This window comes from Aphis gossypii, chromosome 2, assembly GCF_020184175.1.
Source record: "Aphis gossypii isolate Hap1 chromosome 2, ASM2018417v2, whole genome shotgun sequence".
NCBI classification, from domain to species: domain Eukaryota; kingdom Metazoa; phylum Arthropoda; class Insecta; order Hemiptera; family Aphididae; genus Aphis; species Aphis gossypii.
Window position 1 is genome coordinate 45,748,168 of NC_065531.1, and position 261,134 is coordinate 46,009,301.

The 261,134-nt window shown below is 28.4% G+C and overlaps 13 protein-coding genes and 2 long non-coding RNA genes across 27 annotated transcripts; 6 read left to right on the forward strand and 9 right to left on the reverse strand.

Moving 5' to 3' along the window:
* The first annotated feature begins 473 nt into the window (after positions 1-473).
* Positions 474-84,629, forward strand: LOC114130030 (calpain-1 catalytic subunit-like). Of its 2 annotated transcripts, XR_007604152.1 has the most exons (16): positions 474-843; positions 8,320-8,489; positions 44,462-44,531; positions 62,460-62,631; positions 69,879-70,174; positions 79,180-79,320; positions 79,743-79,923; positions 80,048-80,289; positions 81,321-81,696; positions 82,459-82,616; positions 82,708-82,777; positions 83,107-83,331; positions 83,957-84,152; positions 84,227-84,285; positions 84,370-84,487; positions 84,559-84,628. XR_007604152.1 is itself a non-coding variant. In XM_050201061.1 (15 exons), exons 2-15 carry the CDS (start codon positions 8,333-8,335, stop codon positions 84,394-84,396), a joined length of 2,370 nt encoding a protein of 789 aa, XP_050057018.1. In that variant the 5' UTR covers positions 474-843; positions 8,320-8,332; the 3' UTR covers positions 84,397-84,629. The 2 variants fall into 2 exon arrangements, 1 of the variants encoding a protein (XP_050057018.1); XM_050201061.1 differs by having other exon boundaries at positions 84,370-84,629.
* Positions 84,630-88,635: 4,006 nt separating this feature from the next.
* LOC114130029 (uncharacterized) lies at positions 88,636-90,522 on the reverse strand. Its single transcript, XR_003592880.2, has 3 exons — positions 90,358-90,522; positions 89,618-89,785; positions 88,636-88,842 (listed from the first exon to the last, which is right to left on the reverse strand). It is a non-coding gene; the product is annotated as an uncharacterized LOC114130029 (long non-coding RNA).
* Positions 90,523-96,592: 6,070 nt separating this feature from the next.
* LOC114130052 (uncharacterized) lies at positions 96,593-121,952 on the reverse strand. 2 transcript variants are annotated; one of them, XM_027994939.2, is made up of 16 exons: positions 121,548-121,952; positions 107,600-107,798; positions 107,401-107,492; positions 106,497-106,624; positions 106,182-106,441; positions 105,958-106,090; positions 105,131-105,226; positions 102,386-102,579; positions 102,212-102,319; positions 101,451-101,669; positions 99,358-99,767; positions 98,830-98,923; positions 98,580-98,694; positions 98,361-98,519; positions 97,797-97,944; positions 96,593-97,711 (listed from the first exon to the last, which is right to left on the reverse strand). In XM_027994939.2, the coding sequence occupies exons 2-16, from the start codon at positions 107,769-107,771 to the stop codon at positions 97,283-97,285; spliced, it is 2,757 nt and encodes a 918-aa protein (XP_027850740.1). In that variant the 5' UTR covers positions 107,772-107,798; positions 121,548-121,952; the 3' UTR covers positions 96,593-97,282. The 2 variants fall into 2 exon arrangements, with proteins under 2 accessions (XP_027850740.1, XP_027850742.1); XM_027994941.2 differs by lacking the exon at positions 101,451-101,669 and having other exon boundaries at positions 121,548-121,951.
* Positions 103,925-105,424, forward strand: LOC114130053 (transmembrane protein 223). Its single transcript, XM_027994943.2, has 3 exons — positions 103,925-104,487; positions 104,563-104,705; positions 104,920-105,424. The coding sequence occupies exons 1-3, from the start codon at positions 104,088-104,090 to the stop codon at positions 105,067-105,069; spliced, it is 693 nt and encodes a 230-aa protein (XP_027850744.2). The 5' UTR covers positions 103,925-104,087; the 3' UTR covers positions 105,070-105,424.
* Positions 108,912-109,713, reverse strand: LOC114130054 (eukaryotic translation initiation factor 4E-like). The gene has a single exon (XM_027994944.2). It carries the CDS (start codon positions 109,498-109,500, stop codon positions 108,943-108,945), a length of 558 nt encoding a protein of 185 aa, XP_027850745.2. The 5' UTR covers positions 109,501-109,713; the 3' UTR covers positions 108,912-108,942.
* A 24,625-nt stretch (positions 121,953-146,577) lies between the features above and the next one.
* On the reverse strand, positions 146,578-151,759 carry LOC114130046 (probable nucleoporin Nup54). Of its 2 annotated transcripts, XM_027994933.2 has the most exons (11): positions 151,613-151,759; positions 151,376-151,512; positions 150,680-150,919; positions 150,504-150,605; positions 149,714-149,905; positions 149,492-149,642; positions 148,638-148,780; positions 148,423-148,578; positions 147,136-147,512; positions 146,929-147,039; positions 146,578-146,820 (listed from the first exon to the last, which is right to left on the reverse strand). In XM_027994933.2, exons 2-11 carry the CDS (start codon positions 151,449-151,451, stop codon positions 146,716-146,718), a joined length of 1,653 nt encoding a protein of 550 aa, XP_027850734.2. In that variant the 5' UTR covers positions 151,452-151,512; positions 151,613-151,759; the 3' UTR covers positions 146,578-146,715. The 2 variants fall into 2 exon arrangements, with proteins under 2 accessions (XP_027850734.2, XP_050057303.1); XM_050201346.1 differs by having other exon boundaries at positions 151,376-151,757.
* A 3,091-nt stretch (positions 151,760-154,850) lies between these two features.
* On the reverse strand, positions 154,851-158,721 carry LOC114130040 (serine hydroxymethyltransferase). 3 transcript variants are annotated; one of them, XM_027994926.2, is made up of 9 exons: positions 158,262-158,721; positions 157,972-158,164; positions 157,474-157,719; positions 157,232-157,410; positions 156,166-156,348; positions 155,884-156,096; positions 155,460-155,807; positions 155,266-155,382; positions 154,851-155,202 (listed from the first exon to the last, which is right to left on the reverse strand). In XM_027994926.2, the coding sequence occupies exons 2-9, from the start codon at positions 158,031-158,033 to the stop codon at positions 155,045-155,047; spliced, it is 1,506 nt and encodes a 501-aa protein (XP_027850727.2). In that variant the 5' UTR covers positions 158,034-158,164; positions 158,262-158,721; the 3' UTR covers positions 154,851-155,044. The 3 variants fall into 3 exon arrangements, with proteins under 3 accessions (XP_027850727.2, XP_027850726.2, XP_027850728.2); XM_027994925.2 differs by having other exon boundaries at positions 157,972-158,194; XM_027994927.2 differs by lacking the exon at positions 157,972-158,164 and having other exon boundaries at positions 158,262-158,720.
* A 7,404-nt stretch (positions 158,722-166,125) lies between these two features.
* Positions 166,126-192,092, forward strand: LOC114130009 (homeobox protein extradenticle). 4 transcript variants are annotated; one of them, XM_027994889.2, is made up of 10 exons: positions 166,126-166,984; positions 167,201-167,411; positions 174,211-174,284; positions 184,325-184,575; positions 187,249-187,439; positions 187,523-187,658; positions 187,739-187,835; positions 189,444-189,598; positions 189,671-189,739; positions 189,917-190,117. In XM_027994889.2, the coding sequence occupies exons 2-9, from the start codon at positions 167,212-167,214 to the stop codon at positions 189,734-189,736; spliced, it is 1,170 nt and encodes a 389-aa protein (XP_027850690.1). In that variant the 5' UTR covers positions 166,126-166,984; positions 167,201-167,211; the 3' UTR covers positions 189,737-189,739; positions 189,917-190,117. The 4 variants fall into 4 exon arrangements, with proteins under 4 accessions (XP_027850690.1, XP_027850687.1, XP_027850691.1 ...); XM_027994886.2 differs by having other exon boundaries at positions 166,128-166,984; positions 189,671-189,718; positions 189,917-192,092; XM_027994890.2 differs by having other exon boundaries at positions 166,128-166,984; positions 189,444-189,592.
* A 3,240-nt stretch (positions 192,093-195,332) lies between these two features.
* LOC114130019 (raf homolog serine/threonine-protein kinase Raf) lies at positions 195,333-199,298 on the reverse strand. Its single transcript, XM_027994902.2, has 3 exons — positions 198,179-199,298; positions 197,357-198,087; positions 195,333-196,187 (listed from the first exon to the last, which is right to left on the reverse strand). The coding sequence occupies exons 1-3, from the start codon at positions 198,749-198,751 to the stop codon at positions 195,554-195,556; spliced, it is 1,938 nt and encodes a 645-aa protein (XP_027850703.1). The 5' UTR covers positions 198,752-199,298; the 3' UTR covers positions 195,333-195,553.
* Positions 199,299-203,143: 3,845 nt separating this feature from the next.
* Positions 203,144-207,119, forward strand: LOC126549531 (T-complex protein 1 subunit epsilon-like). The gene is made up of 8 exons (XM_050198944.1): positions 203,144-203,409; positions 203,690-203,915; positions 203,984-204,182; positions 205,032-205,224; positions 205,299-205,568; positions 205,772-205,957; positions 206,021-206,339; positions 206,416-207,119. The coding sequence occupies exons 1-8, from the start codon at positions 203,302-203,304 to the stop codon at positions 206,541-206,543; spliced, it is 1,629 nt and encodes a 542-aa protein (XP_050054901.1). The 5' UTR covers positions 203,144-203,301; the 3' UTR covers positions 206,544-207,119.
* Positions 206,687-218,273, reverse strand: LOC114130036 (voltage-gated potassium channel subunit beta-2). Of its 3 annotated transcripts, none has more exons than XM_050198945.1 (8): positions 216,718-218,273; positions 211,464-211,877; positions 210,309-210,436; positions 207,755-207,961; positions 207,582-207,667; positions 207,441-207,497; positions 207,146-207,334; positions 206,687-206,987 (listed from the first exon to the last, which is right to left on the reverse strand). In XM_050198945.1, exons 1-8 carry the CDS (start codon positions 216,906-216,908, stop codon positions 206,886-206,888), a joined length of 1,374 nt encoding a protein of 457 aa, XP_050054902.1. In that variant the 5' UTR covers positions 216,909-218,273; the 3' UTR covers positions 206,687-206,885. The 3 variants fall into 3 exon arrangements, with proteins under 3 accessions (XP_050054902.1, XP_050054904.1, XP_050054903.1); XM_050198947.1 differs by having other exon boundaries at positions 217,323-218,261; XM_050198946.1 differs by lacking the exon at positions 216,718-218,273 and adding an exon at positions 214,993-215,972.
* Positions 218,274-220,821: 2,548 nt separating this feature from the next.
* On the reverse strand, positions 220,822-230,438 carry LOC114130050 (zinc finger protein GLIS2 homolog). Of its 3 annotated transcripts, XM_050201482.1 has the most exons (6): positions 230,249-230,438; positions 230,124-230,174; positions 228,516-228,653; positions 228,320-228,450; positions 225,635-225,835; positions 220,822-221,599 (listed from the first exon to the last, which is right to left on the reverse strand). In XM_050201482.1, exons 2-6 carry the CDS (start codon positions 230,162-230,164, stop codon positions 221,481-221,483), a joined length of 630 nt encoding a protein of 209 aa, XP_050057439.1. In that variant the 5' UTR covers positions 230,165-230,174; positions 230,249-230,438; the 3' UTR covers positions 220,822-221,480. The 3 variants fall into 3 exon arrangements, with proteins under 3 accessions (XP_050057439.1, XP_050057438.1, XP_027850738.1); XM_050201481.1 differs by having other exon boundaries at positions 230,124-230,438; XM_027994937.2 differs by having other exon boundaries at positions 228,320-228,438; positions 230,124-230,435.
* Positions 223,887-224,993, forward strand: LOC126550278 (uncharacterized). Its single transcript, XR_007604325.1, has 3 exons — positions 223,887-224,208; positions 224,596-224,689; positions 224,935-224,993. It is a non-coding gene; the product is annotated as an uncharacterized LOC126550278 (long non-coding RNA).
* A 2,438-nt stretch (positions 230,439-232,876) lies between the features above and the next one.
* LOC114130028 (uncharacterized) lies at positions 232,877-235,402 on the reverse strand. The gene is made up of 4 exons (XM_027994913.2): positions 235,026-235,402; positions 234,716-234,931; positions 234,407-234,629; positions 232,877-233,657 (listed from the first exon to the last, which is right to left on the reverse strand). The coding sequence occupies exons 1-4, from the start codon at positions 235,043-235,045 to the stop codon at positions 233,544-233,546; spliced, it is 573 nt and encodes a 190-aa protein (XP_027850714.1). The 5' UTR covers positions 235,046-235,402; the 3' UTR covers positions 232,877-233,543.
* Positions 235,403-249,048: 13,646 nt separating this feature from the next.
* Positions 249,049-255,445, forward strand: LOC114130042 (asparagine synthetase [glutamine-hydrolyzing]). The gene is made up of 10 exons (XM_027994928.2): positions 249,049-249,333; positions 249,404-249,529; positions 250,213-250,450; positions 252,031-252,204; positions 252,278-252,456; positions 252,517-252,694; positions 252,812-253,019; positions 253,151-253,324; positions 254,608-254,751; positions 255,106-255,445. The coding sequence occupies exons 1-10, from the start codon at positions 249,208-249,210 to the stop codon at positions 255,227-255,229; spliced, it is 1,671 nt and encodes a 556-aa protein (XP_027850729.2). The 5' UTR covers positions 249,049-249,207; the 3' UTR covers positions 255,230-255,445.
* Positions 255,446-261,134: the final 5,689 nt, after the last annotated feature.

Sequence of the window (261,134 nt, forward strand, 5' to 3'; positions counted from 1 at the left end):
CGCTGTATCGTTCATTAAGCAGTCGCTATTTCAGGCCAATCAGACCAAATCATTAATCAACGCACAATTTCTGCATTGTAAACAAAAAAAAAAAAAATATGAAATAGTTCTTCGAAAATTTCCGATTTGTGTGTCTTTAACGCCCAGATCAGATGGTTGAGAAAGTTTGTAAAGTATAATATACACAAAACACTAGACGAAATACAAATGAAAAATTTAAAACGGACGGACGAAATCGGAGCGATATAGGTACTCGCCATTAATAGTATTATATTATAATATGTTTATGTTATATCATTAATCGGTTGTCGTCAGATGGCGCCGCGTCCGCCGCAGAACGGAACTGCAACGCGTCGAGCACGTAATAATATTATATAGTAATAATAATATAATATCGTACTTCTACTGCGGTACTGAGGCGACGGCGGGGCACTATCAACGGCGGCGGTGGCGGTTCACCAGCAGTCACGTGTGACTCTTAAATTGCCGACCAGTCGGTGCGCCTCGCGACTGCTAACGTAACGTGCGTTGTCGTCTCGTTCGCCGTAGTCGATACAGCAGTACAAAACGATCCGAATAATACGAAATCATTGTTAATATTATTAAGAACAATTTTTTCGCGCGCTTAAAATACCTAATCTATTGCCTAGTCGTGTGATAATAAAAAACTGTAGTTTTCGGCCGTATCCGAAAAGTCTACGTGTTCGCGCATTAGGGACGTCAGACTTGCAAAGATCTCGAGGATCCGAGTGCGCGGGGTGTCTAATATAATATTGTCGGACGTCTTCGCTCTTCGTCCGGATTAAATCCGTCAGCACTACTGGCAGAGAACAAGGGCAAAGAGTGAGTGCTACACATTAGTATTTATTTTACCACAGTCTATACTGAACTATACGTAGTAACCAATGTTACTTTTCGCGTTACACCGCTGAGGCACGTGACTGTACGCCTTTGCGTAATTATATTATATTAATTAATTCAAAAATTAGCTAGGTGAGCCGAGCTACAAATATTAATCTGACGAGCCTTTGATAATTCTTTTGTCGAAATTACAATATGCGTGTTTTCATATAATAATATTTATACAATTTGTCATTATTATTATTCATACTTACTTTTTAAGTTGACATCGAAAATAAAGTGCATAATGTATTGAAGTAAATTTAGATAAATTTTGAAAATATTTTTATGTCTATTTGAATAGTACAACTAATAAAAATAATATGAAGTATTGTGATACTTACCTATAGTTCGTATTCGAGACCGGAGAAAGGATAAAGGGGATGTGCTATACAAACACTGAAGTTGTACTTTAATTATTAAAGTATATACTGTTTAAAAGACATATTCTCGATTATAAAATGATTTAATAGTTAACATAAAATATGACATTATTAGTTGATTTCTAACAATACTCATAATATTTTATAAATAGTCGTGATTACCACTTTTTAATACTAAAAGTGTTTTATTTGTATACTGTCTATTGTTGTATAGGTGGAACATATTTTTATGTACCATCCGTACAGTTCCTTACCATGTTTTTTTCGTTCATCGATCCTCCACCGTCCCTATTTGAGACTTACCTATGCGCATCTGTTGATTAATATCAAACGGTCGTGCGCAAAACGTCTGTTTTGAGTTCAGACATCGAAATTCACCGCAGGCGTGTACAAGTGATAGCTCCGTGGCGGGGCCGGCACGGACTCTCATAACGTGAGCCCGCGGGAAAAAATAATAAAAACTGGTCCAGTCCATAACTATTTATTTACCTATTCGTTTTATTTATTATTTCGCCGTCATAATATTATTCCTCCAGTACTACGTGCGGGGCCCCCTTATTATGTTTAGGTGCGACCAGTAACCACGTTATTATGATACTTGCGAACGAAACGATACAATTCACAAAATGTCGTGTTCTCTGAAGATTATTGACGATTTTCCCAGAAAATTACACATTCGATAATGTTTTTTTGACTCTTGGTGACACATTCCGAATATATTGTTTACACGCATTACATCACAATATATAATGTATATATAGGTATGCATGGGTGGAGGTAATCTGATCTTTAGTGGCTGAAAGTTTAGTGGTTGAAATTTTATTTGATCGAATATATTAATTTTGATAAAAAAAACATTATATCGAATATTTAAATGATCGAAATGTTACATAATTGAAATAAATTAATAGGTATCGAAAATACATAAAAGCAAAAATATAAATATAAAAAAATGATAAGTTTAAAGTGCAAAAAATAATTAACTAAGCTATTATATTGTGTAGATAGTTAATAAAAATAAGATTTTAAATTTTGGGCTATTTTTCTCAAATACTCCAAAAAATCATAACCTAAATCTTCTACGTTGAGCTTTTTCTGCACATCTTTTAAGCGTATTTTTATTTTATCTTGTATACTATCTTACTTATTATCATTTGTAAGTAAATTTTATTTTAACCAAAAAACCTGTTTGATCACAAGTCCACAAAACATATGATTTTTGGCTAAAAATAACTTGATCACTAAACGACTAAATGGCTCGTATTGGTAGGAACACGATTATATTATAATATTATATCTTATGCTGTAGTTGGGGTAGTTGTACGTACTATATTATAGCATTTTTTGTTGTAATCTATAAGGGACTTAATCCTTTACTTACCTCGCTCACTAACACCAATCTTTTTTTATTGAGAGCTAAAAATTAATATCTCATTTGACATTGCCTAAAAGATTTATTATTTAAGTCAATATCGCTGTACAATAATTATAAGTTTGTTGATTTCCATGGTTACGTATGTGTTCAGGGAGCTTAACTTTTTTGTGGTGTCAACAGATATTTATTAGATCTCAAGCATTTTTCTCTATAGTTATCGTTAATTCTATTCTCAGTTTTTCTTATATTTATAAATATTTTATTTATTTTTTTTTTGGTAATGTTGTCTTCTCTTATTTGATGACTGAAGTCTCTCTCATTCATCTTAAATTTGAAAATATCTTTAATACTGATTGCCAATGCAACGAAATTATAATATATTTAAAAACTTTTTTATACTCGTAGAATAGAATGACATGGTGCAGAAAAACGATAAGTGGATAGACGGGCACAAGCTGTTAAAATATTATAATAAGATATGATATATATTATTAGATATAAAGAGGCATTATGCATAAAATATAATATTATGTCCATCTCTGTACCTGAAAACATCTAAATTTTGTATTATGTTAACCAAAATACTAAAAAATGTGAAAAATATGAAAAATTTGATGAATTTAGTTTTTCAATTAGGTACTCAAATAAAAAATAATAATAATGAGAGTATTTTTTCATTTCTATAAAGTGATTGACTTGGTTCTGTTGTTTAAGGGCGATTAAAGTCGAAATTTGAGGGACTGCAGTGCGAGCACATTATAATTTATGAGATATTTTATACTTATATAGGTACACTATACAGGTTGTAATAATACTATACGCTCGACACCTGCCGGCACGCGCTTCTCCTAACCAAACTGATGTTACGGCGACAGTAATAAATAATAATAAATTATTATACATTATATAGGTAGCTAGTGTTGCTGGTGCCACAGTCAGCTGTTGTGGCCGCTGTACGTCTCGCGTACAGGGTTCGCTCCGTCACTTCCGGCATTGCAGTCGTGCGTGCCACCGCTTTTTTTTTTAGGAAAAACATTTTTTTTCCAGTCGTTGTTGCCCCTTCTCACTGCAATAACAATAACACCACGTTGTTTGTACGGTTTTTTGGGTTTTATTTTTTGTTTTACCCTTCGCACACACGTCTCGCTGCGTACCCTTCCAACCGTAAACGCTTTCGAATATCAACTAATACTATATACACAAAACCTATAGCATCAGCCAGAAATGGCAATTATGCCTGATAAAATATATACTATATTAACATTATATTTGTACAGTAGTTTCCTGTTTGATTTTAACTTATCGAGTGCTTCTATTTGTTTTTTTTTTTGTTTTGAATTTCAATGCAAGTATGATTACTTCTATTATGTCATCATCACTACTGTATACAAATTGAGGATCACACTGTCTTGTATAGTACATCAATTCTACCAACGATTAATGAATAAATGATCGACCAAAATGCACAAAGCTATTTCAACTTTTATGTAGTATAATAGTAAGCATAGTAATAAAATAATAATAGTGTCAGCTCACTAGTTGTAGCTTACTCGTCTTTTCGACATTTCGCCGTTTTATATTGTGTGATCCATGAGTTTAATTTTATCTGCACATGTTCATTATACTTACAATTTTATAGTCCAGTACATACCTAATATTATTATATTAACCTACTTTCCAAAATTTATATTTTAAAATAGTCTTGATTAAGGCATTTAAAATTCAACTCATAAAATCTAAATTATCTATTTTTTAAAACTATTCTAACTAAATATAACACACTTTCCGTTAATAATAATAAAGAAAAAAAATGAACGCGTTTTGTGGTTTTTAAATTTTAAACGTCATTAATTGACGTTTTTTTCATAGATATTTTTGCATAAATAAGTATTGTGTCTCATCTGGTTAATGATTTTACGTATTTTAGGCACACATAACATATTAAGATTATGACTCAAGAGTCGGACGTAATAACATCATGTCACCGGAATGATTTTAAAGTTTTTATATTCGTGGGTGGTTTTTTATTATTATTTGTATACAAGATATTATGCGATAAAAATCTTTGAACAAGTAGCTTATTACGTCTCACTATATTATAACTCATATATTGTACATTAATTGTGGTGTTTTGTTTTTTTTCCAAGTCATCATATATGACCTTACAGACTTCAAAACACTATATTATGCTGTGCATAATTTAATGTAGGACACAAGTACAATGAAGTAAAAAGATTAAAATTTGTTTTGTAGAGGCCACAAGAAGAATCGTACAATTAAATGTATTTTAAAATAAACATTCGTTAAGTATTTTGTTTTTATAAAGTACGTGCATACAAGCTAAAAAAAAGTGCCCAATATACGTTTTTTAAATCTGTATTTTTTATTTGTACTTTCTGTAGTTTTATTATATTGTTGGTCTCACCACATTATTTTACCAATTGCGATTGTACAACGATTTTGTAAAAAATTGATTCCTTGAAAATTTAGTCTGCTCTGTATTTTAAAATTAAAAAAAAATGTTTTCGTTACCCACATTATAAACATTAATTTTTATATCCTCGATTTGTAATACAATATGACGAATTTATGACAAGCCTTCGAAATAGTTTTAAAAATATAAACCATGTCCATATAATCTACAATAAAGTTGTTTAAAAAAAAAATGGTATATGATGTATATTGAGTCAATATATTATACGATACCTATATACTTACATAGAGAGTGAGATATTATATTATAGAGAGTTGTATATTTGACATTTCAATAATATAAATATAATAGTTAAATTAATTTTTTTTTTCTTGTCACCTTGAATTTATTTTAGTTTTTTATAAGATAGATACTTATTATCATTAAAGATTAGAAACAGTAACGAATTCCAAAGTCAAACTCGACTTTAAACACATTTTTCTAAGCCAAAGAAACGACTGTAAGTTATAACACACGTAATATGTTTTTTTGCCTCAAAGATGAAATCACAATAGGTTTTATTTTTCGATCATTAGTCATCAGTGGGCATCGTTAATGAACAGTCTGAATGCGATCGAGAGATAAATAATTATAGGCACCTCCTTTCTTTATTGTATAGCAATTAATTGAATTCATTCAGTTCAGGGTAGGGGGGGGAGTTCGTTCATCTGCAATTAGTCCATATATTGGTTGACCTTTGCTGCAGCAGGAGTATTATTGCAGCGTCAAGTACAAATTTGTTACACGTTGTTATACTACTACTAGACTAAATATGGAATACATTTCACTTTGCATATTTTCACATGTTGCAGGCAGCGCTGCTGGTACCCGCTAATGTATTGCATTTATAATGGATCGTAAATTATCAACAGGTTCATGTGTTTCAGCGGGCACACAAATAATAATATACAGTATGGGTGCCTCTATACATATATTATCTAAACAAAAATATATATCGACGTGTGTTATTTCTTGAACATTATGTTTGTTTATAGGTCTGTTTCGTATAATAAATATTATATAATATGCATTAGCATTGATCATGTATTTATTTATTTCCATCGCGGTTTTCTCAGAATTGGGAAAATGCTAAAAAAGTACTAAAAATATACTTAAACTATATTTCAACACTTTTAACGCTAATATGAATATTAAACAAATAAAATAATTATTAATAAATAATTTTTTGATTGAAAAGTATAATTATTTACGTATTTTTGTTTTATATTCTTAGTCAATAACTATCGAAAATTTATAAAATTAAAAAAATTACTAATGATGTCATGAATAAAAAGTATTATTTTACTCATGCGTTTATATTTTATACTTATACCTTATTCAGTGAAAAATTTAATAACTAATAAGCCAAAAAAAATACTATGCAAATACGACAATAACTCACAATATTTAAATTATTAGTTATATAATATAATTGAAATGTACCTTATATTAAATATTTTTTTACAAAGTCATAGTCGAATATATATTTTTATTTCACATTTGTGTGCAGTGCAAATATATAATATTGTTAATTAATCATAATTTGTTTTTGTAATATTTTTAAACGTTCCACTACAGTACACTGCTCTAGGTGTATATAAAATACTTACAATTAAATAGTTAAATGTTTTTTATTATTATATCGGCCTTATTTTCTACAGCCATATAATTCGCTAGCAATCTACATACCTATAAATTATAAAATTTTAAGCGTTACTAATGATTTATTTATGATGTTTTAACAAAATATTAGGCGTCGAGCAGCAAGTATTGAAAGTGTTGGTGTGTATAAGCTTAAATTTTGATCTGCTTGTTACGTAAAAGTGGTTCATATATGAACCATAAAAATATAGGTGTATAATAATTTAAGTATACATAAATTATGATATATATTTTTAAATCATTGACGATATGTTTTGTTAATTGGTTTACAAATGTTATACATTTTCCCGTTATTCGTTTTAATATAATTTATTCATTTTATTTCTAACATAATATAATACTTATCAATACATAAATATCTAATTATCATAATATCATTCGATAATAATTAGTATAACATTTTCCCATCGACTGACATTTTTAAAATATCTACTTGTTTTATAGTATCTAAATATTAAACTATTTTGATCACATTATTTTTTATCGTGATTTTCTTTATGATAACTATTACTGTAGGTACACGGTACACACATTGCATTCAATACTGTACTTCATATGTTTAATGTTAGAATACTTACTTAAACAAATTACTATATCTTAATAAATAGGTATAGATACAATGTTATAACGGAATCTTCTAATTGAATATAAACAACACTAATACACAACCGTTATCGATTACTTCTATCTAGGGTTAGGTTCTATCTAAGGTTATGTATAGCTGCTCAGGTTTGTCAAACTAGCTCATAGCGTATAGTTCATTATTGCTGTGGAAATTCTTAATAAAATAAAACTGTTTTCAATTCTGTAGTGTACACCGTTTTTTTTTTATTTAACAATCCACCAGGCACCAATGTTAAATCAAATTTGAAGGTTTTAGTAACGGTTTTGTAGAGTTATACAGCCACAATGTTATAAAAAAAAAATGTCCCATAGTCGATTTCCAATTATTTTTTTATTATTATTATTAATTTGCAGTAATGCGTTACTAATTTTTTCAACTTATCGTCGCTTTTGTTATAGGATAAAACCGCTTTATTAATCTTTTACGAGTTGATATTTTCTGCCAATTTATCTAATTTTTTACTCTTCCTTTGTTTTCCTATAAACGCAGTTTTAGCATTGTCTCACTTCCATTATTCGATCTTACATTAAACTATAGGTATAGTAGTCACATCTATCTATTTCGATACTGTTACCTTCGAAAAACGTACAATTTCTTCTATTCCTTTGAAACCTTCAAGTAATCGTATTTCTTATTCTTAGCGGCAGACATACTAGATAGTTTACCTGGGTGGTTTTATGTATGCAAGAAAGAAAATTGAACCTAATCAAAATCTATGTTTTATATGAGCCCCGCGCACTCCCACAGTTTCACAGTGCACATACACGTACATTAACAGTCAAACTGTTTTACAGACAGAACTATTCACATGATATATTCCTTTAGTTTTCGTAAATACTTTTGTCATATATTATAAATGTAATATGAATTTGTAACTGATGACGCGTGTTATGTTTTTCAGGAATGAAAATGAGATGAGTGTAGACGAGCATGGCGGGTGTTGGGACAGTTGCGTGCGGCTTATGTGCCACAATCACTCGTCGTCGCAGCCGTCGAACCACCGACATCCCTACTCTACCCGCCACCTCTACGCCAACGGCAACAAAAACGGCTTGAATGGACACGTCAAAGGTAAGTGTCGAAAACTGTATTATACACAACTACTGTCATTCGCATATAATCGTTTCCATTCACGATAGTTTTATTTTCGAGTAGAACATATTATAGGAAAACCGTTTAAAAAATTGTTAGGATGTGCAGGAGGTTTAAACGAATTTACCATTAAGGTTATAATAATAGGTACGGCGGTTCCTGAATGGAAGTGAAGACTGTTTGGATTTCCGTAAATTCTAAACACGGTTTTCCGGTGGGTAGGAAGTAATACCTATATATTATTCAAGCAATTAACTCGAACAAAACCATCGTCTTGCCGACCACATTTTACCTTTAATATTATAGTTACGATGTATTTAATACAGCGTATATAATATAATGTTTTACAAAAGTAAATGCAGAACACGACGAACGTATGTTTGTGAACGCGGCACCGGTGTGTTACATCTCGGTGACCCCTTTTGTGCGCGCTCACGGTTGATCTCACCTAAAAATACAATAGTATGTGTATTTTATGTTATAGGTATATTATAATATTAATCGTATGTATAGTAATAATGCGTAATGATAATAGTAATGACCGGTTATGAATGTTTATGATTTACGTTAAGAGAGAGGGAGAGAAAGAGAGAAAGAGTAACAGCTATAAAGAGAATTTTGCACTGATCCACGGGCGGCCTCCGAAATCGTAAAACAAAATTGTAGACCAGAGCTTATTTTATGTAAACGACACAACATTAAGCCCATGTGTTTATCACGATTGCGCGGGCGCCTCTCCACATATATTTATTATTATATTATTATGATATGCCGTGCCTAAATCCTCCGGGTGTAACCGTTCCCGCGGTCCGAACGCCGCTTCGTTCGGTACTACACACACTCGATTCGCGCATAAATATATTATATTATTATGTATATTGTGTCTGCCCGTCAGCGATTATTTCACATTAAGAACGTGTGTTTTCTATTTTTCCGCGGCCATCTTCCGACTCCACGCGGTTACTCCTCCGCAATGTCACGACGGACTCGTCGTGGTTTGAATTTTTCATTATTATTTTTTATTTTCTTACTGTTCATGAATGGATGATGTCCCGAGGACGACCTTATAATTACTACGTACCTATATTATAATAATACGACGACGTCTAGTCGAAGCAGTCGTCGTCGTCGTCGAACCACGTCCGGTATGCAAATAGTCGTCTATACACCGCCGTAGTTCTTAAGATAACGGTGAAATTTCGAAAACTAAACATAATCCGCGGTGCGCAGGCGTGTAACATCGGTGGAAATTGGATTCTGCAGAATATTACATGTGCATTTTAGAGAAAAAAAATTATACACGACTTCAAAATCGTAATCAGAAAGTAATCATCATATTATTATTATGATCATCATATTCCCGCATTCCCACTGCACTGCTGAAATAGCATAATATTGTGTTGGCCGTCACGCGATATAAAATTAGGAAAAGGAATCATGATGATAGCCGAGCGGTGACCGATTGTGTAAATATCATCGCGAGGGCTGACCTGAACCGCATGCGATTATTATATAGGTAAAAAAAGTCGACGGAACATTTTTTTTTCATTTCGTTACATAATTTTAAGTCATTGCACAAACGTTCAAAAAACCACCGTTTAGTGATAAAAAAAAAAATAATAGATAAATACTCCGACTAGGTATATTATTGTGTGTAATAATACGAATATATTATAAATTATAATATTATAGCTCAGCAAAATACCAACTGCAGCACTTACACACTATGAATTGCACAGCAATAAAGTATCTCCACACCTATAATTTACATTATATACATATCACACCGGTGAGTCGGGTTACGTTATTATTATTTTTCAACCGCGGGACCCGAGGTAGAGGAGTACGGCGCGAGCATGACGCTGCAACAGTGTTTAAATATTATTATAATATTCCTTAGTCGAGTTGCGCCGTTGTAGAAAACTAACCTTTTATGATGTACACGCGTGCTACCGCGAAGATAACGCGACGTCGTCGTTTTCGTATCTTAATCGAAATCGGTTTCCATTCGAAAATCGTAATCGACTCGTACCGCCGCCGTAAGTACACGACGTTATGTTTTGCCGCAACAGCCGATACCGACCAGGCCGGGCCGTATAATATTATTACGCTATATTATGATATAAAATTAAAATTATGTCGAGTAGAGGACGACCACCCGCACACAATGTCGATATTATTAATTACGGCCACGTGACCCACGTACTCGTGGGGTGCTGGGTCGGGCGCGGTGCCACAACAGAATTCGGGCACGAGTACACAATGCATAGGATATATTTTGTACACGACTATTACCTATAAGGATACTGGCCGTGAGTGACTGTGGTTGAGTTCATTAAGCGAATTGCGAACGTTATAACATTATACGTTTCTGCGTACATATTTTATAATACAAAAACCAGAACCTGAAATTGTTTACGTTCGCGCAGAATGGTTTTATGTAATTTACTTGGAATCGGAACAGTTCTGATAAAAAATCTGTGCGTTTCATAATGTACCTAATGTACATTTTTTAATAATCACATTTTATTCTTAAATCATTTTGCATATATATTATTGAATTATATAAAAGTGTTAATTGAATATTTCTGCATTATCATCTATGACATAAAAAGTAACGTGCGCCATACTTCTAAAAAAAAAAAAAAAAATAGTTAAAAACCACTATTTTGCAATAACCACTACAGAAATAATTGTCAATGTACAATTAAAATACGATTTACATGTTTTAGAATAATTTTGTTTGCATATATAACTGGACTTTAATAACAATTTATACTAGCAATGACTGTAGTACGTCACTCAGACGATATACTACTTACATGCTATACGTAACGTGTACACACGCGGACTTACGATTGTACGAATTATCGTGCAAACGCGTAGGTGTTGAAACCAATATAAATGCAAATATAGTCCACTCTTGGTAGTACGAAGTTCACGGTAGGAAAAAAATAGTCATGTTAAAAAAGTTTGAGATGATCAAAAGACGAAAGCATACAATATATATTATATAACTATATGTATGTGTGTATATATATTGCTATTATTTATAATGTATTGTATTTTTAAATATACCTAGTTAACAATGTGTAATAAATATTTAATGCATTTATATCAGTTATATTTTCTAAACAACAATATAGTCAATGTACTCGCTAGAATTTCAAATCATCCCATGACTTAAGCTTTGAATCATGGTTATTTCTTTTCACCTTTTTCAAAAATTTGAAGCAAGTTTACATTTCTGCACGTGATAATATTGTCGAATTTATTTTTGACCCATAATAACGTGTTTTAATACTGTCACACACTCCTCGCACGACATACGCTGTTAAACGAACAGGTGCAAATAGAATTAACTGAACTCTTGATTATTGTTAACGGTTGGATCTCACGAGTCAGATAATAATCAAGGTGATAAACTTAATCTTTTTAGTATCATTTTCGGACAAGAAAATTCGAGTTATTGGAAACTCATCCAATTAATTTACGAATTAACGAGATAATATTTTAAACATTAAATGTTATGGCGGTTTAAAAGAGGATTTTATTAATTTGAAATATCCAGAATTTCGAGTTATCGAGGTCCTCCGAGAGTCGGCCGTATAAAATTATAGCCTGTCATCGAGGCAAGATCCGAAAATTTCCGTACGCATTTTCTTCGAGACGGCGCGCGCCGTCGTCAACGTCGTCGTCGCGATCAAACGGTAAAAGCGCCGCTTTCGGTTCAATTACCTATTAGACAACTACGGTCTACGACTACGACGACGTGTAAGTATATATTTCTCCATAGGTATTATATATATGTGTACGTGTGTACGGCCGCATTGATGAAAACGTGCGTTCAATTAATTAGCCCCGTTTACCTCAGAATGTGCCGGGGAGTGCTGCTGCTGCTGCGGTATTTATTTTGTACACATTTTCATTCCATCTCTCTCCCTCTTTCTTTCTTTCTGCTCGACGTCCGTTTTTTTTTCTTATTTGTATACCGAGAATCGACGCACGCTGACCAAAGCTCGACGGCCGCAGAAGAATCCGCTCTTCATTAGCGGCGGCGACGGCTTTTACACGCCGCCGCGTGTTATATTATATATATATATATATAATCAGCCGACGCGGTGGCGAATGACGCCGCGTCCGAGGATATTTTTTTTCTTTTTGCTCAGTCTTAAATTTCCATTTTTTTTTTTTTTGCGTCCGAGTTGTATAAATCGCACGACCGTATATTATGATAACAACAATATTATTATCGAGAGCAACGCACTTGTCCGGACATCACATTATTATTAATTATTGTTAATATTTATCTCGCAACCGTATGCATAATAATAATGATATACGTAATGTGTGTGTGTGTGTGTGCCGTCGAGCTCGAGCACGCATATGTTTAGCCGTCTAATTTCGCGGCGATTTTAATTACGACCGCCGTGTCCGTTAATCGGCAATTACCCGGGAATCCGGTCCCAGCGTCGACCAAACTGGATTATTATTACCCGTCATCCGCAGTGTTATCTCGAAGCCGCTGCGTGCAGTGACTATTTAATAATAATACATATTATTAAACATTACCTATTATACACAGCATCATGCACATTATATAATAGATGACCGATGGATGATACTATGATTTACGGTTATGGAATTGGGATGACGATGACGATTACTATGGTTTTTGGCGTATACAATACGACTAGGTTATGTGTACCTGACCAGACGCACAGATATACGTCTTCGATAAATGTTACCGTGCAACTATCGCGTGATAGTATCATTTTTTTTTTTTTTATTTTAACTCCCGAAGTTACCCCGATCTGCACGGGACATTAGCAGTATATTATCTATAAGTATAATGTAGGTACCTACATCATATATGCAATAAATTGTTTTTAATCTATACCTAAAAGTTCTTCTCTGCGTTACTAGACCGGTTTCATTATTTCCAGTTGAACGCAGAATAATATTTTTTTATTTATACTCTACGTCATCATCGTAGACAAGAGATCCGAGGTGATTGCAAACCATTTTTACTGTTTTTTTTTTCTTTTACTTACCGCCAAGTTACAATACAATACAAATATTATACCATAACACCGTATTGCACTAATAATATAATGTGGGATTAGCGAAGATTACTATAATATTAAGATTACTAATATTTGCATATTGTATTATTGATCAATTATTGTATATGAAAAGATTTTAAAATTATCTAGTCTAGAAAAAAATTATAATCACAGCTCACTAGCTACCATTGTTTCTACTTTTTTATGTTACTTAAGTCATGAATATACAATAATAATATAACTGCCCATAACTTGTATGCATATTGTATTATTACCCGATAGTAATTACGTCAAGTATAAAATTAAAATATTTTTTTTACAAAATCGATGTTCTATTCGAATTGTTGATTCTATTAATTTTATCCTTGTATTTTTATTTATGTTTTTTCACTTATGACACGCATATTAGAATTAATGGCTAAAATTTGTTATACTCATTTGGTTATTTCTTTTCTTTTTCAACTCAGAAATTCTTAGAACTCTTTCTAGAATGTGTTCTATTGTTTATTACCCATGAGTGTTGTTTAAATATTTGTATAAATATTGTACATAGTGTTAAACTTTTATACTCTCGCCACAGTGCCTAGCTATAGTTCATTACCTACTTTATTTTATGAAGCCCTGACACTTCTGAATTGATCTCGAACCGTTTTTTAAACACATTGTTATGCTCTATTGATAAACAATAGATATTTTTCCTTTTCTAGACTCCGCCGACGATCCAATCGAAAGTTTGTCCTGCCGTGATGGCCTTGGGTAGGGAAAAAATTCACAAAGAGTGAAAGCCCACCGTCACCCACACGTGCTCCCCGTTCATCCGTTTCTGTTGTGTCGTTTTGTCTGAGAGGGCGGCCAGGGTTATTCGATGTGCGTTTTTTATGCGCAGTTCTGCATTAGTTTCATTGTTTTTATTTCTGATTAACCTCGTCAGCGTTGAGCATGATCTCACCTCTAGTATACATACTAATTTTATATTAAACACACGATCATGTGTATTATAAATTATAGTCTACTAACACCAGGTCTTTATTATTACTGTATATTATAAGAGAGTAGATACACAATGAACGCGGGCTGTCTGTTACGCGTCCAAAGACTGAACAACCCCGGACGATTGATGCTATCCCGTATTATAATAAATAATATTATATAATATAATATAATTATGATGCATTATAATATCATGTATGCGTACAGTAATAACTACCCGTATCATATATGACATATTGAAAATATTGCCTCGGTCTAAGTCCGGTCTACGGTGATTTTCCGTGCAAATCACTACGCAAAAAAACATTTGTTTTATACGTACCTACTCGCTTCTGACCGCGCGTAGAGGAACATTTTTTTTAGCAACAGACGATTCACTGTATTGTTCGTATTATACAATACACGTAATATATAATATTATTACGTGCATTGTATATGCAGGAACACGAGGAATTCGTCAAGCGATTATCACATCACTCCTACGTGCAGTTTTGTCGAGCAGTTACACCATTGTACTATATAAGAATCGTTTCCTCACGCCCACAGCCACTTGATTGAATGTGACGTTTATTATGACCATCCCGAACGAGGTGCAAACTCGATTAAACAATCGTCCCGACCGGTTTCCTTTTGAGATTCATGCCTTGAAAACTCATTATATTAAACACACATATATATATATATATCTTTATTAATGCATTTTTTCGTAGTTTATAAATTACATTTTATCGTTGCAAACGTTAATATTCCAGAATCCATAGCAGAGAACGTGTATAAAATCACTAAGAAGTATAATTATTGTAAGTGCGTTCGGTTTCCATTGGTTTATCATTGATTTACCATTGATAGCTCAATTTATATGACTTGTAACAACTTAAATACATAAAAAGTATAATATACCTTTTGGATACCTATACTATAACGAGTGTAGCAACAGTTAATGATCGATATTTTAATCTATCTATATTACGTTTCTACTGTATACTCTAATTTATTTTATGAGTTTATGTTTTTACGTACAAAGTTACTTAACGCTTAATAGTGTTTATAAATAGCATATAAATAGTCATCGTTGAAAATGTTTTATATGTTATAGCAGGTTTTGTCGTTTGTGATCGTATAATGTTATAGATTGTGAATCACTAAGAGAACTCATTTATTTTACAACCAAGTATTTATTATCAAACATTATTATTATTATTATTTTTTTTTTTTTGTAAAAATAACACTTCTCAGGACAATGTTTAAAAAATGTCATATCCTTTTTTTAATTGAAATTATGATGTTCCACTTTAAGCAGATGTTACTAAATGGGCCTTATGCTTAACTATATGATCTGTGAATTATAAATCATTTTCATGAAATTCGTAGGCCAACAAAAATCCTAATTGATTAATGTTTATACATCCTTATCCAAAATACTAATTCGTTAGTACTTTAGTTTCCTATACTAAACCATTAACTATATTTTACTATAAATCTAAACAGCTAAAATAGTGATTAAAAGTCAATACTGATTAATAATTAATTCTCAATTACATTTTTACATTATCAATCTAAACATCAATTACTGAAGTTTTACTATTAACGTAATATATAGGTAATTGCTAGTGACTTAAAAATAGGAAAATACTTTAAAGTAAATTAAACATATTATTATTGATTAAAATTAAAATTTAGACACAAGTACATGAATCTTATTGAACTATTTTTAACATTGTTTAGTTGTATACATGAACACAATAATATTTAAGTATCTATGCAAAGAATAATACAGTTAAGATAAAAAAAAACTTTTAATGAAAAATGTTATCTTCTAGCTGTAAACGTGTATAAATATGAATCAATTTAGAATACGTTGAAATAATTATCTTCTATAAATAAATATTATAGTTACTTATGACTACTACAACAATTTTACTATAGATTAATTTTTTTTATTAAAACAGCTTTCATAACTATAAAGTCAACATGTACTTTGATGTGACCCACGACACTACTGCAGAATTTGACTACCACTGAATCTTAACTTTGTGCATATTTTATGTTAATATACATATAGTATTTAGAATAATAAAATAATACCATACAGTGATTTATAATACATGCTCATTCTTTTGGCTAATTATGCATTTGCTTATTTTCTGACTTTCGAAACTTTTAAGTAAGTATGTAAACAAAAAAAATTATTAAGTACTTAGATATTTATATCTTAAAGTAACAACACAATGTATAAATATATGTATATTTTTAAAATGAGAACTAGTTTTCTTTTACTTTAAAATGTTAAGACAATGATTTTTTGAAGATCAGATGAGAATATGAAACGATGTATTATTTTTAAGTCCAAATGTGATTAATTAGATTCCAAATTATTTTACTTTAAGAAATTATAGTAGGATAACAATAGGTATATTATATTATAGTAATAGCTAAAATATTAGAAGATAATCATATCTCAGTATTTTATGAGATACCTACTCAAAAAAAGTTTACAAATTATAAGACGCTATTACATTGATATGTTTATTATACTAGAATTTTCAATTAATCAATTCAATTTGAAAACTACTGTTAGGCACCCTTAGTGAGCATAATTTTACAGAATAACGTAGAAACTGATCGTCCAAATGCCATCTGTACGTTTTACTATGTTTTGTTACACGCGTACGTCGAATAATGATATACGCTTTTAGTTGTAGGTATACGCTGAGAATAGTAATGCTCGCGCGAGTTTGTGTGTGCGTGTGTGTGTGTGTTTTCCGACTCTCAACCTAAATCCAAAAACAATTACCTTTGGGTTTATTTAGTCTCACGAGCCACATTAACACGCGATTATGCGTACCTACGACTTAACGAGGTTGCAAAGTATAGATATACATAAACGACACCGACCGAACGGGCGCTCGCGCGCGCGCGCGCGCGAGCTCATTGCGCAATCGCCGCGCATAATAATATATAATAATGTAGAAAAAAAATATATAAATGTACGCACGGCCGTATATTATGCGTGTGGCGTGCCCCGATCGCAATAACGTCCGATACGATCGCGCGAGTTGTATTACCGCACCGTTCGCCATATTATTATTATTAAACATTTATAGCGCGTGTGTGCGCGAGTTTTTTGTGTCGTTGATTAAAAAACGGGCGCACATGGGCGATATATTATTATCCACTACGACAAGCCCTGGAGATATATCGTCGTCGGATTATTGTAACATCGGCGCAGGAAACCCGTGATAAAATCGCGTGTATGCGCGTTCGTATCACGTCGGTCTCGCTGCTCAGTGAAGTCATGTCGTAGCCCGTATAGATATTATGTATTATATAGGTACCATATGTCCATATGTACTCTCGTACGTCTTACGACGTAATATTCGTACAATATGTCGTTAGGTCGTAATAATATTATATAGGATAATATAACATTATATGTTGCGCCGCACGAGCATCGTCGAATGGACGTCGACTCCGGCGACGAGCAGGACTAGGAGATCGGAAGTAAAAAGCGACCGACGGACGAACGTAGCGCCGACCGAGTACGCAAAAGGAAACAGATCACCTCTATGCGGTAAACTAGTCACTACGACACTATTATAATAATCTGCGACTGTTATAATGTATTATTATACTCTATTGCAGTGGTCCTCGACTGGTGAAAAATCTATTAATAGTTTTAGCAGTACCCATGTCGGTTTACCGATATTATTATCGATAATCGATGATATTATATTACTATGTATTGGTGTGCCGCAAAAATTTTGTAAGAGTTGAAGTGTGCCGCATTGTTAAAAAGGTTGAAGATCACTGCTCTATTGGCTATTATAATATTATTACTACATCGTATACATAAGTATTTTTTATAGATTGCTGGCGTGATATTGTATTGTATCTTTTGTATTGTATTTGTCATCGTATCGTTGACAATTGATACGAATAAAATTAAATACAAACATTTTAAATTACATTTAATCTAATTTAAAAACATTTGTATGATATACAGGCATTTAAATATATTTAAACTGACAATGGTATGGTTGAGCCTATAATATATGCGAACCAGTTCAAATAGTTCAAACGGACCCACCATCAGATTTTCATCCTGCCATTAAATATATATTTAATATCATACTAGTATATTATAATTTATAAATAATTTACACATTTTTATTACGTTTTATAATAATACGGTGAATTAAATGAACGTTTGACAGTGTATTCATCTGTAAAAATATTTTGTTTTCTTCCTATACCAAATAATATTTGAGTTGAAATATTGATATAATAATGGTGACCGATAAAAAAATTATATTTATGACACTAAATCAGGTCTCTAAAAAAACGTTGAAAAACCTGAAACACCACTAGTATACACTATAGTATAGGTATTTAATTTTGAAATATTTTATTTCTGCATGGCACGTATATTTTAATTGGAATATTATAATATTTTAATAAACGTGTATTGCGCGTGGTTCAATTTTAAAAATCACTATGTCTTGTCTTCAATCTTTCGCAATTAACGCCCCGACTTTGGGTTTAAATCGATTATTTAAGAAAATATATAATTTATATATTTTATATTATATACATACTGAATACTCCATTATAGTTAAATTCGTATTGCTATTTAATATATTATATATATTATTATTTTATGTTTGGAATTTGAAAGTACGTTGAACTTTAAAATCGACATTATCATAATATTATTAATATTTATGTATAAATATGATTTGAGCCGTAATATTTTTGATATCAATTTCGCAAACTCGATAATAATTCACGCATAGTGCATACGTATTGCATATAATATGCTACACATATACATATTATATTATATTACCTATATTTTAGTATACGCGAAATGATTTCGATATAAAATGACTACATCTGCAGCAACAGCTCGTACAGTGCCCCGCGGAGGTCTTTTACTGAACGTGATCTTATGACATTTATCCCGATACTATGATATATATATATATATACAGTGACGGCCGCCGCAGTGTAGAATCCTGCACGAGCAACAGCAGCAGCCCTCGAGCGAGTCGTTTTTTGGTATGTAGAAACCGCTGCTGATATTTTTTTATACATATAACATAATATACAATACGGGTATATATATAAATGTTGGTACGCGGGCCAATTCCGTTATTAAATCACGGCAGCCTTGGGATAATATCACGATCCATTAACACGTCTGAGAGTACGATAATAATATTATTATTATTTTTATTATTATCATAACAACACGACACTGTCGACTAGCGGTCGCTATTTCGCTAATAAACACGCCGTTTACTGCCGTATAAATATTATAGTTTTTCAGTAATTTGCGGTGGCATATTTAAAGGGTGAAGGATGGATCAACCATCAAAATTAGGAGTTTGGCCACGATTTTATACTAATTTGTTTATAATATTATATCCTATCCATATTCCATATTACATATATAACATGTTCAATATAATTATACAAATTACAACTGTCAAATTAGCATTAAATAAAAAATGAAATATTAAATGTTAAATGGGCCGTGTGAAGAAGCTCTTTATCAGGAGTGGTTGTACTTGTTTCATAATAATTCAACCCAAACCTAAACCTTGTTATGTTCAAACTTATATTGTATTTTTTGTAGTATATCAATCAGTCATTATAGTTTTGTCATAAAGTTTCATATACAACACACTATTTTCAAACATGACTACCTTTTCCCATTCTACACAGTAGAGTTATTTATTTACAATAAAATTAAACATCAAAAACAACAAAAATATATAAAAATAAATGAAAAATAAACAGTTTCATAAAAAAAAAAAAAAATAGTAATAGAGTAGTAATTTATAACTGATAAAATAAATATTTTTTAAAATATCAAGTATTATTATATTATCGTTCAAGGATTAAAATTTATATTATTATTTCAAAAAAAAAGTATCATTACACATTTTTAAAATCCGTTTTCCCCACACTCGCATATTTTCCGTACCACATGCAGCCTAAAAACTAACGAGTTATAACATTTCTTATTATAGTTATTACAGTACGTATACAGCCAGTTTTTTTATTGTACTTTTTATAGTCATCTGTCGCAGTATTCGTCCCAGAATGGCCTTCCCGTCGAGGGCTTTTTATTAATAAAAAATATATTGTTATGTACCTCCACCGGTCAGCTCGTATATATAGTTGTACCTGCGCCGAGTCATCTCCAAAAATTTAATAACCACCGTCCACCGCGGCCGTCGACACTATACACACATATACCTATAAAATATATGTATTTTTACGTACTATATATGCGCATATAGCTGAGACTGCCGACGTTATAACAATATTACGGCGTGCGTGCGCCTGAGTATAAATAAATAATAATAAATCGAGTTCGATTTAGACTGCACAATCTCTGGAGAACCGGACACGCCGCTCGTACGGCCCGTCGGCTTGTATTAAATTTGAAAACCACCGGTGATCGCAATCGATGCGGCGCGTTTCTAGTCCGGTACGGATTAAATAATAATAATAATATTCCGGTCCGTCCCCTCGTCGTGAAACTGTTTCGTTTGTACGTCTATCCGAGTGGATTATCAATATATATAGGGTGTCCGGTGAAATAGATTCGTCCAAACATTTTAAAATTTAAACGATACGATCAGAGTCTTTTTTTTTGATATTTTCTTACAGTTTATTTTATTATTTCCATCCCACACATATTTTATGTATTCGATTTAAGAGTATGACTATATCAGTATTTATACGCAGTCGGCTTAAGACACGATCTTAGATTTAGGTATTAAGTGATTATATAGATGGATAAAGTCGTTTGTATAAAAAATACCAAGTGCTAATTACAACAGTCACAAATTATTATTTATCTATTTTATATATTTATACGTTTTACACTTAATATTTTTTTCATATTCAATAGAAAAAAGTGCATAAAAATGATTATTATATACTAAAATAATCATGTTTAACAGGGTTGGAAGGAAGTAAGAGTAAGTTGGATCATACGACTTTTCATATTCAATTTGATAACGTTAATAATACAATTGTTTTACACTATAATAATATAACTATATATTTTATTTGCGTCATTACCAATCTGCAGATTTATCATTTTTTTTTTCTAATCGACAATTAATATGGTACATGGAATCAGTAATTTTTTATGACCCTATCAGATTTTGCTGGCTTCGTCATTTAATCTACTAAATTAGTAACGATAGTTGGTCTATGTTTGACTTGATATATAATTTAAACACTTAGTTATGTCAACTTTCTTACACTCGATATTCAATTTCTGTAATTTATAACAGAGTATACCACCACGACCCGCGTATGCGTCTCAACTCATAAGAACAGTCGTGAAAAAAATCACAGTCGTTTGAGATCTTATCGTAATATATATACTTAATGACTAATACCTATATACTTATAAATAGCTGCAGTTTTGTTGTAATGTATATTTTTTTTATCGATTTATTATTATTATTTTTTTTCTAACAACACGCCAACACCGCAGTTGCAGTCAAACGGGATGCTGCACTTACTAATTGCTATTTTTCTCAACTACCCCAGGTCCAGATGTATGTCTGGTGTCTAATATAATATATCTATACGTTTTTTTCCACTCCCAAGTCTTTCACCCCCTTATTTCAAAAAAAAAAAAAAATTAAAATTAAATAGATAAATAACCTGAGATTGGAACCTTAATTAATACGTTTATGAATTTCAACTTAGATAAGGATATAATAAAGGGTTAGAAAAAATGTGGGAAGAGATTATCAGCGAAATCACAGTTTTTCTTTAAAACCAACCAAAAGAGAAAATATTACGGTGTCTAACGTAAACCCAAATGAAATGAATGGTGGTCATCTCAACCACAGTCCACGTAATGTGCACAGTCGCGCAAATAGGTAATTGTTTCGGTCAGTCAGTCGTAGACTAACCATTTTATCGTCATCGTATACAATTATGTTTCAATAGAGTTGAGATGTACAATAAATAACTCGTATCACGAGTTACGGAGAAGAAGTGAACTTATTATTATATAGTTATCGAAAAAATATTGTTTTATTCTTACCAAACACTATCTAAGTGTACTAATCATGTTATCATCGTTAATATATTTTAAAAATTAAAATATCTTAATTTGATATTAATCACCCATAAATTATTATTTTAGATTTTGAGCCGAGCGATGAATTTATTGATTTTACAATGATATATGATTTTATATGTTTGTGTTTAGAGACACTTTTAATAGTTGAAAAATATTTAGGTTCAGAGTCGTTTTTCTTCGTACGCAATGACTTATTATTGAAATAAAATTTAACTCACCTGTACAGCGAGCTACTCAAATACGTACTAGAGTATACATTTGACACATTTTCTGTACAATAGAGTAGTTACCTATATTTGATAGCTTTTCAATATTAAGACTTAAAGAAAATTAGTTAAGTCCCGACTGAAGCGTTGATTGTCCTTATCGTCACCTCAAAACCACCACTAAGTTTGATTATTACCAGCATATCTATTTGCGTTTTGTTTATAAAAAAAATGTATTTAATGATATTATAATAAAACATTTTTTTTTTTTTTTAATCTCAAACATGTACCAATATTTTCATGCTAAACACACCTAAGATGTTTCTGTTCATTTTGTCTCTACTCGATTTTAAAACTATTTTTAACAAGTATATGATTACCACTCACTAGCTATGACTATAATATTCTCGTACCGGACTCTCGGCGCCACATTTTTCCCATGTACAATATTTTTACAATACCCCGTCATAATAATCGTATAGTTTATTATTATTATTATTATATCGTTTAATGTGAGACCGACGTGCGCGTATTCTCCATACATGCGCCCGGTCGGTCGGTCGGTCGTGGACCGCGCACGCCGCAGTGCATATAGTACTGTTCATAAAGAAACTGTTACTCTGCGTCCGTGGTAATTACTAATAATTACACTTATTTTACGATTATTGTTGTTTCCCGACATCGCTGTATATAGTTGCAGTTTGCCGGTTAAACGATCGTATACTGTTATACTGCACACGTCTATAATAGGTTATGGGTAAGTATATTTTAGATACACGATGTGATGGGTATACCGCTCGACTACCGCAGTCGGTTAAGCGGAAACGCCATCGCCGATTGTACAATATCGTGTAGGTATAATATGTAATAAACAATACTACAAATATGTATAGGTATCTATAAACACTTGAAAGGACATTACGCTCACATGTTGTGTATCGTCTTGGTGTCTCACGAATCACGCGTGCAGTAAAAAACCGTTGTAGGAAATAAAACGCATTCACTGATAAACCTACGTTATGTAGTTGGCCAGTGGCCAGCGTGTAATTTAGTATAATATGCATTTTAGAATTCAGTGTTAACAGATGTTAACACAAAGCAAAAATCAGAGTAAATAGTACGTGTTTTCAAAAGCATTTGGTAATAAAAACGCAACTGTTAACAATAAATAATGTTAGGTATTTAAAAATTCACATTTTAAAATAGTTTACGCCGTAACATAGGTAAATATTATATATTTATGGTTGTTACTTCAGTGTGTGTATTTTTAGATGATAGTTTGACTATTAAACGTGTTTACCGAGCTTAACCTGAGTTAAGCTCAGGTAATAGGTATATAGTAACATATCATAATAACGATTCTTAATGTAATAAAAGTATGCTTGACAGTCGAGAACATTATTTTTAAAAAAAGTATCTATTATTCTGGATTTGTCTTTAAAAACTTCTCTTCCCGCTGCGATTGTCGCAGGCTGCCGTGAAACCACACTCGTAACCTGAAACGGTCTGTAAACACTTAAAATATTTTATTTCAATTAGGTACCTGTGATTTTTTATTGTATCTCCTCCTCGCAAAGTCAAACTAGTATATCTAAATATGAATGGTTATTCGGCATAATTGTATTATTATAATTTTTCTTTTACTGTATACATATATAATCTCTACTGCGAGAATCTGTACTCTTATACCTAAATGAATTTTACAACAGAAATAATATATGTATACCTATTATTATATACGGTAGGTATTCTAACTCGTATGCCCCCAATCTTATTGATATAACTATAATATTATATTTATTCCATTATTTTGTATTGTTGTTTTGCATTCTTGAATAAATGACACGATTAGGGAGGCAACAATGGAATACCATATTATACCCTCCCTGGTTTGCGATTAATCAGGAAAAAAAGGTATTCTAACTATTCTAACTCTATTAAAGGCTCTATTCACGTGGTAGATTAATAAATAGTGATCGATCTGAATTAAAGTATCTCAAACTTGAGAATTATTCGCTTTGGTAATTATATCACCATGCAAATATAATGTTCTCTACGCACGTCGTCACTATACGCGTAAGCCTGTAGGTTTTACGTTTTCTTCCATTGTAGTCATATTAGAATTTCAATTACTATCAGCCGCCCTTTACTATATACTCGCTTTACCGCCATTCAGTCGGAAAATGACGAGCATTATACAGTAAATTTTGCATTTCACTAACGTCGCATTTCAGCAGTGCATAACGAAATATTATACGTATGTTCGCTGTGTAAATACAACGTTGGTGGCAACGGATGTTCTTTGTTAAGGGAAAAAAACAAACTATTTGTTCTTCCTTATAAAATGTGCTCCTCTCGTAGGTATATAGACACTATTGTTATAGCAAAGGGTTATCTCATCGAGTTTGTCCACGAGGCACAATATTAATGATTAGGTACACGTTTCTTTTAACTTCTCGTGAAATTTTGAAATTTGTCACAAATTATGTATATACTATGCTGATGCGTATACCTTTTTAGAAAATTATAAATTTTTAATTATTTACACAGTTGTATTCATAAAAAAATAAATATGTTTTATTGACGATTAGAAAATAACACAATATAGATACCTCGTGTATCGTGTATGGACTGAAATTAATAAATTTACGACGTTTCAAGAAAAACCTTACCTCGCGAGCCCAAGAAATCAATAAACAAACGGCAATCCAATACGGTAAACAAACTAATCAGGAAAATAAATGATTTGCGGCCCCGAATATATACAATAATATAAATCAGTTGTAAACATTATACAATTTATACATAATATGTTCCGCTTAATTTAATTTTATTCATATATTTTAACGATAAATTTATTATAATATCGGTCGGCGTGAAAATTGAACGTGAGTTACTGACATAGTTTCTTCAACGGTATACCGTTTGGGAAATACCTGATAAGTACGTAATAACTAATAATATACCACATAAACGTACGCAATTGTAATATAATGATGATCACTGTAAGTAGATGTACCGGCTATCTGTGTATACATTTTTAGAATACGATTGGAGCATTTTTTGGCGGCACACATTGTTGGCATTATTTCATTTCCACTCAGATTATACAATATTACACCTATATGAAAATACGCATATGTGATTTACGCACTGTTCAGTTCTTGCAGTGATTTCCGCGATAGTGTGGCGGCGATTTCCGTGATTGTGTGGCGGTGGTTCGCACGACTTAAGTCCTGCGCGACCACCGAGTCTATCGCGTGTTATCGTATATCCTACATTACACTGTGTACTCATATGTAGCAAATAATCGGATTTCCATCAATCCGCCGACGGTGCAGCGGTTTATCGTTGAACGAAATCGGCGTGTTTTTTTTTTTAGTTTACCATTATTTTCACTTTTCTCGACCACGGGGCACGACTATATTATGTATTACGCGCTCGTCTCGCGCACGATGCAATTACGCGCGACGGTGGTTGTCCACGAACATCGTCCCTACCGTATAATAATAATTTATGTTATTATTCTGCAGCGTACGTGTGCGTATATATTTGCGTGAAAATGACAACGGCTCCCGTGAGACCAAGTAAAACGTTTCGCGGGTGGTCTTCCGCACTGCGTGTATGTGTAAATCGAAATTCGGACGAAGATCCAACGGCAGTGTAATGATTTCGCGTACACAGCTATAAGTACTTACATGATACTTGTATATTATTACAGGCATACTATATACAGCGTTCCTAATACCGGGACTATTACACATCCCACGTGAAGAAACCGTCCGGTCCCGAAATGATAGCCTTAAGAAATTCTACTAACCGGTCAGAAACGTCTTTGAACTTTTTGTAGATATTGATACTCTATGATTTTAGATGGACAGCCGACGCAACTTGAGTTGAGGTCTCGTCGATGAGTGATCAAATAATAAAATAAGTGCTGTTATTAATAATGAAAGGTCATGTATACCGTATCGGACACATGCCTGCAATCATATAATTCGACAATACGATAAAACTACAGGTGTAGGATCGAAGTATAGAACTCACGGCTGTTAATATATTCGGTATTTAAAAAACCTGCAAGGAATTAATTAATCAAAAAATTAAAACGCTTTTAAAGTATGAAATATTCCTGATACGACGAAGCGGGCGAAAAAGTAACAGCTTAAACACAGTAGCCATCATTCTCTGTAGATAATAATACCTAACATATATTTATCCACTATTCTTCCGGTCATCTTTATTCGTTTAAAAAAGTGAAATCTCCCTTCTCTCTCACACACATACACAAATAAAAAAAAATCTTAGATATAACCTCACCGGTATTTATATACTATAGCATGCCTAGGAATTGAGTTTTTTTTCTTTTTTTGACTTTCACACGCGTTTCAAAAATTGCAAAAAATAATCGTACATTGGTTCGAGGATTCACGCTCAACCGAACGGTCGTCGTCATCACACACACACACACACACACAACGATGACCGGTGTGGTTTTCGATGGGTGACCGCAGCAGATATTGCCTGATCGCCGATGAACCGTACAGATATTTATTAGAATATATATAATTCTCATATTATAATATCATGTCTTAGTGTGTGTGTGCGTAACTAGAGGTAACTCTGTGGAAATTCAGTCTTTGCGTACAGAGTGGGTCGTTTCCCCATTGTCCGAATAGGTACATGAATATTATTATTATTTTTTATTGTTATTGTATATTATGTGCGCGCGTGTATACGGTTCGATGATTGATGCGCGTCGAGGAGTCGTCATTATTGCTTCTGCAGGCGTGATATTATATATGCACCATGTTATGCACGTACACCGCCCCCGTACAGTTGATCGAAAACCGCCAATATCGTGCGTTAATTACGATTCCAGGTTTTGGAACTTATACACCGATTGCAAATTCGTTATGGATGTAGAAAAACAAATCAGATTAAATGCACTACATCGTGTACCTACCTGTATTATGATTTAAATTAAAACAATTTATTTTGCATATTTTTAATGTATTTCCAAAATAAAAGTATGTATGTACGAGTATATACCTAACGATTTTCTTACATGTATTATGTATTATGTGTTGTACTCTAGTAACTTTTGAAAATAACTATTATTTTTTTACTTTTTTTAATTATATGGTATGTTTTGTCAGATATTAAATATAAAATTCCGTTTAATCGTAAAAAAATATATTTTCCATTAGTATATTATACCCTGATCATGCAAGTAACAACTTTCAGTGATGTAATCTTAAACCCTCAGTTCATAACTTAATACGTTTTATTAGATAGGTACATATTTTTATAGTTCCAAGTTCCGAAGCGGTACCGGTGAAATTATTTATTGTTTAAGTATTTTAGAACGCATCCGGACGCGTTCTCGTCGAAATCTAATCACTTCAACTACCTACATCCTACATATATATAAATTTATAATATTATATAATATTATGTAAATACAGCGACTGTTGCGCGTAACACGATACGCCGTGTGACGAGTAAAGCGATCCGTCGCCGCTACAAACAATGTCTTTTTATTTAACTCGTCACATGTAAGATAATATACCGAAATGCGTATGCCTACGGTACGCTGACCATCGCTACGGTGTTCTCGTAGCAACTCATATGTATAAGTTATATCAGCTGGTGTACTTATATTATGCTCTTATAGCTCGTATCGTATTATTTTTACGATATTATTCTATTGTGATTTCGATCGTAGACAAATTTGTAATTCGACAACTAAAACATTTTTGATGATTGTACTTACAATAACATATATATATATTTAAAAATATTGCATAAAATAGTATTCAAATTTACAAAAAGTTTACTATTTATTAAAAACTATACTAAAAAATATGAAAACCATTAACAGTTTCAAGAATATTGGTTCTATTATTATAAACTAATTACTTTTACAGACTATACTGACACAGTGACACATCATATAATATGCTCTTAGATACCTCGATATCTGAATAGTATGTAATCTTTTGATAAAAATTATGCCCTTTCAGTTTTTTCTAACATCTATACATAATAGGTACATACTATACATAACAGTACACATATAATATATAATGTGTATAGCACACTATTATATTATTATGTTTTAAATCATAGTTTCTTTTTACGTGACACAAATACATTAAATTGTGTGCATTTGATACTCCGACTTGAAAACATGGCATTCTAGTCAAATTTAAGATGATTCACTGTTTTTGCGCAAATCCATTAACACGTCTTACATTATACATCGTGTATGTGGCGTGTCTGGTATGTCGGTTTCTCCAAAGATGTCTAAATCAAACTGAATTTATTTTTATTTACTTATGAGTGTAAGTGTAGTCATCCAGACAATACACGTCATAATATTATTATAAAGTGCCAAAGCGGCAACAGCTGCTATATAGAAACGTATATATTATATTTAATAATAATGATCCTTGTTCCTATAGTTGAATCGTTTATTTATGAAAGGGGTCAACCAACGTTTTTGGTGAAATCGATTTCATAAAAAAAAAAAATAATTGTAGACCTTCTATCGAGTACCTATCTGTCTAAAGAGTCAACCATACCTATAATAATTATTTCTTATTAAAGTTTTTGCAAATAAACGTTGAACTTCATTAAAAAATTTATGAAAAATTACCAATAAATAAATAATATTAGTCCGTCGGTGATATTTGTATGAATATTACTTCCTCGTATGTAAACAATTGCTATTATATAGCATCATTTTTTTTTTTTATAAACTCGACAAAACGACTACGCATTTATTTATTTGTTATTTATTTATTTTTTTTTTTTTTATCAACAAAAAGTCGCATAGATACCTTCTTACGGACGGATGCGTTGTTAAAGCGAAATTATATAACATTATATAGGTACAATAGATCTAACTGATTCGTTGTTGACATTGTGTAGGTAAAATGTATGTATATATTATGTGCAAATTTTATTGTCGTCATTAAGTCGCTTGATCTTCCGTGACATAATTTTAAGGACACGTTTGCTGCAGACAATTATGCTTATTTGTACGTCGTCAGGAGCAGTCAAAACACCAGTTCATCAATTTTAAATAACTGTTGTATTTGGTTTTTTTTTTTATTGCTATTATAGCAGAGGCACCTACTTGCGCGTTTAAAACGGCACGCCAACCAAATGGTTTTTTCCTCGTTCATTTATGTTTCAATAATTATATGATTTGTATGTAAGACGCTACGACGTGATTTCACTAAGTACAGAGTACGTTCCTTATCGTTGGTAAAGCTATTAGTGAATTTGAGTTTTTTCTCATGGCAATAATTTTGGGTTCAGTATACACATAGGATATTTACACACAACACACACATATAATATAATATGTTATATAATATATCTCATACATCCTGTGGTTATTATTAAAGTTTTCACATAATGCTCACATTAAAAAAAAAACCTAAACGAGTTAAAAAAATAACTTTTTTTTGACAGACTAGTATTTATTTTATAAATATACGTATAATAATATCGAGCAATTAAGGAAACGTAGCATTGAAATAAAATTTGCTGTTTAACGTAATATTATTGCTATCATGTCTTTGGTTTTAGGACGCGGATCGCGTGTAATAGATTTGAGTCAAAAAAGTCAAAAGTTCACGGTAAAATATGATAGGTACAACGCGGTCATACGGCAAAACAATAGCTGGTTACACGCAAATTATAGAAGTGTACAATTTATTTGATACATATTCATATCAAATAACATTTATCCAAAGTAATCGCATACACCTACTGTTTCGACAAATCGTTTTCCGACAACTTATATGGGTATAAAGTACTATGTATGTATTATGTACAGCTGCAGTGTTTAAGATCTATTTCTACATTGTTTCGTACATTATGTATATTATTATTTATGCTCATTATTCATACGACCGTGTAATACGATATTTAATTTGTTCCAAACTTCCCAGCCTTGAAATTAGTTCAGACCATCGCTGTAAAAACAAGTCGGGCAACATATCAGAATAATGATTTTGTCTATTTCCTAAACGCACGATGTGCTGGGTCCCATAACAAAACAAAATATAATGTAATATTATAAATTACACGCGGGTATAGGAATAATGACGGGCGATATCAACGACGTGTATGATCAGTCAATCATAGATATTATGTAAGTAATATTCAAAACGCTGAGCCAGTTTTTCAAGAATCCTGAATTCGGGGAATAACAAACCTTCGCGCAGAAGACTCTGCAGGTTATACACGATCATAGGCGTTATTTCACGTTATTTGGTAGTATGCAATCAGACATTTGACAAATTATAGGCAATAATATAGATAGAAAAACCAATCAATATTACTAGCAAAAGGTGATTTTACATTACACCGGTAAATTAAAATATACATTGAGATACAAATGACTGATGAGTACCTCTTTAAATATCGCATTATCTCACGAATAACTTTACTAATGTCGTAGAGGGACTTTACAATCAAATATCAAAACGTGCCTAATAGATTATCGGCAATCCAATAATAAGCGTGTTGATAAAAAAATATTCACTGGGTAAAAATATTTAAAAATGTAATAAAAAATTACTTATTAGCAGCTTATAATAAAGTTTAGCTTTATAATTTTCTACAGAAACTAAAAAATCTTAAAATATTCGAGACGATAAAATAATTTTTTTATAGACATTTTAAATTCAAATTTGAATGAAATGATGATAAGTATTTTAAATTATGAATAATGTATTCATTATTTTTAAATCATTTTACACACATAAAACTTTCACATATTTTATATACACAATGATATATCTAAATGTAATATATCTATCAAAAATTAATTCAATCTGCTATATTACTAATAATAAAATAAATTACTTAATAGCAATATCAAAAAACATGAAATATACATGTGATTTTAGCTGACATGCCGTCTCTGCCCACAATCATTTTTCCTGTACAGTGATATATCTTTGAACTTAAATTTTAGATATCTATCCACCATTTTAATGATCCAATTGGAACTTACTGTACAATAAAATAGTACCCCTATATCCAATCTTTTTAAAAGTAATCTTTTTACGTGTCGTGTGTGCAATACTCGTATGATGTTCCAACATATTTTATAATTTTAGCCAATTTAAATATTTCATATTATACTAAGTAATATGTTGCGTTAAACATATGACCTTTATGAATACATATAAATATACACGGCACGAGTATCCAATTTTTTCCTAGATATATTATAATTTAGAAGTATACTGTTTAGTTAGTTATCATTTTTTTTTTATGTATCGTAATTTTTTTTTGTCAATAATTACTAAGTTTTAAATATTATTAAAACATAATTTTTGTACAAAATCATACATGATATCACACAAATAATTTTATTTTAAAAATAAGGTAACAATAACAAATGTATTGCTTAATTTAAACGTTAACATAAAAAAATTGAATTATAATAAAATTTATAGTAACTTTTTATACCTACCGTTTATCCGAATTTATACAAAAATTACTCTCATTTTTTTTTTTTTTTTTTTACAAAAACAATTGAAAAATATTTATCTATATTTTTTGTTCTAGAAATTCGAATTTATGTGTTTTCCTACTGTAGAAGTAGTGGAATAAGTACCTAAGCATATCTCAGGATAAGAAATATATATATATTATAAGTTTATTATGTAGGTACATATTACTTCTATATAAAATAAGATACAACATTAATAACACGGATCAGTGTGATTATATTGTCGTTACAACTTGTACCTAAATCAGTTATAATAATATGAAACACCTTGTCGAAGGTTCAATTACACACACGACGTATATGATTAAGCGCAATTTATATATGCGAAAAAAAAATAAACATAAAACAAATAATCATACAGTGTAAAGTCTGTATAATATTATTTTCAGCAAATGAACGTTTAATTAAATGTGTGATTTAAAAATTAGCATATTAAAGCTTATCATTATATTATTTACTTGTATACTTCTATACACTGCACATAGCACTTAGATTATTTAAAGATTACATTTGTATAATGCTATGTTTCTTAAAAACTTGATTGATATCATGATTGAGATAGTTGGTTTTATTATCACCGACGTAAATAATTATTCGTATAAACACATTATATACACACACACACACACACACACACACACACATATATATATATGTGTGTGTGTGTGTGTGGCGTGTGTGTTATAATTTATAGTAAGTAATAGTATCTTACTATAAGATAGTAATAGTTACTATAGTATTATCTTTCTTTTTGATTGTATTTACGATAAAGGTAATTCAAATATTAACAGCTAAATATGTGTACTGTATTTTTTTTTTTTTTAAATGAGTGCGAATTAACATTGCTTTAGTTTATTTTTAACTTTAAAAAGTTTACAAATGTAAAGATAAAAACATGATGACACAGATTCTCACGAAAACATACATTTCCAGTTATTATTTAGTATTTAATAAAAAATATGTGCTTCCGTTTTAATAAGGTATTAAAAAAAATATGCAGTTTTATTATCTTGAAGCGAACATCTTAAGCTCACATAATATAACGTAGTCGCTCACACACGCATTTATAAATATAAATATCTTTTTCTTGGCCTTCCTCTCAACTATTTGGGGTCGGCCACCTTTATCCTAAACCTCCAATTTTCTTAATTTTCCACATAATATTTATATATAAATATACAAAATAAATCTTCGACTATAACTACGTACTCGTATTTTGAGCACCTCACTGTAAAAAATAATTACTTAATTTAATGTGTGAAGGTATACTATATCTTTCAATTCTTAATAAAAACCGAAATTGAGATTTATTATTTCATGACATATGATTACTATTCAAACATTATATATTTTATAAATATAAAGTATATTCAATACATAAACTTTCATATTTTATAATTGGTGTAAAAATAAATATTTTTGAAATGAATGACATCTAAACGATATTATTTTCCTATAATTTAGTATTACTGCATGTTTTGAGAATATACGTCATAAATGCTAATAAATTTTACATTATAGTTCATATGAGTTTTATTAATGGTACTTCGTGATTTTTCTAACAATTACTATTGTTTTAGTAGAAAGCGAAGAGAGAAATGTTTATGTTTTTTTTTTTTAAATTAGCGATTTCGTGAATACGACCAGATGTTCAAATAGAATGGTTAGAAAAACATACAACTGAACACAATGTTGGATGGGTGATTATTATTACATTAAACTATATATGAATCTTTAGGGTGATATAGCAAGATGCATAATATAAGACGTACCTAAGAAAGTTTTTTTTTTGAATAAAAATTAATAAAATAAGATGATTAGTTTTTGTTAACATAAAATTACTGTAATAAGAAGTAAATTAACCCCGTCGAAATTGACTTCTATTCATTAATTACTGTAAACTTTCTATATGCATTCACTATTTATTGTCATTTTTCACCCACCCACGCATAGTATACCTTATGAATATGTTTCTTGGACATTACCCTAAAGTCATACTAATAATTCCTTATTAAATATACATATCCGTGGGATGGACTAACAGAAATCTCAGAGCGACGGAACCCATAAAATATTATAAATAATTGGCGTTTGGAAAATTAATATTAATAACATATATTATTTTACTTTTATCATTTTATTCTTTTATATTATTTTGTTACATAGAGGTAACTATTTTGTATTTATTTTTATCTATTTATTTATAATACCATTTCTTATAATTTATTACAATTTGTAATCGATGAAGGTATGCACGTGAACTGTATAAACAAAGGATAATATATAAATGCGTACATTAGGTATTTATGATAATATTTTGATGTTTCCCGATTCATCATAACTTTTGCAAATAAGTATTTTAATTTGATGTTTAATTCATGACGTAAATTATGTGGAACAGCGTTGTGAATGTATAATTATCTCATACGACTACCTTGCTGTAGATATTACATTATATATGATTGTGCACGTCAATATAAATACTCGACATCCGTAACATCATCAACATTAGGAGTTGAAGAACATTGGTCTTTAGACTATGTTAAATGTAATTTTTTTTCATACTTGATCTTAAAATATGGTGTAACAGTTTGTACATTTTTTTAATTATCTATAGTTATAAGTTAATTTTTTTCTTACAACTAGTGGTTTTAAATATCACTATTTTATGAGCGTAAAACACGAATTTCATAAATTATTATATATTTATTATTTGTAAATCTAAATACTACTTTAAGCAATGACTTTTTGGGTCGATGAGTTTCAATGTAAAATAAAGAAGCAAAGGCATATTATACTATATTTTACATTAATATAAAAGTATTGCAAGAACAACGCTGTTTTCCAAAAATGAATATGCTCTTATAGAAATCTTTTAATCATACAATATGCTAATAATTTTATTTTGTCGATAAATCACCGTGTTTTTTTGGTTGTTCCACGAAATAATGAGTGTAAGCTATATTATAATCTGTACAGGAGAAATTACAGGTATTATTTTTTAATAGTATAATAATAACTCCAACCCGTAAATTTAAGAAAATTATAGATCCATGTAAATTTATCTCTATTTTAACTTTCCCCTAGATAACTCTATGTATGCGGAGCCAGTAGTCTATGCATTATTTTTTGTAATATAATAATACCTCTAACTTGAAATTATGAAAATTATGGGTCCATGTAAACTTATTCTCATTTTAACTTCACTTAATAGTGTAATCTCGTGTATCCGGAAGCCGATAGTCGACGTATTAGAAATATCTAAAATCAAAATGACGGTCTATCCTATGATTTTGATTTATTTATATTTGCTTAGCAGTTAAATGAATTAACACTCACCTTGCGCTTAAAATTTATAAACTATAAATCATTGTTGGTTTAATAGCTGGACATCTATTAAAGCTTATGCAAATCTTAGATTTTTATGATTTCGAAGAAACTGTTTACGCGCATAACGAAATGATTATAGGCTTGTTCCATTTAATAACCTATAAGTCGTTAAAAGATAATTTTATTAATAGTACCTACAATCTTAACAAAATAACTACCTTTATATATTTAGAAAGCATGTATATTTTGTGGAAAGAAAAAGAAAATTAAAAATAATTAGTATAATATCATTATAATATTTTGTCGACTTAAATATATTTTACGATAACCTCCATCATACGTATATTAATTTATATACACGTTGGTTTTGATCACTTGATCAATCAATAGAGTATAATATTGTATAACTAATTTTGTATTCACTGAGCATTAGATATTCTGTAGGTTTGACATTATATTATAATGCAAGCGTCGTTGTTTGTTTCCTATACGACTCCAAGTTATTGAAAATAATTATGGTACACGTTAGTATTGTTCATATCATAAGCCGTCAAAAATTACAATAAATGATATTATGAACCGTATTGGCACGGAAGCTTGCTTCAAACGTTATCTCCGATCCACCGATGACCTACAACAGCATCGACCATACGTGTGCCCAATGGATGCAGGTTAGATTATGTCTACCCATATTGTATACAATAAGCCTGACCATAATACATAATATATATATTGTATTTGTATATTTATATAATATACGGTGTTATATATATAATACTATAAGTATATAAATATACTTGTATATGAAATATATACCAACTATACAGAGGTCATCAAATCACGACTCCAGATATATCGATGAACATTATTCGTGTATAGGTAAATATAAACTTTTACTACCGGTCACCGGCAGTAACAGAGTTCAATATTTTTCCTTACTTTTTAAAATAATTTCGTGTCTAATTAAGGTACCTGAGATAGTCTATTGTTACGGACAATAAACAAAGCGTTCAAGAGAAAAGAGAATCGTGAGTGTATTATAAAGTGTAGGACTTCGTATCTATGATATCATTATTATTTTTAGTTAGTTTTACGGGATGGACTTTAAGTCCGCAAACCAAAATAATATTATAAGAACGTATAGGCACGATTCTGCATCAGCTGCTAATGCGTTAAAGTCTCCCGTGCTTAGTTTAAAACCAAAAACTACTGTCATTATAATATTATATAAAGTATAGGAAAGAAATAGAGTATAAAAAATAACGAATAATGATGGTCAGCATTCACATTATATACCTACCTATTGGCTATGTGTATATATGGCGAATATTTTCAAATCATTGCATTGTTAAAAATTCAAAAAAAAATTTATATTCGTACCTGATATTTTAAATTTTATTTTAAGGTTTCACATAAGCTGTTATTAATGAAATCAAAAAGAATAATTAAATGTAATTTCATAAATATTTTTATGTGCGTCTGAAGTTTATGACAAAATTTGATATTCATGAGTAAATAACGATTTATCATTAAATATTTTTTTTATTTTAAAGTAAATACAAATCACCAAAGTCTTACTTGAAATTTCCACTAAATATATATATATGTTATAATTTCCTAAAAATGGAATAATTGTTTAAATATTTCAATTCTTATTATTGAACTATGTATAGACATTTGACATTTTCAATTTTTTTTAGTTTATTTTTTTATAGATATCAACCTAAGCTAGATAAAAACCTTGAAAATTGAATACAACTAAATTCCTTATAAGTTTATACGATAATATTTTAAATATTAAAGAAGATATTTATGCAAAACATTTTTTATAGTACATAAATAATTTATAAAATGTTCAATTTTTATAGCAAAGGATGAAAAATTGAATACAAAGTTTCTCTAATTAGTTCATACTAAAGTCAAAAGAAAAAGAAATAACATAAATTAGGTTCATAATATTCTCAAATTTTCCAGTGTTAGTAATTTTTTAGTTACCTACTTAATAAAAACATAAAATATAATTATTATCAAAAATAAATTATTGCGCGTCAAAAAAAAAAAAAATAATAATAAGTAAATAAATAATATCAAAAATCAAGTTCTTATAATTTTTTAGCGAAAAAAAAAACGTGGTCCTAATGTAAGTAAATAATTGTTTAATGATATCTCATAAAATATTATTTACTAACCTGCTAACCTGTAGCTGCTATACAACTTCTACTGCAGTTATAATTGTATACAGGTACAATATTATACTATTAATAAATTTAATTCAATAATATAAAATATATTCTGTACACGAATTTGTGTTGCGCTTTTGCAAGTAAAAAGGTAAAATTGTATTTCACATTTTCACTGGAACACAGTTCCTGTAAACCTCATGCATTTTGATCTGATTACTCTGATTGGCAAGTTAATTTGATTTTGGCACGAGCTAAATTCTATAATTATATTCGTAGAAATATTGTCATCGATAATATAGTTTTTATATGTTCGCATTAATCGTCGGTCATCGTGGGGTCTGCAGATCCTTACTATAGTCCGTCTACAATATTGCAGGTAAATAATATGTACTATATATTATATAGTATAATGCACATTACACTTATATATTATGTATACGTTTTGGAGACTCGATGGGCACGAGTGCAATGCCCAAATTCACATATTATATTATATGTATTATAAATGCGTTTTATCGAGAAAGGAAGACAAAAGGAAAAATTATTCACGTCACGGTAGATCCGTCGCACATTGTTTACAACACACAAATATCATATCGTTTTAAATTATTATTATATAATAATAATATAATAAACCGCACGACATGATGACAATGAATATTGCAGACGGCCGAAGAAGGGTGTGCGCGTACCAATAAATAATATTTCGACGACGGTGCGAATTGTTAATGTTATTCGACTTGCACTCGCCGTCATCTGTTTAGACTTACAATCTCGTTCCACGTAAATAATAATTAATTAACCGTTGGAATATGTTAAACGTCTTATTCAATTTACTTCCCATAAAATATTATTGATTTACATTTTTTTTTTAAAAACTTATATTTTTAATATGTGATTATATAATTATAATAATTTGCAACATGCACCGGACAGAGAAGCACACAACTGATACTCGTATAAAATAAAAACCTGGTAAATGTACCAATGTGGAATAATGAGTTGGTCTGTACTGGCATGCTTATTATATTTATTGTATCGAAATAATTTAATAATAAAAAAACACTTTTTTGGTTTGTTTGTTTTCAGTATAATAATATTATTAAATGGTAGTGAACGTTGATTGTGCTCTATACACGTGTGCGCCTGACAGGCCTGGCTAAAAATGACTAAATAAGTGTGTTAGAGACTTTAGGGTTCGTTATAATTTTTTATTCAAAATCGCTTTGCGAAAAGTTCGAATAACGCATTTACAGAAATCGCTAAAAATATAATATTAAAAAATTAAAAAACAAAAACCGCGTCGCGGTGACATGTCGATATACTATTTTTGAATATTATAATATAGATTATAGAAGATCACGCTCGCGTGGCAATAGAAGAACGTGATTTTCAAACGTTATGTTGGTGTCACGCCAATATACACTCGCGTTACATCTTATATATATAATACATATATCTTATATACGCCATATGTATAGGCATAGTCTAGTTAATATATTAAATTATATCATATTTTTTGTCATCGATTGTGTTGTGCCGGTGAATAACAATATTTCAGTCCAGAGATTTTTATTTTTTTTTAATAAAACTAGTATATTCTATAATATCTACCATCGATGTATTGGATGAATATGCATTACGTACTACCGCAGCAGTATATTTTCTATAATATTATAACAATGTGACATCGTTGATAGGTTATTTAATGTAATAGGTAACGTTGTTTATAATAGCGTGAACTGTGGACGTTTAAGAAAGTTTCGATATGAAAAGTTGTGCACACACACACTATATAATATTGTTTTTAAATGCGTCCGAGACATTATAATTCAATGCGGTCTGTTATTTATCATTGTTCGTGTTTTTCTGAACAGAGATGTGGACGTCGTTTTTAATGTCTCCGAACAGTCCGAACGGGATTATCTGAAATAAAAGTATACTTATGTACAATGCAATATTGTATGTATACAATACGGCGGTGATATCTTAAGATATGCGAAATCATAAAAATCGCCAGTAAAAAATCAACGAAGCTGATTTAATATTGATCATGCATTATGCATACGCATTATTATTAAGTACAAATTATTACTACCGCGTTACTTATTAAGACTGTTTTTCGTACTTACATATTATTATTATAATATTTAGTTGCAACCGAATTGGCCAAACAGCGGTTTACCGTAATTTTAATAACATCTATAAAGACTATACATAATAATACGTAAGCTCGCGTGTTTTCGTACTCAAATAAATAATAATATACAATACTAAAATTCCGTTACGTTCAAAATGATATACATATAATACATATGTGTATAATTCGTAATGACTAACAAGTAGTCAATAGTTTGCAGTAATCATCGTATTTATGTTTGCATACGTAATTTAACGACGATTTCAAAGGTTCGCTAATATGTGTTCGCATTAATATTGTCCGCTCCTATGTATATTATATTACACTAAAATATAATATGTATTCTCGAATTTACATATTAACGTCAGCCCTAGGTGATTTTGGACAGATTACAAGGTACTGGACACCCGTCTTATACGTATTCATACCTACCTATTACGATAATAATTATAAAAAATTCCGTTCGTTAGATTTTGGACGTCATTCGTCTACTATAATATATCATTATAATAATCCACAGCAAAGAAGCTGAACTCGAGTAACCCGTATCTATCTGTATATACAAGTGACACAAAACTCTTAAGTTTATAAAATCGCATATTTTTTTACCGTTTAACGGAAAATAACGAGATAATTATAATACATAGGTACGTGTTATATTATGTCGTTGTCGTATAAAATGTCTATATAATTTCTTGTTCAACTTTTTTATTCATTTAAGAACGGTATTTCCGATTACATTATTGTTCACAAGATAACTGTATGTTGAATGAATAATATTGATGTCTTCGAGAACATCGCGTTTAAATTATACGAAGAATAATAATATTATGGTCGTTGAAAAAATAAATATGTTTTGTATTATTCTGTGAGTTTTATTTAATTTTTTTTTTTACAATTTTCTCCGTAGAATGATATGCGGTTGTATTACAAAATGCGTACTTATACATTACGTTTGCGGTGCGTTTACCGACGACCGATGAACGCTTATTGTTTGAATTTGCCGATCTTCGCGCGATATCAAACGTCTTCGTCATCTCGGTTTCAAACACAACGGAAAGCTTAATTCCCATGTTGCGAATCGACGGTTTTTTTCCTTCAAAGATTTCGATTATCATCAGCCATACTGATATTATATAGCTATTAATCCCGATGGTCGCCCGTAGATGATCAACACTAAGACTCGTCGAAATATTTATTTTTTTTTTGTATTTTTTTTTTTTTTGTCGCTCAGATTATTGCAGGTATTTAAAGGCGAGTCGAAAGAATCGTATAATTTTTTTTTTTTTCATACAGCGAATAATTTATGAGTGCCCGCGTACTCTATGGGAAAAATCTAATAACGCTGTATGAATCAAACATCGCGAAAAAAGTGCACAACGACAATGATGCGTAGGTACGTCGTATAATAATATTATTATATTATATTATCATCGTCGTCGTAGTTGCGTACGCGATAAAAACGAATCACGAACACCCATCTATAATTCACTCTTTCACACATACACATACACACTGTTTGAAGTCGCGGTCCGAGATCTGAAATCGGTGAGAGCCGCGCGCGAGCGCTGTGTCGTCGGAAACCGAAAAAAAAACGCGACGCTCCGATGTTATATTATTATAATATCGTTTCGTGTCGATTGCGAGGCAATATCCTTTGTGTACGCGTATACCGGAAGCGATCGATGTACCTACCTCTTCCAATTTTACATAATACATAATACATAATATATATACATAGTTCCAAGTAACACCGTGACAGATCGATCGACATTCCTCCGTCGCAGATACGTTCGACGTCGTATAACTTGTCGATATTATGTAGGAATAGGACGTGTATAATAATTATACGTCGAATAGAAAAAACTGCGACAGTTAAATAACGATTCGTTTGCGCCAAAGACAAGGACAAATAAAAATAGACCTAAGGATCATATTTTAATTCATTTTTGTTTTATTATTTTTCCTTTTTTTAATTTTTCCACTGTCTTGTTCGTTTTCTATACACGCGCGATACTCGTTCCATTCGTCTCTCTGCAAAGGTTTTTCTTTTTTTATGTTATAATACCCATCTTATCGACTATAATATTTAACATGCGATGTATAGTCAATGACGTATTATAAAAATCATATCACTACAGTTTATATGTGCAACAAGCATTGCCTTTTCTATTGATTATTCTTAAAAATATTATTATTGATATTTGTGATCAGGAGATTTACTCGGACACGAGCTCAAGACTTATCGGGTTCTGCTAATCAATAACTGCAGCGAGTACCTATGGTATTATACTATTATGTAAACTTTGACTCATAAACATCTGCATGTTAAATCGTCGTCGTGCACACGATATAACATATAAGTTACCATAACAATATTATTATATTATATTGTATACTAACGTAGGTACATACATATTTATATATCGGGTGATTCTTTTGATAGTAACCACTCGTTATCGCGTATTTTTTAGTACCCAATTACCCAAATGTAAATTTTTCGTGTTTTGTATTCTTGTATTTTTTACCATTTTTTTTTTATACTATTCCACTCAAAAGTATGAAACTTAAAATGCATACTGTTTAAAAGCAAAACAATTTTTAAAATGATAAGGATACAAACAAATTATACATTATTGTAATTGTTGAAAAAAGCTCATAAACAATCAAAGTATTATTTTTTTTTAATTAATGAACATGTTTCGAGGTAATTAGCGTTTATGGTTAAAATGATTACCCTGTATATTACTGCATACAAGTCTTTGTAATGTATCAGTGTTATATAGCGTCACGCAGCCCGCCGCAAGAGTTGGTATAGTTTATAATATTTAACTGGAGCACCGCTTTTACTTTTGATCGCTTTTGAAACATTTCTGAGCGCGAGACTAGCCTACAACTATTATACTACATTATTTCAGTAAATTAAATATTATAGAAAATTAAATTTTACCGAACTTTTGACGTAAGGATTTCACTCGAAACTTTTACAATAATCGTCGTTGAAGATGTGTAGGACCTATAGAACCTTATACTTCATTTCATTAGTATCGATTATATTACTTGACTGAATTTGAATTGCGTCTCACATTTTATCCAGCAAGTGCTTTGAGTAGTATAATATTATGTACGACTTTTGGTATATATAAAGTGTACACAAAAAAAATCTCTGACTCGCCGAGCGCTCATGTTTATGAGAAAATATGTATAAATATATAAAATAGAGCAGCAATCGAAATTACATACATAGTTAATTACCTATCCGAATTTAGTTTATAAATATAATGTGATCATGCAATAATTATGATTAATAAACAATAATATTATTAAAAAAATATATTTTAATAACAACAAAATATCAAAATTGTGTTGATTTTTTTTTAAATTTTGAATGAATAATTTTAATAAAATAAAATTGGAGTCATAAAACTATTAATACTCATCAAACGTCAAGTTTTGTTTGGATTCTTAAAAATTGTTTAAAGGTACCATCCGCTAACATCTTTTATCTTCCCTCTTAAAATTGCTTAGTTTATGTGACTTTGTAATTTATCCATAACATAATGTATTTATGAAAAACATTTGCACTTATAGATATTGCATTATCTTTATGCCTACTTATACCAGTCCGACGTCATGCCTATAACTTATGCCTACGTGTGTATACACTGTACATATATTACAATATAACATATAGGTACATTTATGTGCGAGTTAACGTTTGTAAACGTTTGTAATTGTTTTTGTGTAAATATCTCTATTATCATATACATACAATATAATATAGTCTTGATTACGACCGACGGACCACCACCGCATTGTTTCTCCATGAAACAGTGACGCCCATCTCCGGCCCCAGAGAAATGCAAAACCCAAGCGTGTGTGTTGCACTTTTGGTATTCCTATTGTTTTTTCATTTTGCAGATTTTTTTTTCCTCCTCATCTTTTCTTCGTGCCGTGATATTTGTCCCGGACGTTCCCACGAATTATGCGCCAAAACTATTCTCTTTCGACGAACCCGCCACATGCGCTTTCTATATAATAATAATAATTAAAAGCATAATATATAGTTAATATTATTTTATCCACGTACCTATATAACAATTATACTATTATCGGTGACTCGTCGTCACCGTTTATCTATGCCACAGAACTTATTTTATTTTTGACGGAGGTTTATGTAATTATAATATAACAATTAATAATACTATAATTAAAATAATATATTAAAAATGGAGAATTTTCCGAGTGTATTATTCTGGGTATGATTATCGTGCATATAGACACACATCTTCTGAAACTTTCAAAACATGAAACAACATTTTAAGCAAAAATACAATTTGCATTATAGTAATGGTTGTATATTATTGTTGCAGATGGAATCGCCAGGAACGCGGCGAAGACCAACGGGGTCAGGCCAGAGGAGAAGATCTCCACAGTGTCCAGGTAACATCAATATAATACGAAATAATGAAAATATCATACTTTTGATATAATACATGTTGTATACATGCGTATCTATCTGTAAAATATTATAATGACTACGTGATTGCGGCTACACAGCATCAAGGTCAAATGTTAATATTGCCGTCAGTGTTCACGAAATCGTTAATTCGCATTATCAAACATTTCATTTTGGATTGGATATACGTACACTTCGAAAATTAAATTAAAAACTTTAATATAGCGCCGAATATACCTACAATTATTTGTGAATAACAAAATCCCCGAAATCGTGTGTACACAAAGTTCACTGTACGTTTTAGAAGGTACACAAAAAAAAAATGAAAACACTGCACCTGTATACGATGAATATTATACAATATTATTATTATAACGTATAGTTGAGAGCTCTGTTGCGCCTGTCGAAACACGGAACTTGAGGTTTGACCGGTGGTGCATTGTTTTGTAAAATTAATGGTTGAATTGTGTTGCATTTGTTTGAAATATTCAATTTTTTTTCTTCACATTATCAAAGTACCAACGCTATTGCAATGCCATTTTACAATTGATATGGTGGTGTGGTTTACAACACGATAGAATGTTAATCACAAACGATAGGTATATTGATTGGAACTCGTTTTTTAGCTCGTTGTAAAAATTGCATATTATTATTATTATTATTATACACTCTGGTGAGTACCTGACAGTTATACAATTTTAATGCTTTCGGACACATTGAATTGCTGAACGCGTAGTCCCACCTATAGGTATAATAGCAGAGTACCTATACATTGGCCGCGGTGGCAAATTGCGGGATGGGGCTAAATTGGCCAGTGAATTGTTTGTGTGCGTATGTGTGCGCGTGTCTATCATTGTGATCGTGGTCGAGAGTTCGTAATATGTATCGAGTAAATTGTTTTGATATGATAGGTCTGCGTGTGTGTGATGTGTGCACCATGTTATTTATTAGTTACCGTAACCACAGGCCGTCAGATATTATTATAACGTACGTGTGTACATATGTATACTCGTATAGACCCAAAGTCAGCGATGGCCGTCTTATAAGTTATAATATATAAAAGCAATGAGGTCAACGTTTATATTGTGTATTATTATATTAACTATATTATTGTACGAACTTATACACACACGATTGTAAGTATATATTTATAATAGGTGCCTATATACGCAGAAAAAATTAAACACCGATGCGCAACATTGTGTTTACTTACGACTCGACTTGACTTTTTATACAGTACAAGTTCAAAACGTTACAGTCGTATCTGTGTAGGCATGCGTTTCGCCATTCGCGTTAGGCACGGCACGGTACGTTACGTTTTACCGGTATCGTAAAATTTTGGAACCAAGCCCGCGGGGGGCCGCCTTGGCGCGTTATTCGTAAATCTAGATACAGCTGGCTATCGGCGAGCGTCTTCGGCCCTACATGCTCTGCAGATAATATCCCTACGGTATAACACGTATTATTATATTTTAATATGTGTATCGACACGACGACGCCCGCAGTGGTAGAGACGATACCATTATATCACATGTACGTACGCGCATATAACATTATATTACATATATCGTTTATATGTTATATAATATATGTATATATTACACGCAGACCATACGGACATCGACCGCTACTGCCGTCTACAATATATATACGTATCGTGTACATATATAGGTACGCGATATTACGACGCGGAACGCACCCATGACTGATGATTTTAAATAACTGTTTTGACCAGCGGCTACCTGAAGTCGGCCAAGAATACCACCATGTGTACATCGTATAGCTACACTACTACGATTATGTTATTATTATTGTAAGATTTAGTATAGGTGCATAGATGATATTGTATGATTATATTTATAACGAACGATATTATTTACGAGCTGTTGAGTGGAATCGCGAAGAGGTTATATTATACAATACACGGAGGGCTCCTATAACGTGTAAAATGGTGCTCGCGTGGTTAATTACACGGTGTATACACCATAAGTACAAACACAAAACGCATATCTACACACGAACACGTCGTACATAATATATCGCCAGCTATAGTGTATATGTGTAAAACGCGCACCTATATATGTGTGTAAATACTGCAGTGTTGTATACCTCGTCATCTATCACGTCGCGTCTTGCAGTCCGTCATCGTCTGGAGACTTTAATGCTCCGTCGTCGTCGTCGTCGTCGTCAGTGACCTTTCTGCGGTAGAGCGATTCTTCTGTGCGTACTATAATAATATTATATGTATAGTTAGGACATACGACGATAACGGTGCAAGGGATTCTGCTACAGCATCACTAGTAATCACGCATAAATACCTATATATTGTTATATTATTATTATTTTGGTATTATATTATATTGTCGACTGTAGGCGGGCGGGGCGATCATCAAACGCGAACGTACCTATAACATTATGTATGTATTATAATCTCTCGGAGGAATGTGCCACGTGTATATAGGTATACCGTTTTGTCACTGTGCACTGTGCAGCGCATAGTCGTTTATCATTTTGCTGCTTTCACTACTATATTATCATTATCATAACACTGCAAACGGCAGTTTTGTCGGCAGCCCAACACATTATTTTTCTGCTATTTTTCTTTTCAGGTTAATCGTTAGCCACTAATTGGCCTAAAATACACATGCACACACACACTCGTGCTCTCATATACGCTTCTATTTACACCGTGGTTTAGCGTACGATATACGTTGCACAAACCATTTCTTGACATTTTCCATACCTTCGAAAAAGAAGACCACGTCCATTAGCATATACATATAATATATAGGCGCCTGGAGTACTTATATAGGTACAATGTATTTGAATGTCTGTACGACTGTACCTATATATATACGTTCAACAACTACACAACACGTGGTTCGTAGACTTTTCTATATTATAGCCTAGTGGCACACTTATTATATTTTGTATACCAGTGGGTCCAGCCGTCCAGGGTATATATATATATATATATATATATATATATATATTTCAGTATTGTACTATTATATGTATATTGTATACATATAAATGTAATAAGAACACATTATGATGCATATACTTTTCCCTATTCAATTGTAACCGAGGCCTGCAGTTAGTGTGTGTGTGTATTTTCATAGTTCCCATAAAATAATAATATAACATAAATAGGTAGATAACGTTGGATTATTAGCGCATATATTTAAGTATGTAGTATACCGGTAACCGGTATTAGTGTAGTCCTCGACTTTTCGTTTTGCCACGCATGTGTACATAAAAATAAAAACAAATTATCAACAAGGCCAAGTCGATATTTTTAAACGCCCGAAATCCGTGTGCGACTTATAATAATAGGAGTTCAGTTTGAAGTTATTATTCACGGGTCAGTGGATGTTACGATCGCGGACGAGTGCACCGTGTCAAGAATATTGTATTTATATTTTTTATTTTATTTTTAAAGTGATATTATTATGTTCCAATTCGACCACTGTATATATTATATACATTGTATTTTATAAGTTAGTCCGTGGACCTAGGGGGAAAGGAATAAGTCGGTCGAACCGACGCAGTAATCATCGGCCTTCCGTGTCTTGAAAAGACAGCGGCTCACACTAATAATTACTGTTTATTATGTACACTGCAGTAAAAGCCACCTTTGTTACGAAGTATACTCATTATTGTATTTACACGTTTGGAAATCTGTAATCTGGTCGTTATTAATTCGAATGTTTATGAAAGTCAAGACCGAGATATCAGTGTGCGACAGTATAATAAATACAATGATGGAAAGTCACAACGATATAAAGGTATAATACGTACACCTATATAGAAAGTATGGTGTATTAATTGTAGACTGTGTGTGTGGATTTATCGTTGGAAGTTATAAGAGACGATGACCGTTGGACCGCCCAAACGAATTATTATTAGTACCACATATACATACCGATACAAATACAAGCCAAGCACGAAAATCGATCGATTGGCACTTTAATATTATTATTTTATGAAATACAACTCAATGTCTATCATTTTTCGGCGTGTATAACACATCGCATCGTATACCAAGCTATATGCAATAAACCTGTTCCGAAAAATATTTAATTTATATAGGTTGTGTGCGAAGTCACGACAGAATATTTAATAATATTAAAACATACATACTACACAGTACGTATATATATGTGTGAAGTATATTGGATGGTCCACTCGAGCATATTTATTTGTAAGAACGTGTGCAAAGATTTGAATTTTTCCCAATCACGTATGATGGGTTGTATAGATTTATATTATTATTATGGTATACTTTATCGTCGTGCGTCAAGAGAACATAATAACATACAAAGTGTACATAATATTATAGTAGTTTATTTTTATTTTCCCAATATAATTTTACATTCAAAATATTTAAATAAATATCGTTCAAATCGTTTGAATCGTTAATCCGTCGAGTTGCACGAACCGAACGCAATATATAGAGTAACAAATTCTACGTACCTACGCATATACTATATAATATACCTTAGTATAATATATTACTTGTATTAAACAATTTCTTTAGTCAAGCATTTCGTGCATTTTAATATACTCGAATATGAATCACGTCCGTGTCACAAATTATATTATATTATATATACATGTGTTTATTTCTATATTATTATTTATTTCCTAAGTGTGTTGAGTAAAAATCGAGTAATTTAAAATTGTTGAGAACTTTGGAATACAATATATTATTATTATAAGTGTAATAACTAATACCCTTACGGTTGTATAATACACAGTGGACCATTGTACGTAAACTTCCGCGTATTATTATGCTATTATCAATGGTCGTGACATTTGTCTTTCTTTTAACGACAAATGACAAAAGGCGTGCTATTTGGATAAAATGTAGGTAATGTGAAAGTCTTAATGTGTATATATATACATATATATATTTATATAAATCTGCAGGTCAGAATAGTTGTTACACGAATATTTCGTTGAAATAAAATTGCAGTCGTTACTAGCCATTTCTTTGAACATAGTTATAATTCAGGTGTGCGAGTTGATGAGAAAATCGTAGTCACTTTTTTGAAATGTGTTTTTGACTGTTGATTAGGTCGAATGATTGATTCGTTTATTTTCAAGTCAAAAAATAGAAATTTGTATTAAAACGGAATTAAATCTCAGTTTGTGGTTTGCACATTAAAAATCTACAATATAACAATAATCTATAGTTGACCATTTGAAACGTTGATTTGCTACAACAATAGCAATAACAGCAAAATGCAAATATTATTTATATGTGCCTACTATGTAATAACCTATGTAGGTTGTAGAAATTTTATATATTTCAAAATCAATTTTTTTTTCATTTTTCTCTGCGACTAACCCCGGATGATGGCTTCGCATAAAAATAAATCGAATAATTCAATAGTTATAATATATATATATACCTAATACCTATATATACATTACACATTCTAAAAGCTATATATTTATTATGATTGTAATTCATTTTACATACCATATCTTAAATTTATTATATCCATCTATATATGTATTAGTTATCTTGATATCATACACATTTATACACGATATTAATATTGTATATTAAATTCATGCATTCATGCAATTATCTTACATTCACTATAACACGATACATATTATTTTTTTTAAATATTGATGTAGCTATATTCAAACGAATTTTGTTATGATTGAGGCTATTTTTCCAATGTTTCGAGTAATTGTTTGTATTTTTTTTAATGAAACGAGGTAGCTATGTTATTTTATTAAACATATGTTATGTCATGTAATTTTGTAGAAATTAATAAACCTTATTATCCCTAACTTTGCTTGTTTGTCACTTTACTGCCAATTATCACAAAACAAGTGTACGAATATTTTACGGAACAACCCGTCTGTTGTTGTGATACCAGTTATATGTAGGTAATACCTATATATAATAAAAAATAATGACTTAATATAAATATATATGTGTATATACTAATCCAGTACCTCAGAACTGCTGTAAAATATAAATAATATATTGAGCGTGATTAATAACCTAAATTACTTTTTTTTTATAATTATTATTAGTCAGTGTATTATTATATTTGATAAATGATAAGTATATTTTTTACGAAAAAGAGAATGTGAAAGTTGAGAACCACTAGTCTTACTATTCTTTGAGATATAGAACAATATAATATAATATTAAGTAATAATAATTTTCGTGTGGATTATTAACGTAACTTACTCACACGACTTCTACACAATTTTTTTACATTCGCAACCTATAAGACTTTCGATTTTTGTGTTATAATACACTATTATTGAACAATTATATATCAATACGTTTTCTATTCCATTAATTTTTCTACTAGTCGTTCAGATGATAGCAGGGTACAAAATGAAAAATCCATAATATCGTCGTTTATTTCATCGTTTTCAATAGAATAAATGGATATACAGTATAAATACATTAATAAATCATTATTGTGGCTCTAACCTAGTTGAAGTACGAGCATTTTAAAGTTTTCATATTTTACATAACTATAACTCACTTAAAAATTGAAATATCAATAAAATCCTTTGAGATGCATTAGATAATGTTATTACATCTAAGTTTGATAATAGGTAAATTGAATCTAATATTAAAATTGTACGAATCACGGCATTTTAGAATTACTAAGAGACACCAATGTTGTTGTTGGAGCATATAGAATTAACAGGAAGAACAATGTTAAAGCATTGCATCAGTGCATCTACATTATAAAAGGCTAACTATGTAGTGTTCATCCCGTCTTCTGCAGCTGGAATCTAGGAAACCGACTTGTGCCGCAACAAAAATCCCAAGTCATCTGGTAAACAGTCATTATAATAGCACTTGTCAAAAGAAAACTGAAAAGGAAAATGCCCGCGGTACCGGAAACGTGGAACAGATAACTAGCTGCTCGGGTGTGGGCTGGCTGACGGATAACTACACAACATTGACGATCTGCAACGTCCAGACCGGCTGTGCAGCATTCAAGACGGATTATGTTGAGTTCGGTTCTCTATAAGTAATCGTTACGTATGTCAAATACCAGACACGTAGAACGGTTTTTGTCCTGCAGTTCTATGTGCAGTGGTATATTATTATAATAATAGTATGGCGGCCAAACAGTCACCAACGGTAACTCGACGAATAATGACCACTGACCAGCCAATAAACCCACGTCACCATACCTGTGACATTTTGCAAATACTTAGTACATATCTAATCAACATCAGAATTTCTGCGGACACGTTTATGATTTTTAAAAAGAAAAATTCTATAAGTATTTATTCATACCGACTGGTAGGTATCTAAGTCCGAGTCCAATGTGGGTCGGTACTTTTTTCTGGTATTATACTTTATCGCACGGCATGTAACTTTTTGAACACTTGATTTGAACCGATACGTATCATTGAAAATCTTGGTTCCCCATATCAGTATCATTATACTACTATTATATGCATTATTATTCTATGTATTCAATGCCAAGGATACAAGTATAATTGTGTAAAATTCATTTATGTAGCATTGAGTAATACATATTATACTTAGCTTTCCTAAAACTCTAAAGAATGCTGTTTTTAAAAAAAAAATTAAAATTCATCTATATAGTGGACGGATTTATACGTTTCATCGTTGTTTGTCCTGTGTAATTTCTGTTTCTCCAAACCCAAGAAAACTTCATAAAAATAATAATTATACCAGCAGTATTGTAATTTAATTCGCAATCAAACATTATCAAATGTTTACTCTGTCCTAAACCGGCTAAATCTGACATATAACACACCTGATATCCGCTCAATAGTCAATTCAAAATTAAACATTTTAATACACTAGTTGTTTATTTTAAATAAAAATGTTATTGACTCACCCTCTCTCCTTTCAATTAATCTAAGTAAGACATGTACTATTGATTCATATCTTTATTGTTTCTTTATTATGACATTCCTTCGACAGAATAATATACATTTATACTGTATACAAATTGACATAGTAAGCATAATATTTTATCTTTAAACTCGTATTGGGTTGTGATATTTTCTTATAATATATGGATACTACCTAATGTGGGTCGTTGTGTAGTAGCTATAGTGAGCGTAATATATTTTATGAAAAGTGACTATTGGGTAATACGCGCCATCGTTTATCCATCATTCGGAATAAACTTTACTTACGAATAGATCGAAACATCGTGCATTCGTGTGGGTGTAATATTTACTGTTTCTATTTATAATGTTATCAATATATTATTTTTTTTTGTTTATATTGTACTCAATAGATATATATATCGACATATTCATCATGTCAATAGTAGAAGTGCAGAACTGTAGTACAATCAGTAGAGTACCTATTACCTATATAATATTACAATATACTACGTATCTAATGTTAAATGCAATACCTGTAGGCTATAGGCTGTATAGTAGTAGTAAACGAGGGGGTCAATGGTGGGTCTTCAGCGTCGGCGGCGCGAACAAAGTGAAAGGATGCGGCTGCGGCGAAGGACCTGTCCGTTGCGATTTTTACCTCGCGTTGTTAGGATAATAATAATATGATGGCACGAAGCCAGCCACGGCTGCTGTATCTGTTCACCGTATTTAAACTCAGTTAGGAGGAAGTTTATAATGTTTATTATATATATATATATATACTTGGATATTATATATCAGTCTATATCTATATAATATAAAAACACCTATGCAAACCACGCACTTCATAAAATATTATTACATCGCGATCGCATACATCACACTTTAGCCCCCTACGGGCCACAGTCCCATCCCTCACTGACCAAACTCTTACATCAGACGGAGACTCAGCAGGTTGTATACATTTATTAAATTATAATACCTAGTCTCCTGTCAGTGCGAAGACCGTGCGAACCATATTTTTCATAGAAATGTTTAATAACTCTCACTCGTATAGCTTCTTAGTTAAGTCTCGAGAGACACATTGTATTCCTATACAATATGCACGATATAGACATATTATAGTATTTAAATATGCTACACATATGACGTTTTATGCATTTCCATTCTGTTCAGTAATCATTAAAACATGGAAATTGTGATACAGAAATATGTTTCATGGTGCTCGAAACTCAACGTAAGCAATGTTTTTGCATACCTATACCATTTGATTTATTTATCATTTATTTTAATTATAGTTGCATATGAAAAAAAAACCTATATTTTAAAATACCCATAAGTATTTATGTTTTCAGAAGACGAATTGTCTTCGAAATAGTCAATAAATTAAAATGATAACATAAATATTATCATCCAACAAAACACCTTTTATGATATATTGTCTATCTTATTGTTAGGACCAAATTATTTAATGTATTTCTACTTTTACAATGCATAGCCAATAAAAGTACGATGTGATATAATAAATAGATTAAAGCCTATATATTTTTACTTTTTACTATGCTTTAATTCGTTTTTTTAATACCTATGTATCAACATTTATATTACCACGACATTATTCGTTGAGAATGTTTCAATAACTTTGAAAATTTCATCATAAATAAACGCAGCGCAAACTAGAAACTTATCATAATTATTTCCAAAAAACGTTAATTAGAAAAAAATTAAAAGACGGAGTCAAATAACGTCCATAATAGAAGACGCTTTTGCCTTATTTTTTATTTGAAAATCATTGGACCCCTTAAAAAGAATGAAAATTGATATGGAAATCAACGGGCGTATTAAAATGTTTTATTATTGAATAATTTACGACCTGTCGACCTGGTTGGAGTTAGATACACTATATTCGTCTGCGTTATAAACTTTACAATATATATTATAAAATGTGTACGCAGCTGCAGTACATACCCATACAAGTTACAGTGCCTACCTATATAACTATATTCATGTTTTAACAGTATTATAATAAAATGTGTTTTATTTTCTCATGCTATTGATATTTTCTTGTGGGCCCTTTGTCATTGCTTGTTTCACTTTTTTAAAGCTATACAGGTAGGATATGACATCTGATCATTTATAAATATATATAGGTTATATCCATATATAGGACTTATAAAGTATACTATATTATACCAAGTATATTATAGATATACTGGTCATAGTGCTTCTCCGAGAAGACTTTAGGTTAGTTTAAGTTAGGTTAGAGTCAAAGACTACGGATACCACAATAAAGTAATCGAATTTGATTGTAAAAATCATTATAGATATACTAGGGTGATACACATAAGCGCAAATCGACTAGAGGTTCCTAAACTTTTTTCGCGACCATTTTAGTTTATTCCAAATAAGTAACGTATCACTAATGACAGAAAGTATTAGTGTTCTAATTATTGTTAAAATTATGTCCGTACGGAGCATGTGTCAACGATTACAGCTTATTGATGTATTTTTGGTTTTGATTTTGGATAACAATAATGACCTACAAAAAGAATAATAATAATAGGTTCCCCACAAATATAAATAAGTAAAATAATAAAAATAATTCCTTACTATCATAGTATTATGGCCTTCCGCATTCCACCCTATCAGTTTGGAACATTTACCGAGTAGGTGTTTACTTGTTTTTTATTTTTAATAACTATTAAATTTCCGGTGTCTTGTCCGTTGTGAGAAATAACATTTTATAAACATTACATAATAATAATATGTGCTATTACCTACTTACTATTGAATAATTAACAAACGAATACATTACAATAATATATTTTGTGGGATTCGTCGCGGGATCGCACACGTTGACTATCGCAATAAATTCATCATATTGTTAAGATAATGTATACGTACCTATATTTTATACAACCACAAAGTTGTTTTTTTTTCTTGTAGAAATAACGGTACTGTGGGACACGTGTGTATAATAATATATCATAATTTAGTTGAGCAGTTAGGCATATAAAAACGACTTACCTGTGTGGCTATGAGATGTTAATGTATTTATTATATTATTATTATATTACGTGTGCGCTCAGCTCGCGACATCCCGTGGTGCAGTTGCAGTCGTCACGTGTTGGTACACAGCGCAAATACACTTAGGTTGCACGTCAGACCCAGTGCATAATGATATTGCGGCGGCGGTTATAACACCCATAACCGTTTTAATACTATCATCTCATTATATTATTATTGCATTTATGGTTAAATCATAATATATCATTATCATTATGCACGGAGACTACACTCTATATAGATAAAACTGCGACGGATTTACGCCAGCCGCCGTCACTTACGGCAGACGTATGCGTATTATTGTTGCGTGTACGTTGCACAGTGCACCGTCATACTTATGAGGTTATAAAGTATAGGAGCCCAAAATCAAACAATTAAATTATTATTTTTTATCTTTTTTCCATACGTTTGGATGTTTACATTAATAAGTTTGATGTTTTATAAATTGTATTCAAAATATATATATTATTAAGACGATAACCTGTAGCAAAAGCATCGTATCAGACAGATCAGAATTTGTATACATTAAAATCGAGTTGTGGTCTTGTATAACATTTGTCCAATTTGTACTCCAAGTATAATTCATATATAATATAATAAATATATATGGGTACCTACCTGCCTACCTAATATTATCTATGTTACATATTATAGATATATGATAATATGTATATTAATATAATTATTAGATACGATTTATTTTTATATTTAAAAAAAGTGATTGCATTATAGCCATTTATAATTAAAATTATTCTATTTTATATAATATTATATAATAATAAAAAAAAACATTAGTGGTTTTTAAAATACTTTTGTTCTTCTTTAAATATTTTTCTATCATAGAATTTTGTTGATAATACAATAAAACATATTCAACATTCTCTTGAACAAATTCTGTAGTTCTGCACACATTTTTCCCACCTCAAAGACCATTCGTAACTCTCCTCAACCCTTTTAAATACAACCCCGACTAAGGTACACAATATAATAACGACTGCGAATGCATTGAACATTGTGCAACAAATGCCATTGATAAAACATTTTTTGTCAACCCACCGCCAAACTTTGGGCGTATTATAGGTATGAATAAGTCGTTATGTATGGCAATCGGAAGTACTGAAAGCACGTCCACTTTTGCCAGTGTCTTGATCTCTTTTACGCTGCCCAGTAAATTCAAAATAAACGTGCTGTCCGTGCATTCCGGCTGCCGTCCGTCTATGCACTGGCAGATATTATTGTGCTTGTCATTATATAATATATATATATTATTCATTTAACACGCCGACGACGAAGACTTGCCCGGTCGCTCGTGGATCAAAACCGGACCTGTTTCCGCACTGCTAACTGTACATTTCGAGTGGTGGTCATCAGTGGCGGCACCGCGGCTGTGCAGGAGATAACGGGAAACGCTTCCGCAGCGGTTGTGTGAAGGGCCGAAGAGTCTGTGTGCTCGCGCGTGCATGCGTTATTATATTTTATATTTTATACATATAATAATACTTAATATATATTTATATATATATATAAACTGCTGAAGAAGAGAAGGTGGACCGAGGCCGGTTTTAACTGTTGACGACTTTGAAATACTTTTGTCGGTTGCAGATGATAAATCACACGCGCTCGCGACCATCTCTCTACTATACGACGATGTGATAACGGTCAGGTCGTTTTATATAGATTTGCTATTATACATATATATGTTATGAGTTTTCAGTTTAAGAAATAATTCAGAATCTACGTTTTTCTCACCCCAAACCCCTTCCGCGCACCACTTAAAAAGCGGCCGTAGATGGTCATGTCGTCAAAAATTGTCTACTATGTAGGTAAACATAACTAAAATACTCGCATAAACCAAGTTATTTGTTTTATCATAAACTACTTATATTATTTTTCTAAAAAGTTTAACGTTTTTAAAAAATTTTCTTTTATATAATTTCGTAAGCAATAAAAACAAAAATTATCTAAAGAAATTATATTTTTATCATTATGAGTTATAACTTTTTAATTTTTACTTTTTTGTATGAATAAAATACATTTTTAATTTCATTTTCCAACCAGAATATTATTTAGAGAATTTTGATGCGTTAAGTACTAAAATAATGTGTACAATTTGGATCAATTTAAGAAAGATAGGTATTTAAAATAAATAAATAATTGAAGTTTAAACTAACGGAATGGAATTGCATAGGAGTACCTCGTAAAATCGTGAGTCCATTACTTCACTGGTTTTAACTTAAAATGTCAATACCTAGCTCATATACCTACTACTTGTTTGAAATTTGGTTTTCACATAATATCAAAATATTAATGCAAATAATATTATGCTGAATTTTTTTTTCAAATATAATTTTTTTATTAAGTACCTATTCGGCTATTTACTACTATTTTAAAAATATATATTTTCAAAAAGATAATAATTTTTGAAATAATGGATTATTTATGATAAAAAATAACACTTCGTTTATTGTATAAGTCATATGTAAATTTTTGTATAGATAAAGAGTTCTACCTGGCGTTTTCAAATTGATAATCTCTGTTTCAGGTGCTTATATTATTACATACGTAACAATCAAATAATTTTTAACGCCGTTACCTAAATTTCTATTTATTTTTGTTATCGTCGTGATTTATTTCCTATTGAAAACGACTGTGACCTATTTGATCGGTTTATAAAGAACCTAAAACGCCGGCCACAACCATTGTTGTCCAGTGCGGCAGAAACAATAATTAGATATCACCTATGCTAAATGTTTGTGTACGTCCTACTATAATACATCGGTGTGTCACTGCGTGTGTATAATAACGATTTTAATGTTTTCGTATGACGTGTGCCTGTATATATATTTGAATATTATGTACATACCAAAATAAGTCAAAAATGCGTGTTTAGCACCCCATGCCTATAGTGTAGAACACCGCCAATTCGTATCGCTACGGTTTTCGTTATTACGTATTTGGTAGGTCGTAAGTATATGCTTTCCTTGTATACTATTATTTAATACGCATCTTATAAATCGCGAGTAAATTTTTCGAGTACAATACATTTCTAATACAACGTTAATGATTCGGAAAATGGGCCAAAGTGATTTATCTTATTTTATGAGTTTATAAATTCAATTTCTTCGTTATTTATTTTTTCTATTTTCACCGCTATGATATGTTATTAACTACATGTACCAATAGGTACATCGTACATATTATTATCGTAGTAAACGGATATTATAATTTATGCTATTCATTATTATTTATTACTAGCTATAGATATTACAACATGGTTCAAGATCAATAACAGTTACAATGAATATTTCTGTATGGGTAGTTTTTATCAATGTACATAATATCATTCTTTCATATTCAATAAAATTAGTTTCAAAAAATATTTATATATTATATAATATTTAATCACATCCCCTTAGTGAAATAAACCATATTAACTACGAATATCTAGATAGTAACATTCATCAGGATCGTGAATTTAAAAAAAAAATACAAAACATGAACATCCATTTAATTATCAATTCATTATGAACCTGTATTTTACACTTCGTGTAATTATTACACTCAATACAATTAATATTGTGAGCTATTTAAGCTATATACATAAGTATGCCCATTTTGTTTTATGAACAAAAATATAAAAATACAGCACTTAATTTTATTTTTTATAAATCTGATTAATAAATAATAATAATAATTATTATTATTAATTAATTTTAATTAATTTTAAGTCATATCATAGACAATTTTATTATGTCGACTTTTTATTTACTTTATATGCTAATTTATAGATGATTGACAAATAATTTTGGTCTTTGGATTTAAATTAAAATAAATATGAACATAATTAAATTTTGTAAAAACGCTAACTACACGTGTCTTATATCAACATAAAAAATGACTTGATACAAATGTTAATATAATTTTTATAATTTATTCAATATTATAATAAAAACAAGATCGACGACAACATTACTTACTGCAACGTATGATGTTTTAAGTGTATTTAATATATTATACTGACAAACAATTTATTTAAACATTAATTTATAATTATCAATATCAAATAATAAATTTATAAAAATTAATGTTATATAAAATATTATTATATTTTGTTCTTATAAAAATATGAATAAATACAATTTAAATAACTTACAAAACCAAATGTGTCTTATACTCGTAATTATTATTATACTAAATGTTCAATATAGTTTAAGTATTGTATGTTTCATGAAATATAATATTGTATATTTTAGTTAAAATTCACAGAATGGATTAATTCATCACTGTCTGGAGATCTAATTCATGAAAAGATTAATTTCAGTAATTGAATGCGACATAATATGCATTATAGTATTATACTCTCGATCGAATAAATAACTTCCATTGGTAAATAGTTTAATTTTTAATTTTATAATGTAAGTATGTAAGTATAATATACAAACTTATAACTAACTACATGTGTTACAATATTGCTTTTCGTTTACAAATAAATTAATGAATTAATTATATTCTATCAATTATAATATTTTTATTCATTAATAATTTATTTATATTGAGTCAAATATTTATATGTACCTATACTTAATAAACCAAATACGACCAGTTAATAAATTGTTTGACTTTTACCATACATTTGTGCAGTGTTTTTAGGTTAGGTTATACTATTGACGTTAGAATTTTCTAACGAGAACTATATTTTTGTTGTATGTACAATGTGTAACTGTACTCTTTTTGCATACATTGCAACATCTTTATATTTGTATTGTTAAAAAATGAAGTTAATAATATTATAACAGACTAAAGCAATCATCAATAATGTACCCGAGAAGCTAAAATGTTACTATTTTATCGTTGAAATGTTAAAAATAATATGGTAGGTAAATGGCCAGTGGTCCCTATTGTAAGTAATGGTTTCACTGATGGGCACGTTTATTCCCCGATGATGAAACTATTTTTTTTTTATTCTTCAACCAATATTTATTAGTTATTACTCAACCATTGGCTAAATCAAAAGTCAAACTAACTAAAGATGTTTGTGCATGCTACAAGTGTTTTTTTAATGAACTGAGAGTTAAATTATAAAATCATATGCACTCAAATATTAATATATTATATTATTTACAATATAGATACAGTAAACTGTATACATAGGGTTCTGAATTCGAAATATTTCAAAATTGAAAATTTCACTCTTCTTGAAACATTTCAATGAATTTTCCGAAAAATCTTTTGATAGTTATGGTAACGATGGATTTTATCAAATAAAAATCTATAAATCAACACAACTAACACCAGTTAGTATATACCAATATATTAACCGAAACATCACTGCAACTCGTTTCACTCTTGTTTAATTAAATGTTAATTTCTTTATTGTTCGGAAACTTCTGTGCAAATAAGACACTGAGAACCATCATTGTTGTTCAAAAATCGTACATTTAGTGAAGATAGAAATACCGCAAGGTTGTGTTAGGTTAGGTTATGTTTAACATCAATGGAAAAACTACAATGTCGATATGGTCGTAGATTAGGTACATTATTCATAAAAACTTCTCATCGGAAATGTCTGAATAACGCCCTGTGTGATTTTATACCTATTTACCAAACGAATACGTTAACATATTAACATAAACGTTCACTAAATTTGATTCGTATTCAAACCGTGTTGAAACAGTGTGCTATTAGGAAACACTGCTACTGCTTAATACAAAAAATGCGAAAATTCCGTCTGTCGACATACATTATAATAATAATAATAATGTGTATACGTATAAAAACTACAATGGATATACTGTTATTATAATATTATAGTACGTATTGTTTTAATTCCGATGTGCGCACAATGCACTCGACCTACCTAACATTTTTTTTGCACGCGTAATCACAATAATAATGATGCCTCGTCGCCTTGAAGTATTAATAACAAGCGAAGTTGCCAATATAGTACACAAATTATGCATGTGCATCCGTTAAGTAACATTATTTATATTTATAATATGTATATCATAATATTATTTACCTCACACTTGTATATTATAGGTACGCATATTTATATAATTAAAACGATTATACAAATTACCTATGGTTTTCCGGAAACCGGATATAGTGAAAACGAAAAGATAATACTAGGCCATATATAGGTACCGTAAGGTACTCATCATTTCGCGTTAAATACGTTTTACCGTTATAATAATAATATAATATCATAAATCACCATAACGCATAGGTATAGGTATAGTGCCTATCATAGTATACCTACCTAGTAGCCAATAGCTTTTAATCGTCATTATTCATTACCGTCCATTTATTGTCGTCGTATGACGTGTATTATTTTCGCTAAATGCATGACTGCGCAGAATTATTATAAATATTGCGATACGTAAATATACGATATACTTATTTTTATCATGCGTAGTCTAGACTTTACTAAAACAATTACTTAAGGCTAAGTGATATTTAGACGTAATGTGCATTTGTTTTTGGTTACCAATTTTAAATCAAAGAAGACATTATTGAATACGATAAATCACTACATCACATGGCCAAACGCATCCGTTCTAAGCTGATTTTATTTTTATTGATTCATAGTTTTCAATAAGTACAATTATCACTGCAGTATTTGGGTTAGTATAATATGAACGCCTATAGATAATACTTTGGGGCATATTTCAACCACACTCATATTTATAGTCCCCCCTCGAGCACAAATACAATGGAAACCCATAAGTTTTTTGTTCTTTAAATTACTAATGGGAAAATGTTTGATTTGAAATCCAGACATCGTGAAACAAAGTATATTATTCGTTTCTATAAACTAACAACTAACTATGTCCTGTTTGGAACCTATACAGGTAAAGGTACAAACAAATATGCAAATGCGTAAAGCCCTAATTATTTTTATACACCCAAATCACTCCAACCGAACTCACAAGTCTAATACAGTAATAATACAATTTTGTGTGATCTGATTGTTGCAGGGGTTATTGGACTGTGGAGAGACCAAGACAGCAGCCCAACTATCACGCGGTGCGCCGCTCGTGCCGTGAACGAGGCGCCTTGTTCGAAGATCCCGACTTTCCGGCCGGTCCCAAGTGCCTGTATAAGAACAAGAGACCGGCAGTTCAACCCATCGTATGGATGCGACCGCACGTGAGCATATTATAACATTATTTTCACGCACAAAATAAACTCATGGTTTAAGAGTTATGGAACTAAAGGCTCCTTAAAATGTGCACTTAATTTAACATTTGACTACAAATATGGTTAAAATTGTAATTAACTAAAAACATGGAAATAAGCAGTCATTTTTGTCTATAACAAATACTTTTTAATTCATTTTAAAACGTTTAATATTAATTTCAAATACAGCATCATAATTTATAATTTATTGGATTATTAAAATGAAAAGAGTGTTATTATTTTGAATAGAAATAAATCGAAGATGATATTTTCTCTTAGTCAAATACTTGTGATGAAATAATTATTTAATAAAAAAATAATAATTCAAAGTCTATTGTATGAAACATGTTTTGATAAACAAGGTGATAATTCGAGACATGATAATACCTAGTCGACAAATATAGATATCTATTATATTTTATAAGCTACCTACATATTATAATAATATTAAAATAAAATTATTTTCATTTTTAACTATTGATCCACTAATAACACGGGATATTTAAAAAAAATCGTTAAATACACTTACTAAACGTAGTGATTAACAAAATCCTTAAAATATGCAAAATTAAAGTTCATATCTTTAATCATATTCCTTCTTTAAAATGTAAATATTTGTTTATTAATCTTTTATTATTACTCAATTCAATAAGTATTTATATGGTATAATTCAATAATTCGATTTGATTCCTGAACCCTGATATAATAGTATATTATATTCTGCCTCAATGTCCGATTGTATTCGCTTTGAGGTTGATGCCAAATTCGTCACACGTGTATCTGTGTACACATATGTCGTACGCGCGCATTGATTAACTGTGTTGACGACAGTTTCTCGCTTAAGCGTTAAAACGTACTTCAATATCATATTAAAAATCGTATTATGAATCGTTAAGAAAAATATTAAATCGTGATATAACATACATGTAGCCTATATAAAATAAAAATTAATACACAAAGGAAAAAATTTAATATTTTTAAAAACAAAGTCCTGGAAAAAGTATCATCTTATTTCATTCCCATAAATAAGCCCGCAAACAGCATAATTTGGCAGAAATTTCTTAGAAATGTAAATTTATAATCATTTTATAATTGTGTTTAAATTTTACCAAACGTATCCAAAAAACATTGTTATTATCAATGTATCGTTACTGTTTTTTTTGTGCCAATTATACGATTAACGCGCTTGGTGTCCAACAGACGAAGCCCACCAACGTATACGATTTCGGAGAATTGTATATTATTTACGTTTGATGATACGTTTTCATACGAATTAAAATATAAAACACCCAAAGTCAAAATGTTTACTTTATTTTGCATATCGACTAAAATACATTACACGTCGTCATCATCACTTTTGAACACACTGTGAACATCGCGTTTTTACATTTATTGCTAATTATTAGTTAATATATTACTATCAATTACTATTTCTACGTATTAAAAAAAATTATTATTTTTTAAACATACTCACAACACGTACATACACATTTAGAACAAGCATTTATGTGTTAATTATTAAATTTAATGGGTAATATAACTGCAATTATTATGTTTTCTCACTTACGTTGTACACTTCTTTGAACTAATTAATTGCTGCAAAACCGTTGAAAAACGAATAGCATTGCATTTTTTTCTTTTTATCTTATGTACGTTTTAATAACAGGTCAATACACCGTAATTCACTTGTTTTTTATTATTATTATTTTTTTTTTGTTCAAACACGGTGTGTGATTTTATTTTAACAAGTACTCGGCGCCTTATAGACGTCACGGAGACGAGATAATACGGCACCTATTCTTAGGTACCTATCTTTAACATAAATAATATTACAACAGGACAATATGAATATATTATTAGATCATGCGTATGGCAATGGATAAACGATTGTCGATTTTAGACATTCTTACTAAAAGTTAACCATTTAATGAAGAAGAAATAATTTTTTACATGTCGTAAATTTAATAAAATAAACTCAAGTCCATACTTTGAAAGAAACGAACATCATATATGCCGTAATGATATACATTTTAAATTCCTTATTACCTGTGACATACAACTGATCAGTTTATCAGCGGGAGGCTATAGCGCCTATGTAATATATATTTACAATATAAATTAATGACATTGCTGTTGAGCATGGTGTCGTCACACGTCTCGGGGGTCTCGTTTGGAATATAGTTTTGACGATAATGTATTATAGTAAGTTATTATTCGCCATACGGTGCATCACCTAATCAGCTGGTAGTGTACATTTGAAAGAGAATGCGGCGAGACGTCTTGATTATCGATACATCATCGGTTAAAGATTATAGATTTTGTGTATTCAGTCGCATAAAAACACAGTGCGAGAAGCTTGAAAAGGAATAAACAACAAAAATGTAGCTGTTGGAAAAGGAGAGAGAAAGAGACAAAACGTTTGCGCTGAATTCGTAATACCGTCTTAGGACGCTGTGAAGTCGTAAATCATTCGGACATCGTGGAGATGAATCGTTGAAGATGTTTGTGTGTGTGGGTGTGAGTGAGTTCATCCACGCCATGAGGTTGATTTTAATTATTAATATCCGTAATTTTCTGCAGTAAAGGACGTACGCGGGGTTCTCGTGGCGACCGAATTATTTCGACGCCGGAGAACCCGAAGACTGCCTGTCGGTATTAAACACATGGGCCGTCTGTTTTCCGAATGAGCACAACACGATGCGGACGCTTTACCTTTTTCGTACAACGATTAAGGACGACTGCAGCTTAACAAAGAATACTAAACAGTTTTATTCTAAAAGCAACATGATTATTGAGGACGAATTTCAATGCTACTTACAAGCTTTTATGCCCCATTAAATTGAGATGTAACACTTCAAAGTGTACTATAACATTTTAAAATTGTGTTAAATTTCAGTCTATTAATGAATAAGGTATAAATGTAGAAAATTAAGAAGTAAATCATAAATAAACTATTTCTAAGCAAAATTGTATATAAAAGTAATTCTAATTGAATATATAAATCTAACAATATATTATTAAAATTCATCCTCCTACAAGTGATTTTTAAAGTCCTTTACTGTTGTATTATTATCGTCGTTAACAATGACATATAATGGTATAATGTATATAATACCACCGGTCTAAATAGCGATTTGTATTCATCATGTTTTTTTTTCATTGCAGACTAATCGATATTATTACGAAGTTTTTATCGTTCTAAAGAAATTGTTTGAAATATTTTCTCAAACTCGATAAATCGTTAGAGTTAACGATTGCAGCGCTCACGTTTATAATATTATTATTATGTTTATGCATATTATAATGTTGTAATATGTACCTTCATAATATTCGTGAGCGTTGCGTCGGTGTGAACTTGAAATCCAAACATTATCATTAAATTATAAATGCGTATAATATACATATATTTATTATGTAGAGATGTTTTATGTACACACATTGAAATATTATGTTGACCTCACGTTAATGTTGGGTTAATGTGTTAATGTGCCAATTGTAATTTTTATCGTCGCTGTTGAACACGATAATATTTTGTATACCATTACGCTGAAAGTGTATTGACGTTCTATGGATTAAAAAGAAATGTGCTAGATTAGGATGTGTCATGACGAGTTAATTTTTTTTTTTTTTTAATGTTGAGTAGTTGTATCGTAGCATTCACTATTAAATTATTTCGGATAGTCCTTAGCAGTGGTTGAAAGTAGCGCGCTGCTTTTATTATTTTTTTTTTTTGCATAATGCAATGGTATGTAACGTACAATTTTTTTTTGGTTTAGTGTATTCAGCAAAAGTAACACTTTAATAGTTCAGTATAAATAAATAAGTAATGAAAATGTATCTTCTCTGGATACTACTTTTTATACAATTATTTAAATTTTTTAACTAATAAAAATAAAATTTTACTCAAAGTAAAATAAAATAATTTATTCCAAAGTTAGAATTTATTTGCATTTTCAAACAAAACACTAAAACTAGGAGTCTTCATTACTTCATCTATATACAATATACATAATATAATCGATATATTAAATTTTTTGTGAATATTATCGGATTTAACAGTTAATAAAATAGGTTAATGCCTATAGACTTTATTTTTGTTACTAAATAAATTGGCGTACCTATTTACTTATTGTACAACTGTGTAACGTTCTTCATTTGCATAAGAGTGGTGATGATTCATTAATTAACGGTGACTTTTTTTTAATAAATATGGTGGTTGGTGATCTACATTATAAGAACCTACTGAATTTTAATCACTGGTTCTGAGTTTTCTAATGAACGATGTAGACCACAGAAATCGAATTGAAATCTGTTTTATTTAATAGGAATTTTTACTATCACCGTCGTGCAAAATAACTCGAGTAACACTTGCACGATGCGCATTATAAGTGGCATAAGTAAATTATTATATTTTTAATACATATTTGCAGACTCTCTAAAAACATTTGCGTATAGTTTCTGCCTTCTGCCTTAAAACGTTTTCAAAGATTTTTGCAATAGTTGTATAGCATTTAAGAGGTACCTATACGTAAATATTATATTATATTAATAGTAATAAATATAATAACGCATTATAATACTCATTATTATCTTTGATTTCACGAGTAACTAAATATTCAAATTTAAAATGTACGATTTAAAACTCGTAACTCATCTAAATGAATCAAGGTAGTAAACGTACACATTACATACATTATCTATTTATAGTTGTATAACGGGATTGAAATTATAATCATTCTTTAATAACAGATTTACTTATTACTTTATTAGAAGAGCAAAATATTAATTATATATTGAATTAATCATCATTCATCATCGTGTTTAATTGACTGGATCGTCTGGATCAGATAAAAGATATAAATTTATTTAACATATACACAATATATAATTACGCACAAAAAAATTTACGGATGTAGATATTGACATCTTTTTTGTAACAAAAAACTAGTAAGAAATTTAAAATATCAGTTATTAGATATTAGGTATATGATAAATACATTATTAGTGTGATAATTGTACGTTTTGAAATAAATACGATTTTTATTTAATAATAAAATAAGTGTTTAACATCTCTCGATTTTGTAGTATACATTTTAATTATATGCACCATCTTTGCACGTATAAATTATTTTATAAATTGTATATTAGATATTTGTTGATATTCATATATAATTATTTTAAGATTTCTAGCTGGATAAAAAGTCTTATTTCTCTCCAAAAGTAAAAATCATTCTTGTAGCTAACGATTACTTTGATTGGTAATCTATAGAAAATTATAATAATATAAATAACCAATAAATGGCATTATGTAGGTACAAGATAATAATACTCGTACGTATAAAAAATACGTCAAAAATATCGATATTTTTTTAGTGGATCTTATACGATTGATCGTTACTTTTCAATTTTGTAAAGTTATAGTTTACTATACCTAATACTTAAACATATGATTGCATTGATGATTTAATACGTTATGTGATAAATACCGATATAAACAGTAACGAAAATGTACCAAGATTTATTTGTATTTATTTTTGATGTGTTAACTTACAATTATTTTCATTATCAAGACTAAATTTAATTAAATTTTATGATAAGTCAAAATAATTGTATTCGCATAATTATCAAAGCAAATTTTTAGAAAACTATACATAATATAATATACGCATTATATTGGTGATCACATGATCCAAACAACGTAATGCAAGTAGGTAGCTACAAGTACGTTCCAATCATTCTAGATACCTAGTAGGAATATTATGTTGAATTGTTTATGATGTTTCGGTTTAAAGTAATAATAAGTTAGTTAATATAATACTTAGAAGTCTCGATAATAATAACACACTGTACAGAATATGTACTTAATACTTTTATTATAAAAGATATGTATTTTAAATTAACGTTTGATCAATATTACATTTTACTTTTTGAGTTCAAGATTTTTTTTTCTATTATCGTCATAAATCATGGTGGACTCGTTTTTTTATGTATATATTTGTGCTGGTCGACCGTAAACGTTGACGAGCGTTATTATCTAGTATAATATATAGGTGGATAGGTAGGTGCCGTATATTTCTTATGTATGTGTGTATATGTGTATTTGCGGTGGTCATTAGTGCGTGTTGCTATTTGAAAGATAACTTTTTATGGAACCGCATAATTAGTTCCGAGTGATTACAGTACCGAGCACCATATACTATAAATACCGCATGGTATTTTGTCGCGTGATTTCAACTCGAAAGTATGGCTTTTTTATGTATCAATTCAACCTAATTTTAAACATTATTTTATTCTCTTTTTATACTTACAAATTATTAAGCCACGATAATTTTGCTTTAAAATCATCACACTAAATTAATTTCGTTCTACAATTTACCACTATATTCAAGTCGTTTACACATGTAGACACAAATATCAGCTGGATTATTGTATAAGTATAATATGCCCAAGTGGAATCAAATTTAATCGAGTCATAGTAATATTAAATTCATAAAGAACATACATTAAAATATTTGTAAAATAATTATAAGCGACAAATTTTATTCAATTGTTATGAAATAATGTTCAAGTTTTTTATTTCATAAGCAGCTGTAAATACGTGTGTAGGATGCGGAAATAATAGAAAGTTATTGTTTAAATAGTCTGCCGAGCCTATACAATATACAATATACATATTATATAACATAACGTTACAGTTACCGTTATTGTTTAATTAAATATTACCAAATGCTATGTTGTTTGTTAATTAAATTATGTAGGTATGTATAATAATTATAATTTATAGCTGTTCAAAAATTGTATATTAATTACTTGAAAACCATAAGTTGCTCTAAGTAAAGACTAGAATAATTAAAATAAATACTTTAATATGTGGCTATTTTTATATCGATAAATTCTTTGATGAATTCACAAACACAAAACCCAACTTTGGGTTTCATCATTATTACCAAATTTCTAGAAAAAAAATTAAAAACCAGAATAATTTATTTGCTTCTTGTATTATTGCTGATTTTACTGCATAATATAATAATATTATTGATAGCGTAGGTATATTTCAAATTTCTAAAGTTCATATTTAAACATATATTTATAATTGCTATTTTTCAAGTTTCGAGCCCCGTCGGTCATTTAATATAATACAATGTTCGAAATTTCGAATACCACATAATATACTTTATATACGTATTATGACCAAAATTATTAATTTTCTGTTCCAGGAAATGTGTCAGAGACCCAAGTTTATGGTGGACTCAACGCGGTTGGTGTCTCAAGGAAACGGAGTTGTGTCGACTGGTGCTGGCGGCGGCAGTGGAGGAAGTGCTGGCGGTGAACCGATTCGCAACGGCACTATCGGCGGGGGCGGTGGACGATGCGGCGTTGAGCCAGGTGAACTCGGCGATCACAGCTTTTTAGCTGCAGTATCATCCCTGACTCTCACGCCAAAGTTCCTTGACAGGGTCGTACCCCTTGATCAATCGTTCGACCCCACTACGTCCTATTGTGGACTGTTCAGGTACACTATAAATACATATTATACAGTATTATACGCATAAATCAAAACATTTTATGAATCGTTCTTACAACAATAAAAGTATGTCCATCACATACTGAAATCGATTTCACAATATTGTATTTTATATACTTACTTTTTGAATACGTATTTTTACGAAATAAACCTTACATGATACAAATGTGACAATATTGCCTAGTATTGAAAATATAAGTCATAACATAAAATGTATTAACACGTACAATAAGTGGATGTAAATATAGATGATATCCATATTTTTCATTACTTCAATGATTTTATAATCTATTTTATACCATTTTTCATAAACGTTACATTGGATATATTAAATAAGATATATATTTAATAAGTATTTATTATAGTTTTAAAATTAATATATATAATATTATACTATTACACATAATAAGGGATGGAGAGCAGTGTTTAAATTTACTTTCAAATACACTAAAGAAACAAATTCAGGTCAAATATTTTATAATTTTACCCGTATACCTAATAATAGTCAGCAAGTTAATCGGGTATTAACCGCTAACATGTAAATGCACTATACGTGGTGATGTTTGTACTGGTTTAAAGTGATTATGTATAACAATAATCGAAGTTTGTAGACTGTAAAGACATTTTGGATAGATAATATTTTAATCGAGGTGTCTTTTCAGTTGTAGGACATTCATTGAAGGGTGGTGGGGGAAAATCAGCGGGCGTTTTCATCGTTATGTAGAGGCGATGTGTTTACAACGTGTTTATTGTGTAGCTGCTATGTTAAATTTAAAAACTATAAATCATTTCAGTCGGTATTTGGAAAACGATTTTTGAGTGGAACTCATTTACTGATCATGTTTTGTATTAGAAATGTTATTAACGACTATATTATGATGCGAGTACATAGAACTCTATACTTCTAGATTTCTAGTTTTATTTAAGTGGACGCCATTCCATAGTTTCATTATATTAATTATATTGTTGATCAAAAATTGTAGTGTCCCAACACTCAATTTATTTAATACGTGAATTTAAATCCATTTATTTTTCATTTTTCATTTCAATTAACAACAAGAACTATGTTAACGATTTTTACCATATGATATAGAGAACTAAACAACATCCACTTTTTGTTATTACATGCACTAAAATTATACATCAATCATTTATCTATTTCATTCAAGATACTTTTTATTTAAAATGCAAATGATTTTTATCTATACCTTGGTAGGTATTTATTTTAATATGATATAACAATATAATCATATATAATATTGTTATTGATTTAAAAACATAAACAATTTAATTTAATTCATACAAATATTTATGCAATACAAATGTTATGAGTTTTTATTTTTTCATTAATCTATTATCTTTCACCTACAATCAAAAATTACAGTTTAATTATGTATAACTGTGATATTTATTTCTATGAAGTACACCTATCATTTCGTGAGTATTTGATAAAACATCGTTGCCGAGGACAAAATTAATTAGTCAAATAATAATAATAATTATATGAAAAATGTATATCAACCAAATCTAACTCTGTAATGATACTAATTGTGTAGATATTTAAATAAAATATAACTATTCTTTTTTACTTAAACTTATTAAGGTGTTACATAATATTTTCTAAATGACCTTTGAATTTTTTTTTATTACATTAACTAAACCTGCACTAGAGTTTAACATCAAACTATATATAGTATATACTAAACCAATAGAAACGAAAACATTTTATTCTTGTATACATTTTAACAATGGACTATCCCGACTATCGTCATCATTCTAGATATCTACTGTATTTATATTTAACCTAACCTAACTATTGTAAAATCTGCTTGGAAACTCGATGAATACCTTAATTTTATATTGATTTTGAAACTGATTGAGTAATTTAAATATTAACCGTGTGACTTTTGTCACCGTGATCATTTAAGGAAAATAAAAAACTTCGAAAAATAGTTTATAATTTATAACGAAATACCACACTAACGTATAATGCAACGCATGTAAAAAAAATAAGTCTGATATCGTCTTAAAAATTGTGATTTGTATTCAAATCTTTGTTGTTTAATCGTATAAGCCCCAGCTTACCACCGGTTACAAATATTATAATGTTCTTCGATTTTTGTGGTGTAATAATATACTAATTCCGGTCGCATCCACTAAAAACGCTCAGTATATTACTATAACACTATAATTTATAAACGCTTGTTGTTGCAATTCTATTTAAAACTATTCAATAATTAGGTATATCACTTTGTATAACAAGTAGCATAAGTAAAAATGCAAGGATAATATTTGTCCAATTAGGTTACTGACATTATCCAATTCCGTGATCATATTATATTATAGTACTATAACAGTTGTGAATAATTAAAACACTATAGGAAGTGGTTCCAAATATTTTTTTAAATCTAATAATAATGTAGAACGTGTACATACCTATCGTTTATTATTTAATTATTTTTAACATTTAATTCTTGATAATAATTGTACTAAGTACTTATTTTGAAATATGATAATTTGACCACTCATACCTACGGTTAAAAAATGGCATTGGGGCGGATCTATCTCCTCGTCGTCGTGAGTCCGCTGAAGCAGTGTCAAATTCTGATCGTGGTTCTTTGTCACAATCGCCGGGCTGAAAAAATTCAATATCATCAGTCGAACAATATAACATGTATATCATATTATGCATACGGCGTGTCATATTTTATTATACGACTTTATTTCTAGAGCCCTAACGGTATTCATCCGTGTCCAATAGCGTCATTCCCACGGTAGGTATACGCTGCTGCAACAGCAATAGGATAGATCTCCGTGCTCGTGCACTGTCGCAGTCGACGTGTTCGCATTATATGAACAATATCTATAATGACTCGACAGTGTGATGGCGTGGGTGTGAGCGGAATTCGTGGAGAATAATATATTTGCATCATTCAGGGACCATCGCTCGAGGAAGTCGTACTATACGCAATATACGTGTTAATACTTTTTATTATACTTGCGTTTGCCTAATATTATATATTTATTATATTTTCCTTGTGTCGCCGGTCCGCATCATAAACTATAATATGTAGAGTGATAATATGATACGTTCGATCGTTTACACATCAATCATAAAATACGTCCATCTATGGCGATAATCGTTTATGATATTTTGTTCATATGCGATAAACCCAAGTCCTAAACAAACAAAATATACCGGAACCGGTCTGGAAGTATACATTATAGACCGTCCGAGAACTAGGTATATGTTGACCTGCAAAATGTCTCATGCCCACGCCCACATTCTGAACTCTACGAGTGTTTTATGCGTAAAATAATATTACGAAGAGAGAAAAATTTAATCTGTTGAGGTAAAAATAATAATTATCCCGCTTGTAATATATACCTTCCTCCGGCGAACCACGTGAAACAACAAATTTACGAGCCCGGTGACGTTAAACGATATGTATGTTAAGCACTTAATGATCTAACGTCAAAATTAACTAATGTACTTTAAATTATATTTAACTTTTAAATTTTTATTTTTATTTTAATCGCCTTTAGCAAATCCCTGTGATACCCAAATCTAGAGGATATCCCTGTTCGGTGTGATAGTTCGTCCAAAGTGATGTCTCAACAATATTCCACAATTTAGAGAGAAAATATGGTATACTTAAACACATATATATCAGTTATGTATATACTGCTAAGTCTTTTCGCTGTCCCCCTCCTATTTCAGGTCGGTCGGTTACCGGTCTTAAAATATAGCTGTCGGATCGCTCCCGGTGTACATACTTGCTTAGAGTTCACGCGGTACGCGCACGCACGATTTAATAATCATATAATGTATATACTTACAGTCACCGCGGCGGCAAAACGCCGTCGCTTTTGAACTTATACGCAGTAAGAACGTACGACAATTTGTTTTTTTTTCGTCGTTTATAATATCATAATATATAAAATTATAAAACAATATTGTACTCATATACTTGCGGTTATAAATTCATAATATTATTATCATCATGATTATAATAATATTATTATATTACTATGGAGCGTGTCTCACGTGTCTCGCGCAGTAATGATTTATTTACGGCCACGGAGTTTGCACGTATGTGATATTACTATAATAGATATATTACAGGCATGATGTCGGTTTGTCGTGAGAAACAGAAGAAACAGAAAACGAGTGAGATCGTCGAGAGGAGGACGAGGGCGAAATGATAACAGATCTATATTATGATGCGTTGCATGTCGGAAGGTCGTACTCAATGCGAAACGCGTACAATAATGTGACCAATGTGGGTAGGTAGTAGGTACTGCAATAAGCATAATAATATTATTTCGTTTTTATCCATTTTCGTCCGTTATCGTTTTCTCGCACAATTAGGTCTCAGATATCCGTGTTATTCATTATTGTCAGGGCGTGTGTCTGTAAAAGTGCTATAACTACCACAAGTGCAAGTGGTGCGTTTAATCATATATTATTATCATATATGTATGTATTTATATATATATATATATAATGTTTAATCATGACTTTTAAGATAAACATGTATTATTTAAAAAATAAATACTATTAAAAATGTTCAATGTGTATGTACCTGCTATCCATTTTTATTTTACAACTGTAAAAGTCTGATACTAAAATATTTTTAAGTAAGTTCGTCAAGATGTCAAGGTACTACATATTACTAGTTAATTTACTTGAAAATGGCAATGGTAAAAGTGTTTGATTTATTGTCGAATAGATTCGAAGAAAAAATGCCTACAATGACTGATTTTTTCTCAGATTGATTGATTGACTTGGCAACTTTACCTATTCTAACCTACCCGGTCGTGAGTAATATAAATCATATTTTTTTTTTTTTTTTTTTTTTTTTTTTTTTAAGGCATTTAAATCATATAAACAACCATATTGGTTTTTGTTATTTAAATTTACTTAAAATTTTCATTAATTTTTTCATCGATTCATATTTCAACAAGCGATCATATAATTTTAACCAATTTTTCTCTTATTATTTATATTTACGCACATAGAATTTAAAACAATCATTATTTTATGTTAATAAAATTAAATAATTAAAAGAAAATTTTTAATATTATATAAGATATTTTATATATTCTTAACTGTTTAATTTTTCAAAATATAAGTACAACATTTGTTTAACTAGTTAAATTTATTGTTAAGAGAACCATTAACTATTGAATAATTTTTTTATTCCTCTCGATATTTTAGTGAATGAAATTACATTCAATTTACTATAATATAACAAATATTTTAATACGCAATTTATGAAAATTATATAGGTACTATATTAAAACAATAACAATCGACCATGTAATATTGTTAATCTGTATTTGACATAATTATAGAGAAACAACAACTTCATATTATATACCTTTACATAAATAACATCTTTACTATAAAACTATTGTCTACTAAACTATACCTACATTAATCATTATGTGATTTTGTAATATTATTCACTATAGTATTATTGCAAATTCATTTTGTCTACAACAATAGCTATGAATCATAACTCATAATATAATTTTTAATTCAAAAACTATGCATGAAAAAAGTTTAAAACTGAGCTCTTAGAAAACGTTCGTTAAACCTCTCACAAAATATTAAAATATAATGAGTGTTGAAAATATAAATTTTTTTTACCTAACATTTTATTATTTTGATGTTATATAATAATTGTACAAGAAAAACTGGAAGTAAAAAAACTATCCCGTTTGGCAAAGTTTCGGAACGTCGATGACGGTGGTATAAAATAGCCGTCGGGTGATCCTGTTCAACAAGGTCACGGTCAAGGTCGTGATATATAAGCACGCGACTACAACAATCCGGCAATTCCACTCCCAGCACATTAATATTATATTATGATATACACTGCCAACACTCATCGCCCGACCGATTATTATTACATATTATTTGCAAATAAGTTATTAACGAACCCGTGACTGAATGCGTACATTCACCCCAAAAGTATACTTTTGTCCTACATGATAATCAAGTAACAAAAAAAATAAAATGCAGACATTGAAGTTGTGACCCCCTCACTGTTTCGACTTTTCGTACGGTTTATAAAAAAATTACGATGAATCACTGCGTTTGAAAAACCAAAATACACGAAATATATAGGAATTTGATCAACAAAATTAAATACTCTCGCAATTATTAAATTAATAAATTAATTAATACTAACTTTTTCATGACTAAGATTTAAAATATATTTTTTTTCTATATTAAGTATATCTCTGTAGTCCTGTTTTCATTCAAAAATAAGAGCTAACCGAAACTTATTAAACCTTCCCTCCCACCTAAAAAATAAATAAAAATGTCCCTTAAAGACAAAATTTCGATTTTAGTTGTTATAATATCTTAATAGTAAAACACCGGAATTGTAATAAAAACTCAACACGTGTAATGCACCGTATAATTAAGAGTGTATCGAAAAAGTGAATATTCAGTCTCGAGATTTCATTTTAGAGGGTGTTGGTAATGTGCCTCTTCGCCAATTATGTTATGTCAATTATATATTCATATTATTATTATTCATATTTACTTGTTGTTGTATATTGTACAAATTGTAAATCTCTCTATGATAATTTAAAAATATAATATGTCCCTATGTCCCTAACCTGTCCCTATACCTATCCCTGTCCCATTGAGGAACAAAGATTGTATTTTAATTTGTTTATCTATTAAAATAGTAGTTACAATTTGCAAATTAAAATTATAAATATTTCTTCATTATTTAAATTTAAATTAAATAAGGGTTATAATTTACGAGAGAACTAAATACTGTTATTTAAATTGAATTAGAATAAGATGCCTAAAAATAAAATATCTCAGAATCTTTACAACATCGGCTCGGTCTCAAGCTGGAATTTCTGGTAACGGTGGTATCTTGAGCCCAATTGCAATAATAGTAACCAAACACACCAAAACCACCCCGCCGCGAAACACAACCGACACTTCAATTCAATGATTGTTTTAACGATAGTAATGATACCAATAAAAAACACCTACATGGCTACCATAATGTATAATATACAGACATCGTCAACCCGAACCAGGCTATTCCTCATCCCCCACCCTCCGACCGAACATCGATTATTATTGTATTTATACATCATTTAAACCACTTTTTTACGATCATAAACCTTGTTCCCGACGAACGTCGTCCAGGTAATAATACATACTTTCGTATTTTTTTTTCTGGAGTTTTTTCAATTAAAATAATAATAATAATAACAATAACTCGACCGCCCGGTAATAACATAAATAATAATTATTATCCGAGATGAATTTTGTTGGCTGACGGAAAACGTCGTAGTTTCTTCGTCACGTCTCGTCTTGTCTTGTATAACCACGTCACACCGTGAAGAAATAGTACATCTATCTAACATAGCTATACAGGGTGAATCTTTTATCGAAGAACACTTATAATTTTAAAATGTATAAACATTTTTGAAAATATTGTTTTTACATAATTTCCAGTCATAATTAAACAATATTCTTTTTAAAAATATTATAATGATAAAAAAATATTAAAATATATAATTTTTTTAAAACATTTTGTTTTATTTCTACTGGAAATTATGTAATAATAAATAGAAATACAGAGTGAAATCTAACGAAGGTGACTCAACACAAATAAACTTGTCTTTGATTTTAATTGTACGAACAATGTTGTCAAACTATGACTACTGACTAGTCTAAACAATCACTACACAGGATTCTGTATAGTTTAAAGTAACCACTGACCACATTATGGCGCCAAAATTTATCCAAGAATCAGGGGCATGGTAGCATGCGCACTGCATTGCGAAGTTCGTCACATATCCTAAGCGAAAACCTTGATCTCGCCCTAATTTACAATGACTTGTATAATTTCACACTAAAATACTATAATGTAGGTTATGGGCTGGGCAGTATTCACATACGAATTGCTTGGATATACCTTTTCCAGATTTATTGACCCCACTAGAGTGGTCGACGGTCGTTTAAGTCACCACCGGCGCCTCATTGAGTTATAGTTGTTTTAAAATGTTTTTATGATGTTCGTTGAAAAAGAAATATTTGAAAGGCGACCGACCGCCTATGATTTTTTTTTTTTATGATTATAGGGGTGTATACAGTTTAGTCAGGCTACGGTGACTGGTGAGTAATAATGTGTAGGTTTGTTGGGAACAAAATCCAATTTATATCGATTTACAGTATTTTAGGGTAATAAATTATGATTGGGTTGGAAAAAAATGCATACATTTAGAAATTCTAAAATTTCATAGAAGAGTATTTCTAAAACAATAATGTCGATATAACATTTTTTAAATGCATGCAGTACGTGATTTTTTTTAACACTATAGAATATTGTATTTTTAACATTGTGCATTTAAATGCTGTAGTATCAGATAAACATGAAAAAGACCATGCCCTCTAAGAATACACGAAGAATACGAACCCTAATTTATTTATATTTTTATTATTATTGAATTTGAAAATGTTTAATCTTTGATAATTAGTTGAAACTTTTCTTTTTATAGCATATCAATACGAATACGTCATGTCATCATATAATATTTATTTATTATTATCCACAGTAGGATATAAATAGCGGTTCTGCTCCCCCCACGCACATCTCCACCCTCACCTCCACCTGTTGGGACGAGACAGGGAGGGGGAGGTGCGCGCGGGGGCAGCAGAACCGCTATTTATATCCTACTATCCACAAACATGATTTCATTGTTGCAAATTTCCTATAATATAATAGTTTATGTTAGTTTACTACACTGACTCCTCTAATGAACAAATGCTCGATATTAAAGTCGTAAAGTCAACGTCGTATTAAAATAAATATAATTTATTATCTGCAATTGTCCCTTATTATTATAATAAAAAATCATTGTGTTCACCTATTTTAATAATGTATACAATAATATATTAAGAAATATGATCAATGTATATAAAATAATGTGTTTTAATACCATTGCAGGTTTCGATTTTGGTATTTCGGCGAGTGGAAAGAAGTATTGGTTGATGACAAACTGCCCACATATAGAGGACGATTGGTTTACATGCGTTCCGCTAATCCTACCGAATTTTGGGCCGCATTATTGGAAAAAGCATACGCAAAGTAAGTGTCGAATTTTAAACGTATCCACGGTGGAGCACGTATAATTAAATATTTTCCCACAAAACTAAAATTCACTAGACACATTTTTATTTAAATAAAATATTTCTCAAATTTTTTGGTACTAAATCGATTTTGAAGAAAATTGGAATAAAAATTGAAGCATTTTTATTTTTTACTACCCCTAGAATTTACGGTAGACAGTATAAAAACACACGTATTATAAAATCAATAAATTCATAGTTTAACTCAGAATCTGAAATAAAATATAATAGTAACTTTATTAAAACAGTAATAAATATTAACTATTCTTCTGCCAATTATTGTATTTTAATGGATACTTTATTTATTCGCGTATACATTATACATATTATTATGAATGTCAAAAACACATTGTCTTATTTAACTAATCTCTTAATAATTAGATTGTACGGTTGCTATGAAAACATCAGTGGACCTGGGTGTTCAACTACTAGAGCACTACAGGATCTGACCGGCGGCATAGTCCAGAGTTTCGGCCTTTCTAACCAAGATCGATTCCTAACGTATCAAGTGCTTAACAGCGCCGTACCAAGGTCGTCGTTGCTCATATCCACCATAACTTTGGTGAGTGAAGTGAAACATACAACGCGTGTGGTAAAAAAACTGTACAACGTGGTACAGTTTTCACGTATCACCGACTCCTGAATTCCTTACTAACCTTACAATTTGCATAAATTATGTGTTGCAGAAAGAGAACAAGAGACAACTTAGGCTACGGAACGGTCTAATGACTCAGCACGCATACAGCGTCACAGGTCTGGCACGAGTCCGAGGTCCGTTGGGCGATACCCCGCTAGTAAGGCTGAGAAATCCTTGGGGCGAAGGTGAGTGGACCGGACCTTGGAGCGAAAGGAGTTGGGAATGGGACGGGTTGTCTGGCAGAGACAAGGAGCTTCTCAGCGTCCGGGTGCGAAACGATGGTGAATTTTGGTAAGTAATTATAGCTAACGCACAAATTTTAACATTTTACATTGCAACCCAACCCATCCAACCAAAGAAAACATTTGCTCAAATAAAAAAAATTCTACGAAACCAATATAAATTGAAAAAATAAATTTATTTTTATGGTACAGAATAATATTAGGTATATAAAATGATTTTAATAACCTATTTTGTTTAATGATAGTCCATTTATTTTTTATTAACCTTTATGTTTTTATTTTTTATTTTATCGTCTTCTGTTTAAATATTGCGTTAAAATGTTCAATCGTTTTCTTTTTTTTGTTGTTGTTATACGCGAAATATTAGAAAACAAAATACCTTTAAAGAATTTAGGTACTTATAATCAACTTTTAAAATATATTATATTTTATTCCTAAAACATAAAAAATAAACAGTTATACACGTCATATTACATTTATATTATTAGTGACGTCTTAAACTATGTATAATGAAAAAATATATAAAATAATATTTTATTTTAGTATGATTATTGGATATATGATGTCTTGAATCGATGTGATATATCTCAATTATTTTTTACCAGAATGAAATTCATTGGTATGCAAAATCTTAATACTTGTATTTTAACACATTTAATTAATATATTATGTCTGAAAATATTGGTATTTATGTAAAATCCATTACTTTTCTTAATAATTGGGAAAACCCAGAGTTAGTACTCATAAACGTTTTTGACACAATCGATTATCCATCCTTTTATATATTATACGTACTAAGATCATAATACATAAGTACAAAATATGTGAATACAGTATAGTAAATGTACTAAGTAACACAATTAATTATTTATATTCTCGATCAATGTTTATTGTAACGCATCTTATTGTATTTATTAAAACTCAATTCACAAACTAAGAAATTCCTAATTGTTAATTAAAAAGTACACTTTGCGCAATATTCATATGTACGAATATTATTGTAAATTTACAGCGCTTGTTATACAGTTATATACATAGGTCGCCACTCTTTAATAACTTTTTCTGGTTTTTGGTTCACAGGATGTCTTTCGAGGATTTCGCCAGACATTTCACACAGCTGGACATCGTGCACGTCAGCCCGGACGACTGGATGACCGAACCGGCTTTGCATTCGAAGCAACCGTGGCGGGCCGTGCTGGCCAGGAGAAGGTGGAGGAGCGGATATAACGCGGGCGGTGGTCCCGGACACCCGGAAACGACGGCCATGAATCCACAGTTCCACATCGGCATACCCAGGACTTCGGGCAACAAGTGTCACGTGGTCGTGTCCGTCGTGCAGCAATACGAAACCGATCCGGAAGCCAAAGGGGCACGGCCCCTGTTCGCCATTGGTTTTGCGGTCTACGAAGTGCCTCATTCTACGTCCAGACTGACGCCACAGTTCGTGGCACAACAGGTAAACAGTCCAATTTACCTGATTCGATTCGCGGTAAATTATCTCGAGAGGTGATTGATTGATGGAGTATAGTCAAACAAACTCGCCGATTATCATGGTTTTTTACTGGTTTTTTATTCGGGGAAAATAATAATGATACATTTAATGGGCCAATTATTATTCAGCCGACGAGTAACAAATTATGCAACTTAACAATAGTCGCGACAAAACTATATTATTGTGTAGGTATTTTATTATGTATTGGTATTCTGCAGTGGGTGCCTCCTGTACAATGTACAGCATTTCCGTAAACAAGAGTAACGTTTTAATAACCGTTTCAATAACGATAAATATTGCAGTTATTCTGTTTACTTTTAGATCTACACACAATATTCTACGAGAGATGTATTTTGTGTGTGTGTGTTTCAATTATTATAACGTTTTTCCTTACATATTTATCAAAAACTTAATATTATAAACTACATTAATCGTTTTTTAATGAAGTAGATACTCTAATATTATAATATTATAATGCACGTAATAACTAATAATATTATACCTCCGTGTGCGTATAATCACACCGAAACAAATGCATTTTTCACTGTTACTCGATCCGAACGGCTTGTGATACGTGGGTATTGGGTATAGATGCATACTTATTAATTTTATGGTTAATTTGCGTTGTTTTTCGAAAAGTTATCGTTCCGTGCTAGTCGTATTTTATTGATAAAGTGCCTACTCGTACTGAAAATTTAATACGGCTATAACTGGTTTTCGTTATAGCAACCGCTGGATGTGACCAACCATTCCGTGGCGAGAGAAGTAGTGACGTTCTTCACTTTACCTCCTGGCGATTACATTGTTGTCCCGCAAACGAACGTGCCCAACTGCGACGCCAAATTTTTACTTCGTATACTGACAGACGAACAGAGCAACATATGGTACAATCTATTTTTATTATTTTAACATTTCAACACACTATAATGTAATAACGCAAAATAATATCATACTTTTTAACCAACGATTTCATAGGGAAGTGAATGACGACAACATGGTGTTCAAAAATATCTCAGCTGAATTTCTAGAAGACACTGTGATATTGGTGAGTATCAATCAAAAGCTGTTATCAATGATAATAATTTAATTTCTCAAATAATTCCTGAATTCCCTGCACTATATTTATATATTTGACGAATATTAAAATCGTATAATCTGTTTATCTATGTAAATATTATAAGATTAATCACAATTAATAAGTTTGTAAAAATTTAATTAATTCGTCTAATCATATAATATCTTACCAAAAAAATATTAAGACTCCTCCCCTCCTTAAATTTAACTGAATCTCCTACTTTTTATGGATATGATTAATAAACTGAAGCTATCCATGATACAATAAATGATTGCTAACGAATTGGTTTGATTTTACAGCCCGACGGAAAACCACTCTTGACTAAGCTTATGGTCAAATATCCACCGGAACTAGACGTAATCCAATTGCAAAAAATATTGCGGGCACACTGGAAAGCATACTTGGCGGAGAAACCAAGCCTGGAGCTCTGCAAAAGTCTGATAATGTTGAGAGACGTCAATATTAGTGGTCGTATCAACGTGATGGACATACCTGTGCTAATGCACATGTTGCAGTTCTGGAAGGTAATTAGAAAATTTCGATGAATTATAAAAATGTTATGTCACTAAATGTTTCATATAAAACCACACTATCGAAGAAGAGTAATTACTCGTTCTATAGTAGTTAAAACCATAATTAATACAATTATTTAAAGTAAATAATATTCAAAAATATTCCTCTTTTAAAAAATAGTGTAAAACATCAAAGTTTGAAAAAAACATTTTTTTTAAATATCTAAATATTTTACTCAAAAATGGATCTAATTTTCTCCAAAATATTATCCTCTTTTGATCTTAAGAAAAGTATTTTACTTAAAACTATTTCAAAAAGTATCTATAAAGTACCTATTACAGGACGTATAGTAATAGCCACTGTTCTTCATCGTTATATATGTATTTTTATAAAATTGTCTTAATAATTTCGTAAACAAAAAAAAAATCAACAACAGTAATAGCCATAGGTATGAATATGTATTTAATAAAATAAAATGTTGAGTGTTTCTTAAATTGCCTATATGTAACCCCTTAAAATAGCCATTGAAATATCCTCATTAAAATGGGCCATTGTAACTGTTAAGTGTTAATTGTGTAATGTTTCGAATATGTACATGGTATTTACTAAATTCAATTTGTTTTTTTTTTCCTACAGATAGCGTTCCAAAAATTCGAAAAGGGCGTGAATCCTACAAAGACATCTAGCTACAACCTAAGGCCTCTGCTGTGGGAAGCCGGCAGTACTGTTAGTAATAAAGTGCTCGAATGCCTAGTACTGAGATTTGCAAAGAGCCGGATTCTGACTTCCGAATGTTTCATTATGGCCATGGTCAGGCTGCACTTGGCTCACGGTAAGTCAACGGATTTATTGAGAGGAATATAAGTTAATTTAATTGTTGATGTTTTCTCTTATTTAAATATCTAGAAAGGTATCACAGTCTGGACACGAAAATGAGCAAAGGAAACCCATTGTCGTTAGAAGAGGTAAACTATTTTAATCGGAAAATAGTACTTCATTGTAATATTATTGTATTAAGTTAGTTAATGTTATATTTATTATCATTGCAGTTGATCTTGATGACTATCTACTCGTGATTTTGGGCCCGTCGACATGTACCAAAGATGAAAGATAAGTGCCAGTCATTAAGTGATATACTACATTAAAGCCACATAATACGTCTAATCCGTACGGTTCTAATATTATTATATTATTATTATTATTATTTATATTATTAATTTTTTTTTTTTGATTTCTAGTTTTTATATAATCATAATCAAATCAGGCATTATAACAATTAGTATTTTTAATATGGGTATTCCGCCTGTTTAGTATATTATCATATAATGTATAATATTGTTATTTTGTTTAAACGATGTTTGTACGCGTTATCGAATCGATAACACCAAACTGCTGGCCAAAGCGAATAATTTATTTTTGTAATTATTTTTAGTATAATAAACTTTGTTATGTTATTTTATTCCAAATTGTTGTGTTATGAAAATATTTAACTTGTAAACAATAATTTAACAATATATCTACGTGGTATACTAGTAAATAAATAGTTAAGTAATCGAGAAATAGGAGACTATAAAGAATTCACCTTAGTTTAAAAAAAATACATTTATGTTATTCTACTTTTCGTTTTATACTTTTTTATTATAATATTAGAGATACTCCTAAGATACCTCCTAAGATTTTACCTGCAGCATCAGACAATGGAACAGCACGACGATGGCACAGACCAGACAGCGTCCAGACGCTAAACGAAAACCATAACTTTACGACCATAACATCGATCCTCATTTCAATAACAACAGTATTGAAGATGGAAATAGTATAGTGATAGACACCAATATGAATTTTATAATTTATATGTAACGATCGAAATGAAATATCTTTTGATTTAGCATTAAATAAATTTAAAATAACTAAAGTAGAGCGTATATATTGATTCACCAATAACAATGAAAATATCATATAATATAATATTATGCTGATAAAAAGTACTACAACGAAACAAAAACGATGAATCAGTGAGTTACATTAACCCAATATGAAAATTAACTACCAAAAAATACCACTTTTACAAATTATAATCGTAATAAAAATGATAATACTAAGACGAAAACATCCTGTAATAAATACAGTGTACTTACCCATATAGCTTTCAATGAATAAACTTATAAAGTACTAAACAAAAAATATCAATTTATCGGATAAAAAATATTATTACTTACTGCGTTTTTCCAATAAATAAGTTAATGATACTACCGAGTATAAATAAAATTGTTAACATAGTAACTTTGTAATCAATTCTTTTTTTTAAATTTATTAATAATATATTCCTATGTAATGAATTAAAAACACTCTCGACATATATACAAATGTTTATATGTCTTTTACTCATTACGATGTAATAGGTTAGACATGTAAATCAAAACAAATTTTTCCACACATAATTTTATTTTATTTTCTTCTATATTATTACAATCACAGTATTTTGCTGGCCTTAATTTTAGGACTTTAAGATCCTCCCGACTTATCAAAAGAAATAAGACAACGGAAATAGTTGACAGTATGATTAATAAAAATAATTATTCAATTTTCACAATGTGTACTAGAATCAATATTAACTGTTATACTAACATAACTATCCATTTATTATCAACCATATTATTAATTATTTATTTTACAATTAATTAATTTATACATTTAGCTAACAACTAATAACCAATCAACTAAACTTTTAAAAAATGTGAACAAGTCATTCTTCGCTTTTAGGTAATTTATTGAAATCGATAAAACTGTGTAAAAATCACACATTGACTTTAATCTTTAGATATTAGGTAACAAAAATAAATTTTTTAATAAATAATTACACAACAATATTAAATACGTACTAATACAGTGTTGAGAATAACGGTGCAATTGAATTGGCTCCCCAATATAGGTTAGTCAATATTTTACCCTTAATAAGCACCTTTGAATTGGCTCTCAGAAATTTACAGCTGAATCCTTACCATTTTTTCAAAAATGTATTGGTTACGTAATTCGTATATTTTACATCGTTACACAAAATTAAATTTAAAAATTTAAAAAACAGACAATATTTTACTTAATTGCGTCATTATAAAATTCATGTGGAGGCTTCTGTATAAACAATAATTATTAATTATACTACTCCTAACTCTGCAGCCATTGTGTAAACAATTAACAATATTTAGTTCAGTGCATGAACTCTTCTTAGTTCATGGTTCAGAGTTTATATTGTCACTCGTCGATAATCGATATTTGTACATATTAAACGACCAAATGAACAATCTTGGGTGAAAAAACAAATTCACCTATCGTAGGAGTAGAAATATGCTTGTCAAAATAATGCCATTCGATGTGAGTACTCAGTTTTTTTGATTTTTAGTCAAAATTATATTTTGGAGCCCTTCACCTCCCTTATTGTCAATATTACTAGGTTTTCCAGGTGTGTTAGAAATAGTTTCATCTATATCATTAATTTAACTACTTTTAGCATCCGATGTTAAAGTAGTTATGTCATTATTATTTTAGAAATATGTATTAATCATTTTTGTGTTATTTTAATTGTAATTGAGCCCGAGGTACTCCATTAACGTATACGATAACGCGAGTGACCACTGTATGCAGTATATTATAATATTATACAGCCAGTAGCCGTAGTATAGCGGTATACAATCGAAGATAAATTTATACCTATAATAATAAGAAGTAATCGTCATTTTCGTTTATACAATTATTGCAAGTAATATTTTTAAAATATAATAATATGTAAGCAATCTTTATGAGGTAAGTAAAGTTTGTAAAATCTTATGTTTTATTTCTTACGTCATGGTCATGCCATGCTATCATTATTCTATTATGTATATAATACTATTATAGCTAAATTGGTTTACCTTTAACCATTTGTGTCACCATTACTTCCTACAACGGAAGTATCTATATACAATAAAGTCAATTTTCGCAAGCCACATAGATTAATTAAATTATATTTATACATCATACATCGTCATTGAATAATAAAATAACTCATCGATACATTAATATATTATGAGCCAAACCCCGTAAAAAATCTAAAATACTCCTATTGCATCTATTTTTTTTTTACCATCGTTATTCTTTTCAATTGTTTGTCTCTTATGTGTCAACTCTTCACGATTAATGTTTTCAATTTCTAAGTCAACTCGTTGTTCTTACTCAAATTTCTCAATTCTTGTATAAATTCCAAAATCAGTTTTACCAACCAAATTTGACCTACTATTTTTTCCCGAAAAATATAACATATAATAATATATTTTAATAGTTTCAAATACCCACGAATTAATTGTTATTCTTCGGTTATGCATCTACTTTCGTTCAAATTTGAAAATATTAGATATCTTGAAAAAAAACTGTATTTATATTGAAAAATAAGAAAATTATTTGATAAAAAATTTATTAATTTACGGTTGAATATCCAATATCGAAAAACTTAAAACGTTCATACAAAATCAACTTGTCTTTTCAGTAAATGAAATTATAACTTGTCTATTTTTAAGCCATTTTCTTTTTTCCCAGCAATAGTAATATTATTTATGTCTTCTCGATTTTTGTCTTTTATCATTAAATATACTTTGATACATATTTTAATATTTCCTTTTTGGGATGTGATTATTTGATATACTACACTAATTTTCTCAAATTATACTACAACATTAAAGCACTATAGAGTTAACACGCCTAAATATGTTCGTTTAAATGTTCAATTGTTCACATGTTCACACATTGTTCATCGTTTTAGATAATATTAAATATCAGTTTGAAACTTTTTATTATATTTTATGTTTATCAGTTTACTTGATTAAACTTTTATTATTTTATTATTGTATTTTGTTTATTTAAAATTTTCGAGTTTTTGAACTATCGTATTTTAAATTGTCAGCGTTTTAAACTGTCGGGCTTTCACTATAGAATACATACATATGAGTGAATTTATGATAGAATATAGCAGGGTCAGTTAGTGTTAGTAAAAGGATATCGATTGTAAAGAATAATTTACAGTAAACGAACAACTATTCGTCGAAGAAATGTGTATTGTAATATTCATTATACGTTCCGTTAGATATGAAAAAATACTAAAGTTTCAACTGAACCGTCATGATTTTCACACATAAAAAGCTAACGATACATGCTAACTATACACAAGACTACACAGCACACCTTTGATGACTATATAGTATATATACATACACACGTGGTAATAGAGAAAAATCATTACAAGGATCAATAAATAAGTAGTAACTAAGAAATAATGTATACATTAATGATTTTAAAATATAAAATATTATATTTTATTATGAATAAATAAATGTTTTACAAGACAGAAAAAACATGAAGAAAAAAAATATATTATTAATAATAGAAGTATGTGTTGATTTTTGAGTAATTTTATTATTTTATTATATCTTCATAAAATAATATTGGATAATAACTGCTAAATCCCAGTAGTCTGTTCATCGTATAGCCTGTTTCTGAAAATATAAATGTAAAGTTTAATTTTTGATACTTAAAAATGTATTTCAATTCAACAAAGAAATTTAATTTGTTATGTATAAGTATTAGGTACTAATTTATTATATGGTAATATTTTACAGTTAAATATTTTAAGGTTAATAATCAATTCGCAAAAAGAGCTATACAATTGCGCTCTATAAAAAGTATATGTGGACCCTTTTAACAATTTTCCTTTCCAATTTTACAGACTTTTTTTAGCAACAAAAAAAAATTGTTGGATAATCCTACTTGGATTTGTTAAAAATGATTTCATATTATGATATTAGTATACTCAATAGGTACACTATTTTAAAATATTAATAGGTAATAAAAACTACATACGATTATATACTTATTTAATAATAGATACCGTATAGTTTAAATGTTATACATTCTAATAGTATGATATCGGTTTTGAAAATTGTATGATTTTTTTTATACTTAATAGAAAAAAAATGTTTATTAATATTTTTGAATAGTGTATTTAAAAATTATTAAAATAACAACGATCATGCTACATGTATCAAGAAGCGCGATCATGATGAATTTGTTTTTAATGTAAAAATGGTATAAAACGGCTGAAATCGTATATAATAGCTAATTGGTGTTTTTCAAGTTATAAGCCAATATCGTATACCTAAAATACCCAATCTATGGTTTTAATTGTATTTAATGGTGTATATATCTTTATCTATGGTGTAATTTATTAATGTACTAGTCATAATTATTTGCAGAAAGACGCTGTATACTTACGGATTTGGTCAATGTCTACCGACGAAGGAGAGTGATGTATGGATTGTATGTCACTGGGTAAGTGTAGCCGTATGTTGGGTATGTGTAATACGGTGCATAGTTGATTGGGTAAGTGACAATTTGAGCAGAAATGGCGGCGACCAAAGCGAAGACGGCAACAACCAATAACTACAATAGGAAATAGAAATAACAAAATATAATCATACACATAAATTTATAATTCAATTTTAATATAATATCGTACAAATTCTAATGAAATATAGGTACTTCAAACAAAACACAATTAATAATAGATTTATCTCACGTAAAATTGTTTTTCCGAACTATATTTTTGGCTACATATGGTGATATAGTTTATATAGGTAATAATTTAGTACTTATATAGCTTTCGAACATTTGTAACTGTGGTGAGACGTATAACTAAGATCATACAATTAAATTTGTGTGTAAAAAATGAATTCTATTAAATAGTATTGTTTCAAGTGAACAAATATTATTAAAGACTTATAAAATACCATATGTATTTATATATTTAAGATGTAATGGCTAATAGTTTTAAACAATAATAATTGATATAAATGACTGAGTTAAAAAATATGTGTAATAATTATAATTACTACGAACACTATCAACAATAGTATAATACAATTGAGTTAATTGGGGATATGAAAAATACGATAAATTTAAAACGTTAGGTATCTATATTGTCTATTATTATTTATAATTATACAGGTACTCACCAATAACTTATACATGATGATGATTAAAAATGAATTCGGGTGAACTCGAAGAGTAGAATAAACTTGACTGTGGTGTCTTGTTGATGTAGTGACTGCGAATGTGCACTGATGCTGTCTGTGAAGATTTAGTTGGTATTTATACACATTTTGGTTTCACGATACATTCTACAACATCCCCCGCTCACAATATTATTCATTTATTTTATTTTACTCATTTTTATTATTTTTTTTTTTTTTACTGGGTATAGGTTTATCTTTATTTGCATATTGTCAAAGCAAACCTGTTTGGAAAACCGACTCAGGGTGTACGTGTATTGAACAATGAACAAATTACACATGTCATTGAAGGTAGACTTAAGACTTGCATTAATACCTACATTATTATGAAGATCCAAAAATGTGTACATTTTATCGTTTCCATATTTTTATTAATCAATCTAAAATTAACAAGGTAAATTATACAAACGTAAATCTAAGTTTAGAAATAATTCAAGAGACAACATTTTATTTTGAATTTTGCATATGATTCGATACTTTTTACTATGTATTATATCTCAAATTTTCGTTTTTAAAAAGATATAAATATACCTATATATATTAATTGAAAATAGGTAGATACTTATAATTTGAAAAAATTCTGTAAAAAACTAAAGAGTATTAACTAATCAAAAGCTTTATCATGCGTTGGTTGTTTCTAGTTATTTCGCTTGTATAAAACTTGAAGCTGCACACGAATTGCGTCCCGAAATCCCTTTTCTACATGAATTAAACGATATTTAACGGGCGCCCGGGAATTGGGCCACAAATTAAATCTATATTTTTAAAGTGTACCCGGAGATTGGGCCATAAAAGTATAGCACACAAATATACTATTAATATGAATATAATATAATGTTTATTAATTAATTTTTTTTTTTAACATATAAAAATACAATTTGTCAAATAATTAATATTTATTTTAAAATACTTCCATACAGATTTAATTAATTTAATATACAACAAGGTCCATAAAATTAGTCAAACATGAAATAATTTTTATAAAAAATGCCAATACTCATTTTACAAATATAATATAAAGACCATAAAGTAGTCAAAAAATAAATAATATAAAAAAAGCATTTTCTAATAGGTACATAAAAATATAATACAAAATATTTAGATCCATAAAGTCAGTCAAATAATAAATAATATGAAATAATTTTTTTTAATAACATGATACAGATTGTTAATATTCAAATTAGGTTTTTTTCCCCTTCTTCATATTTTTAATTTCATTAAGAATAAAATTTTGTCGAACTAAAGTTCGTTTTCTTGTTTTTATTGTTCCTATACTTCTAATCCTAATATAAACTTCTGATTGAAGTTGCCATAAAACATTTAAAAAATTATGTATATTTGGATGTGACATATAGAAATTATTTTGAAATGTGAATGAAAAGACTCGACGGAATTGTAGTTCGAGTTAGGTTTCATAATCTTTGCACACTACGCGTATGACTATTTTTATCCATTCCATTTGATGATAATTGATAATTCTATATCATAAGATATTGGATAATTTATTACCTTTTGATAAGGCATACGCAGTCACTTCAAGTAAAGTTTCGTATGCGCTGCAGTATTAGGAATTGTATCAATTTATATAAAAAGATGTATTATATTAAATATTATTTTATTATAATTTAAAATGTAATAGTGGCCTAATCACCGGATCTGCCTATTATAAATGTAAAATTTTAGTGGCCCAATTCCCGGCGCCCTGTTTAACAACTACACGAATTGCGTCCCAACGTAAAAACATTATTTTCCTTCCTTTTTCCCATTTCATACAAACGTAGAATTCTCAATAGCAAATTATGGCTATCAGTAGGTTAAAAATATTGATTTTTATCGTTGTTACACAATAAGAAATAATTAAAATGAAAATGTGTATAACAGTTATATCTACTTCATTTAATTTTAAAAATGGATATCAAAAAATTACTTAAAGAAAATACTAATTATATCTGTATTTTTTTATTTTTACTGGTGGCCATATGATTAATAATGATGAGTGAATAGTTTTTTAAAAATCAGATTTAAAATTGACAAAAATCAAATAAAACCGGACTCAATTCATGTAGAAATTTAAATAAAATCAGACGCAGTTCGTATATCCACTTATCAATTTTTTTTATTTCAAGACGCAATTTGTGTGTTGCCAAACTTGGCTAATAATAAAAACAATAATATAAAATATGTACCTACATATATAATACAACACTAATAGATTCTAAATAGAGTGATTAATGAGTTTATTTTACAATGACGTGTGGTCTTTTTAATGTGTCTGTCATCACATTTTTGAACAAAAATTATTTCCACTTTAACTCTGATGGTAGTGCTAATGTCTAATATCAAATAGAATCTAATTGATACTTTGAGAGCATCAAAAGTAAAAATTAGTTTTGTATAGACATTTGTAAATTATTCCGTGCCTAATAAAAAACTCGGAACACTTCTTAATTTTAAAACCTAATATTTTAAAATGTACTTCAAGATTCCTCATAAGTTTATAATACAAAAAACATATAGATTTTTATTAGCGTTTTATGTTTAAAATGTTTAAATTATGATGATATTAGATATTCACATACAAAGTAACGATGTTTATTATGATTTGAAAATATTAATTGTAGAAAATTAAAAAAAATCTTGTTCAACCCATTAGCAGTACAGGCTAACAAATTAATATTTTGCTTACTTCTTAACATTTGTCTTATACAAACATGTTTGGCATTTGTTTAAACATTTAGATGTATTTATTTTATTAGAATAAACAAAATACATACAAAGATATTTCGAAGATTTTACTTTCCAAGGAGAGCAGAGAAGATTCTATCTTTGTTGTCTGTGGAAAAAAATAAAAAATACTGTATAACCTTGACATTTTAAACGTATAAAATATGCCAAGAATACGAATTTTTAACAACTTCAAATGTTATTTACAAATTTACAATTGGTCAATCGATATGTAAAGTCTACCCGACGTCTGACATTAAGGTCAGCCACTGACTAGAATTTCAATAATATAAACAAACGTAATAAAACTCTATTTACAAATAATATTTGAAGCTTAATCAGCAGCTATTATTAATATTCAGACTTCAAAAAATGTTGTTCGTAGATGTATGTAAATTTTATAAAAAAAAAATATTTTATTCAAAATAAAATTTAATTAATTAATATAACAATGATAATATATTTTGTCATAAAATATTAGCTTACAATAAAATATATACTATTATAATTAAATATGTTATTTTTATTATAAATATATTTAATAAGATATTCGTGGCGGGTACCTTTGCTATTCATTAGATGTCAAGGGGCATACTTACATTGATTGAACCGAAAAGAAATACAAATTATGTATACCTACTTCATAAGATCACTAGGTAATATATTATCAACGAACATTCCACGCTCTAAAACTAAAAAAGTAAAGGGAAAGATTTCCATGTGATTTAACTACAACAAATGATGATATAATATTTTTGTGTAACATTCATAATTTTCAGGAACTACCTTTTCTCATTATCTATAAACAAAACAGTCGGTGGTACTACAGATTAAGTTTCTAATCATGAGCATACATCTACAACCGTTTTAATCAATTCAATTTTTTTAAAAATAACTCATTCCCTTTTATATAATATTATTTGTTTGTATATATTTTAATTAATTTTCATTAATTAAATATCATAAAATAAAATATTCACGTGTATACTACTGTATGACATGATCAAAACAATAATATTAGTTAGGACTTATTATATCAACATCGTATTCTGTATTTATTTTACATAACTTTATTACCTAGTTATAAAATAGAGTTTCTAGTTTTCTACGAAATAAATGTCAACTAGTTTTGCATGCAGGGTCATTAGAATTACAAAAACAGTAAAATTACGAAAGACTAGCTATATGTTGTACCCACTGATTTTTCATACACAATCTGAATAACCTCGTAGATAAACAAATAAAACTGACAAACTGTATACTTTATTATATCTAATTTGGGACTAAACAAGGTTAGTACGTGTGGTTTTTTGACCATATTTTGGGACAATTAAGGTTTATAAAATAAATTACCAACAAACAAAAAAATTGAACTCTTTGATCTTAGTAAGATAGCTTCTAAATTTCCAGTGTAGTTTCAACGAAACCTCGTAAAATTAAAAAACTGAAATTAATTAACAATTTTCAAACACACTTTATGCTTATACGTTATAATATTATCTTTTTTTTAACTAAGCTCTACTTAAAATATATTTTTCAAATACAATGATTTACCTTTATAGATTTTACTTTCATAAGTAAACAAACAATATATATTATATATATACTAATTCATGTTAAGCTAATAAGATGAGTCACAGTCGGTCTATGAACCTATAAATGCTCTATATAAACACATTTTAAATAAAACTTTATTTTAATATGAATTTTAATATCAAGTACCAACTAATATCTATTAAAATCATATTCTTTAAAGTTTGCACTTTTCAGAGATATTATGTTTAATTTAACACATTTTAAAAAATTGTATTATGTATAGGTAGTAAATAATATATATACATATACAAATACATAATAACAAAAAGCTTCGAGCTTCAAGTCGCTAATCGCTATTAATGATATTCTTTGGTTTGCTATAAAATTGCTAAATTCTAAAACCATTATTTTTCATTTAAACATCTGATGTCATCTAAATTTTAATTTGAAACGCCAATAAAAATAGTGCTTTTTATTTTTAAATTTTCAAGCCTTACCTATAAAAATATAAAAATGTATTAACTTTTAACTTATTTTCATGATAATAACTAAAACTTCAATTGTTCACTAATTTTATTTTTCCAATTATTTTAAAGAATAGGTACTAAGTTTTTACTTTTGATCTCCAAATTACAAACTCATCTAATATTTTTCATAAATTACACACAGTTTAAAATCTAAGCCTTTTTAATGTTCTTTCATGTACGAAGCATCTGAAGTCTTCAGTCTTCACTCTTTACTCATATTTACTCATCTGTAAATGTTATACAATCAAAAATATACCCATGTACCTATAATATATTTAAGTGTCTTGTAGTTGTGTTTAGGTACAATGTTTCTTAATCTAAATTAGCAATTATTACATTTTCATCTGTTTCCTAAAATGTTCTTGTCCTGTATTTCTGTATTTTATCTTCATTTCGTTATGTTATTGCTCGTTTTAAATATTGTGCCTGTACTATTTTCAGTGTAAGATGCAAGAACTACCTAGCTATATCATATGAATAAACTGATTAGAAGATATCTATATTATCGCTTTCTCTGCGAACATTTCAAAACTCGCCTATATTTGAATTTTAACTTATGCTGCAACATTCACTCAGGCATCAGGATATTATAGTTTCCCTATTAATACTAGGTTTGAACTTACAGGGTGTAACACGTGTAACATTTAAATTCCTAACTTGTTGGAATTAAATTTATTATAATTATAAAAAAATAATCGTATAATTTCGTTTTAACTCATAAATATGAATAAAATTAGTTTGAATGTTTTCAATGATGGAAATTCATCAAAAAGTGTGTAAGAAATAAAAGTATCTATTATATTGAACGTCGCAATATTGTAAAGATTTACTTTATAACATTTTAGAAGCTTACCTATATTTTATTTTCAACTTTTTCTATTATAGTGGAAATCATCATCAAAATGGAAAAATAATTTTAAAAACTTTTGTAACCAAATTTTAATTTCAAACATACTAAACATAGATTAACTTAATATAGACTATGGAAGGACTTAAGAAAAAACATTCAATATTTCTCTAATCCAAAAGTCAAGAAAATGAAAATTATTAATATTTGTCCAATTACGTGGTACATAACTAGAAACGATCTTAATTTTGGTAACGTTTAACGTTTTGTTAAATAAGTTAGGTGAATTGAATAATTTAATTTGTAATTAACACATTTTATATCTGTAGAAATTTAACATAATAAGGTAATGTTTTAGATAACTTATAAACCACGATTTGTCTCTAAGCCAAATTAGTTCTAGTTTGTAATTCATTTCGACATACATCTGTATATTTATATGTACTTAATTGGCTCATCCAGAATTCTTAATAATATTTTAACAATATACTATTATTTTAATGTGTTATACGAACTTAAGTATATTAATAAATAAGTAGTAAAATAAAGTCCAGCACGTGATTTTATTATAAACGTATAGGTAGGTACACATTAAAATACTAAATGTTTAATTTATGCGCGTAAAGTCGTGTAATTATTTTACTTTACTATCGTTCAACTTTAATAAACTTTCAAAAATAATATAGATAATATTATAATATATACATTTTTATTGTTAACTACAGAAGATACAATAGATATTTGTCAAAAAATTATATTCTTATATTATTAACACAATATTTTTGTATAAAATAATTAAGTACCTACATTAAATATTTAAATGACATAATATTTTATGATTACTTTCAATAATTAATAAATGTATTGTGATGGTAATTTCATAACCTTTAGAAAATGAATTGCAATTATTTTAACAATATATTTTTTTAATAGTATTGGTACTATTATTTCACATAATTATTATAGATATTTTACCAATCAATAATATGCAAAACACAACAGTGTTGCAAAAAATTATTTTTTAGAATCTTTTACAAAAATAATTTTTTTTTTCAAAAATCATAAATTATAATACAAAATTAATTTAAAATAATGATATATATAGGGGAACAAAATTATTACTTAAAATAATTAGCTGAAATGGATACTACATTTTATACATTTAAAATTAGTATCTATATGAATCATACATATATTTTATCCAATAGTTTTTTTTAAATATAATTTTGATTTATCATTCATCTTGATTTGATTGTTTGCTAGGTAGATCAACTGGTCTTCTTTGCAGTGGCCTTCGCTTGGATAACAGAGATGATAATTTGTTTGTAGACGATGGAGGTGTCTCAGTCGTACTGGTCGTGGTAGAAGAAGGTTGTTGTCGATCAACGTCTTCTTCATCTTGTAATTCTGCGTTTTCCTGTTCATTTTCTAATGCTGGTTTAACTTCTTCAACTACTGGTGGTTCTTCAGTTTGAATTGACTTCTTTTTGGGCAACAAATTAGATAATAAATGCTTTCTATTTTGGCCAGTGACTGGAGGAGCTAGAGTTTGTTGTTTTGGTGCAAGTGAAGCTTGTTTTTCTGGTACTCTAAATCTAGATTTGTTCTTAAGCCTTGAAAGTGTATCTGGTGTTGGGGTTGGGCTCGTTTCTTGTACCGGTTCCTGATAAATATAACGGACATTTAATTACAGACAAATAACAATTAAATTAAAAATCGAACAAAAAATACTTTAATGAAATACTAACTTTTTCTTCTACTTCATCTGGAGAACTTTCTACGATAGGTGCTTGAGTTGTTGATTGTACTGGAGCCGCTGTTGTTGATGAACCCTTTCCACCGAAGTTCAACCTTAATCCTGGTCGCAATGGTCTAATATTTGGTCTCAGTCTACCTCTACAACAATATAACATGATATATTACTCCACTATTCTGTTCTCTATTATCACCTACTTTACTAAATATTAAATGTAATAATAACTTTTCGACCCACAGAGAATACGTGTGCCGAGCAGTCTTGTTCTATCTTAGCTCCATGTATTATTACTGTGTCATCATTAAAGTATAACTAATAAGTATATTATATTGACCTATTTTTATTCTATTTTATTTTAGTATACGTATTGTACTCGGTATAAGTGTATAACTTAGTACCTAGTCAAATTAACATCAAATCCTTTCGTGTTCCCTCACCCCATTTTGTATTTATCTGTCACCGATAAAATATAATACCAGACCCGTTTTATAGTTATAGACAGATAATAAAATTGAACTATTAACAATTGAAGTATTGTAATAAGTAAATCGCTTACCCAATAGCTTTAGCAGTTGTGGTTGTTGGCTCTGAAACTTCGAGTTCAGAAACATTGCTTTCATTCTCTTCTGTTACTTGCTGTGCAACTGTTGTTGATGTAGTTGTTGATGCAGATGTTGTAAATTTGTTTCTACTATTTTGTCTCCTCAAATTAGATCTGCAATGTATATTTATTATTATTTTTGTATCAAACTTTTAAAAATGAGTATAAGTATACCTTTCCGCAAAGTTGGGCTTTGGCGCTGCTGATGTAACCTCTACATTTTCATCAATAGGAACTGTGCTTGATATGGGTTTACTTGCACGTGTTCTTTGGCGACCGAATGAGGGTTCTAAAATAATAATTGTATGTAAATAATTAACTGTTTATTATAACTAAATCATATGTGTGTTATCAATTATAATCAAGTTTAAAATAGGTAAATGAAGTAACCTGTGAAAAAAAAAATAATATTATAGTAAATTACTTTGTGCTTTTGTTACTACTTCGCTTTCAGTAGTGGACGACTCCTTATCGAGAGCAGCTGTTGAAGATTGATACCTCTTACTATAGACAGATCCCTATAAAATAAAATGTGATAATTTAAAAAAAAAATTATTGGCATTGGTGTATATTTAATATACACTAAACCCACTACTGATTCTTTATAAATGAATCAGGGCTCGTAGTATTAACATTATTGGCAGATATTACCTATTTTACTCTACAGATCACAATTATTATACATTTATAGGTATCAATTTTATAGTAAATAAAAAAAGCAAAATACCATAATAGTGTAATTTTCATAGTATAGTCTGTGATTACACAAATAAATTATGTTTCTGCTGGAAGACATTCTATGAATGTTTACTAATCAATGTAATAATAATTAAAAGTAATATTAAGTTAATATTATCTCTATACTTGAAGTAAATATTTTTAGAACACCTTTTTACTGTAGGTAGGTAGAAAAAAATATAACATATTAGTCATATTTTAACCATTATATTACCTGTGTGTTACGTTCTCGGCTAGGTTTGAATTTACGTTTTTCAGTTACTTCGTCGGATGGTGGTAACTCAGTTGTCGTGGACGTAGTGGTTGACGTTAATCCATTTCTGCTACCCACAGAACCGCCTCGGTAACGGCTACGTACTGGCCCGGATCCAGGAGCTTGACGTGTTGGTGCCGGTGCTGGAGTGGTGGTGGTTGTTGTAGTAGTTGTTGTCGTTGTTGTCGTTGGAGCTTGTGTTGTGGTGGTTGTGGTTGTGGTTGGTATCAGCCTCAAAGTAGTTGGGAATTGTGTTTCACTGTCCTCAAACCTTGTGGAATGTTCATTCGATAATATTGTGTTGGCCGTTTCTTCACTACGTGTTTGCTGCAAAATGGCGTATAGGTCTACTGCCCCTTTGTCCGTCGACCCTATAGCAAATTCGATTGTTTTCTAAACATATTCTATGGAAACCATACTGCAATGTGCAGTTATTTCGCAACGAAATTCGATAAAAAAAAAAAATTACCGAATTTCGTGTTATTATTTTTATTATTATAAGAGGAAATCACATATAACGTATTAATTACTGTTAATGTACTCAATTATATATAGTACAGGTAATAGGTATGTCAAGACATATTAAATAAAATACTTAGGAACATACCTATTGCATACGCTTCAAAAGTTAACAAAAAAAAAAAAATCGTACAAACATTAAATTAATATTATATGAATTAAAATTAATTTGTCTTTTAATGGATTATATAAAAACAGAATATTTGAATGTGACTTCCTCTTAAATAATGTAATGATTGATGATGGTTAATGAAAGTCATAAATAAGAAATGATTCCCAATGTAACCTGTTTTATAAACATTATTGTGATACCTACAGACAATTATATTGTATATTAAATACTAAAACTATATTTACTTAAGTTTCTTATGAGAACTTAATTAACAATTATACACTTATATTTTATAAAATATATAATCTTAATTAATCGTCTATTATAATTGGTAAATTTAAAATACAATAATTTTCAAATTTCTGTACCAAAAGTATTCTTATTTTAAAAAGGCGGAAGTATGTGACAGATAACTTTCTTATCACTCAAAAATCAAAAGTAAATATATTTTTGTTTCTAATCCGTTTGCTTAGTATCATAGTCAAATGCAGAATTGCATGAAAAATAATTAATTTAATAATACTATAGAATTTAATAGCCTAATCACAAACCATTAAATAATGTTCAAAGAACCATCAGCTCACTATTGGTTCATTACATTTTTAATAATGTTTAATGATTATTCATGCAATAAGGCTAAAATTGTTAACAGAATTTTTTTTTAATTCGAATGATGAATGAATTACCTAATACAATTTTATAAATAAAGCCAAAAATAAAAAACTATTACGTTAAAATTTTTTTTTTTTTAAAGATCAATTTACTTAATATATATTAATTTAATAATAATTATATAAACTATTCAAATCTTTTCAGAAAAATTATATTTATTTTTGGCTTAGAAAATTGAAATTTTTTTATCTTTATCTCAACAATTGATTTAGAAAATCCTATTAACTGTTATTGGATATTGGCGTGTCACTTTTTTAAACTATCCGGTATTTACTGCATCCACCAGTAAACAAATAACCAAAGAAAAGCTTGATACCCGTAAGTATACAACAGGTGTTCCAATCCTCTGATCACTATGACAATAATGAGATACTACACTATACAAGATATTATACTTGGATAATAATTTAATAATCAATAATTATAACATAATAACATAATTAAAAGTAATACTGCACTATTATGCAACGTTAGTATAAGAGATGAAAATAGTTAGGCATTTGTAATTTTATCTATAACGTTAAATGTGTATTTTAACGATATAAATATTATAATTAAGCACAATCATTACCTATAGTTAAAATATAAAAAACACAACGATCCTTGTTAAAAGTATTGTGTTAACTTAAGCATGTTAAAAGCTATATAGAAAAATTCTAAAGCAATGTATCCATAAATACACGGTTAAAAAAAAGCGATCCAGCATGATGTCAGTATGGTTAGCTGATATTAGCATACGTCCGTCGCGAACCTGCGGTATAACGTTGGGTGACGACTGTGACAACCTCGTCGGGGGTTAATGTTGTCGTCAATGATAACCCCTTAGTATCCACATCGGTATTGTCTTGATTCCGATCTAAGCTAACTGTTTCTGTTACAGATGCTACTGTTTCTGTCAGCTGAGTGTTATAAGCGTTATTAATAGTTGCTACTTGATCTGGTGGCATCGCAGTCGTTTGTACCACAGCATCTGAAAATATTTATTTTCACCAATTTTAACCTCACACAGCCGCCTCATCTTGGTACGTCCAATTGGCCTTCGAGATTAGATATTATCCACACACACACACTCACAAATTATCATTTACACACGTATACATGATAATTTAATAATTATTAAAATACAACAAATATTTTATTCTGTACAAAAGTAAATATTATATTAGTTTTTAGAATTACGCCCATATATTATATGCACTAATATAGTACAAACTGGATTGTCCTTCAATGTCCGTTATAAATACCATATAAAAATAAGCCAAATATTGTTTTGGTCAATTAACCCTTCGTCCACTAAATTAACCTTAAATAAAAATAATTTCCACATAATTTACTATAACCCAGATACTGTGCTACTGTGTATAGTAGACACGTAATATTATAGCAATCTACGTTACTACGTCATATCTAGGTATTTACAAAATACTTTCCTATATTAAATACTATAATAATATGATATTTTCTCATTAATAAATATTATTATTAGTCTATAGCCAGATAATTATGTTTTACCTCTGTGACTTTCGTGTCTTGGTGAAGTAGCCTGCGCATGTTGGCCATTACTAGAATGAGTTCTAAATGCGCTGCTGTCCACCAAATCCAAACCTGGTTGGTGCGGGCCTTTTTAAATGTACAAGGTATCGTTAAAAATAATTATTCAATAAGTAGGTGCTTAACAACTTTTACCATTATTATTCGCTCGTATACGAGTAATCGGAGTATCAGTAACAGGTACAGCTGTTGTAGCAATTTCCTGGGCAGGTTTTGAATTGCCACGAGATCGTACAGGGAATCTAGGATTCTGTGGAAGACGCTCTTCGGAAACTGGCAGCGAAGATGACGGAACTGATAGAGATTCTTCGAGATTACGTGCAGAGTCCCTAAATAAAATGTGTTAAAATTTAGTTGAGGTATTCTATACAACTCGATAATTATAACCATTTTTATCAAAATATTGATGTTAGCAAATAAATCAAAATTTAAATTCTAAAATTATTGTAGGTATAGGATCTGAGTTAGGAATTTAACTTTATTCACTAAGAATAATAATCGATGATAATAATTAATAAGTACCTATAGAACACATGGAGACTAAAATGATTTAAAAGTTGTAACAACTAATAATTATTAGTAATTATTAAAATCTATTAAAATTGTATAATTTATAGCAATCGTCCAAGTATAAGTATAAGTACTAACTAGACTTAATAATATATAACTAATGTGGAGGGAATAACATTTTTATTTTCTATAGGCTATAATCATAATAATTGCACTATTTGCACACATAAAATATGAATTGACAAAGCAATTAATACTTTAAATAGGTATTATACGTATACCATAGCCTAAAATTAAATATATGATGACCTTATTAAGTAAATGAAAGAATTAGATTAACTAGATTAAGTATTAAAAAGACGCCGCTAGCCTATATTCTATAGACCTTAAGTAATAATGGATAACAATAAATTAAGTAGGTATGACAAACAATGATGTAGGTCGGTATTTAAATTATTATGCTTAAAGCAATTAAAAAAAAATTCTAATACCTAGTAGCAGTCAGCAGACTTCATTGATATTGTTGTGATTCATTCATTATAGGTACAATAAATATTAATCGTAACTTATAATATAGGCAATTTAATAAACTTTAATTTTAAATTACTACATTGTACCTACATATGATCCTAAACAGTTACTTTTGACGTTTGAATACCTATTGTGAAATTATTCACTAAATCACATTGAGATCTCAGACCTCAATTCTTAAATAGTAGATCATTCGTTAAGTAGGTAGGTGTGTGTTGTGTGTACCTTGGTAGTACGTAAATAGTAAATATGTTATATTATTATGTAATATATATCAAAACATTTTCTTCTAATAATATTTTCCGGTAGGCTACAGGCTATAGATACATATATCTAGCCCGATAGCCGAATATGGATTTAACTCTTAACCAAAATAATTGACAAATGTTGATATTTGAAACATCAATGAATTATAAATCCGGTAAATGAGTACTAAACGACCTTCGACTATCGAGATGTTTAGTTGTGTAGACCAGTCGTCGATACAAGCCATAAGGTATAAATTACAAGTTGTACCAACGCCACAATAAAATTATTTTCGTCAAACGTTCGAAAATGATAAGAAATACAAGTGTTAACGTTTCACTGATATCAAAAAAAATAAAAAATAATGTGATAACTGATAAATGGAGAGATCACTGATCGTTGGACAATAATGCGATCACCGAATGTCTGAGTTGAATCTTTATGACAGCGTGTTTTCAATCAAACCTTATAAATTAATAGTTATTATTTTATTCGTACAGTGCAAGATCGCGTAGTTACTTCTGTTTACTGTAATTTATTTCAAATTCTAATGACGTTTCAACGAATAATGAATTTTTTACCATGTATACGATGTGTAACGTTTAATCGGACGTTTAACACTTTCGTTAAATTGCACAAAAGTCGATTGGACAAATTAAAATGTTTTAATAAGAGAAGTTTCAACGAACAGTCGATATTTGATTTAAATACAAATGTCCCAAAAGATGTACTTTTATACAAATCATCTAGTGACAAAACATACCAAATGATCAGTGTGTTTTCTATAGTTCAGTTTGGTTTTTGGATTACAGTGGCAGATTCTTACAATGTGTTACTGAACAAAGAGCCCGACGATAATGTAAACCATCAGCCAATATCATGGGTAGATAAAATAAAATCTCGAGGAAAAATAGCAACAATTGGTATTCCCATCGCCTGCTTATGTATGGGTAAGAAATAAATCATAAATTTATTAAATTTTTATTCATTTAAAAACTGAAATTAAAATATTGACATGTTTAAAGGCACAACGTTAATAGCAATATGCTCTGTTTACACAATGAAATCTGTGAAAATGTTGGTTTTGTGCAAAGGAGGTGACCGATTGAGTATAACGTCTTTCGGTTTTTTCAATCGAAATATAACAACAACCATACCTCTTGAAACAGTAAGTACATTGTCGGTTAGACTATATTCTATTTGGAATACAATTTTATCTAAATCCAGTTAGACTAGCATTTAACTAGGTAGCATATTATATTCTACTTACATAGTTTTAAATTTAGTAATTTTATGTATTTTAAACTAGAATATTGATTGTATATTATATATTGTACACTATTACGTTTCTCTTTTAGTTCTATAAAATTATATTGTTTCAGGTTAGCTGTGCTGTTGGGAGAAATTCAAGTGGTCAAAGTATACCATTGAAAGTCAAAGGAAAATGGTTTCACTACACATTAGATAAGAATGGAAAAATTTATAATCCCAAATTATTTGATTATACTGCGGGATTGAGTAGGAACGTATAAATATTTTTTTGTTCATTTGTTGCATAGTATTATACATTTTGTAATTATTATAGGTACTTACTTTGTTTTACTATTGTGTTCAGCAATATCATTAACTGCAAAGTTAGCATGTCCTTCAGGTTCTTCTGTAGTAACTGTATGTTCTACCGTAGAAAACCTGAAAATTAAATTTCAATTAAATTAAATGTTATTTCATGTGTAAATTAAATTATATGTTTTGTAAATTAAAAAAGATGTCTATAAAGAAGATGTACTTTGTCACTTGACTGTTATTCAATGAAATCTTAATAATTAATTGTATGAATTATATATATTAGACAAATTTATATTTTATAAATACAATATTATAAGTAAACATCATAATTTATTTATTGCTTCTTAGAATACTCTAATAAGATTTATTACAAAAACTGCAAAACACATTTATCTGTATAGGTTGGGGTACTAACTTAAGGATTAGACATTATTGTTACTAGACATATAATTTTTTAAATACTTGTCAAAAATCTTGGGCCCAGTTTAACAAAAAAACTTATTGGTCAGAAAAATGATTTTTATTTAGCTTTATTTTTTCTGAATTTCGCCTTTTCAGAAATAAATAAATTAAATTAATTTATCTATACCTTAATGGGTAACGGACAACAGTTATCTTGTCCCATAGTGTCGGTTTTTAGTCAACTAGCTAACTAAATGTAAACTTAACTCATAATAATATTTCAATATTGCACATTGCTAGTAACTTAGGTTAGGGTGATTAAACTGCATTTAAAATATAATGCTATAATTATATTCAATTAAAATGATTAATGACTATACTTATTAACAATTTTAAATCTGACACAACTAATTAATTGTTATATTTTAAGATTATGAATGATTTGCACTAACCTGCCCTTGTTGGTATTTTGGACATATTGATTTTCATCTTGTACAACAGCAGGTTTTTTTGGTTTGCTATTTTCTTTGATATCCTTGTTGGGTTTAGAACTAGTTGGTGGCGAATTTGATGTGGTTTGACTAGCTGTATTTTGAAACAAATATTGTTTTAAATTTCGGAAATAAAAATTTGTATTCGTATCTATACATACATATATATAATATATTATAATTACCTTTGGAACCGGGTTTGGCGTGTTCTTCATCTTCGTCATAATAGTAATAGACGTACTCGTATTCGTATTCTTGACCGTTTGGCGCTTTTTTGATATTTACCCGGGACGCCTGAGAAGATGCTGCGCCGACAATCGGTTGGTTTCCATACGGGGAATCCACGAAGTCAAACAAACCGTCATCTTCTTTATTATTATTGTTTCTCGTTTTATCTTGAACTTTTGAAGGGTTCTGAGTGATAATCTCATCTTCCCGCTTATTCCTAACAAAGTACATTTTAATAAACAATATTGGTTCGGGTAATTCAATTCACCTACTTTATTTTATTCGGCTTAGTGGAAAAACTGTCGGTATTAATATCATCTGTATCAATTGGTGCAGTATATTTTTTTTCTGGCTTTGATTTTCTTAATCCATCGTCGTTGGATGGATACAATTTTTTATGCTGAATAAAAAACACGACATGGTACTTATTATATTTAATGTAAATAAATGCCACAATTAATATATTTGTCATGTTGACAAAATCGTCGTAACCCTCAAAGAAGGTACCAACTACACTTAATTTTCTACTAGAAAAAATGTCTTCAAGTGCAAAAAATTTCGTAAAATCAATACCATTCATCGTTTCGTTCAAAATCTAAATTTATACCTAATATCTTATTCAATTTAACATAATATTATAAATACTTAACAAGATCACATTGATAATTTATGAAATTAACCTTTATGAATCTCAATTATTATACATTACGTGTTATTGAGTTATTTTATACTCAAAATTTATTCGGATAACGTACGTAGTTTAATACCATCACACAAACGGCTGTATTAATTTTACGCTAGACGAAACAGCGGTTTTGAAATAAATGTGAACTTTATTTTTATTCATTGTAATATAAGATTATAGTAGTAATAGTGGTATCCTGTAGGTTAAGTACCTAGAGGTAATATTAGGTAGACCTTTATAACGCTATTAATTTTTGATGTATGTATATAACGCGGACAAAATGTTCCCTTACAGTCGGTGTAAAATAAAAGTTTTCACGCAATAATAAAATCATTACATAAAATTATTACGCAGTGAACATAATAATATTTTCTTTTATTTAATTGCTGACCCGTGATATTTATAATGACTATTTTTATGACCCGTGTGCCCTGCAGTAAGCATAATATCTTAAAAATGTATATACCATCTATGAACGTATCGGTACATACCGCGTAAATTTTTTCTTCCATTGGCACAGATCCAGTGACTTCTTTTATACCCGTTTGCCCTTCATCTTGGATTTTCACATCCATTTCGCTCTCTGTAATAAAAATTTCGTTAAAAGTATGTAACTATTTTAATAGTTTTCTAGTGTAAGTTTTTATTTTAAAAAAAAATTAATTTCGTCAAAAATCCTCAATTATATACCTAAAGGTAAACTTTGAACGCCCGATGAAGGCACTCCTGTGTGTATGCTGACATATTCTTCTCCTGGTTTTGGTTCAGTGATGACTCGAACGAAGTTCTTCCTGTTGTTCGGTACGGCACTTACAACGGCTAAAAGACCGAGGAGTGCAAATAGCAAGTGAGTTCTATGCATTGTGTATGTTATGTTTGTACAGCAATTCTATAGAACAAAAATATAAAAACGTGATTAGTTTTATCCAATGTTTCAACATTATACTCATTTTAATATATATTTAGAGAAAATCATAATAATGTGATTAAAAATAATTTTTTCGTTGTATTTAGTAAATAAAAATGATGGAACATTGATCAAAATAGTGAATACTGTTGTAGGTCCATATAATAATATACCTAATAATTATCACTATACCGGTAGATATTATCTTGTTTATATTTTCAATAATATGTTCATCTACGTATATTTATAAAAATATTTTAACACTTTTCAATTAAAAGAAACTTTAACAATAATACTTAAAATTATATTATGATAATTACCTAGCATTGTAAAGGTAAGTAAGATATACATACATATCCAAACTAGAGCTAGGTATTAAATAAACACGACAACCTATACTTGCAAATAAGTAAAAACAGTGTAAAGTATATATACTACCCCACGTTTTAAAAGTGTATATACTTTCATACAAACGTTATACAGATATAGAAAATATTATATTAGGATTATAGCAACTATCAAGTTCTTACAAATTTAAATCTACAATAAATTAACTTCTTATGTTTAATATTATAAATAGGTATATTATTTGTTATCTCTGTAAAATATATAAATGCAATGTTTTTGTTTTAGATAACTTTATTTTAACAAAATCGTTCAAATTATGTTTGTAGTTACTACTTACTATATTTCTAAATAAATAAATCTCCGTAAATGGCATACATTTAGATATTAAATCGAAAATTATACTTTGATGTTCAAAGTATTAAAAATATGATCATTAATTATAGAATAGTAAAAATTCAAACTGTATATTTTTGAACTGAAAACAAAAAAAAATATCTCTGAAATATATTTTTAAATTTCATAAAAATATTAAAATAGCTGTACATTTTTAAATAAATAATATTAGTACACTAATGTCTATTAAGAATCAATACCGAATTTCTGTAAAGTTTTAGTTTCATTAATAGAATGAAATTACAACATTTGAATAAATTAAAACTTACAGATATTGAGATAACACGCTTAAAAATAAACTTAAAACGTAATTTTACCTACAATATAATTATTATTTCTTTATTTTTAAATAATATAGTTTTATTTTTCTACACAATTTTAAAATTTATAACACATAGTCAAAATTATTTGACAATCTATTATGTAATTTATATTTTATTGATTTTATTTCGTAAACGTTTTGTTTGAGGGTTTGTAGAATTCTTCCAATCTTTTTTATCTGTTCATAATTTTTCAACGTAGTTTTAACAGTCCATATTGTAACTTTTTGTGTTTGTTTGTTCCTTACGTTACACGCGATACCACATAAATAACACGACAACTCTTTAAACCCGTCACTAATGAGTGTAAACAACAAATCTGACCAAATCAAATTCAAATCATTGTTAATCCGATTGGTGACCTCAATAATCCAAGCTCCCGCGCCTCTATTCGGTCCTTCTTCCCACATAGGCTGTATTCCATTTTTAAAAAAGAAATAACTGGCTCCTAGTGGTAAGCGAGAAGGTAGTTTTGTTTTATTGTAGGCCTCGATAAATTGCTTAACCGTCGACACTTCGAATAGCTTTTGGAAGTTCATTCTCCAATCATCGTCCTCTGCGCATTTATCTTTATACCAAAATGTCCAGTTTGAAGATAGTGGGACTTCAGCATAATTTGTCATACTTGAAGTATATATTTATATTATTTGTGGTGTTATAGATGTGGTAATAGACAATAGTAATAGTATTAAAAGTATTAAAGTTTTAAAATGTTTAATGTATAAAACACCCTAACATTACAATTTAAATAAAACAAAATGTTTAATTTTCTATGAAAAATTTATTTATTTAATTTTTAAAAAACAAATGGTAACGAGTAATTAATATACATATGCATAATGTTGATAAATTTATTTCATTTGTAACTAGGCAGCTATATGATATAATAACTATTTGATGAATTATAAATCATAATATATTATAGTCATACAAATAATTAATCGAAAACACATTTAGGTATATTATGTACCTATATAGTTTATACAGGTTGTTAGGTAGATACGTGTTTGTAAAAAAAATATTAATTATTCGTTATTTAATTCACTTTATAGTTATACAATAAGTTTGGTCGATCTTCATCAAAAATACTTAATAACACAAATAATTATTTATCAAATAATTATGAGTTTATGAAAATATAATTTATATCTAGATAAATAATTTTTTTTTTCATTTTTAATTATTTAATTTATTTTTTTTTTCATTTATTTAGTTTTTCAATACAAAGTACATAATTATGAATGAAATAAATAATCCAATAATCGACAGGATTTTGTCGATAATACTATCATTATGACTACCTACCTATTAAGTATCTGTATTAAATTTAAAATTTTCAATTTATAATTAATTACAATTATTTTAAGCAATATGATTAACCAAAATGTACTAAGAAAGTTATTATTATACTTATTAATTATAAGTAATAACTAATAATTACTAATAGGTATTTTGTATAAATAATGCAACCATAATCTTTGAGATGTTGACATTTATTAGCATTTAATGTCTATAACCTAGTACAAGATACATAACAGGTTTACATGTTTTACGTGTGCATAGTGCATAAATAACACGAAATTCCAAAGCAGTAAAAAGTTAAGATCTAACTTTATTTATAAAACTATTAAAATAAGTATGTAATTACTAATAATCATAATATATATGTAAAAAACCAATAAAACTTACGACTAGGTATCTACTTGTTATTATAAAAATAAAAATATATTATAAAGCTATTTACAACTCTCATTTTTCTAATTTATAAATTTTATAGCATATTATCAAACAAGTATCAATTTATTATGAATTTATTTTTCTTAATTTATGTAGGTACTTTTTTGAAATTTATCTTAATTGTATGCAGTGTGTATCTAAAAACAATTTGTGGAGAGGAATGGGTCTCACAAAACTATAGGTCCCAGAATCGTGCGTCCCCCGACCCCCCTTTAATCCGGCCTTGATCAATTTCCAAATAATAATACAATTTACCTTCGGGGATTTCTATTTAAATCATTTCTCTTAAGACACTCTCACACAATGTTAGTTAGGTACCTACTTGAATTATTAATATTCAATGGTCAAATTATAATAAATGTTATAAACACATGATGATTATAAATAACTATAATAGCATAAAAGATTAATTTTATGATTTGAAAGTTACCTATTCTATTGTACGAAGTTTTTTCAGTTATTATATTGATTAGTGCTGAGTGCTCTATAATAATGACCGACCGCAAATAAAAGTCAGTGAGATTATTCTAATGTAATCCAACGAGGGAACGACGAACGTAAACAATAAATTATTATTCAATGACATCTTCATTCTATTCAATTATTTACGAACATTTCTAGGGTTGTTTTTAGGTAAAAAAAAAAAAAACCGGAAGCATTTCTCATAATATTCGGGTACTCGTATAATTATAATAATAGACACAATCAAATCTTCTAACTTATATGTAACTAGTGAAAGTTTCTAATAAAAAATAAACCTATTTTCTCGTTCTCATAGGTAGTTATTGTATTTGTTAGGTATCCAAAGTCTGCACTACAGCATGTCACTCACTTGATCAGCCAATAATTTATGACATAATTCAATAGTTGAATGTCATCAATATCGACCAAAGCTTTCATAAGTATCTTAATATACATTATACAAACGTAATAGTTAAATTATTTATTCAATTATTGAATTATGTCATGTATGATGTTTAGCCGTTTGGATAAAAGTGAAAAAAAAACAATACGATTACGCGATGTTTAACATTTTAACCACGTCATAATAATACCTATAATACCTACATAACGAAGATATGCCCAATATTTTTGGATATTTACCAAGTTTTTTTTGATTTACGCCTGATGTATAAAATATATTATCAGTTTATTTATCGCAATCGAATCATCGTTGGCATTAACGAAAATGACCATAATATGTATTGTATAATAAGAGGGTGGAGTAATAATCGTGTTCTAACAAAAAACACGATTAGAATAATATATTATTGGAATAATTTTTTATCGTTGAAATGCATAAAAATCATGCTTTTTTAATACTTTGATGTATTAATTATAAAAACATTCTAACCATTTTACTTTAATACTATATTATAAATAATTTTTTTTTAATTAAAATTATATTTGCTTTCATTGAATGGTGATTAATAGATAATTATAATAGATAGTATACGAAGTCATCTTGTTTTTTTATGATTTTATGTATGTACATTTTCTTGTAGGTAAGACATTGAATTCGCAAATAATAGAACCCCTGTAGACTTAAATACTTATTACACCATACACTTTGAAAAAAAATATATTAACTAAACTAATTAAATAGCTAACATAAACTTGATTAAAATAATTAAATTTAAACATCGTTAAAAAAATTTTACACTATCCAATAAGAAATAATTAACTCATCATACACTGTATATCAAAATGTATAACTATATAGTGATTAAATTGCATGCTATTCAAATTGATCAATAAGCTCATTCGATAATTTACATTGTTATTCAAATCGTTTTTGCGAATCATTAAAGTACTGATTGCGTCTATATAATATAATACGTATATTGCCTACCTATATATATATATATATACATTATAATATTAAGTCGGTTTTGTTGTAATAATCAATAAAACAATTTTAATTTAAATTGATGCATAGTAGGTACGTTTTTTTTTATAAGAATATAACATGGAAGTAATACAGTAAAAAACGCCCCTGCAGCAAATAAAAAATATTTGTCTCGAGGTTATTGGGCTTCTAGAACTTAAATCAAGGTGCTTCCTGACTTTCATTTTGTTTATATAAATTCACAAAGAAATGTATCATGAACAATTTATAGTACCTATGTATAATTTATAAGTGTATTGTATACCTATAATTGCAGTAGTTTTATAACTCGTCTATATTTAGTTCCATATTCGTACTCTTGATCGATGAATTATTATATTATTAACATTCGAGTTGACCTTTTGTGTTGATCAGAAAACATCAAAAATTGGAAAACAAAATATATTATACGTAATACCAATAAAATACCAGGAAATTATCCAACTATATTAATTTTATTAGTGTATATTATTATATCTAATGACATTTGCATATATTATATGTACTATTATATTATTTATGTTATTTTATCTGCAGAGTGCACCATATTATACAAAGACTGTAATATAATATTTAAAAAGCGTTTTGCACACATTATGACGCATACAAAGGTGGGTATACCTGCCTGTCATTATAGTTTTACAATAGTATTGCACAAATAGCAGCGCCAACCCTTGAAAATAAAATGCACAACGTTTACTTTGTATAGGTATATGTGCACACGTCACATGTAGTACCTATGTATTATAGAAGTTGAACCCATATTGTTCAATCATGCATAAACTTTGACCCGTTCCGTGTGTTTCTATTCTGATATCATTATGTATTATTAAAGATGAGGCTGCGCCATCAATCCATCATTGCTTGAATCCTTTCACTTTAAGCTTTCTATATACATCGGATTCGATACAATCCGCAGTTCGAAGTCGTCGCCGACAGTGAAATGACAATGGTACACAGGTATATATATATAATATAGCAAATTCACATTTGCGTCCCACCGACACTTTTCAACCAAAAAACCGTGCTGGAACCATGTCCGATGGACGAATTTTACGTTTACAGTCGTAAAGACTTCACGCTTTAAACGACCGGCACGCGTGTGAAATATGGTAGTACTATTATTATCTATGCTTACGTACATATATGATTTAAAATGTCGTGCGAACATCTCTGCAGTTCGTTCGTGAGACTCGTCGTTATTATGTTTTATCGAAATAGTGTTAGATAGATACCTAATATCTATATATACCATGGGTACCGTAATATATGAAATCGCGACACACAGCGTTGGTGATAGCTGTTTGTACATTAAACATGAAATAAAATATAATATTACATAAATCTTTACATATATATTATACACTTATGTGTGTAGATAAAATACATCATTTCGTTTCTTCGTGATTTAACGTTAAGCGCTTCATACGTACACTTTAATTATACACGCACGGGTTGATTTTTTTTATGAGGTACTAGCTATACTGTAGTTTTCTAAGTAAAATTATGTTTTTGCAGAAAATAATTTTCTTATTTTATTCGAGTTCATTACAATTTACAACACACAGTATTAAACAGCTAAATAAATTATACTTTTTACTATTTTTTATCATAGTCATATTTAAATTTTTTAGTGACAATATACATATATTTTATTTTGTATTTCAGAGTAAAATATACTTCTGAGAATTTCGGTTCATAAAAATGTAATGAGTCAATTCTAAGCGTAAAAATAGTATAATGGTCGGAGTGATACATATTAAAATGTTATATTTCACTACTGATAAAATAATCAACAAGTGTATAATAACTAATATAACATCAAACATAATATTATGATCGCATTTCGTTGTTTGGTATATACTAAAGGTATTATATACTCACAATTTTAAAATATAATGATAACTACAATATTATATTATAATTGTATTTATATATATTTATATATAGGCACATTCACATATTATACTATGTACAATATACATATACATATATATTATATATATAATACTCTTAGGTATATATATATTAAATATATGTACACAAATGTGTATAGTATAACCACTGCAGAAACGAATTCAATATCGTTAGGTAACACGCAGTTCCTAAGTACAATGGCTACAGTGCCGCAAACAATATAAAATATCTACGTGGAGATAATAATTGCACAACTCCCCGATACATGTACGATATATTTTTATATATAAAACGCCTACAACCTATGTTATATGTATAAAATATATATAAATATGTGTGTGTGTATAGCGCCGAGTACTTATCCCCCGCGAGTCGTTCGTGTGCTTGTTATAATAATATATATATATATATATGACTATAGGACATGGCTGGTATTAAATATTAATGCGTCACGAAAGAGCGTTTCCTAAATGTTTACAATAGATTAAACGATGATAATTATTATTTTGACAATCGATGGATATAAAAATTTGAACGCTTACAGGCACACGTTCAAGTCTGAAGTATACAAAGACAGTACACGGTTTGTGTGAAATTTGAAAAAATACGATTTCAGCACTCGTAGCACTTACTGTGAGTTTGGAAATTGTATGCCGTCAAACGCAGAGAATCAAAACCCAAATAAAATGTTTAGGTACACGTTTTACATACAATCGTGATGACAGAACAGTGGACAATATCATATTTTTGAACATAATTAATATTATTATAAAATTATATACTTAGTATATACCTATACACGAAACAGCTACATCAGCTGTTTATATTATGTTTATTGGTTCATTGCGCTCACGTCCGCGACGCCATGAATACAAATTCTGTGGGGGCTGACGGGTATAAACGAGTTACCTGCCGATATAATAGAAAGACAAACAATAACCATATTGCTTGTGTGATATTGTATACTTGAATATTTGTCTATGAAGTCAACGGTGGTGTGCGCGATCATTGACCGCGATCATACACAATAACGGATACGCGTGGCGCACACCTCATTCGATCTTCTAGCTTTAATATTACCATTGATTAGAGAATAGTCTATTCAATAATCAATGATATTATTTTGGCTGCAGCCTCGGGGCTGATGAAATATTGTTATGCTGGCGATTTTTTTTTTGCCCTCTTTAATCAAATTGTCTGCGCCTCGCGGGTATTATTCGAGCGTGCGTGTGTATAATATAATATTGGTAGGTAGGTGCAAGAGGTTCTCAAACTTTATTTTTGCGGATCACAAAATGTGCATTACGGATCAATTACATACCACTAACGTCTCGAGACCGGTCTCTGAAAAATAAAGCTTTTTATAACTCCCCTTTGACTCATTAGGCAAATTACCTAGGGTCCACACCCTAGAGACAATAGCACGTAGTTGTATATTCTATAGATATATGACGAGTGGCGACTGACCAAAAGTGTTGAAAAATAAAAACGAGAATAGGAGTATTATACACACAGCACTTATACATTACACCTACGTGGTGTATACCACAGAATTTGTATCATTGTTGTTATACAACGCGCTAACGAAAATGAAATACTAATGTGGAATGTTGAATGTTAAATGTGTGTGTATATAGATAAGTAAAATAAGTACCTATGGTACTTGTATACGAGTATTATATCCATTAAGCCTCTTATTTATAGGTATATTCATAAATTATATAAATGCATACCGCATACGGCTTAATTCATTGTTATAACGTTCAAAATTATATTCGTATCTACCTATCTATATACACACAAAAATTCGATATAATAAATAAAATGGTCAAAACTATACTTCCTGTTGGTCAAACGGTAGAAAGTGATAGTTTTGATAGTATAACATCCTCCTCCAGATATATACATAATAATATTAAACACCTATAGGTATGGCTGTATACATTTATATGTATTGCATATATTGTATATTATTTACGCATATATTTTTGTTTTATAATAATCTACGAACGGGAACGTCGGGTGAGTTGTGAAAAGTTGACAATCTGGTTAATCGGAAATTCGGAATTTAAAGGTCAACCGGATTGTTAAGGCGAGAAAAAAATACGTAATAATTCAAGTGTGTATTATATACTTTTATATACGCGTATATATATATATATATATATATATAGATAGATACGCGGAACGTAGCAACTACGGCGCCTACAGTCGTATGTATTTATGCACACAACAAGCTCATAGCTGCGGTAGTCTAACGATATATATACCCTGCGAGACCATTAAACCCGTCTAAAGTTTTTAGTTTTAATAATATACATTATATACATATTAGATTATGTATTTTAGGGTTGTATTTAAATTTTTTAAAATCGAAGGTGTTTAAATAATTTTATATTATATTTAAATTATAACGTCTAATATTGTGTAACGAAAGTGAAAATTTAAAATTCAATAATATTTATTATTGCGTGTTGAAGATACTGAACGATGTATTGCGATATAGTGATGATACTTGCAGACTGGCTGCGCATGTACGCTCATCGCATCCATCGTCAATATCATAAACACATATTTAACTTGTTATGCTATAAGCGTTTTAAGAAATCGCTTTAAATTTGTAAGTTATAAAATAAATCGTCGTACAGCTGGTGTTAATGGCCGGTAGTCAGGGCCGGTGACCCGGTGCTAGTCGCATCAATAAAATTAATCATACGTAGTTTTTACAAATAGCACGCGTTATACATGAAATAAATATTAATTTATCGGATGTAAAATTATTATCATTGAAAAAAAAATCCTAGCTATTATAATATGACTGTAATATTAAAATTATACTATTGTTGTGTCGAATGTCTGGTAAAGTATAAAAATTGGAAAGCAAATATAATTAAACACATATAATTATTTATATGTGAATAATATAGTAATAACTATCAAAGTAAATGGTGTGTAAAAATGTAGAAATGTAAATTTGGTAAATAGATAGTTGGATCCTATTAATATATTTTATTCACACCATAAATCAGAACTTTTCAAATGTATTCTTCGAAACAAAAACAGTAGTAATATTATCGAGTCATCAAGTTTTTTATCATCATAAAACAAAAAAAAAACTAATTTTACTTTCTTAGCACGCACATAGATTCCGTTGGTATTTTATAAACAGTTCAAAAATACACTAACCAAACGATTAATTATATATGTAAAAATTATATTCATTAAAAAAAAAAAAATGTACAATGCGCTTAGCCGCTCTGATACTTATGTATAAATTATTATTTTGTTCTCCGGACGAAACAAATATCGTACATATTGTATGCTCCTTAGCGGAGAAGGCGTCAACCGCAAGAGCACGTGGTGGTGTCGTATTATTATAATACATCAACAATATAATAATAACTGTCATTGTTGTTCTTAATTTTCGAATCGAATGGAAAATAGGCCGTGAATTCACACAAAAAACGTGGGTTTGTTATTCGCATTGTTTATTTTATTAAACATAATTGTGCTTTTCGTGAACCAATACGGCATAGGTATATGTACCGCTGCAGATGACGCAGTATACGTACATTTTTCAATCGTGGGAGTATATTAAATTATTTATATTTTTCTCGGCACCTCCGCGTACGAAACGTGTATTCCTACATATTATATTGTATAACAATAATATACATTGCACAGTCGTACACTATTGCTATTTATAGGTACGATATTAACGATTTGACCCCTGCGGATTTCTCTGCCGAGTTGCTGCTGGGCTTTGTGGACATCGTCCGACAGACAGTGGTAGATTTTGGATCTCGCATCCGGTATGTGTGTATATAATAATAATATATGCTCACAGACACGGCTATTACCACGTGATTAATGACAGTTTAAAAACGGCTCGAATGCAAATAACTCAGACTAGAAAGTTCATTTTGGGGATTAAATCGCATTCCAAGTGTTTGTTAGTGTGTGCGTGTATCTCGAAATATCGTTCACGATAATAATATTATAATAATGGCGTCACATACCAACGCCAGTTATGTGTACAGCGAATGCCAAGTGATTCAGCAAATGATTTTTTTTTACGTTTACTTAATGTCTACTTAAACTATTAGAAGCACATGCGTTGTTTGTGAATTATGAAGATGTTCAATGTTATATCATTATTTAAAAACTTTATTGTATAACTCGTCGGTTGTAGTTATAGTCGAGTTTGGAGGGGATAATGTGTTATCGAAATGTTTATAATCGAACAAGTATTTTTTTCAAACGATTGCGAAGTCACACAATATATTATATACACGTTCTATTTATAAATATATTTTAATACTTAAGAATAATACATTCCATATAAAAATGTATTGTACTTAAATCAATTATATACTATAAGTATATTAGTAATAAACTATAGTTAAATAACTTTTATCAAAAATACTTAACATTTATTGAATGCATATATTTATAAATAATCGTATTTTTAATTTAATAACTGTTCGGTACATCTAATATATCAACCTATGTATGATATTTATCAATAATTTAACAATCGATTAGACTTCAATTTATGCAAAGTGAAAGTAAAACGATACAAATTATAATACAAATTATGTTCTTTTACATATAGGTAGGTACAGAGTGTTCCATAATGTTCAAATATTTTCGAGTAATAATTACTGCAGACATTCTATTACCTCTCTATTAAGAAATATATTAAAGTAGGTACGCGTGAAAAATATGACAGAAACATTATATTAAACTGAGTGAAAAGCCGCAATTTTTGTACGTACAATAATATTTATATTTTATAAAAATAATAATTGTCAGCGTTAAATATATTATTTGTTGTATTTAAAATGTTTCACAATAATATTAATCATTTTGTATAAACCTATTTATTTGAGTAGTAACCTTCATTATTTGAATATATTTTGTTACCTAAACCATTGATCAGAATACGGTTGCAATGGATTTATGACAAAAGTGATAACTAATAAATAACATATACAAACAAAACAGTTTTATATAACAATTTACAGTAGTTTTTTTATTCATCTCAATAGAATATTTTATTTATAATAACGACAATTAAGTGTGAAAAATGTGTATAATTATTTATAGTTATTAATAATTAATATAACTATCATTTTTTTTTTTTTTTTTAATTAAGATTTAGAGAAATCAAGTACGTAAATTAAAATCAAACATTGGCTACGGTCGTTGGGTACCTACTTATTACAGATTTCGTTAAACGTTACTTTTTGTGTAATAATAATTATGTCATATATCAGAGCTAGTAAGCCTAAATGGGTTTTTTTAACAGTCGTTTTAATATTATATAACTAACCAATCACATTTATATAAATACATTTTTATACATTTATAAATACATGGTTTATTTTCTCCAAACTTGTGTTGTTCATTTATCTATTACTATTATTTTATTACTAATAAAGAAAAAATATCAATCTAATAGATATAAAAATCAATAACTACTATATTAAAACCTAACGCATCGTCCTCTTGACGATAAAAATTAATTAGTAATCCTAATGACGCAATATGTATTATACTATTACACTTTCGGTTTTGTCAACAACACGTAGTATTTTCGACTTGTATTATTATTTATTATTACCGTCATCACTTTTGTTTAGCGTCAAAACAACACGATTAATATAGATCGTGTTTACAACACGTGAACAAAAAAATCAAACGCTTCCCTGCACCGTGAAGATTCAAAAGAAGTTGCGCATCACCTTCTTTGGCTACCGGTCAGGCAGCAGTCATGGTCGTTTCGCAATTAAAAAAAAAAAAAATTTAAAAAAAACGAATCCACGTGTTTGACTGGTGGTTATGTTATGAGAAAAAATGTAAGAAAATAAAACCGGAATTGTTGTCTATCACTTATAACATATAGTTATGTCACCGCGAATGTATATATAAGTACTATGCATATACTATAAGTAGGTATATACATAAATGACATTCCGATTTTATGAATAATACCAAAATGTATGATATTTTCTGTTTGTGGAAAATTTTCCATTATCATGATGGTTCGTATATATCGAACACAAAACTGAGTGATTTTTTCGACCGGAAAATATTATATAGGTACGTATATATACGATTACGGATTATTATAATATTATACATAATACTATATTATTATTATTATTATTATTGAAAACGTAACCACCGCGCAATAACCGTTTCGATTCGAGTAGAGGTAATCCGAACGGGATGCTAGCGTTAAAGTCTCCAGGCGACACATTATTATTATATAACGCGTATAATATATCTATATTATATAGGTAGGTATATACATAATAAACTCGCGGTATTACCTAAATGTTAGCTACCTCCTACGCGTTTTGGTATTTCCAGTCTAACATGAAGAACAAAATAATGTTTTTAGTTAACTACTTATATTATTAAGAACGTTACGTTACAAAATTCTGTAAGACGCTTTCAAAGAACAAAATTTGATAATTTTTTTCCCCGTTAATATATACACCTATTACACTGCACGCGGTGTTATAATCGACAGCGGCGATGACGATTGACGTAAAAGTTTGCACCTTCCGCTTTCTAAGAGGGAAAGCAAAACGCACGCGCACCTTCACTGTACCTATAGTCACCGCGGTAAAGGAGCACGTTGCGGTTTTGTCGTGCGCTATAGCAAAACCTATGTACCTACGAGTGGCACACCAGTACAGGAAACGGCGGGCGAGTAATAACGAAAACAAATTATTCCATAACTACACTTATAAATAATAGGGAATGTGTCTGAAAAATGTAGCGTTATATTATTATTATTTAGTAGTATATTATTTGAATGTGATTTCGATGTAAAATGTAATAAAATCTCCAGATTTACCCCTTGATATATAGGACGTGAACTTATAACAAACCAATACCCTCAAATCACAGATATATAACCTGCTGCGGCGTGTTCCGCGTCAAAAACGTCACCATATCGTCGGTTCTTATAATATATATTATATATATAATATAAAAAAATAACGCGAATAAAACTATACCTATGCATAATACTACAGAAAAAAAATATAGTATAAGGGAAAAATTGAAAATTATTTAGGCGGTGCACTGTTATATATATAGGTAGGTACTTACTCGGTTTGTGTGCAGCGTATATATAGTCCGGCCGGCAGAGTCCTGCAGAGACGAACGAGACGGCGTTATCGCGCGCGCGCGTACAGCTGCTGCAGATAATATGATGTATATAGGCGCGCGGTCGACGACGTACTGACACGACTATGGTGCGATGATATGATAATACTATTCCGACGATGATAAATGTGTACGTCTGTACCGTGACGGTCGGGCGTAATGTGCAGCAGTGTACGTAATATGCGATGTATACCTATTACACGACGGCTATAATGGCTGTGTGCAGTGTGTCGCCACAGGAATATAACGTGCGACTGCGGCGGTGTTGCAGCGGCGACGGAGGACTCGTCAGGACGTGCAGTTCATCTCGTCGAGTAGCAGCACCACAACTATAATACGACTAATACGCAACGCTCGTGTGCGGGGCGGCGATGGCGGCGGCGGCGGTGGCGGGTTTGACGGTCGACGCGCGTCCGCGAAATAATGCAATGCGTTCTCTCGTATAGTGGCGTCGGTGTGTGTGTGTGAGTTTCTATGTGTTTTTGGCCTGTGTGTGTGTGTGTGTGTGTGAGTATATATGTAGTATAAAATATTATTGTGGTCGCTCGTCTCCGGGAGGTATGACGCATGGGCCTCCACCACCGCTGCTAAAAGATCATATTGTCCCCCCGTGAACGCGTACGACATTTAGTCGGTATATAGCTGAACAGGACTCGAGGGGCCGTGTCCGGAGCCCTCTCCTCTGCAGTACTTGTGCACGTCAACTATAAGACGACAATAATAATAATAACGATTTTCGTCCGGGGGGTATTGTGCGCTGCAAGTCTGGCGCAAGTGCACGTATATAACGACATAGGTATATACGTATAATAGCTATACCTATTTTATATTATATATACCAATGATACAATATTATTACATATAATTGTACAGGTATTGCATATGGACTCGACGATATTTAGTAAGCGAATGCGCGTGTACGACTACACATATTGTATATAATAATATTATAGACGTTATTTAAATATTTCAAAAATATCTTCATCAATTTTAGCATTTCATTAATTTTCACCGGCGCGTATATTCTGCTCTAAGTATATAATTTTATAGTCTAGCCACCTTCTGCCATTATTTGTATACAATTGCTCGAAGCTATCTAGAATCGTTTAGCATCACTTTATATCATATAGGTACAAACGTAGTATTCCACTATAGTCTATAATTCAAGTCATTGTTAGACACTAAGTATGAGCAGCAGTCTTGCTGTCAAAAGAAATAAACTGATTTAAAATTCTTATATAAATCGCAAGTCAATGGATAAATAGACTGTTCAGAATTCCTAAATAGTTTAAATTTGAACGTTTCTCGATGTCAAACTCATATTAAAATACTAATACTTTTTATGTACAAATTCCTAAGAATATAATTATATGCTCCTGTAAACAGAACTATGTGTTTAGTTAATGATAACCAAATTAATCGAGTCATTTTATAATTATTTGTTAATATTTTTTTTATTATCGTTTAAATATGTATCTCGTTTTAACGTCTATGCGATAATCGTACATTTCAAACCGTTTTTGAGCATTAGCCTGTTTTCAGTATAAATATAAATAATATATGATGTATAATATGCATAATATAATATGTATAATTTACACATGCACCAGGCACCTAGCAGTATACCCGTTGCAGCTCGTATGCAGTTAGGTAAATAATATTAATAGGATGTAATATGCATATATTATGCTATATGCACGAAAATACAAAAAAATTTATCGTCTTACGCATAATAGAGATTAATACACATATATATATATATATGAGTGCGTTCGTTCGCGGTGTATATATACGCGATATGTGTATTAGGTACACGGCGCAACAGAAGCGGCGGCGACGGTGTGTGTGCGTTTGTTAAGGAAAAGGAGGAGAGGCTGTAATGGATAATAAACGAAGGACGACCACTATATAATAGTGTTATATATATATATATGTATTATAACGCGTACGCGGCGCACTGCGGGAGGAGAGGTACGTACGCGAGTGTATTATTATTATACGGCCACGGTCGGGGCACCCAAAGTCTTCACGCGAGTACATAATATAATATACCCAACCTGCTGCACCAGGCTTTGCGTTTCACTTTCGTCGAGCCGGCCCGCGCGCGCCTGTAAGAGGCAAATTTTTTTTTTCTCCAACGGCGGAGGCGGTGACAGCAGCAGCTCCGGTCGAGGGACCGGTCTTCGGCGCCTAAATTTCTTACCCATTCGGTACACCGTTCGCATATTATAAATAGGTGCACCACGCTGCAACACACGAGATGTATAACATATATTATGATGTATATATAGTAGTTAAATGTGATATTTCTGCTCGTTTTTTTTTTTTTTTATTATTATTATCAGCTGTAGACCATCACTAGCACGCGCGACAACAATAATACATAATAAATTGTATAATATTATAACGTTTTTGGCGTTGCGTTTTAGAAAATTAGATACAGACCATGTATAATATATAATATTTTTATTTATAAACACGAAATACGCGCGTGCTGCATGTATGTTGTATAGTCGAGGTGCAAGAATGCCCGCGTACATGTAATATACGTACGTATTTATACTTACCTACACATATATATATATATGACAATACATTACGATCTATGCAATAATATACATATAGTGTGTGTACACGTCAAGCCCATTTTTGTTGTCTACGACGTTTTTGTTATAATAATAATATGTATCATACCGCGCAATATGGAACGATCAAACCGGATGCGGAATATTATAAGATATATAATGTACATTGTGCACCTGTACAGGAGGTATATATTACATATTAAACTATTCGTACTAAACGTACACTTATGTATTATGTCGTCCCGCGTTGCAATGAACTTGGCCCAGTGCAGTTACTATGTATGTGTCTGCACCGTGTGTGTGTGTGCAACGGACGGGACAAGGATGTTTTTATAGAACTCTAGACGTTATTCCTATACACGTGTAGCTGCAGGTAAGTACCTATATATGGGATATTACATTATGATAATATACCTATATAGACGTAGAATATATATATATATATACTCGCGACGTATCGTAATGTTACCTTTAGGCTTTATAATAATAATATATATATTATTATTATTATTTGTATGTTTGTATCGGTATATACCGTGTATACCGCGGACGATGGATAACTCTACACACTTATAATACATCTATGTAGTTAATATACGACGTATCGACCACGAGAAAACTGCAGTGTACTAAATATCATATACCTATACATTGTATGCACCGTGCGTGCACGACCCGCGACGAGTTATAACTTTTAATATATATATATAAGTAGGTACCTACAACACGCGCTGTTCTTTGTTGTCATAGTCGACGATTATACAACCATCGTGTTATTATAATTATTAATTGTGTGTACAATATTGTAAATGTAGCAATCAATAAAATACAACACGTCATCACATATATATATTTATATAAATAATATCTATAACAATATTCCGTTAACGTCCAAACTGAATATCAACATATAACATATACATAATATTATATATTGATATAATGTTATGTATAATATATAAATTTATGGGCGAGACTATACAGCCCGGGCCAGGTACTCGGTCGGACGATTTACATCATTTTTACGTTTAAGGCATATTAAAAATTTAATTAATAAAAAATAATCAAACATACGATTTGGCATAACGAAGTTTTGAGTTCTTATTTATAAGAGCAGGTTAAGTTAATTTTTCAAAAATTTCATGAAACGTTTAAAATAAAATTGTCCAAATTTTGATATACTGTATATTAGATAACTTTTCTATCACATTAGAATAATTTAATTCAAAAATCAACATACGCCTTCATATTATATTATACATATTATATAACTACAGTATAGCTGAATATATAAAATATTTTGTCCATGACAGTATGATATAATTTTGAAAAAATCTTATTATCTTATTTCAAATGTGTTGATAATAATTATACGAGTAGTTTACCGTTGTGTATTGACTAAATACATTATTTTTTTAAGGAAAAACTTCTCTAAATTATATACCTATGTATCAATATACATATACATAGGTGTTAATTTTACTTACATAAATAATGCAGTATAAATTTTAACACTTGTAAATCCAAAAATGTTCTGTGTTTATGAAGTTTTCAATAAATATGCATGACGAAAAATAATATTATATTACATTATAATTTACAATATAATTGGCCGGTTTGGGTACATAGGTATATACTTAGATATGATAATATAAATTTTTAAAGATACCTACTTAATAATAACTAAATTTAAAAAAAAACTTCAGTTTAATATTTAAAATCATTATTATTATAAAATATATACGCATTAGTTATACTCATTTTGGTTGCCCAGAGGCCAGGACAAATACATTTTTATAATTTAATATAATTAAGTTGTAATATTAGTCACTATTAATTTTTAAGCAATGAATCATGTATTATAAATTTATAATATAATAATTTATTATTGTATTACTACTTTAAACGATTAAAAATCAAAACTCAATAAATTATACTAATTGCCACATATTACATACATGGAGCAATAATCATATTTTTGACGAAAATTTTACGGAGTTTTAAACATGTTACGCAAAATAATATTATAAAATATGCTAATTTTGCAAAATTATTAATTTTATGTCAAAATGTATCGAAACCTAAGATGTTTTAAATCGACTTAATGTATAATACATTACAAGAAAGAATTTTAGATAAAATTGACCGTTCAGTTTACAATATTTAGAAGATAAAAATTAATGATATACAATTCGTAAACTCTTCTTCATACATTTTAAAATTTTAAAAAAAACCCAAGTACTTTAAACATTTTTAAACTCAAAATATAATCAATAATAACCATTATAATAATATGAACAGTAGTATAATATAAACATAGGTGTTATGAATCAAATAATTTAAACAAATTGGTAATTTTAATTATTTATAAAATGTATATATTTTATAGTTAGTTTATGGATTAATAAATATCATTTTAAACCGATAAGATAATATTTAATAATTAACCATTTATTATCATTTTAACGACTTAACGTTCGTGTTTTTATTTTCGTTCTTAAATTAAGAAAAATTGAACATCATTAAATGATGTATGGAAAATGAATGTCAAATTTATTAACATTATATTATTTTCTTCGTAACGTATAATTTTTTCTTTTAGATTTTTACTAATAGGAGAAAGTTTATTAATGTTTTAATAGATTATGACTTTATAATGAAATATAAAAACTTCTTAAAACGTTTAACGAAAAATGTATTTGTTTTATTTCATTAAAAATAAGTTAAATGTTAATTATCATCACTCATCAGTAATGTTCAAAACGACCGAAAACAAAATTATGAAATAATAACTGCTCGTTAAATCTGTGCTCTATTCAAATTTCCGTGAAATATAATATAGATTATATAGTTATAGCTTACTATATATATTAAATACTATACAAAAATATGTATTATTCTATTTTAATTGTCTATAAACATTATTTTATAATTTACAAACCTAAATAGGTACATTATACATTTTAATTTTTTAAGATATTTTTATCTAAATTGATATTATAATTTTACGAGTCATCTATTTTCATTATTTTTTATATTTTATAGTTAATAAATAAAATATATTACCTATTCGATTATTTATAATCTTTACCTATCTATGAATTTTGTGAAGTGCTTACCTGTTGTAGTAAATAATGAATTAATGACCAATAAATTAAATTATCTTTAATATATTTATATCTTATACTTATAACATTTAAATAATCCTATCTCTATTTTGTTTTGTGTTTGTGCTTACTATTATTGTTGAAAACGGGTATTATGCAATTATATAAATAATAAATATATAATACTACGTACATTATGCTTAAGGCATTGTTAAATAATGATACTGCTCACTGACGTATTTTTTAAAACTCGTTTGATTAGATTTAGCCCAATTCAGCTCAAAAATATGAACGTACAAGTTTAAATAAATTTTCCGCTTAAGTTATTAATCGTATTCATTAAGGTTAAATAATCCACACGGTATTTCTCAGTGATTTCTTTGAACTGTATAGTTACTCACGCCCAAAAGTAAATCGTAATCATTTGTCATAGGAACATTTAAATCTCGATAAAGGTTAAATATGGTTAGTCATAAAATCACCACTATACTCATCCTATGCCTTGCACTATTAATCACCAACGGCGTCTCAATTAAATAATCGTTGAATACAGTAGATAAATAGGTTAAAACTTACTACTCCGAGTTATAGAGGTCTAGGTCAATAGTTTTGTATGAATATCAATAACTGTAGTCAACCGAAGACTGAAATTACGATTTTCCAGTAAAAATAAAAACTAAATACCTACTACTGTAGGCTAATCTTTATTATTATAAAGATTGAAGATTTCGTACAAAATATATTACGTGTGTTATGGATCTTAGAGAAACGACAAATTTGTAACACACCCGTAACACCGCCTACCTAAAATTAAATATATAATATACATCATATATAATATATATATATCATACATTATAGCCAAATTTGTCGTAAATTTATATTTGTATACACGTTATACTTAGATCTAAATATTTCGTAATCTTTAGAAATCTTTAAAGGCAAGTACTTTTTATGTACGTATAATAGCGATACAGTTTTCACGAAAATATAAATACCTACGGTAATATGGTATTTTGTAAACTACGTATCTATATATACATTGTATGTATATTGTATACCTACAACAGTTGTGTTACAAATAATGTCAAAGCCTACTTTTTTACGCCTGTCTGTTATTACGATATACGCACGTAGGTAGTAGGTACTCATAACTCGTATAATTCGTATTATTCATTTATTTTACCAAAATATGACGATATTTTTACGAGATTAGCGAAAATCTTTACTGTAAGTGTGCTAACCCATATCATATACTACTATATCTAAGTATATACCACTTAACACTGTTTACTATTAATGTTAATTTACCGCAGAATATCTTACGGAATGATCTTATTGGAAATATATTAGCCATAGATGCAAATATATATATCTCATCGATACCGTAGAGCTACTGTTTTCACCTGTAGTCCTGTAGACAATCGGTATAATATAATATTATTATGTACTATGGAGACAACGATCAACATCACTTACTTACCTTACTATATTTATAATCTGTTATATTTTATTATTTTGAATTAAAAAAAAAAAATCATGAATATTTTTGTTTTATGTTTAATATGAGTTGGTCTTTAGCACTTTCTGAAGCAGTTAATTACTTCATAGCGTGAATCTATACAACGGAGTTATAATGACTAGCAAAATTCAAAAAATAAAACTTTAAATGAACACATCATAATATATAAAAAATACATTGCCAATGACGACAAATATACATTTAAATATTTTACATTTCAGCTACATTAGAACATTCGGCATTCCTATTACTTTTAAGTTTATCAGATGAGTTTCAAAATTGATTTATCGATAGCTTTTTTTATACCATAAACTGCAGTGGGTTGTATTAATTTGATTTTTAATTAAGTTATATTAATTAAAATTTGAATAATAACTAGTTAGGTTAGCAATAAACTTACTAGAGTTAATAACCAGACATTGTTACCTTATATTATAATCATTACATAATGATAAAACGGTGTGATATTATATCATAATAAAATACAATCTATTAATTATTAAAGTTATAACAATTTATCGGTAATAATATACAGACAATTACAAATTAGAATGTACTTTATTCGCATTTTTAGGTTTACTAATCGTATTACCAGTTAAACATGCATATACAATTTCTTTGACCTATAAGCACCTATATTAAGCACCTATATTATTGGCAACTAAATCTACTGTAATTGACTAAATATTTTTTTTAAAGTTATAATTTCAAAACTAATAACTAAAAAGTAATAATAAACATTAACGATTGAATACGTTTTACATATTATGTATAAATATTATAAACTTGTTCTTAAAAATTATCATTATTTTGAATTATTATACAACACCTTCAATATTTTTATATTAGGTATATTCTTTTTTTAAATATAAGATTTATATTTTGTATTTAAATATTTAGTTAAAACTATATATCTTTTTTTATTATTTAATAAATACACAGCTCATTAAGTGAATTCGATATTCCTCCCGTGTACGCATAGGTACACTATTTAATTGAATCCCTGAGGAAATAATATTACATTTCTAACGACCTTAAAGGTTATTTTAATTCTGGTAGTGAAAGTATATAAGTATAAATACGTTTTACTCAATTTAAGTATACTTTTATCCATTGATAAGTATTGCATATTATAGGTAGGAGTAAATATTAAATATATAAAGTAAAAGGTGAATACTTTTTTTATCGGCTTATATTCAAAACATATCATTTTGAGACATGTATAATTAAATATCATGCTATTGTTAAATTATTTAAATTATAAATGAATCTAGACTTGACAAAAATCTAAACTTATCTACTTTTAAAAACAATAATGTTTTCGAAAAATTTTAATTATTCAAGAAGTTTTTTCTTGTATTTTAAAATAGTTTTGAATTCTGCACTCTCGAAAGTCGAAATAAATGATTGATTTTTAATATAATATAATAATAATTCATTTTTACAAATATCAAAGCACCTACTGTGTTATAACTTATAAGCATTATAAGCTCCATACGTGTTTAAGTTACCTAGTAAAATATTAAGACATGATTTATGTCTATTCTAATTAATTATCAACCGATTATTTAGAGTTTTTACTGGAAACAAATTTACCAAATAAAATCACAATTATAATATTTTATTTTATTGTAAATATGAAAAACGCTATTATTTAATTAATGTGTAGCTAACATTTTAATGTTACAACTGATCAAAATTATGTCAAACCTCTATACTAGTATAAAAGTATATTATAATGTTATATTATATTTTACACTCGTAAATTGAAAAAACTTCACTTACACGTGCGTTTGTCTGATTACCAGCCGTATCCAGAATACTTAACCTAAGGCGCTTTTCGGAATACTCGTATACGTACACTTTCATTTTTTATTTTCATATTAATCATTAAAAAACGAATAGATTACCTACTCGATGTCTTGATAAATATATACTAAATGTATAGTACTAAATAGTGTCCATGAGATATTTTTTTTATAGTTGTTATTAATAACTAAACAGTATAAACAACAGCTATAGAAATATTGTAAGTACATATAGGTATTCACTATTAAGTATTAAATAATGTATACAAATAAGTTCTACAATATTATTATTGTATTTGTCTAATTTACGGTTTTATATCTAATAAAATTAATGACCACAAATTATCATTATTATTTTTAAAACTATAATAGTATCATACACAGCGTCAGTTATTGTTTTATATTTTTAAGCATTCTTTTAGATTAATGTGTTTTTACGAAACTACGCATGAGTACCGATCAAAATTTGGAATTTTATTTTCTACAATTACCGCCGCTTTGATTGCCCCAAGGAATTACCTACAGGCTACAGTTGGACCCAACCCTATATACTTATTATTCAGTAGATACCTATATAATATCCATGTCATTTTAGTGCGACTATAAATTATAATATTAATCTTTCGAACTATAGATGTATACATATACTACAGAGTTGGAAGAATCGAGAGAGATAATATTATTAATTATTATATAGGTACAACTAAGTACGAGGCCATTTTTAGGTTTATTTTTATATACCTACCCATTTATAATTATATAATTACTAATTAGTCGTATATTTGCAATATACGCGAAACAACTAATCGCTAATAATAATATTATAGGTATAGGCGGGTATAATATTATAATATTACGTATTAAAAAAAAACAAACATAGTATGGTATAGGTTCAAAACTTTTACTATCATATCATACACTATAACATAATATTGGATGCGGATATTCAATACGGTGATTTAATGATATACATTATACATATTAATATATTATACATAAATAATATGGTTTTTGAACTTGAACGCTACTTCAGCCACCTCAGGTGATCCTAATGAAAGCATACTATATTATATCTAACTCGTCTATCCGTATAAGTGTATAGGAGGTGTACACAAACTATTCGTCCTTGCTGTAATAAATACACAAATATGAATATTGTATTGGCAGCGATCAGAAGGTTTCCCTCGCACGTGCAAATTTACATCGTCTGACGAACAACAAGCATGCAAGCGCACAATAATGGACATAAACGCATAACGTACATACATTTCAGACCCAAACAAGCCAAACATACAAAATATACTCAACCTATTTGTATCATGTAATAATTTTACATTTAAGTACCTATATCAATTTTGATTTTTAAGTTTTAATTTATAGGTACCTTATAATTTTAAAATATTTAGATTTGTAAACCATTTAAAGAGTCTCTTTTATCGCTGTATGTGTGTATGCAATAGAAACTTCTCTTTTTTTTAACAATAACTTCGAGTTTTTACTATGAACTGCTAAGGAAATAGTTTTTGTCTTAAATAATCAATAGTCATATACATTTGTTTTCTCTTTAAAATTTTTGATGTTATTTTGAAAATTATACAATACAACTGTCACAAATTGTCACTTATCTGTATGGTCTACATAAACAAAAACAATGTATAGGTACTGTACTAAATATAATTAGTACTATAAAGTATGAGCATAATACTATATGATAGTGTAAATAGTAAAATTATAATACATACCTTAAACCCCTTAAACCAATTAAACCTATTTATCAACACCACGTCTATAGATACTATACTATAGTATATTAGTATCTATAGCCGTGATCACTAATCAACACCGATACATAATATTATAATGGTAATCTCAAATGTTGATCGAATAGACTTCTACACCCAGCAGCGATGGCCACTTCATCGTCAATAGGTTTACTTACTATAATTAAGATTCTAAGCTATTTAAGTTTTGTTAAATTCAAACTAATACTTATACTACAGTGTACATAATATTATGCATATTGTAAGCTAAAAGATAAGTACCTAACACATATTATGTATAATAATTACAAAATGGTATTTCCTCATATGTTTCATGGACTATATAAATATATAATACAGTTCTTATTTCTATTACACCTATGTATATTATAATATATTATAATATTATTATAACACTTGCACGCTGTTCGTATATATAGTGCGCCTATACGTCTATAGGCTACATAGCATATAGTATAAATAGTAGTTATTGTAGGTATATATTTGTACCTATAACTTCGTAACTACAATACTATATAATCAATGTAGACTACATTGTATAGAAGATAACACAGTTATGGTTTAACCGATGTCTCACCAATATAATTTTAGCAGTTATTTATTTTTATTTTTTTCAATCGTATTGCATGTACGATTGGAAAATCATTGCGGCAACTCATCGTTATAACTTACAACCAGCTATGATATTATTATGTATATATTTAATATATATTAGCATACCTACCCACATATCGATATATATGTACGTGATACGTCATAGGTATTTAATTCCGCTTTCGTTGGAAAGAAGTCACGGACACCTCTTCTTATGTTATAATATGTATGTTTAATAGGTACGTGGAAGCTGGAAGTATGTTGTGACTCCATTGCCATGAAAATATAATATGTAATTGGGTAATGGGTGTATAACGATAACGATAACGATACTACAAAATCGTGATATCGTACGTTTTTTCTCCTTTAACCGCTTTTATTTCGAGTACCGTTTGGAAAATCTAAAAATGACCTCTCTTAAGTACCAGTTCAAAAACATTACCTTTCAGAAAATATGCTACACTTGTACTTTTGAGCAAATTTAGGGGAAGAAAAAGTGTTTACAGAATAAAAAAGAAAAACATCATTGTAAAACCAATACATTCCTCGCTCCGCTCAAAACCTAAAATTTATTTAAAATTATAATGTTTATCATCCTAACAGTCACAGTGGACTATTGAATTTTTGAAAAACATAACAATTCTTTATAAATTAAAATATTTATTAGTAAACATTCACTGAAAGTTATAAAAATATACCTAACTATCCTTTTATTTTTTATTTTTTTCATAGTGTTTTTTAAGCTCGTGAAGTTCCATAATTCTCTATGCCAAATAATAATTAAAGATTTTAATTTAAACTATTATATTTTATAATACCAGTGTGCATAATGACGTTTATTTTTAACTATACTGAATATTCGGTTCATAGATCTCCAGCCCCCTTTCTGACCGTGAATCATTCTAGGTATAGGTACAGCACTGTATTGTATTATGCGCGTGTTGATTTATGATAATTTTAAAAGTGCAACAAACCAGCAACGCATGTTGACCGTCCGGTATAGTAATAATAATAATATATAAATCGAAGAACCGATACAAAAACGTACAAATTAAAAATCTAGATCTGGGTTAACACTACTAATAATACGGCACGGTGTTGCGCAACCGCCGCGCGCGCGTAAAGGCGGACGCCGGCACTCCGCCCAACAAATAACCTACATTTTACGATATGTTAACGGCGCACATTATTGTGCACGCGCTGTATATATGTACAATACCATACAGCCATTGTACTTTAACCGGCATGTATACCTATAATATTATCATATTAAACGTCGCGATTGTACGCGAGTACCTACGATTTTGTTTGCGATTGTCTACCCTAAGCGGACAGATGAGCGTCGCACCCACGCACGGGCACCTATCTTTATGACGCACACTATCTAGGTAACCTATATTATACCTATACAATACCAAATGTACACGTCCTAGTCAGAACCACCGCGGACGATATACCTGGCGAAGGATGAAGTGGAAATAGGGGGTTTCGTAATTTTTGATTTTTTCAAAATCCTTTTCTCTTTGTTTTCAACGGATTCTGTATGGTTAAACGTGTAACAATTATAGTATGGGATAAAACGCGACTAAACGCAACGCATCGTCTTCATCTCGCGATGTTATATCACCGTGACCCGTGGGTATTATGTATATAGGAACCTCCTACCTACGTACCTATATATTAAATGGTACCGCTTGAGAAGACTGACGAAATGCTTCTTCTACAGCACTACTACCTCATCGAATGATATAATTATACATTTAAATACGGTATCCGGTGATGGAAAAAACAGAAGTCGATGTATAGGACAAGAACACAAACGATATTATGAATATTGTTGACTGAAATTATATGGGTAGATAAATAGCAATGAAATAATTTTTAAAAATTATATATAATATGATTTACTCTATACGTCTCTACCCAGTGCTCGATTTGGGGGAGGACGCAGGGGGACGGAGTACCCCAACTAATTTTTCAGAAATTTAAGCGTACCTCTACTTATATTTATAAAGGGAACGTACGGAACGCTGGTACGCTGCATCATTTTGTTGCATCATAATTTTGACCATTTATTTATTTTTGATAATTTATGGAACTATTTAAATAAGTAATTAATGGATTGTTTTTTATTAAGTTACTTTTAAGTTTGTTGTTACATTTAATAAGGTATAACTATAATATACAATATAATATTTACAGTAATTTTTTTTTGTAATTGATAATTTATAAATATTTTTTATATATTTAAAGAGAGGGAATAAGGGGTGTGGGGACGTAGCCCCCACGGCTCAGTTATGATTAAAAAGTAATGGGGACGCTCTTTTTTTTAAAAGTTTACAGAGTCCCCCTACTTTAATTTTGCCAAGTCGAGCATTGTCTCTACCGACTACCATAACCACCCAACCGACTTTAATCACGGTAAGGGCAAACAATTTTTTTTTTAATTTTATACTCACTCTACGACGTATGAGTAGACACTTGTATATAATATATGAGTTATGCAAGTAGTGGTTATCATTGTTAATTTGATTTGAATTTGGTTTCAGTTTCCAGCAGCAATTCTGACTTCTAATTAACAACAAATAAGTAATAACAATACATAATTAAGTACATCGGATAAGTGGATGGCGGCGTCTTCTTCCGACGTATTAACTATGTATTGTATTACGATTTACGATGTGTATTATCGCAATAATATCGTCCTTTGAAATCGTATTATAGATAGAAAAAACCATAATCGTTCACGCTTACTTTGTATATAGGTACACTGCATTTCAGCAGCTACTGCAAATACTTCATCTGGGAGTGATAGGAACAGTCTTAGTTTAATTATGCATTATTCGGTCCTCCGCCACCGACCAACCGCCAAGGAATCGCCTAACCTTAACTATGGTATCTAGAAAATTTCAAGAAAAACCATGATGAATTTTTTTTTATATATATATTGTGTGTTGTCATATTGATATACGTGATTATGCATGTTCACACATTAGTCATCGTATTATAAATAAGATCTGCAGCGGGGTCCTTAAATCCTTTTTAAAAATATAATATAATTAATAATTATATAAGTATACCTATTTATTAATTTAAATGTTAATAGGCAATACTATGTTCTAAAAGCTAAAAACTTTAACTTTAATTTTAACTGTATACCGTTATACACAAATAATTTTCACAATGTTATGTATAACTACATGTATTATTGTTATAAGTACAGAGATAAAAAAATAAATACAATTTAAATACTTGCAAAAGAAAAAAATATTAAATTATCTTCATTAAGTTAATCAATATCTTTTTTTATTTACTATAATCAGCATCTTCCTAAATTGTTGATAAGAAATATTTATTTAAAATAGAACAAAATACGCATGCATATTATTTACGGACTCACCTATAAATGTGTAAAATTACCTGCAGTGTATTACAGTGTTACGAATACTGTTTTTTGTTTTAATTTTTTTTTTCGTTTATTAATTACGATATTATTTCAGTAATACCACAAATGGTATTTTTGTTCGACGAAGTTTATCGGGCGTTATACTTTCACTTAACCGACCGGTTTTTGCCGGTGTGCGCGCGGGCGCGCATATATGTCTTATCGATCGTGTAGTTTTACAAATTCCGTATACGTCACACGAATGTGTGGTGATGGTGTAATAAGCGATAAAATATCCGTTTTGTTTTCAATGCCCAACATAGCTATATAATACCTATACATATACGATATACCTAATAATACTCATTCGATCGACGTGTAAAATTTTAATAAACATTAAGACCAACAAATACATTTTTATGCACGTAGAATAACTTAATAACTACCTAAAATAAAAAATAAAGTAAATACTAAGATTTACCTTTAATCTATATTATATGTAAAATTAGGAGATAGATACTTCTACAAAAGCGTTGTCGAGTAAGTAACAACTTAATTTTCTACGTCCAGTGCATATCCTCCTATATTGATTGTTGATACCTATAATAAGTAGATACATGTAATTCATAAATGTTATTTAAGTAGTATATTACCTATATCGCTACATAGTATGTACTCGTAATATTATACGGTTGTGACCAGTGGCAAACAAACTTATATATGTGATGTATGCCTATAAGATATCATAAAGATTATTGTTATTATCATAATAGCTGCAATATTATTATTGGTTAACAGGTTTATATGCCTGAACAAAAAATAAACCTGTGTACACCAAAATTCGGTTTAGACGGGCACTATTATGACGTTCACCAATTTATAATATAAGTAATATAATATTATAAACATGTTTCAACTCTCGTACTTAAATAAAATTATACACGATATTAATTTTTATCCAAAATAAAAACTGAAAGTTTAAGAGTTGTAATATGTGTGAATCTATGGATCTTATACACTATACAGAGTGATTCACCAAGTATGTACACCCTCTAATTGTTTTTCAATGTTACAATACCTATATTCAAGATCTAATTTTTAAAAATGTTTAATATATATTCTAAGGCATATTTTTAATTCAAATTATTGAGACATTTTTAATAGGTACTTAATAAATGTCTTAAGGTGTGATACAAACGTCTGTTTTTTCCTGCTGTAAATTATTTAGCAGATAATTTTTTATTTACGAAAGATATTAAATCTATAATAATGGATTTGGAATATAAAGGATTAAAGAATTTAAAATGTTCATAGTTTATATTTATCTATTAACATTTGTAATTTTTAAAAATGGTCCTAATAATTAAATAATATAATACAACTGAAAAGCTACTAGTTCAAATATTTTAAATTAGGTCTATTAAAAATCTTTAAAAAAATATTCATTTAACAATTCACAGTAAAAAACGAATAATAGAATACTCTTTGTAGGTAGTGCAAAAAATCTCAAGAATGTCAAAATAAGGTTTTTAAGTATCTGGCTAATTTAATAATTTCATTACTAAATTGAAAAATGGAAGTAAACATTCTTGGTAAATCACACTACATTTATATATTATATATATATAATAACACGGTATAATTATCACTAATTTATCACTAACCTCGCCTCTATACATTAGGATTACAGCAGAAAACGCAAAAAACGGAACACCGACCGTTATTATTCTTATTCGTATGTTTTCACTGAGATTAAGTGCAATTATTTATCATAGTATTGTGGTATAATTTTTCATTATTTATATAATTATATAAAATTATAGAAAGTATGTAATATCTATATTTAGACGCATATGAAGGATTTTTTTTTAAATAGGGTGTTTTAATTTAGTATTTAAATAAAACTTAGAGAAGAAGCTATTCTCACATCCATTATGGAGTCACAAAGTCAGATGAATAAATTATAAAAAATGTTTAACTTTTGAATATTTTAAACAAAATGTGTAAAAAAAATATAATTTATTCTAGCCTAACTTGATATTTACTATAATTATTTATTACTGTTGTAATTAGTAATTACCTACGAATGTGGAAATTATCGTTATTTTATAATGAATAACGCAATAATCGTATGAAATGTTGGTTATAATAATTTATAAAATAGATTTTCAACGAGTAACGTAAAGGTGGCTGCTGAACTAATCGCGGTAGGTACCAGTATAACTAAGCAAACTAATAAAACTTTTTCGGCCATGGATAAGGCTTGCCTATACATACAGTGGAACCTCGATAATTCAAATCTCTATAAGTCGAATTTCCAATAACTTGAAGGAATGCCTTGGACTTTGCCTTTCAGTTATATTTTATATATTTTCTGCAAGTCGAATTTTTGATAACTCAAATATTTTTTCACCTCCAACCGATTTATCCGAGTTATCGAGGTTAGGTTAGGTTAGGTTAGGCTTCACTGTATTATAATATGATGGTTGCCCAACATAGATGATACATTTAAAAATATACCTATTGAAAATTATACAGTTAATTTTTCCTTAATGTGTATACAACTACTCGTATCTTCGTAGTTCGTATATACTAATTTAAAATAGCTATTGATATACAAATTGCTCATATAACTATTACGAAAACGAACTAAAACAAAAAAATAAAAATACCCTTATGGACAAACGGGATGATAATAACTCTTTTTTGTCTACGAAGGGTCTTATGATCTAATGATCTTATTGAACAAATTATAAAATCAAAAATATATTTAAAATAAGATAGTAATAATACTATAACAGTTCTGTTGTGGGTATTCAAGGGTACCAGCGCTACCATTCCAAGACTGGTTGCAATAATAAACGTAGTTTTGCATGTCACGGGGCTGAAAAGTTGTGTACCAATAAATGTTACGCAGTGCAACCTGTAAAAATAAATAAATAATAATAATAATTCATTATTTTTATTTTTAAAAAACCTACGTACTTCATTTTTCAAATTATAAAATTTGAGTTTCATGTACATATCTGGTCTTCATCAATAATTACCTGTGTATTTTATCAATAACGTTAATAACCGGCGAATAACGTTAATTTCCATTTAACATCATTTACCGTAATATATATTTTATATGTATATATATATAAATACTTTTCAGATGCATAGTTGTAGGAAACTTCAAAAAGGTACTTTTAGGTACAAAGATGTGTAAATATAATTTCAAAAAAATGTGTGCAAAGTTGTGTATGAAATATGAATGTAATATTATAACATTAAATTGTTAAAAATTAAAATATAATCTGCTATAATACTAGAGAGACATTTATTTAATATTAGGTCAATATGGAAAACAAATCTTATATATTTTATAAAATTATTTGTGTAAAAATTGCTGATATTTACTATGTGTAATGAATATTTTATCGTAGGTATATAATATGAATAAATAAATATATTAACTAATTTAATAATGTCAATTTAAATTTCAATATACTACCTAAATACCGTTGGCAATTTAAAATGACCTTATTAATGTAGTTACTAAAGTACTAAGAAATAATCAAATAATTATTACAAGAAATCCGACATCACCTGTAATATTCTCCTACCTACTAAAAATAAAAAGAGTACGATTCTGGCATTACGCATTGATATTTTAATATTTTATTACAGCTATATGGTCAATAGTATGTACCAAGTATACATACAATAGTGTAGAACTATTTATAAAAAATTTATAGGTATACAGGGTGATTCACTAAACATACTATAACCTCCCCCAAATTATCCTTAAAGTACCTATGTATTTATTTAAATTCTGATTTATATGAAATGTGTAACTGTAAGTAGATATATTTTCACACCATATATTTTTTTTAACGAGAACTCTAAATCTACATTCATTCAGTGGTACAAAATAAACAACATGAATACCTATTTATAAATATGGTTGCCTGAGTACATCTGTAGTTGAAAATGTATTATTTAATGTATCTATTCAAATTTCGAATTAAGTATTAGCAATAGTCTTTATCCTTAGTAAATCTGAATTTTGTAGCCATGAAGATACTTACATAAATATTGTTGGTCACAATTTATATATTGCATGTTTACCTATACCAAAATATCATGCATAATTTGTGCATCAGCACATATCGAAAAATAAAAGAATATAATATGTAATTTTTAAATCTGCGTAAGTTGCCCACTACATACTAAAAAAATATAAAACCAAATACTGTTTGAACATGAAAATCTGAAAATTATTATAATTCACATAATATAATAATAGTATCTATACACCTACGCCTACCCATATATTATACAATAACGTCACGATAACTCGAATTTTAAAGGAGGAAAAAATTAATTCGATTTATGTATATTTCGAATTAAAAATAGTGCATTGAGTGTATAGGAATTCCCTAGGATAAAAAAAAATTTGAGCTAACGAGACTCGACTGTATAATTAAATACAAATTAGTTTATTCAATTAATTTTTAAGTAATAACAGTCATATTTTTATTATAAATTATAAATTATAATAGGTACAATAGGTACATATTACAAAAAATAAATCTATACGCATACTCTTCAGTTATTTAAATATATAATCTTGTCACTGTAATATTATACATTTATATTTTGAAATAGAAATTAGGCCCTACTTAATATTTTAAAATAGATTATTGATTGAGCGTCAAATTTCAAGCTGTAAGTTAATAAAATACTTGCATTCTTGATGTACTCCTAATCTCTTCCAGTTCTATTGTTAAAATGTTAAATATCATGATGTACAAAAGATATATGATATTTTGACGTAAAGTAAACGGACAATGCACTGTAAACAATATACATAATTCAAAAATTCAATATGCGCAATTGAATTCAAATAAAAAAAAAAAATCGAAATGAACAATCTGATGCAGTGATGCGTCAACAATTTACGATTAGAGGTAGGTAAATATATAAACTAATTCAAGTCATCCAAAATATGAGTTAAATAATCAATTAGGGTTGCAAATATTAATTATTAATTACAATTTTAATTTAATCCCATCTAGTTATCAGTCTTGTATTTTAAAATTGCATTAACTGAATATTTTGGCATTACAAGCATTATTGCATGAAATGCGCACATTGGACATAATTGTTTACGTATTAAAATGTTAAAGCATACCTATATTCTGCAGGATACGCAATGTTAAATTGGAACAAGAGGTTAAAATATAAAACCTAACCTTTATTTTCAGTTCAGTTCAGTTCAAAAAAAAAAATAAGTTATCAATTCAAAGTTCTTTAATAATAACTAAAAAAAAAATATAGAATAGCGGAACACTTATGCAACATAAGTTTTTGACAAAACCGAATTTTTTCATTCAACTCAAAAATGAATAATCGTAAAATTGAAATTTTCACTAAATATTTATATTAGCATCAAACAAGTTCAATATATTTTAAAATTTCATCTTACCTTTTAGTTTTTTTTTATCAATAAACGTAAATAATTTTAATTTTAATAATAATAGTTTTGACATAGTAATACAAGATTCCTCGAAAGTAGATGAAATTAAACATTTTTTCGAACTAAAAAGGTTCTAGTTATTTTGTTGGTATTCGACAAATATTAATTGAAAGGTCTTGAAACTTATCACAATTAATTTTATTATTTTCTAAACATAATTTTAAATTGTCAAAACATTAAAATTATATACCTAATTTATTCCTTACACTTTGTTTCCTTAGATACTTATCTACGTACTTTAAATTGAAACAATATGTTTACATAGAAATAATAATAAATACATGTATGAATTCATAGATTGACCTAACCTAACCTGCTTACCCTCGCTTATTTGTCAAAACTATACAAGGGATACGACATAAAACATAATATTAGGTGCCAAACTTTCTCTAAATCAGGCCCAGCTGGTTTCTATTGCATGGAATCGATTCACATGAACGACATACCAGTTATATGTTATTATTAATATATATTATATACAGAGATTTGTTTTTAAATTTCTAAACGCAATCTGTGATTCAAATTTCAAGTGATTATTTAAAAAAAAATGAACATGACCATAGGCTAATAAGTATAATATAATAATTATTAATTATTATTAAGTTGATGTACCTACCTATATGCATACATACATATATATACCTATATATATATCGAATTTACAGTGTTTAAAATATGTTCAAACAGGGAGTGTTGTCATGAATGCAAAAAATTATAATTTATTTTGAAGAAAATAAATAATGAAACAAAACAATATTACATAACAAGTTCGTCTTATTTTTTATTGGCAGATCGAATATTAAATAGTAGATAAGAAAATTGCATTGTTTTATATTATATATATATATATGCATAATATACATATAATCGAATATTTTTTTAAGTGCCAAATACCTATACTAAGTTATGTAATTATAGGTACGTACTATAACTCCATAAACATTTATTATTTTTATTTTCAATGGAATGTGTAATTAAATTAATTTCATTTGGTTTAGAAATTTAATATATTATATGATCTAATGAAATGCTGCGAATTAGGTAAATATATGTAGACTAAGTATTGCTAACCTTAGGAGTTAGGATCATAAATAATATCCTAAGGCATATACATTAAACAAGGAGAAAATATGACATCATTCGGTCGTGAGTCACAGACACATTATTCTAATTTATAGTTGGTATTTATTATATATACATCAGTTCGTATAATGTATTAAGTATTTCAAGTATATAAACTTCATGATTCGCAGACTTACAGTACAAAGTTGTCAATTTTGTAGAGAGAAGTGGACTGTGCTTAGCATCCACAGTTTTAAAATCTGAACTCTTTAACATTTTAGATTATGAACGGAGTAATGAATGTATTGATTGAATTTGATTCATTTGATTCTACAAATTACAATGTGTGACACCATAACTTGTCGAAATAATGTTTCAATTTAAAACTTCAGAAGAGGTTTCCAGTAGCAAATTGAATATCCTTAATGTATGATACAGGTCGAAAGTAAGAAGTTTTGATAAGTTTTCAAAAAAATCAGGAAAACGCACAAAACAAGTGATAGAAAAACGGAAATGATAAACTCAAAATCAGTTTTCGACAAAATCGATTTTTTTTTATATAGATGCAACTCAAAAATGAATCACTTAATATTTGAATGCCTAAAAAAACTTACAAATGTAATACAAGATTTCCATAAGTTTGACTTACAATAATTATAAACGAAGTTGAGCGTTCGCCAATTAAAAAAATTTTATTAAAAGTAAATTTTTACGAAATGAAAAATTCACTCGTAAAATAACGATTTACTATCAAATAATTTTAGATTTTTGTTATAGTTAAAAATTACTAGTCGTAGAAACTTGAAAAATACCACAGTTTTTTAAATTGACATTTTCTATATATAATTTAATTTTAAGATATCCAAGTCATTAAAATATATACCACCTTTTTACCACCCAGTAGAAAAAATATTATATCCTAGGCTGACAAATTATCTGCGTTCAGAATCGTTTTTCGTATCCAATGATATCTATCATTGCATTTAAATTTAATACACTTATTAAAGTTACCTACTCTATGTCCGAGGTCCACTCGATACCTACTGTACAGCAGAGCGTTACTCACTTGACCACCTTTTTTATATTAATGTTAACAAAAAACAGTTTGTGTTAATTATAAAAATTCATTACTAACCAACAAAGAATAAACCATGTAGCCGTGTGGCCAGTTATTTAAGTATACTAGCTGTATACTCAAATACTCAACAACGGTCAAACGTTTCTTTTCTACCTTACAAAAAAACTACGAAATTGACTATTTTCATTCGAGTTTCAATAGACAAAGAGAGATTATTTTCATTATTTTGATACTATTTAAGAAGATATCATACCACCATGTATTGTTTTCGTCTTATACGACATAGACATAAAATGTGCTTACATAGTCTGAATAGAACTCGCTCAATTTTGGTTTTAGAGTATTATACTTATTATAAAATTGAATTGTGACAATATTTCTGAATGTAAACACACTGCGTTTTTTCCATTATTCCCAATATAACGTTTATCATATCGTTTAAAATTAACAAAAATGTCAATATTTTAAATCATCTTTAACTTTTTAATAATCGTGTAATTTATGACCATCACAAGACTCACTAATAACTCATGGGGGTTATCTACGCCTTCCCTTCCCTAAAATTTTTGTATAGTTAACTAATTAAATTTATGAGACTAAATTAATTATAATAGTTTAATACATTTCCCTATATAATATAATAACTATAATATAACTTATAAATATTATATTATATAATAATATAATGGTGGCAATCGTGCAAGTACGTATGAATTTTATTGGCATTTGCTAAGTATAATAAATACATCACAAACGATTTATCGACAGATTACAATAACTTATTGATAGTACCTGTATTGCCGGTTTTAGTGTTTTTACAATGACATGATTGATGATATTCTTGATGGTCTGCATTGTTAATACATTTAACCCGAAGAATATTACTGTATTTCAATAACTAATCCTTTCCTCGTTGACAAAGTTTAGCAATCATAAAAATACAATTTATTCACTGCACAAGTTATTATTAAAATTTTAAAATATGTATTCAATTTGAAATAGAACCATCGACCAAATAACTATTAAAATGTATATTTCTGGATTTAAAAGTATTGCCAATAGAAACTAAATCATGGAAAAGAAAACAAATGACAAACTAGAAAAAGACAGTCTGAATTCAGTTTTTGAGGCATAGGTAATATACTAAAAAGTCTAAATATAACTGATTTTTTATTACAAATTTATACTTACTTTTGAGTTACTTTATCAGTTTTGACTTCAACATCTGAAATTCAGAACGCATGTTTTCTACCATTAACTACAGTATCTATAACCATGTTTAAAGTTAAAACTGATTAAAACAAGAACGACTTACTCTTACACACGGACTAAAATCTTAGTATCTTAGTCCGTGCCACGGTCTTACATGAAAATTGAAAAGACACCAGGACAAATTTCAAATCGATCAAGATAATGTAATCGATCGCAGGACTTTATACTATACGTCTAAAAAAATTTAATTCGAAATTGTATATGAATTGATCACAAATTTAGAGCATAACCTTATCAAAATATTTCTTATATAACATATAACATAAATATTTTTTTTTCAAGTTCTTTTTATATTATGAAAATAAATGATTTATTTTTAACCACCCTGCCCTTCACCACTAAAAATTGTTTACAGCTACGACCTTGTTTGTATAATATATATGCATACTACATTAAAATTTATTTTTAAAGTTTTCCTCCCCAAATTATGTTGTGCCACTTTAAACCTTAATCTTATGTAGTTATGTGGTATAACTAAATAAGGCAACAATTGTACATGGTTGAATAAAATGCCTAATGTTAAAAACCATTTTTTCTTTATACAATTAACACTTAATTACTTTACAAGAATAATACTTACTGGTATAATACTAATATTTTCAATGTGTTAACAACACATTTTTGGATTAATATTGCCCTATTATTAAAGATAAATTATTGAACTCTTTAAACTTTTGATCACCTAATTTTTTTTAAATATTCTTGAAAAGTTTGAAATATTTGAATATTTTACAACAAATTAGTTTTTAATTTTTGATAAAATATGTTAAACCATTAAAACTCTTGAACTTTAAGTAAAAGTTTATTTTAGTGCTATTATACTCATACATTACAATATGTAAGATTAAATTTTTAAAAGTTAGAAAATTTGAATTAGATTCAATTTTAAGTAGAGATCATGAAAACTTAAGTTCAACTTATCCTTAATTATTTATAATAACTGCAATATATTTTTGTTTTATAGTATAATCATTTGTTTATTTGTTTTTGAAAAAAATATTACCATAAAAATAATTATTTTGGACTGTGATATCTAAAAAAAATATGTTTAATATGTATGTTGTAAAATATATTAAATATTAATTATAATTAAAATTATTTTTAAAACTAAAATTTATAAAGAAAATCATATTTTACTTAAATATTAAATCTAATTACATATTTAAGTAGAATAGTATAAAACTATAATAAAGTTTAATAGTAAAACCAAGAATTGAAATAGTACTAAAAATTATTTTTTGTTAACAAACTCATGTATAATACACAAAAACTTTAGTTTTAACATATAAATAATAATGAATAATGCAGTTTTATTATTATTAGTATAATTACATGTATTTTTTTTATTGACCAATACATTATTTTTAATACATTATTATTAATTTTTTTAAAACTATCTTACATTTTTTAATGACTCTTTCATTAAGTTTATAGCGTTGAAATCTTCTTTGACTACAGTTTGCATTTCGGATATCATTGTTTGTTGAAGTTCCAAAAACTATACATACAATTGTTATTTCATTAATTATAATTTTTATAATATACAATTATAAATTGTAAATAAAATATTTTTGTGCAAAAAAAATTTATTATATTTTACACTTACATGTTTAATTTCTTCAGCTACTTGTGGAATACAACCTGAATTACCTTTCGAATCTTCTGATAATTCTGAATTTTTTAATCGAACAAGTGTAGCAATTTCAGTTAACTTTCCCTTAAAACCATAATTTAAATTAATAAATAAACTTCAAAAACAAATCACTGATTATATAATGTATTATACAGATGTACATAAATATCTTTAACATACTTGGAATCTTAATGGTGAATTAATATCGTTGTATAAAATTTCTAATTGATTTTTTATTGTTTCTTCTTCAGGCCTAAGAGCCATTCCTGCATTTAATATTACCATTTGACCTACTAATACTTTAACAATCCTGTGCGTTAATTGGTCCATTTTGTCTGTATATTGTTCAAGCTTAGATTCTACTCTTGTTTTTTTCCTAGCTAACTCTGATAATCGTTCAGAAATACTGTTAAGTGTTAACTTATGTACTGTAACCTGTTCATTATGGCATTTATATTTCCGACATAACTCTGAAAAACCAACAATTGGCACTGGTATGAATACTGCTGAATTTGGATTATCTGCTTGAGCTTGCTTCCAAACTCGTAAATCAATTCCTGTAAAATATAATTTAGACATAATAATAATAAAATTATTAACATACCAATATTAAATTTATAATCAAAATACTAACATAATTTAGAAACATGTCATAGTTTGTCAAAATGTCAAAATTTCATGATAGATTAGATTAATTCTTTTAATTTAATATTAAATGATAAAATCTAGGGTACCACCACATTTCATTAGAAACCAATAAATGTTTACAAAGCTTTGAGCATGTGACTAATATCATAACATTATAGTTTGTCAATTCAAGTTGAAAAAAATATTAAAGTGGTTTGATATAGAAAAATAAAACAATGAGTACACTTAGAATAGGAAAATTATCCAAGTGTAATTTCAAATGACAGATTCAACCTAACTTGCATCTAATACTATACAACCAACAATTATCATACAAAGAATTATAATTAAAATAAATATTTTTGAACAATAAAAATTTTAAATATTAAAATGTATTTTATTAGTATTATTATTTATTGTATTGTATTAATTGTATTTTACTATAATTATGATCAAATTATGCTTTATAGCTTATGCAGTGTATCATTATAATAATAAAATTGTATAATTTATCAGATTCAATGCACTTTTGTAAAATTTAATTTAAAAAAAAAATAGTATATTAAAAAAATATTATGTAAAACAAAATGTACCATCCCTCAATTATAACTTAAAATGAAAATAAATATTAAAAGTACTTTTGAAATATAAAAAAAATATTAAAGGAACTCCATCCTTTTCCAATACAAAAATTGCTCATATCAGTTAAATATATTTTATCAAGTTATAAAACTTTTAAACTTAATCTATTGTGTAATTATTTTGCTTGATGATAACATTTAAAAATACATTATGTATTGCAATAAAATAAAAATTTATTAATAACTAAAAAATTATTACCAGCCGGAGGATTTTCATAATATTCACGTAGATTTTCTTCAGTAAAACCAGTATATGGGAATATATTTTCTATGCCCATATTTGATAATTGCTGCTTGGGAGCTGGTTGCATTAAATAGTTAATTATATCCACATTAGAAATTCGTTTTGTACTTCCTAAAATCACAGTGATTATTATTTGGTTTTCTCTAAATACCGAAATGTAAAGAACATACCGTTTTGAAGTTTTTCCTCTACATATATTAAAGCCATTGATTTTGATTCTGTGTACCATTTTAATGTATCCAAATGTACACTTAAGTTAGGTTTACTTCCTAAAACCGCAAATAAATTTGATGTTAATTGTACTTCTTGTTTTCTAAAAAATAAATAATAATAACAAGTCTAGATTAATAGATAATAAAATAATTGATGTTTTTTTAAATGGTTAATAGTTATATGCATGCCAAAGGAAACTTTAAAACTTCATATTAATAATAACAAAAATAAAAATTTATTATACTTAGTAATGGCACAAATAAAAAGTGATATTTAGTTATTAAAAGGACATCATAATCACTGTGTTATCTCTATAGCTCAACCACAACCATGTTAAACACTTAAGTACTACAAATTTGGCTACCAGAAAAACAACATTTTAGAAGAAGAATTAAAAGAACATCATACCAAAAATCAATAAATATTTCTGTTGGTATAATGATTATTCTTATATCTGTTATCATATATTTGTTTACCTAATGAAAATATTTAGCACATATTGTGATCTCTTATATAAAAGAAATACTATTTATTTTCCTAGTAAAAAAGAAAAAGGTGATTATTTTTTTATTATGCCTAAGGCAAGAATGCTTTTATGAAATTTGGAGATCACATCCCATTCTTTATTTAGTTTTGACCATGTTTGCAATTATACATTAATATTATTAATCATTATTTAACTTATGCACGCCTACAAAAGAGATCCGGAAACATCTATGTTATGCATTGTATCACAGTAATAATCAATACCTTATTAATTTTATTATAATTAAGTTGATGTAAACTAAAATTTCCATTTAACTATAATCACCTTATTTCATCAATTTTTTTGTTAATATTTATTGCCACAAGAGCATCTCTACTTGATGATGTTGGTTTCACACTATATGTAATAGCTTTAAAACGGCATAGGGGGTTTTGAGGAGTATACTCAACAGGTGGCATATTCAACCCATAAAATCCTAAAAATAATAATATAAATAGTCAATAATTATGGCAACAAAAATAATACAGAATTATTTAAGGATTTTACCTTTTCCAGTACCCCAACAAGCTTGCAACAAGTTGAGTTTACAAATAACTTGATCTCTTTCATCTCCAAATAATTTACAATTTACAATTGAATTAATTACTAAATCATTAGCATTAGGAGGGAGTTGTTGTTGCTGTTGTTGTTGTTGTTGTTGTTGTTGTAGTTGTTGTTGTGACTGTTGAGTAGTATTACCTAAAATTAAAAAAATTTAGTCATTTTAAGTATACTTATTTTATACCTTAGATTTAAAAAGAAAAACCCCAAAACTAGAATATAACAATACTCTAGAAAAGATGTTGATTCCTCTATAAGTCGCAGTGGCATTTAGCCATAGGCGTGGATCCAAAGGGGAGCCAAGGACCCATAGCCTCTCCCCCTTGTAGACTCACAATTTCAACACTCGATAAAATGCATTGTTTTACCAACAGCGTTTTTAGGAATATAGTATTCAAGATACCCCCTTCCCCTATAAATATGTTCTGGATCCGCACTTGTTTAACCTCACCCAATTTTTCCCATTGAGTATTATTATTTTATTGAATATAAATAATATTAAGTATTTTATATCAACTCGTTATTTTTATTAGAGACTTATGATAGCTTAGTTTTTTAAGCTTAACTAAGAATATATTTAAAATTGTAATTTATAATATTAACTCATATTAAATATTAAATACATTTAGTCATTTAAAATTAAAATTATGAAAATTACTTTTCTCATTTTATTGCTATACATAAATTTACATTGTTTATCTGATTAGCTTTAACACTATAGATTAAGAATAATCACCTTGACCAAAAGGAGTAGATAAATTGAATGGTGATGGAGTTGCTGCTGTTGTACCAAACGGCTTTGCTCCAAATGATGAACCAAACCCTCCAAATGAAGGAGCTACAGGCATTATATAAATAATTAAAAATAGTTTTTTTTATCTTAATAAAACAATTAATTCAAATTTGATTTACCAACTGATGCAGTAGGTTGTGATTGTCCTAAACCAGAAAAAATTGATTGTGATTGAGTAGCAGTAGCTGCTCCAAATCCAAATGTTGGTGCTGTAGTAGTAGCAGCAGCTCCAAATCCAAATGTTGGTGCTGCACTAGTTGTGGGAGCTCCAAATCCAAAAGAAGGAGCTTGAGAACCTGATGTTGTAGTAGAACCAAATCCAAATGATGGTGCTGAAGATGATGTTGTAGAGGCATACCCTTAAATAATAACTTTTCTTAGCATAATGTCATTATAAGTATTTAATTATTTTAATATTATTCAATTTTAAAGTCAGTTCAAAATTAGTATCATATGTAACTTTTAAAGATGTAACAGTCAGTATACTTTCCACTAATTTTATAATTTTACAATACATTTAATTCTTACGTATTAACATTTATTTTTTTTTATTTACATACTTCTAAATAAAATAAAATCTCATACCTGTATCAATATTTAACTTGTAAACATTTAATAGTAACAAATTTGTATTATTACATTAAAATAACTTTTCAATGTACACATAAATATTATAGGTACAACAAAATCAAAATTTTAAAAATAATGCATTTTTTAAGTAGGTATATAGTAATTTAAATTAAATCAAATAGTACCTCTATCATTTAATCATAAGAAAAATATCTCATTTTAATACTTTAAGCTATAATCATTACCAAATGGACTAGCCGTAGTTTGAGTATTCACTCCAAAGCTGGAAGACGTAGGTGCGTTAAAACCGAAACCTGTCATTCTTAAACTACGTAACTATTGAGTTTCCGTTTCAACAAAATGCAATTGCAACTGTCAATCACTGATCACATTCGAACGTTAATAAGAGAAAAAAAATAATAACAAGAATTGTAAATTATAATTAATATAATTTGTAGTTTAAATCTTTCTAATCAATTTACCAAAATATCTTTCAATAATCTTAACGTCCTAACACTTAAACAAATTAAACACTCTAAATATTTATTTTAAGATGATCCATCAAACTATCAAAGTTGAAACTTGAAAATAACGCATTTAGGCATTATCGTTATTATAGTTATCATCTTTGTTGTATACTGTCTGGCATAGTGGCATGAAAATGAACATTAGATTATTAGAATGAAGTTGGGTACACTTATAACCTCAAATTAAAAAAATATATTATTATTATCATTCGTCAATTCGTCATCGATAACGAAATAATAAAGAATGTAAATAGGTATGTCATAATATTATTTAATATTAATATAGGTATTTAATATTAATAATATTATAAGTCTATGAAATATGTAATCTGATCGGCTCTTTGATTTTTCTATAAAAATATTCTAAAACTTCAGTGTTCTGTAGTTCCTAACCTAACCTTCTGAGTTCGGCAATCACCAGTTCGGACTGTTAGGGGTTGGAAGGAAGATATTCCTTGTATGCCTCCTTTAAGACCGTTGAAGCTTGGAATACACTTAACACCACGGTCTATCAAAATCAAAGGGCTTAAAATCGCGACTTAAAGTATGAACATTATGACTCCAGACCACAGAATTGATCATCTATTTCGTGGCCGAACTGTGTACTTTAACATTCATGACATCTATATAATATTATCTAGGTACCTTAATTTATTGGGAATAATATTTTTATCAGATTAATGATTTTTGTATGCTCATCAATGTATAAGAGTAATATTTTACAGTCAATTCATCATGCTTGAACGTTATCCCTCATAAACCTATAATGTTATAAATTATTAATTAATAACTATTTTAGTTTATAACTTAATGGATATAGTCCTTAAAATATTATTTTTAACCATGATTATTGTATACATTTTAAACCTATGGACCGAATACCGACGAGCCTGTATATTTAAGAATAAGTCTATCTAAGAACATAATATGAAAATTGTATTTTCTGACTACCGCCTAATTTTAAATAAAGCGGAAATAAGTAATCAAAATTGCTTCATTTACTTAGGTGAAAATATAAAAACTTTTCAAAACACTAGAAGTTTTTATTAATTTGTTACTTATTTGACAAAAATCCAACATGAATATTTTATTGTCGATTATCATCTATCAGTTATTATATTTCTTCAAAATACTTTAAAATAGTTTTTTAAATAAAAAGTTATAAAATAAAAATAATATAATTATTAGAAAATTCAAAATGTACTTCAATTTACAATAACATACAATTGAAGTCATAGGCGGAGATTGGGGGGGCTTAGCCCCCCCCCCCAAAAATATCGAAAGCCCCCCCAAAATTATCAAACATTTTTCATAGTATATAATATTAAAAAAGGTACTTATTTTACAACGATTGACAAAATCTTGGAACTTTACAAAATAATATTTTTTTCCCGAAATGTTGTCAAAATAAATGTCAATATAATAATTATTATACCATAAAAATACTAAAATTTGAAGAAAGTCAACTTTTTATTGATCATTATCAAGTAAATCTTCAGTTTTTATTTATAGTATAGTATTATATTATAAATTAATAATTTTTAAAGTGCATAATATTATATAGTTAGTAATTCATATTTAGTAATTTTGTAATTTAGTAATTTAGTAGTTGATGCATACTGAAGAGTGAAGGTATGATAGATAATAGAGTGGGGTGTGGGGGCGAAGCCCCCACGTCTTACTTTGCAAAGCAACATTTAAGCCCCCCCTCAAATTTGATCAAATCTCCGCCTATGATTGAAGTACTCTCTGTTCCTGTCTAGTGTCTAGTGAAAATATTTTTAATTTGTGCACATAATGTATAATTACGTGGTTCGAGATATTTGAACCATGAACATATATTAAGATTTGAACTATTTTATCTTTGTGGATCACGCAATATCACATTGTGATTGTGTTATCATTTAAATTTTCTGTATAGCAAGGTGGTATATACACAGAATAAATATATATATAATATTAATTTTAAATAATTTAATAATTTAAAAAATTTTTAAATAATAATTATATAATAAAATAATTTTATATAATATATATATATTTATTCTGTGGTATATATCCACCTTGCTGTATAGTTTTAGCATAGATAATATATTATCTATGAGTTTTAGATCCTCAGCGGAGCGAGGAATGTATTGGTTTTACAATATTTATTCTTTTTTATATTCTGTAAATACTTTTCTCCCCCTAAACTTGCTCAAAAGTACAAGTGTAGCATATTTTCTGAAAGGTAATGTTCTTGAGCTGGTATTTTAGAGAGGTCATTTTTCGATTTTCGAAATGATACTTGAAATAAAAGCGGTTAAAAGAGAAAAAATCTACAACTTCACGATTATAATATAGGTAATATAAAATAATTACGGCTTTGTTTATCACCATAGAAACGAATAAAATTAAATAAAAAAGTTCCTCTCGTCCGCTCAGAATCATTTTTTATCGAATTCAATCATATTGCATTCAAATCGAATACCTACAGACTACAGTAAAATTACACTAACCTGTCCGAGGACCGAAAGGACGATGGACAAACATCCACCACCGAAATGCGTTGTCCTATTTTTTTTTATTTTTAATTTAGTAAAAAGTCAACATCATTTCTGATTACATAATATGAAAAAATGTATTAATCAACCGAAATTGCAAAATGAGATATTATTTTAATATGCTAAAATAATACACATCATATAAATATTTTAACATACCTGTTAGGTTAAGTTAGGATACCTGACTATCCTCAGTACAAAACTAATACAATTTTGGCAAAATAATAATGAAATAACATTTATACAAAAAATTAGAATAACATCTCACTTTTCAAAAAAAGACATTTATCTTATAGTATTTTAGTTATACTAATATTTTAATTAGTATGTTGATTAATCCTGTACGGCTGTACTTTAAAACTTTTACTTTCTAACCAGACATTAAGAAATAATCCAACATAACATGGTTTGATTACAATACAATATTATCTTGAATGAATTAGTCAGTTATTTCAATTGTGGTAAATACTAATTTATTTGTTTATATTAATCCTTTCTTATTATGTTATTTGCTGATGTAACTGAATTAACACATATTTGATTACATTTACATCAAAAATCACCCTAAAAAAAATATATATACTGAAAAACAACTTTTTTCTAAATTTTGTTGTAAATTACTTGTAAACAGAACATAAAATTAACATCAATGATATTTTGAAAATATATACTATATTTTATGAAACAAAAACGATAACAATTAAAAATATTGGCTTATCTTCCTAATACAGTGATAATTTTTTTGGAATGTATAAAATAAATGAATGCAGTATCAAAAATATAAATTTATAACTTGGCACAAATAATTCAATAATGTTATCGATTTAGTGTTTAATAAAAATATTTATAGTTCAGGAATATAAAACTGTTCAGCAAAATCTTCTACTTCTTTTGTAATTTCTTTGACACGGCTAACAAACACTGGATCTGTTGTAAGAGTGGATTTGAAGTTCACTAATTTTGGACCAGATACTTTTTGAGCATCCAATGCCAAGTTCAGACCTTATAAATTATAAATAAATTATACAAAATATAAAAACAAAAATATGTATTTTTAATTAGTACCTTTGTGAATTAATTCAGCAACTTTAATGATATCATTTTCTTTCATTCCTCGTGTAGTAAGAGCTGGTGTACCCAAACGAATACCATAAGGATTCATTGCACTTTTGTCACCAGGAACTAATATTTAAAGATAAATTATTTATGATATTTTAACTTGGCTAAATAAATGTAAAATATATTTCTAGATTAATTACCAGTATTTTTATTGCATACAATCTCTACGGTTTGTAGTGTAAACTCTGCTTTAGAACCTGTTAAATTAATTGGTCGAAGATCAACTAACAACATATGCACATCTGTACCATCAGTAGTTATTTTGTATCCAAGTTGTTTAAGAGATTCAGCTAATTGTCTGCAATTGCTCAAAACTCTTTTTTGATAGTCTTTGAATGTCTGGGTAGTTGCCAAGCGCATAGCAGCTGCTATTCCTGCAATAGCATTATTGTGAGGACCTCCTTGAAATCCTGGGAAAACAGCAGCATTTACTCGGTCTTCCAAATCATACATAACATTTTCACCAGTCTTTGATACTGATTTAACTCCTAAATTAAAAAAATTAATATGTTAATTTATAGTTTTTAAAGTTTGTAAGTCAATAAAATGTATTACAAAATTTACCTTTACGATAAAATATGACTCCAGCTCTAGGACCTCTTAATGTTTTATGAGTAGTAGATGTGACCACATCACAGTATTCAAAAGGTGAAGGAATAACACCAGCAGCTACTAAACCACTAATATGTGACATATCGGCCATTAAGTATGAATCACTAGCCTGAGCTATTGCTTTAAAACGTTTATAGTCCAATGTCCGTGGGTAGGAAGTTACGCCTATAAACAATTGTATAATCTAAATAACATTTTTCTATTCTATATTTTTAGATATTTATTAATACAAACCAGCAATAATAATATCAGGTTTAAAATTCTTTGCAGATTTTTCCAACTCATCATAATCAATTAAACCAGTTTCCATATTTACATGGTATGGTAAAGTTTCAAAAAATATTGATGCTGCAGACAATCTTTTTTTTTGAGCCATTAGACCATGACTGATATGACCACCATCAGGTAAATCCAAGCCTATCAAAATATATTTAAATATTAATTTATTTTCACAACATAACGTCATGATGTACATCATACAGTAGTAAAAACATACATTTCACTTTTAATAATCAAATTTATAATAAGAACTAAAATTAATAGTGTACTTATAAACAAGCCATTTAGACTAGGAAATAGTTGGATTTTTCTATTTTCATAATTTAAAGTTGTTTATTTCTTATATTATGCCATTTGTATATCATTTAATTTAATATTCAAACCAAATTTATTATTTTGCATAAGCTATCACTCTACAACAGAAGTTACATTTTTATTAATGCTTATTATTATGTTAAAGTCAGTGGAGGTAATACATTATGTTCAAAAGGAAAGGGGGCGAAAATAAATCCAACCCTCCCCAACCACAAAATATTTTTAAATACATAGTATATACCAGTTGATCGGGATGATTAAAGACTTAATTTTGGTTTATCATGACAACCTAAGAACACTCTTAGTATCATAAAAGTTTACTACCCCTGCCTCTTAGTATACACATATAATAAGAAAAATATACAAATTCAAATCCCAATTGGGAAGCGATCTACCTATCAACTCCCCCCTCTTATAATTGCCACTGAAGTTGCTTACTATTGTATTTACAAATTGTTCATTAATATTAATATTATTCATAAGCAATTTAACTCTAAAATTTGTTTTTATTTTATACTAAGCTTTTAATTATTCAACTCCTTAAATTGTTAAATTATTAGGTAATAAGAATTTTTTATAGTCAATTTGAAAACTTCAATACTTGTGCATCTTCATAACTCCATGTAATATGTTAATTTTGTATAATAATTGATAGGTAGTTAAATATTACAGAAATATAAATAATAATTTATAATAAAATATTCACCCATTATTCGTCCTTTGTTTCCTCCAATAAGAGCAGTGTAAGCTTCAACATTTGCAGGTGAACCAGAGTATGGCTGTACATTGACACCCCAAAGATTTGGATCCAAAGAAAATGTTTCAAGGCACCTTTTTTGACATAAAACTTCAATCTGGTCAATTACTTGATTACCACCATAATATCTATCAAATAAATAATTATATATTATTTAATAATTTTAAATAAAATGTACCTATTTCAAATACCTTGCACCAGGAAGACCTTCTGAATATTTGTTAGTTAAACAAGACCCTAGACATTGTAAAACCGACACAGAGGTAAAATTTTCTGATGCTATAAGTTCAAGTCCCTTCTTTTGTCGCCGAGACTCTTGACTAACTAAAGCATACAATTCAGGATCAGCTGTCTCCAAAGGAAGACTTAAATTTGGATCATCCAAAAATTTTGTATTAGATTTTGCTTCCATTGTACTAGTTGACATAGTCACTAATCTGAAAAAACAAAGCATGCTTATAACATATTAAGCCTACCAAATTAATTTTTTTTTTAAATTAAAAGTATTGTGAAGCAAGAATGAAAGTTATTTTACCAGATAAATCAACAAATTTAAACATTAATTTATAAAATTCCCAATAACTACTATTATACATATATTAAACGACAGTAAAATGTAAGTTCCAAACAACAATACCTAATATAAATAGGTAATTTCTTTTAAAAAACACAAGCAAAATTCTTCTTACTTGTTTTTGAAATGAAGCCGTTGAGCATTAACCAAGGTACGTAATATTGGACGTAAGTACATTTTAATTTTTTTTTTAAGTACCTAAGTAGGTAACTACAATTTTATTTTAAAGACTTGTGATTATTTTAATTGGAACTAAAATGTAACCAGCCAGAGTTCTTGTTCGATATTGTTCAAAGATCAAAGCTAATCTATCACAATACCGAAATATTATAATATGGCTGCAATATTACATTAAATGACATTCAAAGAACATAATACATAATATACAATAATTGGTTTGCTTACCTTTAGCCTTTAGATATCTCACACGTGGGAACGGCACAGAAATAATAAGTGTGTTTGTGGATCTAATAGAAAATCAATCGAGAGGTAAGTACGAATGTTGGAACTGTTTGTAGAGAATGATAATTGGCAATAATAATCCTCCGGCCACCAACTGCAATATTATTATATCAGTGAATATAATAACAAAGTATTGCGTAAGTTAATTAATTCAGAAACAATTTTCCTGATTATTTTAAATTGCTCAGAGCAGTCAGAGCTCAATACAGTTCAAGACGACCAGTAAACAGTGACCGCCGTCCGGATGGATTGTGAAACAACTATCTAACTATATAACTATATAAGATAAAATAACAATAGCTGATAACGAATGGTGCTTTAAAAACGTGGTGCCTTATAATAAAATGTAGTATGTGCACGGAATTATATTCTTCCGCAGTGGTACATATTTATTATTTACTCGTTGTGGCTGTAAGTAATGCAACATGTTGCAACCAAATACCTAACCTTAAAGATGATATACAGTAACCCCGATAGGAGCACGGGAATTGTAAAAAAAATTTATCGAGTAGTCGTGAAATTTCAGCAAAAATAATTCCTTATTACGAAAAAAAAAAATCTCCACAATAAAAATTAATTTATTAGTAATTAGCTTAATAATAATATAATTAGGTCCAAATTTAAATGTCCTATATATTATCACAAGTTACTCTAATAAATAACCAAATATGCCCTAAAGAATGCCAATTTTACTCAAAGCAATAATGATCTTAAAATTAAAAAATGACTCACATATTTTGATAAACACGCAGATGACAGGAAAAAGATGGTTTAAGTTTTTGAATTTTCAACACTTCTTTATTTTAAGTAAATTATCAATAAAACAAAAATAAAATACCGAACTTGGGCATGCACAATATTAAATTAAATTTAGTGCCTGTTGTATTATTGTCTTAATTGCTTAAACATTTATAACATACATATTTTTATTTTTTTTATTAATATTTTTATACTTGATAAATTTAAATGATATTATTTTTGTTTTTTATTATGGAAATTTATTTTCCGAAGATTTTGTTCAGCATATACTAGAAGAGTATAAATTATACTCTGTAGTCTGTTCCAATGACAAGATGTCAAGATATAATACATGATTTATAAATAGAAATACATTTATTTCATTCACATACTTATAAACGTTCTTTTTATTAAGTCTATGATTTAATTTAATCTGTAATATTATCACAAATCAATAGATAGTAGTATAGTACCTAGATAGCCTATAAACTATAAAGGTTCTCTAATTTTTATAATAATCATTATCGCCATTCGTCACGAAGCACGATTAAATAAATTATTAATTAAATTGTATTTCTTTATTTGTGGTTATTACCCTTGAATATTGATTATAGATACTCTATATTATGATATAATAAACTCACTCAAATTTTATTACACTCGGACTCGGTCAAAAAAGTTTTCACGCATTACATTTTAATTTATAAAATTATTTCAGTAACCTTTAATTAATACATTAGTATTTTTATTTATCAACCAAAGTATTCTTAAAAATTAATCAATTCCTATAATCCTATGATAAGGTTAGATAAACGTATTTGCGTATAAATAGAAATAATACAATGAATAGAAAATCAATATAATCAAATTATTTTCATTAAAAAAATTTCCATTCACTTTTTCGGTCAGTTTACTTACTACATACTGTTATAAAGTCGAAAGGAATGCTTTAGTAATTTATTGTAATCCATCATATTTGTATACATCAAATAGTTTTTCATTATAAAGAAATTAGAAAAGTACGTAGTATACTACATTAACCGGGAAGTACCAACTAAAAATCGTATATTATTATTCTGCTAAGAGTAGGACAATCTTTTTGAAAAATTGCTAAAACTGTAAATAAATCTCATGCGACTGTTCAATATATTGCTAATTGACAAAAGTAAATCAAAATGTTGAGCAATAGGCCTCGTTTAGGTTGTCCTAGAAAATTATACTAAAAACTATAACAGCTGACAACTCTAAGAACAATATAGTAGAAATTAGAAAATCCCTAGACTAGTGCATCATAACTGGTAATCCAAGACTATTCATGGAGTAAATGTGGTAGATACCTCAAACGTGAGAAAATTATGGAAGCGATCCTAATGAATAAAAGAGTGTACTCCTAGACGGCTAGACATAAATAGATATGATGGATCAATATATATATTAAGATATTTTGAGGTGTAATTTAAAATGTAGTGTGGGAAAATTGAATTTGGGGAGTATTTTCAATAAAACAGTGATTTAAAAAAAACATGTTAAAGAGTGGTTGATGCGGTTGATACATAATGTCCCTAAACAACTTTATACATCCACGAAGACACTGGATATAAACTCTATCGAACATCTATGAGATGAAATGAGAATATAAATTGAAATATATAATGTTCGAAATAAGCAACAATTGAAAAATGCAATTTTAATATAGAATGGAACGTAATTGATTTTAATGTAATAAAGTATAGAGTCCCTGAAAAGTAATGAAATGCAACTAAACATACAGTATTTGTCATGCCACTAAACTAAATGTGTGACGTATAAGCTTTCTGTTATACCTTAAAAAGTTAAAAACGAATAAAAATCTTGACAGAACTATTCAGTATTTACCTAATCGTGTTGTCAGTTTAATTATCAAGTTTTTTTGACTGAGTTTAAAATGTCTTACAAAATTTTTAAGTATATACTTGGACTTCAGACTTCATAAAATATAAAATCATGCCTATATATTTTTATTAGTTTTTATTTTAGATTCGAGTAATAGTAAGTAGAACGGAGTGATAAATATATTGATTTTACAATGATATGTGTCTTTTTTTTTCTCTGTGTACACCATAACTTGTCGAAATAATGCTTAATTTAAAACTTTTAGCAGTGTTCGACTTGGCAAAATTAAAGTAGAGGGACTCTGTAAACTTTAAAAAAAAAGCGTCCCCATCACTTTTTAAACATTACTGAGCCCCCTATTCCCCCTCTTTAAACATATAAAAAACATTTATAAATTATAAATTACAAAAAAAAATTACTGTAAATATTATATTGTATATTATAGTTATACCTTATTAAATGTAACAACAAACTTAAAAGTAACTAAATAAAATACAATCCATTAACTACTTATTTAAATAGTTCCATAAATTATCATAAATAAATTGTCAAAATTATGATGTTATCACGTGCATTTTGATAAAATTGCAGATTGATGCAGCGTGCCAGTGTCCCATACGTTTCCTTTATAAATATAAGTAGAGGTACGCTAAAATTTCTGAAAAATTAGTTGGAGTACTCCGTCCCCCTGCGTCCCTTCCCCAAATTGAGCTCTGACTTTAAGGGTGGTTTTTGGTTTAAAAGTGAATATCCTTGGTGTATTATAGAGGTCAAAAGTAAGAAGTTTCCAGCAATTTTTAAAAAAAATCGGGGAAAACCACAAAAAAATGTCAGAAAACTGGAATTTTCATGCAAAATCAGTTTTTAATAAAATTGATTTTTTATATTGTTGTAACTCAAAAATGAATGCTTGAAATTTTCACCAAATGTTGGTATGAGTGTTATATACACACGATTAAAGTTGTTAATTAATTAAAATCTATGTCCAAAATTATTATCCGAGAAAAACTCAAATCAGTACTTTATGGAACTTAAACGTATACAAAATAATGGTAGTATAGACATTAGACACCCTTTAAAATTAAAAGTGAAATGATTGCAAATATATTATCTACATACGAGATAGATAATATATAATAATTATACATTGTAGATAATTATTAATTAATGTATTTACTTATATAGGTTACAGCATAAGGCGCTTTGTTAGTGGAGCGAATTTCTCTAATAAAAAAGTCCCTAGACTCTTATAGGTCGTGTTCTTTGTAGTAAAAATAAAGAATGTCATATAAAACCATTGATTATAAATACTTATAAGTATATTATAATTAATTCTAAAGCTTATAATAAAATAATATACACAATACCTATACCTACACCGATACTAATTAAGTATTATATTTTATCAATATACCTATATTAAACTATTAATTTATTTTTTGTATTTGAAAGTTTATATTTATAATTTATATAAGTTATAAATAGATACCTATTAAGACATCGAGACATGCGTATATATCATTTAATATAAATGATGAATATTCAAGAAAGTATATTATATATAATAATATATTTTATTATAATTATATATAATGATTATAATCACTAATTAGTAATTGAAAGGTATATATGATTAAAACCTTCCAGAAAAATTTGCTTTGAAATAAAATGAACAACGTAGTATTATGAATTAAATTAAGTACAAAATGCACTACTGCACACGTTACCAATAAAAAATAATAAAAATTTAGAAAGATTGTCTTATGTACGAGTACCTATAAAATAAAAAATGTTGTATTAATATATATTATACATATCTGCCACAAGACATCAATAAATAAATTTTAAACATGTAATATTATACAAAATATGATGTACCTAACATTATAATATGATACTATTATAGTCATATTTATATACGTAGGTATATATTTAAATTGTACATAATTTAATAATACATTAAACTTATAAAATAAAATTATTCTACAAAATGTTTGTAACATAAATGACCTTTGTTCATTATAACTTGTGTTAATTTAATTTTGTAAGCAGAATCTAAATCTGAATTGTTAATACGTCATCACTTCCTTAAAATAGTACAGTAATATTATGAATGATTTTTTTACGTATTTACAGTGGATTATTATGGATCGTAATAGTAGAATTTTTGGGTCCTCCCCAGAAATATATTTTGTGAGTTATAAAAACAATCTGCAGATGCCAAAGCTGCATATAACATTTGGATTCAGTTATACATTTATTTCGATAGATTGATAGTATAAAAATAAAACATAAATAATTTTTATTAATAAATTTTGGTAGTACCTACAGAGAATCAAAAATTATAAGTGAAATAAGTTTGAGAAGAATGTGCTGGAGTATTATTTAATACCAAAGCGGGTTTATGGTTGATGAAAAAAAATATAATTTTTTTCCTGTAACCTACCTGATGTTATTTTTTTATTTTTGGGTATAATGTTTCAGGTTGTGTACCTAATTTGATGTCATCCAGTTTAAACATTAAATTGGTTAAGCCAATTAAGGTTAACTTAAATAGTAGACTAATTAAAATGCCGTTAATGTGTGACTAAAGTAGTAAAGTGCCTATAAATGGCTTCTTAATCAAATAGAATACTTTTTAACTTTTGTCAATACTCACCTATAACATAGTACATTCTAGGTACCAAAAAGCACCAAACACATATAGAAATTTATTGATTTTTAGTTTTTTACACATATTATTTCCTATTAATGGAGAAAAAACAATTAAATTGTTTAAATTGTAAATAATAATTATATAATGTATTATTTTTTTTGAAATTTTAACAGTCCTTTATTAAAACATTGTAATGTTTTTGCAATCGTTTGTTAAAATTCCAACAAAATTAAATCGGACTAAAATTCTATTAAATTATACAATTTTAAATAAAATTCCGAAGAACTTTAGAAACGAAAAGTATACTAGGTACCATTGATAAGGCCGTAACTGAAAAAAAATTTCGGGAGAAGTTCAATATTTTTTTAAATATATAGATACTGAACACTTGTCATTTTTACGTTAAAAATATAAAATTTCATTATTATATAGTATTATAGTTATTGAAAACATATAAATCGTCATTATATTGTTTTTTTCTTTTTTCTTTTTATTATAGCTTTAAGTAACAACGAATATAGCTCAACAGTTATATACATTATATTGTTATAATATTCAATTCACATAATATAATTAATTATATAATAATAAAAAAATATTTTTACTTTTAAAAATTTCGTGGGGGGAGGTCCGGATCCCTGAACCCTCCAGTTACGGGTTTGACCATTGATTATAATTTATTATTTATAAATATAATGATATTATTTTGTAGGTATATTTTTGAATACATTTAGGTATTTGTATATACCACGTTATACACGCTATTACCTAATAAATCTATGTATCAAAAACTAAACAAATAATAAATACCCTATCGAGGACTGATTCAATTTTTATTTTTTACTAATGCGGAGTGCATATAGGTGCAAATAGGGTTGGCTTGGGGGGGGCTAAGCCCCCCAATATTTACTCTTATATTAAAATTGAATGTACCTATTAATAATCAAATTGTTTCAAATGTTGTTTTCGACTGCTCAATATGACTGTAAAAGTGATCAATATGGTCAATATACTTTTTTTATTTTATATTTTAATTATAGAGTTAATATTTTTATTTGATGTAGAGGGGTTGTGGGGAATTTTTGTTGAATATATAAAAGAGCTTGAGCCCCCGCCAATGTAATTACCTATTTGCGCCTGTGGCAGAGTGGCAATACTTCTTAAGTAAAAGTACTATACCGTCTTAGCAATACAAAAATGTTGAAACCTTTATCGAATTTGAAATTTTCATGTGTAGGTACCAGAATTTAAACTATATAGTATATAGTTTGTTCATAGTTGTTCTGTATTCACTTGTTTATCGTAATAAATTATAAAAATAACCGTTGATTTGATCTCTGGTTATTTAATAAGCAATAACTAACAAGTAATAAGTAACAACACTGGTATGAATGTATGATACTATGATGTAAAATACCTACTTCGTTTTGATTATTATTTATTACTGCGAGGCTGTGAATAGGTATCCTTGTTTAAATAATAAATCTTTATCTTTAATCATTCCCGAAAACCTACCGCGTAGGGTTAAGACGTACAAGTCTGAGGTCGATGACCCAATAAAAATATTAGTAGATACATATTATGTGAAATTGCGAAACGTGCGTCCCCACAATATGTATATTGTATACTTAGTATACCCGCCAAAGGATGTCTAATGACTCTAATGTCGAAAATTTTAGAAAGGGACAACGGGTTACTGCAGCAGTTCTCAACCTTTTTTGATTCATGTTACTTTTAACCACTATAATCAAATACTGCGTCATCCTAACTTCAAAATAATAAACAATTTTAGCTGTATATTTAAAAATTATTCTATTAAAAAAAAAAAAAAAAAATATAGTACACAGAAAAAAACTTTCAAAACGTTGATATTAATATGAATATAAAAATATGATTTTTTTTTGGAAAATTTTTTTTTTCTTTTCTCGTTAATATTTCGTGTCACCCCGGTTGAGAACTACTGGGTTAGCCGATATTACATACACATAATATTATGATACTATGATAGGACTTAAACTGCTTACTGTATTTTTCTAAAATATGTAATTGTTATTTTGGTATCGATTTGTGTCGGCTAATCTTCACTTTTCAGAGATATCTTTAGTCTTCTATCTTCATGGAAGCAATAATCCAATAATAAGTATAATCAATAGTATAAACTGAATGCAAAATACTTAGATCATATACAATTATACAATTCAATTGTATATGATTTAAGGTATACGACACTATACGATAAATTACAAAAATGTCGAATTCGTCAAGTCATAATACAAATTGTGGATGAAATGTCGCCGAGCGGCGTCGGTCGTCCGGGACAATCAGTCTGGATGCCAAACGCCGGTCGAAAGCTGATAAGGTTCCGGCGGCAATCAGTGATGCAACGTGCCGGGATTTTCCCGAGAAGCGACCAAACGAGGGAGCACGTCCGATCGACGATCGGTCCATATTATTCGCTTCATTTGCGGAGCGGACTGAGCGGTACTGTTCTTCTGTCGTTGCCTCGTCGGTTGTTGACGTAGTGTGTGGGTGGGTGGTGTGGTGGCGGTGTTGTTCGAGGTGGCAGAGGAGGAGCGCCGGTGACGGTGACGGTGACGGTGATGGTGACGTCGGTGGTGGCGGTGCCAGTAGTAAGTAAAGTTGTATTATAGTCGTACGTGGTGTAGTTGGTCGTATCGCCGCCGTCACCCGCGACGCAAAAGCGGGACCCGCCATTGGCCGGCTGACGGCATTCCGACGGCCGGGCTCCCCACCACCATCCCCGGGTACTGGGAAATCTGGAACCGCTCTGCCACCGGCGCCGAGACAGCTCTCAATCCCAGTTGTCCGCGTCTCGACCGTATCGTTTCGCGTTACGGCCATATTTCTTTTGTTTTGTTTTGTTTTGTTTCGTTTATTATTTTTATCGAATTAATTTCACTGTTATTAATACCGTCATCGTCATCACAGTCATCATCGCCGTTCTTCTACAATATATTTTTTTCTATTAATTAATAACACCGATTAGGCGTTTTTGTTTTCGATTTCCCTCGTACGTGTCTGGAATATTCCGCACAGCCCTTGTGATCCGCCGTCGTCTTGGTTTAATATAATCATCGTATTTTTCCTGTGTTTCTCTCCGTCTACCTCGATGATTCGTCATTTCCCCGCTGAAAATTCGTCCACGTCAGGAATGAAAACATAAATACCTGCCGTGCGTACGGTACGTATTGTATCATTACGGTAATAATCGTCGACGTCCGTGTGCGTTTCCTGTGCTCGTGCATAACTATTTCATGCCGACAAACTTCGTTCCCGTGGAAAGCAATCGTCTATACCGCTAGACTTCCGGAACGCCGTACAGGATCTCTTCGGTTCTATGCTGTTATGCCGCTGACGTTCTGCACAGACGAGTCTCAATGTAAGTACATCGAATGCGTGTAGACGCTTATATTTTATAATATGATATAGGTATACATTTATATCGCTCTTATTAGCCAACCTCTTCCCTCCATAAGTCCCTAAAAAGGTGTCTTTGCACTGTTTTTTCTTCGTTTTATTGTCTAAATGGTATTTTGGATTGACCAAATAACTACTTACATTAGGTACCTAATTGAACTTTTACATACAATTTTAGAATTTCTGAAAATGAATAGCATGGATGAGCACAACCGCATGATGCATCCAACCAGTGCGATGTTGCCACAACCTTATGGGATGTCGTCTGTTGATCCCAACCACGGTGCTCCCACGCCACCTGATCAAGATACTCGTAAACAAGATATTGGTGAAATTTTGCAGCAAATAATGAACATTACTGATCAGTCTTTAGATGAAGCTCAAGCTAGGTAATTATTCTACTTTTTCTACACGTCATATTCATTATACCTACACACTTTATATATACCTATACACTTACGGGACTATTTTCTAAAAATTTTAGTTTTACTTAAATATTAATTGTTAAAACTAAGTACCTACTTACTTAAGTAAGTTATGTTCTCATTTTCTTCTATACCTTACTCATTAATTCATCTTGAATACCTATTAGTAGTCTTAAACTGATATAATTTTGTGATGGGTATCAAATTGATTTATTAGGTATTTACAAGGGTAAATATTGTTGCTTATTTACCAATACATTTTATAAATTACCTATTTAATTTATGAAAATATGAAAGTGTTTTTGTATTATATTAGAAACATGGTCAGGGCTGGATAGGGCCCATCAGGGCGCTAGAAGGTTTCCCTGTGAGCCAGTGTTCCGTGTGGCCAGTGGTTGTTGTTATCAAAATTAAATTTAAAACATTTGGATATTATGTTTGTTTCAGATATTTATTGATTATTTTGATGTTAGAAAAATATGTATTAATTGCAATTAATAATATAGCTATAATAAGTTAAAATTCAAACTTGTTTTAATTTGAAGATACTTACAATAAATTAGTTAAAAAAGACCACACAAGTTATATTTTCTAATATCAAGATTTGTATTAAAAATATGGAGGATGTAAAAAGTTGTTAATTTTTAAATATATATATATATATATATTGTTTGTTTACAAACAATTTACAAATGTGGCCAATCTACTTCTAAATTCTGGTGATTTTCTTAGTCCCAGTTAGCTTCTAAACATAATCAATAGGTCTTATCAGTAGTTTTATCTTGTTAGTTTGATTTATTTTTAAATGAATTCATTAACATAGCATAAATCAATTTATTTCTAAACCTATCACTTATTTTGGTAGTAAAATTATAAAGGCATTGATTATTTTAATTTTGTATAGTACTTATTTTCATTATTTTCTAACTTTTTTGATGCTGCCTATCTTTAAATAGGTAATAGTATTTTTAAAGTACATACATAAACTACCTAACTACCTAATACATTAGGTATTTGTAAAATGTCAGAACCCATACTATTCCTAACACATTTTCTAATTATAAGAATAACATAGATACATTTTGTAAAAAATGCATGATTTATATTTTTAGTATCTCAAACAGTATTAATTTCAAATATAAATAATACCTATTTAGTTATTATGAATATATTTAGTAAATAATTTAATACTCATGACTTTCATGTCAATTGTTGCAAGCTTTTATGCTTTAAACATTTTTCTGTAAACCTAATATTTTGATACATTACACATTTCATTCATAGTAAAAAATATTTGACTTATTGGTTATTTAAATAATTCTATTTATTTAGATATATTTTTTATTATGTATCTGATAATAAATCCAATACCTTCTGTTCCTGCAGAACTTACATTTAACTATAGAAAATTGAAATGTATGGTTGTGAGATTTTATGGTACACATGAATAGTTAAATAACACATTGTTCAATATTGTAATTGAGAAGTTGAAAAATATTTTATTATAATATAATTTAATCAATTCCACTAAAATTAGATATAAATTTTTATAAATATTTAATAATAATGTTTAAAATAATAAAAAATTACAATTCATACTATATTTTATTCAAATTAGTATAAATTATTTTTTAATTATTCAATAAAATAATTTTGTTCATAACCCATGCTCTGTTTGGTGAGAGAACATTCTGTGGTCTTAAAATTCTGTTCTGCCCATCCCACTCAACGTCCAGTTATAGTTGAATCGGTCTTGGTGGCATGGTATCTTGTGAGGATACATAGAATTGGTGTGTTCTCTTGCTGAGTAGAGTATAGTAATGTTTTTTTTTTTTTTATTATTCTTGGATACTTTTTATCTAAACTTAATAGTAAGATGAAATCAAATTTTAAAATTTATGTGTACTCCATATTATTATGATTGTATTGTGACAATTCTATTACTAGTATGGCTTAAAAATTATATTAACAATTAATAATAATAAAAAAATATAAGAATAATAGATCTATAAAATAACAGTTAATGAGGTATTTTGTTAGTAGCTAATAATTTGGTTTCAATTTAATTGTCCTGTGTTTATGTCCTTGTTTTAATTGACTGGAGAGGTTCAAATAATTGATTATGTTTGGCTCATTTTGATTTTGTTAATTTTACTTGAAATGAGAATTTGTCATTATTCCAGGTTTTTGATAAACTAGGGGATATAAGAAAGTTGAACTAGTTTAAAACCAATATTATTAATATTAATTTAATATTTATTAATACATTTTCTCACATTAAAATAATATGCAAGATGACCTCATCTCATTATTTCTTATCAATTATTTCCAATTTATAAATACGCTACATAGAGTTTTAAAAGAATGTAAACATGTTTCGCAGAAAAAAATAATTAAAATAAAACATTTTCAAAGATTTTCTATTATTTTTGTTTTACTCAGAATCTATAAAGAAGTAGTTTTTTTAATTAAATTGTATTAAAGGTTGAAGATAAAATATATAATTATGAGTCATGAATCATATAACGATGGACAACCTAGTTTTCAAAAAAGTTTCAAGAGCAATTCAAATGAATTTTTTATAAATTCTTAGACACAGTTTGGGGCACTTTGGCTTGAAAAAAAGGGGTTGTCTGTTGCTCAACAATGATAATATCATGTATTTGTGTTGTTTTTGTCTCTAGTGTTGTGTTTTTAGTAGTTAAATTAGTAGGAATTGTAATTTATAATTGAATTAGGTTTAACATTAAAAATGTACGTTTCCAGCAAAGTATTTTCTTTTAGTTACTTAATTTTAAAAATAAAACCTAGCTTAATTCATCCTAACAGTCTAACACTAAAATTAAATAATTTCTATATAATAGAACTTGACTAAAAATTGCTTTAGTTATACTGATAGGATATTTATAGCTTATTAGTACAATTTGGTTTAAAGATACATTTTAGATATTTTCTTCGGTTTATCATTATGAAAAAAATATTTGAATACCTAAACTTACCCTGAAAATAGACTTGGGGGAAAAAAGTTTTAACATTTATAAGATATTAATCCATTAAACATTTAAAATAATTAACCAAACTTTTGATGTATTATTTCTATAAATAATTTTTTTATTTTAAATAAATATAATTTTATTCAACTCAAGTGTTCCCTGAATAATTATTAAAAAAAAATATAATGAATAACTTGTCTGTCCGATGTGTGCTTTTCCACTTTCCCGTATACCTACAGTTTTATTTGCTTGTGAATTTTTTGAAATTTATAGGTTCCAATGATTTATTTTTATAATTATATTTATATACATAACATCATTGTCAAAATAAATATTTGAAAACTTTGATAACATTATTTTATAAAATTACGTTTCGTAAAATTTTAAATTTAGATTCAAACTTAAAAAGAATGTATTACATAATTATCTTTTGTGCATGTTATTTTAAATTATTAAATTATTTGAAAATTATTTTGAAGCAAAAAATCTGTTATGATTTTGAAATTTATATTATTGTTGTAACGATGAAATTGTCGTATAAGTTTCATGAATAACTAAGTGATCGTTTTAAATTTCGAGCGTCATTTTTTTGTAATCGTATTTTTTTTTGTTTCAAATGAAGTATGGCACATCATTTTTTTAATTACTTAGTTTTACAATTTATTTTTATATTAAGTTTGTTATTTAGTTTCTGTAAAATATGTATTAAATTCAGTTAAAAAATACATATACGTTATTATGCAGTACCTCTGTTTACTACTAGTATGCAATTGATAATAATTTTATTTGTAAAATCGAAAAATAATTTAAGCATTCTTTTATTTTTTTAATATTTTTTTATCCAGTTTAGCGGGTTCATCCGAAAATAGGTTTCAAGTTCAATGATTTATTTTATTACTTTTTATTGATCAAATTACAACTTTGGTATTGTTGGCCATTAAGTTTTTAACATTTACATTTTAAGAACATATTAATATATTATTATATTCAATAAATTACGTTAAAATGTATAACATCACATTTGCAAACTTATTGAACATCTTTTGTTAATTGTACCATTGATTATAGCTAGTGTTTATAATCAATGATTCTACTTAGAGGCAGTGGTGTATTTAAAAGTTCAAGTGGCGTGTTGCGTGTGTAATATAATATATACTATACTACTCTACTATAATATTATAATATTAACGCGTATGGATACGATAAAATACGGGTATTTGCAGTAGTATACCTATTTATGAAATAGTCTAAATAGTAAATATTAATAGTAGTTGATGCTCATAACAATGTTATTTCTGGTATTATAAAACATTTTACTTTATATATTATAATGTATTTCATAAAACGATTTAAAAATTACATATAACATATAAGTAACCTATAACTTATATGACGTGATTATTTGAACTTTGTTGAGCACATTTAAGTATTAAATAAAATGGTAGATTATTCCCAAGACCGTCTTAACAGATGACAATAAATTTTTCATTTTATTCCCGAGATATTCGCTTTAGCTTGAAAGGTTGTTCTTTTAGATTTAGGAAATGTGTTCAAGATTTCAAATTGATGTAGTTTCTCTTAAATTAAGAAAAACCAATGTTCTGTATCCAAATATTTTTTTCAATTTTCTCTTCTCATATACAACCTTTGTAAAACGAAAACAGTTAAATAGATTTTAAAATGTGCCTTATTTTAAGGCTGAAGTTTGTGAGTTTAAAATACTGTTTTATTCATTATTAAAACATTAAGAATAACTAATTATGTCTCATTAAACAAATAGTGTAATATAGATGTACGATGTACATTGTACATATAAATTCAATTATTTGCAATACAAGATAAATTTAATATTATTACTAAATAATACTTTTTTTGGGCTATGGTTAATCCTGAGGTTATGCCATTCTAGACATTAATTAGTGTTATAAATAATAATAAAATAACTATAATACCAAGCATTAATTCAAATTTTTATAAGTATATAAGGCCTTGGCTATATTACGGACAAATTGTATTGTGACATTTTCGGCTCATCTGTTATTTATTTTTTTTGTTATCCTAAATAACATAATTTTTTTTAGAACTCGAAAAATCTAAGTGTCCAGTTCTTTTATTTACGTGAAATTTACCTTTTGTATTTATAGAAAAAACAAGTTTATTTAAATTTAGATTACATTTGTTAAAATACTTTTTATATTCTGAAATTAGAGTAATTGAATAAACATTGGAGTAATTGTAGACTTCGGTAATGAATATCTTATATTTATTGTTGTTCAAAATGCACGTGGCCACGTGGGTTTACTTTTTCTGCAGCAAGAGTTATTAATATAACATTATAACATTTATAACCCCTTTAATAGGGAATTGAACATGGATTTTAGGCGCGATAATAGTTGCTTTAAATAGTAATATGATGGTGGTTCATGACATTACTTCTATCGGTGCGCTTAGTATAGAGAAAATAGTATTGGATAACTAAAATACAATTTAAGGGGTAACCAGTTATTTATTCAGTAATTTTGTATCTATATGTATTATATTTATGGTTTTTATAGTAATATAAATAAATACTAATGATTTATTTTATGTCCTTGTTAATGTTAGAAATGTGTGATTATGTCCGGGACCATATTTTACGCCTAGGCAAATTTTCTGGGGCGACAATTTTTTTAAGAAATAGAAAAAAAAATCATATAAATATTTACTACATAGTTTTCCTTATTTTATCTAATTTGTACAGTGGTAAATATTATAATTTAACCGAGGTTTTATTGGATGGAATTTTATATACGACAAACAAGTTAATATTATTTATAAGAAATATCTAAAAACTGTATGGGTTGTATATTAAAACATTAAATGAACTCAAAATAATTAGGTACATAATTTATATTTTCTCAGCTATACCATTATTTTACAAACTACCTGTACATTTGATATTTACCATCGACATAGGTAGTAGTATATTGACGTTATACTAGTAAAATTCGAGAAATGTACTTTCGACACGTACAATATTGTGTTATTAGAAGACACACTGTAAAATGTAACTTATTTAAGTTATGAAATACATTTTGTTTTAATACAAATAAAACTATAATATGCTATATTATGATAATTTAAATAAGATAAATATATAATTTAATTCGTCAGGTTAATTATTTTATTACCGCCCATTAAATTTTTATGACTTTCAATACAATTTATAGATAAATATTTAATGATCTTATAATTTTATCTTAATAGTATTTTATAAAAGTGTTCATTATTTTATGTTATTAATTATTGTAGATTTCATCTAATATTTAAATTTAATATACAACATATTTTATCGAAAATATAAGATATAAGTAATATTGACAATTGTAAAAAAAAAAAAAAAAACAATAATTATTTGTTTTAAATTGAATAACCTTCTAAGTTTATGATTAATTAATTAATTACATTTTTTACCTAGTTTGTTACCCTTGCTTCCAAATGGTCCAAGTTTTTAACAATAAATAATATTTAAAATAGTCATGTTACGTTTATTCGGTAAAATGTTATGTACGTGGATGCTCGTAGTATGAAAATCAAATTAATTTTATTCTACCTGATAAATGTGTAAATAAATAAATATCAAGCATAATTTTTACCATCATTTTTCATTGTATACTAATTGCTGTTTTGTTATTTAAAATAACCAAGATAAAAATGAAAACTAATATTAAATTTCGGTGTTTAATATTTATATTTAGTTATTTTAAATAATCATATTTTTATTTTTACAGAAAACACACATTAAATTGTCACCGAATGAAACCTTCTTTATTCAGCGTTTTATGTGAAATAAAAGAAAAAACTGGTAAGTAATTTTTAATTATTTAATTTTTTGATACAAACAAAGTAATAAGTACCCACTAGAAAAAAATGTGCTTTATTTTTTTATGGTACTTATAGTCATTTGATTTTGAATACTAGGTAGTGTTAGTAGTATTTCTATGCATTCATATAAATAAAATTAATAAATATTAAGTAGGTTTTTCGTTTGCTAAAAACCAATATCAAAATACATCGAAAAAATGTTTTTTTTCTGGTTTAATGGGCGTCCACCACGCCTGGAATTACTGATCCATCTCTCTCTTTATATATATATACTTAATTTATATAATTAAAATATTGATAATAAAGAACCATGACAGTTGATATTTGTTTTTTTATTCCGTCTGATTTGTGCGGTAAATTAGTGGCATACCAAACACGTTTTGCATTTTCTTCACTGTGACTGGTTTAAAACTATATACAAATACCTACGATAATATTAAAATTAAATATATATTTCATAATAATATAATTTTAATACTTATCAGACAAGCATTCATCAATATTCAAAACGTTTTATTAATTCTATAGTTCATAAAAAATTAAAATACTTTTACGGTTTCCGCATTATGGTTAAAATCTATGGTTCGTTAGAATTTTTAACTTAGTGTGATTTATTTCTTATCGTTGAATAATAACTTGCTATATATTGCTTTGAAAACTCAATAAATATCTTAATTATTTTAATCTTAATTTGCAATGTTTAATAATTTATAAACTAAATTTAACCATACTGTTTGATTCTGAATTAGTCTTTCCTTAATATATATAATATTATTGGATTGATCTATTTTTAAATTAAGTAGCTGTTCTAAAATTTTAAATGAACTTATATTTATAAAGATTTTCTCTAAAAATATAATAAATAAATAATAATACAATAATAATTAGTAAACAACTGATAACGTTGAAAACTAAATAAATGCATTGCCTCAGAAAGTTTTTAACATACACGTTTAAATTGTACTTTGATAATAATTACTCATACATAATGTATTTATGTATATAAACTATGACATAAAATATTATACATTATCCAGAAAATTAAAAATATAAAATGTGTAACGGTTTTAGTCGAGTAGTTTTAGTTTGTATGTAAATATGTAATTTTTAATTATCTCCAATAAAATCCAAATAAATGTATATTTTCAACACCATTAGACCTAATATTTTATTAGCATAAAATAAAGTTTAGTATTTAGTCGTAGTGATTTTTTTTTTTAATAATATATAATGAGATAATACAAAATATTTCTATCTACATGATAATAATTGTTTTTACGGTTAAGTTTATTTTGAAATTATAATTCGTTATTAGTAAATATTATTTTTAAAATAATTGAAATGGTTTTCATTAATTTATATTATACAATGTACATAATGCCGAGGTATGAAATAATAATAAAAGTTATTAACTATGAACATAGTTTATTCACCAGTCTTAATTATAAATAAGTTATAACACATTTTAAAATGCAATTATAAAATTTAAACTATAAATATAAAACCAAACTTTAAACTAAAAATAGTCCTATTTTGGTTTGATTTTTTAATATATTTTCTTAAACTATCTATAATTCTTTGTTTAAATCAAATAATGCGTACAACTAAAATAAGACCATCAGTTTATCTACACGTTCTAGTTAACAGATTTAATTTAATTTAAATATTATTTAATATTATAATATGTACGTCATGTAATTTAATTTTGATTTAATCTACTACAATATTTAAATATTTTAACTATAAAGCCCTAAAGTTTGTTTGGTAAAACTTAAAGGTTAAATAAATTGTGGTTTTTTTAATAACATTCTGCATATTCCATCTGTTTAAACTTCAAACAACTATACTATAACATACTATAATAGGTATAAATTTATTGTTTTTTTGGAGGGGGGAAATCATGTTTCCTATTGAAATAGATTCTTCATTGTTTGAATTGTTGGTCAGACTGACTACTCTGTCACAGCATGCGCTTGTTCAGGATCGACTAATGCTGCAATGGTTCCAAATATTTAACTGGTTATTATTATTGTATAATGCTTAATGTAAGTTTTCCTTACCAGTATTATTTTTCAAAAGTATTTGTTGAGTTTAAATAATAATAATTTATATAAAATCATAATTTGAATATGCAAATTAAACACATCTGATTATTATTAATACATGTAGTATAATTTGTAGTTTAATAATTATTTGAATGGCTCGACATGGATAATAATTGTTGAATCGCTCACTTCAAATAATATTATAACAACTGCTGAGCATCCCTGGACCAGTAGGTATGAAATATTTTAGAACTGGTTTCTTTGTGCATATTAAACCTGCCGGTTTGCCTCACACCATGCTCATCCACTGTCGGGACACCCCACGTATGTCCCGCCTAAGTATCTAAATGAAATCAAAAGATTTAACTTGGATCAAACTCTTTGAAAAAAACACCGATGTTATATCATGAAATTTGTTTAATATTTACTGTGACGAACTACCCAACGAATATTCTATTACCAAGCATCCTTTCTTTTTTAGGTTTATGCCAGATGGTAGATTGTAATAATTTCTTCTTTGGAATATTTCTATATTCTATGTCTTATGCAATTTGGCTATTGAGACTATCGAAGTAAATTTAAGTTGTTAAATATTATATAATACATGTATACTATATAGTATAAAACAATTATGAATCATTATGCTTAAATTTAGTTTTTAGATTAATAGATAGTAAATAAACAATAAAATATACCACGTCTATTATGAAAATTTCTATTTAAAAAAAAAAATCGAACTGTAAATAAAATATTGTAATAATATATATATTTATTATTTTTGTATTCTAACAGACAGTCCAAAAGCATCAATACTTACATTCCGCTTCACTATACCTTATATTCTCTTTGTTGTAAGCCGCCTCTGTTAAAAAGAATAATATGATGGTTTCATGGTCATTAGTTCTAATTATCTGATTCATTAAAATAGTGAATCTTAAATCGTATTATTAATTATGTTTATCACGTTGGCATTGATTGAATACTGCATGTATGTCAGTTGCATTTAATTTATACACATACTATTATATATAAAATATTAATATTTTTTATGTGTGTGTGTATAGTACTATATATGTATAATGTATATATATTCAAAACATTTCTAACTCAATATTTCATTTATATTTTTTTATGACATAAAAGTCATTAACCTAGCTATTTAAATTTTCTATACGTATAACAATACTTTAATTTTATTATAAAATATGATGCACAATATTAAATAAAATAAAAATAAAAATCTTAAAGTGAACAATTATTTAATATTTTACTTTATCTAAAATCATTTTTACGTATTTGTATCTTTCAGTCATTAATTATAATAAAGTTATTAAAAATTATAATTGAACTTGAATTGGGAAAATGGTCTATGTTGACATTTTAAGTACATATTTTAATTTTTAATTTTTACTAATTATTTTATTTTTATGTACTCATATTAGAATTTAATTGTTCATTATATAATATAAGTTTATCATGTACCTATATAAAGAAAGATCTCACTTGGTTCAAAAAACGGTAGACTAAAAATCAGTTTCATGCATGATTTCTATATAGAAAGTAGCGTATCGACACAATATGTTTTTATGAAGAAATATACAATTTGTCATGGCATCTCATATACCTTCCTTCATTTTTCTCTTTATCACAACCATTTTTTTCGAGGTCAATGGATTTTGTAGTTTTATATTGCCACATAAATGTATTTTTTTTTTAAGAAAAATGAAAAATTATTATATGTATATCAAACCAGAAAAATGCTTTGTTTGAAATCCGTTCTTCTTATTTCCAATTTATCGTTAGAATAAAAAATCTATGTATAAACATAACATTAATCAATGATATTTAATATCATAAATTAGCATATTTTAGCAGTTTTTTTTGTATTTGTGCATATTATATACGCGCGGGTTTGTGAGTAAAAGCAATATTGTAACGCATGGTGGTTTAAATTTGAACTTCGTCTGAGTGGCTCATGAATAATTCAATGACAGTATAGGACTAGCGGCAGTCATTCTAAGTGGGGATTCCAGGGTCCAGTCTGTCTACCTCCTCTCGGCCTTCCGTCCTTCCCACATCTCATGCAAACGCAATAAGTTATTATGTCCAAGATAATCCCCTACATGCTGTGTACAACAAAGATAAAGGAAAACTTTTAAAAAAAGGATAACTTACTAGTTAAAACTGTTTTAATGTTACTGTTATCAACACTCAAAATCTTAAATAATATATTATATTATATTGGGAAAAAATCAGGAATTAAAATTGAATCACATTGCCAAAATTCACATTTTAACTGAAATAGTAATGCAAGATAAAAGTTCAAACTATGTATTATGTTGGAAGTTTTAATTGTATCTTTAATTTATTAATTTTGTACGCAATAAAAACATTTCTTCTATTCAAGTTTTCCAATTAAATATAGGAAATGATGTAATTAAATTAAAAAATACCCGCCTCAGTGTAGTAAATATCTATTTATTCATATGCATTACACTCATTTGTTTATTATAATACAAAATAATAAAAGTAATGTTTTTTTTTAATATTTACTTATTTAGTAAAAAGTACATTCTATACTATTAATGTTCATCTAACATTAATTGATAGTTTAAAAAAGTATATGATATACTATATAGTAATAGTTTAATTTTCTTCCATACATTTCATACATTTTTATTATTTTTCACTAGTAAATATTACATTATGGTTTTTAATTTTAAAAATTACTTTTTAACATCAACTGTTATTTGCTTAAACAATCTTTTTTACTGTGTTTAACAATATTAGTACAGCTGGTCGAAATTCGATGTATACATAAATATTTTGTTCGTTTCAAAAAATATGTTGTTAATATTAATTTCTTTAATTTAATCATTTGGAAATATGCATTTATTACAACTGCATAACACTAATTTAAAACACAATATTTTAATGTGTATTATTAATGGTTATTTTTATCATAAAACAAAAGTTAAATGTTATAATATTATATTTTACTAATACGTTACATACTTTGATGTCGAATAAAAAATAATTGATACGTTTAATGACAAAAGTGTATCAAAATACAACATATATTATTTATTATAAACAACAGCCCTGTTCACAAAAAAAAAAAAAATTTAAATATTATTTAGTGTTGTGCGTATAGACTAAAGTGGTGTGGTATAATACCCTCCACACGTTTCAGTAAAACTTAATATTCTTATCGAGAACGTAAAATGGTAGCTTTGGGATTTTATTGAAGAAATAATGTGCGCAGTTGTTGCAAAGGGTAGAAAGTATCCCGCATTGCGACAGACCGTATGATAACATGTGCGTATCCGTCAAAAATAATAATAACACCACATGCGGTTCCCCCATTTTCAGGGGAAATAATGTAATACTTTTGGTCTCTCAGAGAATATTGGAAACGTGTAAAACAATACAAGGAACGCGATTATGATACCACGGTGTGTATTTTTCCCCTACAAATCTCGTCACGTATTGCATTTAATGTTTACGGTGCCCGATCGATGTGTTTCAGTTGTCAGACGTGTCCGTGCCTTGTTGACAATGCCTCGACATCTGTTCACGTTTGTTGACGTCGGCATTTTCTATTTTGCATGAGCGTCCAGACCAAAAAATGAAATCTAAAATAACCTGTATTGGTCTACTTGGATCTAATGATAGTAAAAGATAACTTTTGGCAATAATCATGAGTATGAGAGCAATATTGTTGACTGCTGTGCATCCATCTTTGTAATTTTGTTAAATTACATATTATAATAATATTATTATTATTATTATTATACGTTACGTTCAAAGAATGACAGACTTTGGTATGTGTGGATGACTGAAGCAACGTCGTCGTCGACGATGGCGGTGGCAGCGGCGGCAGCAGCGGCAGCGGTGGGTAATAGTGCGATGGGTGTGGTGCGGAGGGGATGGGGCGCGCTGGTCCTTGGAACAAATCAATACCTAACGGGAGGGAAACGGACGGACGGGAAAAAGGCGGCCTGGCAGCCGAGTGCCATTCCGCACCGGCTGATATTGTGTTGCGCGCGTACATGTTTTTCTTCTTCTTCAATTCCAATTCGCGTTTTATACTGTTTTATATTATTGCACCGCCGCGTTTCCTCCTCGCTCTTTGGTCGGCCGGCCTTGACGCAAGCCCCTTGTGCGCCTTCTACTGTTGTATACAAATGTTCTGCTCCGACTGAAATATTTACTCAAAAAACAATTGTTTAATTAAAACTTAAAACATTCCGGCGAACTTTTTACATTGCCTCTTGCTACTACTGCCATCACTACTTTACCAATCTTTCGCGAAACGCTTGGGGTGTTCAAAAAGTCCTTCTTAATCTTATCCGAGTATACTGTAACTCTTGTATAGGATTACGGTTTTAGATTTTCAAAACGTAGTGTTTATGCAACTTAACCGTTTTGAAATAACTATCAAAATATCATGTGATAAGCCCTTTTGGCTGTAAGAGAACATAATATAGTTCTTGTTTGTTAGCACTGCAAATTACTTTTATTGTGAATACATAAAAAACAATGTACCTAATGGAAAAAAAATTATAAAATATAAAAATATAAAAATTAATTGATAATCTAATTTTTGAATAAGATCAGGTCATTTTAATTAAGTGATTATAGATTAAGTTTAAAAGAAAATCATAAGTAATGTTTTTTAAGAAAAATATGGTTATTTTGTTTGTGTAATGTGTACTTATATATTATTATTTTTCAAAAGATGCTACTAGGTAATTTACCAAAATGACTTTCAAGTCAAATCCCGTTCAACACATCGTTGACCTTAAAGATACTAAGTTATCGCCACAGATTCTTTAGATACCCCGCAGTTACACTGTTATTTCTCCTGCTGGGCTATGGTAAACTGTAATTTACTCAAAACGACTTGACACCTGAAACTTTATTACCTAACTATAGTTAAAAAAAAAACTTAAATTACTTTCTAATGTTAAGTCAGTTCTAACTTAAATAATTCTTTAAATTTATAATAGAATTATTTAACTGGATTTTTATAGCATTTTATAATTTTATATTAAGGTTTTTCACACAGTATTACATACATTGTTGTTAGAAAAAAATAACTATAAATAATTTTTTTAAATGTATAATTTTATAATTAATTGAATCAGTAGTATTATATATCATCATTTGTTTTTAACTTTAAAAGTTTAGTTTTAAAATCAAAACGCGTACCTATAGCTTTCTATTTAAAATGTTTCAAATTAATTTATTTAAACTACCGTGATGAGTAGGTATATACAAGTTTAATATACATTATAATATGTAATATACGTATACAATTAATCCCAATACTTGAAGAGTGTTTGAAGTGGCCGATGAAAGATCTTTTCCACCTTTTGTGACGATTTATGATGTTATGGGGAGGTGATGCTGCTATTGTTTATTTTACTCATGCATGTGTGCGTGAAAAATTGTGATAAGTTGCGTGTACACGTTATGAGATATGAGGGTAAACGCTTATTTGTGTGTGTGTGTGTGTGTGTGTGTGTGTATAATTTATGTGATCTGAACAAAAATGTGTTTTGGTGTGGAGGAACACATGTTTTCACCAGAAATAACTAGTTTATAAATAGTGACAGTTGTGAAGAGCTGTTGGCTCCGTCCCTATTCATGTATGAATGTTCGATTATATTAATTTATAAATATTGCATGTTAATTTGTAAACTTTTTGTAAAAAAAACAATTCAAAATGTTTTTTAGTATTTTTGGACAGAAATCAGTTTAATTATAATTTATAAAAAAATTAATAACAAATGATATTGCTGTCTGTTTAGCATTTATTAATGTTCTTATATTTTACGCTCTGTGTACGACTTCATTATGCTTAATACGGTGATATCATGTTTTTTCTTGTTTTCTGTATTCCCAGAAACTGCAATAGTACGCGATGATACGTTACTCCCACTTATTTATTTAGAGCTGTGAAATTAATCTGTAAATGATTCCCAGATTGCTTTACCAATGTGTATAATGAATATTATCAGTAGATATTATATCTAATGCACGAAAATGTACAATTATACAATATTTATACTAAGTGATTTTTTTATCGTACACCCGGCAATATTATGATAAAAGTAATAAGAGGTAAATAAGTATTCACTATAAACTTCGTTTTTATTCGTTTAAGAAAAGAATACTTTAAATTTTCTAAGATTTTATTGACGTGTAGATTCAGAGAGGTGAGGAATATAATAATTTATTTGGGTATTCAAAAATATTTTAGTCTCTAGTTAATAAGAAGACGTTGACATGTATATGTTTTTCTGTCTACCGTGTTACATAAGCTTAACATATATTATATCAAATCTAATGTATATTTCATAGTTAATATTGGTTTTTTCATACATTTATTTTAAGATAAGTTGTATTGGTACGTATTTACTATGTTACGCGGGTGAAAAAAAACAACATGTATGCTAGTGTAGTAGTGTTCTGTACCTGGATCCTCCTTATTAGCTGTATAGTGTATATAGTTCTATCAATAATATTCCTTAATTTTAATTTACTTAGATACATTATAGGTTTTTCGTTTTTATGCAAGTTTTTACTTTATTTTGTTATTGTATACTTTGTCTTACATAACATATTTGTTGAAAGTAAGCAACATAACGAATAATATTGAACGAGATAAACTTTGTTTTGTTCAAAAATCCAAGGTAAATACAGACCCCCTAATGTACAATAGAGAACGCCTGCTTAATTTTTATTTATTCATGCGCCAAGTGTAGCACTTCACCTTGTTCTGTAAAACTTCCACAAAGTTTCTGGGCGTGTTTATAATATTGTCTAAACTCGAAAATTAAACAAAAAATCGATGACAAATTATTTTAGTTTAAAATATAAAATGGTACAATTAATAAAGTAATAAATTAATAACTTTTTATAATAATAAAATACTTATACGTAGGACTTAAATATATTTATATCTTCTGTGTTATTTTCTATATTTCCAAAATATTTTCCGTTTTCAATATTACTATTCACCTATTTGATAAATTGATTCTAATTATAAATTAAAATTATTAAAGAACACTATACCTAGTTTATTTGGTAATCAAGCTACTTCTAAAAGTAATAAATTTTTATAATATTTATCATTTTGTAAATTACATAATGAAATATTGTGTGTAGGCATCAGCATATTATATTTTATTCAATCGTTTTTTCTTCATTGATTAATTTCTTATAAAATCTATTCGTTCGCATTTTTATTTTAAAATAGTTTAATATTTATAGTTATGATTATATTAACAATGGAGTTCATAAAATTAATTTATTAAGCAGTTCAATATTCAAATTGATATTATGAAAATTAAAAAATTAAGTTGTATAATATTTTTATTATTTTTTATAAAAAAAAGTTTTTCTGTTATCGAAATAGTTTTTTGATGAGTAAACAATGATTAAATACATTGATTTATGATACAATTTAAACATAAATCTATGATCGAGAGAAAATTCGGATTTAAATGTTTATTTATGATATTGGAAAGTTGGATATTGCATGATGTAGTTCATTCGTGGTGTGAGGTACCATATTCATTACTACTTAAAAGTGTAAATATTACATAAAATAACTTTTCTACCTTATATAATACAGTTTAATAACTGTCGTGTGTTTAAGACCAAGTCATTTAGCCCATTAATTTTCACAAAATATTTTCTCATTGAGCACAAAGAGAGGGGATATGTATATGTGTGCTTTTTGCGGGATCCGATGTATCTTTAATTTGAGTTTGATATGTCGATTATTGAAACAGTACCTATGAAATATTTATTTAATCTAAATAGTATATGAGAATTAAGTTAGATTTATTTCAACTAAAACGTTGATTTTGAATATAATGATAATAATAATTAGGGTTTAAAACTTAAGAGTTTAACATCTGGTTTTATACAAAAAAATAATATATACTTTTTTTTTATATAGTATTAAGCTTAAGGAATACACAAGAAGAAGAACCACCAGATCCACAATTGATGCGATTAGATAACATGTTAATTGCTGAAGGAGTAGCTGGTCCTGAAAAAGGAGGTGGTGCTGGAGCTGCAGCCAGTGCATCAGCCGCAGCTTCGGGCGGTCCGGGACAACCAGATAACGCTATTGAGCATTCCGACTATAGAGCAAAATTAGCTCAGATCAGACAAATTTACCACCAAGAACTGGAAAAATACGAACAGGTAATAAAATATAATATTTGATTATTATCGATATGTTTAAAATGATTTAAATTTAAAACTTTATTATTTATAGATATTATATATACTATTGTAGTATTATTAAGTATATTAATACAAAATCATAGTTTTAGTGGTTAAAAGAAATAAACTGTACAATTGCTTTGCTGCTAGCTGTAAAGTAGGTTTTGAATGTTATACCTTGGCATTGAGTATGTCATTGTAATAGATGGCATGTTAAATTTAATCTCGCAATTAATCGTTCTTATGAAAAATAATGCTTAGTAGTGTAGTGTCAGCCTCTATTTCTATAAAAATATTTGATTATTTATTTTATCACTATTAGTAATATAGTAAGTTAATCTAATTTTTGTCAAATTGGTACATTTCATATATTATTATAATAATATAAATAATATATAAAATAGCATATTATTTATTATTGTTACGAATCAATACCGTGTAAAATTTAACTTAGAATTTTTCCGGAATATAGAATAGATAGCATACAATATTAGACCAAATATTTTGAAAATTGTATTGTGAACAGAAATTAATAATTTGATGCGTTATGGCAATCCATATTTTTTGAATTTCAATAAATTCCTAACATTGAGCCAATATTTTTTAAAAATAACGAATTTTTATCAATAGCTTGAAATTAGTGTAAATATGTTTAAATGATAATTTAAAGTATGTTATCACACTATTAATTTTCTGTCTTTGATACATGCAAGGCATATTATCATATATATTCGTGTAAGTTAAGCCCGTTTCACATGGGCGCGTATCATACACATACGTTTTTAGTGTACATTGCTAAAGTTCATACGCGCCATCGTCGAATCCAATTTTCTTCTAGAAACTGTCCTCAATGTTGAAGATTGAAGTATTTTTATTGCCCTAAAAAGTGATGACAGACACTAAAAAAACATCTTTGTAAAATAAATACTGTACTTAGTATACTTTATACTATCTTGAGTACTAGATTTTATGATCATAGTAACAGACTAGTTAATAATAGCCAATGGGTAATATTAAAATATTCGCGTACCACATATTCCGTTAGGCTTCCAATTGCCAACATTATTAGAAATAGATACCTGTGTATGAATTATGAAGCCTTAGAGTGTGCGCTATCTTATTCTAAAAATGTTGTTATCTTTTTTGTTAAACTTCTTTCTCTCTTTCGTTATAAATGAGTATAAAGTATTGATGGATTGAGTTCTATACCATCTATTTCTGATAATGTTAGCATCTAACTCTCTCTCTCTCTGCTATCAATCCATTTTGATTTCTTTAGGAGTCTAGGTAATATGTATATTTTTGTAATAACTATTTGTTCAATGTTAATTTAAATACATTTTGTTATGGGTATGTGTGGGTATTATATATTCATGAATATTACATAGATACTGTATTAGTGTTATTTTTTGATAGTAAATACTTGATAGACATTTTACTTCTTAAAAAAATACGGTATACGTTTAAATACATCATATGTTTTTTATTATTTTAACATATTTCATTTTATGCCTGTAAAAAATAACATTATTTAAATGATAATTATTTTATAAATAATTAAATAATCTATTCTTTATGTACAATAAGTATTTGATTTCGTTACTAATATTTAATATGAAAGATGTGAAAAAAGACTCATGGGAGGGCAACCTGAACGAATTGAATTGTAATTGCATGGTTTTATTTTGATTAGTTAATGCAGAGTAGATCTCTAGAATAAAGTACAATATTTAGATTGCCCGGTAGGGAGTGTGTACCAATATTTAAATTTTAAATAAATGTTATACAAGATTATGAATCTTAATTTGAAACTGTTGATGCCTAGTATTAAATATTTTATAAATTTCTCTATCTGTAAAATGTATTGTATTAAAAGAAAAAAAACTATACATTTGAATTAACTAAAGAAAAATTACTGAAATGTGTAATTTTTTGAATTTTAAGGATAACTGGTTGTGATTATACTAAGTAAGAGTAAAGGCAACTGATATTGCGCGTAAAATTCCAGAGATTAATCGGCCTAATAACCAGATCTGCATGCAATAATTTTCAATTTTTTTTATTATTAAATACAATGATGAGTTTTGTAAATTAAATACCTATTGAAATAAGTTTCAGGTTCCAGGTATGGTCATATTTTTGTGCTTTCTCTTAAACATTTCGAAATCAAATTTAAATATGTATTTGTTGGCCTCACTGGACAAATTGCTTGAAAAATAATCTACGATATGAATAATATGTTAATGGTTATAAAGTAGATATCCTTGAACCTGTGTTGTCTCGTGTTTAGTTTGACATTTAAAAACATTTATTTTAATATCGTGATATGCCACAAACGGCGTGTAATCAAACAAATACCGCAAAAAAATGATTAATTGTGTTTTTCGGATGGATATATTCATAGAGATAGGTTAGTTATAGGACATTAAGACGTACCTATAATAAATATAATCATTTGTTTAATGCCGTTTGGATAAGGCTTAAAATCTAGAATATATTAGGAGTTGAGATTAACTTTTAAACTACGACCCAAATAATATTATTTATCAAATGTAATGATTATTATGTTGTCATACGGCTTACATCAAAGTAATCGTTTTTAATATATAATATATATTTAGATATACACTCATGATTTAACTATATTTTTAGGCTTGTAATGAATTTACTACCCATGTAATGAATCTCTTACGAGAACAGTCTAGAACGAGGCCAATCACTCCAAAAGAGATCGAACGAATGGTGCAAATTATACATAAGAAATTTTCTTCCATACAAATGCAACTGAAACAAAGTACTTGTGAAGCGGTCATGATACTTAGATCTAGGTTTTTGGATGCTAGGTTTGTGTTATAAATAGCATTGTTGATATTATAAATCTATAAATTATGTTTATTGTGTTATCTGTTTTTTTGGTTTTTTATAGAAGAAAAAGACGTAATTTTAGTAAGCAAGCTTCCGAAATACTAAATGAGTACTTTTACTCACACCTAAGCAATCCATATCCTTCCGAGGAGGCAAAAGAAGAGTTAGCGAGAAAGTGTAGCATTACAGTGTCACAAGTAAATATTTATGAATTATGAAAACCGTTTACTTTTTTGAATATAGTTATTAAAATATATTTGTATCTAAAATGATACAGGTGTCCAATTGGTTCGGGAATAAAAGAATTCGATATAAAAAAAATATCGGTAAAGCTCAAGAAGAAGCCAACCTTTATGCCGCTAAGAAAGCTGCCGGTATGTATTTTATAAATTTCTTAAATAACAGAACGATTTGAATGATAACGCATAATTTCTAACTATATTTAATTATGAATAATTGACAATACATAATTTATTATTTACTTCTATGGACTATGGATACAATAATAAATGGCATTAGAATATTGTCGGTGGTATTTGACAGGGTCGAAATTTTATATTTACCGGAGGTATTTCACAGATTGTAGTCCTTATTGGTGTTTAAAACATAAAGAGAAAAACATGTAAATGGGGAAAGGGTGAAGTTTACTATAGGGATTTGGATAGCGATATATACACACTAGCGGTGTAAGCTCCAAATGGAAGTAATATATCACCGAGACCCTGGCTTTGAGCTTGACAGCCCGAATGGTTTTTCCTGGTTTCCTCATTGTCCCGTACTACACCCTCCATACAATACGATTTATATACATATATATATATTTTTTTTTAAGTGAGCATGTGTGTTCGTTGTGCGCGCGTGCGCTTACCCGAGCGTGTTGTACACTGTTTCTTTTATAAAAAGGTGTGGTGTCACCTGCCAATGATTACACAGTCAGGTTCCACACCATAAATTAATATTATGTAATATTCAAAATTGTAAATGAAACACGGCTATGGATAAAATATATTTTTATGGTATAAATTATTTAACTATAATTTGTAATAATTAATATTCAATTATTTTTGTACAATAACAATGCTTAACTTGGAAAATAATAGTTCCTTAAACCTAAAAAAAAATTTTAATTTCACTTTGCATCATCACAAACAACTTTACCCCAAAAACCCTTATCTCCAAAAAGGGTTATCAGTGTTCTCTCAAACTAATAACATTTTCATAATGTATAAAATTGAAAATAATACGATTATTCAACTAATATACAAAATTAAGGTAGTTTTGAATTTTTTTAAAAACCTAAAACAATCGTTGGTATGTTGTATTAAATAGCATAGTGTTTAATATGTTCTATTTAAAAAGCCGTCTTCTCATGTGTTATCTCTCTTACACATGCACATGTAGGATCCTTTTAAAAATAATTAGGAAGTATACTTGCCTTTGTAAGACTGTAATCTTACTAAGTTAGAAGTATAATACTAATTAATACTTCTAACACATTTTTATTTAATATAGGTATTTTAAATTTGCCTAAATATCTGGAATTATTAAAATTGTTTATATACATAGATTTTGAAGTGATAGTTAAAATGGAATAATTTTTATAATATTTCAAAAATTTTTTATCCATTTATTGATTATTATATTATTTTTATTATATATTTATCATCTATTGATTAGGATATAAATATAATATAATTTCTAATTTATCAATGATTATTTCACGAAAATAACATTATTTTCAAAAGAAGAAACAATAATAAAATAATTGTTGTCCCAGTTACATTCAAAAATATTGCACAATAATGATATACCGTCTATTAACTAATTATTTTTTTTGGCTCTGGGTTTGAATAAAATATGGTATATTGTACTAATAATAATTTAATATGGCATAAGGTTTAAAAAAAATGTAATATTTATACCAATTTTATATCCTTGGTACTAATGATTTTACTAATATTAAAATAATTTACTTTTTGTAGGCGCTTCCCCTTATAGTATGGGTCCTGCTTCTCAAGGAACACCAACTCCTTTGTTATCTCCAGCTCCTGGTGGTGGTCCACAAGATAGCATGGGCTACAGTCTTAGTTTAAATGGTGCTGAGTATAGTTCCCCTATGTCCGGATCACAGGTTTGTGTGCGTTATATTGATTATAGAATAATAATTATTCATAAATATATCCATCTCATCAAAAAATTAATTTTATAGGCACAATATTCTGATGGAAGTCTAGGATATGACCCAATGGGACACCAGGTGAGCGATTGCGAATAACAGGTTAATATTATTAGTAAGACAATAAATGTATGTCAAAATATATTCTAAATTAATTTTTTCTAAAAGATTAATTTAAAATTAAAAACTAGGAAACTATCAATACATTAATCAACATTATATGATTATAATTTGTCTTAAGAATTTAATTTAATGTTGTTTTTTTATAATATATTACAGGCAATGCCTAAAAACTCTGGATCACCATCTACAGGATGGAACTCAAGTCATGAATATCAGACACATGGCATGCACGACGACAGTGAAGACTCGTCAGATGATGTCGATATAAAACGCCCAAAATTGTCTTAAGCATTTTTATTCTTAATAACTAAATTTGTTCATTTTTTACATATATATAAAAATGATTGCTTAACTTAATATTTTAGACATATGCGAGTGAGAATAATTGGCCTTCACACTTTGTGTATGTTCTAAAAAAACACTCATCTCACTCTAACTAATTACTATTATGGATCTACTGTAATGACGAAAACGAAAGACTTAGGCCTTTGGTGTATGTGTGTATTTTAATCCCAGCACACATCACATATAAGGGAACGTACATGTATAAATAACGTTAGTCTAATATTTGAGATTACCATACTGAAATTCAGTAGAGACGGTTTTATTATGAAACTATTTTTTAGTATCTTATTATTATTATTATTATTATTATTATTAATTATTATTATTATTATTATTATTATTATCATTATTATTATAATATTTTTATTGAATAATTAATGATAATATTAACTTGAGCTTTTTGAACGTTTATCGTTCATTATGTAACTTTGGTATACGTATATTGTGCACATCACCAGATTATTAGTAATTTATATAGAAAAAATATGATAATAATATTATTGTTGATTATGTTTACTGACACATTTTTCTATTATCTGTGATCTCAAAGGAAAATCAACACATGCATCAAAATCGAGTACAATCATGTCCAGTGTTTTTCTCCTTTTTCACCAAGTATACGATATACACACGGTAATATTATTATTTTTCATGATATTTAAAAATTTACATTTTAAATATGAAACGATTTTTGTTAATAATTGTTTAGTATTTATTGTATTGAACGAATAAGTAGCATATTTTTTAAGGCACCATGACTAGTAACCTTTAAATTTTTAATGCTTTTTTAAAAATTAAAATAAGAAACATATTACAGTTTAATGTATACGATATTTGTAAGGTAATTGTTGTCTGTGAAATATGCATTTTTTTTTTGTCCATTTTTTCCTCTTTATTTTTATGCTATATTTGTATGCTTTATATTATAACTATTAATATTTAAATATAATAATAAAAAAAAAACTATTATTATAGTTCTCTTCTCCCTCTCTTACTTTTTATGTACTATTATAAAATGTTTATTGTTAGTGATGAAAAAAAATTGACACGGTGTGCCTATGAAATTGATAAAAAAAATTTAATTAATCCCATTGAGTTATTAAAACATGAGTCTTACAATTTATTTTTTACGTGTGGAACGTATGTGTAATAATCTTATAGACTGTCACCATTAATAATATAATTAAAAATTATTTAAGTTTTGTTAATTCATAGTAGTCCGCATGAAAACATTGTGTATACCTTTAGCGTATTATTATAATTATATTTCATATGGAACAGTGTGTTGATTTCAGTATTGCTCGAACGACGTTATACTTATACATTATACATCATATTATAAATATATATATTTTTTTTTTGTACGTCTTGTAAACTATACCACCTAGAATATTACTGTATTATTATTTTATATAAATTAGTATACTTGTAATTTTAAATGTAATTCTAAAAGTAAATTTTTGTATTATATCCAGTAGAATAGAATTTTGTTTTCAGACTCCTAATTAAGATGTGGTATTTATTTCTATTCATATTGTCGAGTCCTTTTATATGTAATGTATGCATATAGGTGTTTATTAAAATAGTCACTATACATGTATAGTATGTCTATGAACATGTGTGCATTAATTTGGATTTCTTATCTATTGCTACACACTTTTGAAAAGCCCAATAAATAATTGTTACTTATTATTAATTTTTTTTTTTTTGTCTATCGAAAACTATATTCTTTTATACTGTATACTATTATATTATGTTGTATAAACCAGTCATGTAAATCCATGTTGTCGATAAACTTTTATTTCTTTGTGCATAAATAGTAGGTATTAAAATGAAAATATTTTCTTGCCGCGTTATTATGTACGTCGACAAATAAAAATAAAACATGTACGAGTTATACTTTCGCAGGCCCTATTATAAATGGGCTGTGTTGTACTCACATTTGTTCTTAACCTTATAAATTCTATAAATATATATACATATAATACTTTTGTATACGATTTAATATTTACGAAACTCAAACAATTAAGTATTTGTTCGTGGACTATATTAAGATTTTTTTAATATATTAGACGCCTATATATTATATATTATGTATAATTATTAATTAGGGGCCGTATTAGATAATAAATGATTATGAATGAATATTGTACAGTTTCTGAAGAAAACAAAATTATAACGCTTGTAATTTAGAAACAAAAGATAATTTGTTATATTTATGTATATTGTTTCCTCATTGTATCCATATTCCATGTAATATTTATTTTATTGCTAAAAGTTAATAACATTCTGATATTCCAAGCTGGAAAATAATTGAAAATTTTAAAGTAAATCACACATTTTTTTTTATTTTAACAAGTTACTTGTCAAACGTTTCAAGATGATTGTACGCTGTGTACTATGTATTTGTTTCAACAAAGAACCCCAAAAAACAATATCAATAACAAATTAATGGTGAGATACAAATCAAATACCTAGATATATTATTATATTTTATATATCTATAGACTATTGCTATGAAAGTCATTTATTTTACTCTTAGTATCACAATAAATTTACATAATTTTTTGGCGTGCGCACGTGGTGTGCAGCTACACACCCTGCAAAAATTTATGTCTACTTTAAATTTTTGATGAAAAATTGTTTTTATTTTATACAATCGTGAATAATAATATTAAATTTAAATCTAATATTCTTTATTTTCATTATCAATAAAACAGCGTCTAAAAAATTTTAATTTATTATAAACTAATTATTACCTATAATAATGTAGACATTATTTATCTAAATCTAACTGAATTGTAGTACCTAAGTCAAGAAACCTTTACTAAAACAATTCTACAGACCCTGTGAAAAAATTCCTGCTCACGCCTATGCTAGTCCGTCCCTATATCCGTTGTCATAAAAATTGAAATTGAAATTGTCATAAAAAATAAATTTGACGGTGCTGCTCTCATATGAAGACTACCCACATGTTCTGCTTACGTATTCGGTCTACTTGTAAAACGTAGATCGCATAATACCTATATTGTAATACGCCATGTTTATATTTTCTTAATTAAAATGTATATTTATTAGCTCAAATTTGAAAAATATAATATAATAATAATAAAATGTCTATATAAAATAAATAAAAACCTCAATATAAAATAATAATAAAAAATATCAATAATGATGTGATGTCACATAGTCGAAAAATAATAAAAAATAATTAACCTAACTTAACCGCCATTCTTCAGAACCATACTTATATCATGGCAATTGTCAATGTTTCTTCAGCAATATCTAATAAACCATGCTCCCTTAAACGCAGTGGCATTCTCTTCTCTCTTTGCGACAGTCAAATAAAAATCTTTTAATTGCATAATGCACACGCAAGGCCCCCACATAACCCCCGGCTATTTTAAGGGCCCGCGAGTCCGTTGAAATTTATTTGTAATTTTTAAAATTTTAGCAGAAATACTTATTTTATATTAAAAATAATATTGTAAAATAACATTTTATGAAATATACACATAGTCATTGATTTAATTGATTGACAGATGTTATCCTGTCTTAACATTTATGATGGTAGACCGCATGCATTTGTAGTCCACATACGAGAGCAGCACAATTTGACTATGGTTAAAAATGTGTTTAGTGTAGGTTGAAAAAAGTAAAAAGAAAATTGATTTTTTAAAAATAAAAAAAATGTATTGGACATTTGTAATTTTGACCTAAGGAACGAAACTAAGTCAAATTATCTAGCCAAAACAAAAAATACATCATTGTACAATTATTAATACATTTCTTGTAGACCTTATCGGTGCCAAGTAACGTAATAAATTTGCCTTTTAGAACGTTGCAATAATAAGATAAAGGAACTATACAAATAGGTAAGTTGTGTTCAAATGTTAATGTTAATTTCATTATTTAAAAAAAAACTACAAATTACACACTACGTTTAGTAAATGCAATCGTAACCAAAATGAAAAGTTGGTGTCCTTATATCCCGCATTATAAAAGATATGATTAAAACATATATGTTGATTGTCTGTGTGACTATGTATTAATATTAATACAATAAAACTAATAATTAATACCTACTTAATAACCATTATAACACATTCATCACTTCTTTTGAAATCTAAAAAGTGGACAAATGTTCTTCATCCGATGTCAATTGTCAACTAATTCACTATAATAGGGACAATATTGTAATGAACATGTTAAATTCCGATTTAATAATTTATCCAGTGACGTATTTGGGGAGGAAGGAGGGCTTGGTTCCCGGGCGGTAAATTTTGGAGAGCATTTTGATACAATACGGTACCTAGGTCATTTGGGTGCAGATAACCTGGGGCGCAAAATTCCTAAATACGTCTCTGGATATATCATTAAGTGATTAACTCAGAATTGAAAATCAATTGTTATAGGTAGCCAGGTAGGTATTAAAAAATATTTAAATATTACATTATTAATATATAAGTATAAGTATATAAGTAATGTATAAGTAACTTATGAACTTCATAATAAATTTTCAAACTTTAGCAATGGATTTTTTAATTTTTAATCACAAATATCCATAACTTTGATGGATTTTGTCAAAATTTGAACTTCAGATGCTTATAAAAATAAAATTGGGCCTATGTATTTAAAAAAATGTATTTATCCATAGAAAAATGTTTATAGAATCTTATTTTACACTTTCAAGGTTTTTGACTAACAAAACATTTTTTAATAGACTAGATCCAATTCACTATCAAAACTGAAACCAAAGTTGAATAATGAACATTTTTTTTACCATACAAAATTTATATTGTAAATTGCTATAATAACGTTTTAAATATTGGATAGAAATAATGGTAGACATAATAACAGAAAATAAGTTTAAAAAATATAATTCAGTATAACATAGCTTATACTAATAATGGGCAATTTGGAATGAGGATTTTATAATAATAATAATAATAATAATAATATAATATGCAATACTTGAAATTGATCAATAACATATTTGTTTTTATATTACAAACATAATAATATGTGTGTATAATGTGTATATAATGTTTTATCACCACTATTCATATGAAAAATATTTACTCAATTTATGAAAAACAAAAGTGTGAAGCACATACTGTATGGTACATAATATACATTTTATAGGTAACATTTAAAAATAATAGAAATAGAAGAAAAATCAGACATAATAAAAGGTAAAAATGTTTTTTGAATAACAAAAACATGATTAAAATAATATGTTGAATTCAACAAATGTTATATATATATAGACAACAAACAAACATACACACACATGCATATATCATAATACATACATACATACATGTACACAAATGAATATATCGTCACTTTAGTTGCACATAATAATCAACAAAATTCAACATCATAATAATAAATCATAAAATTAAAAAAATTAAATTTTTTTTTTTTTGTACATTTCCATTAACTTTAGATAAAGCCAGCAGCTCCTCTATAGTTATTTGCTTCGGACGGGTACAAATAGTCATCGCTCCAATTAGACCGGGATAATGTAGGTTCAGATGTTGTCCGTTGTAATTTTGGCATAGCGTGTATAATGCTTTGGATAGATATAGCAATGTCTTTGAATTTGGGCCTGTCTTCCCTATCAAATTTGATACAGTTTTCCATTAATTTGCGAAGCTCAGCTGGTGCGTCTGATCTGACTTTTTTCAAATCGGGTCGCAAGTAGCCTCTGCCAACCATAAAAATTATCTGATCTTTGTTATTAATTTCCGTGTAAGGCAGCTGACCAGAGAGTAGTTCATACAGCACAATACCATAAGCATATACGTCTGATTGAAAACTGTATGGGTTGTCAACTTGCATCCGAATAACTTCAGGTGCCATCCATAATATTGATCCAGATGGCTGATGATATTGTTGACCACCGGACCATTTTGATTTGATTGTAGCCAAACCAAAATCACCAATTTTCACAACAGAGTCATTAAAAAATATGTTGTTGCTTTTCAGATCCCTGTGTATAATGCTTTTAGAATGGAGATAATTCATACCAATTGCAGTTTGGCCAGTAATCGATATCAATTGCATTGCCTCAAATCTAAAAACAAAAATACAAAACAAAATATGTTATAACTAGAGCTAAAATGTATAAACAATATTAAATAATAAAATATGCAAAATGTAAAATCAATTATTTTTATCAATATGATTCAATTTGAGGACATATTACTAACCAAATTTGTAAAATAATATATCAATGCACCTAAATACAATCCTTAGGTATAACCACTACTTATACATAACTGAATGATTGTTCCTAATAAACATTTTAAAAAGAGGTCTAGTACAAATGTACATTTTGTTTATTTAATAATTAACATAAAATATTATATGAATAATAATATAATGTAATTTATTGCCATTTCATTAGGTTTGTTCTATTCATTTCTATACAATTGAGCTTTCCGTTATTTATAGATTATTTTTTTGTGATTTTATATTAATTAAAATTTGAGATCAAACAAGTATTCAAATAAAAATGATATGTATGTACTTCAGTATTTTCATATAAATATTTTTTCTATTATACATAACACAATACATTAAATACAATGTTTAAATAGTCATATATTTTAGTATATTTTTTCAAGCTAAAAACAACAAGTGCCTAATGAATTAATATAATTTTATATAATAATATCTAAAAAAAGAATAGTAATATGCATTATCACTGGTACACACTAGAAGGTTCAAGGGTAACAGCTGCTACCCCTTAAACTTTTTAGTGGGTGGGTCCCCCTTGTCCTAAAATACCTATAAATCATAAAAAATGTACTATGTATAAAACAAATTATAAAATTATGTTATTGACTTTAACCAATATTTGTTTTTGAAAGTGAGTTGATAGGTGGGTGGTATACTATCCATTTAATATGCAGGGTCTATTTAATTTTTATTGTGCACTATATAATGCAGCTAATCGTTGGTCTCATAACTATTATTTATTAAACATATTTTTTAAGAGTCAAACCTAAAATACTATTAGGACTTATAAGACTATTATAAATAATTAATAAGTATATTAGATATTACATCAATGGTTGTATTAATAATAAAACAAAGAAATTATTTACTTGAAGATAAAATAATAATTTTAAGATTTTTTTTTTATTATCTTTTTATTTTTCAGAATTTTAAATTTTATTGATTTATTGAAATCAGGGAATCCAATAATACTTTTATAATGAAGAATAAACATTAACTTACTTTTTTTCCAATACATGTAAACAGCGATATAGACTTGATCCTTCACACCACTGTGTAACAATAGCTAAATTTGGTTTTCGTATAACGCCCATAAATAGTAAGACATTTACGTGCCTAGTTTTCTTTAATACGGATACTTCATTTTTAAATGCTTGTAATTGTGCAGCAGTGGGTTGTTTAACTTTGAGTGCTTTAATTGCCACTGGACCATGCCAATTGGCCTTATAAACAGTACCAAACGACCCTGATCCAATGCAATCGCCCATTTGTATATCTGTCTCTGGTATTTCCCAATCTTCCAATGATTCTTGAGGACCTGTGTCACGGAGCAATTTCTTGGTAGCACTTTCATCAGCACTTTTGGCTCGAGGTCTAGGTCTCAGTACATTGGTAGGAGAAGCTTGGGCACTCTGACTATGAGGCAAGAAACCATGAGGCACACCAGATGGTGCTTGTGATCTTCGCTTCAATTCAGCCAAATCGTCCCAATTCATATTAACCATATTACGACATACATTAGGCTCTGAACTCGATCTTTCGCCATGACCAAGCACTCGACGTCTCGAAGATTGATAATCAGATGCTAATTGCAATATACCGGCAGAGTTTTGATAAATAGTGTGATTTCCGCCATTGCTGTTATTCAAATCTCTGGTCGGAATACACAGTACAGGTACTCCCATTGAACACCGTTCATGAAATTTGAATCCGCACGAACGGCAGTGATAACCCTAGCGAATAGAAAATATATATTAATAAAAGTCAAACAATGATCGAGTTTAAAAAACACCAATAACAATTTAACAAGAATAAAATATTTACCTGGAAAAGTAGTTGACGACAATGATCACAAGTCGTAAACGATGTACGTTTTGAAAAATCATGTGTGAACGACGCTTGAATGGGTAACCAACACATTTTAACTTGTATCTCTTCGTATTCAATGGTGGACGTTTGTGTATCCCACGGTATCTGATGGTCGGTGCCATTCCTGTAAACAACACAGGCGTTCAACGGGATCTTCCTGTGTTGCAAACGCTTCTCTAGGGCCATGTGCAGCGTTTCACCGTGCTTCACTTCGATAGTGGTACGCTGTTTATTAGGTAAATACGCACGGATAGTGCGCACAAACGGCGTGGACGGCTTGTCTCCCCGGGTCTTTCGGTGCTCCCTGGGATGATCGACTTGATCGAGTAGCTCCTGCTCCTTGGCTTCGAGTTCGTGCAACTTGACGGTGAGCTCTCGGTACTCGGTCAAGTAGATGGGTGGCGGATGATCGAACGTGGCGAACGTGCCGTTGAGCGCGTGGATGTTGCACTTGGTCAACCGCATCACTTCCCGGACGTTCTGCAGCTCGTTGCGTAGCGAGGTGATCTCCTCGAAGTCGAACGACATGACGACGCCGCCACCGCCGCCGCCGGCAGCGGGTTTGGTGTCCAGGCCGCCGGGGGATCTTGCTGGGGTCTCGGTATTTTAGGGTTGAGGAGAGAGAGGGCCTGTGGGTGCGCGCTACAGCTCCATCGCCGGGATCAAGTGTCCCACAGACGGACGCTGGACACCATCGTTCGTGCGGGCGTCGGTGTCCGTTGTTCGGTCTGAGGGTGCTCGGATGTCGGACGCGAGGCGGCGGGCGGATACTACGATGGAGCTGTATCGGTTAGATTCGCCCCGAGCGCGTCTACTACGACATGTTTACGTGAAACCGTACGAATTCGTTACACGATTGAATAGTGCCGATAACAGACGCACCATATTCGAACGGCGGCGGTAGATTACGGAGTACGGAGTGCCCTCCTATGCGTTTCAGGAGCCGACCGCAATTATTTGTAAATTAAATACTATACGACTTATATTAAATATACTACAATATAGGATGTAATGTAATATTATTGAATAATAATTAATATCGAATTGTCAAACAAAATTTACATACATTGACAAATATTTTTAGGTTAAAAGTTAAAACTACCCGGACAGTACAACCGCAGTGGCCGCCCCAAATACCGTGCATTACTTGGATGGTATCGGTCGCGTTGGCTAAGCTGGCGAACGATAATTATTAAATCATGAACCTATAATTAAAATAATTATGCGGAATCTTAGTCTGCTGTTAAGGCGGATTTATCCATATTATACCTATCTACTATTAGCTGTATATTTATATATTATATAAAAATGAATCAACGTTTATGGGACTTGTATGAGACTCATAGACTTCTGAACTACTCAAAAAATTAGCACCAAATTTTGCACATAATTCTTGAGAGAGTCGATACAAGAGGAATGTTCTTTGGTTCGTATTTCGACCCCTTTGGTTGCTATATACGGTGGCTTACGCATGAATAAATAAATTTAGTTTTGGCTTTTGTTTATGTATAGGTTGCCATTGGTTATAAGTTATGACTTGGAAATACAATTTTAAAATAAATTTGTTTAGACTCTCTATTTATGTGTTGCCATGGTATTTTTTGGTATTTTTTTGAGCGGAGCGAGGAATGTATTGGTTTTACAATGATGTTTATTTCTTTTTTATTCTGTAAACACTTTTTCTCCCCCGAAACTTGCTCAAAAGTACAAGTGTAGCATATTTTCTGAAAGGTAATGTTCTTGAGCTGGTACTTTAGAGAGGTCGTTTTTGGATTTTCGAAACGGTACTCGAAATAAAAGCGGTTAAAGGAGAAAAAACGTACGATATTACGATTTTGTAATATTAAACAATTACGGACGACTATAATTACGACTTTGTTTATCACCATAGAAACGAATAAAATTAAATAAAAAAGATCCCCTCGTCCGTTCAGAATCGTTTTTTATCGAATGCAATCATTGCATTCAAATCGAATACCTACAGTAAAATTACACTATCCTGTCCGAGGACCGAAGGGGGACGATGGACAAACATCCACCACCGAAATGCGCTGACCTACTTTTTATTAATTTATTGTTACCTTGGTTGGTGGGTTTTCAAGTACAACAAAAGGCAATATTTGAAACCTATATAGACACAAAAAGTCAAAAACTACTCGACCGATTTTGACAAATGTTTAAAAAATTGTTCTTAGAGGTATCAAAAAAGTTTTAAGAGTAGTTTAAATCACGTTATACTGCTGTATTCAATTTATCATAGGCAAATTGCCCATCTCGGTCGAAGTATTTCACATAGCAATAAGTATGGTAATGTGATTTCCCCGTAAACTGAGTAGCCAACGCTAAACGAGAGGTACACCGACATATAGCCGCGCAGTATTATTTTATGTATTTAATTTATTCCTGCTTCCTGGACAATGTCGGGTTATAGTGCAGTTATGGTAGGTCAATTGTATAATCATTTTACCTCATATAGATGTTACCTATATTCTAATATTCTATCTTAACCTTATTAAGGAGTTATTTAATTATAATCATATTAATCTCTATATAATATATACATTATACATATATATTATATTTGTAATTTAAAATAATAACGTTGTTTTTAATAGGTAAGTATATACATTGTGATTTGTGTGAGTTTGACAATAGTAGTAGGTAAATTAAGTTATTTCAGACGCCCAAACGCGGTCGACGTGTGAGACACAAACGTCACAAACCTTAAGCCAGAAGCAGGATGGCCAGGATGATAAAGGTCATAGACCTATTCACTTATTAACTTTTATTTAGTTAATAGGTCTATAACATAGGTAATTAGATTTTTGTTATTTATATCCATGTAAAAGGATGACAAATGACAATGGCCTACTAACATTGATAATTAACCACCCTTTCTTTGATTTTTGATCCGATAATCGTTATTTAATGTTTTATTATGATAATTTATTCCATATGGCATCATGGCATATTGGCATATGTAAAGTGTAAGTAATTGGGTATAGACACTAGACAGTATAGTATGGGCGATTTCGTAAGCGTAGATGTGGAATAAATTGTTTTAGTTGAATTCATTTTTCTAAAAAATACCAGTTACATAAAGTATTATCAAAATACTCAAAAACACGTGAAAAATGTTTTGGCATTAGCCATTATAGGTATGCTTTAGAATAGCTTTAGGTAGGTAAGTGTAACATTCCTTCAACTATATCACTGTGTTTATTCATGAAATCATGAATATAAAACTATTAAGATTATATAGTACACATATTATAATACCTATAAACGTTAATGCGTCCATTTGTCGGAAAAATATAAAAAATTATTCATCCGATCTGTAACTAACTCGTTTTTAGATTTTAAGCAGAACGATGAATTTATTGATTTTACAACTATGTAGCCATGTAGACATGTTTTTTTCGAGTAAGTGTATAATAATAAAAAGAAAAAATTACGAAAACAGGAATTTTTACGCATATCCTGTGTTATTGTATTTATCACAAAATTCTGATTATTTTTATGTAACTTTACTGTAGATACTATTTTATACTATTTTCACTATAAATATTTATATATCATTTTATATTTACGATAAAATTTTCAAAATATGATGACTTTTTAAGCTATTTGTGGGCATCAAAATTTTTTTATTTTTTTTTAATGTCGATTAGGTAGAAGAAATTCTTGAAAAATTAATGCGAAGTTCCTCATAAGTTGTAGATTTCTCATTTGAAAAATATTGAAAATCTATAACCGCAAAATTTTTTTCATTAACACTTAAAGTTAAAACTTGAACATAAATACATGATTCGTCAAAATCTAAAAAATTTACAAATTACTTTGTAGTTAGAAAATTAACTTTATTTTATTATACCAATATAGGTATACCTATTATAATATATTATGTAATTATAAATTAAAATTTAATTCAATATTCAGTATTTACGGACTTTTTGTTCGACACTAAAATTGTTCTTTAACTTTTTGACTTTTGTCCGTCAATAAAAACGGACTTTCGTTCTAGATACATAGAATATACCAATGCAATGGTAGTTATTTTAGTTATTTGGTTGGCGGTCTATAAGACATGCCATGACAAATAATGATGATGAAGCATTCGACATTTTGACCCATCACGATCGCCATCACTCATCACTACATTATTTACAGGTTTTGTAATTTTGTTTGGCATTAAAATATAGGTACATTTTAGATTGTTAAATCAGGTTATCTCAATTGACTTACCAGAGAAATTCTACTTAATTACGAATATATATTACAATTATTATATGTACCATATTGCATAATAATATATTTATTTATTGTTGAATATTTAGATAGATACCAGAATAATTTTCTACATAGTTTGAAATAGCATAAAATAACGAAACCGACGTAACGCTTTCTGGTAAAGCAATCAAATGAGTAGTGACAAATACATAAATGATTTTCATCATTAAGTAGGTACGATTAAGTATGGTATTATGCGAATAATACGATGTAAATCTATTATGTCTATATACAACGTAAACAACATAATAAATACTTTGATAATTTTTTCGTTTCTAGTAGACAAAAAATTAAGCTTTACAGAAAATAATCCGTAATGATACTCTGGTATGGTTTACGCACGTTGTAGCATTCTATATTATTATATTTGTTCTGTCTACTCAATGACCAATGCAAATAGACCGTGGGTTTATGATAGAAGGGGCATTGAAATTGTTGAACCGTCGTCTGGGCGAAACCACGAATTAATAAAAATAATCTATTTTATATTTATATTAAGATATTACCTATATAATATAGTATATTATAATAATTAAAATTATTTAAAATAATCTTAATTCGTGGGCGAAACTATACGAACAAAAGTACCTAACCTAAAAAAATATATCAGGAGTATTCCGGGCATGATTAAAGATATCCTTAATCATGATTCCGGGCAACTCACGGTTTGCTCTTTCTCATTTCTAGTTTTTTTATTTCATGAGTTTTCGTGTTTCAATTAGGTACTTTTAATTTTCGTTGCTCTTGTATAGAGTGGCTTGACGAACGAAAACGTCGAAAACGGGATCATGTCTTTCATACCCGGGTCGTTGGGTTTCGATGAATTCGGTACGCCGTTCATCATCATCAAAGACCAACACAAACAGCGTAGGCTGACTGGCATCGATGCATTGAAGGTTTGTGGTGCTTTCATATACTTTCTTACGGCCGGAGAATAGTACAAAAGTTATGGCAATGTTATTGTTTTCGTTATTTGACCGCACCGTTGTTTCTTGATTCCGAACAATCATGTGTATGTGACCAGGTGTGCTCTGACATACCTTTGTCTTATGGCACACACATGGTGGTTATAACTTATTTATTTCGACTTGAAATGTTATACAATTCCACAAAATCTATTCATCTCCTAATCCAATAATAGCATTAACGTAAAATGTTTATTTTCATCGTGTTTAGTCTCACATTATGGCCGCACGGTCTATCGCCAAGACGTTGTACACATCATTGGGTCCAAAAGGTTTGGATAAAATGATGGTGTCATCTGATGGTGAAGTGACTGTGACCAATGATGGTGCCACCATTTTGAATATGATGGATGTTGATCACGAGATCGCTAAGCTTATGGTGCAGTTGTCTCAATCCCAAGATAATGAAATTGGTGATGGTACTACTGGTGTTGTAGGTATGTAAAATGTTAATTAATTTCTAATACAATCCTAATTTATATTAATAAGTTTTATTCTATTATAGTCATTGCCGGAGCTTTGCTCGAACAAGCTGAACATTTGCTTGATCAAGGTATACATCCTATTAGAATTGCAGATGGTTTTGAATTGGCTGCTCAAAGTGCTTGCAAACATTTAGACTCTATTGCTGATTCATTTCCAGTTGATATCAACAACTTGGAACCCCTTATTAAGACAGCAATGACAACTCTGGGATCCAAAATGTAAGAAATATTGTTAATAAATTATTCAAAATAAATTTCATTAAAATGTACTAATACATTTTATATTAACTAGTTATTAAAACTACAGACACACATCAATATGTAAATACTATCATCATCAATACTCTATATTTTTCTATGTATTAAAATTTGTCATTTCATTTATAGTTTTTCTTTTTGTAAATTTAATTTAAAGATGAAATAATTAGGGGTATTAAGGTATGTTAATAAATTTCAAAAAAAAAAAAAATTCCTAAGTAAAAAATTATCCAAGGAAAATAGTTAATAAAACAATTTCTAGTTAAAATTTTTTCTTCACTATATGACACAATATTTTTTAATGAAAGTTCATTATATATTTTTAAAGTGCAGAAAAATTATTTTTAATTAAAAAACCATAATTAATTAATATATTAAATTAAGTTCTACACAAATTAAAAATTAAGCCTGATAAAGTGTTATACATTTTTATTTAATTTTAATAATTAAGTTTTAATTTAATTTACCTAGGTATTATATTTTATTTCATCATTTTCACTCATTACAATAGCTATTAATTCAAATTTTTTATGACAGTTTGATTATGTAAAAAAAAAAAATTATCGAGTATTATTTCTCCTAAGGCTTGCTGTTCATTAAAAAATTAAAACTTTGATATTATTTGAATTGAGTATAGACATTTTTTATACTTTAAAATAACTATAATAACTTGATATCACGTTAAAATATTTTATTTTAGTAAATTTTATTCTAATTATTGTTAATAATGAAATTACTTTGGCTTATAGTTTGTTTTTAATAATACCTATGATGTAAGTACCTATAATATTTAAATTTATATCATTTTAGTGTCAACAAATGTCATCGGCAAATGGCTGAAATAGCAGTAAATGCAGTTATATCTGTAGCAGATTTTGATAAACGTGATGTAAATTTTGAGTTGATCAAAGTTCAAGGAAAAGAAGGAGGGAGATTAGAAGACACAATGTTAGTTAAAGGAGTTGTAGTTGATAAAGACTTTTCACATCCTCAAATGCCAAAAGTAAGAAAATATTGTACTCTATTTAATTTTATTGTGGATATATTTACCTTCTTAAATATTTTATGTATTTTTAGGAGCTTAAAAATGTTCATCTCGCCATTCTTACTTGTCCGTTTGAACCACCTAAGCCAAAGACCAAGCATAAGTTGGATGTCGCTTCAGTTGAAGACTATAGAGCATTAAGAAAATACGAACAAGATACATTCAATGAAATGGTTAAAAAAGTGAAAGATGCTGGTGCTACATTAGCAATTTGTCAATGGGGTTTTGATGATGAAGCTAATCATTTGTTATTGAAACATGAATTGCCTGCTGTACGTTGGGTTGGTGGACCCGAGATAGAAGTAAGAAATATTTACTTATATATTTATTATTTATATTTTTTTCTTTATTTTTAACTTTTGGAAGTTAATCTCTATATGTATTTAACTATCAAAATATATAAGAATTAATATTGTAATTTATTATTCTCATATTTATTATTATAAAATATATTTCAATATCTAATATTTATCAAATACTAAATGTTTCATTAAACTTATTTTAGTTAATTGCAATTGCTACTGGAGGTAGGATTATTCCTCGTTTTGAAGAAGTTTCTAAAGAAAAATTAGGTTATGCTGGAAAAGTTAGCGAACTTTCTTTTGGTACTACTAAAGACAAAATGTTGGTAATTGAAGAATGTAAGAATTCACGTGCTGTTACCATATTTATACGTGGTGGAAATAAAATGGTTGGTTAATTTAATATATTGCCAGTGTGTATTATGAACTTAAGTTATTCTATGTTAATCTAGATTATTGAAGAAGCCAAACGCAGTATTCATGATGCTTTATGCGTTGTTCGAAATTTGGTGCAAGATAACCGCATAGTTTATGGTGGTGGTGCAGCTGAAATTTCATGCGCTATTGCTGTTTCTACAGAAGCAGACAAGATTTCATCCATTGAACAATATGCATACCGGGCATTTGCAGATGCTTTAGAAAGTGTTCCATTAGCTTTAGCTGAAAATAGTGGATTGTCACCAATTGATACATTAACTCAAGTTAGAGCAAGACAAATCAAAGAAAATAATCCAGCTCTTGGTATAGATTGTATGCTTGTTGGAACTAATGGTAAATTATTTTGTTTATTTGTTAAACTTATTTTGTATACGTTGTTTATAAAAATGTTTAATTATTATTTTTATAGACATGAAAGCACAAAATGTTATTGAGACTCTTCATAGCAAGAAACAACAGATTATTTTGGCTGCACAGTTAGTTAAAATGATTTTGAAAATAGATGATGTCAGAGTTCCAGGAGAAAATTTTGATTAGATTTTAATATCTTAAAAACACTATACTGATGATCAGCGCTTACTCGTTTTCCTAAAACTTGTCCTTTTTTTATGTTCAAAATTTACATTAATAATTTTATAAGTTATTTATAATTTTTTTCTAATAACAAAATACACTACTAATCAATTAAAATTGGACGTATATTTAACTTCAAACTATAATTCTAACATGATTACAATATTCGCCACAAGAACTATTTTTTCATTGAAGCACACAAAATGGCACTTTTCGTTCTTTCATGTCATACTCGTCATTGTTTTCTTTCATGCCGTCAGCAGACATGCCTGTGCCCCCCAACACACCGGGGGGGCACACTGTTTGTCATCTCATTGCTAGAGTTGATACCATTGGTGGTCGTACTGGCTTATTGTCCAATATACGCTCCAATTCGGCCATTACATTTGAGTTGAGTTTTGGCAACAACTAAATCAGAAAATAATATAAAATGTTTGGTGTATGTGTGTTAAAATAATAAATTATATTTAATTATTATTTTTATTAATTATTATTATTGCAATAACATTTTGAAATAAATACATTTTTTAATATAATAAATATATTTTGTAAATCCAATTTATTACCTGTAATCCATGCAAAGCGTGATAAAACTGGTGTGTTGTTGCTGCTCCTAGCAAGAGACACTGAACACTTTCGTTTTTTAATGTCCATGCTATACACAATTGAACTAAGCTACAGCCGAGACGTTCTGCTATTAATGAAATTGAAAACAATATTTCCTTAGTATTTCTTGCTGTCAATGGTTCATTGTTCTGCAATATTATATAAAACATTTTTTAGTAAAAATGTAATTTGCTTGTAGTTCCATAATATTATTCTTAAAGTTAATGAAAAATTTTAATGTATAACTGTCTATACCTCTTTACTTGGAGGTTTTCGATCATCTTGGTTCCAACTAATACTGGAAGCTTTTGTCTGAAACAAGCGAGGCATCAATTTTATATACCTCCAATTATTTATTTGTGATGGAATTAAAATTATATTTTTGTCTTCACTTACCCTATTGGACGATCGGCTTCTGAGCGAATCTTTGAAAGAAGGCAATAATCCCATGGCTAATGGTGACCAAGCCATTAAACCTACACCTGGATATTGATTGAATATAAGATTAAAATTAAATGTATTAATTTAGCGTTTAACATTTAATATATTATATACATTATGGCACTGACCGATTTTATTGTACAGTTCAGGCATATAAATCTCAACTTTTTCCCTGCACAGCATATGGTATTCCGATTGTTCTAGGATAGGTGTGGAGCAATTTAATTGTCTGCAAGCAGTATACATTTCTGTGACATCGATTGGTGACCATTTAGCTGTGCCCCAATACATTATAAGTCCTTCTGATACGAGAAAATCCATAGCTCTAACTACTTCTGCAAACATATTAGTACATAATATTATTTATTTGAATTAAGCACGTATTCAGGATCAATTTTCCAAGGGGGTGGGATCAATCCCCCCTGTACATGGGCTTGATTTAAATAATATATTTTAAAATGTTGTAGTTATTTTCTATTTATATAGTTAATTAAAGTATTAAGCACACAATATTGATGTGCAATATATTAAATAGTCGATTATAATATTATTACGTAGTAGGTATACAGACTAAATAATAATCACACGAGTTAAGATAACCCGTTTCTGGACATGTTTTGTGTTAGTAGTTAGTACCTAAGGTACATTCATGTCACATATTAATATATTTAATATTATGATTTTGACTTAAGATTACCGCATATGCTATAATAATTTTTTTGCGATACGTTGGAATACATTCAGGTTGTGACGTACCGATAGGGGAGGTAGGGGTTAAACCCCCCCTTAGAGGAACATGTATAATGATTTCTTTTATGGAATACTACATTAATAACTACATTAACAAATTTTATACATATACTTAAATGGTATATAAACTAATTCTGCGTACTATTGTCTATTGCTTTCAGATAAACCACTTTTAACTAGTAATTAAAAGAGCTCAGATTTTAAAGCATATGCTTCTTTTTTTTATAAATAAGATAGAAATCTAATTATTATTATATATAAATTCGTATCACGTCATTCTGATTCTAATTAAAAGAATTTGTTTATATTTTTTTTTTTTATGTAGATGCTATTTTTTCTTTTTCAGTTATTTCAGCTGTAGAATTTTTACATGCGTGTACTATGCTAATATGGTAATAATAAAAAAATGCAATTAATAAAAACGTAAAATCCAGAATGCGTTATAGGTACCTATTGGATTATTATTGTTTTCGTTATTGTCTTGTTTATTAAATATATTAAATCGAATTACATAATACATATTATAGCAATCAATACCTATACAGTATACAGAGTATACAGTATATACTATAAGAATGACTGTATGCGGCCTAAAACATCGATATCGACCATTTCAAAATTAAGATTTAATGTTGTAATTTGAAACTTCTTGTATGAAGTATGCACCGATCAATTCAGTGGTCGTAGAGTGTCGTTTTCTATGTATAAAAATATTCCGTCGGACAATAGATAGGTATAGACTATAGAGTCAGTTTCACTACTGCACATCTAGAGAAATACATGGTAATTGATTCTTTTTTAAATTTAAATTAATTTTTCAACATTTTTTTATTCATTTTTATAACTATAGTTCGTGTTAATTTTTAGTCATATTTTTTTTTTTGCTTTTTTTTTTTTAAATAAATGTACTTACTTTTTGCTTTTTTAAAACAATCGTGTGCTTTTTTAGTTGCTTATTATGCTTTAAAATCCAAGCCCTAGTAATTACTAAGTCCTGTGAACATTTTCATTAATAAGGATCCCGGTTCTTACAATAAATTTATCTAAATTCATAAAACCATATTTTACATATCTAAAGATAGAAATTCAGTCAATACATGGCTGTTTAAAATTGAATGTTTGACATTTATTTAGACTCGATCAATACTCTGATTGCATGACGTGCCATGTACCGTGACTGCGTAGCGGTCATGTAGTAGTGGTGGTTGAAAATATATAATTTTAATTTAGAATTATTTGATTAATACAGCCAATACATGGCATTGCCTTACATGGGTACAATACTATCTGAGATAATATTAGTATACCTACATGGCTACTACTTACCTATCTACATAATAGGTTTATTCACTGTGAATTATGATTTATGAATGTCAGAGCAATACCTATAGCCATATTATTCTTATACTATATTTCCTTAGATACACAAAGCTATTAACAAGAAACTAACAGACCCACTGAAATACGATTAAGAAGTACAAATATAATATTGGTTCATTTAACAATTTTCTTTCCCAATTTTACACGTTTAGAAGTTTAGAACTGACAACAAAAGTAATTTGTTGGGTTTATCAAAAATCGTTTCATATTATGACTTAAGGATTTTGTACACTTAACATATTATTTAAAAATAATAATATAAAAAAAACGACTTAAGCTTAAACATGTTTAAGTGCACTTAGATATTTTATATTAAATACCTACCCGGTTATTATAATATAGCTTATAGGATATCGGATTTGAAAATCGTATGTCTTTATTTTATACATATTGAGAAAACACAAATTGCCATGTATTATTTTTTTTTTAAAACAGTGTAATGGAAAATCCTTGAAAGGAAAAAACTTGTGTTTTATGTAGTAGGTACAATGGTGCTGTGTTGTTTTCATGTAAAAACCTAAGACAGCTGTAATCGTGTTAAAATAAACAAACCTTCGAGTGGACACATCGGATCGGCCTTTTGAATCAGAACGATGTCTATGTAGTCGAGTTGGAGTCTAGCGACAGACGATCGAACCGATTCGATAATGTGTTTACGTGACAAACCTCGTTCTTCGGATCTGTTGGATGAGAAAAAACGAAAAACATAAAAGCAAAATATTAGTACAGGTATCTATAGGTATCTATGTGTGTATAATATAAGTATATACCATTATATATTTTTATATGAAGCCATGGGCACCCATAGGTAACATTTTAGGGAGGGGGGGGGTCAACATAAAAAATTCTCAAATGTAAGATAATAACGATAATAATAATATTATGGTAATATTTAATGAGCTACAAGTTAATAATATTTATTTTGTTCAAGGGAGGGGGGCAAGTACCATATCTTGCCCCCCAATGGGCGCCCATGTATGAAGCTGATAAATTTTAAGTAAATGGACGCGATCATTTAACTTATGTAGTTCTAAATTATATGTATTATAAATTTTATATAAATAATTTATTTGTCTACTTAAAAAATAGTAGGAAGCATTTTATTTGATCAAATGAAAAATACTTTTTGTAATTTTGTAAAATATAAAATTTCCTACCCCTAAAAATTAAAATGTCACCGCTCTAGACTCATGTGGCCGAGCCTATAAATAGAGCTTGCCGCCTTCGCCTAAATACACATCCGAATGAGCCAATTTTAAATTATAATGCAGACTATAAAATAAAACAATGTTATCCTTTTTTTACTATATAGTTGTGTTATTTATTTTCTATAAGTATGTATTTTAACGCGTATTAGGTACAATCTGTAGTGTAGCTAGCACCTTGTATAGGGAAATAAACATGGTTTTAAATGAAAATTAAGTATAATTTTACAAAAATAGTGATTATTACTTCTAATTACACTAATACACTGTGTAACTTCTGCTAATCACAGATAAGTATATACAGGTAGCAATGTATCAGTATCACCGTATATCAAGTAGGTAAGATGCTAAGTTTACACTTATCATTTGATTATTTATAATTGATATGATAATTGGTTTCAAGTATTTACATAGGTATTATGTTTTAACCTGTTTATCAAGGACTTCAGTCGACTAACAATATTTAATACTATGCGATTTATGGTAGCGGATATATACGTACTTGTAGTGCCAGTGGATTTTGGTGATGACGCTGTACGACACTCGTTTCCAGTTTTTCCTCTTGAGTATGGCACCCAGCTGGGTCTCGGCCTGTTCGCTGCTCTGCGGACCCTCGGTAAGGTCAAACAGGTTGATGCCGGCGTTGTACGCGGCCGTCACCACCGCGTCTAGCTGTTCCTCATTAATGGCCGTGTTGTACGTGGTCCACGTGGCCAGCCCGATGTTGGATACGCGCAGGCCACTCTTACCCAAGTTCCGGTACCGGAGACCGGACGTCAGGCTGGGCGATTGTGCCGCGGACGACACCCGGTCAACCGACTCCTTGACCGCGGCCGCTTGCAGCTTGGCACACAGCTGTTCCGTGGTACTGCCCAGGTCGGCCATGCAGTCTAGGCTGGCTATCGGCGCCTTGCATCTGCCAACAAGAGCGAATCGTTCATTAAAACATCACATAAAGGTATCCATATTGTATCGTGTTATTTAGGCACCTATAGGTATTAAAACTTCCGTGACATATCGACACGAGTAACACTCAGAGTTATTAATCGTATAATATTTCTATGGTATCAAATATAATAAAACAGAAACTGTATTGAACTTATTTTAGAATGTCTCTACAATAATAGCTATTATATACAACAATAAAGCTACTCATATTGTCTAACGTACTGCACTTTGTTGAGGGGGCAGAGAATTATCTTAGGGAGCCAAGTACATCATAATACTCTATTAAACTATTTCATTGTATTATCTTCTATTCTTCTAAGCGTACTTCAATATTGTACACAGAGGTACGGTCGGTACGTAAAAGGATCCGGATCGTTGTTTTAATTGTAAATAATATAATATGTAGGAACTTACTTACACCGCGATACACCGAAGTGCTCAGTAACTTCTAGAGCCTCAGAAACGAGTGGAATATTTTGCATAGAGCTTTCAAAATTAACTAATAAAGAATCTGCAGTGGTCTATAATTTACTCAGTGAGGATACGACTTGTATAATTTATGTATCTGCAGTGTGGAATGTTAATCCGTATATTAAAGCTGCAGTAACGTAAAAGTGTTGGGGACTGGGGTTTTTATAGTGTTAAAACTCCTGTCGTTTCATTTTAGTTTATTACATTTAATGGAGTATACGTACTTAAACTTTTTACTGTTTTTTTTTTACATTACACGATTTAGTTTTAGTACCTACTTATACGTATAGCTATGTTTTACTGCTGTATAAATATATATACCTATACCTACCCATTAAGACAGCACAGTATAATTATTTAAAAATCAAATTGTAAATGTATCGTATATAATATAATATATATGTATATGACTGAAAGACTCTAAAACTCACAGTAGATACTAGATACACCAATATTCCATAACTAATCGCATATTTACTCATACATACACCTAGTTTACATGAATTTACCTATATAAATTATAACTGTAGGTGATTATGACCTGATCAAAAAAATAAGAACCGTATATGAATACTGTTGTTTTACTACACGAGTAAACGACTACACGACTTGTGGTGAATATTTATATATATACATTGTACTTTTGCAAGTTTTGCAATTTAAAACTATAAATAAAAACACGTAAGTACCTAGATGTCGATTATTTGGATAGTTGTACGATTAAGCATATACATTATTAGCTACACGATTGCTTATTCATAGATTAAATATAGACTTTATTATAAGCAGTATTACTTCTAAGGTATAAACATTTGATTTTTTAGCAACGTATATTTTTAACTTAACAATAAGCAGTATAACCTAGCCTTCTTAGTTATTATCATTTATTATTATTATTATTCAACAGGGTTTTAAATGTTTCAATAGGTTTATATGTAGGTAGCATATTACGAATGTGCAATAATGCTTTATTTTAATTTGTACAAGAATTATACGTATATTAAAAAAATTTAGTTTAGGGTTATAATTTAAATTAGTATGTGCTATATAATATAGTTTATAATAGTTTTACATAATTATACCAGAATAGGTATTCAATTTTATTGAAAAAAAAAACAGATATGGTAGATTGCAATTTGCAATATAAGTAAACTTTTTTTTGCTTAATTGTAAAAGTTTTTTCTATTTAATATAACTTTTGAATTTTGATAAGCTAACTAATTTGCTATTTACTTAATCTTCGTGTTATAAAATGGTATTTTATGTTCAATCGCTGTAGGTCGTAGCCCGTGATTATTATATGTACGATGTATACATAGTTGTAAACTTATAAAGTAACTAGATATATAATATTAAAGTTTTACAACGGTTAAGCATCTAGGTACCTAAAATGTATTATTATTTATTTGTTATAATTTATAACAGTACATTTGAAATTTTATAAGAAAATTTAAAAAAATATTATTTTTTAAATTTGTTTATAATAGCAAATAACAATAAAATTAACAATTAACATTTATATATAATTAAAAACTTTTAATAAAATCAATATAATACTATAGTTCATATAATATGTATAAATTGTACTTATTATCTATAAGGCTAATTTTGTTTTTTTATACAAGTTACCTATTACTTATTATCATACAAAATGTTAAGTATACCTAGTTGTCCACTATATAGTGGTTAGAGAAACTAAAATACTAGATTTCCTGTGAAAACGCCCAATTATTATTAAAATTTCGGAATAAAAACTCGCATATGTTATAATTTATTAGTTATTGGTACTGGACATAGGCTTCTGAAGTAAATTGTACACAACGAAATGAATTTCTTACCACCTAATTCTAATATGATGACAAATTTACACGTAAACATTATGTACATCCATGTACATATCGAAATTTTGAACTTGCGCGTGTATGAAAATTGATAGTTGTACACTTGTACACTTGTACTTAAATAAATAATTACCTAGAATGTACCTGCTAAACTATTATACACTTGATGATAATTTTTAACTAGTAATAAAGCGATATATACATAATAAATAATAATAAGTCTATATATTATAAAGTTTCTGGAGCTATAATGATGCTATAAAATAATGTACACACATAAATTTTAAGTAAGGACAATCGAAAAGTGGCGAGGCAGCAGGGTAACATCAGCAGCTGTAAGGGTTTTTATCGATTCCCCGTCAGAGTTCTAGAGACTGCTTGACGCCTTTGCCGCGGCAGCGTGTGGAACGTGACGTACCTCTATATCTCTGACGTCGACCCAAAACATTCCAATGTATACATACGAAAAAAACTAGCGTTTTAAGGTAACCCGACTGTAATACATGACCTAAACATATTTTTCACTGAAAAATTATACGTATTATAGGCTTTATATCTACTGTATTTATTTTTTCGGTCGAAACCTTACAAATATTTATGATAGTATAACAATATAATGGACGGCTATACGAAATCGGCAGTATAAGTTTCTACACGACTAATAAACAGACAGGTCGATACGGACGTGTCTATTTTATTAACGAAATAATAATACAATATATCGAGCATCGTTTGAGCGTACTTATATAGGTATATACTATGATAGCTTACTTATACAGAGACGTCTGTTGCGAGTCGTCTTTGCTAGAGCTGCAGCTGGTCCTCTGGGGACCACCTCCGTCGTTTACGGGAAATTGAAATAACATCGCTCGGGCGCGCGTGAAGTATACAAAATATTATTAGCTGCCAGCAAACAGACGGACGGACGGACGGAGAGACAAGATATACAGTCGTAGAAAGACAGAGAGAGACAGACAGACAGACAGAGAAGGAGAGAGAAGAGAAAAAGAGAGAAACGAAAGACCGCGAATGGAATTCACATCGTACGGCGGGCGGCGCGTGACGCGATATCGATGTGACGACGGCGGCGGCGGCGTCGGCGGCGGCAGCGGTGACCGCGACACGACGGCATAATATTATGGTATCGTCGCGCGCGCGCCCCGTACAGGTGCCCAATACGAGATCGTTTACGATGTTATAATATTGCAGTCGTCGTATACCGCGGTTACCGGGTATATATATATACTATATTAATACGTATATTATAAAATATAAGCGTACGCGGACGGATGTTGACGCGCAGAGTGACGTTTGGCGATATTTCCGTCGGCCGGCTGCAGCAGCACGCTTATCGCATTATTGCGTTATATATATATTGTTCGTACGTCCGCCCGATGCGCGCCCGGCGACCGGAAGTCGCGGTGGTCAACGGCTACGCGGGACCCATCGCTCGTCTATATTATCATTCGCGCACGTATATCACAGCAGCGCCTGCGGGAGCTGACGTGTATATGGTTCGCCGTACCGTGTACGCGTACGACTGCCGTCGCAGTGTGTCGCGGGTAACCGCGGTCACGCCGCCCCGTATATAGTGGGTGGTGGTGGGTCGTGCAGTCTGTGCGGGTGCGCGCGCGCTCCCGAGTTTGGCGGGTGCCTTGCCGACTTTCGCAGTAATTGATCGCTGTCGAGCCGCTCTCGCCCGGCCACTTTCCCGCCGCACGGTCGTAACGGCGGCATCGCGGAGTCACACGCGTTGTTCGCGGCAGTCCGCGGACGAGTCTTCGGGTGGCGGCGGTCGGTCGAACTTTCGCGACCGCCGCCGCCGCCGTCGACGGCGCTACAATACGAGGCGAACGCGGGCAGCGCCTCGTCCTGAGCGCTGCGATATTAGTGTACAGACATCACGCGTCGTAATAGATATTAATAATGGTACCTGGGTATATGTCATGATATGCGAGTTGTACACGCGAGACTGACAGAGATGTGCAGAAATATTTTTAAAAAAAAATTTTCCTACTCGAGTATTAACATGACGTATGATATTGATGTAACAGGTACTACACATCGAGTATCGGTGTCTCGGGCTAACTATAAGTCAGCGGTGTATATAAGCGAACGATTTACGCACGATAATTATTGAGTATTATAATATTGTGGTCGTAAGTACTTATCAACAAACTGTTGCGCGTAGACGTGATATTATAGCAATAATAATGTAATATAATCGCGAAACGTATTGTTGAGAATCTCCCTTATTACAATAATATAGTCATTATAACTGCAGCCATAAGTCATCCCATATAACATTACGGTTACGTTTAAATATACAATTATTATTTTAAATCTTCTTTGGCAGGCAGACGGGTGCGTATATTACGTGCGTATCGATAGATATTTATAAATATACGTGTTTAGTGCGTACTAGATACTACTGGTGCTGACTAATATATTAATATAATTTTATATAGTTTTGCGTATAAAGAAAAACGCGCTTACATGGATTGAACGGACCCGGACAGGCTGTCGACGTAGTGCAGCTCGGCGAGCGATTCTGACGCGGCGGCCGAGGCGGCTTGCGCCTGTATCTCCCTCTCCAGTCTCTCGGCGTTTCGCTCGGCGCGTTCGGCCCGCTGGTGGGCCCACTGCTGTTGCGTGTACAGCTCGTGCCGTGCCGCCGCCTCGGCCATTTCCTTTTTCTCCTTCTTCTCCTCGTCCGTCTGCGCGCGGCACGAGCCCGAGCCCGAACCCCAACCGAGCCAAAACTGATGGGCCAGCTTGGAAGGTTCGATCACTCCGCCGCCCGTCCGATATAATAATATTATATTATTATTACTATTACACCGACTATATATCGCGCGACCGGCGTATATATAGTTGTAGCGTAGGGAATCGTTTATTAATATTACCACACCACTCGTCCGCCGCCGCCGACTCCTTCTCCTGCTCTCACTTCTCCTGATCCTACGCCTCCTCCCGCTCCTTCTCCGACTGCACCACCGCCGCCGCCACCTCCACCGCCACGACCTATCCGGCCACGTGTGGTCTACTCGCGTACGCGGAATAAAGCGTGTCGTATTCCGGTCGTACGATGATATACGTACCGACGAGATAGTGTCTCCTCCTCCCCGCCGCGACCATTTATTATTAGATATTGTTGTTGCGGTCGTAGCACAATATTATTATGTTACAATATTATCGTCGTCGACGCGAATCACATTATAATATAAACGCGCGTATTTATGCGTGTGTATTGTCGCGTGCACACGCGAATTATTTTCGCACGACGACACCCGCTTACCACCTGCGGTTCACGGTTATTGCGGTCGTAACCCGACGCGGTGCACCGCACCACCGTGCCGGAGGAGACGACGGACACGTTTAATAATAGAACCGCCCGAGACGGGCGTGTGCGCGGACGGCTATAGCATTCCAAGTATATTCGGCGGCGGCGGCGGCGGCGGCGAAGACGGAGTTAAAAGTTCACCGGGCGCCGTTGCACAGGCCGCGGTGTACGACTGTAATTACGATGATAATAATAATAATTACTCGTACGACGACGACGACGACGACGGTGACGTACAAATTGGCGGCCCGACGTGAGGGTGGCGAACGCGACGATTTATTAACGGATCGCGCCGACGGCCGTGCGGACTTGAGTACTACATAGTTTTATCGTCGTACAGTCGTAATCAATTAACACCACTCGTCGGTCGTCCGAAACGCGAAAACCGAACTCCGGAAACGAAAACGATATCAATTAAATATAATACGTGTAGGTAATATTATTTTAACGGTTAATTGACGAATAATAATATATATATACTGTACAGAGCGGGTGTGAAACGGGTGTAATTCGTTGTGGACAATCGACGCGATTTAAAACAACAGAAATTTTGACCGCCGCGATCGGGACGACGGTTAATCGCGGGGACCAACAGGCGTCGGTTCGCTAGGGGCGTATGGGGGATTTTATTTTCGTAATCCGCTCGGCGGCGGCCTCTGGTTGCTCGTGTTTGGACACACACACACACCCACACACACACACGCACGCGAAATAGGAAACGACAGCGCACGATCGTTCACGGGCCACAACACACCCCCGCCGACGACGGTCTAAATACGCTGCTCGAGCGCTTCGCGGATATCTTCCACGCGCCGCCGCCGCCGCCGCCGACCCGGCATAGCATCACACGGGCAGCACGCTACGACTGCCGCCGTCGCACATACGTATATGATATACAGGATGATACTTTACCGAGAGTGTCCTCGTCCAAAATTAAGTGCTCCGATCGCCGTTTGTTTATTCGAATTAAAAGATTTCTTAAATTTTCCATGATATATTATACTAATTGAAGATCACAATATATAGGCACGTTATTATTAGGAAATTATCGAGGATTTATTTTACAATATATTGTGTGTTACTTAAAAAAGTTGTTTTTTCTTTATTTTTTTCCATTCAGAGCCTTTTTTAATGTCGACTTTGAAAATATGCGAGGTATATTGAAATCGAAATTGAAATTCGAACGACAAACATCGGCGAAGTCATAATAAACTGTATGATCTACTTTGAAAGAATAGTTATCCCACACGAGTTATGATGATTTTAAAAAGATATAAGTAAATTAGTAACCAGTAATCGTTTTAGTTAACATTAATAGGTAATTTTATTGGCAGAGTGTGTAAAAATTGTCCGATTATAGGTACCGGATAATACGAATAACATTTAAACTTAAGTTTATTAAGATCTATGTTATGTGTTTTGTATACAATCATAGCCCTCATACTTTCTGAGCATGCATAATGCTCACTGAATTGTATCCTAACTTTATAATAAAATAATATTCAAGCCCGAGTAAAGTGTTTTAAAAAATTGTAATAATGTGTTGTTGTTAAGAAAATTGTATGATTTTTGTTTATTAAACTTAAAGATTTAGAAACAACTCGTTCTATATTCTGATACATAAACATTTTAAAACGAATCAACAACTCAAAAGTTTACTGCAGTAAAAATAGAGTTTCTCATCTAAACAAAATTTGTTTGTATAAATTCGGGGTTATAATATGCAATGATATGAATAATTTTTTTTTTAAGAAATTGCGAATATGGTCTTTATCTGTATACCGAACAATTTCAAAAACTACAGTTTGAATAAGTTTGAAAAAATGTGAGTGATCGAAGCATAAAAATGACAGCGTGCTTGGTGAATCATCCTGTATGTTCAGTGTTTGTATGTGTACGCGCGCCACGCGACTTTTTCGATAAAAACAAAGTAGCAAAGGGTGCCACTGAACGTTGAGTGGATAGCGGTGTAGTGTTGCCGCCGGCGCTTCGCGTGCATACTTTATTATGATATAATAATATATGTAACAGTGTATACGACAGCGCGCATGTGTATTATTTTAAAAATACGACAAAGGCGCACGCGTGTCACGAGCATGTTGTGAATATGTTACAAATCGTAATAACGTTTTAATAATGTTCGTGTTGAGTAGTATATATACCAATTTTTATGAAATAAACTTACTACATAACGAATAAAACTTATTGTAACTTGTAATAACCAATACAATATGTTTAACTATAATAGTTTTTAAATATTATAGTATGTAAAAAAATAAATAAATAAATAAAAACATTGGAAAAATTCGTTAAATTTTCTTTAAATGACCATAAAGAAAATTTGTACCTCAAAAAAAAAAAAAATCAGTTTTGGAAATTATCTACCCACATGCTGATACAATATAAATTATGTATATATCACTGTTTATGGGTTAACCTAAATTGCATCTTAAATTTGATAAATCTCATTATTAAATATTTATGTTATATATGACACAAACGTCACAAACATGTATAAGATAACTAATTCAGAAGTGAATACTCTTCAGTTGCAATCAGATTTATATATGATTTTTAAAAATGGTACTCTACTAATAATTTAATATTTATTATTTATATCTCAATATTATCATTTCGTTTACGTACAAAAAATAACATTCAATAGGTATTAATAAAAAAAGGTGTTATTAGTTATGAATAATTTTCGTAAAATAATTTAATTTTTTCTTCATTTTCTTTTTTTTTTATCACATTTTTAATAAATTTTTTATTGATTAAAAGGCGTATGATATAATCTTATTATATGAATTTTATATCTAATCATTGTAGCAGCATGTAAAAACTATACCTATTTTCAATAATATTATTGTAATTGCTTTTAGTGATAATTATATAATATATCAACTATATAAAACTATAATTTCATCAATAATCAATTACTTAGAATTTGAATTTTTCAATATATATGAAATCAAAACATTATTTATGGTGTCATTTAATATGTTACAATTTATAAGTTAAAGTCTATAATTAAAAAAATGAAAATTATTTACTTTGTCAGAGTAAGTTTTTTATCAATATAGAATATATATTTTTAAATTATATATTTGAAGAATTATGTATACTTAATATTACTTTTTGAATTTTTTGGTTAAGAATAACTCTTTTTTGCTATACCTATTAATTATATAAAGTATAAACCATCTAATGTATGTCTGCATTATTTGACAATAAACTACCCAAGTAGCAGGTATATATATATGTTTATGTTGACTTTATTAAATATTAATTGATAATAGTAAAAAGGTATTATATAAATATTATGTTAACTTACAAAAAATTAGGTCAAATATGTGTGAGGAATACATGATATCATATTTAAATTAAGATTAATATATTAATCATAAAAAAGTATCTATTTGTATAGATATAGTTGTAGGTAGTAGTAGGTAGGTCATGTCATTAGTGACCCGAAGGACATTTTAGAGATTACTATACATTTGTAGGTCACACATTGGTTGAATGTAACATTGTATATTAAAAAAAAAGTTAATTGATCAAAGTAAATATGATAATTAATTATTAATTCTAACATACATAATATCAACACTACTCTAATTACTATAATAATAATTAGTAATTAATAAATTCTGATGATAAGTACTATTGTAATATTGCTATAGATTATACGTAGATAAAAAAAAATATATAAATTCGCTATAGTAAAATAGCGGAAATGATTTCAAAACTTTTATTTAAATCGATAATTTTAAAAACTCATCGTGCACAATAATAAAACAAAATGTATAAGACGTAAAAGTATGTACATTAATTATTATGATAAATCCATTATCCATATACATGGTTGACTAATTATCATTTGCACTAAAACATTAAACACTACTTTATAGTACAATTATTTTTTCCAACGAATTGATAAATCTAATGGTTGGTCAATAACGTTGGAAATGGAATATGCTGAACAAGCAGGATTTATGAAAACCGACGATGAACAACACGGATTCGTATCTTGCGCTGAAAATTAATCATAAAATGCATGTTAATTGATACGTATAAACTAAATTCTTAAGTTATTTGTATTTATTATCAACACATACATATTAAATATATATATAGTTATACAAATTATCAGTACGGTATCTAATATATATGTAATATGTATGACGTATTAATTATACGTACCTAACCAACATAATATAATAATATTTATAATAATTCAAGTGATTAATTTCAGCATCGCGAATATTTTACTTATTATTCAATATTAATAGTTAAAGTGATGTAATATTTAATAGTATTACTGTACACAACATTAATTTATCCTATTAATTATTATAATATTATTTTGTATAATACAACAAAATATTCACAAAAATATCACATTTTACTTAAATTATATCATTTATATTAATGTACAATTAAAAAACTATGAACGACCAAAAACCAACGAAGTTACTATGATGTATAATAGTTTTCGACTTTTTGAGAGTAACAGCTGTATAGTCGTTATTCAGTAGGTCACTGTAATGGATATAAATTTAATAACTTGATTAAAAAAAAATGGTACAGAAAAAGTAAACATATTTCATGAAACCAACCTTATATTCCTAAAAATGTTTGATGTGGCCATCACCCGTAACGCAAACAATATCGGGATGGCACTCGAACTTTCCCTTAATGCACTCTCGCGGTTTTTACGATATGTCGGAGAGCGTTTGAGAAGAATTCGACGATACCATCCCGAAATTATTCACGTTACGGGTGATGGCCACATTATAAACATTTAAGAAATATAAGGATTGATAAAATATATTTACTTTTTCTGTACCATTTTGTATTAAAGAGTTATTCAATGTAAATCCATTTCAGTGATTTATTGTGATATACTGAATTGAATACTTTGCATTTAATTTTAATACAATTATAATCATTGCATGAGTACGAAAAACGATTCTGATCAGAGACTGTGTCAGTTTGTATTCCTAAATATTTTTTTATGATATATTTATTTATTTATACAGGTAGCTATTGGAGTAATTTATTTTCTATTAGTAACTTGGTAAATTTAGGTTATTCGAAACATAGCATATATTATTCAATAATTATTGGCTGCAACCAAATTGCGTGTCAAAATGGCAATATTGATGAACAACCTAATTGCGTGCACAGTTTTTTTTTTGTGACAGCTAAGTTGTGTATTAGTAGTTTTCGGGTTAAGTCCGAATTGCTTGCATAAAAGTTTGAGCTGGTAACTAGCTTAGGTATATTATTTGAAAGTATAGCTAGTAAATTCAATATAATGTATCTTAGGATATTGTTGGCACTACATTGACAAATTTTGATCAAAATCAGTATTATAGCACACAAATATTCTTCGTAGATTTTTTTTACTGATATATTTTAAATTTATAATACAATATTTGGTCAAAATATGTATAATATGTATAGTACACAATACGAGTATACATATATATTTAAATTTAATTCAATTGTTTATGACTAATCCACGAAATCTAACCGACCTAACTTAGTTAGTTGGTTTACTAACTGCGCACGCAACTCGGCTTTGTCGTAATAAAACCACTCACGCAGCTATTATAGCTTTGTCGCAAAAAACTAAGCATGCAATTTTACATAGATAATGATTTTCGCACGCAATTCTGAAAAAAACTATGCAATATTATTATATTAATAGTATATCATATACATATAATAATTATTGTATAATTTATTTTATATATTATAGTTAATATACCGAGTATTATACAACGACATGAATAGATTTATAGTATAAATATGTACATTATTGAGGTTGAGCTTAAGCTCCTATAAATTTCAATAACCTCGATCCTCCCCAAAAAGAATTGTATGAACAAATGGGTAAATCGGTAAATCATACAAATAGTTTGAGTACCTCTGCTGTATGGTATAAATACAGGTATCTGAAAATTAATTTAAATATTTTGAAAATGTTATTGTATAATAATAAAAAATGATAATAATTTAAATAATAAAGTAAGATACCTATTAGTGAGACATTTCAAGTTATCATGAAGTTTGTTTTATTTATTACTCATAAGCTGCATTTACATAAATATGTTTTATTTAATTATTTGACAACATATATTACTACATACAAGTGACTACGTCTACACGAGGTTTCGTAATGATAACTTGTCTTTTTGTTAGTGTTATACTGTTATCATAACAGTAACAGTGATACCACACATCTCCCCCTTTTTCATATAATATCAACATCTTAACAATTATTAATCTTATTAATTTAAATTAGTAATGATTAGAATTACAACATAATCTTTAACATAAATACATAATAGTAGTTAATTAGTTTTACAATATAATATTTAAGTATTTAACAAAATAGTAGGTAATTAATTTTACAATATAATATTTAAGTATTTAACAAAATAGTAGGTAATTAATTTTACAATATAATATTTAAGTATTTAACAAAATAGTAGGTAATTAATTTTACAATATAATATTTAAGTATTTAACAAAATAGTAGGTAATTAATTTTACAATATAATATTTAAGTATTTAACAAAATAGTAGGTAATTAATTTTACAATATAATATTTAAGTATTTAACAAAATAGTAGGTAATTAATTTTTATTAAATTATTTTATTTATTAATTCTTTTTTTTTTTTTTTTTTTTTTTTTTTTTTTTTTTTTTAACAATTATTAATCTTATTAATTTAAATTAGTAATGATTAGAATTACACATAATCTTTAACATAAATACATAATAGTAGTTAATTAGTTTTACAATATAATATTTAAGTATTTAACAAAATAGTAGGTAATTAATTTTACAATATAATATTTAAGTATTAACAAAATAGTAGGTAATTAATTTTACAATATAATATTTAAGTATTTAACAAAATAGTAGGTAATTAATTTTACAATATAATATTAAGTATTTAACAAAATAGTAGGTAATTAATTTTACAATATAATATTAAGTATTTAACAAAATAGTAGGTAATTAATTTTACAATATAATATTTAAGTATTTAACAAAATAGTAGGTAATTAATTTTACAATATAATATTTAAGTATTTAACAAAATAGTAGGTAATTAATTTTATTAAATTATTTTATTTATTAATTCTTTTTTTTTTTTTTTTTTTTTTTTTTTTTTTTTTTTAACAATTATTAATCTTATTAATTTAAATTAGTAATGATTAGAATTACAACATAATCTTTAACATAAATACATAATAGTAGTTATTAGTTTTACAATATAATATTTAAGTATTTAACAAAATAGTAGGTAATTAATTTTACAATATAATATTAAGTATTTAACAAAATAGTAGGTAATTAATTTTACAATATAATATTTAAGTATTTAACAAAATAGTAGGTAATTAATTTTATTAAATTATTTTATTTATTAATTCTTTTTTTTTTTTTTTTTTTTTTTTTTTTTTTTTTTAACATTTACATAAATATGTTTTATTTTTATTTGACAACATATATTACTACATACAAGTGACTACGTCTACACGAGGTTTCGTAATGATAACTTGTCTTTTTGTTAGTGTTATACTGTTATCATAACAGTAACAGTGATACCACACAAAGTTTACATGACTTATATTTTATTTATTTTTGAATTACAATAAAACAATAAAAATAATTTGAGAAAAATCTTTATTTTATGTTTAAGTAATATCTAATTTTTTTTTTTAAACTATAAACGCACTCATAAAGTTTTTTTAAGTGTTAGTTTTAAATTTCGCTTATCCCTTTGAACTTTAACCCTTCAAACTCCAACTACTGATAGGTATAAAAATGAGTCTTAATTAACTTCATTCATTATATTATTATAAGATACTTATATATATTTACTTACATTGGAAGTATTCAAGTATCTATAGTTCTCTAAATTTAAAATTACGTCGATAATAAATTGTATTCTTAAACTTTAAAATATCTATTTTTTAAAGTCTGGCAAATTGATGAATAATTAATATTGTGATAACCGTACTTTATTAACTCTAGTAATATACGTACTCAATATCATCTTTACTTGATGATTATGACTTTTAGCATGTTTTCTTAAAGAACTAGGGTCCGTATATCTTTTCAGACAGCTATCCACTCGACAAGCGTATGGTTTTTCGATGAAGTGGGTTCGGGTGTGCTTGAAGCGATCGCTTGTATTGGAATATGCCTTGTTACATCCATTTACTGAACAAACGTACGGTTTCTCACCTATAGATACATGTTGACAAACTTCAATAACTGTATTATTATGTATTTTACCCGATTATTTATCAAATAGATCATTAGCTTCCCCTAGTTTCCCTAGTTCTATTACTTTCGTAAATGTAATTCTAAGTAGGAACTGATGGAATCATAAAACAATAAATTAAATATTATAGTTATTAATATCATTTTTTTTTACAAAATTACCCGTTTTGACACTAAATTTTAGGAAGTGGCGATGAGGGCCGATCAACTCCACTGGATCTGTATTTTGTGTGATACTATATCATATGAAAATTGAAAAGCATGATGTCTGTTATCACATCGTAGAAATTGATATAAATCAAATATCTTATAATTTACCTATAAAAATTTACGTCTTTCGGCTCAAATATTCTGAAAAATATTTAATTCTATAATTATACTTTTGGAAAAGTGGTAGAGACAAAATTTAGCCACCTGTTCTCCTCCACAGAAAAAAATACTTATAATTATGCTTCTGCTAAAATCATACACACGGCTGTATACCACACACTTATCATTCATAACCGAATATTTTAAACTGTTCAATACCATACACATTTTATCAATTGTTAAAAAAGAAAAACTGGTAGATCGATAATTCAAAACCACATACGTAATAATGGTTGACAGTTAAAAGTTAAATATTAAACATATATTGTTATTATTAAACACATTTTCTTAAAACTGATTCAATAAGTACTTATATGAGATTTTATAATTTTAATATTAATAAAAAATAATTCAATGTATAATAACATAAAATAAAGTATGTATAGTGTTATAGTCTATAGTAGATAATACTTAGATTGGAATAAATGTACATTCTAGTGTGTTCAAATATTTTAATAAATTAATTTTATTGGTTATGATTTTGTGATAGTAAATGACTATATCATTTATGAAATTTCCTAATTCCCATATTATAATCAGGGTCCAGGATATTACCTTTTTGAGAGATGGCCGCAACTAGTACGTAATTTTTTATTTTGACCGCAACTAGTAAACACCGCTAATCTAAATACTAACTTCTATACTCTGTACACTGTACAGTCATGTTGTGTTAGATGGCTATTTAAAGTCTAATGTGTGAAATACCTTACACCTACATGGCTGCATAAAATATTAGCAATATAATATTATATTTATCAAAATTATTATGATTAATTAACTACTGCACAGCTAATTGAATATTAATTTAAATTAATATTATTTTAAATATGCAATTTTGATTACACTTTAATTATAATTAATTTGATTATTCAATAGATAATATTTATATATCTGTTAACTATAAGTATATTTGTTTTTTTTTCTGGTATTAATGAAATAAGTAGGCGCCGTGTGATGCATCATCCTTACTTGTTTGAAAAACAATACATTATACCATAGGTCAATTATATTTTTCATTAGAAAGAAAAGATTATAAAATTTAAATATTTAATCATTAATTCATTTATTCATTAATATATTAAAATTTATATTCGTAAATGTATAATGATTTTAAAAATGTAGGTAAAATTTTAAAGCGTGAGATCACGAGTAAGTATACTTATAAAAACATTAAGTTATATATAAAATAAATAAATGGTTTGTTTTTAAATACAATTGAAAATAGACTTATTTCGTACAGATTGTATAAACGTAATATATATAATAGGTATACATGTATTGATAACTCGAGCAATTGAGAAATTTGCATAAAATTATAAGTCAGGTATTACGTTTGTTGAAGTACTACAAGTCTGCAAATGATTAACTTCTGTGAATTGTATAAAATAGAAGTAAAGGTATATTAAAATATAATAAGTATAATGATTAATGAATGTACGCCATGTATCATCATTACTATATAATATACTGATTAGAATACTTAGGCTTAGGCGCCTTATTTATTTTCAGTGTATCGTTAAAAGTTAAAACGTAACTCGTAAGATAGATACTTCGCTATAGTGTATTATTGCCTATGCTTCTATAATAATAGACTCTATATATAATGTATATAATAATAAAATATATAAACAGATGAAGAATTATGTGATGTATTGAAACCTGACACGGATCAAGAGTATTTTTTAACCTCCAATGATTTTGGTTTAACAAAACGATGACGACAGTCACTGGTGACTGCCAGCATTCACCAATAATTGGCAACTGTGGACATTTAGGGTAACATAATATATGTAGATTATAATTTATATTCTATCTACTAATATAATAATATGGTCATAGTGATAGTCAATTCAATCGTTTTTAAAATACACATACATAATATAGCTATAACAATGTATAGCTTTAGAGGTAGGTAATCTTATACTTTTTGTTTTGTATTAAAATTTTATTTACAATTACAAATAATATGTTCCTATTTTTAAATAATAATAACTAACCTCATTGGTACATTATTTTATTCATTATTATTTATAAATCATAATAATTAAATAAACAAAAATGTCAGTTTTTACTCACCTGTATGCGAACGAGCATGAATCTTCAAATTTTCAGCCCGCGTAAAGCTTTTACCACATATATAGCATTGATGCGGCTTGTCGTTTGTATGAGTGCGTATGTGGACTAATATTTTGTACCTAAAAGTCAATCTACTTACAATGCCGAAATGATAACCATTTAATTGTGATGTAATGAGCTAAAGAAAAAAATCTACTTGGCGTTAAAAGCTCGATCTCCTCTCGTACAACTTTTCCATTTGCAATAGAACAACCCTTGGGATTCTGGAGCAATGTGATCTATTACATGTTTTGGCAGTTCTGTTTTATTCATATACAAATCACAATTTTCCCACCTAATTATATGTTTAAAACATATTATTATACATTTAATGATTATTGTTTGTATAATTATGTTCGTATAGTATAAATTGTATGTATAATAAATTTAAATTAAACAATGATATCTGACATATCTACATAGGTACAATATAATGTTATGTATTATAGGTGCATATTGTATATACGTACCTAATTAAAATTCAGTAGTTCTAATTCAAAATTTAGTGTTTATATTTTTGTGCAGTTGTTTTTTTTTTTATGTAATACATCATTAATGATCACCTTTCAACATAATTTTCAAAACACGCATGTATTTTTTATTTGATTTTCAAAAATGTTAAAATACTTAACAATTTAAGAGAATTACTTAATTATAAAATTGAAAAGAAAATTTTTAAAATTGTAGAAATTTTGAATAAGGATAATTCATAATTTCAAAAATACATCAAATAATTCATCAAATTGTATACAATTTGACTATTTTCACATTCTTTACTCTTTAATAGATACTATTAGTACAAACCCAATAAATTAACATAGGTACTACTCGTTGTTATTTTATTATTATTCAAAATGTCCACTATAAACTGTTGTATAGGTACTTATAACTACCCAAGTTAATTATTATTATATTTAATTAATTATTCTGCATCGTAGTCTAAAAATCTATAGAAATGTTAAAATATACCCATATTGGCCATATTTAAATTATAATTAATCTAAAGATATTTTAATGTACTTGTATTATACTCCTCTAACAACACAAAAAACGTAATCAATGCAAAAATAAACAAATAAATATTATGTAATAAATAATTATATAATATGTAATATGTATATTAGGTAACTATATAGTATATACTTTAGTACTGCAATCAGAAACAAAGGTCTATGTATTTAAATTTTGTATCTAAGAAAAATATAATATGGAGGTACCTACCTAACCTAACCTATTTTTTAACAAACAAATTACGGCTATAACAGTACTTCTAAAATTTAAATAATATATACCTACCTATATTGTACCTATCTATATAGTTTCTATATTTTTATTTTATTTGTTAGTGTTTTTAAAAAACATTAATATTAATCGTAATTAATATAAATTATAAAAATAGGCTTGAAATTAAATGAAATAAAAAAAAAAAAAAAAATAGTTTTTATTTTAACCTGAATAAGTATCTTAGTATGTGTAAATTACACTGTAATTGCACTACTGTAGGCTATTATAAATTATAATAATATGGTTAGTACCTACTTAGTGAAGACTGAGCTTATTGACTATTGCAATACTTATTAACTATTTGTTATTATATTTTGTTACTTTATAGTTTATAATAGTATTATTGCACCATGTTGCATGTAAATAGAAAATTCCAACAATATTATGTCTAAGTCTAATTTAGTCGGTATTATTATGAACTTGTTTAGTTGTATTGTAGTGTAATGTTTTTTTGATTAAATTAAAATCTAAAAATTATTACTTGCAAGTGCACGACGAATCTTCATCATTGTTATCCAGCATGTTATTGATACTAAAAATATGTTTCATTGCATGAATTCTGACGTTAAAACAAATGTTCGCATTAACTAATTATGGAAAGTATACCTTCATGTAATTCATTGTCGAGTTGAATTCAGAAATTATAACTATTACAGTCTTTGAAGAGGTCAACAAATTCGGGATGATTGCATGCCCGTAACTAAACTATGAACAGAAACGATTGTATACCTACACACTAACAGACAACAAAAATAATAATCCATCTCGTCTTGTTTTTAAATAACGTTTAAACGTATGTGTTAATAATAATATGCCATTGCCATATGGACTCAATGTGGCCTCCTAGCTGGGGGTCTTTTGTTAATATTATATTTTATATCTTGACAGGGGGTAAATCTATGATATATATACAGATGTCATTATAAATATCTTTCATAAGGTATGAAAAGTGCAATTCACAATTAATTACCTACTACAAGCAATTTCACAGTTAACAAGAAACATTTTGTCAAGATATAATTTTAATTGACAGTTGTTATTATGTAGGTACCATCTACATTTTAATAAATGATGAAAAACAAGTAAAAATCAACTGTTTTGTGCCTAAATCAAAATGGTGAATTAAAACTTATTAAATCAATGAAAAAATAAATAAAATAAAATGTATTCATTAATAAAATAAATTAGATCCTGTTTACCTGTATCATAGTTTTAAGATATATCACTACTACATAAGCGTAGATACTGCTTATTTTAAATAATTTTTTATAACTATAGTATTATATAATTTAAAAATGTTTAAAATGTGCGTGCATAATGCATTGATTTATGCATTTAATACCATTAAAATGTGCAAAAAATAAATAACCTATACATTTCAAGGAAAAAAAGTATAAATATTATAAACATAAAATAAATTTAACAATTTAAATTTATTTTTATAATATATACATAATAAAATAAGTTGTTAGTTAGTACTTAGTAGCATATGCATATGTAAATTGCATTTCACATTCTGCAATGAATAAAATTAGTTTCACTGAACAATACACACCATGTTTTGACAAAAATTAATTCAACCTTCTGTACTATTTATAGTAAAATAAATTACTTTAATAGCAATAAGATATGCTTAGTAATATAGGCTGACATATAATATTTGTTATTACTTATTAGTTATTATAGATGGTACCTACTTGTTTTGCCTCATGACAATGGCATATTTAGGATTTTTTTGAGGGGTAAGATATAACTAATATTATTGATGCCCAAACGTTCCAGCATTTTATTGCTTTCTAATAGTGATAAATGGAAAAAACATATCTATGACCAAGTAAATAAAAAAGGGGTTAAGGAGAAGATTTATCTTCCTAGTCTGCCCCCCTTCATAAATATGTCACTAAACATGAATGTGTAAAAAGATCTTGGATCAAAAATTCTTATATAAGTTTACAGTAGGTAGTTTGAAAAATTAAGGTACAGTGGGGATATTTGGATATAATATATATCACATAATATGATCTTTATAACAATATTAAATAAATCTATAGTAATTAGCAGACTCTGAACATGTTAAAATTTAGTTAAATTAGAATAATTTTGAATCAATACATTTATTAAACCTTATATAATAATAAATTAACTATAGCAACTGTAATATAAACATAGACTTTATACTAATAAGGTCTATGAATATAAATAACAAATAATCAAATTAAATTTTTTTTTTAAATACAAGGTAATTCACTTATTACAAAAATTTACAATTTTTGCTTATTTACAAATAATGAAATATTAGTTTAGCATATTTGTAAACTATTAAATTTAACTTTCTGAATAAAGTCAGTTATAAATTGGTAATTTAAATTTGATTTTTCATGTTACCGGTCATACAGCACCTAGGTTTTTGTTATACGCCAAGTATATTTTCAGTGTTATTCTAAATTTGTATATACTATGTATTTGGAATTTTGGAAAAATATTTAAAAACACAAAAAAAATTATTATTTTATGTATTTATTACATCAGAAAAATTGTTATGACTCCCACTATTATACCGCTGCACTTATTTTAGTGAATTGTTGTAGCGTCATGGAAAATATTATAGTAAAAACCAACCAAATTCATTGATGGTTGTCGGCTGTTATAATATGGTATGGTAGACGGTAGTAATGAATACCAACTAAGACGACAGTGGTCACAAATGTATAAAATTCGAGAATTTGATGAGAACTGATGACCATTGGTGTTTATATGGTGTTAACATGTTAACATAGAATGAATACTCCTTAAGTTTAAAATATCTATCAATTTTAGCCGATACCTAAAAAAGGTATTTTTAAGAAAAAATAAATTTAAATAAATGTTTTAATTAATGCATTAAAAACTCTTAATATTTACTTAATACTTAACACAAAATCCACAATCTGCCATTAAAATTGTAATTTCTCTTATATTAGATGTTGGCTTTATTATATAATTGTATAATGTAATGTATTATGTATTATTAGTAATTGTTGAGCAATCCTAGTTTGATACTAGCAGCTAATAAATAAAAAAAAAAGAAAAAAGAACTAATTATAGCCATAATAGTGTTACTTGTAAGTTATAGGCCTCGACTAAGTTAGCAAGCTTTCAAAAATATCTCATTGGACAACTCATAATATAGACCAGTTATGAATGTTTGGCCGTAATTTATTTTTTATAATATTGATAAATTAGTACAAACACCAGTAGAAAATATAATTGAATCATTTATTTAATAAAACATTAAAACTAGGTAGGTTGATATCTTGCCTATCTAGAGCTGGCCACATAGATTTGTATTTTTAAAGGCAATGATTTATCATTTCTTTAAAACAGCAGTTCTTAAACTATGCATTGAGAACACTTTCCAAGGGCACTGTATTACTGTAATCTACAGCTCATAATAAATAATTTAAAATGTATAGAATTTGTTTTTCGTTCTGCCTTCAATGATATTCACAGCAGGGCATCAAAGTTGAATTTGGTCCAAAAAAAGGAACTGTGGAAAAAAAAGTTAGGGAACCACTGCTTTAAGAATATGATAATACATAAGTACATTACTATTGTGTACCGAGTACATACAAGTATCAAATTTCAAAATTCAGAAATGTCCATAATTTTTTAATTATTGTTGTTAACATTTAAAAAGTGAGGATTGAGAAAAATATTTTAAAAACAAAATTATTTATTAATATTAATTTGTCATACAAAGAAACTTAGAAAATAATGTAAAACTAAATAGTTGACTTGAAAAGTAAAATGGAATTCTATTTATAAAATTAAAAAACAGTCTTTAGAATAATATAAAGTATATTATTACATAACATAATAATTAATTTAAATAATATAAACTTAATTTGTGCGTTTTTCAGTTTTAGAATATAGAATTGAAGTTGAATGAATAATTAAGACGTCTAAATGTAAGACCAAATACAAGGACTATACACATTGTTGTCGTAATCATAATAGTTTTACTTCTTGTTTTAATCTGAAATAAACAATAAATTAGAAAATTAAATATGAATAGTAAGTATGACTTTTAAGTTATAATTATATACATTTAAATGTTAATTTTACATAGGAAATAACACAAATAGAATTGGAGAACAATTATTTTTTTCAAAAACTGGTATCCTCAATAACAAGTTCAAAAAACTATATTTTTATTTTTTAAATTATTTATTGTTTAATATTAATAAAGGTAAATAAAAATTCTCAGAAAAGTCAGTGATGAATAACAATTTACTACTATTTGAGTCAATGACAGTTTTTAACTTACAAAAATGTATGTTATCTATACTCCGTATCACAAGAGAACGTATACGGGGACCGATTAAAATCGGTTTTTCTGAGCATCCCCAAACATCACTCTGCCATAGGGAAATCGGTTTCGATAGCAGGGAGATGCAGGAGGATGAGTGAGCCGTATGTGTTCTCTTGTGGTACGGAATAAGTTTATATAAGTATAGCTTAAAAATTAATTATTAAATATTATCAATTGATAGTTATAACAATTTATCATAAACAAAAATATAATTTGTGAATCAAAAAAAAAAAAAATAAATAGTTTTTTGAAAATTTTTAACTATACCTAACTTGAAAATGTACCTAATGTTTTAAGATTCTTTGTAGTAACTTTTAATGTCAATGTGTTAAGAAGTAAAGTAATAATTTCAAATACCATACTTTAAAATATAAATTTCTAATCACAAATTAATAAATTCATATTTTGGTTACCTTAAAAACATTTTTTAATGAATTTTCAATATTTTTTTCTTCTGCTCTCATATAAGGCTTTAACATTAAAGCAGCATCAATTGCTGATATATGATTATCAATTAACATGTCATTTAAATGATTTTTATCATTAATCATTAAAGAATGTAAATGATTTAAAACTAAAGCAATGTATCCAAGTTGCCCACAAATTTTGGACTGTAGCTTAAGAATTTCATCATTTCTATAAAAAAGATATTATATTATATTTGAAAAGAAAATAATAATAATTAAATATTTCTGTTTTCAATTAATGATCAATTAACTTACGATAATCGTATTTCGCTGTGGTTTAATGTTTTACTGAGTACATTAATTGCAGTCAATATAGTATTAATATCTTTATTATCAACATCCAGGAGTCTGAGATCATCTGCTATCAACTGAATAAATGTATGTTCATTAATTCCATGTTTTTCAAACTTGGATTTATACTTTTCACAATTTATTGATTTCAATATTAGTTCCAACCCTTGAACCTTGCGTCTAGATTTAAAGGTAAAAGTTTAATAACAAGATAATGGCACAACTAATAATTTATTATTAATTTAATATTTAATATTAGTACTTAATTTCTTACATTTCAACCTCGTCTTCCATTTCATGCGTAGGTGATAATAATTTTCAATGAAAAACAATTCGATCAAACAGATAAATACATCTACTTACTACTTAGTTTAATTACGTGATGAATTTAACAATTTAATTTTTGTTATAGGTCGGTTTTTACTTGTCAACCAACATCAGAATAAAAAAACGAGCGGACTTTGGAGTAAAACGCAAAACCCACGGCCCACGGGTCACATCAGGCACACTAATACACTAATACAGTACAAAATTAGAACAGATATGTAGTATATTATAGAAGTTCCAAAAACAAAATCGGAAATATATTTTTGAAACCACAGATATAGATACTAGATAATGAGCAATTATTATTTATTATCTAATTTAAAAATGGTTTAAATTTAAAATGAACAAAAATTATTGATAAGCATTAAGCGATAATGATAATTGATAAAGTACTTGATAACGGACTAAATATGTATTACTAAATATTTACAATACGCCTTATGGATAGTAAATAGTAATTATTATATGATTTATATGCATATCCTGTATGCATTATGCAATATGCATTTAATTCACACAAATTGCGAGTATGAAACTTACTATACGTAGGTAAGTAAAAATGTGTAATGGGAATAAAAGATGTTGTTTAAAAATGTTGGCTTTGGATCATATGTGACGCACATCAAACTTCCAATTGTCTCATTATAATATATTTTATTCATATTTGCAAATTTCGTCTTGAATATCTGAACGATATTATACAGATAATAATATGATAGGTTGGCCACTCATCATTTTTCGAGATTATTTATCTGTTTATATTTTGAATCATTTATTATTCCAAGCAAGATCGGTGGTACTAGTGGTGGACAGTTAATTTGATTTTACCCATGGTGATAGTATTGTAATTTGTACAGACATAGTGTTAGTGTACGTAATATACGATCATTAAATTATATCATACATCAATAATCATAACTCACGATTAAAACATCGACTTATACAATACTTATAGATTGAAGTTTGATCTGAATTCTGATTTGTTAAATGTTAATCAATTAACCACAAAATGTCAAAAACTATATAACTACGAAATTAACGAATTAAAATCATGTATTGTACATATTTTTAGACATAATAAATAATAATACAGGTAATATTATAGAAGTCAATAGTCACGATTCACGATCGGTAAATTATCTAAAAGTTCGATAAAAGGTTGGTAGAAAAGGTCTAACAAAAAAAAAAAAATGATTGAATAAATGTCCGGTAAAAAAATCCAATAGGTATTTAAATTACGTAATAGTTACATTATATTTTTAAATTAACATATACATACAATTTAAATATTCAACTTATATTTCACTTTGTTTAAATTCTTATAATCTATATAAGACTTAGGTATATTATAAGTAATAATAAATAAATCAACATAATCATCAGTCTTGTAATTAAACAAAATAATACAAATTTATAGGTACGAATTCAAATCATCATAATATGAATATCATACTAGTGCTAGAATCTATAGCAGCTAGATTGTTTTAAACATCGGATTATTGGAAAAACTGAATTTTTTATCAGAAAACGGTTAAAAATTAAAATTAATTTTTTTCGTTATATTTTGACGTACAAATATTGAAATATGAAGTTTGTAAATTGTGAAATTGACGATTTAAGTAATAGAATTAATTGATAATTTGAATTATAGTTTAAGTAAATTTTAGGCCATTACCGACAACTTTAATATAGAGTGAATCTAATAAACAATTTAAAAATCTTTCCAGTTGAGCTCAATATAGGGACTTAAATTATGTGTAGTGCAAAATACCCCAAGTATATAAAAGTGTCTATCTATTTTTACAGTTTTATTTTATTTTAGTTTTGATTGATTGATTTATATGCATAATATATAAATATATATATATATATATTAATACATGTTGACATATTTTGTTAAAATACCTTTTATGCATAATATATAGGTAGGTACCTATAGGCTATAATAATATGTTACGCTTACTTTACGACTGGTGTACTTGTCAAATACGCCAATAATTGTACATTTGACCAGTGCACAATTACGGTGTTCACACGACTGGCGTACTTGACAAGTAATACGAGTAATATTGGCCGTTTCTTTGATTTGTAGTTGTGTCACATTTACCGACAACCCTCGGGAACGGCACCAGACACCAGTAACAAATAATTGTACAAGTATGCCGATCCTACGGCATGGCAAGTAACTACCAGCACCAAATATTGGCCAAGTACATTCGTGGGAATGCGGCTTTACAGGTAAAAGTTAAAATCGGGTAAACCTCAGGAATGCCTGGGCAAATCGTGAATTGGCAATTGCCCACGATGTTTGGGCAAGAATTCATATTTCGGCTTTTACTCTGATAAACTAAGTTGTGACCGGTCTCATTTGTGCAAAATCGTTGTGACTAACATAAGTCATAAGATTATATAACGATTATTCATGTCCACACGTAGGTAGTAAATTTATTGTTGTTATCGTAGGTACCTATTTTATTTTAAAGATATGAAGAATACATCTTATCTAAGCGGTATAACATTGCAGGATGAGTGATTTATTTTATAATTATTTATATTTAATATTGTAGTATTTAAGATGCTACGGTTTTGCCCAAATAAGGTTGGTGACAACTAGGTTTGCACGTAACATAGCTATATACTAACTGTTAACAGTGTTAACTATCTATAAATAGATTAATAAAATAATAACGGTTTATAATGTAATAATATATAGGTAATATAGAAACTTTGATTGATTCAGGTTTATGTGTATGATTTAAATACATTTTGGGGTTATTGGGGCAAAAATCCCCACGATAATGCAAGGTTTAATAAAAATTATATAATTATATAATACATTTTTAGTCTCTGGTTCTCTCTACTGCCTTGCAATTTATTATACTAATTATTCTGTTTCATTGTTCAAATGGGAAATCTTGTCATCTTGACCTCCTATATTTCCCCTAGTTATAAACTTAATGGTCAACCTATAGTACAACTACCTACATACTGACTTATTGTCTATAATATTCTATACCGGTCATCGATCAAGCTAAAAAATGATTGTTTTTCATAAAATACACGATGACGTCCAAACATAAACTTGAATATTTAATTTTCACCTAACACTTATCAAGCTAGAAGTAATAATTTTGTAAATTTTACAATTATTATAGATTCTAAATTAAATATTATGGAAAATATCAACACTATCATAGATACACGAGTCACGAGCTTTTAGATACCAGATTATTTATATTTTATATATTATTATCTATAACCTGTAGTTAGTACTGGTTATAACTAACCTACTAAACTTGGATGTATATATACTGTTGAATAGTGCATAATGTACCGAATACATTAAACATATTTTATCAATATATGATATGATATAATTCATTAGAACCCGCTTAATCAATTAATAAAAACATTCCCAGACACGAAGAAAAAATCCACATCATTATATAATAATTATAATAACTCAGCTCAAGATCTAAAATATAAATATGTGATAGCATATTATAATAATTTGTTAATAGTAAGCAAAATGTTTTTATAGGTATATCGAATTAACTAAATATTTATAGAACAGATATGTATCATAATTGTATTAAATTGTTATTTAACTAATAACTATATAGCTACCCAAATTTATTAATACAAATGGTTTCATAAACATACAATTTCTAAATAATTTATTTGTTTTACATTGAATTCCTCAATAATTAATTTTGAATATTAATAACTAATTTTGATTATTAAAATAGTAAGGCTGTGAATTTAATTTGCTAAAAAACTGTTAGGCACCTAGTTTAAAGTATTATGCTAATGCATTCAAAATATACCTACAAAACATATTCTAGAAACGCATAAATATGCAAAAATATGTACTTTTTAAAACACTAAAAATGTAACAATACACATTTAAATATTGATTTTTAACAATTATCTATGCTCAAATATATTTTGATATTTATAAAGACAAGAAATATGTGTGATACATATGTAGTAATATTTATACAAATATGCAAAACAGTGTTTTTGAATATACTCTAGACATTAATACAGAAAGGTGTAGGTACATAATGTAAAACAAAATTTGACTAGACTTATTTTTTTTTAAGATAAAACAAAATAAAAACAAGGTAATATTTATATTATAAATGAACAGGTATTAGGTATACGAGTACATAGGTAAATTAATAATGTTGCTAATTTTTAAGTAATGAATGGTAATAATGATCCTATAGCATGATTTTTCTTGCGTTTCGTTAGATGTAGGTATTATATTGTTATTGATCGTTGTTTACTATTATAATTGGATATTATGATCTATATTCTCTGATAAAATAAGTAATTGTAACGTATGACGTAAACTAAGTAAATTTTAAACAAATCACTACACGAATGCTTATAAATTAGTTGAAATTACAATAGATTATTGGCCATTTAGGCATTAGGTAACTTCAAACTAATTATCAAGTATTTACTTTTTTGTTGAACAACAGAATTTAATAATTATTTTTAATTTCAATAATATTATTCCCAACGTTTATTATGTAAAAATATTATGACGCAAACATAACATATGCCAAATTTATGAGTGAATAAACAAATTAAATGATGACGTTAATAACATGAACATTTGTCATCTAAAGAAGCTGAAAGTTATTTTTGATTATGTAGTTGGTGGGAAAAAATATTTTCTAAAATTATATATAGTTTAGTGTATAGGTACACTATACATAATTGTATAAGTCAACATATTATGTTGTTTCCTGGGTATATAAAAAAGATGTATTTGAGGCTTTTTTGATGGTAAAAAAGTATTAAAATTTTAATTTGGGACTAATATACTTATTATTAATAAACAATATTACTATATAATAATAACTAATATACTTACCTACTGTATTCTTATTTGCATTATTAATAAAAACCGGGATATCACTGCAGGAGTCATCAACCTTTTTAAACAAGTGAGCTACATATTTTGAAATTTTAAATCCCTGCAGGTGATCGACATCTATAGGAGAATTTAGGTCTTTAGTAAGAGATTTGTTTGATGATCAAAAAAAAAAAAAAAATATCTAAGCTCTAAGCTTATAAAATAATTATACTGTTTCTTCACAATAAGAATAATCTGATATTCTAATAGTACATTAGAAAACTAATTTTCAATTATTTATTACACGATCGACCTATATTCCTAGAAAGATAGACTGGTTGGCGTCCCCTGCTCTTTTGTATAGTATAAGTGTGAGTTAAGGATAACTTCACCTTGTCCGAATACTTCACTATAATGGATGTATTAAATTTGAATTAAATAATAAATTATTATAATTATTATTAACATTTTATTATATCAAATATTTATATGACTAATAGTTTTTGAATACCTATGTTGAACTAATTTTTTTTAAATAAATTACAAACAATATTATATTATAATAATTATTAAAATAATGTATTATATAATAATATCATTAGCTGTTATTTAGTTATTAATGTATTAGTTAATTTATATTGCAGAAAGTAGACGTATCACGTATATATTGTAGAAGTGTAGAACGGTGTGAATAAGTTAGTGAGGTTAGCTTACAAATAATCTAAATATTTTCAAAATTTCATTGTTTATAGAAAATAATAATACAAAAAGTTCTCATGAATAATATTTTTTTAAGTACCTACAAAAAACAGTACATTAAATCGTTATTTTTTGTTAAAACATCTTATTTAGTAAACATTGAACTTAAACGTCTATAAAACAAATTGTGTTCATGTATTTTTATAATTTTTAAATTGCCATAAAAAATATTCTTAAAATCCATGAAGCCCACTGTTTGGACTTAGATAACAAGTACTAATGTAATTTAGGTAAATATATTAATCTAATAAACAATTAGCGTTATAATATATTAAAAAATTAATTACAGTAGACGTAGGTAATTTAGTTAAACGTCACGAATAAAAATAGTTATAAATTAATTATAATAATCTTGACTAATTAATCATTTTCGCTATTGAAACATGCAAAAGTTAATATGATAAGGACACAGATAAAAATATATAACATTATAACCGTTCTACGATAATGTATCAAAATCATTTATTTTATAATTATAATTAAAAAGGTACCGATGCGTCGTACGTCAAACAAATTATTATATCAGTAAGTAGTGTATAATTACGTATAGCTGCGATATTTAAAAATATTTTGAAAAACATTTAATAATTTCTGACGTTCAAAATAATCTATAGTCAATAAGGTTAACAAAATATTTTTCTACACAAATACAAATAATGTATTAGATATTTAGATACCTTCACTATTTAATTTTACAGACACAACAATTTGTTTTGCATTTTTAGTACGTCATAACTCACTACTCGGTATAGTCAAAATATATTTTTTTATGTTGAATTTAAATAATAATAATTATTGATAGTAGGTAAAAAATGCTTATAGATTATTAGGCTCATTATTCATTGGGTAATCGAAAACTCATCCCGTTTGAATAAATCAAAACAATTATTGTGATGGTGTTATAAGGAATAAAATGATTATATTATAGTAACCATAATATAGTTGATAAGTAATATTTATAGGTTATAGTTTAGGTTAGCATAGATTAGCTCGTAGATTTATGTTTAGTACCTATCTAATCTATAATATTTATTAAGTATTAACAAACTGATTTGATTAAGAACTTTAAAATAAGAATAATTCAAAAAAATATCAATAAGAAAATACATAAATACAGATACTTACATATTCTCCAATATTTCTCCCTTTAAAATGAGTAAGAAGTTAGTAGTACTGCGATGTTAGTACTATAATTATAATAGAACCTACTATAGTAGTCTATAATAAAGATTTTTCCTATTTTGGCCTTTAAAATAGTTATCAATATTATATATATGTTTTTTTGCCTTATTCGTTGGGTTTTTAATTTTAGGAAATATTATAAATTTTAATATTTTCATATTGCATATTATTCTTCATTATTTTCATTGATTAAACCATAGGCGCAAATAGGGAGTTACATTGGCGGGGGCTTAAGCCCTTTAATATATTCAACAAAAATTCTCCACTCCCCCTCCACATCAAACAAAAATATTTATTTTTTTATTTATTAGCTTCTAGTACAAAATTATTACTCAATGCACATTGCACATATTATATTTATTATTAACTAAATAATAGGTAACTAGTAAATACAGTATTAAATTTATTCACCTGTTGAATTTGACAAAGTCATTTAATACTGATATTATTTTATTATTTATTATGATTTATACTGATACCGTGTCAATATTAATTAATCCTAAACTCCTGAATCTTTCTTGGAGCATTGTTGATCTCATCCATGTTTTCAATCTCCAAATACACGGGCGTTATATTTTTACCGTGCGGTAAAGTCATGATGCACTATTTTCGAAATATTGCACGATATTTATGTTCCCAATATTTCATAAATCAATTAATTTTATAATTAAAATGTAAAAAAAAAAACAAAAAATTTACAGTCATAGGGAGCAAGTAGTCGAAAACAACATTTGATTATTAATATAGGTACATTACATTTTAATATAAGAGTAAATATTGGGGGGCTTAGTGGTTTGCACATATGGGTTAAACCATTTTAATTTAAGGTGCGTATTTTTATACAACAATTTATGTAAGTAGATTTAACTTGTATGTATTATTGACGTTGCATTTATATCAAGCTCTTAAATCGGATGAAAAAGTTATCTTAAATTTGTTTAAATACCTGAGTTTATTATATGACAATATAATATCTCCATGGCTCAATTTATTTTAGTTTAGTATAATAATCTCATATAATTTACTAAATTGTTTTTACATTGTTAATATTATGTCAATGTTACTTAATTATTATGTTGGTATTGGCTAAATTTAAGAACTGGTAGATAAACATATATAATGTATATACATATATTATAATTATTATATAATATGTATTATAAATAAGTAAAATATATGATAAATAAACATTAATGTAATACATAAAATATATTTGAATAATAGTTCTTCACTGAACTTTTACTTTAACTACTTGACTTAAATTATGAAAAATGTATTATATTATATTTTAAGTTCCTAGGTCTAGTGATTTGGTTTGAGCGTTGATTAGTGGTAATTGGATTTGAAATAAATAGATATTTAATTGTTATTGAATAAATAGGTACACTAAATTGTGCATATTTTGCATAATCTAGTTATAAAAGTTTAAAATAACGTATACTTTATAAATAAAAATAAATGACAGTAAAATTATGGTTTACCGTTTTTTTAACACAATATTTAAAATTAGCATATAATTATGTAATATAGGTACTGACATACCCGAAAAGAAAAAAAAAATTATGTGTACAGTAAATTTTACGTTACCTTGGATGGTAAAATTACTTACATATTATTTTTTATTACTATGGGTTCAACTAGTACAAGCTTTTTTCTGTCTTTTTATAACTCATCAATACTATAATTTATTAATATAATAATAACATGAATATAAGGGTTTCATACAAGTAAGAAGTATTGATAATAAATATTGAATTAAAAACAAGTTATATGAAACTCAGGATATTTCAACCTTAATGTGTGTTGTTAAATCTAAAAATTAAAAACGCAGTTGGCCAACTTACGGGCATTTCAAAATTTAACATTCATAATAAAATAATATAATAGTATAACACACAAATACATTTTATATGATTACGTATGAATCGTATACACAATTTTACTGAAATAAATATTATTATTATTATTAGACGAACTTGCGATCGGAGATAATATGTGTGGTATTTGAATTGTATGGTACGAAATCACTTAGTCGGCTCTGGTGTACGTTTTGGTTTTGAGATCAGATCGTATATGGTGAATGATTAAAATCTAAGTGACGTTTAACTTAAGGTATGCGACAATAGTTTGACGATATTTCAGTAAGACTCGTAATACTTCCAAATGTTTTAATTTTTTACTTTTACTTGATCAAAATCAAATAACCAATAACACTAAATACATATATATCTTAATATATGTATATACTTTTAATATTAATTTTAAATACATAAAATAACAATATGTTATATTTTAAAATACAGAAATATATATTTTATTCAAATTTGATACAACGTAATAAAAAAAATATCGTACCTATATTTTTTTTTACCATTTTACAATAAGGTACTGATATTTATTCATTTTAATATCAATTATCACGACTGGTTTTTTAAAAAATCATTTATTTTTTTATATTTTTATATAAATTAACAATCTGTACATATAATATGCACAATAATCTTAGATACTAAGGTGGAAATTGACATGAAAGGTTTGATTAAGAAATCACTTATTAGCTACATTTATCTTGATTTATCTTTTATTCACTTATACATTTTTTTTTTTTTAATTTTAAATATATTTTTTATTGTAATTGAATTAGTGTGTATAATATTATACAATTTTCATAGATTTTTCATAAATAATATAGTTAAAATTGCTATAGTTATTAGTAGAAATTATAAAATATAGTACAATTTTGTCGTAAAAATGTAATTTTTTTATTTCTAAGGGAAAATTCATAATAGGTACCTAACTATGAATTATAATATTTCTTATCACCTTTAAATATTTCATAGCATTGAAGAATAAATTATTCTGCTTCATCTATTTGTTATTAAAAATTGAGTTTTATATTTAAAAGCCAAATTGAAAACCATGTCCTTTATACTCTTCATATAGCTATAAGATAATCACAAATAACAAAACAACTGTAAATACTAGGTACCTGTAATATATTTTCTACTGCTTATATCTCAGACCTCAGTCAATAACTTTTGTAGTTCTGGGCGAAGTAAAAAATATATTGCTGTATAAAATTATTAGAATGTGGACATTAGATGAATATTTGTATTCAGTTTTATTGATGACTCATTTTTGGTAGTATACATTGGGACAAATCACAATACACATTACTATATATATTACTATATTATATTATGAACATTATTTTATAGTTAGTACTTAATATAGAGGAGGGACTTGTTTTTCCATATGTTAAGTAAATATGTTCTACCCTAAATTCATTGAGTGGAATTTATGTTTACTACTATATATAGTATACTAACCGTGTGTCGTAGTCGTGACCACGGAATGTCGGACCACTCGAGTTCATTACATTTTTGTTATAGTTGATAAATTAACGTGGTTTGATTTTTATACCTGGTAAGTATAACATTTTAGAAAATAATGTAGTTTTACGATATAACTAAACTGTCGTATATAAACATTTTTATAGATTATATAAATATTATAATTGATAATATAATATATTAAATATAAATTGCGTAACGTACCTATATATCAATCATTTAATAATTTGAATACATTTAACTAAAATCAATTTTTGTCTTTTAAAATTGTGTATTTTATATAGTATGCACTATTCTGGTTTCTGTTTATTGTTTGGGTTATTTTTGGTAACTTATTGAAAAATAATCATAGTACATCTAGAATTTTAAGTTATTAGGTACCTAGTACCTACTTATAATAACTACGTACCAATAAAGCAAATTTAAATTTAAAAAATACCATAAATATAATTCTAAGTAAATATTATGAACAAAAAAAGTGTTACAAAAATAATTTAACAATAATAAATCATGAATAGTACATATCTTATTAATTATTTTAAATATTTGTAAAATATATAACTAGGCTAAGAATTTGCATGCAATAAAAATTATAAAATATGAATTTCGCTTATTAAAAATATGTAAAAATATGGCAATTATTATTATATTTGTTAAAAAAATAAAATACACAAAAAAAAAACACATTTTTAAAATTATAAAATATTATTCTTAACTAGGTATATTAACGCTATTTAAAATTAATTTACACGAAACAAACATATGTGTTTTAAATTTTCAAAACTGAACGATCTTCTGTTAGATTAGTTAGACTAGATGTTCTTATATTTATTAAAACTCCACAGTGGCGGTTTTTAAGGGAAGACGATGGGGGCGATCGTCCACCCCCTGGATGATTTATATTATGTATTAATGTAACCCGTATCTTATAACCTAGATAGTAGTTTTAGTAATTTTTATTGGGGGGTGGGGAGTTGATATTTTGACAACCCCCCCTTGAAGTTAAATCAAAACCGCCACTGATTAACTCCGTTCGACATCACATGATGTAAAAATGTCTAGTAACAAAATATACCATAAAACATGCTTTTTCCTCCTTTTTATGATCGAAATATTTAATAATATTCATTTTATTTAATAATATGCATTTTTTCCAAACTATACAAAATTATGTAAAATAAAAACATCACCATGAAGCAATTGCTGATTAGTGGATATTACTGACAAAATCGATAGTGAGAAGTTGTAAAAAAAAACTTACTATTACATATTATAAACCCTAGTCTTATGTACACGTATAAAATATATTTAGTATTCTAGTACTAATATAGTTTAATCAACAATCAAAGACATTATAAAAAAGTTAATACAGCTGATGTTACTTATAAATAATGTACTTAACTAATATCGGTACCTATCAAGGCTATTTATTAAATTTAATATTGTACTTATAGTTATTTTTTATATTAATATTTACTATTTATAATAGTGTTAAGTAATTTAACAGTAATATAGTCAGGGCTTACAAACTATTAGTGGTACGGAAGGCCGCGCTCGGTGCTATATATATTATATAGCCATATGCCCATATAGGCAGTAGGCACCTATGAAATTAATTATCATATCGAAATAGAAGTATAGAACACTACAAATAAATCAATAAGAGGGATACGATACCTACCCCAGGGTGAATATATGTTTAGAAGGAACGGGGAATTTTACCCGTGTGTCTTTGTCTGTCAATGTTTGCCCCCTCCCAACATCAATAACATCAAGGTAATACTATTTTTTTGCACTTTTTGCATTTTTGTATAATAAAATTAATTTACCATATGTTAATTAATAATTATTATAATTTTTATTTTCAACAATATAATAATAACATAACGACACAGTCCATAATCTTGAATACACAAAAATATAAAATATAACTATAACTATTACTATTGTAATAGTAAACTTTTCGAAATCATTGTCGGATTCACCGAATGTGTTCTCAATGTCTTCATACTACATATCCGTGAAGTTGGCAGCCATCCTATCGATCCTATCGATTCAAAAAATGTGCCAATATTTTGCAATTAAATTGCAAATTGTTATAGCTAAAACCATTTCTTCCAAATGTTGGCCCCCACTCTAAAGTGCACACAGCCTTTCATCAATGGTCTCAATATGTTGTCCAATAGTATTTGTCAAAAAATAAAAAATGAAATTCTCAAAAATTTAAACCATATTGCAAATTATTTGAAATTGATTTGTAAAATATTAAAAAATTTATTTTAATCGATAGAAAAATGATGGAATATAAATTTTATCAATATCCATACTAGGTGCAGTTATAGTGGAAAGTATTGTGTAATTTATGTTTTTTATTTCTAAGGAAAGTATGATTTATAAATCAACATTATCCACTCTTCTTTAATCGCTACAATAGTTTTTTTAACTCATTCTGTCACTCAAATAGTCCTATTGTAAGCTTTGAGCGTGGTTTCTCAAAACTAAGATACCCTTTGAAATTTATAAAAATAATTACACGAGTACTTCGTTACAAGACCTATTAGAAAGTTTTAAAATTAAAATAAATAGTTATTGAGAAATGGTTGTTACGGTGTTGAATTAATTAATTGATAAAGATGCTAGTAAAGTGTTTTTTAAAAAAATTATTTTTTTTATAATTTTTATAACACGACTTATTTACTGATGATGATTTGTGTTAATCATTATATTATTATAGTTTCTTAAGGTAATACTTTAGTTTTTATTTAAATTATTGTATTGTATATAATTCGAATGAAGCAAGTACGTCATATTTTTTTCTTTGGTGGCTTTTTTTAAATATTTCCCTGTAACAAAAACTACCTATTTACTTGTCCTTCAACTCACTTGTGAATTTATCACTGATTATGAAGCCCAAAAATATTTCTGTATGTTAAATATATTTATTATAAAATCAATCACTAATAATGCTTTCAAAAATGCCATCCAAATATAACCATATTGACCGCTTTTTTAAATCAATAATTTTGTGTCAATTAGTAATAGTATATAGGTATAATACATAGGTACCTACACATTATAAGTGTGTATATATCAATATAATAATATTATTGTATTATACATTTGTATATTACAATAGTACACACATATTGAATTATTTAATATATACATTATACAACAAAAATCATCGTATATCCAATTAGTTCATATTCAAAAATTTAAAGAAACTAATATATATATATGTATATTTATTGTTGATTGTTATATCTATATGTAATAGTAAGCATTATAGTACCTGTCAATTCAGTAATTTTTAATTTTTTACTACATTTTAACATCCAGAAATAATTTACAAGTACTACGTAGTAGTCAAAAACCTATCTGTTTTGCATATTAAGTATTACTCAAGAAAGCATACATTTTGTGTTTTTACATAAAACATTAAAAATGCATGGGAATTATATATATTAAATTTATTAAATATAATAAATTATATTATATTAAACTATGTATATTTAAATAAAAATGTATTAAATGCTTGTTATTTATAACAAATTGAAGAAAAAAACAATAAACAACTATGATAATAGGAATAAAAAAAGTGTTATTTAAATATTAATAACATAACATATTATCTGAATATAATTACCATATTATTTACATAATATTATATTGACATATATATATATATGTTATTATGTTAATAAATAAATAAAAAAAATTTTGATATCTAAATTGTTGTAAAATAAAAGTGCCAATTAAAAAAAGAGTGAGCGTCTTATTCAAAATAGTGTTCAATGTCAATGCCACATGATTTCGTACACATCTATCGCTGACTGAGCGCGAGTAGACTAAATATAAGACGATCCGACAGTCACTCGCTTAGTTTCTGTTGCCAGAGAACATTCGCAAGAGTAAAACAAAATAAAAATAAAATATTCGGTGTTATATTTATTAAAGGTGTAAACATGTGTGGAATTTGGGCACTTTTTGGTGTCGATGTACATTCAATTTCTAAATATGACAAGACTTTTTCAAAGATTCAACATAGAGGCCCAGACGCATGGAGATTGGAGTATGATTTAAAAGTGAAAGTAATAAAGAAGAAAAACTTAAATATTAAAATAATATTTTATTGAAAATTAACGACATTTATTTGTTCAGAATATCTGTCTTGGATTCCACCGTCTCGCGATTATTGATAGCCTTTACGGAATGCAACCAATGAAATTACACAAATTTCCATTTGTATCGATGATTTGCAATGGAGAAATTTTCAATTGGAAACAAGTAAATAAATAACAACAAATAATTTAATAATTTTGAAGACGTTAAGAAATAATATTCTTAGGCATTCGAAATTTAAATTATTTTACTAACATATTAGTGTATTACCTTTATTCAATTTTTAATTTTAAAAATATTTATACTACGAGCATTGATTTTATTATTTATATTTTAAGTGAGTTAAAGTGGTTAATACATTTTTTTGGTTGCATATTATTTAAATAAAAATCAATATTAATACATTGCATTCATTGCAAAGTATTAAAATTATCGTCAAATGTAGGTATATTACACATTCCTATTTTACATGCATTTATTTCATTATTTGGCTGTTTAGCCGTATACACTTTACATACTTGTATTATCGCATATCATCGTTTTAATTTTATTCTTACCATATCCAAGTTCAAGATAACATTAAGTTAAATTTCTTATATATGAATATTATAAAACTGTTTAAGTTTTTAATGATCAATAATAAAAATAAAAAAACTATAGAAAAAATAAATAACTGGAAAATGTTTTTATTACTACAATAATGTTAGCAGCAACTTTGAAACAAATTTCCAATATTTTAAAAATTTATAATAAATTGATTATTATAATAATAATGTTGTTAAACATCTGGGTTTTGTTATAAAATAATACATTTTATTTACGCGTATTTTGTATAATTATGTTAATAGCTTGGAGAAAAACACGGTTTTAATTATGAAACTCAATGTGATGTAGAGAGTGTACTTCAATTATATGGAAGTTTTGGTATCGAAGAAACATTAAAACAGTTAGATGCCGAGTATGCGTTCTGTTTAGTTGATTCGCTAAAGAAAAAAGTATTCATTGCAAGAGATCCATATGGTGTGAGACCATTATTTTATCTGTCATCCAGCAATGGGATTTTGGGAGTATCTTCTGAAGCAAAAGGTAATTATCATTGTTTGTTACCTAATGTATTAAAATGTCCTGCGATATTTCATACTTTGCTATACTACATATTATAATAAGAATCATTTTATTTATTGTGTTGTATTGAAATATGAATATAGAGAAAGGTTGATAATTAATAATATTTTAAAGAATGATTTTTTAGTAATAACCAAATTCATAAATTATAAAAATATATGACGCATTTAAATTCACAATTTATTCTAAAAAAATGTTTATACTTTATTTGCATTATTCTACACATTTAAATACTTTTAAAACATTAACATCTTATGTAAATAAATATGAAAATCGAGAAATGTGTATGCAAATTTAATTATTAATATTTAATGATATAAAATACTGATTATTATAATGCTTAAGATTAACTCTATATTGTAGTTATAAAGACACTCGAGAATAAAATTATTTAACTAGTGTTCAAATGTGATTTATACTTACTTACAATTTTAAAAATAGTGTTACAAGTACAAATAGTACAATTAGTTATATCGGTTATTAATTATGATTTTCAATCTAAATGTTATCAATATTATTATTTCATCATTTTTTTTTTATGTCGAAACAAAAATTAATATAATTCCGTTGTAAAGTAATACAGCAGCTACCTATATAAAGTTATAATGTTAACTTTATCAATTTCTTTTAATGAGACACATAATTATTAAAAAACATTCTTGAAAATTAATTATTTTAAAATGAAATCACTATATGTATAATACACAATATAATATATATATATAAGTCTAACCTTTAACACAACAGGTCAATAAATCATATTATCTAACCCATTTTTCTATTAATTTATTCTATCTTTTAAAATTGTAATTAATTATTACCCAATTATAATAGTTTACTATGGTTAAATATTAATAATTAAGAAATTATAATTTGTCTCAAATTAAATTTATAAATGTTAAAGCATTACATTTTTTAAATGTAAACAAATTACTAAAAGAGAAAACTTAAGATTTATAATAAATAAAACTAGAAAAACAAAATAATTTAAATTCACAAATTAATTTTTAAAAGGATATTTTTTTTTTTAATTACTTTTTACTTTTTTAAACTTATATTATGCATTATACAATAGTATAGATTATTGTATAATGCCTACACATATATTGCTAGCTATTGGTTTATTAGTTATTATATAAGAAACAAGATATATTATTAGTTGATATATATGTATATTGTATATGTATTTGTCATTAAACTACAGTGATGTATAAATTTCTACTCTTTGCTAATCGTCAAATGTTAGGAAAAAAATTTTCTCAAAGTAAATTTCAGATGACTTATATTATAGTTATACTTATGCTTAAAATTAGTAATTATACATAACTCTACTCCTGTTTTTGACATTTGACAATTTTTCGTAACATTTAATTTTTTTTAAACTTTTAAAGTATTATTTATGGCTTATGCGTTAGTTAATGAATTGATTCATTAGTAAAATTTGGTTTAAATCGCGGACAAGTTGTATTTATTTAAGTATACTTATAAAGTTTAATATAATAACAGTAATAACACAATAAAAATTTAATATTTATCCACAGGTTTAACATGTTTGATCGATGAACTTGGACTTACCGAATGGGAAATGAAGCCTTTCCCTCCAGGTCACATAGCTGAATATAGTATTTTGTCTGACGGAAAACTGGAGTTGATTTCATTGAATCGTTTTTTTAAAATCGAGGAACCTATTTTGCCACCAGTACCGTTAGAAAAAGGCACGTTAAACAATTTTATTTTTATTTTTCGTAGACTATTATGATTTGATATTAATGTAAAATTTGATTATAGGTTTGGATAAAGAAAATGTCCATGCTAATATTCGTAATTTATTGACACAAGCTGTTGAAAAGAGAATGATGTCAAACCGTCGTATTGGTTGCTTATTGTCTGGAGGATTAGATTCTAGTTTAATAGCTGCTATATTGGTTAAGTTGTCAAAAGAAAAAGGTCTGCCGTACCCAATTCAGGTAATATAAAAAAAAAAGCAATCATAACATAAAACTTACTCAATGTTTTGTTATAAATAGACATTTTCGGTCGGTATGGCGGACAGTCCGGATATATTGGCGGCAAGACAAGTGGCTAAACACATAGGTTCAGAACACCACGAGGTGCTCTTTACTGCCGAAGATGTGCTGAGCGTACTCGACAAAGTGATATACACGTTGGAAACTGCAGATATCACAACAATAAGAGCATCGTGTGGTAATAATAAAAAAGATCATCATCTATTGTATCCATATAGCTTACATAGGCCAATAGTTAACCTGATAAAGTCTGGTATACACGACATCGTAATATGCTAAAAATTAATGTTTACAGGAATGTACCTGGTGTCACGGTACATAAGTCAAAATACGGATACAGTGGTCCTGTGCAGTGGTGAAGGTGCTGATGAAGTGGCACAAGGTTACATTTACTTCAGGGACGCGCCAACACCAGACCACGCACACAACGAGAGTCTCAGGTTGCTGGGTGATATATTCATGTATGACGGTTTGCGTGCTGACAGAACAACGGCCGCACACGGGTTTGTAATATCTCATAAAGATACATAATATTCCTTATAAGCATACCTAATTATATACCAATAATTAACTATATAAAAAAAAAAATGATTGTATATATGATTGATTATAATTTGCCAATTGAAATTTTCAGACTCGAATTGAGGGTGCCTTTCCTAGACTTGCGTTTTACGCAGTACTTCTTAAGCCTCCCCAAGGAAATGAGACAACCACAAAATAAAATTGAAAAACACCTCCTCCGCTCAGCGTTTGACGGCACAGGTCTTTTGCCAAACGAAGTATTATGGAGGCACAAAGAAGCGTTCAGGTATAATTTATTTAACTATTTGATATGATAATAGTTAGTTATTTCTTATTACTTATTATTACCTACTTATTAGGTAAGTACCTATGTAGAATGTGGGTTTACGCTTACTATCATATTAACCAGAATTATATTCAACAGTCACATAGCTAAAATTTAACTTAGATGAGGTGATAACATTTTTTTAATAAAAATATACAACTCTAAGTTATATTTGAAACGAAGGGCTTTCCTCTACATACATAATTTTTTTAGTAATATCATATATTGTTTTTATGATTTGAGAATTATATCAGTATATAGAATATCGATACAATTATAAACATATAAAAACCAAGACCTAACACCTAAGAGGGAGTAGATATAAATCCATTACCTCTTCGAATCCACTACTGATATCATATATTATATAAATATTAAATACCATATATTATTTTATACCGATGGTTCAATTATATATAGTTAGTATTATAGCCTATAGGTCACATCCGGCTAAAGGCGTTAAGTCATTGAGTTTTTTTTAACTGTTTTTTAAAATTCATATAGATTATGGTCTATATAGCTATGTCTTTGAAGTTACCTTGATATAGGGCATATATGTATCATAATATTAACATAGTTCTATAGTTATTATGTAATCGTTATTCGTCAACTGTCAACGTTAAAAACAATGTATACAAAATTTTTCATCAACCCAGCGTATATTATATATTTGTTTTATACTTGATATATTATAAATTACAATATAGTCGAACACAAACTCCAGGTGATTAAAACATTAAACATTGATAGATTTTTATAAATGTATTATATCCAAGAATCAATTATTTTTCAATTAAGGTTTAGAAGAGATGATTTTTCATCCTTATACAAGAATTGGTACATCATAGGATTAAGATATGTTTCCATTTTAATCTACCGACTGATATAGTGTATGATATCTACCTACTAGAGACTTTTATTTTTATTTATAATTTTTTCATGATTTAGAGGGGTAAAATAAATCGACATGATACTTTTTAAGCTCTTTACAATACTAAGAGAGGATTTTAGAGTGATACTTATAAAAAATAGTTTAAATTATTTTTAACTTTAGTATACCTGTGAATATTTATCCAATTTAAAAAAGGTTTGGTTGTATATGATTTTTAATTCTATAAAAAATAAATTTTGATTTTTTTCTATAAAATGTATTTAATATAACTATACGAGTAATTGTATGGGAAAAAGTTTTTCCTTTTATTTCTGTTAAAATAATTAATACGCTTATAATATTATGGTTGCAGCGATGGAGTTACAACTGTCAAAAAATCATTGTTTAATATTATCCAAGAATGGATCGACCCGAAATACACTGAAGAAGATTTAAAACAAGCAACAGTAAAATATCAACATTGTCCTCCAAATTCAAAAGAATCGCTGTACTATAGGTATGTTTATAATATATACTTCGGTCTACACAGTGTATTATAATGTTACACTATTTAAAATATAAATAAAATACTTTTATCAGTTATCATGTATGTAATTCACATTTTAATATTTTACCTGATATTAATTTCTTCGTAGTGCAACACTTATTTTCTCGTACCAAACCAATTATATATATTTGATATTGTTATTAAAATTTTTTTTAAGTTAACTATGTAAACTTTAATTATTTCTTTAGAACTTTCGTCTATTTATTTAAAATATGATAAAACAAAAATTGACTAAAACAAGGAGTTATTACATATGGTATGTATTTTTATTCAAACTAAACGTTTTAAATGTCTGATTTTTAGGGACATGTTCGAAAAACACTATGAAGGACTATCTTCTAAATTCATGCCTTACTTTTGGATGCCCATGTGGACTCAAGTTAAAGACCCATCAGCAAGATTTATTCAACATTACGCAGCTAAATAATATGCATTTTTTTAAATTTAACGTTAAGCTTTATTACATTATATTGTATTATTATAATTTATAATATTAAAAATCAAAATGTTCTTGTTCCGTATTTATATTAAATACATTAGTATTTTTATTTGTAAAATATTTTTATGTTACAACTTAAAACTACTAAATGATGTTAAATATTGAAGTATTGTTATACAATATTAAACATTACAATTGAACGTATATTGAGTATATTATATTATTATCGTTTAATTAATATAGTAAAAAAATGAATGCAGTTAAGGTAAACAATTAAGTATCGCTCTATTATACAGCTAGTATAATTAGTATTATTTAGTATATTATAGTTATTATAATGGGTACCTACTACCTATGTTAAATTTGAATTCAATTATGAATAATTGTATACGAAAAATGATTTTGAGTGGTGACGGTCTATCAAGGAGTTTATCAATTGCGCTCAAAACATTTTACAATATCTAAGGAAAACTTTTAATTATAATTATATAATAAATGAATACACTAACCGATTTTTTAATGGTTATTAATGTATATAATTATATAATATAAATAAATAAATAAATTTTTTCTTTACATTTAACAAGTTATTTTTTTATCATCAATTAGTCAAAATTTAAATTATACTTATATACTATATATTACTATAGTTAGATATTTTCATATCTGAATGTAGGAAAATTTGAATACAAGCGCAATTGGTACACTTACCTTAAAAAAAACATAATTTAGTTACAATTGGTCCATGTCCGTTGTATCAACCTATATCACTAACTATATAATATTTTATGATATGTTTTTTTTTTTTTTAGTATGATTATTAAAGTAATATTTATTTTGCTATTATCATTACGATAGGTTGATTTAATTTCGCCGAAAAAAATTGCATTTATTAAACTATTATAACTATAGTAAACATAACATTATAAATATTATAATAGAGCATATAAATGCTATTTACTTTTAAGTCAATAGCACTTTACCATAATATTCATAATATTAATATAGGTAGATAGTCTTAAAACTAATTATCTAGTTATTATTTTGTAAATGTCATTGCATAAAATAAAATTCATAACATACATAAACAGTTTTAAGTCCTCGTGAATAATAATTTTAAATTATAACAAATTAATGAATATCTGTATTCATACCTATCCTGTTTTTTTTTTTTTTGCTGGATTACCAATACACTGTGGTGATTGGATGCGTGTGTAAAGTTTGCTGTTTTTTTTACAACTTAATTAAATTTTTTTTTTTTTTGATTATAGCATAAGCATTGACTATAATCAATGGTATAAATAACTTTCGGCAGCAAAGGCCATTAGGATTTATGAAGAAGTATTTATAATATAAAAATATACAAAAAAGAGATTATAAAAATCTTGTACAGTGATTCATTTTACAACTTATTTAATATTTATTAACTTTGGAGTGATGATGAAATAAGCGACTGTTAAATTTGTTGCGTCTTTGGAGTTGTTCAATGATGTGTAGATATGCTCCTATTTCTCTGAAAGATTGGATTTTTCTCTGAATTCTTCATATGTAATAAGGAATTCCGTTAGTAGATATGGTCGATACTTAGGTTTACTCTATCGCATGATAGACATCTAGGAGAGTCTTCTTTATTCGTTAGAAAGTCGTAGTATACTTGAGTATTGCTGGTGCAAAGCTTGTTAATCGCTACCTCAATTTTTCTTGACATATTCGGTGGAAACCATTAATCAACCATTAATTTTAGTATCCATTTTTCCAGCTATCCTAAATTATGGATAATAATATTTTAATCCGTGGCCAATGCTATTGACCACGAACTATTTTTTATATTAGTTCGTACTATTCATGGCTAAATATATTTAGCCGTGGTTCTATTGACGTCGATTTACGATGATAGTAGCAGCGTCATCTACCGTCATATATTTGATTTTTCAATCTATTCGTGAAAAACTATAATGTTAATATTTAAAACACAATATGGAATCGACTGTGACTGTCGATAACTTGGGCCACTAGATAGAACTGCCGCATGAAATTTTATTTTAGAATTCATATGTGTGTGAAAATATTATAGTTTTTTTTTATCATAATCATTATCATTTTATCAAGTATGATAAATAATCATATTAATTATTAGTATTATTATTATTATTACACTCATCAAATCATCCACGAAATTATATAATATTTTATTAAAATTCCTTACCTCTATAGATGTATCTGCTTTATAAGTTCTATTTTATATTGTCTTTAGGTTTCAGATTTTGATTAGAGCGGTATGTATTGGTTTTATAATTATGGATTTTTAAAATTATTTTCCTGTTGTTTCTTAACTCTCTTTGTGCTATTTAATTTTTGGAGCGTTTAAAACGTTTCAATCTTCAACTTAGAAAGGTTTCTGGAAATTGGATTCAGTTGGTACTTTAAAGGGGTTAAATGCAAACAATTCTCATTATAAATTGTGACTTTTTTTCGTGCTATTATTTTACTGCAATCACCTAAACAATAACCTCGGACACGCGGATTACGTATTTCGGGTTATTATAATTAATTAAAAATTAAAAATGTATAGTATCTATTTAGAACTACACTATACGTTATTTTAGACTAGATACTATTTAATGTGTCAAGGGGTAGAGTGTAGACATATTTTATGAGTTCGATAAATAATTGATTTCACCGAGTCAGTTGGACGATGACGTGTTGAAATTGGATATTATAACCAGACCAATAAACGTAACGATATAATTGGATGATTGTATTATTTTTTTGTAAAATATATAGGTACTTCTATAAAGAGATGAACTGTATGGTGGTTAATGTATTAATATTTAATAAGCATGTATACCTATTACCGATACATATATATACATACCTGTACATTTTGTTTGGCCATATGGCAATTATAACGTTCATCCCTTTCTGAGTCCACTCGTGCGTACAAATAATAATAATAATACCACATAAATAACAAGTCAACTATTCGCGTATTAAGTATATATACCTACTGCTTACGCCCCTATTATATATATATATATATATATATATATATATGTGTGTGTGTGTGTGTGTGTGTGTGTGTGTGTGTTGTGTGAACTGTACCTATATGTTACGCCTCACTATATTTACGACTGGGTCATATACGAAGAATAATATATGTATATAATACACAGACAGTCAGCAGACGATATGTTGAAAATTAAATAGGTAGGTTATTAGCTCGTTGAAAGTATTCAATTGAATAATTATAAAAAAATATATGTTATATATATTTAATGTTATGTACTAGATACACAATAAAAAATAATATATATTATATATATATGCAAATATTGCGATACATAAATGTAAGTGATGATGTGGATAAATAGATAGAATAGTTATGTGAATATAAAATGAGAATTGAGAATTATGAAATTATAATAATTGAATGATAGATTTTAATTTTAAAAATACTGGTCACTGGTCATTTGATAAGATATTTACAGAAACCCATGGCTATTGACTATTGAGAATAAGCCTCGTTTAGCTCAATTTCTGACAAAGGATAAGAAGTGTGTCACTATGTTTTTTGTGTTATTAGTATTAAAATTTAAAACGTGTGCATGCTCACATGCATCTGTATTCTGTTGACAGCTCTAACAGTGAACACTATATGAAAACATTTCCTAAAACTTTCTTTTTAACACATTTGATGCATGGGAAAGATTTTTATTTTGTATGTTATTTTATAGTAATAATTATACTTTTAATATATACTATATAGATAATATACGATATATTTATGTTTTTTACAAAAATGATCATCTGTGTTTGATTCAAAAAGTAAAATATACGTCCATCTCATTTTGTCTAAGCACTTCAAAAATTATTTCTAAATTCTAAATTATTCCACGTTGTAATAATACATTTTCAAATTAACTGAATGAGTAGGTGTTAAATTTTATATTATATTAAGTCCGGAATTCGCTGCTACACAATCCTACAGGTTATAACTTATAACTCTTACAAACTTATAACTATATGAGTACCTATAATCTATACACTTTATAGACTATATATAGTAATATACTAATATGTCTATTATAATTAATAAATATAATATCATCTATACAGCAAGTTAAAAAAAAAAAATGCAATAAATATGCAGTCGTTACATTCCACCGGGTCTTCTGGGTACTCGGTCGTGTTTTTATTTTTTATCGTTAGAGGATCCCCGTAATATTTCGGTTAAAAGAATTAATTTATACCGCAAAATACGAATGCGACGACCCAACCGGTTTCTTCCTCGAGGGCACGCGCGCCGCGCACGTCTATTTATGCAGCTGCCGCCCCCGCCGCACCGATATTATCATAATTAAGCACATGAATTAAACATATTATATAAATAAAACAAGCGCTTGTTCCCGCCATAAAAATAAAAAAATAGAGACAGTTTCGTCTTATCTGTACAACTGATCGGGCGAAGCACCGCCGAATTTAATGACATGACTTACGATAATTATTATTTTGTCCGAAACCGTATTATACATTATAATATATTATGCTTATGTACATCGCAATGTACGATTACAATAGACGTACAAAACTACTATACTATTTGTCTGATGTCAGTAGTACTCGTTTACAATAAGTTATTAAGATGCTACTATGTTTCAAAAAAAAGTGTGGAGTCGATAAGTCATTGTCGAGGAACTGCGTTGACTATTTGACTATCCAAATTTAAAATTGGGTTTTCGCTCGAAAATATGAATTACGTATAGGCAGGTACCTATCGTATAGGCAACTGGCAAGTAATATTTTCTACTGTGTCATGATTATCTACATAGGTATACTCGTATCGTTATTTATGTCAAAACTCGAGTATAACGATAATATTAAGTAGGCTGTAGGTATGCTAACTTAATGTAGTAACGATAATTAAGAAGTAGCAATACGTTCAAACAATCACGTAATCCCAATATTTCGAAATATAGACAGTAGACACAAAATATTATGATTAATTGTACATACTTGTATAATGATGTATGTTTAAAAAAAAAATAGATACTTAGTATACATTATATTCATAAATACAGTCACGAAAGTTGAAACAATGACTCAGAATACTGAATAACTAATATTCTATTAGTTTACTAAACAGAAAACAATAAACCTAATATAGTAATCGAATAATTAATTAACATATTCAATTACTAATCATTAGATCGAATTCAAAAATACCATTTTGGATATTTAATCTATAATAGAGGTTCGAAAATGGACGAATTATTACACTAATCCTATCCGGACAAGATGAAAAAATACCACCCACCTTTGGGTCTTGAGCATAATCGTTACGGGTATTTCGCAGCATAATCACGACTGCAAAGTAAAATAATTATCGACAACTAGGTACCTATTCACCTGCATTATTTGATTTGAGTACATCAACATTTCAGTGTATTTCCAGACGAAATTATTATAAGATCATAAGATGATACATCATACATTATAAATTATAATGTATATCTGAATAATAGATTGATTGATAGATATCTAAATAATCATAGGCTGAACTAATGATTTACCCACAATTTTTTTCTTTGAACATTTTAATATTAAATCGAATCGGTGAAAAGGCTAACGAGTATTTCAGGTAAAATGACATACAACCTATTTACATACAACATAGAATTTATAAACACGCGTGTTTTATCATAAAGATAAAAACAATATTTAACTGTCTTACATAGGTTCTTTATAAGTTTTACAAACTAATATATTTAATATATATATATATTAAGCCATAATATTAAACATATAAAGTAGGTATATTAAAGATTTAAACACAACTATAACTTTTGGTTTAGTCGAAAATCTTGCTAGCTAGCTAGTTATGTAAAGCATGAAC

What these genes read in the sequence shown, in the direction of transcription:
- LOC114130054 (XM_027994944.2), bottom strand. Translation starts at nt 109,500, where the DNA reads ATGACAAATTATGCTGAAGTCCCACTATCTTCAAACTGGACATTTTGG.
- LOC114130053 (XM_027994943.2), top strand. Translation starts at nt 104,088, where the DNA reads ATGACGTTTCAACGAATAATGAATTTTTTACCATGTATACGATGTGTA. An exon ending in CATCGCCTGCTTATGTATGG is followed by an intron (nt 104,488 to 104,562) that starts GTAAGAAATAAA and finishes ACATGTTTAAAG; the next exon opens with GCACAACGTTAATAGCAATA. An exon ending in CAACCATACCTCTTGAAACA is followed by an intron (nt 104,706 to 104,919) that starts GTAAGTACATTG and finishes ATATTGTTTCAG; the next exon opens with GTTAGCTGTGCTGTTGGGAG.
- LOC126549531 (XM_050198944.1), top strand. Translation starts at nt 203,302, where the DNA reads ATGTCTTTCATACCCGGGTCGTTGGGTTTCGATGAATTCGGTACGCCG. An exon ending in CACATCCTCAAATGCCAAAA is followed by an intron (nt 205,225 to 205,298) that starts GTAAGAAAATAT and finishes ATGTATTTTTAG; the next exon opens with GAGCTTAAAAATGTTCATCT. An exon ending in TTGGTGGACCCGAGATAGAA is followed by an intron (nt 205,569 to 205,771) that starts GTAAGAAATATT and finishes AACTTATTTTAG; the next exon opens with TTAATTGCAATTGCTACTGG.
- LOC114130046 (XM_027994933.2), bottom strand. Translation starts at nt 151,451, where the DNA reads ATGACAGGTTTCGGTTTTAACGCACCTACGTCTTCCAGCTTTGGAGTG. An exon ending in AGAGGAAAAACTTCAAAACG is followed by an intron (nt 148,579 to 148,637) that starts GTATGTTCTTTA and finishes CTGTGATTTTAG; the next exon opens with GAAGTACAAAACGAATTTCT. An exon ending in TAGCTGAAGAAATTAAACAT is followed by an intron (nt 146,821 to 146,928) that starts GTAAGTGTAAAA and finishes TTGTATGTATAG; the next exon opens with TTTTTGGAACTTCAACAAAC.
- LOC114130050 (XM_050201481.1), bottom strand. Translation starts at nt 230,191, where the DNA reads ATGAAACATATTTTTAGTATCAATAACATGCTGGATAACAATGATGAA. An exon ending in GATCGAGCTTTTAACGCCAA is followed by an intron (nt 228,451 to 228,515) that starts GTAGATTTTTTT and finishes CATTGTAAGTAG; the next exon opens with ATTGACTTTTAGGTACAAAA. An exon ending in TCATGCTCGTTCGCATACAG is followed by an intron (nt 225,836 to 228,319) that starts GTGAGTAAAAAC and finishes ATGTATCTATAG; the next exon opens with GTGAGAAACCGTACGTTTGT.
- LOC114130040 (XM_027994926.2), bottom strand. Translation starts at nt 158,033, where the DNA reads ATGTACTTACGTCCAATATTACGTACCTTGGTTAATGCTCAACGGCTT. An exon ending in CGGCTTCATTTCAAAAACAA is followed by an intron (nt 157,720 to 157,971) that starts GTAAGAAGAATT and finishes TTGTTTTTTCAG; the next exon opens with ATTAGTGACTATGTCAACTA. An exon ending in ACCTGATATTATTATTGCTG is followed by an intron (nt 156,097 to 156,165) that starts GTTTGTATTAAT and finishes AATTGTTTATAG; the next exon opens with GCGTAACTTCCTACCCACGG.
- LOC114130019 (XM_027994902.2), bottom strand. Translation starts at nt 198,751, where the DNA reads ATGTCGTTCGACTTCGAGGAGATCACCTCGCTACGCAACGAGCTGCAG. An exon ending in GTCGTCAACTACTTTTCCAG is followed by an intron (nt 198,088 to 198,178) that starts GTAAATATTTTA and finishes TCTATTCGCTAG; the next exon opens with GGTTATCACTGCCGTTCGTG. An exon ending in TTACATGTATTGGAAAAAAA is followed by an intron (nt 196,188 to 197,356) that starts GTAAGTTAATGT and finishes TTTTGTTTTTAG; the next exon opens with ATTTGAGGCAATGCAATTGA.
- LOC114130052 (XM_027994939.2), bottom strand. Translation starts at nt 107,771, where the DNA reads ATGCATAGAACTCACTTGCTATTTGCACTCCTCGGTCTTTTAGCCGTT. An exon ending in AAGCCCAACTTTGCGGAAAG is followed by an intron (nt 98,520 to 98,579) that starts GTATACTTATAC and finishes TATACATTGCAG; the next exon opens with ATCTAATTTGAGGAGACAAA. An exon ending in CAGATGAAGTAGAAGAAAAA is followed by an intron (nt 97,712 to 97,796) that starts GTTAGTATTTCA and finishes TATATTTATCAG; the next exon opens with GAACCGGTACAAGAAACGAG.
- LOC114130009 (XM_027994886.2), top strand. Translation starts at nt 167,212, where the DNA reads ATGAATAGCATGGATGAGCACAACCGCATGATGCATCCAACCAGTGCG. An exon ending in TCTAGGTTTTTGGATGCTAG is followed by an intron (nt 187,440 to 187,522) that starts GTTTGTGTTATA and finishes GGTTTTTTATAG; the next exon opens with AAGAAAAAGACGTAATTTTA. An exon ending in TGTCCGGATCACAGGTTTGT is followed by an intron (nt 189,599 to 189,670) that starts GTGCGTTATATT and finishes TTAATTTTATAG; the next exon opens with GCACAATATTCTGATGGAAG.
- LOC114130042 (XM_027994928.2), top strand. Translation starts at nt 249,208, where the DNA reads ATGTGTGGAATTTGGGCACTTTTTGGTGTCGATGTACATTCAATTTCT. An exon ending in AGTATGATTTAAAAGTGAAA is followed by an intron (nt 249,334 to 249,403) that starts GTAATAAAGAAG and finishes TTATTTGTTCAG; the next exon opens with AATATCTGTCTTGGATTCCA. An exon ending in AGTATCTTCTGAAGCAAAAG is followed by an intron (nt 250,451 to 252,030) that starts GTAATTATCATT and finishes ATTTATCCACAG; the next exon opens with GTTTAACATGTTTGATCGAT.
- LOC114130028 (XM_027994913.2), bottom strand. Translation starts at nt 235,045, where the DNA reads ATGGAAGACGAGGTTGAAAT. An exon ending in CACAGCGAAATACGATTATC is followed by an intron (nt 234,630 to 234,715) that starts GTAAGTTAATTG and finishes TCTTTTTTATAG; the next exon opens with AAATGATGAAATTCTTAAGC. An exon ending in CATTAAAAAATGTTTTTAAG is followed by an intron (nt 233,658 to 234,406) that starts GTAACCAAAATA and finishes TGTTTATTTCAG; the next exon opens with ATTAAAACAAGAAGTAAAAC.
- LOC114130036 (XM_050198945.1), bottom strand. Translation starts at nt 216,908, where the DNA reads ATGGCCGAGGCGGCGGCACGGCACGAGCTGTACACGCAACAGCAGTGG. An exon ending in AAAATCCACTGGCACTACAA is followed by an intron (nt 210,437 to 211,463) that starts GTACGTATATAT and finishes CTCATCCAACAG; the next exon opens with ATCCGAAGAACGAGGTTTGT. An exon ending in ACGCTTTGCATGGATTACAG is followed by an intron (nt 206,988 to 207,145) that starts GTAATAAATTGG and finishes TTTCTGATTTAG; the next exon opens with TTGTTGCCAAAACTCAACTC.
- LOC114130030 (XM_050201061.1), top strand. Translation starts at nt 8,333, where the DNA reads ATGAGTGTAGACGAGCATGGCGGGTGTTGGGACAGTTGCGTGCGGCTT. An exon ending in CTTGAATGGACACGTCAAAG is followed by an intron (nt 8,490 to 44,461) that starts GTAAGTGTCGAA and finishes TTATTGTTGCAG; the next exon opens with ATGGAATCGCCAGGAACGCG. An exon ending in AAGATCTCCACAGTGTCCAG is followed by an intron (nt 44,532 to 62,459) that starts GTAACATCAATA and finishes TGATTGTTGCAG; the next exon opens with GGGTTATTGGACTGTGGAGA.